Here is a 245,083-nt window from a genome sequence, read left to right as displayed (position 1 = left end):
TTAGGTCACACCTGAATGGCCTAGTGGTTTCCCCTACTTTCTTTAATTTAAGCCTGAATTTTGCAATAAGGAGCCAATGATCTGAGCCACAGTCAGCTCCAGGACTTGTTTTTACTGACAGTATAGAGCTTCTCCATTTTTGGCTGAGAAGAAGAAAATCAATCTGATCTCAGTACTGACCATCTGGTGATGTCCGTGTGTAGAGTTGTCTCTTGTGTTGTTGGAAGAGAGTGTTTGCTATGACCAGTGTGTTCTCTTGACAAAACTCTGTTACTTTTGCCCTGCTTCATTTTGTACTCCAAGGCCAAACTTCCTGTTACTTCAGATATCTTTTGACTTCCTATTTTGCATTCCAATTCACAATGATGTAAAGGACATCTTTACATCTGGTTTTTGGTTTTTTTTTTCTTTTTATGTAAGTCCTAGAAAATCTTGTGGGTTTTTATAGAACAGTCAACTTCAGCTTCTTCAACATTAGTGGTTGGGGCATGTTTGCTAAGTCGCTTCAATTGTGTCCAACTCTTTTCAACCCTATGGACTGCAACCCACTGGACTCTTCTGTCCATGGGATTCTCCAGGCAAGAATACTGGAGTGGGTTGCTGTGCCTCCCGCCAGGGGATCTTTCTGACCCAGGGATCAAATCCACATCTCTTAAGTTTCCTGCATTGGCAGGCGGATTCATTACTACTAGTGGCTCCTTAGGACCTGTAGAATGTCTGAGTGGGAATCAGGAATCTCTATTTGTAAGAGTAACCCAGGGGATTCTTTTTTCCACTGAAATCTAGAATGAGACTCAGTGTGGAGATCTGGCCTTCCCTCGGTCCAGGGCCCTGTGGGGCTCCTGGACACAAGGACTTTGTGTCCTCCCTTTTTCTTTTCTTTAAATATTTATTTAGTTGGCTGCACTGGATTGAAGCTTGTGGGATCTAGTTCCCTGATTAGGGATCAAACCCGGGCGCCCGGCACTGGGACCATGGGGTCCCAGCCACTGGACCAGGAGGGAAGTCCCCTCCTCCATTTCTTTAATTATAGGAAACGGGCTTCATTCAGTCTCCACAGCCTTCCCTGAGTGCTAATGGGCAGACTCAAGCAGTTGTTCATTAGGGAATGGCAGGGATGCAAAACCAGGGAGAAGCCAAGAAAATTAAGAGTAGCCTTGGGGTAAGAGCCTGATGCCCCATGAAGGGATGCACCCAATATCTTGCAGTTATATTGCAGATATCTAGGTGGGAGAATTTGATGATTAACTATGGTATCCTGCCCACAAGCATGTAGACACCTGAACAGTTGGACCTGAAGTTTGATACCATGGACCCCTACTTACCTCACCACCAACGCATCAGAAGAATGTTCATGCTATTGATATATGGCTAACAGAATATCACAATGCAATGAAAGAAAAAGAGAAGAAGAATGTTAAGTTGATCATGCCCTCTCTGAACAATTGCTAGAAAACTCTTCACTATCTTCCCCAAATGGGGAACAGATGGTTTGGAGGGTATGAACCCACTCTGTCCCCCTTTGCCTGGCAAAGCAATAAAGCACTCCTTTTCTACTTTACCCAAAACTCTGTCTCTGAGACTTTATTCTACATTGGTGTACAAAGAAGCTGAGCTTTCGGCATCATCTCTAGCTTTGGGGCATTTTGTAACATCACCTCTTAGAAACTCAATTTTCTCACCTGTATGAATGATTCTTATTGTATTTTTTAAATGCTGAATATTTGTTTATTTATGGCTGTGAGAGCAGAGTTGGTCCTCAGCATGTGGAATCTTCCTGGACTAGGGATTGAACCCAAGTCCCCTGCACTGGCAGGCGGATTCTTATCCACTGCACCACCAGGGAAGTCCCCTCCTTTTCATTTTATTTTCTCTTGTCTTTTTGTTGTTGCTGTTGCTATTAGGTTGACTAAGTTCTTTAATTTTAAGATATTAATCCCCGTTGATATTTGCTTTTCAAACTTTTTCCTTCCTTTCCGTAGGCTGTCTTTTCATTTTAATTGTTTCTTCTGCCTTGCAGAAGCTTTTCAGTTTCATGGAGTCCAAGATGGAAATTCTGGATCATGTGACTGGGGAAATGTTCTCAGAAGGAGAATAGGGTTATCATGGTACGTCAGTGATAGAAAGCTGAGCAAGAATGTGGTCTCAACTGACCACATTTGATCTAGAGAAAGTTCTGGAGCCAAAATTGTATCACCAAGTTAATTTCACCACTGGCCAAATTCTTCCAGGAGGAGAGGTGCTGGGCAGTTCTCCAGAGGTGGGGGACATGGGGGATGGGTGTACTGTTGGCAAAAATCTGGGTGGGGCACCAACAATGTCCTGCAGTCCACTTTGGCACAGTTCAGATCTACTTGCTTCTCCTGTTAAGTTCTCTTCATCCCAGTACAACTTCCCAGGATTCTGCTTGATCACAATTTCTGGGTAAACTTAGGAAAGCAAGATTAGTTCTAGAGACACAACTGGTATCTCTCAGCTCTTTCCCCTACATCCACTCATTCTAGCCCACCCCTTCCCTTCTGCTCCTGGCCTCAGCTAGTGTTTCTGCTGCTCTCTACACTTCGTCTGGGGATGGAGCCTGGCCCTCACTCCTGAAAGGTCTGAGCCCTAGTTAGCATGCTTTATGAGCCCGTGACAATGGTACTTGCTCACTTACAAATAAAACTTAGCATGGGGGCTTCCCTGGTGGTCTAGTGGTTAAGAATCTACCTGGTAATGCAGGGGTGACCAGATCGATCCCTGGTCCGGGAAGATCCCACATGCCTCTGTACACCTAAAGCCTGTGCTCTGCAACAAGAGAAGCTACCAGAATAAGAAGCCCTCAAACCTCAACAGGAAAATATCCTCCACTCTCTGAAACTAGAGAAAGCCTCCACACAGCAATGAAGACCTAGCACAGCTAAAAATAAAAAATACAATTTTTAAACAAACAAACAAACACCTAAGCATGGGTAGCTGGAGATATTATAATGGATCCCCTGAATGCTAAGAACATCCTGCTGTCCCCAATTAGATATTGTTGGTACTACTTCCTGTTCTGACCATAGTCTCTTACCCTATGCCCATCCTTGTTGTTAGGGAAAAGACACTGACCGAAATCGCCTACCCTAGCCAGACACCATAGTAACCATTTGCGTGAGTTATTTTACAATAGGAAGCCCTAGAAAGGAAGATGGAACTAAGACACCAGCACCAACAGGAAGAGTTCAGGAAAGGTCAGAAGGAGATGCCATGCATTCTACCACCTCCCAGAATCCTTCTTACTGGCTCCCATCTTGGCTGAGCCATGCGTGCACCACCAGGAAGGATGCTGAATCAGAATGACTGGCCAAAGAAAATCTGGAAACTAATCCCATCACCATAAAACCCAAGACTGGGAGCCACGTGGCAGATCCGTTCTCCTGGGTTCTCTTGAACTTCTGCTCCCTGCCTGGGCATCCCTTCCCAATACAGTCTGTTGCTTTGTCAGCTCGTGTGTCTCCTTAGACAACTCATTCACGAATGTTAGACAAGAGCCCACTCTTGGATTCTGGAAGGAGTCCCCCTTCCTGCAACAGTATGGCATGTCCTTTTGTTGCCTGCTGGTCTATTGGCAGGAGGAGACCCAAGTGACCAGGCGGCAGATGTGTCTCTAAATTTAAGGGGATTCTGGCTGTGTCCTCCAGTAGAAAGGTCTCTCTCCAATCTAGGAATTAGACTCTGTAGACTCACAGGACCTAAAGTTGGGAGACTGTGAGCACAAATTACCCAAGGAGGTCACTGGGGATAATACAAAGTGGGGGTATTTTTTTTTTTTGTCTGAGCCTCATGACTTATGGGATCTCAGTTCCCTGACCAGGGAATGAACTTGGGCCACAGTAACGAAAGCCCTGCATCCCAACCACTAGACCACCAGGAAACGTCGATTTTCTTCTCATTTTGAAACGACACCCTAGTTTCCCATCTGTGCTCTTCCACTTCCTCTGGTCCTCCTCACCAAGCCCAGAGCTGCTCCAGAAGCAGAGGTGAAACTTAGCTGGATTCCAGGGGGTGCCAAGCACCAGATTGGGACTGGGTTAGACCCTGGACACAGAGCAGTGCTGACTCTGTGCCTCCCATTCTCACTGTCGTATCCAACCATGTGTCCTCTGAATGGGACATGAAAGGAACTATGGGATGACAGGGACCAGCCTAGACATCAGAGCCTGTCCTGAGTCCAAGGCCTCTACAATTTATTCTGTGTGATCTTGACAAGTCATTGAACCTCATCTGTAAAAGTGGGAATAAAAACCATGAGACCTACTTCCCAGGGTCATTACAAGTATTAAATGAGGTAATATCTATGTATCAAGTGACCAGTGACATAATCGAGGCTGAAAAATGGGATTCATGTCCTTCCTCTGCACCTCATCTATGAAATGTAGTCTCCTGAGTTTCCTGAAAAGAACCTAGGGGACAAGGACTGTGGAAAGTCTCCCAGATTGGAAAGCATCAGGCCTGGCGGCTACAGATGGTTATAATGGTAAAGAGCTCTAACTTAGGAGCCCAATTAAAATCCTAGCTGTGTGACTCAGAACTAATCACGTAACCTTGCTGTTCCTCAATTTTCCACATCTGTGAAATGGGGAAACAGTGCTAGCCACTCCATTGCGTTTTGGAAAGGAAATGTTATTATATGGAAAGACCTTAGAACAGGCCATCAGTCAGTGCCCAATGTGAGTGATGGGACTTCCCTGGCGGTCCAGTAATGAGGACTCCATGCTTTCACTGCTGAGAACCTGGGTTCAATCCCTGGTCAGAGAACTGAGATTCCACAAGCCATGTGGCACAGCTGGAAAAGAAAAAAAAGTATTAGAGATGATGATGATGAAGACGGTTGAGCCACAAGACTGTGCCTTCCAGGAAGGCAGAATGCTCCTGGGACTTGCTCACCCCCATCCAGTCTCTGTAACAGTGCTGCAAGGCTCACAGATTCAATGAATGGACTGGACTGGGCTGCTCCTTCTGATGGTCCCTGTCTCGGGCCCCCATGGCCTCACTGCACGATGGCCCATCACTCTATCAAGACAAGGCACTGACATAGGCACTCCTGGAGATCAGGTGCAAACCAGACTCCTTGGCCTGGTTTGGCAGAGCCCCCCAGTTGGAACCAGTATGTTCTTGCCTTCCTTCACCCATTGCTTGTGGAGGTGTCTCCTTTTTGCGTGGCATGCTGCTGGGGCTATGGAGAACACCCTGCCTCCTGTCACAGGGAGAGAGAGACCAAGAGATGGAGAACAACAGTGCCTGGTGATCAGTGAGTGGACGAGGGGAGACTGGGGGCTCTGGGAGCCCTCAAGGGGCAGAGGAGACAGAGAAAGCTTCCCTGAGTGTGAAACCCAAGTTGAAGGTTAAATTAGGAGAAGGACTGTCAAGTGAAGGAGGAGCAGGCTCACTCTATGCAGGGACAGTCACAAGAGAGGGTAGAGCTGAGCAGGCATGCAGAGTAGGACACATGGGTGATGCAGAAGGTAGGGAAAAGCAAGAAGGAAGGTTCAAGGCTGCACAGGGACTAGGGGACTGAAGGCCTTAAAAGCCAGACTACGGAGTTGGGGTTTTGTCCTGTGGGCAGCGGGGAGTCAAGGAAAGGTAAGGGGGTGGTGGGAGAGGGCAAGGTGCCCTTGCTCTTTCCTCTCCTGTCATATGTCACCAACAACCCATCTCTGTGCTCTATCTAGCAGCTTTGTTTGTCCCTGAAACCTGCCAAGGATATTCCCAAACTCAGGGCCTTTGCACTGGCTTTTCTCTTTGCCTGGAGATGTAGCATGAAGATTTGCTCGAGATTGGGCTCCACATTGGAGTCAGAGGCTCTGGCTTGAATTCGTTTATTTGTTCTGAATGGGCCTCATGATGGAACCTGCTGGATGACATAGGGTCATGACTGAGCATCCTGGTGGATAGACAGACAGATCTCTTGGGAACACTGTTGCCAAAATCTTGGCTCTCTGTGCACCAATATCAAAAAGAAATATGGAGACAGAGCTATGGAGGAGAAAGAAAGAGTAGCTTTATACCTGATCCAGGCACAGTAGGCTAGTGCTTCAAAAAATGTGCCCCACCCCCTCCCTGGTGACTGGGTTAGGGCAAGGGTACCTAGTCAGGCAGGAGTATGTGATAAGGATCAAGGCAGCAACAGTGTTGTATTTTTCCTTCTGCAGTGTCAACAGGATTGGGACAAGATTACGGTGTGTGCAGGGTCCTAGGAGGTCTGTCTCTCATCTTAATAAGCTTCAGCCTCACCTGCTGCTTCTCCTTTGATTAACAACTGTTCTGCCCTTTGGGCTTCCCTCATAGCTCAGTTGGTAAAGAATCCGCCTGCAATGCAGGAGACCCTGTTTCAATTCCTGGGTCGGGAGGATCCCCTAGAGAAAGGATAGGATATCCACTCCAGCATTCTTGGGCTTCCCTGGTGGCTCAGCTGGTAAAGAATCCTGCTGCAATGGGGAGACCTGGTTTGGATGCCTGGGTTGTGAAGATTCCCTGGAGAAGGGAAAGGCTACCCACTCCAGTATTCTGGCCTGGAGAATTCCATGGACTGTATAGTCCATGGGGTCGAAAAGAGTTGGACACAACTGCGCGACTTTCACTTATTTACTTACTCTGCCCTTTGGATCTCAGAGAAGGACATGGAGGCCGGAGGCCTGCCTACAAGGAATGGTGGACAAAAAGGCCTCCGCACCCTGGAGTCCCACAGGGCCCTGCTTAGCATTCACATTAGTGTGGCTGGTGGGGATTGGGCTCCAAGCCTGAGATAGTGGGACACTGAGGCTTTTGCCACTGGTTGGAGGCGTCACATTGGAGGCAAGGAGCTCAAACAAGTGAAATATAAAGGAAACCAGTCCTGAATATTCATGGGAAAGAATGATGCTGAAGCCGAAACTCCAATACTTTGGCCAACTGATGGGAAGTACTGACTCATTGGAAACGACCCTGATGCTGGGAAAGATTGAAGGCAGGAGGAGAAAGGGAGGATAGAGGACGAGATGGTTGGATGGCATCACCAACTCAATGGACATGAGTTTGAGCAAGCTCTGGGAGCTGCTGATGGACCGGGAAGCCTAGTGTTCTGTAGTCCATTGGGTCACAAAGAGTCGGACAGGACTGAGTGACTGAACTGAACTGGAGGTATTACGTACCATAGCAGCAACTCTTGAGGGGGTCAGGAGAGGGTCTCATAGCAGCGGTCAAGACACCTGGTGGGTGAAGTTAGTGAGATCCTAAGACGCCAAGATAATTTTTGTGGTCCTCAGATGAGGAAACAAACTGAGGCTCAGAGAGGTTTAAGGAACTTGCCTAAGCTAGTGATGGACAAAGGTAGGATTTTTACCCAAGGCTGAAAGAAAAGTGAGTGCTGGTCGCTCAGTCCTGTTTGACTCTCAACCCAATGGACTGTAGCCTCCCAGGTTCTTCTGTCCATGGCATTCTCCAGGCAAGAATACTGGAGTGGGTTGCCATGCCCTCCTCCAGGGGATCTTCCCCACCCAGGGACTGCTGACTCTTAAATTGCTAGGATTTCCCAGGCATTAGCTTCCGCTGAGACTGAAACAGAGATGGAGATAATGTGAGGTACAAGGCGGGGCAGGACGAGGCGGGAGAGCTTCTGACATCTGCCTAGACAAATGCCTTGGAAAAACGGAACTGGGCCTGGGGTAGGGGGGAAATGCTTCAGTTGAGAAGGGCCCCTGAAGGGTCCAGAGAGAAAGTGAAGTCCCCAAGAGAAGCAGGAGATGGTGGGGCTGGGTCAGGATGAGCCTGCCCTCTGGGGTGAGGCTCGGCCCAGGTACGCTGCCCACATGTGAATAGCTCGAGATCGCGTGTCTGGCTCCCTCCTCCCCTCCTGCCCTCCTCTTCTTCCTCCTCCTCCTCCTCCACTACCTGGCCTGGCCCACGCCTCAGTGCACCCACTCAATGGGCCTAGTCTAATCCTCTGACATCACCACCTGCCCAGCACAGGCCCTCCCTGGCAGCTTGACAGCCCCCACGCTCAGAGACCCAATTTAGGATCTCCCCCCTCAGAACTATCTCTTCCCTCAGCCTCTTCCCTCCTTCAGCTCACAGTTCAAATTGGGCACACCCTAGAGTCAGTCCCAAACTGGGGGCAGGAGCCTACGATCTGTCCTGGCCTTGCTGTGTGACTCCCGGTAAGTAACTGGCCCTCTCTGGGCCTCAGTCTCCTTGTCTAAATCTCCTCTACCCTCAGTTAATCACATCAACCTGTTTTGGCTTCCTCTCAGCACCTTGTAGCTTTAGAAAAAAATTTTTTTTTATGAGTTCACAGGTTTGTTGTTGGGGGACCACTGGACTGTGTGGCCCTTATTCACCCCAGTGCCAGCACGCAGGAGGGGATCCACCGACAGCTGCTGACTAAAGGTCTACGTGGGTGAATGAAGGAACAGATGTAGCACCTGCCTTATGGTGGGGCTCTGGATATGACTGTGTGTTCATAAGCGCGGACGCATGTGCACTCCTGTGTTTGGCGCTCCCTGGCAGTGTGTGTGGTATAACACAGTTGTGGGCATGTCCACTAGGGTGTCAGCTTCACAGGGGCAGGGATTTGTGTCTAAATTGTTCCCTGCTCTATCCCAGCTCTATCTGGAACCGGGACAATACATGGCTAGAGTCAATACATCCTTGACTTTAAAAACGTATGAAAGTGTATACACACATCTGGTGTGGGTCCACGTGCCAACCTGTGCATATACTACAGTATAGTGATAGTCACTCGGTCATGTCTGACTCTGAGCCCCCATGGACTTAACCCATCAAGCTCCTCTGTCCATGCAATTTCCAGGCAAGCATACTGGAGTATCTCTTCTCCAGGGGATCTTCTGCACCCAGGGATCGAACCCGGGTCTCCTACACTGCAGGCAGACTCTTTACCGTCTGAGCCACTGGGGAAGCCCAAGACATGTACATGGTGATGCCAAAACCTTAGCTTCTCTGTACACTGGTGCCCGATCAAACCTCAAATAAAAGATTGGGGTGAAGTAGAAAGGAAGAGCTTTACTGTTTTGCCAGGCTAAGGGGGATACAGCAGGCTCATGCTCTCAAAACTCTGTCGCCCCTGGGGAAGATATTGAGAAGTCTTCTAGTAAAAGATGATGTAATCCGCCCATGAATATTTTCCAGAGGCGTTGGTGGTGTCAGGTAGAAATTAACATATTCAACCTTCAGGTCCAACTGCCCTGGGGTCTACATTTTGAGGGCAGCATACCACAATTTCTTCCTCCCGGAGGGGGATTCAGTACCTGAAAAATCCTTCAAAGATATTGTTGTATGTATCTCATGATCTGGGAATCAGCACCTTGCCCCAAGGCTGCTCTTGATTTTATTTCTCCCTGGTACTACAATCCCTCCCTTCCGTAATTAACAGCTAATTAACAGCTGCCCATATCAATTCAGGGCAGATCTTAGAGGCTGAATGAAGGCTGCTACCTGCAATATCAGAGAAATGGATGGTGGGTGGGAGCTTCCCTGGTGCCTCAGTGGTAAAGAATCCACCTGCCAGTGTGGGAGACATGGGTTCACTTCTTCATCCGGGCAGATCCCACAGGCCTCAGAGCAACTGAGTCTGTGTGCACAACTGCTGAGCCCTCACTCTAGAGCCCGGGGTCTAGAGGAACAAGAGAAGCCACCGCAGTGAGAAGCCTGCGCCCTGCAACGAAGAGCAGCCCCCACTCGCTGCAACTGAAGAAAAAGCGCACACACCACAAAGATCCAGCACAGACAAAAATAAATAAATAAATTATACTAAAAATACATTTAGAAAAATGTATTAAAAAAAAAAAGAAATGAAGGACACAAAGGCCTTGAGACAAGGAGCCCACAGGGCCCTGCACGGTATCACATGCTCCCGTGTCTAAGGGTGTGGGTGATGTTGCTTACACACCACCCCATGTTCCTTTTCCGAACTCCTCCAGTCCAGGGCCCAAAGGCTGGGTCCCAGTGGGGCGGAGCAGGGGGCTGCCCACTTATGGGAAACTGGATCCCAGGACCTGCAGAACTGCAGGGAGCAGGGCAGCCCCTTTTTCCCCCCAGATAATCTCCTCCCTGCCTGGCTCCCTTTCTCCCAGGAACCGGAGTGTAAGGTCAGATTTGGGGGGCTGTAGGGGACCGCAATGCCCCCTTCCCTAGTTGTCCCCTGCCTCAGGGGCTTCTGCACCTCCCCCCACAACCCCCAAGGGATGACTTTCCCTCCCTCATGGGTGGCCCGAGGGCTCAGACCCAAGTATAAAGCCACCTGAGGGACAAGAGGACAGGTGTCGCAGACCCACGGAGAGACTGCAGAGGAAGGATCCGGGAGAGACCATGACTTCTCATCTGATGGGTGAGTGAGGGAGACAGGGCGCGAGGGTCCTGAGACCAGGAGGGAGGGGTACTGCCTGGGCCCTCTGGCCCATCTGACTCAGGGACCTGGCTGCTCTTGCATCTGCTGGGAACCTCCAAAGCCTTACACACAGAGGACTTCATTCATCATTCATTCATTCCAGACTTACTTCTGGAGTGCCTACTGGATCCTAGGTAGCAGTCTAAGTGGGCTTCCCAGGTGCTGCTAGTGATAAAGAACCTGCCTGCAATGCAGGAAACTGAAGAGACCTGGGTTTGATCTGCGAGTTGGAAAGATTCCCTGGTGGAGGGCATGGCAACCCACTCCAGTATTCTTGCCTGGAGAGTCTCATGAACAGAGGCTCCTGGTGGGCTACAGTCCACAGGGTAGCAGAGAGCTGGACACAACTGAGGTGACTAGGCACACACGCACAGTAGTCTAAGTACTGGGGCTATTGTTGCTGTTTAGTTGCGAAGTCGTGTCCAACTCTTTTGTGACCCCATGGACTGGAGACCTCCAGGGCCCTCTGTCCGTGGTATTTCCCAGACAAGAATACTGGAGTGGATTGCCATTTCCTTCTCCAGGTGAACTGCCCATTCAGGGATCAAACCCATGTTTCCCGCATTGGCAGGCGGATTCTTTACCCCTGAGCTGTCAGTGAAACCCAAGCATTGGGGACACAGCAGTAAAAAAGCAGACAAAATGAGATTTCTTTCTGCAGAGACACAGTAGACGTGATCATAAGTAAATTATCATGCCAATGTGACTTCCCAGTTAGCACTATTGGTAAAGAATCTGCATGCCAATTAGAAGACATGATACATGGGTTCGATTCCTGGGTTGGGAAGAACCGCTGGAGAAGGAAATGGCAACCCACTCCAATATTCTTGCCTGGAAAATTCCATGGACAGAGGAGCCTGGCGGGCTACACTCCATGGGGTCACAAACAGTTGGACACAACTGAGCACCCACACAGATGTGATAGAATTTGTATACAGTGATCCAAGTTTGTTGAATGAATGAATGAACAGGGCTTCACCTCAGGCCATCCCTTAAGTTCTGAACTTCTGGGACTTCAGGAATGTAGACAGGGAAGCTAAGGAAGCTGTCCTGGTCAGCCTCTCATCTCCATCACTGCTGGTGACTCAAAGTTTTCTTTTTCTTTTTTTTTTTTTTTGGCTACACCAGGTCTTAATTGGGGCAGGTGGGATCTAGTTTCCTGACCAAAGATTGAATCTGAGCGCCCTGCATTGGCAGTGCAGTTGTAGGCCTTGGACTGCTGGGGACGTACCCCAGAGGGGCTTTTGAGTTGAGCCCTGAAGACTCAGAAGAAGCACTGGGTGGGTTTGTAATGTGGTCCTGGCAGGGCCCAGCAAGGGCAAAGTCTGAGTAGGGGATGCTGCGGAAAAGAGAGGCCAGGCGTTGTAGTCCACAGTGAGGACTTTAATAGTCACTGTGTTAGGTGGGAGCCATGGGAAGGTTTGGACAAAGGAGGGATCTAGCTGGACTTGAAGAGCTTACAGGTGGCAGAGGGAGACAAGGGTAGAGGCAGAGACAGCAGCGGGGAGAGAAATAGCTTCTAGAAACACCTTTCATTTATTTATGGCTGTGCTGGCTCTTCGTTGCTGTGCTCAAGCTTTCTCTAGTTGCAGTGAGTGGGGGATACTCTCGAGCTGAGATGTGTGGACTTCTCGATGCAGTGGTTTCTCTTGGTGCAGGCTCCAGGCACACAGGCTTCAGTAGTTGTGACTCCCGGACTTTAGGGCACAGGCTCAGTAGTTGTGCCAGGGCTTAATTATTACCTCATGGTGTGTGAGATCTTCCCAGACCAGGGATCAAACACGTGTCTCCTGCGTTGGCAGGTGGTTTCTTTACTGCTTACCCAGCAGGGAAATCCACATGTTAGAAAACTTTGTATTGAAAATAGCACATAGGCCTAAGGAAACATGCACAAGTCCTAAGTATATAGCTCAATGAGCTTTCACAGAGTCTATGTATATTTGTCATAAGTGCTCAGATCCAGAAACACAGACCTAGGGAGTTCCCTGGTGGTCTGGTGGTTAGGATTCTGGGCTTTCACTGCCCAGGCTCAGTCCATGGTCAGGGAGCTGAGATCCTGCAAGCTTCATGGTATGACCAAACACAAACACCATAACCCACAGACCTCGTGGCCACCTTTTAAGGACAGAGCCAACAGGATTTAGTGTGGGTTGAACATAGGAAGGTGAGATTGAGGCATCCAAGAGGACCCCGTGACTTTGACCTGAGCACCTGGAAGCATGGACATGCAATTTTCTGAGATGGGGAAGACCAGGCAAGGAGGGGAACAGGGCAGCTAGAGCTGAGCAGTGGATATTGTGACTTGAGATGCTTATTAACATCCAAGGGAAAATGTCAAATGGGAAGTTGAATACACGTGTCTGGAGGTCAGGGGAATTTTTTCTTTGTTTTTAATATTTATTTATATAAAATTGCATTTAAAAAGAAAAAATAAAAATTTATCTTATTTGGCTGTGCTGGTTCTTAGTCGTTGCAGCATGCAAATTCTCAGTTGTGGCATGTGGGATTAGTACCCTGATCAGGGATTGAACCCGGGGCCGCCTGTGTTGGGAGCTGAGGTCATTAACCACTGGACCATCAGAGAAGTCCCAAGGGAATATTCTGGGCTGGAAATAATCTGCTTACAGGGTGGTCCTGCCTGAGTTGCACACACAAGGCCGTTGTAACCACAAGGGTTGTATCCATGTGAGGGGCTGCTATGATGAAGGAGTGAACCAGCAGGTGAGGTCAGGGACCTGGTGCTGACCTCTGATTTCTTCCTGCCAGCCCCCTTCTGCCTGCTGACCCTGCTGCTGCCACCTCTCAGTTTGGGAGCCCCCACGTCCACAGCTGAGTCTATCACCCAAGCCTATAACCTGGCGCTCGACATGCAGATGCAGACTTCAGCCCTGCTGCAGACTTACGTGAGTGACAGGGCATGAGCAGGGGGTGAGGGGAGGAGGCTGTCCCCCTCCTGGCCCAGCCCTGGGGAAGGGAGGCAGAACAAGGCTGGAAGAAGCCTCCTCCGTGGGTCCTGGGGTACAGAGGCTCTGCCAGCTAGAGACACGCCCACAGGAATGAGGTCACTGATGGCTGGGTGACCTTGGGCAGGTCATTCCTTCTCTCCCTGTCTTAGCTTCCTCATCTGCCAAATGGAATGGTGATCGTGCCTTGGCTGACCTCTCAAGACTGTTAGGTGCCTTGGCTGACCTCTCAAGACTGTTAGAAGATTCGAAGGAAGCATCTAGAGGGAAGTTTTTTCCAGGCTCATGAGTCTTTCCATAGTCACCTCCTGCCCTATGCTTTCCTGAGCCTATGCCATGCTGGGAGATTTAGCCTCATGACCTTACTGGCTCCTCAGAGCCTCTCCTAAGAGGTAGAATTATGACCTGTTTTTACAGATAAGAGAACTGAGGGGGCTTTTTTAGATTAAAATTTTTTTTTAATTTTTATAATTTTATTTATTTTTGGCTGTGCTGGATCTTTGTAATTTAGTTTGGGTTCTTCTCTAGTTTTGGAGAAGGAAATGGCAACTTTTTCCAGTACTCTTGCCTGGAAAATCACATGGACGGAGTAGCAATTATGCTATAGACCACGGGGTGGCAAAGAGTCGGACCGGACTGAGCGACTTCACTTCACTCACTTCACACTCTATCACTGGAGAAGGAAAGGGCAACCCACTGCAGTATTCTTGCCTGGAGAATCCCACGGACAGAGGAGCCTGGCGGGCCATGGTCCATGGGCTCGCAGAGAGTCGGACACGACTGGTGACTGAGCACTGAGCGCCTCTCTGGTTGTGGCGAGTGGCGGCTACTCTCGAGTTGCGGTGTGCAGGCTCCTCACTGTGGCAGCTTCCCTCGTTGCTGAGCACAGGCTCTAGGGCTCGCAAGGCTTCAGGAGTTGGTGCACGTGGGCTCAGTAGTTGCAACTCTCTGGTTCTAGAGCACAGGCTCAGAGGTTATGGTCCACGGGCTTAGCTGATCTAGAACATGTGGGATCTTCCTGGATCAGGAACCCGTGTCTCCTGCATTGGCAGGAGGATTCTTATCCACCGAGCCAGCAGGGAAGCCCTCTTTTTTATTTTCTGATGTGGACCATGTTTAAATGTCCTTATTGACTTTGTCACAATACCGCTTCTGTTTTATCCGTTGGGTTTCTTGGCTGCGAGGCATGTGAGATCTTAGCTCTTCAACCAGGGATTGAACCCACACCCCCTGCAATGGAGGGCAGAGTCTTAACCACTGGACCATGAGGGAAAGGCCAGGAAACTGAGCTTTAGAGGGGGAATAATTTACCTGAGGTCACAAAACTGTCTGTAAGTTCAAAGCAGCAGCCTGCTGGCTGGGTCTGACCCACAGATGCTTTGTTTAGGCCATGGATGCTTGTTCAAATTTTGCACATGAAAACCTGTCAGAAACAGGCACAGGGGTGCTGTTGGCCTCGTCACTGTGGCCCATCCCCACCCCGTCTGCTTCTTCTCCAGGTGATGTGATCTACTGGCCCCTGGAGGCCCTGGAATTTGTGACTCTTCCACTGAACTATATTCTAGGTCCATGTGAAGTTACCTAACCTAGTTTCACTTTTCTTTTTTAAAGTCTAGTCTCTCTCTTGTGGGCTGTGCTGGGTCCCTGTCACTGTGCTCAGGCTTTCTGTAATTGGAGCGAGCGTGGGCTCCTCTTCTGTGCGGCGCTTGGGCTTCTCATTGCAGTGGCTTCTCTTGTCACGAAGCCTGGGCTCTAAGACTGACGGCTCAGGAGTTGTCGTCTCCAGGCTTAGTTGCCCCACGGCATGTGGGATCATTTTGGAGCAGGGATCGAACCCATATCCCCTGCTTTGGCAAGCAGATTCTTAACCACTGAACCACCAAGGAAGTCCCGTCCTCTAATTTCTAGTCTCATATCTGCCACCATACTCTGGGTAACTTTGAGGATCCTGAGTTTCCCCATTTGTAAAATGGGGATGTAGGACTAGGTGATCTATCAATTACAGAACTGATCAGTGTGGACTAAAATCCTGTGGGTGTAGGTTTCTGGAGGTGAGAAATTTAATGGAGAAAGCATTCACTAAATAATATAATTCAATTCAATATTAATAACTGCATATTAATGATTGTTTAAAACTGAACAAATATTAATTACTGAAGAATGTGAGTAAAAAAGAAATACGGCTTTAACCACATTGTCACTAATATATTTAGCTTGCAAATACTGCAATAAGTAACATAATCATAGTGTTCATGATATTAATATAAATGTCATTATTGAATGATATTAACACCCTAATCGTAAGCCAAGTGCTAAGTGCTTTATGTCTATTACATCTTATCATCTTCCCCATTATAGTGCCATGTGGGAATTACTGAAGCTGTGATTCAAAGTTGCACAACTTGTATGTGGAGGAGGCTGAGTTGAAGCCTAACAGTTCTGGGGCTCTGTGCTAGCACATTTCATCAACTCTCTGAGAGGCAGGGAATGCTGACTCCCCTAGGAGGAGGCCAGTCTCATGGAAGGCAGATGTGAATTCAGGGGCACCCTGGGGCAGCGTTTGGGTCCCCTCACTCTCATCTGCCTCTGTCTCTCGTGCAGCTCAAGCACCAAGGCACTCCCTTTAGTGATCCCGACTTCTAAATCCCCGGACTCTCACTCAGAACCCTGCCTTCGACCGACATGCCCTTAGAGAACTGGCATGGCCTGGAAGATGGAGAACGTCTGAGCCTCACCCAGGAGGCCTTCTGGTCCTTCAGCCAGCACCTTCGGCTCGCGGCACGTGACCAGGATGACTTGAGCCCTAACAATTCCATGGTGGTGGATCAGCTCTGGGAAGCAAGACTCAAGGCCAAAGGCCTAGCGGGCAACTTGGCTGGCATCATGACTGCCCTGGGAGTGCCCACCCCCCCCAGCAAACAGCCACCTCAGTAGTATCCCCTTAGGGGACTCGGTCTTTGAGAGGAAGTGTCGAGGGTATGTAATAATCCGGGACTACAGCTTTTGGACAGACCGAGCTGTGACTTTCTTGGTTGAGCTCAAGGCCAAATACTCTGAATAGAGGAGGTGGGAATTCCTGTTAGAGGCTGCAACCCTTTCCCTTTCACAGCTGATTCTTCCCTTTTTTTTTTTTCTCTCTCACAAGGGATTCTTTTCTGCCTTGCTCTTGGCTAGAAAGGAGACACATGCTGTCTAGCAGACAGGCCTTGTGTACAACATATTTGGGAACATTTCCTGGGGACCAGGCCTCTAGTCCTTATGCCTGGGTCGTCCTGCCCAATTCCTATGGCCTCCCTTCCAGATCTGGGTGGGACTCCATGGACAGCATGTCATGATTTCCCCTTCCTGTGGTACTGGTTGCTCACTTCCTGGGTGGAAAGAAATACCTCTTTGAAGACGCTTCAGTTATAGTCCATGGGGTCACAAAGAGTCGGACGTGACTGAGTGACTAACACTTTTGACTTTCACTTCCCACTCTACAGGGGGGAGTACAGTTGGTCCCCTTCCTGTCATTTAGGGGACATCCAGGGACTGCCTTCTTGTCTCTATCTATCTCACTTCCTCTGTGAAGATATGGACATTCTGAGCAACGAGGCCTCCCTTTTCCCTGGAGTTCATTTACTCCTCGAGATTACCTCTCTGATTGTGACCACTGTTACGACTTCCCATCTTCAGGTGCTTCACTTCCTAGTCAATGGATGTCTGACTCTTGAAAAGCTAAGTCAAATCTGTTTCTTGCTCAGGAGACATCCACTTTGGGATGACAGATGGCATCCGTGTATTGGGGCTCTCCTGAACCTCCTCTTTATAGTGTGGCTTTTGCGGATGGCTGGGGGGACCAGGTCATACCCCAAGGATCTTATTCTCCTTAAATTGTCTCCCCATTTTCAACGACTATATATACTGGTAAATTCTAGGTTCTTTCTAAACATTTTATTTACAAAAAATTAATTTATTCTCAAAAATAAAACTCTTCAAAGGGGTGAGATTTTTCTTTTGTCTCCAAAAACCTGATTTGAGGAGAAGGGAAGGTGTAGGATTAGGGCAGAGGGAGGGGAAGGGGTGGAGGGCATCAAAGGGAGAGGGTGGAGGGCCACAAGGGCTGGGATGGGGACAGGGAGAGCAGCAGGTGGCGTGACCCTGCGGAAAGGGGGCTGAAATGTGTCAGGAGGAGCCCTTCCACCATAGGGCCAGCAGGCATGTTCCTGGCCAGGAAACGACAGAGAGAAGGACAGAGGCAAACAGAGTGACAGGGGTCCCTTCCTTGAGATGAGGTGGACATATACACAGGCTCCCAGGGGGCCCAGAGGAAACAAGAGACTGGAAGACAAAGAGACGCTCAGAGAGGCAGACCGGAGCGATGGGGAAGCAAGGACATGACAGATATGGGAAGTCGTAGAGGGAGACAAGAAGGACCCAGAGAGAAAAAGATGGAGAAGCATACAAAGAAAACAGAGAGACGGACACAGTCGGAGGACACAGAGACACTGACAGAGATGGGGAGATGGAGACGGCCAGGGAGGGGACTGCGAGCTGGGCCGCGTGCCTGGCGCTCAGGCTGGGCCCCCAGACGCCAGCTGGCCCAGGTCGGCCTCATGCAGCTCGAGGTAGAGGCCCCACACAGGGAACCCCAGCACCTTGGCCAGGAAAACGCCCGCGGAGGCAGTGGTGGCAGCGACGGCGGCGGCCGCGGGTTTGGGACGGGGCTAGCGGCTCTTGGCCCCCAGCGCGGCCAGCATGGCCTCTAACGCGGCGCCGAGAGCCGGGACCTGGCCCGCCGCGTCCTCCAAGCACACGGGTTCAGGTAGGACTGGAGGCGGCGCACCAGCACAGGAGGGGCTGTGGGGCAAAGAGACCAACCAGGAAGGGTGACGGCAGGGAAAAAGAGAGGTGGGGTCACAAGGGGAGCACAGGATGCAGCTGGTCCTATGGCTCCTGGGAAAGGACCACTCTCGGGAGCCCTGCGGAGCGCTACGGTTGAGGAACGTGGGCACAACCTTATGGTTCTTGGATACCTACTGTGGGCTGCTCCTGGCAGCAGGTACATTCTTATCCATGCTGTCTGACCTTTACAACTCAGCAAAGGAAACATTTCACGGAGGAGGTACCTTGAGGGTCACAGTGATTTGCCCAAGGTCACACAGTGGGTAAGACTAGCTTCAAATCCGAGACCACCCTCACAGGTGAAACAGAGGCCAAAGAAGGCAAAGACACATTCCTGGCTCTGGGGAGGGGGTCCAAGGGGGCCCGAGCTTTCTGTGGGCCTCTGCCTCTTAAAGTTGGGAAAAGCCTGAAGATGGGGAATGGGAGGGATTCTTCTGTGGACCCTAACATTGGCCCCAGCTTGAAGCTGAGGACAGAAATGGGTCTGGCGGATATGTGAACCAGCCAGTGAATGAATGAGAGAACCCATGGCAACTTTCCATGACCGTTGACAGTCACCCCCAGCCCCCCAGATAGGTGCTAGGTCAGCTGGGGAAGGGTGCCCCCCTGCAGTGGGGGCAGCACTCACGGCGGTGCACTCACGGCGGTGCACTGCCCCAGCAGGCACGACTGCTTCATGCGCCCGGGCCCCCCGAACTTCTTCATGTCTTGGGAGAAGTGGCAGTCCCCGCATTCAGTTTGCACACAGGCCCGGCAGCGGGTTCGGCGTCGGCGCGCTCCGGCCCCTGGCCCCCCGGCTGCTCGACGACATTGGGGGCGTCAGCAACGCCGAGGGCTGTGTGTGGAGGGTGGCAAGGTCAGGGGGGCCCACAGGGACGAAGGGACACCGAGAGGGACAAGGGCCTTTCCACGGACATCCCCACAGCGAAGCTCCTGGAAAAACCAGGGGCTCCTTGTTTGTGGAGTCAGCTGAGACAGGTCCTAACTCTTGCACTGTTCTCCAAATGTGCTCCATCCCAGGCTCTCTCCAAGCTGAAACATCCCAAATTTACCTCCCAGATCCCCACAGATTCCTGATCACCAAATCCAGACCTCTCATTTCCATCAGAAACAACTAACCCCCAACTCCTCTTCCCCTAAAGCCTAGATTTCCTCCTCAGATTCAATGGGAACCTGCTCACCCAATCTAACCCCTAAAGATCCACCGGGCTGCCCAACTTCCCAGCGCTCACAGACCTTCTTTGAGACGCTGCTTCAGAACGCCTCCGTGGCCCCAAATGTCAACTCTGTTCCCACAGAGCTCCCTCTGCTCCAATACAGACTTCTTATGGGTCTCTCAGGTCAACCTGGGCAATCTCCCAGATTCCCTGGGATTCTAGAATCCAGCCTGACATCTCCATAGAACTCAAGATGGGCTCATGTGCACCACCCCCGCCTCTCAGCTTCCCAAGCTGCTTTCCATCCCTAATTGTCTGGAATCCCTTGGGCTTCTCTTCCCAGGGAAACCAGATCCTCCAAGATCCCACACAGATTCAGCAGGCCTGGAGGGTCTCTTCATATCCAGAGTCTTACCCCAGCTTCCCCCTTTCCAGACCCATCCATGGGGGGAGAGGAGCCCTCCAGCGCTCCAGGGGAGGGGCCTTGGAGGGCTGCAACTGCAGGCGGGGATGGGGGTCTGCAAGGCGAAGCAGGGTGGAGGAAGGAAGGCCAGTTCCCCAGGGTTGAGAGGTAACAGGAAAGAGGGCTGGAGATGAGGAGCTTGGCGCAAAGAGAGGTTGAGGCTGGGGGCGGGCAAGGTAGAGAGAGGCTGGGCTGAGGATGAATGGACTGGGAGCTGCCCAGGTCTGGGGGTGAGGAGGAGCCGCATGAACCCACCTCACACGTGTCCCAGGAGCCATCTCTCCCTCTCGGCAGTTCCCGGAGGGTCGGCGGCCATCGGCGGCGGGGGAGCCGGGCAGCGCGGGTCGCGGAACGCTCAGAACGCCGGGGTCCACGGCCCCCCGAGGGCGGAGGCCTGGACGACGGCGAGTGCAGACAGGGGGCGCCGGGGGCGCGGCCGTTCCAGGGGAAGGTCCAGCTCTGGGGACCTCAGTCCCTCAGTCCCCCCCAGGCCAACAAGGGCTCTTGGGGCGCAGGGTGCACAGCTTCTGCCCGGGTCCCATTCAGTCAGGGGGTCCGAGTCCCAGCTCCCCTCCTCCCATCCCGCCCCGCCTCTCCCCAGCGCCCCCGGCCCTTTAACTGGCCCCTTCCCGATTTCCACAACCCAGGGGTCCAGGGCCAGGCCTGGGACCCCTACCGTTTCCGGGGTTCAAGCCTCGCTCACCGCCGGTTCCCGGGGAGGGGGGGTTCCTGCAACTTGGCCCCCTCCCCTGGGCCCGCCCCTGGTCTGCGGCCCCCCGCGCTACTGCTAAGGGGTGAGCAGAGGGGAGTGAAGGAAGCTGCTGGGCCCCGCCCCACCCCCAACCCAGCCTGCGCGCGCCCCCGCCCTCTCCCTTCCCCCAGCGCGGGACCCTCGGGAGATAGAGTTAAATAAAACCTGAATAAATCCCCTTCCTCAAGCTGGATGGTGGAAAGAAATGATGGAAGGGGATATGAAAGCGGTGAAGGGGCAATCGGCGTGCCTCAGCCCCCCGGGTTCGCCGGCTCAGCCCTGCTTCCGCTCGGGGCCCTGGCCGCCTCGCTCTTCCCTCCTGAGCTGCATCCTCCTTTCTCCTCTGTTCCCTTTCCCTCCCCTCCCCTCCGCTCCGATCCCCTCCCTCCTCCTTCCTTCCTCCTCCTCCTCTTTACTCCCTCCTCGAAGAGGAACCCTGACTCCTGCCCCCTCCTTACCCCTCCACCTCCACTTTTCAGGAATAAAATGCGCAGGGCACGACGGAAGTAGTAGTCCTGCGGGCGACAGTGCTACCATAGGCTTAAAGGGATGCTGGGGCGGGTGGTGGGGGGGGGGGGGGGGGCGGTCAGTGGGAACTACAAACTAAACGGCGTAGGACGTGCCAAACGGGGAGTGGTGGATGCCGGGAGTTACAGTCCGGTTGCCCCAGGGCTCCAGGTTGCAGAGCGTAGACGCGTGCGAACGATGACTACAAAGATGGCGGAAGAGGGGCGACACCTGACTAGAAGCCCAGCTTACGAGGTGCGATGGGAATAGTAGTTTCCTAGTCTTCTACAGTTCCTTAAGCATGACAGGGCCAAGAGGCTAAGGAGACTACCATAAAAATGGCAGGTAACCTAGCTTCTCACGGTGGCCTCGCCCGGCTGTAATATCGAAATTCCCCTTCAGTTGGCGCAAAGCTTGACGGGAGTTGCAGTCTTCCAGGCTCCCTTCTATTATCTTCGACCAGACAATGGAAGGGAAAGGGGCGGGGTATAACCGCAAAGATGGCCGCTGGAGGAATGTGGAGACGGTGACCTGGGACTTGTTGTTCTTTCGCTAAGGATACTCCCTGTGGAAAAAGGAGAAAGGACTACAATAAAGATGGCGGCCTAGCACATCCTCTACGCCAGTGCCTGCTGGAGGACGTAGTCCCCTCCTTAGCTGAACAGAGAAAGGACGTTGGCTGGTGAAATGTGCATCACCGCCGACAGTCCAAACTGAGAGCTGAAGGAAACGGAGAGCCTCTTTCCTTCTCTCCTCGCCACCCGCTTCTGACGACCTGCCGGGACATGTAGTCTCAAGGCTTCACTCGCTGGTGGAGGGGAAGAATTTCTGTCGCCAGTGGGGATCAATGCGGGTGGGGGAGAAGAGACGTCGGAGAGATCCAGGAATGTATAATATCCGTCTCCCCGTGTGGCGAGGACTTCAACTTTCAGGGGAAGGCTCTTAAAGGAAAGCAACAGTAATCAGTATGGTCGCGACAGGGGAGGCGTGGTTCTGCCGACAGTGCTGTCACGCTGTTGATTCTTGGAAAGCTTCGACTCCTCACACCTGATGCTTGTTCCCCCAAACCTCAGAGAATCGGTAGCTTCCAAGTTGGGAGAGCTCCAGGGATAAGGCTCTGGAGTCATGCAAAATCCCCACCCCTCCTTGGGAAGTCACCAAAACTCGATTTTTCTCATATGAAAAATGGGGATAATGATACCTACCTAGAAGCAGAGTGTTGTGACAATGTTCACGAAAATACCCACCTTCAGGGGCTGACACAGGGCACGTGTTGGTAGTTCTTTTCTCAAGGGCTCTTTTAGCCCAGCTGTTTTGGGATCGCAGGTGTCCGTCGTGCCAGAAGGAGTGAGCTCCTGGGAGAAGAAAACTGTGCCAGGCAGTCTACCGAATCTTGAGCCGCACCCCCTCCTCCCCCGCCCCTCATCTGGGTCCTTCGGTGTCCACTCCCGATTACTGCTCCTAGGGGGCGCCCATTCTCCGTTTGACTGAGGTCTGACAACCTGATCAGATTCCTCAACCTGAAGTTGTGGACGCTGCAAATTGCCCAACCAGTCTTGGAGGCACCCCCGCCCCCTCGCCGCGCCCCGCTCCCGTTCCCCGCTAGACACCTCAGCTGCCAGGCAAACCGGCCTGCTTCCTCCCACTGTACCTTCTGACCTGCCTTCTTAGTCTTCCTCCTCTGCCTGCAAAACGATTCACTTTTGAGCCCTGTGGTTCGAGGGCCCTGCGGAAGATTTGGTGAGTGTGGTTTTTCTGGCAGAGAATTGAACGCAAGCTGGCTGGTGTGATGGGAAGTCCTAAACTTGCAGGGACTGGCCTCAGGCAGAACTGAGAGGCTGCTTCTAGCTCACAGTGTATTTAGGAAATCCTTGCCTCCCGAAAGATTGTTTGCTCTTTGGCCTCACTGCTTTAGTTTGGGCTTGCATGATTGCCCAGGGATTTTTCTGGAGCCAGTCCCTCTGCCGATTAGCTTCTTCCCTTCCACCCTTCTCACCGCTGCACCCAGTTAACAGTTCATCTTTCAGGTTTGTGTCCCAAAGAAGCCTTCATGTGTGTAACTCCCAGATGAGATTCAGCTGACTCTTCCCCTGGATAGAAGCTGTATGAAGAGTCCGTGTCTTCCGTGCTTTCACCATCTCCTTTGATCCTCATAAGAATCCTGTTGAGGATCTCATTTTATAGATAAGGAAACTGGGAATGACTGACTGATAAAGCTAGGATTCAGAGCTTCTCTGGGGGTGTGTCTAGTGGTAAAGAATTCGCCAGCTAATGTGAGAGACACGGGTTTGAACCCTGGTCTGGGAAGATCCCCCATAATGCAGAGGAAGAAAGCCCGCACGCCACAACTACCGAGCCCAGGCACCTAGAGCCTGTGCCCCAGACCAAAAGAAGCTACCCCAAGGAGAAGCCTGCACACCCCGACAAAGAGTGGCCCGAGCCACTGGAGAAAGCCTGCATGCAGCAATAAAGACCCAGCACAGCCCAAAATAAAAAATACATAAATAAATGAATAAAGATTAGAAAGGCATATAAAAGTATAAAGAAAAATAATTAGTATCATAAAATAATTTTTCTAAGAAAGCTAGTTTTCGAAGGCCTCAGAGCCATCTTCAGAACTATAGCATCTGCCAGTTGATCAGGTCCAGCCTCTGTGTGTGAAGTTTGGCAGAGGAACCACACATTTCTTTCACTTGGAATCCAGCAACACTAAGTCTGCATTCTTTGTTTCCTTGAACAAGGAACAGCTGGTACAGAGCTGTTGCTGCCCCTTTGGGATGAGACAAGTGCTCGCTAGATCCACAAAGTCGCCATCCAGCTTGCTCCAGTCCCAGCAGAAGCACTACTGCACCACTTCATTAACTGGGAACCGAACATAAGCCTACTGAAGGTCAAGGCCATTTCTCACACTCTATAGACCACCTCAGGGCCAGATGATGTGCCTGCACTCCTAGCTGGCTGGATAGAGAGATGGCTGAGTGTGACTGCATACAGAGATAGAGGAGAACTTTTGCTTTTCACTATAACCTACTCTGCACTTTGACATTTTTACCTTGAACATTTATACTTAAAACAGGCTTCCCCAGTAGCTCAGCGATAAACAATCTGCCTGTAATGCAGGACACACAGGTTCAACCCCTGGTTGGGGAAGATCTGCTAGAGGAGGGCATGACAACCCACTCCAGTATTCCTGCCTAGACAACCCATGGACTGAGGAGCCTGGCAGCCTACATAGGGAGTTGGACAGGGCTGAAAGGACTGAGCAGGCCTACTTAAAATATGAGTTGCAAATACTATAATCCAGTCATGTTGACATTAAATTATAAAAACAACAGTCAGAGCTTCTCAGTCATAAGTGAACTCAGGGTTTACAGCACACACAAGTCCCTGTTCATTTGCACAAAAAATGTCTGTCTTCTGCCCACCTTATTTACACATTTTGTCTAAGAACCATCGGAAAGATGGCTTATGGCACTCGGGGTGGTGGTTTCCTATATGAGGGACTGGGGCTGCAGACCACATTGAGAAACAGGTGCACCATTCAGTCTCCTGTGGGGAGCTGCTGAAAAGGGATGCAGGGCTCCTGCTGGCTCTCAGAAGCATCCACAGCCTTGGATTGAGCTCACTGAATTCAGGAGCTGGAGCAGCCCATTCATCATGAAGTTCCTTTTCAGCAGTGAGTGCTCTTCTAGAAGATCCAGGTCTCTCCTGGATTTGTGTAGAAGGTCATAGCTTCTGTATCTGACAGAGAAGGTGAAGTTATGCTGTAGTAACAGAGAACACCCAGGTTTGGGTGGCTACAGCAGCTAAGGTCTGTTTCGGGCTCATGCTGTGTGTCTCGTGTTGGTCAGTGGGGAGAGGGCTGCTCACTCTAGTTCCCCTGGGATTAAGGCCAAGGGAAGAGGCGCCATCTGGATATGAGCTTCCATAATCATCATCCAATCACCGATGAATAGAGGGAGGAGGACTTGGAAACATGGCCTGGCTTCTATAACTTCTGCCCAGAATTGACACAGGACAGTTGTGCTCACATTGTATTCACTAATCCATGCTGCTGTTGTTGCTGCTAAGTCACTTCAGTCGTGTCCGACTCTATGTGATCCCATAGATGGCAGCCCACCAGGCTCCCCCATCCCTGGGATTCTCCAGGCAAGAACACTGGAGTGGGTTGCCATTTCCTTCTCCAATGTGTAAAAGTGAAAGTCGTCCCTAATTTCAAAGTGGGCAGAGACAGGAACTCTTTCCACTTTCTGACTGGAAGGAAAAGAACTAGAATGCCTGTGAGTGCCTGCTAAGTCCTTCAGTCATGTTCGAGTCTTTGCTATTCTATGGAGTGTAGCTCGCCAGGCTCCTTTGTCCATAGGATTATCCAGGCAAGAACACTGGAATGGGTTGCCTTGTCCTCCTCCAGGGCATCTTCCCAACCCAGGATCAAATCCCCATTTCTTATATCCCCTGCATTGGTAGTCGGATTCTTTACCACTAGCACTCCCTGGGAATGCCTGTAAACAGCCCTAATGACAAACACAGATTTCTGTGGCTCCTAGTGGAAGGTACAAATGTCATGTAGAGGATTATGTGGGCAAGCGCCCACTATAAGACATGCACTGAGGGAACTCTTTTGTTGGTCACATGGGACACTACACAGAAAGCAGAGAGGAGGGCCTTCCCTGGTGGTCCATTGGTTAAGAATCAGCCTTCCAGTGCAGGTGATGTGGTGGACTGGGGAACTGAGATCCCAGATGCCACTGGGCAACTAAGTTTCTGCTCCAACTACTCAGCCCATGTGCTTTAGCTAAAGAGAAGCCCGTGCATTGCAATGAAAGAGCCTGCGTGCCCCAACTAAAACTCAAAGTAGCCAAATAAATAAAGCTAGAGAGAAGCCTCTGCATTGCAATGAAAGAGCCTGTGTGCCACAGCTAAGACTCAAAGGGCCAAATAAATAAATAGTTTTTTAAAAAAGCAGAGGAGTAAAAAAAAAAAGCAGAGTTTAATTTACACTGAAATAAGGTGGGCAAGTGAACAAAAATGCGTCTAAGAAGTTGACCATCACCCCTGCCATTAGTAATCACTGTAAATAAGGCTCCACAGAAGTTGCCAGGGTCTGGTTAATGAAAGCTCCAGAAGTAAAACACCCAACCATGGGTGTGGCTTGAAATGGTCACAGAAGACTTCAGGAGAGCTCATTGTCCAGTGTCCCTAGAGGGTCTGATGTCAACAGTAGTTGAGTTTCTACTGTCAGTGGGTGTAGCCCAGATCTCTCCAAATTTATCACATAGATACAATCACATTTCTTTTTAGGGATGTACCCTTCTGATGGGCCTTCCCAGATGGCACTAGTGGTAAAGAACCCAGCTGCCAATGCAGGAGACATAGGGCGTTCAGGTTCAATCTCTGGGTGGGGAAAATTTCCTGGAGGAGGGCAGGGCAATCCACTCCAGTATTTTTGCCTGGAGAATCCCATGGACAGAGGAGCCTGGTGGCCTGCAGTCCAGAGGGTCACAAAGAGTCGGACTCTACTGAAACAACTTAGCATGGACTGAAGCAACTTAGCACACAGGCATGCACCCTTCTAATTGGGAGCTGGGATGGATGCTCTAAGTGTGTTCCTGCAGCAGGGGCTTTGAACATTGTCAAAGTTTCTCTCTTTCTTAAAGGCATTTGAAATCAGCAGTGTGGTGATTTTCTGTCTGACTGTGCTGGTCTTCTTGCTGCATGTGGTTTTCCCGATTGGACTACTCTTTCTTGTGGTGCTCTGCTTTCTCATTTCAGTGGCTTCACTCGTTGTGGAGCACAGGCTATAGGGCTCATGGGCTTCAGCTTTGGGGCCCACAGGCTCAGTTGCCCCTCAGCATGTGGGATCTTCCCGGGGCAGGGATTGAACCCATATCCTCTGCATCGGCAGACAGGTTCTTAACCACTTGACCACCAAGGAAGTTTCTTTTTGACGCTTTTGAATATTGAACCAGACACATGACTGGACTACCTTTGCAAGGAAACCCCACACAGTTATAAAGAAATGATATTAAAAATCCTCTGGAAAATCTGGTTGAGGACCAGCACTGCTGGCTCAGATGAATGGATATTAAGCACCTCTTGGGCGTCAGACCCGAAGCTGGGCAGCTGTGTTGTGCTGGGCTTAGTTGCTCAGTCTTGTCCAACTCCTTGAGACTCCATGGACTGTTGTCTGCCATGCTCCTCTGCCGGTGGGGATTCTCCAGTCAAGAATACTGGAGCGGGTTGCTGTTTCTTCCTCTGGGGCATCTTCCCAACCTATGGATGGACCCCAGGTCTCCCGAATTGCAGGCCGATTCTTGACTGAGCCACCAGGGAAGCCCCATGCTAGGCAGCTATGATGCAAACTTCCTGACCTAATCCACAGTGAGCTGGGAGCCTCACGTCTTTGTCCATTTAGAGATGAGCATGTGAGATTTAGACTTCCAAAAATCTAGGATCTCTGAGACCATGGCCTCCTGCACAACACTGTATTCTTCCAATTACCTGTATTCTTCCAAATCTTCCAAATATTCTTCATCCAGAGCTCCATGGAAAACTCTGAAACCTCATGTAAATCTTCCAGCAGCTGCTACTAGGCCTCCTGCCTTCATGCCCTTCCTGGAATGTGCTTAGTTTCACCCCACCCCAGGCCCAGAGTGCATGGGTGCTAAGTCACTTCAGTCATGCCAGACCCTGTGTGACCCTATGGAATACAGCTCACCAGGCTCCGCTGTCTATAGGATTCTCCAGGCAAGAATACTGGAGTGGGTTGCCATGCCCTCCTCCAGCGGATCTTCCCCAGCCAAGGATGGAATCCACATCTCTTAGATCTCCTGCATTGGCAGCCGGGTTCTTTAGCACTAGCGCCATCTAGGAAGCCAGGTCAGCCCCCTAAACTTAACTGGTCATACACAGATATTAGGAAGCCCTGAGGGCTTAGATCTCAGCTGCCTAAAGCTCTCTCTTCCATTAGAATGATCAGAATTCCACTTGATTTGGTTAAGCAAGGGTCAGTCCAACTCTTACATCTATACATGACTACTGGAAAAACCATAGCTTTGACTGTATGGACTTTAGTCAGCAAAGTGATGTCTTTGCTTTTTAATACGCTGTCTTGGTTTGTCATAGTTTTCCTTCCAAGGAACAAGCATCTTTTAACATCATGGCTGCAGTCACCATCCGCAGTGATTTTGGAGCCCAAGGAGATAAAATCTGTCACTGCTCCCACTTTTTCCCTTTCTACTTGCCATGGAGTGATGGGAACACATGCCGTGATCTTAGTGTTTTGAATGTTGAGTTTTCAGCCAGCTTTTTCTCTCTCCTCTTTCACCCTCATCAAGAGGCTCTTTAGTTCCTCTTTATTTTCTGCCAGTACAGTGGTATTATCTGCTTATCTGAGGTTTGTGATATTTCTCCTGGCAAAATTGATTCCAGCTTGTGAGTCCTCCAGCCTGCATTTTGCATGATGTACTCTGCATAAACTGAAATAAACAGAGGAACAGTATATAGCCTTGTTGTGCTCCTTTCCCAATTTTGAACCAGCAGGTTGTTCGTTATTGAGCCTCATACATGTTTCTCAGGAAACGGGTAAGTTGGTGTGGTATTCCCATCTCTAAGAATTTTCCATGGTTGGCTGTGATCCACACAGTCAAAGGCTTTCCAGTAATCAATGAAGCCGAAAGAGATTTTTTTTCTGGAATTCCCTTGCTTTGTCTACGATCCAGCTAATGTTGGCAATTTGACCTCTGGTTCCTCTGCCTTTTCTAAATCCAGCTTATACATCTGGAAGTTCTCAGTTCATAGATCACTGAAGCCTAGCTTGAAGGATTTTGAGCATAACTTTGCTAGCCCATGAAATGAGTGCAGTTGTGCTGTAATCTGAAAATTCTTTGGCACTGCCTGTCTTTGGGATGGGAATGAAAACTGACCCTTTCCAGTCCTGGGGCCACTGCTGAGTTGTCCACATTTGCTGACATATTGAGTGTAGCACTTTAACAGCATCATCTTTTAGGATTTTCAGTAGCTCCATCTAGAATTCTGTCTCCTCCGCTAGCTTTGTTCATAGGCGTGCTTGCTAAGGCCCACTTGACTTCATGCTCCGGGATGTCTGGCTCTAGGTTAGTGACCACACCATCGTGGTTACCTGGGTCATTAAACCTTTTTTGTAGTTCGACTGTGTATTCTTGCCACCGCTTCTTAATCTCTTCTGCTTCTCTTAGGTCCTTACATTTTCTGTCCTTGTTCGTGCCCATTTTTGCATGAAATGTTCCCCTGATCTCTCCAGTTTTCTTCAAGAGATCTCGATAGTCTTTCCCATTCTATTGTTTTTGGATTTCTCTACATTGTTCATTTGAGAAGGCCTTCTTATCTCTCCTTGCAGATCTCTGGAACTCTGCAATCAGTTGGGTATATCTTTCCTTCTCTTCTCCCTTGCTTTGCACCTCTTTTCTTTCCTCAGCTAATTGTAAAGCTTCCTCAGGCAACCACTTTGCCTTCTTGCATTCCTTTTTCTTTAAGATGGTTTTGGTCACTGCCCCTTGTACAATGTTAGAAACCTCTGTCCATAGTTCTTCAGGCAGTCTGTCTATCAGATCTAATTCCTTAAATCTATTCATCACCTCCACTGTATAATCACTGATAGCTCAGCTGGAAAAGAATCCACGTGCCTTGCGGGAGACCTGGATTCGTTCCCTGTGTTGAGACGATACCCTGGAGAAGGGAAAGGCTACCCATCCCAGTATTATTCCATGGACTGTATAGTCTATGGGGTCACAAACAGTCGAACACAACTGAGCGACTTTCACTTTCACTGTATAATCATAAGAGATTTGATTTAGGTCACATCTGAATGGCCTAGTGGTTTCCCCTACTTTCTTTAATTTAAGCCTGAATTTTGCAATAAGGAGCCAATGATCTGAGCCACAGTCAGCTCCAGGACTTGTTTTTACTGACAGTATAGAGCTTCTCCATTTTTGGCAGAGAAGAAGAAAATCGATCTGATTTCAGTATTGACCATCTGGTGATGTCCGTGTGTAGAGTTGTCTTTTGTGTTGTTGGAAGAGAGTGTTTGCTATGACCAGTGTGTTCTCTTGACAAAACTCTGTTACTTTTGCCCTGCTTCATTTTGTACTCCAAGGCCAAACTTCCTGTTACTTCAGATATCTTTTGACTTCCTATTTTGCATTCCAATTCCCCATGATGTAAAGGGCATCTTTACATCTGGTTGGTTTTTTTTTTTTTTTTTCTTTTTATGTAAGTCCTAGAAAATCTTGTGGGTTTTTATAGAACAGTCAACTTCAGCTTCTTCGACATTAGTGGTTGGGGCATGTTTGCTAAGTCGCTTCAATTGTGTCCAACTCTTTTCAACCCTATGGACTGCAACCCACTGGACTCTTCTATCCATGGGATTCTCCAGGCAAGAATACTGGAGTGGGTTGCTGTGCCTTCCTCCAGGGGATCTTCCCGACCCAGGGATCAAATCCTCATCTCAAAGTCTCCTGCATTGGCTGAGGGGTTCACTATCACTAGTGGCTCCTTAGGACCTATGGAATGTCTGAGTGGGAATCAGGAATCTCCATTTGTAAGAGTAACCCAGGGGATTCTTTTTTCCACTGAAATCTAGAATGAGAGTGTCGAGATCTGGCCTTCCCTCGGTCCAGGGCCCTGTGGGGCTCCTGCACATAAGAACTTTGTGTCCTCCCTTTAAAATTTTCTTAATATTTATTTATTTGGCTGCACTGGATTGAAGCATGTGGGATCTAGCTCCCTGACCAGGGTCAAACCTGGGCCCCTGTACTGGGACCATGGGGTCCGAGACACTGGACCACGAGGGAAGTCCCCTCCTCCATTTCTTTGATTATAGGAAACAGCCTTCATTCAGGCTCCACGGCCTTCCCTGAGTGCTAATGGGCAGACTCAAGCAGTTGTTCATTAGAGAAGGGCAGGGATGCAAAACCAGGGAGAAGCCAAGAAAATTAAGAGTAGCCTTGGGGTAAGAGCCTGATGCCTCATCAAGGGATGAACCCAATATCTTGGAGTTATTTTGCAGATATCTAGATGGGAGAATTTGATGATTAACTATGGTATCCTGCCCACAAGCATGTAGACACCTGAACAGTTGGACCTGAAATTTGAGACCATGGACCCCTACTTACCTCACCACCAACGCATCAGAAGAATGTTCATGCTATTGATATATGGCTAACAGAATATCACAATGCAATGAAAGAAAAAGAGAAGAAGAATGTTAAGTTGATCATGCCCTCTCTGAACAATTGCTAGCAAACTCTTCACTATCTTCCCCAAATGGTGGACAGATGGTTTGGAGGGTATGAACCCACTGTGTCCCCCTTTGCCTGGCAAAGCAATAAAGCACTCCTTTTCTACTTTACCCAAAACTCTGTCTCTGAGATTTTATTCTACATTGGTGTACAAAGAAGCTGAGCTTTCGGCATCATCTCTAGCTTTGGGGCATTTTGTAACATCACCTCTTAGAAACTCAATTTTCTCACCTTTATGAATGATTCTTATTGTATTTTTTAAATGCTGAATATTTGTTTATTTATGGCTGTGAGAGCAGAGTTGGTCCTCAGCATGTGGAATCTTCCTGGACTAGGGATTGAACCCAAGTCCTCTGCACTGGCAGGCGAATTCTTATCCACTGCACCACCAGGGAAGTCCCCTCCTTTTCATTTTATTTTCTCTTGTCTTTTTGTTGTTGCTGTTGCTATTAGGTTGACTAAGTTCTTTAATTTTAAGATATTAATCCCCGTTGATATTTGCTTTTCAAACTTTTTCCTTCCTTTCCATAGGCTGTCTTTTCATTTTCTTAATTGTTTCTTCTGCCATGCAGAAGAGTTTGAGTTTGATGTAGTCCAAGATGGAAATTCTGGATCAAGTGACTGGGGAAATGTTCTCAGGAGAATAGGGTTATCATGGTACGTCAGTGATAGAAAGCTGAGCAAGAATGTGGTCTCAACTGACCACATTTGATCTAGAGAAAGTTCTGGAGCCAAAATTGTATCACCAAGTTAATTTCACCACTGGCCAAATTCTTCCAGGAGAGCTTCTGGGCCGTTCTCCAGAGGTGGGGGACATGGGGGATGGGTGTAGTGTTGGCAAAAATCTGGGTGGGGCACCAACAATGTCCTACAGTCCACTTAGGCACAGTTCAGATCCACTTACTTCTCCTGTTAAGTTCTCTTCATCCCAGTACAACTTCCCCAGGATTCTGCTTGATCACAATTTCTGGGTAAACTTAGGAAAGGAAGATTAGTTCTAGAGACACAACTGGTATCTCTCAGCTCTTTCCCCTACATCCACTCATTCTAGCCCACCCCTTCCCTTCTGCTCCTGGCCTCAGCTAGTGTTTCTGCTGCTCTCTACACTTCGTCTGGGGATGGAGCCTGGTCCTCAGTCCTGAAGGGTCTGAGCCCTAGTTAGCATGCTTTACGAGCCCGTGCCAATGGCACTTGCTCACTTACAAATAAAACTTAGCATGAGGGCTTCCCTGGTGGTCTAGTGGTTAAGAATCTACCTGGCAATGCAGGGGAGACCAGTTCAATCCCTGGTCCGGGAAGATCCCACATGCCTCGGAGCACCTAAGTCCGAGAGCCACAACTAGTGAGTCCATGTGCAGCCACCACTGAAGCCTGTACACCTAGAGCCTGTGCTCTGCAACAAGAGAAGCCCGCGCGATGAGAAGCCCACAGACCCCAACAGGAAAATAGCCCCAGCTCTCTGAAACTAGAGAAAGCCCCCACACAGCAATGAAGACCTAGCACAGCCAAAAATAACACATAATAATAAATAAATACAATTGTTAAAAAAAAAAAAAAAACCATCAGCATGGGTAGCTGGAGATATTCTAATGGATCACCTGAATGCTAAGCATATTCCTGCTGTCCCCCAGTACATAGCGGTGGTTCTGCTTCCTGTTCTGACCATAGTCTCTTACCCTCTGCACATCCATGTTGTTAGGGGAAGCACACTGAGCAAAATCGCCTACCCTAGCCAGACACCATACTAACCATTTGCGTGAGTTCTTCTTCAATAGGAAGTCCTAGAAAGGAAGATGGAACTCAGAAGCCACCACCAGCCAGAAGAGTTCAGGAAAGATCAGAAGGAGATGCCATGCATTCTACCACCTCCCAGAATCCTTACTGGCTTCCATCTTGGCTGAGCCATACCTGCACTACCAGGAAGGATGCTGAACCAGAATGATTGGCCAAAGAAAATCTGGCAACTAATTCCATCACCATAAAACCCAAGACTGGGAGCCACATGACAGATCCGTTCTCCTGGGTTCTCTTTAACTTCTGCTCTCTGTCTGGATGCCCCTTCCCAATACAGTTTGTCGCTTTGTCAGCTCGTGCGTCTCCTTACACAACTCATTCACGAATGTTAGACAAGAGCCCACTCTTGGGTCCTGGAAGGAGTCCCCCTTCCTGCAACAGTATGGCATGTCCTTTTGTTGCCTGCTGGTCTATTGGCAGGAGGAGACCCAAGTGACCAGGCGGCAGATGTGTCTCTAAATTTAAGGGGATTCTGGCTGTGTACTCTGGTGGAAAGGTCCCTCCCCAGTCTACGTTTTAGACTCTGTAGACTCACAGGACCTAAAGTTGGGAGACTATGAGCACAAATTACCCAAGGAGGTCACTGGGGATAATGCAAAGTTGGGGTAATTTTTTTTTTTGTCTGAGCCTCATAACTTATGGGATCTCTGTTCCCTGACCACGGATTGAACCTGGGCCACAGTAATGAAAGCCCTGCATCCCAACCACTAGACCACCAGGGAACTTCGATTTTCTTCTCATTTTGAAACGACACCCTAGTTTCCCATCTGTGCTCTTCCACTTCCTCTGGTCCTCCTCATCAAGCCCAGAGCTGCTCCAGAAGCAGAGGTGAAACTTAGCTGGATTCCAGGGGGTGCCAAGGACCTGACTGGGACTGGGTTAGTCCCTGGACACAGAGCAGTGCTGACTGCGTGCCTCCCATTCTCACTGTCGTATCCAACCATGTGTCCTCCGAATGGGACATGAAAAGAACTATGGGATGACAGGGACCAGCCCAGACATTGAAGCCTGTCCTGAGTCCAAGCCCTCTACAATTTATTCTGTGTGATCTTGACAAGTCATTGAACCTCATCTGTAAAAGTGGGAATAAAAACCATGAGACCTACTTCCCAGGGTCATTACAAGTATTAAATGAGGTAATATCTATGTATCAAGTGGCCAGTGACATAATCGAGGCTAAAAAATGGGTTCATGTCCTTCCTCTGCACCTCATCTGTGAAATGTAGTCCCGTGCGTTTCCTGAAGAGAACCTAGGGGACAAGGACTGTGGAAAGTCTCACAGATCCGAAAGTGTCAGCCCCGGAGGTTAGAGATGTTGATAAAGGTAAAGAGCTCTAACTTAGGAGCCCAATTAAAATCCTAGCTGTGTGACCCAGAACTAATCACGTAACCGTGCTGTTCCTCAATTGTCTTCATCTGTGAAATGGGGAAACAGTGCTAGCCACTCCATTGCATTTTGGAAAGGAAATGTTATTATATGGAAAGAGCTTAGAACAGGCCATCAGTCAGTGCTCAATGTTAGTGATGGTACTTCCTGGCAGTCCAGTAATGAGGACTCCAACCTTTAACTGCCAAGGACCAAGGTTCAATCCTTGGCCAGAGAACTAAGATTCCACAAGCCATGTGGCACAGCTGGAAAAGAAGAAAAAAGTATTAGCGATAATGTGAAGACAGTTGAGCCTGAAGACTCTGCCTTCCAGGAAGGCAGGATGCTCCTAGGACTTGCTCACCCCCATCCAGTCTCTGTAACAGTACTGTAAGGCTCACAGATTCAATGAATGGACTGGACTGGGCTGCTCCTTCTGATGGTCCCTGCCTCGGGCCCCCATGGCCTCACTGCACGATGGCCCATCACCCTATCAAGACAAGGCACTGACATAGGCACTCCTGGAGATCAGGTGCAGGCCAGACTCCTTGGCCTGGTTTGGCAGAGCCCCCCAGTTGGAACCAGTATGTTCCTGCCTTCCTTCACCCATTGCTTGTGAAGGTGTCTCCTTTTTGCGTGGCGTGCTGCTGGAGAACACCCTGCCTCCTGTCACAGGGAGAGAGAGACCAAGAGATGGAGAACAACAGTGCATGATGATCAGTGAGTGGACGAGGGGAGACTGGGGGCTCTGGGAGCCCTCAAGGGGCAGAGGAGACAGAGAAAGCTTCCCTGAGGTGAAACCTAAGTTGAAGGTTAAATTATGAGAAGGATTGTCAAGTGAAGGAGGAGCAGGCTCACTCTCTATGCAGGGACAGTCACAAGAGAGGGTAGAGCTGAGCAGGCATGCAGAGTAGGACACATGGGTGATGCAGAAGGTAGGGAAAAGCAAGAAGGAAGGTTCAAGGCTGCACAGGGGCTAGGGGACTGAAGGCCTTAAAAGCCAGACTACGGAGTTGGGGTTTTGTCCTCTGGGCAGCGGGGAGTCAAGGAAAGATAAGGGGGTGGTGGGAGGGGGCAAGGTACCCTTGCTCTTTCCTCTCCTGTCATATGTCACCAACAACCCATCTCTGTGCTCTATCTAGCAGCTTTGATTTTCCCTGAAACCTGCCAAGGATATTCCCAAATTCAGGGCCTTTGCACTGGCTTTTCTCTTTGCCTGGAGATGTAGCATGAAGATTTGCTCGAGATTGGGCTCCACATTGGAGTCAGAGGCTCTGGCTTGAATTCCTGTTTATTTGTTCTGAATGGGCCTCATGATGGAACCTGCTGGATGACATAGGGTCATGACTGAGCATCCTGGGGATAGACAGAATAGATCTCTTGGGAACACTGTAGTCAAAATCTCGGCTCTCTGTACACCAATGCCAAACAGAAATAGGGAGACAGAGGTATGGAGGAGAAAGAAAGAGCAGCTTTATACCTGATCCAGGAACAGTAGGCTAGTGCCTCAAGAAATGTGCTCCACCCCCTCCCTGGTGAGTATGGCAAGGGTACCTAGTCAGGCAGAAGTATGTGATAAGGATCAAGGCAGCTACAGTGTTGTATTTTCTCTTCTGCAATTTCAATAGAATGGGGACAAGATTACGGTGTGTGCACGGTCCTAGAAGTTCTGTCTCTCATCTTAATAAGCTTCAGCCTCACCTGCTGCTTCTCCTTTGATTAACAACTGTTCTGCCCTTTGGGCTTCCCTCATAGCTCAGTTGGTAAAGAATCCACCTGCAATGCAGGAGACCCTGTTTCAATTCCTGGGTCAGGAGGATCCCCTAGAGAAAGGAGAGGATATCCATTCCAGTATTCTTGGGCTTCCCTGGTGGCTCAGCTGGTAAGAATCCTCCTGCAATGTGGAGACCTGGTTTGGATGCCTGGGTTGTGAAGATTCCCTGGAGAAGGGAAAGGCTACCCACTCCAGTATTCTGGCCTGGAGAATTCCATGGACTGTATAGTCCATGGGGTCGAAAAGAGTCGGACACAACCGAGCGACTTTAATTGCTTACTTACTCACTCTGCCCTTTGGATCTCAGAGAAGGTCATGGAGGCCGGAGGCCTGCCTATAAGGAATGGTGGAGAAAAAGGCCTCTGCGCCTGGAGTCCCATAGGGCCCTGCTTGGTATTAACATTAGTGCGGCTGCTGGGGATTGGGCTCCAAACCTGAGATAGTGGCACACTGAGGCTTTTGCCATTGGCTGGAGGCCTTATGTTGGAGGTAAGGAGCTCAAACCAGTCAAACCTAATGGAAATCAGTCCTGAATATTCATTGGAAGAACTGATGCTGAGGCTCAAACTCCAATACTCTGGCCAGTTAATGGGAGGAACTGACTCATTGGAAATGACCCTGATGCTGGGAAAGATTGAAGGCATGAGGAGAAGGGGACGATAGAGGATGAGATGTTTGGATGGCATCACCAACTCAATGGACAAGAGTTTGAGCAAGCTCTGGGAGCTGCTGATGGACAGGGAAGCCTGGTGTGCTGTAGTCCAAGGTGTCACAAAGAGTCGGACACGACTGAGTGACTGAACTGAACTGGAGGCATTAGGTACCATTGTAGCAGCTCTTGAGGGGCTCAGGTGGGGGTCTCATAGCAGAGGTCGAGGCACCGGCTGGATGAAGTCAGTGAGACCCTAAGACGCCAAGATAATTTTTCTGGTCTTCAGATGAGGAAACAAATTGAGGCTCAGAGAGGTTTAAGGAACTTGCCTAAGCCAGTGATGGACAAAGGTAGGTTTTTACCCAAGTCTGAAAGAAAAGTGAGTGCTATTTGCTCAGTCGTGTCTGACTCTTTGTGACCGCATGGAGTGTAAACCCCCAGTCTCCACTGTCCATGGAGTTGTCCAGGCAAGAATACTGGAATGGGTTGCCATGCCCTCCTCCAGGGGATCTTCCCCACCCAGGGACTGCTGACTCTTAAATTGCTAGGATTTCCCAGGCATTAGCTTCTGCTGAGACTGAAACAGAGATGGAGATATGTGAGGTACAAGGCGGGGCAGGATGAGGCGGGAGAACTTCTGACATCTGCCTAGACAAATGCCTTGGAAAAACGGAACTGGGCCTGGGATAGGGGGGAAATGCTTCAGTTGAGAAGGGTCCCTGAAGGGTCCAGAGAGAAAGTGAAGTCCCCAAGAGAAGCAGGAGATGGTGGGGCTGGGTCAGGATGAGCCTGCCCTCTAGGATGAGGCTCGGCCTATGTACGCTGCCCACATGTGAATAGCTCGAGATCGCGTGTCTGGCTCCCTCCTCCCCTCCTGCCCTCCTCTTCTTCTTCCTCCTCCTCCTCCACTACCTGGCCTGGCCCACGCCTCAGTGCACCCACTCAATGGGCCTAGTCTAATCCTCTGACATCACCTCCTGCCCAGCATAGGCCCTCCCTGGCAGCCTTGACAGCCCCCACGCTCAGAGACCCAATTTAGGATCTCCCCCCTCAGAACTATCTCTTCCCTCAGCCTCTTCCCTCCTTCAGCTCACAGTTCAAATTGGGCACACCCTAGAGTCAGTCCCAAACTGGGAGCAGGCGCCTACGATCTGTCCTGGCCTTGCTGTGTGACTCCCGGTAAGTAGCTGGCCCTCTCTGGGCCTCAGTCTCCTTGTCTAAATCTCCTCTACCCTCAGTTAATCACATCAACCTGTTTTGGCTTCCTCTCAGCACCTTGTAGCTTTAGGAAATTCTTTTTTTTTTTTAATGAGCTCACATGTTGGTTGTTGGGAGACCACTGGACTGTGTGGCCCTTATTATTCATCCAAGTGCCAACACGCAGGAGGGCCTCCATCGACAGCTGCTAACTAAAGGTCTACATGGGTGAATGAAGGAACAGATGTAGCTCCTGCCTATGGTGGGGCTCTGGAAATGACTGTGTGTTCATAAGCGCGGACGCACGTGCACTCCTGTATTTGGCACTCCCTGGCAGGTTGTGTGGTATAACACAATTGTGGGCATGTCCACTAGGGTGTCAGCTCCACAAGGGCAGGGATTTGTGTCTGACTTGTTTCCTGCTCTATCCCAGCTCTATCTGGAACAGGGACAAGCACATGGCTAGAATCAACACATCCTTGACTGTAAAAACATATGAAAGTGTATACACACATCTGGTGTGGGTCCACATGCCAACCTGTGCCTATACTACAGTATAATGTTAGCAACTCGGTCATGTCTGACTCTGAGCCCCCACGGACTGTAACCCATCAGGCTCCTCTGTCCATTGAATTTCCAGGCAAGAGTACCGGATTGGGTAGCCATTCTCTTCTCCAGGGGATCTTCCGCACCCAGGGATCGAACCTGAATCTCCTACATTGCAGGCAGTTTCTTTACCGTCTGAGCCACTGGGGAAGCCCAAGACATATACATGGTGATGCCGAAAGCTCAGCTTCTCTGTACACTGGTGCTGGATCAAACCTCAGAGACAAAGATTGGGGTGAATTAGAAAAGTAGATCTTTACTGCTTTGCCAGGCAAAGGGGGATACAGCAGGCTTTTGCTCTCAAAACCATGTCGCCCCTGGGGAAGATACTGAGAAGTTTTCTAGTAAAAGAGGATGTGATCAGCCCCTGAAAATTCTCCTGATGCGTTGGTGGTGTCAGGTAGAAATTAACATATTCAACCTTCAGGTCCAGCTGGCCTGGGGTCTACACGTTTGAGGGCAGCATAGGACAACTTCTTCCACCCAGAGGGGGTTTCAGTACCTGCAAAATCTTTCAAAGATATCGTTGTATGTATCTCATGATCTGGGAATCAGCATCTTGCCCCAAGGCTGCTCTTGATTAAAATCAATTTTTCCCTGCTTTTGCAATCCCTCCCTTCGGTAATTAACAGCTAATTAACATGTGCCTTTATCAATTCAGGGAAGATCATGGAGGTTGAATGAAGGCTTCTACCAGAAATATCAAAGAAATGGATGGTGGGTGGGAGCTTCCCTGGTGCCTCAGTGGTAAAGAATCGACCTGCCAATGTGGGAGACGTGTTCACTTCTTCATCCGGGCAGATCCCACAGGCCTCAGAGCAACTGAGTCTGTGTGCACAACTGCTGAGCCCTCACTCTAGAGCCCGGGGTCTAGAGGAACAAGAGAAGCCACCGCAGTGAGAAGCCTGCGCCCTGCAACGAAGAGTAGCCCCCACTCGCTGCAACTAGAGAAAAAGCGCACGCAGCCACAAAGATCCAGCACAGATAAAATAAATAAATAAAATTATATTTAAAATACATTTGAAAAACTATTAAAAAAAAAAACACAGAAATGAAGGACACAAAGGCCTTGAGACAAGGAGACCCACAGGGCCCTGCACGGTATCACATGCTCCCGTGTCTAAGGGTGTGGGTGATGTTGCTTACACACCACCCCCCTGTCCCTTTTCCGAACTCCTCCAGTCCAGGGCCCAAAGGCTGAGTCCCAGTGGGGCGGAGCAGGGGGCCGCCTCCTTCCAGGAAACTGGATCCCAGGACGTGCAGAGCAGCAGGGAGCAGGGCGGCCCCTTTGTCCCCCCAGATAATCCCCTCCCTGCCTGGCTCCCTTTCTCCCAGGAACCGGAGTTTAAGGTCAGATTTGGGGGGCCGTAGGGACTAGGGTGTCACCGCAATGCCCCCTTCCCTAGTTGTCCCTTGCCTCAGGGGCTTCTGCACCTCCCCCCACAACCCCCAAGGGATGACTTTCCCTCCCTCATGGGTGGCCCGAGGGCTCAGACCCAGGTATAAAGCCACCTGAGGGGCAAGAGGACAGGTGTCGCAGAACCACCAAGAGACTGCATAGAGGAAGGATCTGGGAGAGACCATGACTTCTCATCTGATGGGTGAGTGAGGGAGACAGGGCGCGAGGGTCCTGAGACCAGGAGGGAGGGGTACCGCCTGGGCCCTCTGGCCCATCTGACTCAGGGACCTGGCTGCTCTTGCATCTGCTGGGAACCTCCAAAGCCTTACACACAGAGGACTTCATTCATCATTCATTCATTCCAGACTTACTTCTGGAGTGCCTACTGGATCCTAGGTAGCAGTCTAAGTGGGCTTCCCATGTGGCACTAGTGATAAAGAACCTGCCTGCAATGCAGGAAACTGAAGAGACCTGGGTTTGATCTGCGAGTTGGAAAGATTCCCTGGTGGAGGGCATGGCAACCCACTCCAGTATTCTTGCCTGGAGAGTCTCATGAACAGAGGCTCCTGGTGGGCTACAGTCCACAGGGTAGCAGAGAGCTGGACACAACTGAGGTGACTAGGCACACACGCACAGTAGTCTAAGTACTGGGGCTATTGTTGCTGTTTAGTTGCGAAGTCGTGTCCAACTCTTTTGTGACCCCATGGACTGGAGACCTCCAGGGCCCTCTGTCCGTGGTATTTCCCAGACAAGAATACTGGAGTGGATTGCCATTTCCTTCTCCAGGTGAACTGCCCATTCAGGGATCAAACCCATGTTTCCCACATTGGCAGGTAGTTTCTTTACCACTGAGCTGTCATGGAAACCCAAGCGCTGGGGACACGGTAGTAAAGAAACAGACAAAAAATGAGATTTCAATCTGCAGAGAGACAGTACATGTAATCATAAGTAAATTATCATACCAGTGTGTCTTCTGAGTTAGCGCTAGTGGTAAAGAATCTGCCTGACAGTGTAGAAGACATGAGACATGGGTTCGAAGCCTGGGTCGAGAAGAACACCTGGAGAAGGAAATGGCAACCCACTCCAATATTCTTGCCTGGAAAATTCCATGGACAGAGTAGCCTGTCGGGCTACAGTCCATGGCATCGCCAAGAGTCGGACATGACTGATCACCCGCACAGATGTGATAGAATTTGAATACAGTGATCCAAGTTTGTTGAATGAAAGAATGAACAGGGCTTCATCTCAGACCTTCCCTTAATTTCTGAAATTCTGGAAGTTCAGGAATGTAGAAAGGGAAGCTAAGGAAACCATCCTGCTCGGCCTCTCATCTCCATCACTGCTGGTGACTTTAAGTTTTCCTGTTTTTTTTTTTTTTTAATTTGGCTACACCAGGTCTTAGTTGGGGCAGGTGGGACTCGTTCCTTAACCAGGGATTGAACGTGAGCACCCTGCATTGGTGGTGCAGAGTCTTAGGCCTTGGACCGCCAGGCACCTTCTTGCAGAAGGTCTTAGGAGTTGAGCCCTGAAGAGTCAGAAGGAGAAGCCCTGGGTGGGTTTGCAAGGTGGTCCTGGCAGGGCCCAGCAAGGGCAAAGTCTGAGTAGGGGATGCTGCAGAAAAGAGGGTCCAGGCCTTAAGCCCACAGTGAGGACTTTACTAGTCACTATGTTAGGTGGGAGCCATGGGAAGGTTTGGACAAAGGAGGGATCTAGCTGGACTTGAAGATCTTACAGGTGGCAGAAGGAGACAAGGGTGGAAGCAGAGACAAAAGCGGGGAGATAAATAGATTGTAGATACATCTTTTATTTATTTATGGCTGTGCTGGGTCTTCGTTGCTGTGCTCAAGCTTTCTCTAGTTGCAGTGAGTGGGGGATACTCTCGAGTTGAGATGCGCTGACTTCTCATTACAGTGGTTTCTCTTGTTGCAGGCTCTAGGCACACTGGTTTCAGTAGTTCTGGCTCTCGGCCTTTAGGGCACAGGCTCAGTAGTTGTGCAAGGGTTTAAGAGTTGCACCATGGTGTGTGGGATCTTCGCAGACCAGGGAACAAACATGTGTCTCCTGCGTTGGCAGGTGGTTTCTTTACTGCTGATCCAGCAGGGAAATCCTCATGTGAAAACTTTGTATTGAAAATAGTACATGGGTATAGGGAAACGTGCACAAGTCCTAAGTATACAGCTCAATGAGCTTTCACAGAGTCTAGGTATACTTGTCACAAGTGCTCGGATCCAGAAACACAGACCTACGGAGTTCCCTGGTGGTCTGATAGTTAGGATTCTGGGCATTCAGTGCCCAGGTTCAATCCCTGGTCAGGGAGCTGAGATCCTGCAAGCTTCACGGTGTGACCAAACACAAACACAAAAACCCACAGACCTTGTGGCCACCTTTGAAGGACAGAGCCAACAGGATTGTGTGGGTTGAACATAGCAAGAAGGAGACAATGAGGCATCCAAGAGGACCCCGTGACTTTGACATGAGCACCTGGAAGCATGGACATGCACTTTTCTGAGATGGGGAAGACCAGGGAAGGAGGGGCACAGGGCAGCTAGAGCTGAGCAGTGGATATTGTGACTTGAGATGCTTATTAACATCCAAGGGAAAACGTCAATTGGGAAGTTGAATACATCAGTCTGGAGGTCAGGGGCAATTTTTCTTTCTTTTTAATATTTATTTATATACAATTGCATTTAAAATAAAAAAATAAAAATGTATCTTTTTTGGCTGCTGGTTCTTAGTCGCTGCGGCATGCATATTCTCAATTGTGGCATGTGGGATTAGTTCCCTGACCAAGGATTGAACCCGGGGCCGCCTGTGTTGGGAGCTGAGGTCATTAACCACTGGACCATCAGAGAAGTCCCAGCGGAATATTCTGGGCTGGAAATAACCTGCTTACAGGGTGGTCCTGCCCTGAGTTGCACACACAAGGCCGTTGTAACCACAAGGGTTGTATCCATGTGAGGGGCTGCTATGATGAATGAGTGAACCAGCAGGTGAGGTCAGGGACTTGGTGCTGACCTCTGATTTCTTCCTGCCAGCCCCCTTCTGCCTGCTGACCCTGCTGCTGCCACCTCTCAGTTTGGGAGCCCCCACGTCCACAGCTGAGTCTATCACCCAAGCCTATAACCTGGCGCTCGACATGCAGATGCAGACTTCAGCCCTGCTGCAGACTTACGTGAGTGACAGGGCATGAGCAGGGGGTGAGGGGAGGAGGCTGTCCCCCTCCTGGCCCAGCCCTGGGGAAGGGAGGCAGAACAAGGCTGGAAGAAGCCTCCTCCGTGGGTCCTGGGGTACAGAGGCTCTGCCAGCTAGAGACACGCCCACAGGAATGAGGTCACTGATGGCTGGGTGACCTTGGGCAGGTCATTCCTTCTCTCCCTGTCTTAGCTTCCTCATCTGCCAAATGGAATGGTGATCGTGCCTTGGCTGACCTCTCAAGACTGTTAGAAGATTGGAAGGAAGCACCTAGAGGGAAGTTTTTTCCAGGCTCATGAGTCTTTCCATAGTCACCTCCTGCCCTATGCTTTCCTGACCCTATGCCATGCTGGGAGATTTAGCCTCATGACCTTACTGGCTCCTCAGAGAGCCCTAAGTGGTAGAATTACGACCTGTTTTACAGATAAGAGAACTGAGGGGGCTTTTTTAGATTAAAATTTTTTTTTAATTTTTATAATTTTATTTATTTTTGGCTGTGCTGGATCTTTGTAATTTAGTTTGGGTTCTTCTCTAGTTTTGGAGAAGGAAATGGCAACTTTTTCCAGTACTCTTGCCTGGAAAATCCCATGGATGGAGGAGCCTGTTAGGCTACAGTCCATGGGTGGCACAGTCAGACACGACTGAGAGACTTCACTTCACTCACTTTACTGACTTCACACTCTATCACTGGAGAAGGAAAGGGAAACCCACTGCAGTATTCTTGTCTGGAGAATCCCATGGACAGAGGAGCTTGGCGGGCCATGGTCCATGGGCTCGCAGAGAGTTGGACACGATGGTGACTGAGCACTGAGCGCCTCTCTGGTTGTGGCGAGTGGCGGCTACTCTCGAGTTGCGGTGTGCAGGCTCCTCACTGCGGCAGCTTCCCTTGTTGCTGAGCACAGGCTCTAGGGCTCGCAAGGCTTCAGGAGTTCTGGCGTGTGGGCTCAGTAGTTGCGACTCCCTGTCTCTAGAGCACAGGCTCAGGAGCTGTTGCACACAGGCTTAGCAGATCTAGGACATGTGGGATCTTCCTGGATCAGGAACCTGTGTCTCCTGCATTGGCAGGAGGATTCTTATCGACTGAGTCACCAGGGAAGCCCTCTTTTTGATTTTCTGATGTGGACCATGTACAAACGTCTTTATTGACTTTGTCACAATACCGCTTCTGTTTATCCATTGGGTTTCTTGGCTGCCAGGCATGTGAGATCTTAGCTCTTCAACCAGGGATTGAACCCGCACCCCCTGCAATGGAGAGCAGAGTCTTAACCTTTGGACCATGAGGGAAAGGCCAAGAAAATGAGCTTTAGAGGGGGAAGTAATTTACCTGAGGTCACAAAACTGTCTGTAAGTTCAAAGCAGCAGCCTGCTGGCTGGGTCTTACCCACAGATGCTTTGTTTAGGCCATGGATGCTTGTTCAAATTTTGCACATGAAAACCTGTCAGAAACAGGCACAGGGGTGCTGTTGGCCTCCAGTCACTGTGGCCCACTCCCACCCCATCTGCTTCTTCTCCAGGTGATGTGATCTACCTGGCCCCTGGAGGCCCTGGAATTTGTGACTCTTCCACTGAACTATATTCTAGGTCGACATGAAGTTACCTAACCTAGTCTCTTTGCTCTTTTTAAAGTCGAGTTTCTCTCTTGTGGGCTGTGCTGTCCCTGTCGCTGTGCTCAGGCTTTCTTTAATTGTAGCGAGGGGGGGCTCCTCTTCTTTGCGATGCTTGGGTTTCTCATTGCGGTGGCTTCTCTTGTCATGAAGCCTGGGCTCTAGGACTGAGGGCTGAGGAGTTGTGGTCCCTAGGCTTATGTGCCCCACGGCATGGGGGATCTTTCTGGAGCAGGGATCGAACTCATATCCCCTGCTTTGGCAGGCAGATTCTTAACCACTGAACCACCAAAGAGGTCCCTTCCTCTAATTTCTAGTCTCATATCTGCCACCATCTTCTGGATAGCTTTGAGGACCCTGAGTTTCCCCATTTGTAAACTGGGGACGTAGGACTAGGTGATCTATCAATTACAGAATTGATCAGTGTGGACTAAAATCCTGTGGGACTAGGTTTGAGGAGGTGAGAAATTAAATGGAGAAGGCATTCATTAAATAACAATATAATTCAATATTAACCATTGCATATTAATGATTAAAAGTGAACAAATATTAACCACTGAAGAATGTGAATAGAAAGGAAATATGGCTTCAACCACATTGTCACCAATATATTTAGCTTGCAAATACTGTAATAAGTAACACAATCATAGTGTTCATGATATTAATATAAATGTCATTAGTGAATGATATTAACAGCCTAATCGTATGCAGAATGCTAAGTGCTTTATGTCTATTAAATACATCTTATCATCTTCACCATTACAGTGCCATGTGGGAATTACTGAAGCTGTGATTCAAAGTTGCACAACTTGTATGTGGAGGAGGCTGAGTTGAAGCCTAACAGAACTGGGGCTCTGTGCTAGCACATTTCATCAACTCCCTGAGAGGCAGGGAATGCTGACTCCCTAGGAGGAGGCCAGTCTCATGGAAGGCAGATGTGAATTCAGGGGCACCCTAGGGCAGCGTTTGGGTCCCCTCACTCTCATCTGCCTCTGTCTCTCGTGCAGCTCGAGCACCAAGGCACTCCCTTTAGTGATCCCGACTTCTCATCCCCCGGACTCTCGCTCATAACCCTGCCTTCGACCGACATGCCCTTCGAGATCTGGCACGGCCTGGAAGATGGAGAACGTCTGAGCCTCACCCAGGAGGCCTTCTGGTCCTTCAGCCAGCACTTCCAGCTTGCGAAGGATGATCAGAGTGACCTGAACCCTGGCAATTCCATTGTGGTGGGTCAGCTTGAGGAAGCAAGACTCAAGGCAAAAGGCCTAGCGGGCAACTTGGCTGGCATCATGACTGCCCTGGACCTGCTCACCCCCCCAGAAAACACCCCCCTTGGTAGTGTCCCTTTAGGGGACTCGGTCTTCGAGAGGAAGTGTCGAGGGTATGTAATAATCCGGGACTACAGCTTTTGGACAGACCGAGCTGTGACTTTCTTGGGTGAGCTCAAGGCCAAATACTCTGAATAGAGGAGGTGGGAATTCCTGTTAGAGGCTCCAATCCTTTCCCTTTCACAGCGGATTCTTCCCTTTCTTTTTTTTTTTTTTCCGTCACAAGGGGTTCTTTTATGCCTTGCTTCTTGGCTATAAAGGAGACACATGTTGTCTAGGAGACAGGGCTTCTGTACAACATATTTGGGAACATGTCCTGGCGATCAGACCTCTAGTCCTTATGCCTGGGCCGTCCTGCCCAAGTTCTATGGCCTCCCTTCCAGATCTGGGTGGGACTCCATGGACAGCATGGCATGAATTCCCATTCCCGTGGTACTGGTTGATCACTTCCTGGGTGGAAAGAAATACCTCTTTGAAGACACTTCACGTACAGCCCATGGGGTCGCAAAAAGTCGGGAGTGACTGAGTGACTAACACTTTTCACTTTCACTTCCCACTCTACAGGGGGGAGTACAGTTGGTCCCCTTCCTGTCATTTAGGGGAGGTCCAGGGACTGCCTTCTTGTCTCTATCTACCTCATTTCTTGTATGAAGATATGGACTTTCTGAGCAACCAGGCGTCCCTTTCCCTGGAGTTCACTTCCTCCTTGAGACTACCTCTCTGACTGGCCACTGCTCCAACTTCCCATCTTCAGGTGCTTCACTTCCTAGTCAATGGATGTCTGACTCTTGAAAAGCTAAGGAGTCGAGTCACATCTGTTTCTTGCTCAGGACAAATCCATTTCCGGATGAGAGATGGCTGCCCTGGCCTGGGGCTCTCCTGAACCTCCTCTTTATAGTGTGGCTTTTGCAGATGGCTGGGGGGACCAGGTCATACGCCAAGGCTCTTATTTTCCTTAAATGTGTCTCCCCATTTTCAACGACTATATATAATGGTAAATCAATGGCTGTTTTAAACATTTTATTTACAAAAAATTAATTTATTCTCGTAAATAAAACTCTTCAAAGGTGTGAGGTTTTGTTTTGTTTTTTTTGTCTCCAAAAACCTGACTTGAGAAGGGAAGGTGTAGGATTAGGGCAGAGAGAGGGGAAGGGGTGGAGGGCATCAACGGGAGAGGGTGCAGGGCCACAAGGGCAAGGTCTAGGAAGGAAGGCCAGTTCCCCAGGGTTGAGACGTTAACAGGAAAGAGGCCTGGAGATGAGAAGTTTGGAGCAAAGAGAGGGTGAGGCTGGGGGCGGGCAAGGTAGAGAGAGGCCGGGCTGAGGATGAATGGATTGGGAGCTGCTCAGGTCTGGGGGTGAGGAGGAGCCGCATGAACCCACCTCACACGTGTCCCAGGAGCCATCTCTCCCTTCTCGGCAGCTCCCGGCTGGTCGGCAGCCATCGGCGGAAGGGGCCGGGAGGCGCGGAGCGCGGAACGCTCAGAACGCCGGGGTCCTCGGCCCCTCCCTCGAGGGGGATGCCGGGACGGTGGCGAGTGCAGATGAGGGGCGCCGGTGCGAGACCCTCCCAAGGGCTGTGGCGCGGCCCTTCAAGAGGGAGGTCCTGCTCTGGGGGCCTCAGTCCCTCAGTCCCCCCAGGCCAACAAGGGCTCCTCGGGCGCTGGGTGCACAGCTTTTGCCGGGGCCCCACTCAGTGCGGGAGTCCGAGTCCCAGCTCCCCTTCCCCCGCCCCGCCCCGCCTCTCCACAGCGCCCCCGGCCCTTTAACTGGCCCCTTCCCGATTTCCACTGCCCAGGGGTCTAGGGCCAGGCCTGGGACACCGCCCCGTTTCCAGGGTTCAAGCCCCGCCCACCGTCGTTTCCCGGGAAACGGGGATTCCTGCCACCAACCCGCTCTCCTGGGCCCGCCCCTGGTCTGCGGCCCCCAAATACTGCTACAGGGCGAGCAGAGGAGGGTGAAGGAGGCTGTTTGGCCCCGCCCCCCCCCCCCCCCCCAGCCTGCGCGCGTCCCCGCCCTCTCCCCTCCCCCTCCCCCTCCCCCAGCGCGCTACCCTCGGAGATAGAGAGTTAAATAAAATTTGAATAAATCCCCTTCCTCAAGCTGAATGGTGGAAAGAAATGATGGAAGGGGACTGGGAAGCGGTGAGGGGGCAATCGGCGTGCTTCAGTCCCTGTGGTCCCTCGGCTCAGCGCTGCTTCGACTCGGGGCCCTGGCCGCCTCTCTCAAGCCTCCTGAGCTCCATCCTCGTTTCTCCACTCTTCCCCTTCCCTCCGCTCCCCTCCCTCCTCCTTCCCTCCCCCCCTCCTCCCCTCCCCCCCTCCTCCTCCCCTCCTCCTTCCCTCCGCCCCTCCGCCTCCCCCCACTCCTTCCCCCCACTCATTCCCCCTTCCTTCTCCCCCCGCTCCTCTTTACTCCCTCCTTTTCGCAGAGGAACCCCGCCCCCTGCCCCCTCCTTACTCCTCCACCTCCACTTTTCAGGACTAACATGCGTAGGGCACGACGGAAGTAGTAGTCCTGCGGGCGCTGGTGCTCCCGTGGGACCAAAGGGACGCTGGAGTCAATGAGAACTACAAACAAGATGGCGGAGGACGTGCCAAACCGGGAGTGGTGAATGCCGGGAGTTAAAGTCCTGTGGCCCCAAGGCTCGGGTTTGCAGGGCGTAGAGGCGTGCGAACGATGACTACAAACAAGATGGCGGAAGATGGGCGGACACCTGACTAGTAGTCCATCTGGCGAGTTGCGACGGGAATAGTAGTTTCCTAGCCTTCTACAGTTCCTTAAGAATGACAGGGCCAAGAGGCTAAGGAGACTACCATAAAAATGGCAGGTAACCTAGCTTCTCATGGTGGCCTCACTCTACCACCTTGGCACCTCGCCCTGCTGTATTATCGAAATTCCCCTCCTCTTGGCGCAAAGTTTGACGGGAGTTGCAGTCTTCCCGGCTCCCTTCTATTATCTTCGACCAGACAATGGAAGGGGAGAGGGGCGGGGTATAACCGCAAAGATGGCTGCTGGAAGAATGTGTAGACGGTGACCTGGGACTTGTTCATTCGCTAAGGATACTCCCTGTGGAAAAAGGAGAAAGGACTACAATAAAGATGGCAGCCCAGCCTCTACACCAGTGCCTGCTGGAGGACGTAGTCCCTTCCTTAGCTGAACAGAGAAAGGACGTGGGCTGGCGAAATGTGCATCACCCCGACAGTCCAAACTGAGGGCGGACGGAAACGGGGAGTCTCTGTCCTTCTCTCCTCGCCACCCGCTTCTGACGACCTGCCAGGACGTGTAGTCTCAAGGCTTCACTCGCTAGTGGAGGGCAAGAATTTCTGTCGCCAGTGGGGATCAATGCGGGTGGGGGAGAAGAGACGTCGGAGAGATCCAGGAATGTATAATATCCGTCTCCCCGTGTGGCGAGGACTTCAACTTTCAGGGGAAGGCTCTTAAAGGAAAGCAACAGTAATCAGTATGGTCGCGACAGGGGAGGCGTGGTTCTTGCCGACAGTGCTGTCACGCTGTTGATTCTTGGAAAGCTTCGGGTCCTCACACCTGATGCTTGTTCCCCCAAACCTCAGAGAATCGGTAGCTTCCAAGTTGGGAGAGCTCTAGGGATAAGGCTCTGGAGTCAAATAAAATCCCCACCCTTCTTGGGAAGTCACCAAACCTCGATTTTGCTCATATGAAAAATGGGGATAACGATACCTACCTCAAAACAGATTGTCATGACAATGTTAACGAAAATGTCCACCTTCAGGGCCTGACACAAGGCACGTGTTGGTAGTTCCTATCTCAAGGGCTCTTCCAGCCCAGCTGTTTTGGGATCCCAGGTGTCCGTCGTGCCAGAAGGAGTGAGCTCCTGGGAGAAGAAAACTGTGCCAGGCAGTCTACCGAATCTTGAGCTGCACACCCTGCTTCCCGCCCCTCATCTGGTTCCTTCGGTGTCCACTCCCGATTACTGCTCCTAGGGGGCGCCCATTCTCCGTTTTACTGAGGTCCGACAACCTGATCAGATTCCTCAACCTGAAGTTGTGGACGCTGCAAATTGCCCAACCAGTCTTGGAGGCACCCCCGCCCTCTCGCCGCGCCCCGCTCCCGTTCCCCGCTAGACACCTCAGCTGCCAGGCAAACCGGCCTGCTTCCTCCCACTGTACCTTCTGACCTGCCTTCTTAGTCTTCCTCCTCTGCCTGCAAAACGATTCACTTTTGAGCCCTGTGGTTCGAGGGCCCTGCGGAAGATTTGGTGAGTGTGGTTTTTCTGGCAGAGAATTGAACGCAAGCTGGCTGGTGTGATGGGAAGTCCTAAACTTGCAGGGACTGGCCTCAGGCAGAACTGAGAGGCTGCTTCTAGCTCACAGTGTATTTAGGAAATCCTTGACTTCCGGGAGATTGTTTGCTCTTCGGCCTCACTGCTTTAGTTTGGGCTTGCATGATTGCCCAGGGATTTTTCTGGAGCCAGTCCCTCTACCGATTAGCTTCTTCCCTTCCACCCTTCTCACCGCTGCACCCAGTTAACAGTTCATCTTTCAGGTTTGTGTCCCAAAGAAGCCTTCATGTGTGTAACTCCCAAATGAGATTCATTTGACTCTTCCAACTGGATATAAGCTGTATGAAGAGTCCATCTCCTAGAAGCTTTCAGCATCTAATTTGATCCTCATAAGAATCCTCTTGATGATCTCATTTTATAGATAAGGAAACTGGGAATGACTGACTGATAAAGCTAGGATTCAGAGCTTCTCTGGGGGTGTGTCTAGTGGTAAAGAATTCGCCAGCTAATGTGAGAGACCCGGGTTTGACCTTGGTCTGGGAAGATCCCCCATAATGCAGATAAAGAAATCCCGCACGCCACAACTACCGAGCCCAGGCACCTGGAGCCTGTGCCACAGACCAAAAGAAGCTACCCCAAGGAGAAGCCTGCACACCCCGACAAAGAGTGGCCCGAGCCACTGGAGAAAGCCTGCATGCAGCAATAAAGACCCAGCACAGCCCAAAATAAAAAATACATAAATAAATGAATAAAGATTAGAAAGGCATATAAAAGTATAAAGAAAAATAATTAGTATCATAAAATAATTTTTCTAAGCAAGCTAGTTTTCCCAAGGCCGCAGAGCACATCCTCAGAACTATAGCATCTGCCAGTTGATCATGTCCAGCCTCTGTGTGTGAAGTTTGGCAGAGGAACCACACATTTCTTTCACTTGGAATCCAGAAACAGTGAGTCTGCATTCTTTGTTTCCTTCAACAAGGAACAGCTGGTTCACAAGAGTGGCTACCCTTTGGGATGAGACAAGTGCTCGCTAGATCCACACAGTCTCCATCCAGCTTGCTTCAGTCCCAGCAGAAGCACTACTGGCCCCACTTCATTAACTGAGACCCGAACACAAGCCTACTGAAGGTCAAGGCCATTTCTCACACTCTATAGACCACCTCAGGGCCAGATGGTGTGCCTGCACCCCTAGCTGGCTGGATAGAGAGATGGCTGAGTGTGACTGCATACAGAGATAGAGGAGAACTTTTGGTTTTCACTATAACCTACTCTGCACTTTGACATTTTTACCTTGAACATTCATACTTAAAACAGGCTTCCCCAGTAGCTCAGCGATAAACAATGGGCCTGTAATGCAGGACACACAGGTTCAACCCCTGGTTGGGGAAGATCTGCTGGAGGAGGGCATGACAACCCACTCCAGTATTCCTGCCTAGACAACCCATGGACTGAGGAGCCTGGCAGCCTACAGTCCATAGGGTCTAAGGGAATTGGACAGGGCTGAAAGGACTGAGCAGGCCTACTTAAAATATGAGTTGCAAATACTATAATCCAGCCACGTTGACATTAAAATATAAAAACATCAGTCAGACCTTCTCAGCCATAAGTGAACTCAGGGTTTACACCACCCATAAGTCCCTGTTCATTTGCACAAAAAATGTTTGTCTTCTGCCCACCTTATTTACACATTTTGTTTAAGAACCATCGGAAAGATGGCTTATGGCACTCGGGGTGGTGGTTTCCTATATGAGGGACTGGGGCTGCAGACCACATTGAGAAACAGGTGCACCATTCAGTCTCCTGTGGGGAGCTGCTGAAAAGGGATGCAGGGCTCCAGCCGGCTCTCAGAACCATCCACAGCCTTGGATTGAGCTCACTGAATTCAGGAGCTGGAGCAGCCCATTCATCATGAAGTTCCTTTTCAGCAGTGAGTGCTCTTCTAGAAGATCCAGGTCTCTCCTGGATTTGTGTAGAAGGTCACAGCTTCTGTATCCATCAGAGTAGGTGAAGTTATGCTGCAGTAACAAAGAACACCCAGGTTTGGGTGGCTACAGCAGCTAAGGTCTGTTTCAGGCTCATGCTGTGTGTCTCGTGTTGGTCAGTGGGGAGAGGGCTGCTCACTCTAGTTCCCCAGGGATTAAGCCCAAGGGAAGAGGCTCCATCTGGATATGAGCTTCCATAATCACCATCCAATCACCGATGAATTGAGGGAGGAGGACTTGGAAACATGGCCTGGCTTCTATAGGTACTGCCCAGAATTGACACAGGACAGTTGTGCTCACGTTGTATTCACTAATCGATAGCCTTCCCTAATTTCACAGTGGCCGGAGACAGGAACTCTTTCCACTTTCTGCCTGGAAGGAAAAGAACTAGAATGCCTGTGAGTGCGTGCTAAGTCCTTCAGTCATGTCCGAGTCTTTGCTACTCTATGGAGTGTAGCTCGCCAGGCTCCTCTGTCCATGTGATTCTCCAGGCAAGAACACTGGAATGGGTTGCCATGTCGTCCTCCAGGGGATCTTCCGACCTAGGGATCAAATCCACATTTCTTACATCCCCTGTGTTGGTAGTTGGATTCTTTACCACTTGCACTCCCTGGGAATGCCTGTAAACAGCCCTAATGACAAACACAGCTTTCTGTGGCTCCTCGTGGAAGGGACAGCCGTCATGTAGAGGATTATGTGGCCAAGCGCCCACTATAAGACATGCACTGAGGGCTCTCTTTTGTTGGTCACATCGGACACTACACAGAAAGCAGAGAGGTGGGCCTTCCCTGGTGGTCCATTGCTTAAGAATCAGCCTTCCAGTGCAGGTGAAGTGGTTCGATTGAGGAACTGAGATCCCATATGCCACAGGGCAACTAAGTTTGTGCTCCAACTACTCAACCTATGTGCCTTAGCTAGAGAGAAGCCCGTGCATTGCTATGAAGGAGCCTGCGTGCCACAACTAAGACTCAAAGTAGCCAAATAAATAGTTTTTTTTAAAAAAGCAGAGTTCAATTTACACTGAAGTATGGTGGGCAAGTGAACAGAAAATGCCTCTACGAAGTAGACAGTCACCCCTGCAATTAGTAATCACTGAAAACAAGGCTCCACAGAAGTTGCCAGGGTCTGGTTAATGAAAGTTCCAGAAGTAAAACACCCAACCATGGGTGTGGCTTCAAATGGTCATAGAACACTTCAGTAGAGCTCATTGTCCGGTGTTCCTGGAGGGTTTGATGTCAAGAGTAGCTGAGTTTCTACTGTCAGTGGGTGTTGCCTGTATAAACTTCTCCCCAGATCTCCCCAAATTTATCACATAGATACCATCACATTTCTTTTTAGAGTTGTACCCTTCTGATGGGCCTTCCCAGATGGCACTAGTGGTAAAGAACCCAGCTGCCAATGCAGGAGACATAGGGCGCTCAGATTCGATCTCTGGGTGGGGAAACCCTGCAGGCGGGCTGGGCAATCCACTCCAGTATTTTTGCCTGGAGAATCCCATGGACAGAGGAGCCTGGTGGCCTGCAGTCACCAAGAGTCACAAAGAGTCGGACTCTACTGAAACAACTTAGCATGGACTGAAGCAACTTAGCACACAGGCATGCACCCTTCTACTTGGGAGCTGGGATGGATGCTCTAAGTGTGTTCCTGCAGCAGGGGCTTTGAATATTGTAAACGTTTCTGTCTTAAAGGCATTTGAAATCATCAGTGTGGTGATTTCTTCCTGCCTGTGCTGGATCTTGTTGCTGCATGTGGTTTTCCCGAGATGTTACTCTTCCTTGTGGTGCTCTGCTTTCTCATTGCGGTGGCTTCTCTCGTTGTGGAGCACAGGCTGTAGGGCTCATGGGCTTCAGCAGTTGTGGCCCACAGGCTCAGTTGCCCTCAGCATGTGGGATCTTCCCAGGGCAGGGATTGAACCCATGTCCCCTGCAACGGCAGACAGGTTCTTAACCACTTGACCACCAAGGAAGTTCCCTTTTTGATCCTTTTGAATATTGAACCAGACAAATGACTGGACTACCTTTGCAAAGAAATCCCACACAGTTATAAAGAAATGATATTAAAAATCCTCTGGAAAATCTGGTTGAGGACCTGCACCGCTAGCTCAGATGAATGGATATTAACCACCTCTTGGGCATCAAACCCGATGCTGGGCAGCTGTGTTGTGCTGGGCTTAGTTGCTCAGTCTTGTCCAACTCCTTGAGATGCCATGGACTAGCGCCTGCCAGGCTTCTGTGCCGGTGGGGATTCTCCAGTCAAGAATATTGGAGTGGGTTGCTGTTTCCTCCTCCGGGGCATCTTCCTAACCTAGGGATCAAACCCAGGTCTCCAGAATTGCAGGCCGATTCTTGACTGTCTGAGCCACCAGGGAAGTCCCATGTTAGGCAGCTATGATGCGAACTTCCTGACCTAATCCACAGTGAGCTGGGAGCCTCAGGCCTTTGTCCATTTAGAGACGAGCATGTGAGATTTAGACTTCCAAAAATCTAGGATCTCTGAGACTGTGGCCTCCTGCACAACACTGTATTCTTCCAATTACCTGTATTCTTCCAAATTCTTCCAAATATTCTTCTTCCAGAGCTCCATGGAAAACTCTGAATCCTCATGTAAATCTTCCAGCAGCTGCTACTAGGCCTCCTGCCTTCATGCCCTTCCTGGAATGTGCTTAGTTTCACCCCACCCCAGGCCCAGAGTGCATGGGTGCTAAGTCACTTCAGTCATGTCAGACCCTGTGTGACCCTATGGAATACAGCTCACCAGGCTCCGCTGTCTATAGGACTCTCCAGGCAAGAATACTGGAGTGGGTTGCCATGCCCTCCTCCAGCGGATCTTCCCCAGCCAAGGATGGAATCCACATCTCTTAGATCTCCTGCATTGGCAGCCGGGTTCTTTAGCACTAGCGCCATCTGGGAAGCCAGGTCAGCCCCCTAAACTCTTAACTGGTCATACACAGATATTAGGAAGCCCTGAGGGCTTAGATCTCAGCTGCCTAAAGCTCTCTCTTCCATTAGAATGATCAGAATTCCACTTGATTTGGTTAAGCAAGGGTCAGTCCAACTCTTACATCTATACATGACTACTGGAAAAACCATAGCTTTGACTGTATGGACTTTAGTCAGCAAAGTGATGTCTTTGCTTTTTAATACGCTGTCTCGGTTTGTCATAGTTTTCCTTCCAAGGAACAAGCATCTTTTAACATCATGGCTGCAGTCACCATCCGCAGTGATTTTGGAGCCCAAGGAGATAAAATCTGTCACTGCTCCCACTTTTTCCCTTTCTACTTGCCATGGAGTGATGGGAACACATGCCGTGATCTTAGTGTTTTGAATGTTGAGTTTTCAGCCAGCTTTTTCTGTCTCCTCTTTCACCCTCATCAAGAGGCTCTTTAGTTCCTCTTCATTTTCTGCCAGTACAGTGGTATTATCTGCTTATCTGAGGTTTGTGATATTTCTCCTGGCAAAATTGATTCCAGCTTGTGAGTCCTCCAGCCTGCATTTTGCATGATGTACTCTGCATAAACTGAAATAAACAGAGGAACAGTATATAGCCTTGTTGTGCTCCTTTCCCAATTTTGAAACAGCAGGTTGTTCGTTATTGAGCCTCATACATGTTTCTCAGGAAACGGGTAAGTTGGTATGGTATTCCCATCTCTAAGAATTTTCCATGGTTGGCTGTGATCCACACAGTCAAAGGCTTTCCAGTAATCAATGAAGCCGAAAGAGATTTTTTTTCTGGAATTCCCTTGCTTTCTCTATGATCCAGCTAATGTTGGCAATTTGACCTCTGGTTCCTCTGCCTTTTCTAAATCCAGCTTATACATCTGGAAGTTCTCAGTTCATAGATCACTGAAGCCTAGCTTGAAGGATTTTGAGCATAACTTTGCTAGCCCATGAAATGAGTGCAGTTGTGCTGTAATCTGAAAATTCTTTGGCACTGCCTGTCTTTGGGATGGGAATGAAAACTGACCCTTTCCAGTCCTGGGGCCACTGCTGAGTTTTCCACATTTGCTGACATATTGAGTGCAGCACTTTAACAGCACCATCTTTTAGGATTTTCAGTAGCTCCATCTAAAATTCTGTCTCCTCCGCTAGCTTTGTTCATTGGCGTGCTTGCTAAGGCCCACTTGACTTCACGCTCCAGGATTTCTGGCTGTGACCACACCATCGTGGTTACCTGGGTCATTAAAGCTTTTTTATAGTTCGACTGTGTATTCTTGCCACCTCTTCTTAATCTCTTCTGCTTCTCTTAGGTCCTTACATTTTCTGTCCTTGTTCGTGCCCATTTTTGCATGAAATGTTCCCCTGATCTCTCCAGTTTTCTTGAAGAGATCTTGATAGTCTTTCCCATTCTATTGTTTTCGGATTTCTTTGCACTGTTCTTTGAGAAGGGCTTCTTATCTCTCCTTGCAGATCTCTGGAACTTTGCAATCAGTTGGGTATATCTTTCCTTCTCTTCTCCCTTGCTTTGCACCTCTTTTCTTTCCTCAGCTAATTGTAAAGCTTCCTCAGGCAACCACTTTGCCTTCTTGCATTCCTTTTTCTTTAAGATGGTTTTGGTCACTGCCCCTTGTACAATGTTAGAAACCTCTGTCCATAGTTCTTCAGGCGGTGTGTCTATCAGATCTAATTCCTTGAATCTATTCATCACCTCCACTGTATAATCACTGATAGCTCAGCTGGAAAAGAATCCACGTGCCTTGCGGGAGACCTGGATTCGTTCCCTGTGTTGAGAAGATACCCTGGAGAAGGGAAAGGCTACCCATTCCAGTATTATTCCATGGACTGTACAGTCTGTGGGGTCACAAACAGTCGAACACAACTGAGCGACTTTGACTTTCACTGTATAATCATAAGAGATTTGATTTAGGTCACACCTGAATGGCCTAGTGGTTTCCCCTACTTTCTTGAGGCCTGAATTTTGCAATAAGGAGCCAATGATCTGAGCCACAGTCAGCTCCAGGACTTATTTTTACTGACAGTATAGAACTTCTCCATTTTTGGCTGAGAAGAAGAAAATCGATCTGATTTCAGTATTGACCATCTGGTGATGTCCGTGTGTAGAGCTGTCTCTTGTGTTGTTGGAAGAGAGTGTTTGCTATGACCAGTGTGTTCTCTTGACAAAAGTCTGTTACCTTTTGCCCTGCTTCATTTTGTACTCCAAGGCCAAACTTCCTGTTACTCCAGATATCTTTTGACTTCCTATTTTGCATTCCAATTCCCCATGATATAAAGGACATCTTTAAATTTTTTTTTTTTTTCCATTTCTTGTTGGTCGTAGAAAATCTTGTGGGTCTTTATAGAACAGTCAGCTTCAGCTTCTTCAGCATTAGTGGTTGGGACATGTTTGGTAAGTCGTTTCAATTGTGTCCAACTCTTTTCAGCCCTACAGACTGCAACCCACTGGACTCTTCTGTCCATGGGATTCTCCAGGCAAGAATACTGGAGTGGGTTGCTGTGCCTTCCGCAGGGGATCTTTCCGACCCAGGGATCAAATCCACATCTCTTAAGTCTCCTGCATTGGCAGGCAGGTTCATTATCACTAGTGGCTCCCTAGGACCTATGGAATGTCTGAGTGGGAATCAGGAAACTCTATTTGTAAGAGTAACCCAGGGGATTCTTTTTTCCACTGAAATCTAGAATGAGACTCAGTGTCGAGATCTGGCCTTCCCTCAGTGCAGGGCCCTGTGCGGCTCCTGGACACAGGTCTTTTGTCCTCGCTTTTTAAATTTTTTTAATATTTATTTATTTGGCTGCACTGGGTGGAAGCATGTGGGATCTAGCTCCCTGACCAGGGATCAAATCCCGGGCCCCTGCACTGGGCCATGTGGTCCCAGACACTGGACCACGAGGGAAGTCCCCTCCTCCATTTCTTTGATTATAGGAAACAACCTTCAATCAGGCTCCATGGCTTTCCCTAGTTCTAATGGGCAGATTCAAGCAGTTTTTATTAGAGAAGGGCAGGGATGCAAAACCAGGGAGGAGCCAAGAAAATTAAGAGCACCCTTGGGGCAAGAGCCTGATGCCCCATCAAGGGACGCACACAGTATATTGGAGCTATTTTGCAGATACCGAAACCCCCTCTAGGTGGGAGAATTTGATGATTAACAATGGTATCCTGCCCACAAGCGTGTAGACACCTGATCAGTTGGACCTGAAGTTTGAGACCATGGACCCTTTCTTACCTCACCAACAACCCATCAGAAGAATGTTCACGCTATTGATGTATGGCTAACAGAATATCATAATGCAATGAAAGAAAAAGAGAAGAAGAATGTTAAGTTGATCATACCCTTTCTGAACAATTGCTAGAAAACTTTTCACTATCTTCCCCAAATGGGGGACAGATGGGTTGGAGGACATGACCCCACTGTCTCCCCCTTTGCCTGGCAAAGTAATAAAGCACTCCTTTTCTACTTTACCCAAAACTCTGTCTCTGAGACTTTATTCTACATTGGTGTACAAAGATGCTGAGCTTTCAGCATCATCTCTAGCTTTGCGGCATTGTGTAACATCACCTCTTAGAAACTCAATTTTCTCACCTGTATGAAATGATTCTTATTGTATTTTTTAAATGCTGAATATTTGTTTATTTATGGCTGTGAGAGCAGAGTTGGTCCTCAGCATGTGGAATCTTCCTGTACTAGGGATTGAACCCAAGTCCCCTGCACTGGCAGGCGGATTCTTATCCACTGCACCACCAGGGAAGTCCCCTCCTTTTCATTTTATTTTCTCTTGTCTTTTTGTTGTTGCTGTTGCTATTAGGTTGACTAAGTTCTTTAATTTTAAGATATTAATCCCCGTTGATATTTGCTTTTCAAACTTTTTCCTTCCTTTCCATAGGCTGTCTTTTCATTTTCTTAATTGTTTCTTCTGCCTTGCAGAAGCTTTTCAGTTTCATGGAGTCCAAGATGGAAATTCTGGATCATGTGACTGGGGAAATGTGCTCAGGAGAATAGAGTTATCAAGGTACATCAGTGATAGAAAAGCTGAGCAAGAATGTGGTCTCAACTGACCACATTTGATCTAGAGAAAGTTTTGGAGCCAAAATGTATCACCAAGTTAATTTCACCACAGGCCAAATTCTTCCAGGAGGAGAGGTGCTGGGCAGTTCTCCAGAGGTGGGGGACATGGGGGATGGGTGTACTGTTGGTAAAAGAATCTGGGTGGGGCACCAACAATGTCCTGCAGTCCACTTTGGCACAGTTCAGATCTACTTGCTTCTCCTGTTAAGTTCTCTTCATCCCAATACAACTTCCCCAGGATTCTGCTTGATCACAATTTCTGGGTAAACTTAGGAAAGGAAGATTTGTTCCAGAGACAGAACTGGTATCTCTCAGCTCTTTCCCCTACATCCACTCATTCTAGCCCACCCCTTCCCTTCTGCTCCTGGCCTCAGCTAGTGTTTCTGCTGCTCTCTACACTTCGTCTGGGGATGGAGCCTGGTCCTCAGTTCTGAAGGGTCTGAGTCCCTAGTTAGCATGCTTTATTAGCCCGTGCCAGTGGTACTTTCTCACTTACAAATAAAACTTAGCATGGGGGCTTCCCTGGTGGTCTAGTGGTTAAGAATCTACCTGGCAATGCAGGGGAGACCAGTTCAATCCCTGGTCCGGGAAGATCCCACATGCCTCGGAGCACCTAAGTCCGAGAGCCACAACTAGTGAGTCCATGTGCAGCCACCACTGAAGCCTGTACACCTAGAGCCTGTGCTCTGCAACAACAGAAGCCCGCGCGATGAGAAGCCCACAGACCCCAACAGGAAAATAGCCCCAGCTCTCTGAAACTAGAGAAAGCCCCCACACAGCAATGAAGACCTAGCACAGCCAAAAATAACACATAATAATAAATAAATACAATTGTTAAAAAAAAAAAACCATCAGCATGGATAGCTGGAGATATTCCAATGGATCACCTGAATGCTAAGCATTTTCCTGCTGTCCCCCAGTACATAGCGGTGGTTCTGCTTCCTGTTCTGACCATAGTCTCTTACCCTCTGCCCATCCATGTTGTTAGGGGAAGCACACTGAGCAAAATCGCCTACCCTAGCCAGACACCATACTAACCATTTGCGTGAGTTCTTCTTCAATAGGAAGTCCTAGAAAGGAAGATGGAACTCAGAAGCCACCACCAACTTGAAGAGTTCAGGAAAGGTCAGAAGGAGATGCCATGCATTCTACCACCTCCCAGAATCCTTCTTACTGGCTTCCATCTTGGCTGAGCCTTGCGTGCACCACCAGGAAGGATGCTGAATCAGAATGACTGGCCAAAGAAAATCTTGAAACTAATTCCATCACTATAAACCCCAAGACTTGGAGCCACGTGGCAGATCCATTCCTCTGGGTTCTCTTTAACTTCTGCTCTCTGCCTGGGGGCCCTTCCCAATACAGTCTGTCGCTTTGTCAGCTCGTGTGTCTCCTTGGACAACTCATTCTTGAATGTTAGACCACAGCCCACTCTTGGGTCCTGGAAGGAGTCCGCCTTCTTGCAACAGTAGGGCATGTCCTTTTGCTGCTTGCTGTGCTATTGGTAGGAGGAGATTCAAGTGACCAGGCGGCAGATGTGTCTCTAAATTTAAGGGATTCTGGCTGTGTCCTCTGGTGGAAAGGTCCCTCCCCAATCTAGGAGTTAGACTTTGTAGACTCACAGGACCTAAAGTTGGGAGACTGTGAGCACATATTTCCAAGAAGGTCACTGGGGATAATACAAAGTGGGGGTATAATTTTTTTTCTTTTTGTCTGAGCCTCATAACTTATGGGATCTCAGTTCCCCGACCAGGGATTGAACCTGGGCCACAGTAATGAAAGCCCTGCATCCCAACCACTAGACCACCAGGGAACTTCGATTTTCTTCTCATTTTGAAGTCGATACCCTAGTTTCCCATCTGTGCTCTTCCACTTCCTCTGGTCCTCCTCATCAAGCCCAGAGCTGCTCCGGAAGCAGAGGTGAAACTTAGCTGGATTCCAGGGGGTGCCAAGGACCTGACTGGGACTGGGTTAGACCCTGGACACAGAGCAGTGCTGATTCTGTGCCTCCCATTCTCACTGTCGTATCCAACCATGTGTCCTCCGAATGGGACATGAAAGGAACTATGGGATGACAGGGACCAGCCCAGACATCAGAGCCTGTCCTGAGTCCAAGGCCTCTACAATTTATTCTGTGTGATCTTGACAAGTCATTGAATCTCATCTGTAAAAGTGGGAATAATAACCATAAGATCTACTTCCCAGGGTCATTACAAGGATTAAATGAGATAATATCTATGTATCAAGTGACCAGTGACATAATCGAGGCTAAAAAATGGGTTCATGTCCTTCCTCTGCACCTCATCTGTGAAATGTAGTCTCCTGAGTTTCCTGAAGAGAACCCAGGGGACAAGGACTGTGGAAAGTCTCACAGATTGGAAAGCATCATGCCTGGAGGCTACAGATGGTTATAATGGTAAAGAGCTCTAATTTAGGAGCCCAATTCAAATCCTAGCTGTGTGACCCAGAACTAATCATGTAACCTTGGTGTGCCTCAATTGTCCTCATCTGTGAAATGGGGAAACAGTGCTAGCCACTCCACTGCGTTTTGTAAAGGAAATGTTATTATATGGAAAGATTTTATAACAGGCCATCAGTCAGTGTTCAGTGTTAGTGATGGGACTTCCCTGGCGGTCCAGTAATGAGGACTCCGACCTTTAACCGCCGAGGACCTGGGTTCAATCCCTGGTCAGAGAACTGAGATTCCACAAGCCATGTGGCACAGCTGGAAAAGAAAAAAAAGTATTAGGGATGATGATGATGAAGACGGTTGAGCCACAAGACTGTGCCTTCCAGGAAGGCAGGATGCTCCTGGGACTTGCTTACCTCCATCCAGTCTCTGTAACAGTGCTGCAAGGCTCACAGATTCAATGAATGGACTGGACTGGGCTGCTCTTTCTGATGGTCCCTGCCTCGGGCCCCCATGGCCTCACTGCACGATGGCCCATCACTCTATCAAGACAAGGCACTGACATAGGCACTCCTGGAGATCAGGTGCAGACCAGACTCCTTGGCCTGGTTTGGCAGAGCCCCCCAGTTGGAACCAGTATGTTCCTGCCTTCCTTCACCCATTGCTTCTGGAGGTGTCTCCTTTTTGCGTGGCGTGCTGCTGGGGCTATGGAGAACACCCTGCCTCCTGTCACAGGGAGAGAGAGACCAACAGGTGGAGAATGATTGTGCATGGTGAACAGTGAGTGGACGGAAGGAGGTTTGGGGCTCTGGGAGCCCTCAAGGGGCAGAGGAGACAGAGAAAGCTTCCCTGAGAGGTGAAACTCAAGTTGAAGGTTAAATTAGGAGAAGGACTGTCAAGTGAAGGAGGAGCAGGCTCACTCTCTATGCAGGGACAGTCACAAGAGAGGGTAGAGCTGAGCAGGCATGCAGAGTAGGACACATGGGTGATGCAGAAGGTAGGGAAAAGCAAGAAGGAAGGTTCAAGGCTGCACAGGGACTAGGGGACTGAAGGCCTTAAAAGCCAGACTATGGAATTGGGGTTTTGTCCTGTGGGCAGCGGGGAGTCAAGGAAAGGTAAGGGGGTGGTGGGAGGGGGCAAGGTGCCCTTGCTCTTTCCTCTCCTGTCATATGTCACCAACAACCCATCTCTGTCCTCTATCTAGCAGCTTTGTTTGTCCCTCTAACCTACTAAGGATATTCCCAAACTCAGGGCCTTTGAGTGGTTTTCTCTCTGCCTGGAGATGTAGGAGTGAAGATTTGCTCGAGATTGGGCTCCACATTGGAGTCAGAGGCTCTGGCTTGAATTCCTGTTTATTTGTTCTGAATGGGCCTCATGATGGAACCTGCTGGATGACATAGGGTCATGACTGAGCATCCTGGTGGATAGACAGAATAGATCTCTTGGGAACACTGTAGTCAAAATCTCGGCTCTCTGTGCACCAATGCCAACAGAAATATGGAGATAGAGCTATGGAGGAGAAAGAAAGAACAGCTTTATACCTGATCCAGGAACAGTAGGCTAGTGCCTCAAGAAATGTGCTCCACCCCCTCCCTGGTGAGTAGGGCAAGGGTACCTAGTCAGGCAGAAGTATGTGATAAGGATCAAGGCAGCTACAGTGTTGTATTTTCTCTTCTGCAATTTCAATAGAATGGGGACAAGATTACGGTGTGTGCAGGGTCCTAGGAGGTCTGTCTCTCATCTTAATAAGCTTCAGCCTCACCTGATGCTTCTCCTTTGATTAACAACTGTTCTGCCCTTTGGGCTTCCCTCATAGCTCAGTTGGTAAAGAATCCACCTGCAATGCAGGAGACCCTGTTTCAATTCCTGGGTCAGGAGGATCCCCTAGAGAAAGGAGAGGATATCCACTCCAGCATTCTTGGGCTTCCCTGGTGGCTCAGCTGGTAAAGAATCCTGCTGCAATGTGGAGACCTGGTTTGGATGCCTGGGTTGTGAAGATTCCCTGGAGAAGGGAAAGGCTACCCACTCCAGTATTCTGGCCTGGAGAATTCCATGGACTGTATAGTCCATGGGGTCGAAAAGAGTCGGACACAACCGAGCGACTTTAATTGCTTACTTACTCACTCTGCCCTTTGGATCTCAGAGAAGGTCACGGAGGCCGGAGGCCTGCCTATAAGGAATGGTGGAGAAAAAGGCCTCTGCGCCTGGAGTCCCATAGGGCCCTGCTTGGTATTAACATTAGTGCGGCTGCTGGGGATTGGGCTCCAAACCTGAGATAGTGGCACACTGAGGCTTTTGCCATTGGCTGGAGGCCTTATGTTGGAGGTAAGGAGCTCAAACCAGTCAAACCTAATGGAAATCAGTCCTGAATATTCATTGGAAGAACTGATGCTGAGGCTCAAACTCCAATACTTTAGCCAGTTGATGGGAGGAACTGACTCATTGGAAACAACCCTGATGCTGGGATAGACTGAAGGCAGGAGGAGAAGGGGACGGTAGAGGATGAGATGTTTGGATGGCATCACCAACTCAATGGACATGAGTTTGAGCAAGCTCTGGGAGCTGCTGATGGACAGGGAAGCCTGGGGTGCTGTAGTCCAAGGGGTCACAAAGAGTCGGACACGACTGAGTGACTGAACTGAACTGGAGGCATTATGTACCATTGTAGCAGCTCTTGAGGGGCTCAGGTGGGGGTCTCATAGAAGAGGTCAAGGCACCTGGTGGGTGAAGTCAGTAAGACCCTAAGACGCCAAGATAATTGTTCTGGTCTTCAGATGAGGAAGCAAACTGAGGCTCAGAGAGGTTTAAGGAACTTGCCTAAGCTAGTGATGGGAAAAGGTAGGTATTTTACCGAAGTCTGATAGAAAAGTGAGTGCCAGTCGCTCAGTCGTGTCTGACTCTTTGCAACCCCGTGGACTGTAGCATCCCAGGCTCCTCTGTCCATGGCGTTCTCCAGTCAAGAATATGGGAATTGGTTGCCATGCCCTCCTTCAGGGTATTTTCCCCACCCAGGGACTGCTGACTCTTAAATTGCTAGGATTTCCCAGGCATTAGCTTCTGCTGAGACTGAAACAGAGATGCAGACACGTGGGGTACGAGGCGCAGCAGGACGAGGCGGGAGAGCTTCTGAAATCTGCCTAGACAAATGCCTTGGAAAAACGGAACTGGGCCTGGGATGGGGGGGAAATGCTTCAGTTGTGAAGGGCCCCTGAAGGGTCCAGAGAGAAAGTGAAGTCCCCAAGAGAAGCAGGAGATGGTGGGGCTGGGTCAGGATGAGCCTGCCCTCTGGGATGAGGCTCGGCCCAGGTACGCTGCCCACATGTGAATAGCACGAGATCGCGTGTCTGGCTCCCTCCTCCCCTCCTGCCCTCCTCTTCTTCTTCTTCCTCCTCCTCCGCTACCTGGCCTGGCCCACGCCTCAGTGCACCCACTCAATGGGCCTAGTCTAATCCTCTGACATCACCGCCTGCCCAGCATAGGCCCTCCCTGGCAGCCTTGACAGCCCCCTCGCTCAGACACCCAATTTAGGATCTCCCACCTCAGAACTATCTCTTCTCTCAGCCTCTTCCCTCCTTCAGCTCACAGTTCAAATTGGGCACACCCTGGAGTCAGTCCCAAACTGGGGGGCCGAGCCTACGATCTGTCCTGGCCTTGCTGTGTGACTCCCGGTAAGTAGCTGGCCCTCTCTGGGCCTCAGTCTCCTTGTCTAAATCTCCTCTACCCTCAGTTAATCACATCAACCTGTTTTGGCTTCCTCTCCGCACCTTGTAGCTTTAGGAAATTTTTTTTTTATGAGCTCACATGTTGGTTGTTGGGGTACCACTGGACTGTGTGGCCCTTATTGTTCACCCCAGTGCCAGCACGCAGGAGGGGATCCACCGACAGCTGCTGACTAAAGGTCTACGTGGGTGAATGAAGGAACAGATGTAGCTCCTGCCTTATGGTGGGACTCTGGATATGACTGTGTGTTCATAAGCGCGGACGCATGTGCACTCCTGTGTTTGGCGCTCCCTGGCAGGGTATGTGGTATAACACAGTTGTGGGCATGTCCACTAGGGTGTCAGCTTCACAGGGGCAGGGATTTGTGTCTGACTTGTTTCCTGCTCTATCCCAGCTCTATCTGGAACCGGGACAATACATGGCTAGTGTCAATACATCCTTGACTTTAAAAACGTATGAAAGTGTATACACACATCTGGTGTGTGTCCACGTGCCAACCTGTGCATATACTACAGTATATCGGTAGTCACTCGGTCATGTCTGACTCTGAGCCCCCATGGACTGTAACCCATCAGGCTCCTCTGTCCATGGAATTTCCAGGCAAGAATACTGGAGTGGGTAGCCATTCTCTTCTCCAGGGGATCTTCCCCACCCAGGGATCGAACCTGAGCTCCTACATTACAGGCAGACTCTTTAACGTCTTAGCCACCGAGGAGCCCAAACATATACACAGTGATGACAAAAGCTCAGCTTCTCTGCACACTGGTGCTGGATCAAAACTCAGAGACAAAGATTGGGGTGAATTAGAAAAGTAGAGCTTTACTGCTTTGCCAGGCAAAGGGGGATACAGCAGTCTCTTGTTTTCTCTGGGAAAGATATTGAGAAGTTTTCTAGTAAAAGAAGATGTGATCCGCCCGTGAACATTTTCCTGAGGCGTTGGTGGTGTTAGGTAGAAATTAACATATTCAACCTTCAGGTCCAGCTGGCCTGGGGTCTACATGTTTGAGGGCAGCACACAACAACTTCTTCCACCCGGAGGGGGTTTCAGTACCTGCAAAATCTTTCAAAGATATTGTTGTATGTATCTCATGATCTTGGAATCAGCATCTTGCCCCAAGGCTGCTCTTGATTAAAATCAATTTTTCTCTAGTTTTGCTTTCCCTCCCATCTGTAATTAACAGCTAATTAACAGCTGCCCATATCAATTCAGGGAAGATCTTAGAGGCTGAATGAAGGCTTCTATCAGAAATATCATAGAAATGGATGGTGGGTGGGAGCTTCCGTGGTGACTCAGTGGTAAAGAATCGACCTGCCAATGTGAGAGACATGGGTTCACTTCTTCATCCGGGCAGATCCCACAGGCCTCAGAGCAACTGAGTCTGTGTGCACAACTGCTGAGCCCTCACTCTAGAGCCGGGGCCTAGAGGAACAAGAGAAGCCACCGCAGTGAGAAGCCTGTATCCTGCAAGGAAGAGCAGCCCCCACTCGCTGCAACTAAATAAAAGCACACATAGCCAAAAAGATCCAGCACAAAAATCAATACATAAAATTATATTAAAAATACATTTGAAAAACTATTAAAAAAAAAAAAAGAAGGACACAAAGGCCTTGAGACAAGGAGACCCACAGGGCCCTGCACGGTATCACATGCTCCCGTGTCTAAGGGTGTGGGTGATGTTGCTTACACACCACCCCCTGTCACATTTCCAAACTCCTCCAGTCCAGGGCCCAAAGGCTGAGTCCCAGTGGGGCGGAGCAGGGGGCCACCTCCTCATGGGAAACTGGATCCCAGGACGTGCAGAGCAGCAGGGAGCAGGGCGGCCCCTTTGTCCCCCCAGATAATCCCCTCCCTGCCTGGCTCCCTTTCTCCCAGGAACCGGAGTGTAAGGTCAGATTTGGGGGGCTGTAGGGGACTAGGGTGTCACCGCAATGCCCCCTTCCCTAGTTGTCCCTTGCCTCAGGGGCTTCTGCACCTCCCCCCACAACCCCCAAGGGATGACTTTCCCTCCCTCATGGGTGGCCCGAGGGCTCAGACCCAGGTATAAAGCCACCTGAGGGGCAAGAGGATAGGTGTCGCAGAACCACTGAGAGACTGCAGAGGAAGGATCCAGGAGAGACCATGACTTCTCATCTGATGGGTGAGTGAGGGAGACAGGGCGCGAGGGTCCTGAGACCAGGAGGGAGGGGTACTGCCTGGGCCCTCTGGCCCATCTGACTCAGGGGCCTGGCTGCTCTTGCATCTGCTGGGAACCTCCAAAGCCTTACACACAGAGGACTTCATTCATCATTCATTCATTCCAGACTTACTTCTGGAGTGCCTACTGGATCCTAGGTAGTAGTCTAAGTGGGCTTCCCAGGTGCTGCTAGTGATAAAGAACCTGCCTGCAATGCAGGAAACTGAAGAGACCTGGGTTTGATCTGTGAGTTGGAAAGATTCCCTGGTGGAGGGCATGGCAACCCACTCCAGTATTCTTGCCTGGAGAGTCTCATGAACAGAGGCTCCTGGTGGGCTACAATTCACAGGGTAGCAGAGAGTTGGACACAACTGAGGTGACTAGGCACACACGCACAGTAGTCTAAGTATTGGGGCTATTGTTGCTATTTAGTTGCGAAGTCGTATCCAACTCTTTTGTGACCCCATGGACTGGAGACCTCCAGGGCCCTCTGTCCGTGGTATTTCCCAGACAAGAATACTGGAGTGGATTGCCATTTCCTTCTCCAGGTGAACTTCCCCATTCAGGGATCAAACCCACGTCTCCCATATTGGCAGGCGGATTCTTTACCACTGAGCTGTCAGTGAAACCCAAGCGTTGGGGACAGGCAGTAAAGAAATAGACAAAAAATGAGATTTCTTTCTGCAGACAGACAGTACATGTGATCATAAGTAAATTATCATACCAGTGTGACTTCCCAGTTAGCGCTAGTGGTTAAGAATCTGCCTGCTAATGTAGAAGACATGAGACATGGGTTCGATCCCTGGGTCAGGAAGAACCACTGGAGAAGGAAATGGCAACCCACTCCAATATTCTTGCCTGGAAAATGCCATGGACAGAGGAGCCTGGCAGGCTACTGTCCACGGGGTCACAAACAGTTGGATACGACTGATCATCCACACAGATGTGATAGAATTTGTATACAGTGATCCAAGTTTGTTGAATGAATGAATGAATAGGGCTTCACCTCAGGCCTTCCCTTAAGTTCTGAACTTCTGGGACTTCAGGAATGTAGAAAGGGAAGCTAAGGAAACTATCCTGGTCAGCCTCTCATCTCCATCACTGCTGGTGACTTTAAGTTTTCTTGTTTTTTTTTTTGTTTGTTTGTTTGTTTATAATTTGGCTACAGCAGGTCTTAGTTGGGGCAGGTGGGATCTCATTCCATGACCAGGGATTGAGTCTGAGTGCCCTGCATTGGCAGTGCAGAGTCTTAGGCCTTGGACCCCAGGGATGTCCTGCAGAGGGCCTATTGAGTCGAGCCCTGAAGAATCAGAAGGAGAAGGCCTGGGTGCGTTTGCAAGATGGTCCTGGCAAGGCCCAGGAAGGGCAAAGTCTGAGTAGGGGATGCTGCGGAAAAGAGGGCTCAGGCCTTAAGCCCATAGTGAGGACTTTAATAGTCACTGTGTGAGGTGGGAGCCATGGGAAGGTTTGGACAAAGGAGGGAACTAGCTGGACTTGAAGAGCTTCCAGATGGCAGAGAGAGACAGGGGTGGAGGCAGAGACAGCAGCTGGGAGAGAAATAGCTTCTAGATACATCTTTTATTTATTTATGGCTGTGTTCGGTCTTCGCTACTGTGCTCAAGCTTTCTCTAGTTGCAGTGAGTGGGGGAGACTCTCGAGCTGAGATGCGTAGACTTGTCATTGCAATGGTTTCTCTTGTTGTAGGCTCTAGGCACACAGGTTTCAGTAGTTGTGCCTCCTGGCCTCTAGGGCCAGGATGTGTCAGGACTTAACGGTTGCTCCATGGTGTGTGGGATCTTTGCAGATCAGGGATCAAACATGTGTCTCCTGCGTTGGCAGGTGGATTCTTTACCACTGACCCAGCAGGGAAATCCACAGGTTTGAAAACTTTGTATTGAAAATAGCAGATAGGTATAGGGAAACATGCACAAATCCTAAGTATACAGTCAATAAGTTTTCACAGAGTCTAGGTATACTTGTCACAAGTGCTCGGATCCAGAAACACAGACCTACGGAGTTCCCTGGTGGTCTGGTGGTTAGGATTCTGGGCTTTCACTGCCCACGTTCAGTCCCTGGGCAAGGAGCTGAGATCGTGCAACTGTCACGGTGTGACCAAACACAAACACAAAAACCCACAGACCTCGTGGCCACACTTTATGGACAGAGCCAACAGGATTGTGTGGGTTGAACATAGGAAGGAGAGAATGAGGCATCCAAGAGGACCCCGTGACTTTGACATGAGCACCTGGAAGCATGGACATGCACTTTTCTGAGATGGGGAAGACCAGGGAAGGAGGGGCACAGGGCAGCTAGAGCTGAGCAGTGGATATTGTGACTTGAGATGCTTATTAACATCCAAGGGAAAATGTCAAGTGGAAAGTTGAATACATGGTTCTGGAGGTCAGTGGAATTTTTTCTTTCTTTTTAATATTTATTCATATAAAACTATTTAAATGAAAAAAATAAAAATTTATCTTATTTGGCTGCTGGTTCTTATTCGTTGTGGCATGCAAATTCTCAGTTGTGGCATGTGGGATTAGTACCCTGACCAGGGATTGAACCCGGGGCCTCCTGCGTTGGGAGGTGAGGTCATTAGATACTGGACCATCAGAGTGGTCCCAAGAGAATATTCTGGGCTGGAAATAATCTGCTTACAGGGTGGTCCTGCCCTGAGTTGCACACACAAGGCCGTTGTAACCACAAGGGTTGTATCCATGTGAGGGGCTGCTATGATGAATGAGTGAACCAGCAGGTGAGGTCAGGGACTTGGTGCTGACCTCTGATTTCTTCCTGCCAGCCCCCTTCTGCCTGCTGACCCTGCTGCTGCCACCTCTCAGTTTGGGAGCCCCCACGTCCACAGCTGAGTCTATCACCCAAGCCTATAACCTGGCGCTCGACATGCAGATGCAGACTTCAGCCCTGCTGCAGACTTACGTGAGTGACAGGGCATGAGCAGGGGGTGAGGGGAGGAGGCTGTCCCCCTCCTGGCCCAGTCCTGGGGAAGGGAGGCAGAACAAGGCTGGAAGAAGCCTCCTCCATGGGTCCTGGGGTACAGAGGCTCTGCCAGCTAGAGACACGCCCACAGGAATGAGGTCACTGATGGCTGGGTGACCTTGGGCAGGTCATTCCTTCTCCCCTGTCTTAGCTTCCTCATCTGCCAAATGGGATGGTGATCGTGCCTTGGCTGACCTCTCAAGACTGTTAGAAGATTGGAAGGAAGCACCTAGAGGGAAGTTTTTTCCAGGCTCATGAGTCTTTCCATAGTCACCTCCTGCCCTATGCTTTCCTGACCCTATGCCATGCTGGGAGATTTAGCCTCATGACCTTACTGGCTCCTCAGAGAGCCCTAAGAGGTAGAATTATGACCTGTTTTTACAGATAAGAGAACTGAGGGGGCTTTCTTAGACTTTAAAATTTTTTTAAATTTTTATAATTTTATTTATTTTTGGCTGTGCTGGATCTTTGTAATTTAGTTTGGGTTCTTCTCTAGTTTTGGAGAAGGAAATGGCAACTTTTTCCAGTACTCTTGCCTGGAAAATCCCATGGACGGAGGAGCCTGTTAGGCTACAGTCCATGGGTGGCACAGTCAGACACGACTGAGAGACTTCACTTCACTCACTTCACACTCTATCACTGGAGAAGGAAAGGGAAACCCACTGCAGTATTCTTGCCTGGAGAACCCCATGGACAGAGGAGCCTGGCGGGCCATGGTCCATGGGGTCACAGAGAGTCAGACACGACTGGTGACTGAGCACTGAGCGCCTCTCTGGTTGTGGCGAGTGGCGGCTACTCTCGAGTTGCGGTGTGCAGGCTCCTCACTGCGGCGGCTTCCCTCGTTGCTGAGCACAGGCTCTAGGGCTCGGAAGGCTTCAGGAGTTGGTGTGCGTGGGCTCAGTAGTTGCGACTCCCTGTCTCTAGAGTACAGGCTCAGGAGCTGTTACACACAGGCTTAGCTGATTTAGGACATGTGGGATCTTCCTGGATCAGGAACCTGTGTCTCCTGCATTGGCAGGAGGATTCTTATCCACCGAGCCACCAGGGAAGCCCTCTTTTTGATTTTTTCTGTGGACCATGTTTAAATGTCCTTATTGACTTTGTCACAATACCGCTTGTTTTATCCATTGGGTTTCTTGGCGGCGAGGCATGTGAGATCTTAGCTCTTCAATCAGGGATTGAACCCGACCCCGTGCATTGGAGGGCAGAGTCTTAACCTTTGGACTATGAGGGACAGGCCAAGGAACTGAGCTTTAGAGGGGGAAGTAATTTACCTAAGGTCACAAAACTGTCTGGAAGTTCAAAGCATCTACCTGGCCCCTGGAGGCCCTGGAATTTGTGACTCTTCCACTGAACTATATTCCAGGTCTACATGAAGTTACCTAACCTAGTTTCTTTTTTAAAGTCTAGTCTCTTTCTTGTGGGCTGTGCTGTCCCTGTCACTGTGCTCAGGCTTTCTGTAATTGTAGCAAGCGCAGGCTCCTCTTCTTTGCGGTGCTTGGGCTTCTCATTGCGGTGGCTTCTCTTGTCATGAAGCCTGGGCTCTAGGACTGAGGGCTCAGGAGTTGTGGTCTCCAGGCTCAGGAGCCCCACAGCATGGGGAATCTCTCTGGGGCAGGGATCGAACCCATGTCCCCTGGTTTGGCAGGCAGATTCTTAACCACTGAACCACCAAGGAAGTCCCGTCCTCTAATTTCTAGTCTCATATCTGCACCATCCTCTGGATAGCTTTGAGGACCCTGATTTTCCCCATTGTAAAATGGGGATGTAGGACTAGGTGATCTATCAATTACAGAACTGATCAGTGTGGACTAAAATCCTGTGGGTCTAGGTTTGAGGAGGTGAGAAATTTAATGGAGAAGGCATTCGTTAAATAATAATATAATTCAATTCAATATTAATAATTGCATATTAATGATTATTTAAAAGTGAAGAAATATTAACCACTGAAGAATGTGAATAGAAAGGAAATATGGCTTCAACCACATTGTCACCAATATATTTAGCTTGCAAATACTGTAATAAGTAACACAATCATAGTGTTCATGATATTAATATAAATGTCATTAGTGAATGATATTAACAGCCTAATCGTATGCAGAATGCTAAGTGCTTTATGTCTATTACATCTTATCATCTTCACCATTACAGTGCCATGTGGGAATTACTGAAGCTGTGATTCAAAGTTGCACAACTTGTATGTGGAGGAGGCTGAGTTGAAGCCTAACAGAACTGGGGCTCTGTGCTAGCACATTTCATCAACTCCCTGAGAGGCAGGGAATGCTGACTCCCTAGGAGGAGGCCAGTCTCATGGAAGGCAGATGTGAATTCAGGGGCACCCTAGGGCAGCGTTTGGGTCCCCTCACTCTCATCTGCCTCTGTCTCTCGTGCAGCTCGAGCACCAAGGCACTCCCTTTAGTGATCCCGACTTCTCATCCCCCGGACTCTCGCTCATAACCCTGCCTTCGACCGACATGCCCTTCGAGATCTGGCACGGCCTGGAAGATGGAGAACGTCTGAGCCTCACCCAGGAGGCCTTCTGGTCCTTCAGCCAGCACTTCCAGCTTGCGAAGGATGATCAGAGTGACCTGAACCCTGGCAATTCCATTGTGGTGGGTCAGCTTGAGGAAGCAAGACTCAAGGCCAAAGGCCTAGCGGGCAACTTGGCTGGCATCATGACTGCCCTGGACCTGCTCACCCCCCCAGAAAACACCCCCCATGGTAGTGTCCCTTTAGGGGACTCGGTCTTCGAGAGGAAGTGTCGAGGGTATGTAATAATCCGGGACTACAGCTTTTGGACAGACCGAGCTGTGACTTTCTTGGGTGAGCTCAAGGCCAAATACTCTGAATAGAGGAGGTGGGACTTCCTGTTAGAGGCTGCAACCCTTTCCCCTTCAGTGGATTCTTCCTTTTTTTTTTTTTTCTCACAAGGGATTCTTTTATGCCTTGCTCTTGGCTAGACAGGAGACACATGTTGTCTAGCAGACAGGGCTTGTGTACCACGTACTTGGGAACATTTCCTGGGGACCAGGCCTCTAGTTCTTATACCTGGGCCTTCCTGCCCAGGTCCTGTGGCCCCCCTTCCAGATCTGGGTGGGACTCCATGGACAGCATGTCATGAATTCCCATTCCCGTCGTACTGGTGCTCACTTCCTGGGTGGAAAGAAATACCTCTTTGAAGACGCTTCACTTACAGTCCATGGGGTCACAAAGAGTCGGGAGTGACTGAGCGACTAACACTTTTCACTTTCACTTCCCACTCTACAGGGGGGAGTACAGTTGGTCCCCTTCCTGTCATTTAGGGGAGGTCCAGGGATTGCCTTCTTGTCTCTATCTACCTCACTTCCTCTGTGAAGATATGGACATTCTGAGCAACGAGGCCCCCTTTTCCCTGGGGTTCATTTCCTCCTCGAGACTACCTCTCTGACTGTGACCACTGTTTCGACTTACCATCTTAAGGTGCTTCACTTCCTAGTCAATGGATGTCTGACTCTTGAAAAGCTAAGGACTCGAGTCACATCTGTTTCTTGCTCAGGACACATCCACTTTGGGATGATAGATGGCATCGCTGACCTGGGGCTCTCCTGAACCTCCTCTTTATAGTGTGGCTTTTGCGGATGGCTGGGGGGACCAGGTCATACCCCAAGGATCTTATTCTCCTTAAATGTGTCTCCCCATTTTCAACGACTATGTATACTGGTAAATTCAAGGTTCTTTTTAAACATTTATTTACAAAAGATTAATTTATTCTCATAAATAAAACTCTTCAAAGGTGTGAGATTTTTCTTCTTTTTTTTTGTCTCCAAAAACCTGACTTGAGGAGAAGGGAAGGTGTAGGATTAGGGCAGAGGGAGGGGAAGGGGTGGAGGGCATCAAAGGCAGAGGGTGGAGGGCCACAAGGGCTGGGTTGGGGACAAGGAGAGCAGCAGGTGGAGTGACCCTGGGGGAAGGTGGCTGAAATGTGTCAGGAGGAGCCCTTCCACCACAGGGCCAGCAGGCATGTTCCTGGCCAGGAAACTACAGAGAGAAGGACAGAGGCAAACAGAGTGACAGGTGTCCCTTCCTTGAGATGAGGTGGACATATACATAGGCTCCCAGGGGGCCCAGAGGAAACAAGAGACCGGAAGACAAAGAGACGCTCAGAGAGGAAGACCCGAGACATGGAGAAAACTCGGGGGAAGCAAAGACATGACAGATACGGGAAGTCGTAGAGGGAGACAAGAAGGACCCAGAGAGAAAAAGATGGAGAAGCGTACAAAGAAAACAGAGAGACGGACACAGTCGGAGGACACAGAGACTGTGACAGAGATGGGGAGAGATGGAGACGGCCAGGGAGGGGACCGCGAGCTGGACCGCGCGCCCGGCGCTCAGGCCGGGCCCCCGGGCGACAGCTGGCCCAGGTCGGCCTCAGTGCAGCTCGAGGTAGAGGCCGCACAGACGGAAGCCCAGCACCTTGGCCGGGAAGACGCCCGCGGCTCTCGGCCCCCCCGCGCGGCCAGCACGGCCTCCACCGCGGGGCCCAGAGCTCGGACCTGGCGCGCCGCGTCCTGCAAGCGCCTCAGCAGGCGCATTTTCAGCTTGGCCTGGAGGCGGCGCACAAGGTCCAGCGGCGGAGGGGCTGTGGGGCAGAGACCAACCGGGAAAGGGTGACTGCAGCGAAAAAGGGAGGTGGGGTCACATGGGGAGCACAGGATGCAGCTGGTCCAACCGCTCCTGGGAAAGGACCACTCTCGGGAGCCCTGCGGAGCGCTAAGGTTGAGGAACGTGGGCTCAACCCCATGGTTCTTGGATACCTACTGTGTGCTGCGCCTGGTAGCAGGTACATTCTTATCCATGCTGTTTGACCTTTACAACTCAGCAATGGAAACATTTCACGGAGGAGGTACCTTGAGGGTCACACAGTGGGTAAGACTAGCTTCAAATCCGAGACCACTCTCACAGGTGAAAAGGAGGCCAAAGAAGTCAAAGACCCATTCCTGGCTCTGGGGAGGGGGTCCAAGGAGGCCCGAGCTTTCTGTGGGTCTCTCTGCCTCTGAAAGTTGGGAAAAGCCGAAGTTTGGCTTCCTACCCAGGGAGACAAGGAACACGGAGGTTCCCCTCCTGCGGAAGGTCAGAGGAACCCCCCTGCCTCTAGGCAAGGCCACCCTCTTCCTGAAACAACTCACTTGGCTCCTACGGGAGCCCTGAGAACTAGCTTGCTGACCTCACTCCTACTCTAACATTTCTTCCATACTTCCGCACCTGACCCAGGGAGGACGAAAGGACACCGAGAGGGACAAAGGCCTTTCCATGGTATTCCCACAGCGAAGCTCCTGGGAAAACCAGGGGCTCCTTGTCTGTGGAGTCAGCTGAGACAGGTCCCAACTCTTGCCCTGTTCTCCAAATGTGCTCCATCCCAGGCTCTCCCCCCAAGCTGAAACACCCCAATTTACCTCCCAGATCCCCACAGATTCCTGATCACCAAATCCAGACCTCTCTCTTTTCTCTCAGAAGCTACTAACCCCCAACTCCTCTTCCCATAAAGCCTAGATTTCCTCCTCAGATTCAATGGGAACCTGCTCACACAATCTAACCCCTAAAGATCCACCGGGCTGCCCAACTTCCCAGCGCTCACAGACCTTCTTTGAGACGCTGCTTCAGAACGCCTCCATGGCCCCAAATGTCAACTCTGTTCCCCACAGAGCTCCCTCTGCTCCAACACAGCCTCCTTATGGGTCTCCAGGTAAACCTGGGCAATCTCCCAGATTCCCTGGGATTCTAGAATCCAGCCTGACATCTCCATAGAACTCAAGATGGGCTCATGTGCACCGCCCCCTGCCTCCCAGCTTCCCAAGCTGCTTTCCATCCCTAATTGTCTGGAATCCCTTGGGCTCCTCTTCCCAGGGAAACCAGATCCTCCAAGATCCCACACAGATTCAGCAGGCCTGGAGGGTCTCTTCATATCCAGAGTCTTACCCCAGCTTCCCCCTTTCCAGACCCATCCATGGGGGGAGAGGACCCCTCCAGCGCTCCAGGGGAGGGGCCTTGGAGGGCTGCAACTGCAGGCGGGGATGGGGGTCTGCAAGGCGAAGCAGGGTGGAGGAAGGAAGGCCAGTTCCCCAGGGTTGAGAGGTAACAGGAAAGAGGGCTGGAGATGAGGAGTTTGGCGCAGAGGGTGTGGCTGGGGGCGGGCAAGGTAGAGAGAGGCCGGGCTGAGGATGAATGGATTGGGAGCTGCCCAGGTCTGGGGTTGAGGAGGAGCCGCATGAACCCACCTCACACGTGTCCCAGGAGCCATCTCTCCCTTCTCGGCAGCTGACGGCGGGTCGGCGGCCATCGGCGGCGGGGGGCCGGGCGGCGCGGGGCGCGGAACGCTCAGAACGCCGGGGTCCACGGCCCCGCGAGGGCACTCGGCTCCTCCCACCGGCGGAGGCCGGGGAGCCAGGGGCGAGGCCCTCCCACGGGCTGCGGCGCGGCCGTTCCATGGGGAGTTCCTGCTCTGGGGCGGGGGCGGGGCTCAGTCCCTCAGTCCCCCCAGGCCAACAAGGGCTCCTCGGGCGCAGGGTGCACAGCTTCTGACCGGGTCCCACTCAGTCAGGGGGTCCGAGTCCCAGCTCCCCTCCCCCCACCCCGTCCCGCTTCTCCCCAGTACCCCCGGCCCTTTAACTGGCCCCTTCCCGATGCCCACTGCCCAGGGGTCCAGGGCCAGGCCTGGGACCCCCACCGTTTCCGGGGTTCAAGCCCCGCCAACCGCAGGTTCGTGGGGAGGTGGGGTGGGGTTCCTGTAACCTGCCCCCTTCCCCTGGGCCAGCCCCTGGCCTGCGGCCCCCGGCGCTACTGCTACGGGTGGAGCAGAGGCGGGTGAAGGAAGCTGCTGGGCCCCGCCCCCCGGCCTGCGCGCGCCCCCGCCCTCTGCTCCTCTACGCAGCGCGCGATCCTCGGGAGATAGAGATTTAATTAAAATTTGAATAAATCCCTTTCCTCAAGCTGGGAGGGTGGAAGGAAAGGATGTAAGGGGACAGGAAAGGGGTGAGGGGGCAATCGGCATGCCTCAGCCCCGCTGGTCTCCCGGCCCCGCGCAGCTCCGGTTCGGGGCCCTGGCCGCGTCTCTCATGCCTCGTGAGCCCCATCCTTCTTTCTCCTCTCTTGCTCCTCACCTCCTCTCTCCCCTCCTTCCCTCCACCTCTTCCTCCTCTTTACTCGCTCCTTCTCCAAGAGGAACCCAGCCCCCTGCCACCTCGTTCCCCCACCACCTGCCACTTTTCAGGACTAACATGTGCAGGGCACCACGGAAGTAGTAGTCCCGAGTATGGCGGTGCTACCGTGGGATCAAAGGGATGCTGGGGTCAGTGTGAACTACAAACAAGCTGGCGGAGGACGTGCCAAACCGGGAGTGGTGGATGCCGGGAGTTACAGTCCGGTTGCCGCAAGGCTCCGGGTTGCAGAGCGGAGACGATGACTACAAACAAGATGGCGGAAGATGGGCGGACACCTGACTAGTAGTCCATCGTACGAGGTGCGATGGGAATAGTAGTTTCCTAGCCTTCTAAAATTCCAAAGAATGGCAGGGCCGAGAGGATAAGCAGACTACCATAAAAATGGCAGGTAACCTAGCTTCTCACGGTGGCCTCACTCTACCACCTTGGCACCTCGCCCGGCTGTATTATCGAAATTCCCCTCCTCTTGGCACAAAGCTTGACGGGAGTTGCAGTCTTCCCGGCTCCCTTCTATTATCTTCGACCAGACAATGGAAGGGAAAGGGGCGGGGTCTACCCGCAAAGATGGCCGCTGGAGGAATGTGGAGACGGTGACCTGGGACTTGGTGTTCAATCGCTAAGGATACTCTCTGTGGAAAAAGGAGAAAGGACTACAATAAAGATGGCAGCCTAGCACAGCCTCTACGCCAGTGCCTGCTGGAGGACGTAGTCCCTTCCTTAGCTCAACAGAGAAAGGACGTGGGCTGGCGAATGTGCATCGCCGCCGACAGTCCAAACTGAGAGCTGACGGAAACGGAGAGTCTCTTTCCTTCTCTCCTCGCCACCCGCTTCTGACGACCTGCCGGGACATGTAGTCTCATGCCTTCACTCGCTAGTGGAAGGGAAGAATTTCTTTCGCCAGTGGGGGTCAATGCGGGTGAGGGAGAAAAGACGTCCGAGAGATCCAGGAATCTATAATATCCACCTCCCCATGTGGCGAGGACTTCCTCTTTCAGGAGAAGGCTCTTAAAGGAAAGCAACAGTAATCAGTATGGTCGCGACAGGGGAGGCGTGGTTCTTGCCGACAGTGCTGTCACGCTGTTGTCCCTTGGAAAGCTTCGACTCCTCACACCTGATGCTTGTTCCCCCAAACCTCAGAGAATCGGTAGCTTCCAAGTCGGGAGAGCTCCTGGGAAAAGGCTCTGGAGTCATACAAATCCTCACCCCTCCTTGGGAAGTCACCAAACCTCGATTTTTCTCATATGAAAAGTGGGGATAAGGATACCTATCTCGACGGAGAGTGTTATCACAATGTTCACGAAAATGCCCACCTTCAGGGCCTGACACACGGCACGTGTTGGTAGTTCCTTTGTTGGGGCTCTTCCAGCCCACTGTTTTGGGATCGCAGGTGTCCGTCATGCCGGAAGGAGTGAGCTCCTGGGAGAAGAGAAACTGCCAGGCAATCTACCTCATCTTGAGCCTCACCCCCTCCTCCCCCGCCCCTCATCTGGGTCCTTCGGTGTCCACTCCCGATTACTGCTCCTAGGGGGCGACCATTCTCCGTTTGACTGAGGTCCAACAACCTAATCAGATTCCTCAACCTGAAGTGGGCGCTGCAAATTGCCCAATCAGTCTTGGAGGCACCCCCGCCCCCTCGCCGCGCCCCCCTCCCCGTCCCCGCTAGACACCTCAGCTACCGAGGCAAACCGGCCTGCTTCCTCCCACTGTACCTTCTGACCTGCCTTCTTAGTCTTCCTCCTCTGCCTGCAAAACAATTCAATTTTGAGCCCTGTGGTTCGAGGGCCCTGCGGAAGATTTGGTGAGCGTGTTTTTTTCTGGCAGAAAATTGAACGCAGGCTGGCTGGTGTGATGGGAAGTCCTAATTTTGCAGGGACTGGCCTCAGGCGGAACTGAGAGGCTGCTTCTAGCTCACAGTGTATTTAGGAAATCCTTGCCTCCCGCCCGGGAGATTGTTTGCTCTTCGGCCTCACTGCTTTAGTTTGGGCTTGCATGATTGCCCAGGGATTTTTCTGGAGCTAGTCCCTCTACCGATTAGCTTCTTCCCTTCCACCCTTCTCACCGCTGCACCCAGTTAACTGTTCATCTTCAGGTTTGTGTACCAAAGAAGCCTTCATGTGTGTAACTCCCAGATGAGATTCAGCTGACTCTTCCCCTGGATATAAGCTGTATGAAGAGTCCGCCTCTTATGTGCTTTCAGCATCTCATTTGATCCTCATAAGAATCCTGTTGAGGATCTCATTTTATAGATAAGGAAACTGGGAATGACTGAGTGAGAAAGCTAGGATTGAGAGCTTCTCTGGGTGTGTGTCTAGTGGTAAAGAATTCTCCAGCTAATGCAAGAGACCCGGGGTTGATCCCTGGTCTGGGAAGATCCCCCATAATGCAGAGAAAGAAAGCCCGCACGCCACAACTACCGAGCCCAGGCACCTAGAGCCTGTGCTCCCGATCAAAAGAAGCTACGCTGACGATAAGCCTGCACATCTTGACAAAGAGTGGCCCGCGCCACAACTGCAGAAAGCCTGCATGCAGCAATAAAGACCCAGAACAGTGGAAAATAAATACATAAATAAATGAATAAAGATTAGAAAGGAATATAAAAGTATAAAGAAAAATGATTAGTATCATAAAATAATTTTTTTCTAAGAAAGCTAGTTTTTCCAAGGCCTCAGAGCCCATCTTCAGAACTATAGCATCTGCCAGTTGATCATGCCCATTCTTTGGGTGTTAAGTTTGGCAGAGGAACCACACATTTCTTTCACTTGGAATCCAGCAACACTGAGTCTGCCTTCTTTGTTTCCTTGAACAAGGAACAGCTGGTACAGAACTGTGGCTGCCCCGTTGGGATGATACAAGTGCTCACTAGATCCACACAGTCTCCATCCAGCTTGCTTCAGTCCCAGTAGAAGCACTCCTGGCCCCACTTCATTAACTGAGACCCGAACATAAGCCTACTGAAGGTCAAGGCTGTTTCTCACACTCTATAGACCACCTCAGGGCCAGATGGTGTGCCTGCACCCCTAGCTGGCTGGATAGAGAGATGGCTGAGTGTGACTGCATACAGAGATACAAGAGGACTTTTGCTTTTCCCTATAACCTGCTCTGCAGTTTGACAATTTTACCATGAGCAGATATTATTTGTAGGTACTTAAAATAGGCTTCCAAAAAAAAATAAAATAGGCTTCCCCATTGGCTCAGCAGTAAAGAATCTGCCTGTCATGCAGGAGAAACAGGTTCAACCACTGGTTGGGGAAGATCTGCTAGAGGAGGGCATGACAACCCACTCCAGTATTCCTGCCTAGGCAGTCCCAAGGACTGAGGAGCCTGGCAGGCTACAGTCTGTAGGGTCGCAGGGAGTTGGACATGACTGAAAGAACTGAGCAGGCCTACTCAAAATATGAATTGCAAATACTGCAATCCAGCCTCGTTGATATTAAAATATAAAAACAACAGTCAGACCTTCTCAGCCATAAGTGAACTCAGGGTTTAGAGCACCCACAAGTCCCTCTGCATTTGCACAAAAAATGTCTGTCTTCTGCCCACCTTATTTACACATTTTGTCTAAGAACCATCGGAAAGATGGTTTATGGCACTCAGGGTGGTGGTTTCCTATATGAGGGACTGGGGCTGCAGACCACATATGAGAAACAGGTGCACCATTCAGTCTCCTGTGGGGAGCTGCTGAAAAGGGATGCAGGGCTCCTGCCGGCTCTCAGAACCATCCACAGCCTTGGATTGAGCTCACTGAATTCAGGAGCTGGAGCAGCCCATTCATCATGAAGTTCCTTTTCAGCAGTGAGTGCTCTTCTAGAAGATCCGGATCTCTCCTGGATTTGTGTAGAGGGTCACAGATTCTGTATCCGTCAGAGTAGGTGAAGTTATGCTGCAGTAACAAAGAACACCCAGGTTTGGGTGGCTACAGCAGCTAAGGTCTGTTTCGGGCTCATGCTGTGTGTCTCGTGTTGGTCAGTGGGGAGAGGGCTGCTCACTCTAGTTCCCCAGGGATTAAGGCCAAGGGAAGAGGCTCCATCTGGATATGAGCTTCCATAATCACCATCCAATCACCGATGAATAGAGGAAGGAGGACTTGGTGAAACATGGCCTGGCTTCTATAGCTTCTGCCCAGAAGTGACACAGGATATTTGTGCTCACGTTGTATGGACTAATCCATAGCCTTCCCTAATTTCACAGTGGGCAGAGACAGGAACTCCTTCCACTTTCTGCCTGGAAGGAAAAGAACTAGAATGCCTGTGAGTGCCTGCTAAGTCCTTCAGTCATGTCCGAGTCTTTGCAACCCTATGGACTGTAGCCCGCCAGGCTCCTCTGTCCATAGGATTCTCCAGGCAAGTACATTGGAGTGGGTTGCCATGTCGTCCTCCAGGGGATCTTCCCGACCCAGGGATCAAATCCACATCTCTTATATCCCGTGCTTTGGTAGTCGGATTCTTTACCACTAGCACTCCCTGGGAATGCCTGTAAACAGCCCTAATGACAAACACAGCTTTCTGTGGCTCCTAGTGGAAGGGACAGCCGTCATGTAGAGGATTACCAGGGCAAGTGCCCATTATAAGACATTCCCAGCTCTTTTGTTGGTCACATGGGACACTACACAGAAAGCAGAGAGGAGGGCCTTCCCTGGTGGTCCATTGGTTAAAAATCAGCCTTCCAGTGCAGGTGAAGTGGTTGGATTGGGGGACTGCGATCCCATATGCAACAAGGCAACTAAATTCGTTAGTAACTACTCAGCCCATGTGCTTTAGTTAGAGAGAAGCCCGTGCATTGCAATGAAAGAGCCTGCGTGCCACAAATAAGACCCAAAGCAGCCAAATAAATAAGTAGCTTTTATAAAAAGTAGAGAGGAGTTTAATTTACACTGAAATATGGTGGGCAAGTGAACAGAGAATGCCGCTGTAAGAAGTTTACCTTCATGCCTGCAATTAGTAATCACTGAAGACAAGGCTTCACAGAAGGTGCCAGGGTCTGGTTAATGAAAGTTCTGGAAGTAAAACACCCACCAGTGGGTATGGCTTCAAATGGTCACAGAACACTTCAGTAGAGCTCATTGTCCAGTGTCCCTGGAGGGTCTGATGTCAATAGTAGTTGAATTTGTACTGTCAGTGAGTGTTGCCTGTATAAACTTCTCCCCAGATCTCTCCAAATTTATCACATAGATATGATCACATTTCTTTTTAGAGTTGTACCCTTCTGATGGGCCTTCCCAGATGGCACTAGTGGTACAGAACCCAGCTGCCGATGCAGGAGACGTAGGGCGCTCAGGATGGATCTCTGGGTGGGGAAAATTCCCTGCAGGTGGGCAGGGCAATCCACTCCAGTCTTTTTGCAATAAGAAAGCAATGATCTGAGCCACAGTCAGCTCCACGACTTGTTTTTACTGACAGTATAGAGCTTCTCCATTTTTGGCTGAGAAGAAGACAATCGATCTGATTTCAGTATTGACCATCTGGTGATGTCCATGTGTAGAGTTGTCTCTTGTGTTGTTGGAAGAGACTGTTTGCTATGACCAGTGTGTTTTCTTGACAAAACTCTGTTAGCTTTTGCCCTGCTTCATTTTGTACTCCTAGGTGAAAATTACCTGTTATTCCAGATATCTTTTGACCTCCTATTTTGCATTCTAAATCCCCATGATGAAAAGGACATCTCTACATCTATTTTTTTTTTCTTTTTCCTTTTCGTGGTACTCCTAGAAAATCTTGTGGGTCTTTATAGACCAGTCAGCTTAAGCTTCTTCGGCATTAGTGGTTGGGTCATGTTTGCTAAGTTGCTTCAATCATGTCCAACTCTTTTCGACCCTAGGGACTGCAACCCACTGAATCCTCCGTCCATGGGATTCTCCAGGCAAGAATACTAAAGTGGGTTGCTGTGCCCTCCTCCAAGGGATCTTCCCAACACAGGAATCAAATCCACATCTTTTAACTATCCTGCATTGGCAGGCAGGTTCATTATCTCTAGCGGCTCCTTAGGACCTATGTAATGTCTGAGTGGGAATCACCAATCTCTGTAACAGTAACCCAGGGGATTCTTTTTTCCACTGAAATCTAGAATGAGACTCAGTGTGGAGATCTGGCCTTCCCTTGGTGCAGGGCCCTGTGTGGCTCCTGGACACAAGGTCTTTGTGTCCTCCCTTTTTCTTTTCTTTATTTAGTTGGCTGCACTGGGTTGAAGCATGTGGGATCTATCTCCCTGACCAGGGATCAAACCCGGGCTCCCTGCACTGGGAACATAAGGTCCCAGCCACTGGACCACGAAGGAAGTCCCCTCCTCTATTTCTTTGATTATAGGAAACAGGCTTCATTCAGGCTCCATGGCCTTCCCTAAATTCTAATGGGCAGATTCAAGCAGTTGTTCATTAGGGAAGGGCAGGGATGCAAAACCAGGGAGCAGCCAAGAAAATTATGAGTAGCCTTGGGCCAAGAGCCTGATTCCCCATCAAGGGATACACCCAATATCTTTGAGCTATTTTACAGATACCGAAACCCCCTCTAGGTGGGAGAATTTGATGATTAACAATGGTATCCTGCCCACAAGCATGTAGACACCTGACCAGTTGGACCTGAAGTTTGAGACCCCTACTTACCTCACCACCAACCCATCAGAAGAATGTTCATGCCATTGATATATGGCTAATACAATACCATAAAGCAATAAAAGAAAAAAAAAGAAGATTGTCACGAGTTGATCATGCCCTCTCTGAACAATTCCTATATAACTTTTCACTATCTTCCCCAAATGGTGGACAGATGGTTTGGAGGGCATGAACCCCCTGTGTCCCCCTTTGCCTGGTAAAGCAATAAAGTGCTCCTTTCTACTTTACCCAAAACTCTGTCTCTCAGATTTTTTTCGGCACTGGTATACAAAGATGCTGAGCTTTCAGCATTATCTCTAGCTTTGGGGCATTGTGTAACATCACCTCTTAGAAACTCAATTTTCTCACCCGTATGAGATGATTCTTATTGTATTTTTTAAATGGTGAATATTTATTTATTTATGGCTGTGAGAGCAGAGTTGGTCCTCAGCATGTGGAATCCTTCTGGACTAGGGTTTGAACCCAAGTCCCCTGCACCACCACGGAAGTCCCCTTCTATTTATTTTATTTTTTCTTGTCATTTTGTTGTTTCTGTTGCTATTTGGTTGACTAAGTTCTTTACATTTTTAGGTATTAATCCCTGTTGATATGTGATTTTCAAATTTTTCCTTCCTTTTCATAGGCTGTCTTTTCATTTTGTTAATTGTTTCTTCTGCCCTGCAGAAGCTTTTGAGTCTGATGTAGTCCACGATGGAAATTCTGGATCAAGTGACTGGGGAAATGTTCTCAGAATGAGAATAGGGTTATCAAGGTACATCAGTGATAAAAAGCTGAGCAAGAATGTGGTCTCAACTGACCACATTTGATCTAGAGAAAGTTCTGGAGCCAAAATTGTATCACCAAGTTAATTTCACCACTGGCCCAATTCTTCCAGGAGGAGAGGTGCTGGGTAGTTCTCCAGAGATGAGGGACATGGGGGATGGGTGTACTGTTGGCAAAAGAATCTGGGTGGGGCATCAACAGTGTCCTCCAGTCCACTGTTCAGATCTACTTGCTTCTCCTGTTAAGTTCTCTTCATCCCAGTACAACTTCCCCAGAATTCTGCTTGATCACAATTTCTGGGTAAAATTAGGAATGGAAGATTAGTTCTAGAGACACAACTGATATCTCTCAGCTCTTTCCCCTACATCCACTCATTCTAGCCCACCCCTTCCCTTCTGCTCCTGGCTTCAGCTAGTGTTTCTGCTGCTCTCTACACTTTGTCTGGGGATGGAGCCTGGCCCTCACTCCTGAAGGGTATGAGTCCCCGGTTAGCATGCTTTATGAGCCTGTGACAATGGTACTTGCTCACTTACAAATAAACTAAGCATGGGGGCTTCCCTGGTGGTCTAGTGGTTAAGAATCTACCTGGCAATGCAGGGGAGACCAGTTCGATCCCTGGTCCGGGAAGATCCCACATGCCTCGGAGCACCTAAGTCTGAGAGCCACAACTAGTGAGTCCATGTGCAGCCACCACTGAAGCCTGTACACCTAGAGCCTGTGCTCTGCAACAAGAGAAGCCCCCGCGATGAGAAGCCCACAGACCTCAACAGGAAAATAGCCCCCACTCTCTGAAACTAGAGAAAGCCTCCACACAGCAATGAAGACCTAGCACTGCCAAAAATAACACATAATAATAAACAAATTCAGTTGTTAAAGATAAAAAAAAAACCATCAGCATGGGTAGCTGGAGATATTCTAATGGATCACCTGAATGCTAAGCATATTCCTGCTGTCCCCCAGTACATAGCGGTGGTCCTGCTTCCTGTTCTGACCATAGTCTGTTACCCTCTGCCCATCCATGTTGTTAGGGGAAGCACACTGACCAAAATTGCCTACCCTAGCCAGACACCTTAGTAACCATTTGCATGAGTTTTTCTTTAATAGGAAGTCCTAGAAAGGAAGATGGAACTAACAAGCCACCACCAACTTGAAGAGTTCAGGAAAGATCAGAAGGAGATGCCATGCATTCTACCACCTCCCAGAATCCTTCTTACTGGCTTCCATCTTGGCTGAGCCATGCGTGCACCACCAGGAAGGATGCTGAATCAGAGTGATTGGCTGAAGAAAATTTGTAAACTAATCCCATCAACATAAAACCTGAGACAGGAAGCCACATGGCAGATCCGTTTTCGTGGGTTCTCTTGAACTTCTGCTCCCTGCCTGGGTGCCCCTTCCCAATACAGTCTGTCGCTTTGTTAGCTCGTGTGTCTCCCTGGACAACTCTTTCCCGAATGTCAGACAAGAGCCCACTCTTGGGTCCTGGAAGGAGTCCCCCTTCCTGCAACAGTATGGCATGTCCTTTTGTTCCCTGCTGGTCTATTGGCAGCAGGAGACCCAAGTGACCAGGTGGCAGATGTACCTAAAAACTTAATGGATTCTGGCTGTCTGCTCCGGTAGAAAAGGTCCCTCCCCAGTCTAGGAGTTAGACTTTGTAGACTCACAGGACCTAAAGCTGGGAGACTGTGAGCACAAATTCCCCAAGGAGGTCACTGGGAATAATGCAAAGTGAGGGGATTTTTTTTCATTTTGGTCTGAGCCTCATGACTTGTGGGATCTCAGTTCCCCAACCAGGGATTGAACCTGGGCCACAGAAAGGAAAGCCCAGAATCCGAACCACTAGACACCAGGAAACTTCCATTTCCTTCTCATTTTGAAGTTGACGCTGTAGTCTCCCATCTGCTGTAATCCCTGGAATCACAAAGAGTCTGACATGACTGAGTGACTGACCTGAACTGGAGGCATTAGGTACCATTGCAACAACTCTTGAGGGGCTCAGGAGGGGGTCTCATAGCAGAGGTCGAGGCACCTGGTGGGTGAAGTCAGTGAGACCCTAAGACACCAAGATAACTATTCTGGTCTTCAGATAAGGAAACAAACTGAGGCTCAGAGAGGTTTAAGTAACTTGCCTAAGTTAGTGATGGACAAAGGTAGGATTTTTACCCAAGTCTGAAAGAAAAGTGAGTGCTGGTTGCTCAGTCGTGTCTGATTCTTTGTGACCCCATTGAGTGTAGCCCCCCAGGCTCCACTGTTCATGGAGTTCTCCAGGCAAGAATACTGAAATGGGTTGCCATTCCCTCCTACAGGGGATCTTCCCTACCCAGGGACAGCTGACTCTTAAATTGCTAGGATTTCCCAGGCATCAGCCTCCGGTGAGACTGCAATGGAGATGGAGATATATGGGCTATGAGGCGGGGCTCGCGAGGCGGGAGAGCTTCTGACATCTGCCTAGACAAATGCCTTGGAAGAACGGAACTGGGCCTGGGATAGGGGGGAAATGCTTCAGTTGTGAAGGGTCCCTGAAGGGTCCAGAGAGAAAGTGAAATCCCTGATAGGAGTTGGAGATGGTGGGGTTGGGACAGGGTGAGCCTGCCCTCTGGGGTGAGGCTCGGCCCAGGTACGCTGCCCACATGTGAATAGCTCGAGATCGCGTGTCTGGCTCCCTCCTCCCCTCCTGCCCTCCTCTTCTTCCTCCTCCTCCTCCTCCACTACCTGGCCTGGCCCACGCCTCAGTGCACCCACTCAATGGGCCTAGTCTAATCCTCTGACATCACCGCCTGCCCAGCATAGGCCCTCCCTGGCAGCTTGACAGCCCCCTCGCTCAGAGACCCAATTTAGGATCTCCCACCTCAGAACTATCTCTTCTCTCAGCCTCTTCCCTCCTTCAGCTCACAGTTCAAATTGAGGACACCCTAGAGTCAGTCCCAAACTGGGGGACAGGAGCCTACGATCTGTCCTGGCCTTGCTGTGTGACTTCCGGTAAGTAGCTGGCCCTCTCTGGGCCTCAGTCTCCTTGTCTAAATCCCCTCTACCCTCAGTTAATCACATCAGCCTGTTTTGGCTTCCTCTCAGCATCTTGTAGCTTTAGGAAATTTTTTTTTAAATGAGCTCACATGTTGGTTGTTGGGGGACTACTGGACTGTGTGGCCCTTATTATTCACCCCAGTGCCAGCACGCAGGAGGGCCTCCATCAACAGCTGCTGACTAAAGGTCTACGTTGGTGAATGAAGGAACAGATGTAGCTCCTGCCTTATGGTGGGACTCTGGATATGACTGTGTGTTCATAAGTGCGGACGTATGTGCACTCCTGTGTTTGGCGCTCCCTGGCAGGGTGTGTGGTATAACACAGTTGTGGGCATGTACACTAGGGTGTCAGCTCCACAAGGGCAGGGATTTGTGTCTGACTTGTTCCCTGCTCTATCCCAGCTCAATCAGGAACAGGGACAAGCACATGGCTGGAATCAATACATCCTTGACTTTAAAAACGTATGAAAGTGTATACACACATCTGGTGTGGGTCCACATGCCAACCTGTGCATATAGTACAGTATAGTGTTAGTCACTCAGTCATGTCTGACTCTGACACCCCATGGACTGTAACCCATCAGGCTCCTCTGTCCATGGAATTTCCAGGCAAGAACACTGGAGTGGGTAGCCATTCTCTTCTCCAGGGGATCTTCCGCACCCAGGTTTCGAACCTGAGTCTCCTACATTGCAGGCAGATTCGTTACCATCTGAGCCACCGGGGAAGCCCAAGCCATGTACATGGTGATACCAAAAGCTCAGCTTCTCTGTATACTGGTGCCAGATCAAACCTCACAGACAAAGATTGGGGTGAAGTAGAAAAGGAGAGCTTACTGCTTTGCCAGGCAAAGGGGGATACAGCAGGCTCATGCTCTCAAAACCATGTCCTCCCTGGGGAAGATACTGAGAAGTTTTCTAGTAAAAGAAGATGTGATCAGCCCGTGAACATTTTCCTGATGCGTTGGCGGTGTCAGGTACAAATCACCATATTCAACCTTCAGGTCCAACTGGTCTGGGGTCAGCATGTTTGAGGGTAGCATACCATAACTTTTCCCACCCGGAGGGGGTTTCACTACCTGCAAAATCCTTCAATGATATTGTTGTATGTATCTCGTGATCGGGAATCAGGACGTTGCCCCAAGGCTGCTCTTGATTTAATTTTCCCTGGTTTTACAATCATTCCCTTCCCTAATGAACACCTGCCCATTGGAATTCAGGGCAGATCATGGAGGATGAATGAAGGCTGCTTCCTGCAATATCAGAGAAATGGATGGTGGGTGGGAGCTTCCCTGGTGGCTCAGTGGTAAAGAATCCACCTGCCAATGTGGGAGACATGGGTTCACGTCTTCATCCGGGCAGATCCCACAGGCCTCAGAGCAACTAAGTCTGTGTGCCACAACTGCTGAGCCCTCACTCTAGACCCTGGGATCTAGAGGAACAAGAGAAGCCACCGCAGTGAGAAGCCCCCACTTGCTGCAACTAGAGAAAAAGTGCATGCATCCACAAAGATCCAGCACAGACAGAAATCAATAAATAAAATTATATTAAAAATACATTTGAAAAAACCCTTAAAAGAAAAAAAAGAAATGAAGGACACAAAGGCCTTGAGACAAGGAGCCCACAGGGCCCTGCACGGTATCACATGCTCCCGTGTCTAAGGGTGTGGGTGATGTTGCTTACACACCACCCCCTGTCACATTTCCAAACTCCTCCAGTCCAGGGCCCAAAGGCTGAGTCCCAGTGGGGCAGAGCAGGGGTCTGCCTCCTCATGGGAAACTGGATCCCAGGACGTGCAGAGCAGCAGGGAGCAGGGCGGCCCCTTTGTCCCCCCAGATAATCCCCTCCCTGCCTGGCTCCCTTTCTCCCAGGAACCGGAGAGTAAGATCAGATTTGGGGGGCTGAGGGGACTAGGGTGTCACCACAATGCCGCCTTCCCTAGTTGTCCCCTGCCTCAGGGGCTTCTGCACCTCCCCCCACAACCCCCAAGGGATGACTTTCCCTCCCTCATGGGTGGCCCGAGGGCTCAGACCCAAGTATAAAGCCACCTAACGGGAAAGAGGACAGGTGTCGCAGACCCACGGAGAGACTGCAGAGGAAGGATCCAGGAGAGACCATGACTTCTCATCTGATGGGTGAGTGAGGGAGACAGGGCGCGAGGGTCCTGAGACCAGGAGGGAGGGGTACCGCCTGGGCCCTCTGGCCCATCTGACCCAGGGACCTGGCTGCTCTTGCATCTGCTGGGAACCTCCAAAGCCTTACACACAGAGGACTTCATTCATCATTCATTCATTCCAGACTTACTTCTGGAGTGCCTACTGGATCCTAGGTAGCAGTCTAAGTGGGCTTCCCAGGTGCTGCTAGTGATAAAGAACCTGCCTGCAATGCAGGAAACTGAAGAGACCTGGGTTTGATCTGCGAGTTGGAAAGATTCCCTGGTGGAGGGCATGGCAACCCACTCCAGTATTCTTGCCTGGAGAGTCTCATGAACAGAGGCTCCTGGTGGGCTACAGTCCACAGGGTAGCAGAGAGCTGGACACAACTGAGGTGACTAGGCACACACGCACAGTAGTCTAAGTACTGGGGCTATTGTTGCTGTTTAGTTGCGAAGTCGTGTCCAACTCTTTTGTGACCCCATGGACTGGAGACCTCCAGGGCCCTCTGTCCGTGGTATTTCCCAGACAAGAATACTGGAGTGGATTGCCATTTCCTTCTCCAGGTGAACTGCCCCATTCAGGGATCAAACCCACGTCTCCCATATTGGCAGGCGGATTCTTTACCACTGAGCTTTCAGGGAAACCCAAGCATTGGGGACACGGCAGTACAGAAACAGACACAAAATGAGATTTCTTTCTGAAGACAGACAGTACATGTAATCATAAGTAAATTATCATACCAATGTGTCTTCCCAGTTAGCGCTAGTGGTGAAGAATCTGCCTGACAATGTAGAAGACATGAGACATGGGTTCGATCCCTGGGTCAGGAAGAACCGCTGGAAAAGGAAATGGCAACCCACTCCAATATTCTTGCCTGGAAAATTCCATGGACAGAGGAGCCTGGCAGGCTACAGTCCATGGGGTCGCAAAGTGTTGGACACGAGGGAGCACCCACACAGATGTGATAGAATTTGAACATGGTGATCCAAGTTTGTTGAAAACATGAATGAACAGAGCTTCACTTCAGGCCTTCCCTTAAGTTCTGAACTTCTGGGAGGTCAGGAATACAGACAGGGAAGCTAAAGAAGACATCCTGGTCAGCCTCTCATCTCCATCACTGCTGGTGACCTTAAGTTTTTTGTTTTTGTTTTTAATTTTGCTACACCAGGTCTTAGTTGGTGCAGGTGGTATCTCGTTCCCTGACCAGGGATTGAACCTGAGCGCCCTGCATTGGCAGTGCAGTCTTAGGCTTTGGACCACCAGGGACATCCCCCAGAGGGGCCTTTGAGTTGAGCCCTGAAGTTTCAGAAGGAGAAGCCTTCGGTGGGTTTGCAAGGTGGTCCTGGCAGGGCCCAGCAAGGGCAAAGTCTGAGTAGGGGATGCTGAGGAAAAGAGGGACCAGGCCTTAAGCCCACAGTGAGGACTTTACTAGTCACTATGTTAGGTGGGATCCATGGGAAGGTTTGGACAAAGGAGGAATCTAGCTTGACTTGAGGAGCTTCCAGGTGGCAGAGGGAGACAGAGGTGGAGGCAGAGACAGCAGCGGGGAGACAAATAGCTTCTAAATACATCTTTTATTTATTTATGGCTGTGCTGGGTCTTCGTTGCTGTGCCCAAGCTTTCTCTAGTTGCAGTGAGTTGGGGATACACTCGAGTTAAGATGCGTGGACTTCTCGATGCAGTGGTTTCTCTTGTTGCAGGCTCTAGGCACACAGGCTTCAGTAGTTGTGGCTCCCGGCCTCTAGGGCACAGGCACATAGTTGTGCGAGGGATTAAGGGTTGCTCCATGGTGTGTGGGATGTTCCCAAACCAAGGAACAAACATGTGTCTCCTGCGTTGGCAGGTGGATTCTTTACCACTGACCCAGCAGGGAAATCCACAGGTTTGAAAACTTTGTATTGAAAATAGCAGATAGGGACAGAGAAACATGCACAAATCCTAAGTATCTAGCTCAATGAGCTTTCACAGAGTCTATGTATACTTGTCACAAGTGCTCGGATCCAGAAACACAGACCTACGGAGTTCCCTGGTGGTCTGGTGGTTAGGATTCTGGGCTTTCACTGCCCAGGTTCAGTCCGTGGTTAGGGACCTGAGATCCTGAAAGTGTCACGGTGTGACCAAACACAAACACAAAAACCCACAGACCTCGTGGCCACCTCTTAAGGACAGAGCCAACAGGATTTAGTGTGGGTTGAACATAGCAAGAAGGAGACAATGAGGCATCCAAGAGGACCCCGTGAATTTGACCTGAGCACCTGGAAGCATGGACATGCACTTTTCTGAGATGGGGAAGACCAGGGAAGGAGGGGGACAGGGCAACTAGAGCTGAGCAGTGGATATTGTGACTTGAGATGCTTATTAACGTCCAAGGGAAAATGTCAAATGGGAAGTTGAATACATGTGTCTGGAGGTCAGGGGAATGTTTTCTTTCCTTTTAATATTTATTTATATAAAATTGCATTTAAAAAGAATAAAATAAATAAAAAATAAAGAAAAAAATTAAAATTTATCTTATTTGATTAGCTGGTTCTTAGTTGTTGCGGCATGCAAATTCTCAGTTGTGGCATGTGGGATTAGTTCCCTGACCAGGGATTGAACCCGGGGCCTCCTGCGTTGGGAGCTGAGGTCATTAGCCACTGGACCATCAGAGAAGTCCCAGGGGAATATTCTGGGCTAGAAATAACCTGCTTACAGGGTGAGCCTGCCCTGAGTTGCACACACAAGGCCGTTGTAACCACAAGGGTTGTATCCATGTGAGGGGCTGCTATGATGAATGAGTGAACCAGCAGGTGAGGTCAGGGACCTGGTGTTGACCTCTGATTTCTTCCTGCCAGCCCCCTTCTGCCTGCTGACCCTGCTGCTGCCACCTCTCAGTTTGGGAGCCCCCACGTCCACAGCTGAGTCTATCACCCAAGCCTATAACCTGGCGCTCGACATGCAGATGCAGACTTCAGCCCTGCTGCAGACTTACGTGAGTGACAGGGCATGAGCAGGGGGTGAGGGGAGGAGGCTGTCCCCCTCCTGGCCCAGCCCTGGGGAAGGGAGGCAGAACAAGGCTGGAAGAAGCCTCCTCCGTGGGTCCTGGGGTATAGAGGCTCTGCCAGCTAGAGACACGCCCACAGGAATGAGGTCACTGATGGCTGGGTGACCTTGGGCAGGTCATTCCTTCTCCCCTGTCTTAGCTTCCTCATCTGCCAAATGGAATGGTGATCGTGCCTTGGCTGACCTCTCAAGACTGTTAGAAGATTGGAAGGAAGCACCTAGAGGGAAGTTTTTTCCAGGCTCATGAGTCTTTCCATAGTCACCTCCTGCCCTATGCTTTCCTGAGCCTATGCCAGGCTGGGAGATTTAGCCTCATGATCCTACTGGCTCCTCAGATAGCTCTAACAGGTAGAATTATGACCTGTTTTTACCGATAAGAGTACTGAGGGGGCTTTCTTAGATTAAAATTTTTTTTTAATTTTTATAATTTTATTTATTTTTGGCTGTGCTGGATCTTTGTAATTTAGTTTGGGTTCTTCTCTAGTTTCGGGGAAGAAAATGGCAACCTAATCCAATACTCTTGCCTGGAAAATCCCATGGATGGAGGAGCAATTATGCTATAGACCATGGGGTGGCAAAGAGTCGGACCAGACTGAGCGACTTCACTTCACTCACTTCACACTCTATCACTGGAGAAGGAAATGACAATGCACTGCAGTATTCTTGCCTGGAGAATCCCATGGACAGAGGAGCCTGGCGGGCCATGGTCCATGGGGTCACAGAGAGTCAGACACGACTGGTGACTGAGCACTGAGCACCTCTCTGGTTGTGGCGAGTATCGGCTACTCTCGAGTTGCGGTGTGCAGGCTCCTCACTGCGGCGGCTTCCCTCGTTGCTGAGCACAGGCTCTAGGGCTCGCAAGGCTTCAGGAGTTCTGGCGCGTGGGCTCAGTAGTTGCAACTCTCTGGCTCTAGAGTACAGGCTCAGGAGCTGTGGCCCACGGGCTTAGCTGATTTAGGACATGTGGGATCTTCCTGGATCAGGAACCTGTGTCTCCTGCATTGGCAGGAGGATTCTTATCCACCGAGCCACCAGGGAAGCCCTCTTTTTGATTTTCTGATGTGGACCATGTTTAAATGTCCTTATTGACTTTGTCACAATACCGCTTCTGTTTTACCCGTTGGGTTTCTTGGCTGCGAGGCATGTGAGATCTTAGCTCTTCAACCAGGGATTGAACCCACACCCCCTGCAATGGAGGGCAGAGTCTTAACCACTGGACCATGAGGGAAAGGCCAGGAAACTGAGCTTTAGAGGGGCAATAATTTACCTGAGGTCACAAAACTGTCTGTAAGTTCAAAGCAGCAGCCTGCTGGCTGGGTCTGACCCACAGATGCTTTGTCTAGGCCATGAGATGCTTGTTCAAATTTTGTACATGAAAACCTGTCAGAAACAGGCACAGGGGTGCTGTTGGCCTCCAGTCACTGTGGCCCACTCCCACCCCATCTGCTTCTTCTCCAGGTGATGTGATCTACCTGGCCCCTGGAGGCCCTGGAATTTGTGACTCTTCCACTGAACTATATTCTAGGTCCACGCGAAGTTACCTAGCCTAGTTTCATTTTTCTTTTTTAAAGTCTAGTCTCTCTCTTGTGGGCTATGCTGGGTCCCTGTCGCTGTGCTCAGGGTTTCTGTAATTGTAGGGAGCGCAGGCTCCTCTTCCTTGCGGTGCTTGGGCTTCTCATTGCGGTGGCTTCTCTTGTCACGAAGCCTGGGCTCTAGGAGGGCTCAGGAGTTGTGGTCCCCAGGCTCAGGAGCCCCATAGCATGGTGAATCTCTCTGGGGCAGGGATTGAACCCATGTCCCCTGCTTTGGCAGGCAGATTCTTAACCACTGAACTACAAGGGAAGTCCCTTCCTCTAATTTCTAGTCACATATCTGCCACCATCCTCTGGGTAGCTTTGAGGACCCTGAGTTTCTCCATTTGTAAATGGGGATGTAGGACTAGGTGATCTATCAGTTACAGAATTGATCAGTGTGGACTAAAATCCTGTGAGTCTAGGTTTGTGGAGGTGAGAAATTTAATGGAGAAGGCATTAACTAAATAATACTATACTTCAATTCAGTATTAATAACTGCATATCAATGATTATTTAAAAGTGAACAAATATTAACCACTGAAGAATGTGAGTAAAAAGGAAATAATACGGCTTTAACCACATTGTCACTAATATATTTAGCTTGCAGATACTGTAATAAGTAACATAATCATAGTGTTCATGATATTTATATAAATGTCATTAGTGAATGATATTAACGCCCTAATTGTAAGCCAAGTGCTAAGTGCTTTATGTCTATTACATCTTATCATCTTCACCATTACAGTGCCATGTGGGAATTACTGAAGCTGTGATTCAAAGTTGCACAACTTGTATGTGGAGGAGGCTGAGTTGAAGCCTAACAGTTCTGGGGCTCTGTGCTAGCACATTTCATCAACTCCCTGAGAGGCAGGGAATGCTGACTCCCCCTAGAAGGAGGCCAGTCTCATGGAAGGCAGATGTGAATTCAGGGGCACCCTAGGGCAGCGTTTGGGTCCCCTCACTCTCATCTGCCTCTGTCTCTCGTGCAGCTCGAGCACCAAGGCCGTCCGTTTAGTGGTCCCGGCTTCTCAATCCCCGAACTCTCACTCAGAACCCTGCCTTCAACCGACATGCCCTTGGAGAAATGGAATGGCCTGGAAGAAAGAGTACGTCTGAGCCTCACCCAGCAGGCCTTTTGGTCCTTCAGCCAGCACCTCCTGCTTGCGGTGCGTGACCAGAATGACATAAGCCCTTTGAATGACAATTCCATCGTGGTGGATCAGCTTTGGGAAGCAAGACTCAAGGCCAAAGGCCTAGCAATCAAGTTGGTTAGCATCATGACTGCCCTGGGCCTGCACACACCCCCAGCAAACCCCCTCGGTACTGTCCCCTATGGGGACTCGGCCTTCCATAAGAAGTGTCGAGGGTATGTAATAATCCGGGACTACAGCTTTTGGACAGACCGAGCTGTGACTTTCTTGGGTGAGCTCAAGGCCAAATACTCTGAATAGAGGAGATGGGAATTCCTGTTAGAGGCTGCAACCCTTTCCCCTTCACAGCTGATTCTTCCCTTTTTTTTTTCCTCACAAGGGGTTCTTTTCTGCCTTGCCCTTGGCTAGAAAGGAGACACATGTTGTCTAGCAGACAGGGCTTGTGTACCACACATTTGGAACATTTTCTGGGAACAAGGCCTCTAGTCCTTATGCCTGGACCTTCCTGCCTAAGTCCTGTGGCCTCCCCTCCAGATCTGGGTGGGACTCCATGGACAGCATCTCATGAATTCCCATTCCAGCAGTACTGGTTGCTCACTTCCTGGGTGGAAAGAAATACCTCTTTGAAGACGCTTCACTTACAGCCCATGGGGTTGCAAAGAGTCGGACGTGACTGAGTGACTAACACTTTTCACTTTCACTTCCCACTCTACAGGGGAGTATAGTTGGTCCCCGTCCTGTCATTTAAGGGAGGTCCAGGGACTGCCTTCTTGTGTCTATCTACCTCATTTCCTGTATGAAAATATGGACTTTCTGAGCAACGAGGCCTCTCTTTTCCCTGGAGTTCATTTACTCCTCGAGACTACCTCTCTGACTGTGGCCACTGCTCCAACTTCCCATCTTAAGGTGTTTCATTTCCTAGTCAATGGATGTGTGAGTTTGAAAAGCTCAGGACTCGAGTCACATCTGTTTCTTGCTCAGGACACATCCACTTTGGGATGACAGATAGCATCCGTGGCCCAGGGCTCTCCTGAACCTCCTCTTTATAGTGTGACTTTTGCGGATGGCTGGGGGGACCAGGTCATACCCCAAGGATCTTATTCTCCTTAAATGTGTCTCCCCATTTTCAACGACTATATATTCTGGAAAATTCAAGGTTCTTTTTAAACATTTTATTTACAAAAAATTAATTTATTCTCGTAAATAAAACTCTTCAAAGGGGTGAGATTTTTCTTCTTTTTTTTTGTCTCCAAAAACCTGACTTGAGGAGAAGGGAAGGTGTAGGATTAGGGCAGAGGGAGGGGAAGGGGTGGAGGGCATCAAAGGGAGAGGGGGGAGGGCCACTAGGGCTGGGTTGGGGACAGGGAGAGCAGCAGGTGGAGTGACCCTGGAGGAAGGTGGCTGAAATTTGTCTGGAGGAGCCCTTCCACCACAGGGTCAACAGGCATGTTCCTGGCCAGGAAACGACAGAGAGAAGGACAGAGGCAAACAGAGTGACAGGTGTCCCTTCCTTGAGATGAGATGGACATATACACAGGCTCCCAGGGGGCCCAGAGGAAACAAGAGACCGGAAGACTAAGACCCTCAGAGAGGCAACCCAAGTGATGGAGAAAACTCCAGGGAAGCAAAGACATGACAGATAAGGGAAGTCGTAGAGGGAGACAAGAAGGACCCAGAGAGAAAAAGAGATGGAGAAGCGTAGAAAGAAAACAGAGAGACGGACACAGTCGGAGGACACAGAGACGCTGACAGAGGTGGCGAGAGATGGAGACGGCCAGGGAGGGGACCACGAGCTGGACCGCGCGCCCAGCGCTCAGGCCGGGCCCCCGGGCGCCAGCTGGCCCAGGTCGACCTCAGTGCGGCTCACCCACTCGAGGTAGAGGCCGCACACACGGAACCCCAGCACCTTGGCCGGGAAGACGCCCGCGGAGTCAGTGGCGGCGGCGGCCGCGTGTTCGGGCCCGGGCCCGCGGCTCTCGGCCCCCAGCGCGCCCAGCAGGGCCTCCACCGCGGCGCCCAGAGCTCGGACCTGGCGCGCCGCGTCCTCCAAGCGCCGCAGCAGGCGCAGTGCGCGCGGGTTCAGCTCGGCCTGGAGGCGGCGCACCGCGTCCAGTAGCGGCGGCAGCGCAGCCAGCGCCGCCGCGTCCAGCCGCAGGCGCTCGTGCACTGGCAGGTCCGCGTGGCCCGGAGCAGGGTCGCTCAGATCGGCCACCGGCAGCCGCGGTGGCGAGAAGCCGGGCAGCCCGAAGGGGTCTCCCTGGTGCTGCACCTGCGGAGACGAGGCAGTCAGGGCAGCTCCTCGGCTGGGAACTCAGCCCTCCACCCCTCTCCTGGGGCCTCAGTGTCCCCAGTCTCACAAGTGATGGCTGTGTTCGAGAGAATACAAAACAACAAAACCACAAAACCACTGTGGACTTTACACAAGAGCCTTTGTTTTCTCATCTCCTCCATAGAGATGATAAACGTATCCACTTCTTAAGGTAGTTATATGCGTGCTAAGAAGCTTAAGGCAGGTCCTGACTCATTAGAAGGGCACAAAAAAAGGTTACCTCTTTTATTAATGCTATCTTACAGACCCAGGTTCAAATCCTGTTCTCCACCTCTCACTAGCTGTGCAGTTAGGTGCAAAACCCTTTCCTTCTCTGAGCCTCAATAGTCTCTTCTATAAGATGAGGGACAGTTCTCTGTCCTTCCTTGCTACCAGGGACCTCTTGAGAATCACAGAAGATAGCACAGGGGCCGAGGCCATTCCACTCCCTTCCCCATCTTCCCCCACCTCTCCACCTGCTTAATACACAGCCAGGGGCTCCATGAGTAACTGTCATAAGAACGAACAAATGAAAAGATAAAGGTGATCTGTAATTTGTAAAGATACTATAACAATACCATTTATCCTTTGCTAATATGTTGCATCTGGTTCAGGCACTGTCTCTCCTGCTTTAAACACACTATTCCTAATCTTCCCAATAATGGATGTATTGACAATGGTGATGATTTCATAAATGAGGATACTCAGGCTGACCTGTCCCAGGTCACAGATCTAGGAAGGGGCAGAAGCTGGAAGTTGAACCAAGGCTGGTAGGACTACAAACCTAGTTTTATTATCCTACTATTGCTGTCATAATTAGTAAGTTATTATTTCTAATGTTATCATCACTGCCCAAGGTCACCATTTGGCAAGCTTGTAGTCTATCTGATTCGAAACTACAGGCTCCCTCCACTACACCAGAGTAATCTGGGGAACCACCTTGTTTCATTGGTCAGAGTTCTCCGGTCAACCAGAGGTGTTGGCAAACCCCCCTCCTCTGTAAAAGTGCCCTCTTGGGATGGCATTCCCCTGCCCTAGATTGAAATGGCCCATCTCCATAACACACATAGAAGAGTTCATAGTTCCTCTTATTCAACTGCCTCCTTTGACACCTGGGGAGATCCAGGCTCACAGAGGTGAGATGACAAGATCATACAGAGCCTAGAACCTAGGTTTTCTGACTCCGAGGCCAAACTTCCCTTCACTCTCTCAGGTTGCCTCTGTCTTAAAGCACCAAGGAGGGACCCTCTATGGAGGGGCATTTGAGGCACAGAGAAAGTCCTCCTCCAATTTCCTGGATGATGACCAATGGCCAGTTACTGACCCCTCTTGGGAGCCCCAGTTTCTGCAGTTGTGAAGAGAGGTTGAGAAAATGAGTGGTCAAGGACCCCTTAATCTATACTTCCCCATTCCCCAGGCTTCTGGTACCCGTACCCCCAACCCCACTCACATATTCCTGGAGAAGCTGCTCAGCATATTTGGTGAGGAGGCGGGCAAGGCTGTGTGTCTGTTGGATCTTGGCCTCCAAGTGGGTAAGGGGTGAGGCTGAGGAGTCAGCCTGGGGGTCCTCTGGTGGGAAAAGCAGGGGAGGAATGAGAGCACCCCAACCCCTTGCTTCTTGACCACTTCTTCCAGGCTCGCTCTTCCTGAACCCAGAGGCTCCACTCTGAATTCTCCAATTTTTAAGCCAGGCAGGCTCTGTCCCATTCCAACTGAGGGAGAATAGGGCACCAGACATTTGCCAAATGGTTGATCCACCTGAAATGCATTCCCTGTCCCCATACCAGTGTTGAAATCCTATTAAAGCCAAATTCAAACACGGCTTCGTCAGTGTAGCCTCCAGATACACTTTTAAATTAACTTCTTCTTTCTACTAAGGGCCATTAGTTCATACTTTCAAGGTGATTCTTTTAACGGCTCCTTTATCTAGGAGAATCTGCCTCAGCCTGGGAGCACTTTGAGGGCAGGGCTCACATGTCTCTGCAACTCAGTGATTGTTGGTGGAATTCAGCATCATCAAAGAACAGAACTTCAAACTGAAACGAGCCTTTAAGCCCATTTTACAGATTAGGAGACTGACGTCCCATTCCTTCCCAGACGGCCCTCCCAAGCCCGTGGGCGGGGCACTGGGCCCCATCAGTGAATCAGTAATCCGCCTTAACCATCACAAGTTAGAGGTTGGCGCTCCGGGAGGAAGACTACATTTCCCGAGATGCCTAGCGCGCATGCCCAGGGCATACTGGGGAATGTAGTCCTGGCCCGGCAACTTCCGCCCCGCCCCCCGCCAGAGTTTGCCCCGCGGGTCCCTATCCTTAACAGCCTCAACTTTCGCTTCTTGATGTCACTCACCGACCCCTGTGGCCCAAAGACTTCCTCCCCTAACTTTACCCCTCTCTCTGGCTCCCAGTTCTGATTCTTTTCCGATACTCAGGATCCCGGCGTCCTGCTCCAGCCACGACCCCAGTCCTCCCCCAGGATGTACTCGAACTGATGATCTATCTCCTGAGCCCAAGTCTCTGAAGGCACAGCCTCAAGCCTCCTCTAAATTCTGGCCCTTGGCCCTTCCCACAGCTCACCCACAACTCACCCGCTCGTTACCTGACACCGCAGCCCTGTTCTCCCCCGCTCAGGCCGCTCCCTTCCCCGACTTAGGGGTGGCGGTGACCCGGACCCCAGCTTCCAGCCCTTCTGACCCCTGCTCCCCGCGGGCGCTCGGCATCCGACCCTTCAGCCCCTTACCCAGACTGCCCTCCCTCCGGCTCATGCTGGCCCCTGGCTGATCCTGGTTGCCTCCACGCCCCCCTTACGAGGGGGGGAGAAGGGGGAAAAGGGTAGGGGCGTGGCCCGGGCGTAGCCAATCAGGGCTCAGACCCCAACAATCTACCCCCTTCCACACACACCCCACCCCACCCCCGCCGTCCCAGGCCGGATTCCTTGGCCCTTAGCTCACCTCTCTGCTCACTCGGCCTAGTCGCGAAGGGGACCTGAGGAGGGCAGCAGGTTGTCTGAAGGGTGGACTCGGGACCTCAGGCTTGGGGTGCCCGAGCCTTGGAGGCAGCCCTGAGGTCCGATGGGAGGAGAAGGCTCAGGCTCCGATCTGCGGCCCGGCCCGCTTTTCGGAGAAAGCTTGTCGGAGGGGGGAGGGGAGGGAGAGGGCAGGAGAGGGCGCAGCTGGCAGGCCAGGAATGTGCTGGCCCTTCCTCTTGTCTGGGGGAGGGGAGAGCCGGGTGCTTGAGAGGCCAAGACAGGGGCCCTCAGGCTTAGACCACACCTGCCAGGACATACACTCCTGGCCTGTTTCAGATGCCTTCTGCCCTTGCTTTCACAGTCACACCTACTAGGGGACCACTCGTCGCACCTGACCAGACCCAGTAAGAGAACTTCTGACACACCCGCATTTCCTGAAGGGTTCTCAAACAGAAACAAGCTGAAAAAGACAGGTAGAGGGAGTCATACCCAAAGGTCAGCCCACTAACCTGATGCAGAAAAATGCTGTAGGGTCTTTATACATTTACTTATCCCCACACGTGGTTCCCAAGAACCCACTCTGTCCTGGGCTCTGGCACCCAGAGATGATGATCCATTCTTGGTCTCTGGGCCCCTAAGGAGCTCACAATCTAATGGGGTGACAATAGACAACAGCATGCAGGGTTTGTGAATGAAGAAATTGGGAAGGAGACCTGTGAGTGTGGGAGTATATTGCCATGAGGAGAGTATTGCCAGAATAAAGGAAGAAAGGGATGAACTGGCAGAGGGCATAGCAGGTGAGGCCATCACACTTATTAACAGAGACTGTTATTGGGTATTTACTGTGTGCAAGGCATTGCTCTAAGAGTTATACACATATTAACTCATTCCCATGTTGTAGTTGAGAAAATAGAGATGTGACTTGTCCAAGGTCACTGGACAAGCAGAGGTAGAATTTTACCCCAGCAGTTTGGCTCCAGAAATGTTGACACGACCACCTTACTATACCTTAATCCCTCTGAACACAGTCACTGGAAAACACACAGGCACAGTAGCCACACCCTTGAAATACACACACACATAGCTACACAACTTTAGCATGTCTGCTGATAAACACAGCTTCAAACAAAATCAACTAAGACATACTCATTTTAAGTAAACTTTTCATTCAAGTAGGGAAAAGTGCACACCATCATAAGGGTACAGCTCAACGAATTTTCCAAGAGTAAACATGCCCTGGGAATCAGCACCAGATTAAGAAACAGAGCATGACCCGTTCCCACAACCCCCCTCTTAGCCCCTCCCAGTCCCATGGGTGACCGACCTCCTGATTTCTCACACCCTTAATTGATGTTGTTGGTTCTGAAATTTATGTAAATGAAATCATACAGTGCGTGCTTCTGTATCCTACTCCTCTCATGAGATTTGTCCCCGTTGTTGGGGGTAGCAGAACCTCAGTCTTCTTGCTGGGTCCTCCATGGTGTAAACAGGCTACAATTCACTTTCCACTCCCCTGTCGATGGTTTGCTTCCAGTCTGAGGCTATTACAGAGATATGAGCATTCCAGTACAGGTCCCTTGGTGCTCATACCCACGCATTTCTGTTGGCTGTTAACGACCTAGGAGTGGAACTGTTGGATCATAGTTTCTCTGAAAAACCGCCAGCTTTTCGAAGTAGTATCTCTACCACTCCCCCCAAAAATATGAGGGATCTAGTTGCTCTACTTCCTCACCTCCACTTGGTAGGTTTAGTCGTTTTCATTTTAGCCGTTCTGGTAGGTGAAGAATCAGTTATATGAAGCGTCAGGCACGTAATTGGCACTCGGTTAATAGACTGTTGAGTGAATGGATGAAAGGGTAATAGAACAGTGTAGAACCTGATAGTCTCATACACACACACACACACACACACACACACACAGAGTGTAGAACCTGATAGTCACACACACACATACACAGACACAGACACAGACACAGACACACACACACACACACACACACACACACACACACACACACACACACACAGCGTCCCGGGGACGTCCCCACGCTCAGCTGTCTCACACGGGACATTGACCCTCTCGCGCCCCCTGGCGCCCACGTGGTTTGAACGCACGGCCGCAGCCCCGCCGCGCGCGTCCAGTCGCCCAGCTGCCCCCAACCTGCCTCTCGGCGGCGGGCAGGGGGCGCTGCGCGTCCGGGTGCCCCGAGGGGGCGGGCCCGGTTGGGGCGGGGCCGGCCGACTTCCAGGCCTGGGCTCTGGCCGCCCGCGCCGCCCGGCTGCTCCGGGGACGGGCCGGGGCGGGGCGCGGCGGCAGGAAGCGGGGCGGGGACTCGCGGAGGCGTTGGGGGAGCGAGGGAGGGCGCGACCAACTCCCGGAGGGACGACGGGCCGAGAGAGCGGCGCCCCGGCCTGGCGCCGAGCCTGAGCCCGCCGGACGGGAGGCGGCCCAGCCGCGGGCTCGGCCTGGGCCCCAGCCCCGCCAGCATGGCCGGCCGGACCGTGCGGGCCGAGACCCGGAGCCGGGCCAAGGATGACATCAAGAAGGTGATGGCGACCATCGAGAAGGTCCGGAGATGGTGAGCGCTGCCCCGGGGCCAGGGACGGGACCCAGTGGGCCACTCTTCCCCCAGATAAATCTACCCCCGCTTCGCCAGCTGTGGCCCCCAGCTGTTAGGTGTGCCGCCCAGCTGCGCGCCGGAGCTGCGGGGCTCTATCTTCCTTCTGGCTACACCCTGGGGTCTACAAAGCGTGTTCTCCAGTCTTGCCCTCCCGAAGCTGGAGCCCCCGTTTATGCCCCGCCCCCTGAAGCTTTGACACTCCTCCCGCGAGTGTGCCCGAGGATCTTCATTGCTAAGGTCCCCAGCCGGCCTCAGAGTCCGAGCTCTCCATGTGTTACCCCAGGGGTCTGCAGAGCCGCGACCCCAAGTCACACTCTCTCTAGAAGCACCCTCCTCCCCCCATCTATCTGTGCCCTCGGGTCTGCAGGGTTTCTCCCTCTAACTGTGTCCTCTTAGCAAAAGTGCCCCTTCCATCAGGGGATACCCCCACACCTCGGGGTATCCCCAGATGTGTCCCGCTCCCGGGGTGGCCCTCCCCTCAGGCCTCTCTGACCCAATACCCCCACTGTCCCACAGGGAGAAGCGCTGGGTGACTGTGGGCGACACTTCCCTTCGTATCTTCAAGTGGGTGCCAGTGGTGGACCCCCAGGAGGAGGTGAGCACGTTCCCCCCCTCCCCCCACCACCCTGTCCCAGGCCCTTCTGTGGAACCTCAGGCAAGCCCCTCCCCACCCTGGCCTCCACCTCCAGTCTCCACTCAGAGCTCAAATGCAGGAGCACAGACAGATGTTAACAATTAATAGCAACTCCGCCTCTTCCCCTCCCCCCGACCAGACCTCGGTCCCCCGCCGCCCCCACCTCCCGGGTTCAAGACCTAACCCAGCGGTGCACAACCTGTCACCTCATGCAGGGCCTTCCGCTTCTCTCTGCCTCAGTTTCTTTATTTGCACAGTGGGGGCTTGGCAAGTGCTAACCGGAAAGCTGCCTCTGACCCTTAGCCCTCTAACCCCCAGGAGCGCCGGAGGGCAGGTGGAGGGGCAGAGAGATCCCGAGGCCGGGAGCGGAGGGGCAGGGGCGCCAGTCCCCGAGGGGGCGGCCCTCTCATCCTGCTGGATCTCAATGGTAGGTAGGGATGCTGGGATGTGGGGGGCTGTGGGCATTAAGGGAGGAGACTGGGGCCTCAGGCCTAACCCTTTCAGCTTTTTTCCCCCACAGATGAGAACAGTAACCAGAGTTTCCATTCGGAAGGCTCCCTGCAGAAGGGCACGGAGCCCAGCCCTGGGGGCACCCCCCAGCCCAGCCGCCCTGTGTCACCTGCTGGACCACCGGAAGGGGTCCCAGAGGATGCTCAGCCCCCACAGCTGGGCCAGGAGAGAGGTAGGACCAGGTGCCTCCCAGGAGCCCACTCTTCTGAGCCTTCTCGCCTCCAAAGTGGAAGCCACCAGCTTGCCCCTCTGCCAGCCCTTCCTCCTAAGTTGCCTCCCTGAGTTCTGTGGAAAGTCACCGCCCTTCCTCTAGGGACTGTCTCTCTCCTTCTCTGGCTTCTTAGCTTCTGTGGATCGTTTATCACTGTCTGAGATCTTCATGTAGATTTAGCTTTGTACTAGTTAAATAGCTTTCTTTCCCACCTCATGTCAGCTTCCTGACTGTTGGGCCCATGTTGACCTTGTTCACTGGTATTATCCTCAGAACACCATGGAACACATAGTAGGTGCCCAATAAGTATTTGCTGGGCCTTCCCCGGTGGCTCAGTCCATCAGGTCTCAAAGAGTCAGACATGACTGGGTGGCTGAACAACAACAGCCATGGTAGCTCAGCTGGTGAAGAATCCGCCTCCAATGCAGGAGACCCTGGTTTGATTCCTGGGTCGGGAAGAACCCCTGGAGAAGGAAATGACAACCCACTCCAGTATCCTTGCCAGGGTAATCTCCTGGACAGACTGCTGGGCTACAGTCCATGGAATCCCAAAGAGTTGGACACGACTGAACATGCATGCACGATAAAATAATTGTGATAATCATAAGAGTGATTAATAATAAGTTTTAATATAACTGCTAATATTTACTGAACTCTCACTGTATGCTAGGCACCTTTCTAAGCTCTTTCCATGTTTTATCTCATTTAATCCTCACTACAACTCAATGAGGGTTATGATCTCTATTTATAGATGAGAAACCAAAACTCAGAGAGGTTAAGTAAGTTACCTAAGCACACACAGCCAGTGAGCTAGGATCTTGGGCATGAGCCCTCCTCTGTGTCTTCTCCTAGAGTCAGTCCCCTGTCTGGTCAGATTCACTTCCCTCGTGCGTTTGCCTTCCCCTGCCTCCCCGGCTCTGTCATCTCTCCCACCCACGCCTAGCTCCAGCCTCCGGGATCTCCCCTCCTCTAGTTGTACCCCCACTGAGCACAAGTTTGACAAGGTTCTTTTCCTGCTGCAAAACCTTCAGTGACTCCCTATGACCTTTGACTCCTCAACCTGGCACTCTGGGCCCTTCATGAACTGTCCCCTGCTGACCTCATTGTTCCCATCCAAGAACACCCTGATTTGGGCCTATATTCCATGTCTAGATCATAGCACACACTTTTGTACCTTTACTAACATAAAGACAATAATTCGCATTTATCGAGCACTATGTGCCAGGCCCTGTGCTAATGGCTTTTCCTGTCTCATTTAATCCTTACAACAGTCTCGTGTGGTAATTACTATGCATGTGGTGTAGTCACTCAGTTGTGTCTCTTTGTGACCCTTTAGACTTTAAGCCCACCAGGCTCCTCTGTCCATGGAGATTCTCCAGGCAAGAATACTGGAATGGGTTGCCATGTCCTCGTCCAGGGGATCTTCCCCACCCAGAAATTGAACTGGCATCTCCTGTGCCTCCTGCTTTACAAGCAGATTCTTTACCCACTAAGCCATCAGGGAACCCAGTCATTACTACAATTATCTCCGTTATACAGACAGGAAAACAGGCTTAGAGAAATAAAGTTACTTGCCCAAGGTCAGAATTTGAACCCAGGCAGTCCAACCCCGGGCTTCCCAGGTGGCTCAGTGGTAAAGAACCCACCTGCCAATGCAGGAGACATAAAGAGACGCGGGTTTGATCCCTGAGTCAGGAAGATCCCCTGAATGGGGGCATGGCAGTCCACTCCAGTATTCTTGCCTGGAGAATCCCGTGGACAGAGGAACCTGGCGGGCTACAGTCCATTGAGTTGTACTAAGTCAGACACGAGTGAAGTGGCTTAGCACCCACACACACGCACGGAGTCCAGCACCCAGATCTGTGCTTGCCAAGCTTCTGTTGCCTCTACCTGAAATGTACTCCAGCTCCCCACTTGTCTACCTGATCAAATCTATTCACTTGTCAAGATCCCACCTACATGTCCTTCCTGTGTTTTCTTTCTGGGTTGCAGCTAGGGATCTGGCTCCCCACGGAGTGCTCCCAGAGCCCACAGGCTTATGTGACTCGTGGGTTTCCCTCCTGGTCTCTGCAGCGGCTCAGGGAATGTCTGTTAATTTCATGTTTCAGATCCTGGGGGCATACCTGCGGGCAGCACGGATGAACCCCCCATGTTGACCAAGGAGGAGCCTGTTCCAGAATTGTTGGAGGCTGAGGTGAGAGTGGCCACCTGGACTCCCAGGTCTTGGAAGGAATGGGGAGCTGTGGGGTTGCTAAAAGCTTGAGGGCTGCACTCTTGAGGTCAAGGTGGGAAATGTAGGCCTTGGATACAGCTAAAGGTTTCTAGGCTGGGTTCTTGGGACTGAAAAGAAAAGGGTGTTTTAGAAACAAAATCCTGCAGGCTGGATGGGGGCTGACTTAAGACCATTAAAAACCTGAAAAGATCGTGGTGCACCTTCAAGTTTTTTTTTGAATCCTAAGTATGTAATTTAGCTTTAAAAAGTCTCCCACAAACTTCTGACGTTTCCTACAAGGACTACCGTGTGATACGTTTTCCAGAATTATCAACCTCTTTCCCCCAGTGTTGTTGTTTCCGGCGCCTTACTTAGTCTGCTTCCCAGGTGGCGCTAGTGGTAAGGAACCCGCCTGCCAATGCAGGAGACATAAGAGACGTGGGTTCGATCCCTGAGTCGGGAAGATCCCCTGGAGGAGGGCATGGCAACCCACTCCAGTATTCTGGCCTGGAGAAACCCATGGACAGAGGAGCCTGGTGGGCTATAGTCCATAGGGTCGCACAGAGTCGGACACAACTGAAGCGACTTAGCATACACACACTTTGCGTCCTGGGGCCCTGGCCCTGGGCTGGACTCCCAAGTCCGGGAAGGGAGTGGAGTGGAGGCTTTGGAGAAGGCAGGGCTAGGAGCCTGCACTCCTGGGTTGGGGTGGAGCTCACGCCTGTCCACCCTTCCTCTCCAGGCCCCTGAAGCTTACCCCGTCTTTGAGCCCGTGCCATCTGTCCCCGAGGCAGCCCAGGGTGATCCCGAGGACTCGGAGGGCGCCCCCCCACTCAAGCGCATCTACCCAAATGCCCCTGACCCCTGAGAAGCCGGCCTGCCTGTCCTGTCGCCCCTGGGGCCCCTTTGGCTTTTTACAAATAAAGACCCTTTTGTAATTTTGTGTCATGTCGTTTCCCCGTCAGGGCTGGGGAGGGTCTTTGGAGACAGTTTTGTCTCATGCTCCAATTCTCAGAGGGGGTCACTGAGGCTCTAGGAAGATCTACCTATAGCTACACCCTGAGTCAGACATGGAAGGGGGTTCAAGGCAGGACCCTGCCTCCCCCACCCTCTCTCCACTCTCTCTTGTCCCCCTTACCTTTGACCCTGCCTTTGGCTGTCCCGCTCTTGGGAATCCCCAGGACCCCTTTTCTTCCTGCTCAGCCCTGCCCAGGCCCAGCGATTACCAAAGCTCTGGGCTGCTAGGCCTGTGATTCCCGTTCACACACAGGAACATAGAGGCCCAGCGAGATTTTGGGGCGTGCGATGACCCAACCTGTTCCCTGCCCCCAGGAAGCTACAGTCTGGTGCCTCCCTGCCTCTGGTCAGCCATTCCTCTAGTGGAATCTTGTCCTCATCGCAATTGCTACCTCTTCCAGGAAGCCTTCCCTGACTGCAGGCTTAGTGAGTTTCTCCCACCGTTTGGGCCCCCACACCACCACCCTATGTGTTTCTCTCCCTTTGTCCCAGTATTGATCAGGGTGTTGGGGGACGGTGGGTTTGTGCATCTGTCTCATCCACTAGGCTGTGGGCCGCTGAGAGCAGAACTTGGTCCCAGCCATGCCTAGCAGCACACTCAGCATAGAAGAGTCACAGTAACTATTTGGTGAATGAATGAGTGAGCTGAGGCTCTCCAGGAAGGCTTCTCTGAGGAGGTGGCCCGTGAGCTGCACTCAGCCACGAACCTCAGCATGGTAGATCTGGAGTCAGAAGTCCTGGCTCTGTTACTCACTAGCCCTATGACTCGATGCTGGGCTCCTTTCCTTCTCTGAGCCGTAGTTTGTTCATCTGAGCATTGGGGACAATAGCTAGGCCTCATCTGCTGCAGTGGTTTGTGGGAACCTTCAAATAACGTTAAGAAACCTTCACTCTATGCCTGGTAGAGAGTCAGAGTCAGGTGTGTTAACTCTATTTTTAACAAAGGAAGAGACTGAGGTTCAGAGAAGACCATATTGAAACTTTAAAGAACTTTTTAAAAAATTTAGGGGTATTTCTGATAGCAGCTGCAGTAGTAAATATATTTGAGACGGGCTGGCCAGGGGAGCCAGATGTGCAGTGATGTGGTATATTCATTTTTTGTCGTCGCCTAACAAATTATCACAATCTTAGTGGCTTAAAACAACACAGATTTATTACCTTAGCATTCTGGAGGACAGATTTCCAAGATTACTCTCAGTGGATTAAAATAAAAGTGTCAGCAGGGGCTCGTTCCTTCCAGGGCCTATAGGGGAGGATGTGTGTGCTTGCCTTTTCCAGCTTCTGCAGTCCACCTGCAAGTCTTGTGGCCCCTGCCTCCATCTTCAAATCCATCAGCAAGAGTAGCATCCTCCAAACTCCCTTTCTCTCTCTGCTTCCATTGTCATCTTTTCTTTTCTGACTCTCCTGCCTCCCTCTATTAAAGACTCTGGTGATTGCTTTGAACCTACGGGATAATCTAGGATAATCTTACCATCTCAAGATTCTTAATTTAATCACATCAGCAGAATCTTATTTGCCCTGTAAAGTAACGTCATCACAGGTTCCAGAGGTAGGGCATGGATATCTTTGGAGGGCCATGATTCAGCCCAGCACATGTGGTAATAATCTCAACTGTTTTGGGGGTGTGTGGGTCATCTCATGTATCACCCCAGGGGATAACGAGAGTGCTCTGTAAAGTGCTTTGTATGGATTAGTACAGTATTAAGGCCCAGAATTCAGACTCTGGGTTTGAATCTCAGCATTTCCATTCATTCTCTCTGTGACCTTGAGCAAGCGACTTAACTTCTCTGTGCCTCAGTTATTTTATCTGTACAATGGAGAGAATAGTAATATCAGCCTGGTGAGATGATTGTGAGGATTAAATGAAGGGATACATGGAGAGAGAGAGTTCTCGGCTTGGTCCATAGCAAGTGCTCAATAAATGGTTTTTGTTTTCCCTATTACCCCATTTTATAGGTGAGGATGTTCAGCAGTAGGGGTAGAGGGCAGAGACTCACTTGCCAGTGAGACTGGGAAAGAAGTTATTTCCAAGTAGCCTTGAAAAGCTGAAGTTTGAGTCTCCCCCATTCTTACCCCTCTCCTGGCCCAAGGCCTCAGGCTCTGGGCATCTGTCCCTCGGCCCAAGCCTGCCTGTACCCTTTCTGTAGTCTACTCTGTAATTTTAAAGGCCACCTCTTCCATAGCCACACCCCTGACCATCACCTTGCCATGCCCTCCCTGCCCCCTCCCCACGTCCACACTCTCTTTTTGGAAATTCTTCACCCTTGGCACTTGGGCCCTAGCCTCCAGTGCCCCACCATTCTTTTCCTCTATGTCATTCTCTCCTTTTCCTAACCCCTAAAATATCCCTTATGAACATTTTCTGACCTAGCTCTTTTCTTCATGAAAACTCTCCTTGCGAGGTTCCACCTACTCCTGGAATTAAGGTTCCCAAGTCTTTGTCTTCAAGTTGTGCCCCCACCTCCAGACTCAGGGCCACATGCCCTCAAGGCATCTCCCCTGGAACGCCCCACAGGTCCTCAGCCTCATCCTCCTCCCAACCTGTTCCCACCATTGCCCCCCTGCGATTCCCCAGAAATGGCCCACATTCCCAGGAGTTGGCTAAGGTGGGAGCATCCAGAAGTCAGAGTCAACATTTGATGAAGCACTCTGTCTCATGAAATCCCTGTTCTAAATAATCTTCCCACCTTCTGGCCCTTTCTTTGGGGTCCCAGTGTTTTGCTGGTGCTTCTCAATGAGTTTCTCTGCTTTGCTCTTGTCCATCACCCATCCATTGTCCACCCAGCTGCTAATTATAGCAACATGTATTTATTGTGCACTTACTGTTTGCCTGGCACTATTCAAGGCCCTGGGGATACAGCATAGACTTAATGGAAAATAAATCTTTGCCTTCATGGACCTTATCATCAGTAAATTAGATCTTATGTAAAAAATTATAAGTACTTTAGAAAAAATAGGGTAAGGGAGGTGGGGAAAGAGGAGACTGCAGTTGTGAAATTGGAAATTCAGGGGAGGCCTTATGGAGCAGATATCTGATGAAAAGTTTGAAGGAAGTAAGGGGGAGAGCTTTGCGCTTACCTGGGTGAAGAACATTCCAGAAAGAGGGAATAGCCAGTGCAAAGGCCCTGAGGGGGCACATGGCTGGAAATGAGATCAGTGCCTCTGGAGTGGAGGGATGGGAGGACAGAGGGGTGGGAAGTGAGGTCAGTAGGCCTCACTCACTTGCCTCAGAGGCAAGTCAGGCCCATAACGTGTCATTCAAACTTTGAGGATAAAAGGAGATGTATTGAGTTTGCCAAAAAGTTTGTTTGAGTTTTTCCATAATGTTACGGATTATGAATCTTACCCAAATGAATTTTTTGGCCAACCCAGTATTAACAGTTATACCCAGATAACAGATGAAACCTGGGATAACTACAGTGTAAGGTCATCCTTCTTGCAGGCCATTGTGAGGACCTGGCTTTCATTGTTGGTGAGATGAAAAACCACTGAAGGGGTGTGAGCAGAGCAGTAACATGATCAGATTTAGAGGATTTTTTTCTCCTCAATATTTTATTATATAGAGTTTTAAAGTTTACAGCACAATTGGAAGAATTGTACAGGTAACACTGATAACACCTACCACCTAGATGCTCTAACATTTTACTGTTTGCTGTACCACATATCCTTATCCACCCACCCATCCACCTTTCTTATTTTCTTTATACATTTCAAAATAAGCTGCACAAAATGGTATACTTCCCTCTCAACACTTCGGCATATATGTCAATTAGAGTCCAGTGTTGACTAGAGTCCAGGTTTTTCTTTTCCTTTGAGGCAAACTATCCATATAGCAAAATGCACAGGTGTTAACTGTGTTTCAACAGATATATAATCTGCATAATGCAAGCCCTTATCAATGACATCACTGTCTCCCCCTGGAAAGTTTCCTGTTGGCTCTTCCTTGTCCCAACTCCCTAGAGGCAGCACTGTTCTAATTTTGCTTTTGATTAGGTTAACCTGTTCTTGAACTTCACAGGCATGGAATTTGATAGTAGGCATTCCTTGGTGTCTGCTTTCTTTCATCCAGCATAATGTTTTTGAGAGTCAGCCACACTGTTGCTTGGATCAGTGATTTGTTCCTCCCTATTGCTGGGTTATAGGCTGTACACTGGTCTCTGACCAGGAGTGCTCTGCCAGGCAGAGAGCAGATGGTTCCAGGTCCCCTCGCTGATTCTAGCTCCCTGTGCAAGTATGTCAAGGCTGGTGCTCAGAGCCCTGGATAAGGGCATCCCAGAGAGATGGATAGCCTTTTCTCAGGGCCCTTTCTAGAATATCTGGGGGCATCAGTCCCCAGACAGAACTATATCAGAGGTAGAATCTAGGGTGACCAAGCATTCTGGTTTGCCCAGGACTTTCCCCTATGTTAACCCTTCAAGTGCCATTCCCAGGAAACCCTCAGTCCTTGGCAAGCTGGGATGGTTGGTCACCCTAGCAGGATCCCACCACTGCCCCTTGAGCCCCAGGCCCTTTCTCACTCCACACTACACGTCCTTCCTTCTAAGGACTGATGTTCCTTATACTCTGAACCATTCTGCTGCTCCCTAGCTCTAAAACGTCACATGGCTCCCCATGGCTTTGTCTGGCAACCCAAAGGATATCCTCAGCCTACAGCAGTGGTTCTCAAACTTTGTTGCACATTGGAACCACCTGGGAACTTTTGATGCCTAGCTTCTAGCCCCAGACATGTTCAGTGGTATAGGGCATGACTTGGGCATCGGCTCCACAGGTGATGCTAATATCCTGCAAAATTTGGGAACCAGTGGCCTATGGCTAGGACTTCCTTGACTTACATGGTATTGAACATGTTGCCAGCACTTAAAATCAAGTGATTTCATGTAAAAATCTGGACTCCTGGCCTCCGTTGACAAAGCAGATGCTCCGAGACTTAGAGTCTGCTAACAAGGATGGTCATCAGCCAGGAGAACAGAGGGCTGGCTGCCCATGGAGGCAAAGCCTGTGTCCTTTGGTCCCCGCAGTCCCCATCACCCCTCCACGCCTTGCTCTGCTTGTTCAGGTTCACTTGCATGGCCAGCAGGCCAGTCTGAACTCTCCAGCCTGGTCCTTGCTCACCTCAGCCTCTTCGTTTCTTCTTCCAGGGTGCTTACCTTATTCCTGACCTGCCACATGGGCCTCGTGGTGCTCTTTCCCACCTACCTTTGCCCATGCAGTTCTCCCACCAAACTCCTTATCGTGGCAGACCAGGCCCTGCTCAATTTGGCCCCAGCCCACCTCTCTCACTTGGGCTTCCCTGGTGGCTCAGCTGGTAAAGAATCCACCTGCAATGGGGAAGACCTGGGTTCGATCCCTGGGGTGGGAAGATTCCCCTGGAGAAGGAACGGCTACCCACTCCAGTATTCTGGCCTGGAGAACTCCATGGACTCTATAGTCCATGGGGGTCTCAAAGAGTTGGACACAAGTGAGCGACTTTCACTCACCCACTCACTCACCTCTCTCACCCCTCTGCCTGAGCTCTCTACCATCTGACCCACGACCACACAGAAGCTGACCAAGCTAGTTCCCGTCTTAGCCTTCGCTCTTCCCTCTGCCAGAGAAACCCATCTCTTCCTCCTCTTCTCTTTCTTCCTGGCTAATGCCTACCTATCTTTCAGGCCTTGGCTTAGCACTCACCTCCTTCAGGGAGGTTCTTTGATCCTCAGACTAGGTCAGGTTCTGGGTTAGTCGCCAGACTTCCTCTTTCACTTGACATCTCACTTCCTGTGCTAAAGTAAGGCCACGTTGTTCATTTCTGTTGCAGGGCCTTCTGTAGTGATTGGTAAGTAGTAGGCATTTGTTAGTGATCAGTGAATGAAAGACCATCTCCTTTCTCCATTGGCAAATCCTACTCCTTTTCCTATTACATTTCTACTATAGCATTCAACTCTCTGTTCTCTTGGAGACCCGTAACTTTACTGAGATCAAATGATCCATTGAGTTTTAGCTCAGGTCCTTCTCACAGTGGACTCAGAGGGTCCCAAACCCATCCTGTAGTTGTTTGCCCAGTTTCAGAATGCATATCTGGAATTGGCATACTCAGCAATGGATGAACTCTCCATGTCAGTTGAAGGCAGGGCTGTAACTGGTTGGTGACCCCCAGGTCCCTGCACTGGGCAAGTGCAAGGGCAGAGCACAATAACTTACTCTGTTCTCTTATATTTGTCTGTTGGCAATGACTTTTCTGCCTGTCCCCTCCTTTGTTGCTCCAGTCAGCTCTGGGATGCAGCTGTGGTGATGTCAAGGGTTCAGAACACAGAGTGGGAATGGAGGTACTCCAGATTCAGGTGATCTGTACTGTGTGATCTTGGGCAAGTCATTTCCCATCTAGACCTTAGTTGTCTCATCTGATACATGGAGCCATTATTATCTTTTTCCATATACAGTAAGTCCCCTACATGAGAACCTTCAAGTTGCGAACTTTCCACGATGCAAACGTGTTCGTATGTCCAGTCACGTGAGTTCACGTGTCTGGTGTACACTGTCAGTGCATCCCCTATGAGTGGTTGTGCTTTGGTGTCTTTTACTGTACGGTACTGTATAGAGTACAGTAGGACAGTATCTTTATTCCAAGCCCAGGATGCCCAGAAGCAAATGTAAAAGCAGCAGCAGTGTAGCTGCTAAGAAGCACCAAGTGATAACGGTGGAAACAAAAATGAAAATAATTGAGAGAGCGGAGCAAAGTGAAAAGATGGTAGATGTCACTCATTCTTAAAACATGAATCATTCAACCATCAGCAGGATTCTAAAGAACAAGGACAAGATCATGGAACATGTGAAGTGAAGTCTGCTGTGCCGATGATGTCAACAATAGTGTCAAAGAAGCATGGAAAATTGATGGAGGGGATGGAGAAACTTCTCAGAGTGTGGATGCAGGATCAGCATCAGTGTCAAATCCGGCTCACCTTAATGCTGATTCAAGAGAAAGCTAAAAAGCCTTTATGAAGGCTTGAAGAAGAAACAGGGCGAAGAATCAGAGGGTGCATCTTCAATGCCAGCCATGGTTCAAAGCTACAGTCAACCTTCACAATGGAAAAGTGGCGAGGCCACAAGTGCAGATGTGGTAGCTGCCTGGGAACTTCCTGAAACCCTTTGAGAAATTATTGTACTGTACTGTACTAATGAAGACCTGATGGAATTGAAGGCCCAGAGGAAGGACGAAGAGAGACAAGAGGAAGAAGTAACAGAAGAACTGAAGTGATTCACAATGATGGAAATGACAAGATGATTTTATTTGAGGAGGCAGTTTTAGTTTTCGAGGCATAGGACCTGAACGTAGAATGGTACGTGAATGTTGTTCAGGATGCTATCCAGCACTACTGGGTCATCTATAATGAGAGAAAAAGAGCTACTGCCCAGTCCATCACTGGATTTTTTTTTTTTTCAAGAGGATAGATAGAATTGAATCCAGCAAGGAACCAGAACCTGTGCCATCAACATCAGGCATGAATGAAATTGCAGCTTGCTCTCCGTCTCCTATTGCTGACGACCCTTCAGTTCTACCATCTCCCACCTCCTCTCCTTCCTCCAGTCAGTAACTCTTCCTGCCTGTTCACTGGATGCCAGCCCCTGGATGCCAGCTGCTGTACTGTACTTTTCAAGGTACTGTACTCTAAGATTAAAAATGTTTTGTTTGTTTTTTATGTATTATGTGTGTGAAAAGTATAAAAAAACCTGTTACAGTACAGTACAGTACTACTGTAGCTGATTGTGTTAGTTGGGTTCCTAGGCTAACTTTGTTGGACTTAGGAACAAATTGGAGTTATGAATGAGCTCTCCTAAGGAACTGGTTGGTATGTAGGGGACTTACTATATATATACCAGGAGCAGAGTGAACCAAGTGCAGATCATGTACCCTGAGAAGCTATATAGACACCAAATTTTTGTAAAGTGAATAATATTTCGAACCTTTAAGTTTTACAATCACTGATAGGATTGCAAGCACTATAGGAAATTTAGGAAATGCAGTGCCAAAGAAAAGAAAGTAAAAGTCCGTTGTATCGATAATAACCTCAGCTGAGGTTTTACTGTATCTATTTTAAGATATGGTGAGGGAACTGGAGCGGGGTGGTTGGAATCAATGAAGATAGCCCTAAATGGGGCACCAGGGGTCTGGTTCAGCTGCCGGGTGACTTCAGTCGCCTTGTCTGTAGAATTGGATGCACAGGCCGTGCTCCCCTCACTGCCTTTGGTGAAGCTTCCTGCAAACAAAGGAGGGCAGCACGCCTTCCAAACGCCGACAGCCAGGAAAGCGCGCCTCGGCGTCGCAAGGGTTAAGGGCACAGAGCGCAGAGCCCGGCATCCTAGAGAGGCCGCGGGCGGACTTCCGGCGCCGACGCTCTGGGCGCGGTTGCTCCCTGGGTTGCGAGGAACCAGCAAAGGTGTGTGTGTGTGGGGGTGTGTGTGTGTGTGTGTGTGTGGCAGATCAGGGTCACCGAGGCCAAGCCGTGCCGACGGGTCCCCTTCCTCCAAGTTCCTGACCAGCATCTTCTCCCGGGGACAGCATGTGAGGCACTCTGGGCCTTTAGTCTCCATGGCTGTAGTGCCGGCATGAGGATCCCGGGACTAGCCGATCACAGTCGGTTTTTTCTAATTACTTACCCCCCAGGGAAACTACTATATCCCCATTATCCTCAGTCCAGCATATTTCCCCTCCTTACTACAACTTCGGGAGCATGTTCTCATTTTACAAGCAAGAAAAGTGAGGTTCAGGGCGATTTTCTCCACAGTCATGATGCACGACGGTGGCGGAGTAGGGAGGATATAAACCAAGTTTTTGCGATTTGACTGGCAGATCTGTTTGGGGGAATATTAACTAATATTGAGTGCTTACAACTAGAATCTTTTCATAAAGGGGCAAAAGCTTACCACAGGGAGATGATGGGGGGTGGTACTCATAGATCTGGCTAAGTTGTGGTACTCAGATCCGGCTGAGTTAAGTAAAAGATCTGGTTGAGTTAAGTAATAGTGAGCTATAATAGTGGTCCTGGTTCAGATATCTTTGCATCCTTTACCTCAAGGAGAAAAGATAAATAAAATTTAGCAGCTTTCTCTCTTAAAAAAAAAAAGTATATATATATATACACACACACATATATATATATTTACTTATCTGGCTCTTCAGGGTCTTAATTGTGGCACTTGGGATCTTAGGTCTTCGTTGCCACATGCAGGACCTTTAGTTGTGGCATGTGGGATCTAGTTCCCTGACCAGGGATCAAACCCCAGCCCCCTGCATTGGGGGTGCGGAGTCTTAACCACTGGACCACCAGGGAAGTCCCACAGCATATACCATACAATCTGCCCACTTAAAATAGATTCTTTAAGTATGTTCAGAGTTGTGCAATTCTCACCACAGTCAGCCTTAGAACATTTTTCATCACCCTCAAACCATACGCAATAGCAATCATCCCATTCTCCTCGAGCCCTAGACTATCACTAATCTATTATATGTTCTGTCTATATAGATTTGCCTATTCTGGACATTTCATATACAGCCATATAAGGCCTTTTATGACTGGGGTAATCCCCTTTCTTAAAGTCCAGGCCTTGAGCTCAGAGCTTTGGCTTATAACCACAGCCAGTGAGAATTAGATACCATCATTTTGACACAGATACCATCATTTTGACATTGTTGTATTTATTTTTTACCACCTTAGGGTAAGTTCCTGTTTGTGGTAGTGCCCTTCTTGAATAAATGTGTTTTCATTTTGAAAGTTATTTTTAAATGACAAGATTAAGCAAATAGCAGAAATGGTATATGAATGTCTGAAGGTTGGGAAGATGGGATGTGAATGAAGTTTGGAAAACACTAGATTGTCTGATTTGAGGCTTTCCAGGATGTAGTTAGAAAACCACCCTATTATTCCATTTCACTCTCCTAACGATTTCTCAGAAGAAGTGCATCATTTTACTGATGAAGAAACAGGTATAGCAAAGTTAACTATGGTATCTTGTCCCAAGGTCACACAGCTCGTAACAGAACCTAGATTTAACCCAACGTCTAATTCCAACAACCACCTTTTAACCAAATTTGAAAGTAAAACTTGAGGTGAGAAATGGACTAGCAGACTTCAAAGAGGACCCTAGCCACTAGACCAAAACTTGTGGGGACCTGGCTGGTTAAGTTGTTTTGGGTACACCTTCAAAGTACGTGTGTGCTCAGTTGTGTCTGACTCTTTGGGGGCTGCATGGATGGTAGCCCGCCAGGCTCCTCTGTCCATGGAATTTTCCAGGCAAGAATACTGGAGTGGGTTGCCATTTCCTACTCCAGGGGATCTTCCCAACCCAGGGAGCGAACCCACGTCTCTTGCATCTCCTGCATTGGCAGGCAGATTCTTTACCACTGCACCAGCTGGGAAGCACCTTCAAACAAATAATCAATTATTTAAACAAAACAAAACACACACACACTGTAATTTGTGACTCTAAGCAGAAATTCCATCTGAGGCAATGTTGGGATTTTCTTTCTCTCTCAAGGGCACACAAGAATCCAAGAGGTGTTGCCTGGATAACTAGAGATGTGGCATGTGTGTTTTGGTGCCAGGGAGAGTCTAATTCCATGGTGGGAGAAATTCCAGTTAAGGAATTCAAGACCTTGTACTAGAGAGGTGTCCCCCTAATTCACAAGGCAGCTGCATCTGCAGTTTCTTCTAAGTAAAGTCCCTTCTGAGCAAATGCCACACCCCACTTTCCTCTCAAATCCCCGATGGGCCCAGGAGTTGGCATCTGAACCCAACTTTCCATAGCAGCGCAGGGGACACAGGTTCAATCCCTGGTTGTGGGAACTTAGATCCTGCAAACCATGTGGCACAGCCAATATAATAAAAAATAAAAACTTTTTTAAAAAGAGAAGCTGAACCAAAAAAGTTCAAAAGGAAAAACTAGGGAATGAAATATTCATAGAGGGCTTTGAGAAGCTCTGGCATATTCCTGGGTATCCCTAGAAGGTCACAAGCATGTGTAGAAAAGACCCGAGAAGACCCTAAACTCTCACCTCTAGCTGACCTTAATGCTCTGTGCAAGCAAGAAGTGGAAGTTAAAGCAGTGTTGCACACATACACACAGTCCCTCAGAAAAGACTAGGAAATTTGCTAGTTGAAGGCATTAGCTGTCCAATCATTAGCTGACCACTAAGCAAGTTAATTGAGCACAGACTTTAGTTGCCATGCACAAAGAATACAGTCTTTACAGAATTAATCTAGGAAAGTTCATAAATAGCAGCAAGAACAACAACAAAGCCTAAGGAGGGGTAGAATCTGTCTTTTGGAGTTGCCACATTATAATATTTAAGATGTCATCATTGGGAATTCTCTGACAATCCAGTGGTTAGGACTCCATGCTTTCACTGCTGAGGCCCTGGGTTCAATCTCTGGTTGAAGAGTTAAAATCCCACAAGCCAGGACTTCCCTGGTAGTCAGGTGGTTAAAACTTGGTACTCCCAAAGCAGAGGGCACAGGTTCAATCCCTGGTCAGGGAACTAAGATTCCACATGCCAAAAAAATAAAAATTATTAAAAAAAAAAAAAAATCCTGCAAGCCACATAATGCAGCCAAAAAAAGAGATGTCATTTTCAACAACAAAATAATTATGAGACACATACATACACACATACATATCAAATAGAAATAGAAGTTCTGGAGCTTAACAATACAAAAATACAACTGAAAAGAAAGATTCAGTTAACAGGGCTCTGTAGCAGATTTGACTTGGCAGAAGAATCAATACAATTGAAGACAGGTCAACTGAGGTTACACAGTCTGAGGAACAGAAAGAAAAAAGAATTAAAAAAAAAAAAAGAATAGTGTCCCCAGAGACCTGTGGGATATCATCAGGTGTACTAATATACACATAATGAGAGTCCTAGAAGGAGAGATGAGAACTGTGTAGAGATGGTAATTTTAATCCCCAAGGAAACCACTGAGAAAGTAACTCAAAAGAATAGACTAAAAGAAGCAAGGGAATTAAAATGGAATACTAGAAAATATTTAATACAAAAAGAAAGCAGTAGTGAACAGGAACAAAAAGTGAAAGGCATATAGATAACAAATAGTAAAATGACAAATGTAAATCCTATCTGTTAGCAATTACATTAAGTGTAAATAAACACTGAAGTCAAAAGATAGAGATTTGGCAGATATTTTAAATCTTAATTTAAAAAACCCAACATGATCCAACTATATGATATCATTATAATCAATGACATAAATAGGTTGAAGCTAAAAAGATAGATATACAAGAGTAACTGTAAGAGATGTGGAGTGGCGATGCTAACTACTAGACAAAACAGAATTCAAAACAAAACTTGTTACTAGAGACAAAAGATATTTTATGATAATAAAAAGGTTGACCTATCTAGAAGACTTAATAATTATAAGCATATAGGTGCCTAAAAACAGAACCCCCAAATACCTGAAACAAAAACTGACAAAACTGAGGGAAGAAATAGACAATTCAGTAATAATTGTTGAAGACTTCAATACTGTACTTTTGACAATGGATAAAATAACTAGACAGAAGATCAGAAAGGAAACATATCCAACAATAATGGAGTAGGTTTCCAATCTATTTCATTCCTAGGAACTATGATCAAGTACCATTGCCAAAGACCTCTGCTAGCCAAGAAATCAGATTGCCTGGTGGTCCCTGCTGCCCTTTACAATTGATGTGTCTACCTTGTCTGGATCCCCTCATGTGTGTATTAGTTGCTCAATCATGTCTGACTCTTTGCAACCCCATGGCTGTAACCCAACAGGCTCCTCTATCCATGGAATTCTCCAGGTAAGAATACTGGAGTGGGTAGCCATTCCCTTCTGCAAGGGATCTTTCTGACTCAGGGATGGAACCCAGATTTTCTGTATCGCTGGCAGATTCTTTATGGTCTGAGCCACCAGGAAAGCCCAGATCCCATCATACCCACTGATATTAGGGAGCCCCTCCTCAAATAGTGATATCCTCTGTAGTCATACCTGGCCTACAAAAGAGAATAATTACTTAAAGCATGGAGGTGCTCCCTTCAATGCTTTAGCAAAGAAATTATCTTCTGGGTCCTCTCACTACAGTTGACAGATTGCACATGATAAATCTAATCTATCACACTAAGCCTTTAGATTCTCTCTTCTGTGTGATGCCAGGAACACTGTAGCATCTTGACCTCACTAAGTGTAGGCTGCTATTAAATCCAAAATTCAGTTAGCTGACCAAGTAATTTCTTAGTGCCAACTTCTTAGCACATTAAATTTGGGATCTTTAGTAAATATACCCATAAATGAATGTGGCTAGTTAGAGTTATAATCTACCCTCATTGCTCTAACACCCTGAAAACCCATTCTCATGCACTTCTTAGGTTTCTGTCAGCGTATTAGCAATGTATTACAATTCTTCCAATGTATAAGATGTTCCTTCCTGGATCATAATGTGTACCTGTTCCCCTGGAATATGTTGAGATTTGACCCTAGTTAAAGGCTTAAAACTCAACGTTCAAAAAACAAAGATCATGGCATCTGGTCCCATCAATTCATGACAAATAGATGGGGAAACAATGAAAGACTTTATTTTGGAGGGCTCCAAAATCACTGCAGATGGTGACTGCAGCCATGCAATTAAAAGATGCTTGCTCCTTGGAAGAAAAGCTATGATCAACCTAGACAGCAGAAACATTACTTTGCCAACAAAGGTCCATCTAGTCAAAGCTGTGGTTTTTCCAGTAGTCATGTGTGGATGTGAAAGTTGAACTATAAAGAAAGCTGAGCGCTGAAGAATTAATGCTTTTGAACTGTAGCGTTGGAGAAAATTCTTAAGAGTCCCTTGGACTGTAAGGAGATCCAACCAGTCCATCCTAAAGGAAGTCAGTCCTGAATATTCATTGAAAGGACTGATGCTGAAGCTGAAACTCCAATACTTTGGCCACCAGATGCAAAGAACTGACTTCTTGGAAAAGACCCTGATGCTGGGAAAGATTGAAGGCAGAAGGGGATGACAGAGGATGAGATGGTTGAATGGCCTCACTGACTCGATGGACATGAGTTTGAGCAAGCTCTGGGAGTTGGTGATGGACGGGGAAGCCTGGCATGCTGCAGTCCATGGGGTTGCAACGAGTCGGACATGACTGAATGACTGAGCTGAACTCAAAGACTTATAGGTAGCAGGGGAGACAAATTTTGAGTGGAATGAGCACCCCTATTCAAGGCATTTGCCCCAGGTAAAGTTATCACAGGGTTTTCAAACAGAGAAAAGTTAGTTTCATCAGACACAGGAGAGCAAGCTACTTCCAATGGCAAAAGAGACTCAGAATGACTTGGGAGTTCAATATTGTCTCCTTTGATTCTAACCAGATGCGCCCTTCCAAATTTCTGCACCCTATTCTTTCCTGATTGATAGCCTAGATTTCCCATAACAAATTTGTTAAGACAGTGAATTCAGTTGTCATTTTCTCTCTCTAATCACTCAAGTGCACTGCAAAGAATCCCTCCTACCACACAGTCTAGAGTTATTACTACTGCCATAGGAGCCAGGAGAAGCAGCCAGTTGGACTCCCAAGGCATATGCTTTAGTTAGCACCCCATCACAATCAGCCACAGGTGATAGTTTGATTAACTGCGATGCAACTGCATAGTGTGGTTTATTAGCATCCCATTTCCCATTGACTGGAGCTCAGCACTCAAGGTTGTGACCATATCACTGCAAAATCCCATCTCTGTGGGTCTTCCTCCTAGAACCACTCCCAGAACCAATTATTGTATCAGTCAGGGTCCAACCAGGAGGCAGAAGCCACCATGGGAAAGTTTAACATAAAGAACTATTGATAGGAATAATAGGGAAATGGCTGCTGTGGCTAAGTCGCTTCAGTCGTGTCCGACTCTGTGCAACCCCATAGACGGCAGCCCACCAGGCTCCCCCGTCCCTGGGATTCTCCAGGCAAGAACACTGGAGTGGGTTGCCATTTCCTTCTCCAATGCATGAAAGTGAAAAGTGAAAGTGAAGTCGCTCAGTCGTGTCCAACTCCTAGAGACCCCGTGGACTGCAGCCTACCAGGCTCCTCCATCCATGGGATTTTCCAGGCAAGAGTACTGGAGTGGATTGCCATTGCCTTCTCCGAGGGAAATGGCTAATGAGGGCTAAAGAGAATTCTAAAGAATACAGAATTAGATATTAAGATCAGCTACTACCCCTAGGACTGATGTAGAGAGCCCAAGAAAGATCCCTTTCCCACCAGGCTGAGATCAGACTTCATTTGAAAGGATCTGGCAGACAAATTGCTGACGGCCTTTCTAACGTGACTTCCTGGAAATCGGCCCTCTGGGGTGTCAGGTGAAGCTGTAATCATGGAGCGTTGCTAGAACCAAGATCGCAGGAGGTGTTCTCTACAGGAGCCAGGTGCTGGAGAGCTTTATCAGTACAGGGGTCAGCACAGTAGAAAGTCATGCCACTGTGGAGTCATGTGGTAGAGAATATACACCCAGTGAGAGCCAGGTGCTGGAGAAAGCGGCACTGATAAAGGAATCAAGCCCTGTCAACTTTGGAGAAAGTGAGCTTGGTAAGAACACAGTGCTGGAGAAAATCAGCCTGCTCCCGTTGTCAAGTGTTGGAAAAAGCATGCTCTGCAGATCAGTGTGAGAGAAAGCTGTGTGAGGGTCAGGACTGGTGGTGTACAAAAGGAGTCCAAGCGCTGAGTCCAGTCACTGCAAAGGCAGCATGTGGTCTGGGGTCAGCGGTGTCCGCACGGAGGTAGAGAGAGAGGTGAGGCAATGTGGTTGCAAGTTGGGAGCTGTGAGCTCATCAAAGGACTCCTCACTCTCACCTCTAAGGCAGGGAACCACTGGATGTGCCCACATACATGTGCCCATGCAAAACTGCAACAGGAGCAAGAAAAGACCCTCAACAGTACCAGAACCAGGAAGAGCATCTCCTTCTTCTTTCAATGTCCCTCCAGCGCCCTCTGCTGACAAAGCTTAACATCGCGTTCACTGCAAGGAGAAACGTGTACATAAGTCCAGTTCAGTATCTCAGAGCAAATACTAAAGCGTGAATTTGGAGCTGAGAGGCAGTAACTTGAAAACTGTTAGTGGCAGAATCCCCACATAGTCTCTCTGAACCACAGACTGGGGACCAATATAGCAAGACAGGCTAAGTGAAAGTCCCACTTGCTACAAAGACAACAAACCAGTAAAAATACCACATCCCTGGGAGAAGTGCAGAAATTCATGCCAAAGAATTGAGAGAAGCTGGGGTAGTGAGACATATAACATACCCACTTATCCCGCCAGTCTGGCCTGTTCAGAAGTCAGATGGAGAATGACTGTGGACCAGCATGAACTGAATCGGGTGATGATTCCAATTGCAGTTGCTGTCCCAGATTTAGTGCCTTTCCCTTGGTATTTGGTAATTGACTAACGACTTGGCTTTTTCTCCATACCAATATGCAAGGTCCACCAGAGCAGTTTCCTTTTTAGCTGGCAACGCCACTGTATATCTTCAGGATGCTCCAGGGATCTGTCAATTCTGATCTGCTGTAATATAGTCTACAAAGATCTCAATCATCTTAACATCCCACAGACCACCACACCGGTCCACTATATTGAGAACATTATTGGATCTGATGAGCAGCAAGTAACAAGTACCTTAACTGTCCTAATAAGACATATGCAAACTAGAAGGTGGGAGATAAATGCCCTCTAAAGGCTCAGGGGGTACTTCCCTGGTGGTTCAGTGGTTGAGAATCCACCTGCTAATGCAGGGGACATGAGTTCAATCCCTGGTCTGGGAAAATTCGACATGGTGCAGGGCAACTAAGCCCCTGCACCACAACCACTGAAGCCCGTGCTCTGGGATCCATGCTCTGCAACAAGAGAAACCACTACAATGAGGAGCTCTCACACCACAACGAGAGAGTAGACCCCGCTCGTCACAACTAGAGAAAGCCCACGTGTAGTGATGGAGACCCAGTACAGCCAAAAAAAAAAGACTCAGGGGACTGTCACTCCAGTGAGGCTTCTGGAGATTCAGTGGCCTGGAGTATGTAAAGATTTCTCCTCCAAGGTGAAAGAAAGTTGCTCCTCATACAACCTACTCCCCCTCATAGAGGAACAGTGCTTGGTAGGCATGTATGGATTTTGGAGGCAATGTAGCTCGTCAGTAAAGCCCCCTGAGAGGTGCCAGTTTTGAGTAGAGAGCAGGGCAAGAGAAGGTTCTATAACACTTTCAAGGCGCCCTGTCTCTGTACCTATGTTCCAGCAAAGCCAGTGACTTTCCAGCAAGCACCAAGAGCAGAATCAAAAAAGCACAGACTCACAGGATTTTCGATAAGTGTAGGCTCTTTCCTGTAGACAACTGTTCTACTTTTCAGAAACAGTCTCTGAGGAGTTCTTTGGTGGTCCAGTGGTTGAGAATCAGCCTGGCTGTGAGGGGATACAGGTTCAATCCCTGGTCAGGGTAACTAAGATCCCACATGCAGCAGAGCTACTGAGCCCACACACTCTGGAGCCCATGTGCCATAACTCAAGAGTCCGTTGCACAGCACCTGATGCAGCCAAATACATATCTTAAAAAATCTGTAGCTTAAGGGACTTCCAGGTGGTCCAGTGGCTAAGACTCCAAGCTCCCAATGCAGGGGACCTGGGTTTGATCCCTGGTCAGGGAACTAGATCTAAGACCCAAAGCAAATAAATAAATATGTTTTTAAACTCTATAACTTAAAAAAGAAACAGTCTCTGGCTTACTCTTGGGACGTGGTAGGAACTGAACATGTAGCCAGCAGATACTGGGTGACCAAGCAATCTGAGATACTCATCATGAAAGGGTGTTGTCTGACCAGCCCAACCGTGAGGTTGGGTGTCCACAGCAGCAATCTATCATCACCTGAGATAAGAGATCAACCTTGGAAAGGTCCAGAAGTTACGAGCCATTTACAGGAGCAGGTGGTTTCTGTTGCAAGATCTTCTCTCCCTCCATCACTGGCTGTGCCTTTCTGGGGTGTCCCTTATACCCAGCTGACTGATGAAGAAAAGACGCACGCCTGTTTACAGGTGACTCTGGCTGTTATGAGCTGTCAGTGGGCAGCCACAGCTCCCCACACCAGCTGGGTGAACCTGAAGGACACTGGTGAAGAAAAATCCTCACAGTGGACAGAACTTTGAGCAGTGTCTTTGGCTCTTCACTATGTCTGGTGGGTGAAATGATCAGAAGTATGGACCTGTATTAATTGATGGATGCTTGCTAAGGTTTGGCTGGCTGGTCAGGAACTTGAAAGGAACAGAATTGGAAAATGGGTGACAAAAATCTGAGTCCTTATAGCCCTTCTATTTTTTGCACCGGGTCTTATTTGCAGCATGTGGGTGCTTTGTTGCAGCATGGAGAATCTCGTTCCTTGACCAGGGATTGAACCCCGGGCCCCCTTCATTGGGAGTATGAGTCTTAACCATTGGACCACCAGGGAAGTCCATTATAGCCCTTCTTTTAACAATCTTCCTCAATTAGTCTTACTTCAGTTGGAGCCATTTCATTCAGGGGTCCAGCTTTGTCGTCTCTCCTTTGCTTTCTTCAGTTCAGTTCAGTTCACTCGCTCAGTCATGTCCGACTCTTTGCGACCCCATGAACCCCAGCACGCCAGGCCTCCCTGCCCATCACCAACTCCTGGAGTTTACTCAAACTCATGTCCATCGAGTCGGTGATGCCATCCAGCCATCTCATCCTCTGTCGTCCCCTTCTCCTCCTGCCCCCAATCCCTCCCAGCATCAGGGTCTTTTCTAATGAGTCAACTCTTCGCATGAGGTGGCCAAAGTATTGGAGTTTCAGCTTCAGTATCAGTCCTTCCAATTAACACCCAGGACTGATCTCCTTTAGGATGGACTGGTTGGATCTCCTTGCAATCCAAGGGACTCTCAAGAGTCTTCTCCAACACCACAGTTCAAAAGCATCAATTCTTCGGTGCTCAGCTTTCTTCACAGTCCAACTCTCACATCCATACATGACCACTGGAAAAATCATAGCCTTGACTAGACGGACCTTTGTTGGCAAAGTAATGTCTCTGCTTTTTATTTCTTTTTTCTTTCTTTTTCTGCTTTTTAATATGCTATCTAGGTGGGTCGTAACTTTCCTTCCAAGGAGTAAGCGTCTTTTAATTTCATGGCTGCAGTCACCATCTGCAGTGATTTTGGAGCCCAAAAAAATAAAGTCTGACACTGTTACCACTGTTTACCCATCTATTTGCCATGAAGTGACGGGACCAGATGCCATGATCTTAGTTTTCTGAATGTTGAGCTTTAAGCCAACTTTTTCTCTCTCCTTTTTCACTTTCATCAAGAGGCTTTTTAGTTCCTCTTCACTTTCTGCCATAAGGATAGTGTCATCTGCATATCTGAGCTTATTGATATTTCTCCCGGCAATCTTGATTCCAGCTTGTGCTTCTTCCAGCCCAGCGTTTCTCATGATGTACTCTGCATATAAGTTAAATAAGTAGGGTGACAATATACAGCCTTGACATACTCCTTTCCCTATTTGGAATCAGTCTGTTGTTCCATGTCCAGTTCTAACTGTTGCTTCCTGACCTGCATACAGGTTTCTCAAGAGGCAGGTCAGGTGGTCTGGTATTCCCATCTCTTTCAGAATTTTCCACAGTCTGTTGTGATCCACACAGTCAAAGGCTTTGGCATAGTCAATAAAGCAGAAGCAGATGTTTTCCTGGAACTCTCTTACTTTTTCATGATCCAGCGGATGTTGACAATTTGATCTTTGGTTCCTCTGCCTTTTCTAAAACCAGCTTGAACATCTGGAAGTTCACGGTTCACGTATTGCTGAAGCAGTTGGAGAATTTTGAGCATTACTTTACTAGCGTGCGAGATAAGTGCAATTGTGTGGTGGTTTGAGCATTCTTTGGGATTGGAATGAAAACTGACCTTTTCCAGTCCTGTGGACACTGCTGAGTTTTCCAAATTTGCTGGCATATTGAGTGCAGCACTTTCACAGCATCACCTTTCAGGACTTAAAATAGCTCAACTGGAATTCCATCACCTCCACTAGCTTTGTTCGTAGTGATGCTTTCTAAGGCCCATTTGACTTCACATTCCAGGATGTCTGGCTCTAGGTGAGTGATCACACCATCGTGATTATCTGGGTCGTGAAGATCTTTTTTGTACAGTTCCTCTGTGTATTCTTGCCACTGCTTCTTAATATCTTCTGCTTCTGTTAGGTCCATACCATTTCTGTCCTTTATCGAGCCCATCTTTGCATGAAATGTTCCCTTGGTATCTCTAATTTTCTTGAAGAGATCTCTTGTCTTTCCCATTCTGTTGCTTTCCTCTATTTCTTTTCTTTTTTTTTTTTTTTTTTGCTTTCCTCTATTTCTTTGCATTGATTGCTGAGGAAGGCTTTTTTGTCTCTCCTTGCTATTCTTTGGAACTCTACATTCAAATGGGAATATCTTTCCTTTTCTCCTCTGCTTTTTGCTTCTCTTCTTTTCACAGCTATTTGAAAGGCCTCCTCAAACAACCATTTTGCTTTTTTGCATTTCTTTTCCATGGGGATGGTCTTGATCCCTGTCTCCTGTACAATGTCACGAACCTCCATCCATAGTTGGTTTCTTTTTTTTTTTTTTTTTCTGTTTGCAACCCCATGCAATCCATCCGTGGGATTTTCCAGGCAAGAGTACTGGAGTGGGTGCCATTGCTTTCTCCACTCTTAAACAGAGGCAAGTAGTATAAGAGAGCAATGTTCTCCTGAATAGGCCAGGGTATTAGTTTGGTTGGGCTGCCATAACAAAGTACCACAGACTGCGGACTGAAACCACAGAAATTTGTTTTCTCACAGCTTTATTTATTTATTGGTGATGCAGCAAGGCATGTGGGATCTTAGTTCCCCAACCAGGCATCAAACCCGTGTCCCCTGCAGTGGAAGCAGGAAGTCTTAACCACTGGACCACCAGGGAAGTCTCCAATTTTCTCACAGTTCTAGAGGCCAGAGGCCGGAGATCTAAGTGTTAGCAGGGTTGGTTTCTCCTAAGTCCCTCTTCTTGGCTTGTAGAGGGCCACCTTCTCCTTATGTCCTTGCGTAACCTTCCTTCTGTGTGTCTGTGTCATGAATTTGTTTTGTTTATTTATTATTTGGCCATACCATATGCATGTGCCGAAGAATTGATGCTTTTGAACTGTAGTGTTGGAGAAGACTCTTGAGAGTCCCTTGGATTGCAAGGAGATCCAACCAGTCCATCCTAAAGGAGATCAGTCCTGGGTGTTCATTGGAAGGACTGATACTGAAGCTGAAACTCCAATACTTTGGCCACCTCATGCAGAGTTGACTCATTGGAAAAGACCCTGATGCTGGGAGGGATTGGGGGCAGGAGGAGAAGGGGACGACAGAGGATGAGATGACTGGATGGCATCACCGACTCGATGTACATGAGTTTGAGTAAAATCCGGGAGTTGGTGATGGACAGGGAGGCCTGGCGTGCTGGGGTTCATGGGGCTGCAAAGAGTCGGACACGACTGAGCGACTGAACTGAACTGTGCATGTGGGATCTTAGTTCCCTGATCAGGGATCAAACTCATGGCCCCTGCAGTGGAAACAGGGAGTCTTAACCACTGGACCACCAGGGAAGTCACTTAATCCCCTCTTCTCAGAAGGATACCAGTCATATTGGATTAGGGTCCTCCTTAATGACCTTATTTTAACTTCATTACCTCTTAAAAGACCCTATCTCCCAACAGACTCACATTCTGAAGTAGCAGGTGTTAGGATTTCAGCACATGAATTTGAGGGGGTGCACAATTCAGCCCTTAGGAACCAGTACTGAACACATTTGAAGACCCTTATCCTGCTGCTAAGACATAAAGAAGAAGAAACCTCACTGACGGCTCCTCGCGTGCCGGCAGCCATCTTCTCCAGTCTGTCTACCTCTGCAGCTCCATTCCAGGTCCTCAGAGGTGAGCAGACTAGAGAGGCTCTTCCAGGGCTGTATGTCAGGGGGAAAAGAGGGATCCCCTGTGACGCCCCTCTTCCTGAGTTCTAGGCCATGTTACTAAACCCCAGAATTCATGATTTATCCATCCACCGTCACTGGGAGGATGGGACCATGACAGGCCTCCCCTTGTAAAACCTGGTCTATAGAGGAGTAAAGCAGAACTCCCAAGTGGAAAAACATAAAAAAACTGGAATATAGATACATTTCTCTTTCCTAAAGTGAAAGTGGCTCAGTCATGTCCAACTCTTTGCAAACCCCATGGACTCAGGCCAGAATACTGGTGTGGGTAGCCTTTCCCTTTTCCAGGGGATCTTCCCAATCCAGGGATCAAGCCCAGGTCTCCCACATTGCAGGCGGATTCTTTACCAGCTGAGCCACAAGGGAAGCTCTTTTCTAAGGAAGGCGGAAAAGAGGGAGTCCTTGAAAGGATTCCCACCTCTTTAGTCAGGCTCTTTTTTTTAAGTTTTTTTATTTGTTTGTTTTATGTGGAGCATTTTTAAAGTCTTCATTGAATTTATTACAATACTACTTCTGGTTTATGTTTTGGTTTCTTGGCCTCCAGGCTTGTGGGATCTTAGCTTCCCTACTAGGGACTGAACTGCACCCCCTGCGTTGGAAGGCAAAGTCTTAACCATTAGACCACTAGGGAGATCCCTCTGGCCAGGTTCTTTCATGAAACCAAGTGTATTCATTTTCCTTTGCTCCGTAACAAATGAGTCCAAACTTAGAGTTTAAAGTGAGACTCATTTATTATCTCACATTTTTGTTGATCAGAGACTATGGGCTTGGCTGGCTTCTCAGCTTAAGGTTTCATAAAGTGAAAGTGGCTCATTCGTGTCCGACTCTGCAACCCCATGGACTATACAGTCCATGGAATTCTCCAGGCTAGAATACTGGAGTGGATAGCCTTTACCCTTCTCCAGGGGATCTTTCAAACCCAGGGATCGAACCAGGGTCTCCTGCATTGCAGGCGGATTCTTTACCAACTGAACTATCAGGGAAGCCTAGGGTCTCATAAGGCCCAAGTCAAGTTGCTGACTGAGGTGGGCTCTTACCTAGAAGCTGTGGGGACAAATCCACTTCCATGTGAGTTCCATTTGTTGGCCAAATTCAGCTCCTTACAGTGTAGGATGTCTCCATGCTGGCTGTCGGGGTGGAGGGTGGGTGTCAGCTCTTCCAGAGGCCACCACAGGGAATTCCTTGGCGGTCCAGTGGTTAGGACTCCATGCTTCCATTGTATGGGGCCTAGGTTGGATCCTTGGGCAGGGAACTAAGATCCCACAGGGACAAAAAAAGGCCACTGCATTCCTCATCACACGGGTCCCTTCATCAGCAAGCCAGCAAGGGCTCCAGTCCCCCTCATGCTTCACATCTCTGACTTCCTCTTCCGCCACCTGCTGGAGAAAACTTTCTTAAACAGCTACCTGATGGGTTGATAATCTCTATATCTTAACCTCAGCTGACTTGGATCTTTCATTACACCTCCAAAAATCCCTTCACAGCAGTACCTAGATTAGCGTTTGATTGAAAAAGGAAGGAGCAGGAATTTTAGAGGGTTATCTTTAGAATTCTGCCTACCAGACAGGAATCCCCATCTTGACCTTGAAAGAAAGCCGTCCCCCTCTGCCAGAGGCTTCTTAGATCCTTGTTGTTGTTTAGTCTCTAAGTAGTGTCTGACTCTGTGTGACCCCGTGGACTATAGCCCACCAGGCTCCTCTGTCCAGGGGATTCTCCAGGCAAGAATACTGGAGTAGGTTACCATTTCCTTCTCCAGGGGATCTTCGTAACCTAGGGGTTCAACTCAAGTCGCCTGCTTGGCAGGCAGATTCTTTACCACTGAGCCACCTGGGAAGCCCTCTTAGATCCTAGCCTGGCACCAAAGATAAGAAAATGTGGGCCATGTGCTCCTCTGGAGAGACCAGTCAGCTCCTCAACTGGTCCATAAATTCTTAGCAACTTGGTGTGAATGAGAAAAAGGTGCCCTTTCCTTCTACAGATCTCTGTTCGCCACAGTGTGAGGGGCACGCCCCCAAGAGTTGTGCAGTACACAACATGTACTGCTATGAGCAGTGGCCCTAATCCCAGTGAGATCAGATACACTGTACTTCCCAACCACTTGCCCACACTAGCTGTTGTCTATAGAGATATTTTTTCCCAGAACACTTCTTTATGACATTCTTCACTGTTTTTTTTTCTAAATTTTTATTTATTTAATTTTTGGCTGCACTGGGTCTTTGTTGTTGTTTGAGGGCTTTCTCTAGTTGTGGTGCATGGGCTTCTCATTGCAGTAGTTTCTCTTGTTGCAGAACACAGGCTCTAGGGCACACAGCCTCATTGGTTGTAGCTCACGGGCTTAGTTGCTCTGCAGCAGGTGGGATCTTCCCGGACCAGAGATCAAACCCGTGTCCCATGCATCTGCAGGCAGATTCCCAACCACCAGAGAAGTTCCACTGGCTTATTTTTATCTGTTGATGACTTGGGGGAAATACAAAATAAAATGGTCATCAGTTGACCTGAATAGGGTGATGAATTAGTACTCAGAAAAAAAAGATTGTTTTATCTACTGGTTGGATCTAAACTATTTGGTCATATCTAAGTAAATAGCCAAGAACTTCTGAGGAACAAACCCTGAAGTCAGCAATATTAAGGTAAAAACAGAAGCCACTGTTACTCAGAGCCCATATCTATATAGATATAGATATAGATAGGATATATAAGCACAATATGCACGTGCACACACTCATATATATACATAACCTCATTTAACCTTCACAGGAACCCTATCAATTAGGCATTACATTATTATCCCCACAAGACAGACAAGAAAACTGAGGCCTGGTTACTTGCCCAAAGTTAAGGATGAAAAGAAGCTGAGTCAGAACTCAGATCTATGCCATCTGATTGATGCAAAGCCCATGCTCCTAACCACTTAGTGGAAATTAGCTGAGTGTCTATGCCCTGAATTGAGGCCTTTGCTCTCTGCCTCTTGCATCAAAGCCAGGGTTACTCTCTGGTGAGCCCAGTGGCCCAATCTGGGACAGGGAAGAGGCCAAGCAGAATGTCTTAGCTGTATTCATAGAAAGGGTTTCCCAGGTGGCCCAGTGGTAAAAAAAAATTCCTGCTGCCAATGCAGGAGATTGGGTTCAATTCCTGGGTCGGGAAGATTCCCTGGAGAAGGAAATGGCAACCCATTCCAGTATTCTTGCCTGGAGAATCCCATGGACAGAGGAGCATGGCAGGCTACCATCCACGGGGTGGCAAAGAGTCAGACACAACTGAAGCAACTTGGCATGCACGCAGATATGTATTCATAGGGATGACCTGCAGGGAAAAGGGTGGTAGTGAGTAGTTTGTGGCTACAAGAGAGAGATGGCCAGTGGGACTTGGAAGGAGGAAAGATGGTAGGCTTTGTCTTGTTCACCAGGGTATCTCCAATGCCTGGCACCTTATTGGCCCACAGTTAGTGTTGGCTGAATGACTGAATAGCCACCTATGACAGCATGCCTGTGATAGTTCCTCACCGTGTTCTGTCTCTCTGGCCTCTGCTCCTGCTACCAACCTCTTCCCTTTCCAATAAATTAGCATCTGAACTGGATCTGAAAGCGTCCTAGATTGCAGGCCCTGTGGCAAGTGTTTTATCTACATTTTCTCCTTTAAAGTGAAGTAAGAACCAGGAAGTTCCCTGGTGGCCTAGTAGTTAGGATTCCAGGCTTTCACTGGTGTGGCCCGGGTTTCAATCCCTGGTTGGGGAACAAGCTGCATGATGAGATTACTTCATATTTCAGGAGGCTTCTGGGCTGGCAAAAATATCCACTACTTTAATGCTCAATTTATTAGACTCCATTAAACAAAAAAAGGAAAAAACTGAAAGCCATTTTTTTATGGGGGATTTAGGCTTTGATTATAAATTTAACCAATTTAATTATCTTAACTAATTTAAACTGCGAATACAAATTCAGTATCAAAAGATTCTTTTGATTACTTCATATGCTTTAAGGATACACAAATACAATAACAACAGAATTTATTAAAACCCATCATCAGGACTTCCCTGGTGGCCCAGTGGTTAGGAATCTGCCAGCCAATGCAGGGGTCATGGGTTTGATCTCTGGTCCAGAAGGAACCCACATGCCACTTGCCTAAAAAATCCACCATCGGGACTTCCCTGGTGGTCTAGTGGCTAAGACTCTGTGCTCCCAATGCAGGGGGCCAGGGTTCAATCCCTGGTCAGGGAACTTGATCCCACATGCTGCAGCTAAGGCCGGGAACAGCCAAATAAATAAATAAAATAAATAAATATTTAAAAAAAAATCCACCATCAAGTAGGGTTATAAAAGGGCTAAGACTATGGATTTAACTTTTTCTTGTCCTTATTCTGACACCTTCTTGAGGTTCCAGTTTTATACCTTTCTAGAGTTTCAGTAATTCTATCAGTTATTATTTTTATACCTTCTTGGAGTTTGGGTAATCCTACTTGATCCAAAAGAAAAAGGCAACTGTCTCAGAATCAGCTAAGGCTGCAAGTTCCAGTCAGACATAGGACCAGGTTAGACTGTTCTAAATAGGCAAACCTGAGCTGACCATTCATTAGCCCCAGCGCCTGCTCACGGTAAAGATTTTCCTGTTACTTGTGGAGCTTCTTGGGCTTCCCTGGTGGCTCAGATGGTAAAGAATCCACCTGCAGTATAGGAGACCCAGGTTCCATCCCTGGACCAGAAGATCCCCTGGAAAAGGGAATGGCAGTCCATTCCAGCATTCTTGCCTGGAAAATCCCATAGACAGAGGAGCCTGGCAGGCTGCAGTCCATGGGGTCCTGAAGAGTCAGACATGACAGCGATTAAGCATGCAACCATGTACAGGGAGCTTTTAAGTCCCTCCTTTCCTCCATCCCTCTCTCCTCTCCCTTTCTATCTTCCTTCCTCTCTGTGTTGTATGCTTCAAAAAAAAAAACTTTTCATATGGAGTTTTTTTTTTCTTTTTGGAGATTTGTGTAGAATCTTACTTCCCTGATCAGGACTCTAACCCATGCCCTTGGCAGTGAAATTGCAGAGTGCTAACCATTGGACAAACAGGGAATTACCCTTTACAGGTTTATATTGATCTTTCCAGTTTAACAAAGGGGTGCCAGGCCCTGCCTTCCTGACGGCCTGTGGCTTCCAAGATGCTTCCCATACTATTATCCCCACCTGATCGCTGAACAAACTGAGGCTTTGTAAAAAAGTTATGTAACTTGCCTAAAATCACACTGCAAATAAGTGTAGAGCTGCCTGGTTCTATCTGATTTTAGAAACAGCTCCCACAGGACCGGCCTCACCTTCTGCCCGGTGTCAGAAATGGGTCTGTTACAGACTATCCACCAAGTTGCTCGATTTAGGGCTCCCAAGGCAGGGTCTTCCTAGTCTCAGGTGGGCTGCGGAGAAAACACAACAGATTCTTCTTTCCTCCCTGCAGGATTCGGGAGTGAGGGTGACCAGGAGAGCCCTTCACGAGAAAGGCCTGAAAACAGAGCCTCTCAGGCGGCTTCTTCCCAGAAGAGGCCTCCGGACAAACGCCCGGCCCAGTTCCGCGGGGCCGCCGCCGGAGCCCAGAGCTCCCGGGGGAGGAAGCAAGGCCCCGAGGGCACCCCGGACGATCCCCCAAGGGAAGGGGAGGTGAGCCGGCTCCCCAGGCAAGGCGAGGCCCTGAGGCTTCCCTTGGCTGCCCCAAGATCCAGCCACCCACCCGCTCCCCCCGAGGGCGCAGAGAGCTTCCCAGCTCCACGGCCACCGTGGGATCATCAGGGGCGCGCGGCCCCAGCCTGCCCCGAACCTAAGGTCACAGCACTCGTCTGGCTCACCACCGACACCCGCACAGAGCAGGATCGACAGCCCCCCAAGTGAGGGAAAGGCTCCAGGCACAATCTGACCCGGTCGAGCGCCTGAGGACACACCGCAGCCGGAGTGCAGGCGGGGCGCCGGGCCTCCACCCCCGGAAGGGCAGCCCGGGACGTGCCCCCTCTGCTCCTGGAGACCACATGCCCTCCCCACTCCCTCCCTCCGGCCTCTCCGGAGGCCAAGCTAGCGGGTGGGTTCATCCAGCGCCCGAAGACCTGCAGCAAAACCTCCCCACGGGGCCAGCCTCCCCGCAGGCCCGCGTGGATACGAGGAAACCGACCTGGGCGGGCGGGGAGCGCCCAAAGCTTCTGGCACAGCCCCAGCGGACCGGAAAATCCCCACCTGGAGAAGGCCGGGGCGAGGGAGCCTGGCTGCACTGCTGGCCCTGTCCTAGGAAATGTCGACATCTCCAGTTGATTGAGGGCTTACCCCGTGCCAGGCCATGTGATTTATGGGAATGATCTCATTCAATCCTCACCACATCCCTGGGCCATTGGTGTTCTCATTATCAGCATTTTACAGAAGAAGAAACTAAGTCTCAGAGAGGTTAAGGCACCAGCTCAAAGTCACACAGCCAGAATGTGGCCGAACCAGCATTCAGACCCAGGTCTGCCTACCTGACCCCACAGCCCGCCCAAGGGCACCGCTTCTCCTGCTGGCACATGAGTGAGGGGTGCTGGCCTGACAGGACATCTGCTTGTGAAGCATCCATTTTTCTCCTGGTGATTATATGAAATACTTTTTATACTAAAGTGAGCAGATACTCACTGGAATGCAAGTGAACATTTGCACCAGCAATTGAGATGCAACTTGTGACATCATAGGAATTTTATGCCAAGTCCAACGCTTCAAGCTCAGCCCCTGGCTACCTGAGGTGCCCTCTTCTCAGACCTCTGCCTTCGGAGGGATGGTGACCAGGGAAGCTCTGCCCTGGACCAGCTCCTGGATGGAACCCTCCTGGAGGCCAAGGAAGATGGCCTTTCCCCAGTTTTCCATCCCATTGAGTTGCTTAAGGATGTTCATCCAGTTTCTCTGGCCTAAAATTTCCAAATTCCTGACAGATATCAATCTAGGATTGGGGATTGGAAACCTGGAAATCTTAGGAACTCCTGAAATCATATTATTCTGTATATTTCCTAACTTTCTATATCTTTTTATAATAAATAAGAAATACACTTTTAGTAGCAGTTCCAAAGAATTATAGGCTATAGCAAATATTCAAAACCAGGAAAGTACTAGAGAACATTACTGGCTAGGGTTAGGATAACAAAATGTTTTAAACCTTCAACAAGATCAACTGCACTACACAGAATCGTGTTGAAATTGCCAATTTAAAGACTTGTGTCTATAACTTTTTCTCAGCACATCATTCATAGGATTTGTATAGGATATACAATACATTTAAACAGGTTAAATATTTACTTTAATTTGTGAGAATGTCTCACTGATAACACCAGATGGGGCCATGAATACTTTTTGTTTGTTTTTAGTGACTTGTGGGATCCTAGTTCCCTTGCCAGGGATCGAACCTAGACCCACGGCAGTAAATGCGTGGAGTCCTAACTATTGGGCCTCCAGGGAATTCCCACAAATGTGTTTTAATATGGCAACAGCTACCAAAAAAGTCATTAGACTGTGACCCATTCTCTCCTATGTACTCCCATTCTAAGTTCCCGAAATGTCTCCCTTACCCTTGGACTCCGTCAGAGTTTCCTTCTCATGCTTTCTACTTGACATCAGTGGAGTTCTTCGAACCAGGAACACCTCGATGTTTATTGTTAAGCATTTGTTCTCACGTGATTGGGAAGGACTTCTGCATCAAAATACTCTTCTAAGCTGAGCGGGACTAGCAAGGCAGATCTGCTGCGGAAATAGTTATCTCATATACAGTAAAGTCCACGCATGAAGCTTCACCCTTTCAGGAGCCTTAGGGCCAGAAAAGCCAGTTATGGATTCCAGCTCTGCCAGTTCCTGGCTGTGAGACCTTGGACAAGTCACTTTACCTCTCTGAGCTTCGATCTAATGGATAGAATGATACCTGGGAGATAATGCAGTTGCTTTGTGAGGCAGTCCCGAAGACGGAAGGTTAACAATGTGGCTTTGGATTCAGACAGGCTGAGGTTTGAATCCGTTATTTACTACCTCTTTGATCCGGGGCAAGGTCTAACCACTCTTAGCCCCACTTTTTCTCTTCTGTAAAATGGCAAAAAAAAAAAAAAAAAACAACACAAAAAACTGATGGAACCCATTTCATAGAATTTTGGCGAGTTTCAATGAGATCATCTATGAAAACGCTTCACACAAGCATGGTACGCTGTGAATGCTTGATACGTGTGGACCGGTGTAGTAATTATCTGCTGTATCTACCTCACAGGGCAGTTGTGAGGATGAAAGGGAGGTTACGGTGTGGAAGTGCTTTCTAAGCTGTGAAATGGTCATCCACTTGCCTTTCCTTCAGAGATGAGATGACCAGAAGTTACTGGCAAACCTCAGTGGTTTCTCCCAGGAAGGAGCCTGAGAATACCTACCTGTACCCACAGAAGGTAGCTGTGTTGAGGAGGCAATATCACCATGGTTACCTGAAAAAGAAGGTTTAGTTGCAATCAGGTAGGCAAACTCCAGTGTCATCGGATAGGGATTTGGAGGGAAAGCCAGTTTTCAGAAGGAGGCTTTGAAAAGAGGACATTATTAAACAGAGCCTACCCACCTTAGGTTTGTTTAATAGGGATCTAATCAAGAGATGGGGACATGTAATAGAAAGTGGTGAGGGGGCTATTTGACCATTGTCTGAAGCCCTGTTATTGGCTGAACTTAAGAAACAATCCTATTAGTCAGAACCAGCCACCCTGCTCCTGCTGTGTCTGTACTTTCATCCATTCCTAGATGGTAGACCAAACATGGATCAAAGGGCTCTCCAAAGATGACCTTGGGAAATTCTGAGAGCAGCCCCATAAAGTAAATACTAGCATGAGTCCTGTTCTGCAGCTGAGGGCCTGGAGTCTGGGAAAGTTAAGTCTGTTGCCCAAAGTCACACAGCCGTTGTGGAGTCAGGATTCAGAAAGTCCGAACCCCTAGCCTCCACCAGGCTTCCTCAGCTCACCAGGTGCCAATGCTGAGCTTGATCATGAAGAAGGAAACACAGATGTATGGGACTCAGTGCCTCAGGGGCCTCCTCTCGCCTTCTGTGACAACTCTCATGATATCATACCTATTTTTCTGGACAGTGTTTCTTTGCTTCCAGAAATGTTTTCCTCTGCTTAGCCCTTAAGTCCAGGTTCTCTGGGCCCCATCCTTGGACTCTTTTTCTTTTGTACAGAACTGTGAGAGGTCTTAAAGTCCACAGCTTCAACTGCCGAACATATCTTCTATTTTTTTTTAATTCTTTGACTGTGCCGTGTGGCTTGTGGGCTGACCAGGGATCGAACCCAGGCCCTCGGCAGTGAAAGCGCAGAGTCCTAACCACTGGACCACCAGGGAATTCCTCATCTCTCCTTCTAATCCAGACTGCCCCTCTGAGCACCAGCCCAATGTAGCCAACTGCCTCCTTGATATCCTCTCTGATTTTCCAGGCTCCCAACTGAATTCATCCTTTCCCCCTTACCATGTCGGTCCTCCTGAGTTCCCCTTCCTTCTTACCATGGCCTCCTAGTTTCAAACACTGTTGTGGGGGTGAAGAACCCCAGAAGCCTTCCCAGACAAAGCCTCTTGAGTCAGTTCTTGGGGCTACAGAGAGACTGTGAGGTGTGTTCTCTGAGAGCTGCCAATGGTTCGGGGGTGAACTTGCACGGTGGATTGCATCATTTAATCAACTGTCTGCTAGTGCCCGGCAGTTGGCAGGGTCTAGTAACGGAAGTGGAGGAAACATTCATGAATGAAACAGACAGGACCCCTAGCTTCAGGGAACTTTCAGGCCACTAGAGAAGATGGACCTCACGCAATCCTCCCCAAATACAGACTCTTACCAACGGTGACAATTCTCGTGAAGGAAATGTTCAGTGTGCTATGAAAGAACTTGGTAACTCTATACTGGGTTGGAGGGTGGGGCGCTCAAAGGCCATTCTGAGAAAGGGACAGTTACTATATTCCTGAGAATCGAGTTGAGGGAACAGAACTCCATTTAGAAGTTAACAGTAGGGTGCTGCACACAGGCCCAGAGGTGAGCAAGAATTTGGCGCGTTGGGAAAACCGAAAGGCAGCTCGCGTCCATGGAGCTGAGTGTGCTGGGACATGTGGCCGACACAAGGCTGGCCTGGCTGACTGGGGACGGCGGCAGGTGCCTTGTGGGCCATGCAAGGAGCCTGGGTTTCTTGGTTTAACTTTTTATTTGGAAATAATTTTGAAGTTACAGAAAAGTACAAAGAGCATCTGTATGTCCTTTACTCAAAACATCTGTTAAAATTCCTTGTTCTCTCTCTATATATTATAGTATATACATGGGACTTTTATTCGGAACTATTTGAGAATCAGTTGCATACATCTTGTTCCTTTGCCCTGGTTGTTGTTGTTGTTTAGTCACTAAGTCTCGTCCAACTCTTTTGTGACCCTATGGACTGTAGCCCATCAGGCTTCTCTGTCCATGGGATTTCCCAGGCAAGAATACTGGAGTGGGTTGCTATTTCCTTCTCCAGGGGATCTTCCCAGCCCAGGGATGGAACCCAAGTTTCCTGCTTTGCAGGCGGATTCTTTACCTCTGAGCCACCAGGGAAGCCCTCCTTTACCCTCAAATACTTAGTGTTTCCTGCCTCCATGCAGTAAAGTTATCCACTTCACTAAATTTCACATCGATGCAATATGGTATCTCATTTACCATCCACTTTGTCAATTATCTCAATAATGTCCTTGATGTAGTATTTTCCCACATAGTCCAGAATCCAGTTAGAAACGATGTATTGTATTAAATTGTCATTTCTCCTTAGTCTCCTTTGATCTGGAATAGTAGCCTTTGTCTTCTTTTTATCTTTAAAAATTCTTTTTTATTTTTAATTGAAGGATAATTGCTTTACAATATTGTGTTGGCTTCTGCCATACAGCAACATGAATCAGCCATAGGTATACCTATGTCCCCTCCCTCTTGAACCTGCCTCCCACCTCCAAGCATTGTCTTTTATGACATTGACGTGGTGGAAAAATGCAGTCTTCTGCTTTAATAGAATGTTTCTCGTTTGAGCGTTGTCTACTGTTTCTTCATGATCATACATGGGTTAAGAATTCCTGGCTGTAAGACTGCATAAATGTTGTTGTTTCCTTCTCAGTGTGACAACAAGAGGCATACAATGTCTGTCTGCTCCTCCTTAGTGATTTTAATTTTGTCCTATTTCTCCAATCTCTAGTTAAAAAAATTTCCCTTGTAACTGACAAGCCGTCAGGGAGATACATGACCACCATATTGTTGTTTTAGTTGCCAGTCGCGTCCAACTCTCGTGACCCCATAGACCAGGCTCCTCTGTCCATGGGATTTCCCAGGCAAGAATACTGGAATGGGTTGCCATTCTCCAGGGGATCTTCCTGGCCCAGGGATCAAACTCATGTCTCCTTCACTGGCAGGCAGATTCCTTACCACTGAGCCACTTGGGAAGCCTATATGACTACCAAGCTGATGTCCTATTCCCTAGATTATTAAATAGATGAAATTGACTATCTCTTTCTGATTCTTACCTGAATCAGATCAGTCTTTATCATGATGGTTACAAAATGGTAATGTCAACTCCAGGACTCCTTCCACTTGACATTCCTCTGCCTACTTATTTAATATTTATTATCAGTAAGGACTTTAAGATTTCTTTTATTTTCCAATAATTTTATAGTTATGAGCCTTACTTATCTTGGTGCTCAGATTGCCCCAGATTTGGCCAGTGGGAGCCCCTTAAAACTAGAAGCCTGGTTGTTATCCCCAATTCACTGGAGTAGCGTGCTTCTGTTTACACAGATGACCACCTTTGGGTATGTGACTGTGTGTTGTAGGGGCTCAGATGTAGGAAGACCCTGTGGGGAAGTTCTTGTGTGGAGAGAAGAACTCTCCTGTGGGGAGATATGGCTTAGACTGGGGCGGTGACATACCGGATGGATGGAAAGAATAGATGGATGTTTGAGAAACTTCGGCGGTAGAATCCACAGGACTTAGTGGGGTGGGGGTGGGGTAAATGTGTGAGCCATCAGAGAAAGGGGAGTCAGGAGTGGCGAAGCAGCTGAGTGGATGGTGGAGTTTACTGATGCGGGGAAGACAAGCTGCGTAAGGGGATCAGGTGGGAAGGGTCTTTTAGACAGTCGAGCTTGAGATGTGTTTGACATCTAAGTGAGGATGTCAGTAGACAATGGCTTATACTGTTCTGGAGCTGACATGAGCAGTCCAGACCAGAAGAAAATCTGGCACTGCTACAGATGGATGATTCCTGAATCCACGGTCCTGGATGAAATGCTGTGAGAGAGAAAGGTGGAGGAGAGAGAGGGACCAGACCGGGGAATCCTGAGGGAGTTTGCTGTTTGGGGGCCTGGAGGGGTGCACGGCTGGAGATGGCAGTGGACGGGTCTGTGGGGTCAGATCCCATGGAGGCTGGAATGTCAGGCCATATCCTGAAGGTTCCTGGGATGCATTGAAGGGTTCCAAGTACGGGACTGAGTGACAGGGAACCATCCGAGTTTTAGAAAGATTGTTCCAAGAGCCAAGTGGGGGTGAGTTGGAGGGTCGTGACTGTAGTCACGCTGTGGTTCTTTCTAAAGTAAATCAGCTTCTCTTTTGCCCCTGGAGCTCACTCAGATGGAGACCTGTGCCTGAAGGCCCTCTCCTTGTCCATCTGGGCACAAACAAGATGATCAAAACATCTGCCCAGCTGCTCCGAGCAATCCCCGGGTAACGTGACGGCAAACTCCCATCTCCTTGCCTCGTTTTTGGCTGGAGAGTTTTTCTTGCTGGGGGATGAGGGTGGGGTGAACCTTTTGAGCCAGGCGCTGCGTAAAATGTGCAGGGGATGGTCTCCGAGGTTTGTGGGAGTCTGCTTTGAGTTTAATGTGGTGTCTGTCATCTAGGCATGCTGCCCATTTAAACTGGTGTGCTGTCCCCTCCCCACCCCCACTCATGCAGGGGAAGGTGGGTTGCGCCAGGAAGAACATCTCATGCATCCTCCTCTTACCAGGGGTGGTGCTGTGTGGCGGACCTGCAGTTCTGCCTAGACGGTGCCGGCTGCCCATTTGGATGGAGACACAGACAACCAAAGGCGGGCATTTCAAGAGACCAGAGGGAGGGGCAGGTGCCCTGGAAGCCCAGAAAAGGCAAGATTGTTTCTGGTTGGAGAAGTCAGGAAAGGTTCACCTGGGGAAGATGGTGTTTGAATCGGGCCTTGAGGATAGAGGATTATGCAGTGAAAAAGAGGAAATAAGAAAAAAAAAAAAATCAAAGTCCCACATCCTCATGTTTTATTGACATTGTCAGTACAGTCATTATTGGTTGCCTAAATATCCCAGCAGGCAGATCCTCCTTTGCTAGTTCTCTGACCATGGGAATAGTTCATTCCAGGCCTCATGACATAGGCTTGGGGCCTGTAACGGGGCAGCGGGGGGAGCAGAAGCAGCTTGGGATCAAATACAACTCGGGAATCCGTGCTTGAGCCCCCCTGCTCACGCTTCCATTCAGCCAAGGACCCACCACATCCCAGGCCCTGAGGATACGACGATGAGGAGGACATGCTCCTGTTCCGAAGATCTCACATCTGCTAGAAAGGGGGTCTCAGGTGGAGAGGATTTATTGTAGGGCACGTGTAGATGCCACCAGAGAGGCACAACGCGTAGGAGCTGCGGTGCTGACGCAGGGAAGGGGCTGAAGCGCGCTGAGGCCTTGGGAGTGGATGAGCATGTCAGGCGGAGCGAGAAGGGGGATGTTCAAGGGCACAGGTCAGAGGGCCAAGTTCATGCGGAGCACCAAGGTGCTTCCCTGTCCGCAGGCCAGAAGGTACATCTCTCCTCCTCTTGGGCTTCCGGGCATTCTTTTTTTTCCCGTTTTCTACTTCAAATATTTCCCATTTGGGGAGTAGGGGAGTATTTTATACTCTTCAGAGATCTCAACTTGCATGCTTAATTCATTCGTTTTTTTCTCTTTTTTTGACACTAAAAGCATTGAATGCTGTTAATTTCGCCTCTGCAGGTAGCTTTGACTGTATCCTTTTATTATGATTATCATTATCCCAAAATAGTTTGCTTTTTATCCTTGATTTACTTCTTGTCCTAAGGGTAATTTGAGATGTTATTTATGGTTTTCAGTTTCTGAGTGGTGTGTTTTATATAACTGTTAGTGGTACTGCATTTTGATCTGAGACTGACTTCTAGAATTTCCACTTTTCAAAATTTACCAAAATATTCTCTGTAGTTTAATATTTATTGAAGTTTGTCACTGTCCATGAAACTTGAAATGAAGGTACACTATTTGTTTTCAAGGTCAAAATTTCATCTGTTCCTATCTTTTTATGTCCTTATTTATTTTTTGGTTATTTGTTCAGAACACGTGTTAGAATATTTCCAATAAAACCGTTTTTCATGTTTCTGCTTGTGTTACTAAATATTTTATTGAATGGATCTTTGTTGTTGTTTAATACAGAAGAAATTAAGCCCCTTCACTATGAAATACAGCTTTTATTTTTTATTTATTTTTTTATTGAAGTATAGTTGATTTACTATGTTGTATAACTATACCCTTCAAAAATTATTTATTTATCTTTGGCTGTTCTGAGTCTTCGTTGCTGCACTCAGGCTTTCTCTAGTTGCAGTGAGCAGGGGCTACTCTCTAGTTACGGTGTGTTCGCTTCTCATATTGGCAGCTTCTCTTGTTGTGGAACAGAGGCTCTAGGGCTCACGGGCTTCAGTAGTTGCAACGTATGGGCTTAGTTGCTCCTCTGCATGGGGGATCAGGGATGGAACCCGTGTCCTCTGCCTTGGCAGGCAGATTCTTAACCACCTGACCACCAGGGTAGTCTGAAACTGTGGCTTTCAGAGAGTGATGTTAAGCACTCACATTCTGGAGTCCAGACAACCTGGATTCACACCCCAACCAACATCTCTCAGCTTAGATTCCAAACCCGCAAAATGGAGCTAATAATGGTATCTTCAAGTTCAGGTTTTTTTAAGCAAAAGCTGCCTATTCTCTTTGGTTGGCTCTTCAGTAAACCTTTAAAGAAAAAAAAAAAAAAAAGGTATTTCCCTGTCCCTTGTATAGTTGTTGGCTTATATGAGTTGATGAATAGAAAGCATTTCGAATGCTGCTTAGAAGGCAAGTGCTCAATAAAGCCAGAATTCAGTGTTATAATCATTGTTATGTTTCCTGGCTAACCATTCCTGGCATTGGAGGCCTCTCTTGTGGAGAAACGTTCTCTAAGAACCTCTTTCTTTTTCTCTGTCCAGTAAACATTTGGTACAGAATGCTTCTTCATGCAGAACTTTAGAAGGCATTGTGGGGAATTCCTTGGTGGTCCAGTGGTTAGGGCTCCTATCCCCTGATGGCCAAATTCCAACCTGAGGGAAGGAAATAGTTGTTCCACAAGATGAGCTCTTTACTAGAGAGTAGATACCCATCTCTCCTTCTGTCTTATGAGCCTCAGTCTTTCCTTGCTGGACTGACTGGTAGCCACCACTCCTTCCCCTGCCCTTCACCATAATCAAGATTTAGTAGAGTAGATTGCCTCAGTGGTTTAGAGCAAAAAGATTTCCCAAGTGATCCTAATATGACCTCATCGTTGATTAGAGAATCACTGGGGTGAGAGGAAGCTTTTTTTTTCCCCATAGGACATTCTTTATATATTTTTTAATTGAAGTATAGTTGACTTACAATGTTTTAGGTGCACAGCAAGGTGATTTAGTTATACAAACACACATATATTATTTTTTTAAGTATTTTCCATCATAGGTTATGAGAGGAAGATTTTTTGACCCTTGACTGAGTTAAGGAACTCTGTTATGTGCTTTGGGCACACCTGTTTCTCTGACTGAAAAACCCCATCTATAAATACTGATTTTTCCAAGACCCCAAGTCTGTTCCACCCCAGGCTTTTTCTATGTAAACTGATGGCAAGTCCTCCTTCAGTCATTCAATCCAAAATCCTTAGAGTGATTAATTCCTGTCTCTATCTCATATTCCATTTCTAGTCTTTTGGGAAATCATTTGGGCTCTACCTTCAAAATACATCCAGAATCTGACCACTAGTCACCTCTTGTGCCACCACTACCCTGGTCCAGACCAAACTGTCATCATCTCCTTCACACGAACATGCATTATTGCAGTTACCTTCTAGCAGATCTCCTTGCTTCCATCCTTGCCTCTTCAATTGGTTATCAATACTGAAGCCAAAATTGTTTTGTTAAGTTTTTTTGGCCTCTCGGCTTAAGGGATCTTAGGAATCTTATTTTCCCAACCAGGTATTGAATACTTGCCCTCAGCAGTGAAAGCTCAGGACCCTAACCACTGGACCACCAGGGAATTCCCCAGAAGGGTTAGTTTTAAATATAAGCCATGTGATGCTACTCTTCTAGAAACCCTGCGGTGGCTCCCTGTTTCAAAACAAGCACACAAGACCCTGTAAGATCTGCACTCCCTCGCCCCTCAATCCACCCCCCCCCCGCCCCCGCCCCACTCTCCTGCCACTCACACACTCCAGCAACACTCTTCTCCTGGCTGTTTTTCAGTAACACCAATCAGATGTTCCCTCTTGCCTTGGATGCTCTCCCAGCTAGCCCACTGGCTAACCTTCTTCCTTCAGTTCATTGTTCAGATCTCACTTTGGCACCGGTGTCCAAACTGGCCACCTATTTAACGATGTAATCTGCTCCCTCTTTTTTAAAAATATAATGTTATTTATTTAATTTTGGCTGTGCTGGGTCTTTTGCTGCCAGGGCTTTTCTCTAGTTGCAGTGTGTGCTCTTCTCACTGCGGTGACTTATCTAGTTGCAGAGTACGGGCTCTAGGGCGCAGGGGCTTCAGTAGTTGCTGAGTTACTGAGCCACCCGGGAAGCCCCAACCTGCTCCCTCTTAACTTGCTCTACTTTTCCCCCCACATTGCCTTGTCGTTACCTTTGTTAGAATACAAGCTCCAAGGCAGGAAACTGATTTGTTCATTTAGACCAGTGTCTGGCACCCGGCAGGTGCTCAATAAATGTTAAATTTAAACATTAAATCCCTATATTCTTCGCAATACTACCAAGAAGTATAACTATACAGGGTGGCTGTTGGACTCCCACTGCCTTCTCCTACACCTAGGAGATATACCTCGAACTGGAAACACCGAATTTTCAGTTCTCCAAAGCTCATTCTCTGCTAGCTCAAAAGTGTGTGTCCCTAGCTCACCTTTTCCAAATTGGGCGAGATCCCAGAGCCTCACCCCAGGGTCACGCCAGAGATTGTACTTGACTCTTCCAATCAGCCAATCAAAATCGCCGTCCTTTTTCTTCTTTTGCCCCTTAAAGGACTTCGCTTCCCGATTGGTTGTTCCAAGAGGGGCGGGACGAAGCGGATTTGGCAGGTGGGCGCCAAGCTAAGGTGGTTGCCTAGGTCACCACACAGCATTCCAGCAGCTGAGAGGAAAATGGGCGGGGTGGGGAGCGGACCTCCCGCCCCTACCTACGGTGGGGCCTGGGATTGGTTCGCAGCTGTTTGGCCACGCCCCCAACCCAACTAAGCCGCACCCCAAGCTGGGGTTACGCGGGGACCTAGAAGACGCCTGCCTGGGAAGGGGACCTCAAAGGCCAGGACACCTAATCCTCCCCCGGAGTAATCGCCCGGGCCTGACGCAGGGAGAGGTGCCTCTGCTGGCAGAACCTCTACGATCACATTCATTCATGCTACAGTGCAAGCCCGGAGGTCTGGATCCAGACCCAGTAAATTGCGAGAAAACAGGCCGGGGCTGCACCTCTTCTAAACCGCTGTTAAAAGAGGGAGTGGACTCTAGGTGATCAACGAGCCTGCCTCGATTGACAGGCCCTGTTCTTCATGGAAGTCCCTGGACTTCGACTTCCTCTAATGTAAATGAATAGGCATCGGGAAGCTACAGAACTGGGCCCCGCTCTGGCATTCACTAGTTATATCCTATTTCTAGGCCTGTTTCCGTATACTGAAGTGAAGGGATTAGACTAGATGTTCTCTAAGGTCCCTTCTAGTGTTCCTTACTAGTGTGAAACAGCCCAAGTAGCACGTGTAAAATTCTTCATAAATGTTTGACCTAGTATATAAATTTTAAGCAAGTTACATTGCTATCTTCTCGTCCTCCTTACATTCTATACCTAGAAATTCCAGGAATAGAGGAAAAGTCTATGATGGCACCTAAAAAGAAAATAGGGACTGTCAACAGATACCGAAAAGGCTGACTGCCTGCCACTCAGGAGATGATGCTGGAGAAAAGGGTGAAATAATCTTTTAAGCCCCTCATTTTACAGAAGAGAGAACTTGAGAGTAGCCGAGTCAGGCTGCTAATAGGAGGAACCAGGTTTCCTGACTTGACTCCATGATTGGTTTCTTTACATGTTACGGTATTGGCAAAGGGAAGGCACAGATGTGCAAAAACAGGTAAAGAAATTGTTCACAGAAATAAAAGCAGACATATTAATTTATAGCATTCCTCACTTTCATTTACTTAGGTTTTCTCTCTTCCCGACATTTGAGGTGACTTAAAAACAAAGGAGAAATAGAGCAATAAAAAGATAAAACAGGGCTTCTCTGGTGGCTCAATGGTAAAAAGTCCGGTTGCCAATGCAGGAGACACAGGTTCGATCCCTGATCCTGAAAGATCCCACATGCTGAGGAGCAACTAAGCCCATGTGTCACAACTACTGAGCCTGTGCTGTGGGGCCCAGTAACCCAACTATTGAGCCCACGTGCTGCAACTACTGAAGCCTGTGGACCCTAGAGCATTTGCTCTTCAACAAAAGAAGTCACTGTAATGAGAAGCCCTTGCACCAAACAACGAAAAGTAGCCCCCGCTCACTGCAACTAAAGAAAAGCCAGTGCAGCAACGAAGATTCAGCACAAAAATAAATAAATAAAATTTTTAAAACTTAAAAAAAAAAAATTATTTCTCTTTTCTGCTTTTCCTTTCTGTCACCTTTGTCTTCCCAAAAGAGCTTCTCAACTTCTAATGTTCCAAACCCACTTTTGTAAGACTCTTCAGTGGTCACCCACCCACCTTCCAATAAAAAAAAAAGGCAGAAAAAAAAAAAAAAAAGCCAACTAAAACCAAAACCAAAGTGGACCATTTACACAAAATGTCCAGACCAGGCAAATCTACAGAGACAGAAAGTACGTGAGTGCCTAGAGTGGAAGGGGTCAGGGTGTGAGGGGTGGGAGTGGAAGGGCAGGGTGGGAGATTTAGCGGGGGCTCAAGAAGTGACTCCTGATAGATATGAAGTTGATTTGAGGAGTGATGAAAATGTTCTAAACTTAAGGTGATGGTTGCTCAACTAAAAATCACAGAATGGTCCACTTTCAGTAAGTGAAGTATACAGTATGTGAATTCTATCTCAATTCAGCTGTCATAACAGAAGAGACATACCAAGAAAAAAACCAAAACAAACCAACATGTGCCTTTGCTTCTTCTCTAGGTTCTGTGTGTTTAATCCTCTCGCTCTGAGGGGATCTGGGCCACTGTCCCGGGCCATCTGCCCCTGGAGATGTTTCCTGAATCTCCAACTGTGTCACCTCCAGGATTGCCCACCTCCTGCCTCCACCTCCCCTTCACGCTCTGCGTGGTCCCTATCATGGAAGGAAACAGGCTGGTTCCCCTGACCACTTGCTCACCCACTGCCTCTACCACCTCATTTCATGGCCACTCTGGATGGAGCTGGCCAGACAAGGGAAGGACAGATGAGGCAGAATAGAGGTGAATCTTGCAGGAGGCTGGAGAAGCGAGAAATGATCTACAGCAAAATCAGTAAGAACAAGGGAAGGCTGAGAAGGAAAAGAATCAACTTTGGGACTTCCCTGGTGGTCCACTGGCTAAGACTCCACACTTCCAATGCAGGGGCCCTGGGTTCAATCCCTAGTCAGGGAATTAGATCCCACATGCCACAACTAAGACCCAGCACAGTCAAATAAAATTTTTTTTTTAAAAAAATGAATAAACTTCACCCCTCCTGAAAGTTGTTTTTTCTCCCCTACTGGAATGCTTGAAGAATTAACAAATAGCACGAGTTGATTTCCTCAGTCTAGATTGTCTTCTTTCTGGAGTTTTTGGAGGGAGCAGAAGACAGGCAGTTTTACACATCTGCTTCCTGTCAGTTTTTTACATAAAAACTCATCTTCTCAGAGAAATACCCCTGGCTTCTCTCTACAAAACAGCAACATGTTCCCTGATGAGGACACTTCCCAGTTTCCCTTCCCCACTTTGTTATTTTGTTTCTATGTCTTCCTTAGACTTTAACTTCTGTGAGGGCAGGTTTTATTTTAATTAAAAAATTTTCTTTGGTTGCATTGTGCAGCATGCGGGATCCTAGTTCCCAGACCAGGAAAGGAACCCATGCCCCCTGCAGTGAAGGGTGGAGTCCTAACCACTAGGGAAGTGGTCCCTAACCACTAGGGACTCCTAGGGATGTCCCTGGTGTTCTTCTTCATCTGTTTAAGTCCCTGGGTTCCTCAACTAAAAACTCAGTTAAAATACACATAAAATAAAATTTACCATTTTAACTATACTGAAGTGTAAAGTTCTGTGGTATTAAATAAAGCCTCAGATGTTTGGAAGGAGCACAGTGCTAAGCTCAGAAGCCCTGGAATCAGCCCAGAAAGACTTAGTTCCTGGCTCAGCCTGTTACCCTGTGGCTTCAGGCGAGTTAAACAGGCATTAGAGCCTCTGCCATCTCTCTGTAAAAAGCAGATACGGTATTGATGCCATTACCCTAGTGGGGCTGCAAGGCCATGGGTGTGAAGCACGAGGCAGGGCTTGACTCATGGGGAGCTACGGTACATGTGAACCATTGTTGTTAATTCTAGAGCTTGGAATTCAGAATCAGAATCAGGTTGGGTTTCACTCACAAGGTCACATGGATACAGCTCAGTTAGAGATGTAACTTTAGCTGAATTTTGAGCAAAGCCTCCTGGTCCAGGGGTTTGTGACGCGCTCCTGGCTGTCAGGACTGAGTAAGCCTCTGTTCTCTCTTCTCTGGGGCTGCCTCTCCATTCTTCTGCAGCACTAGGACGTGGGGAGCAGGGGGTGCTGCTTCCAGCCTTGGGCCTGGGCTGAAATTTGATACTTATTTTTTGCCTGGGGCATCTCCTTATGGCACTTATTTCCTTACCCATAACCAGGTGTCTGCTGTGTGCAGGAACAGTAATGGTTGCTAGGGCAGTGAAGATAGATCTCATTTGGACCCCATCCTCAAAGATCTTACAGTTCAACCAGGGGAATAAGACAGGTATGACTGGGCCATCTACTAGCTGGTAATTACTTATTGGGGCTTCCCTGATGGGTCAGCAGGTAAAGAATCCACCTGCAATGCAGGAGACACTGGAGACTCAGGTTTGACCCCTGAGTCGGGAAGATCCCCTGGAGGAAGAAATGGCAACCCCCTCCAGTATTCTTGCCTGGAATATCCCATGAACAGAGGAACCTGGTGGGCTACAGTCCATGGGGTTGCAAAGAGTCAGACACAGCTAAGCATAAGCACAGTTATTTACTGGCCGCCTACCGTGTGTGAGATGCTAAGACACTGATTCAAGAGCAGCCATAGAAATCTAGAGGAGGGAAGAAACGGTGGGGGCCTAGTCATACTCATCTAACCCAGTGCCCAACCCCGAGAAATACTGATGAGATGGATGGAGGTGGTTGGATGTTTGGTTGTTGGGGAAGGTTTCATGGAAAAGGACTAGCTGTGGACACTGCTAAACAGAATCTACTCACTGGAGAAGATACTGCAAAGATATGGTTCATCTGAGAGGCTGTGAGGCAATCAAGCTGGATATGAGTGTTTCTGTAGGGCAAGAGGAAAATTCAAATGGAAATGGAGTCCAAGAAAGAAAAGGAAAAGTGTGAAGGAGGCTGGGCGCATACTTCCTGTTGTCCTTATTATTTTTTGGCTGCATCATGTGGCATGTAGGACCATAGTTCCCCCACCATGGACTGAACCCATGCCCCCTGTATTGGAGCAGGCAGTCTTAACCACCAGACCACCAGGGAAGTCCCTCTCTGTGTTCTTTGCACACAGGTCCCTCTGGGTTTACTTTCTATTTGAGTCCTTTTGATAAGAGACATGGGCTTCCCTAGTAGCTCAGCTGGTAAAGAATCTGGCTGCAATGCTGCAGGCCTGGGTTTGATCCCTGGGTTGGGAAGATCCCCTGGAGAAGGGAACAGCTACCTACTCCAGTATTCTTGCCTGGAGAATTCCAGGGACAGAGGAGCCTGGCAGGCTACAGTCCATGGGGGTTGCAAAGAATCAGCGGCTCTAGGTGCTATACAGTGAAAGTGACAAACAGATTCGTGGGATCAGATCTGATAGAGTGCCTGATGAACTATGGACAGAGGTCCGGTGACATTGTACATGAGGCAGTGATCAAGACCATCCCCAAGAAAAAGAAATGCAAAAAGCCAAAATGGTTGTCTGAGGAGGCCTTACAAAGAGCTGAGAAAAGAAGAGAAGCTAAAGGCAAAGGAGAAAAGGAAAGATGTATCCATTTGAATGCAAGCTCCAAAGAATAGCAAGGAGAGATAAGAAAGTCTCAACGATCAATGCAAAGAAATAGAGGAAAACAATAGAATGGGAAAGACGAGAGATCTCTTCAAGAAAATTAGATACCAAGGGAACATTTCATGCAAAGATTGGCACAATAAAGGACAGAAATGGTAGGGACCTACCAGAAGCAGAAGATACTAAGAAGAGGTGGCAAGAATACACAGAAGAACTATACAAAAAAGATCTTCATGACCCAGATAACCACAATGGTGATCACTCACCTAGAGCCAGACATCCTGGAATGTAAAGTCAACTGAGTCATAGGAAGCATCATTACCAACAAAGCTAGTGGAGGTGATGGAATTCCAATTGAGCTATTTCAACTCCTAAAAGATAATGCTGTGAAAGTGCTGCACTCAATATGCCAGCAAATTTGGAAAACTCAGCAGTGGCCACAGGACTGGAAAAGGTCAGTTTTCATTCCAATCCCAAAGAAAAGCAATGCCAAAAAATGTTCAAATTACCGCACAATTGCACTTTTGTCACATGCTAGCAAAATAATGCTCAAAATTCTCCAAGCCAGGCTTTAAGAGTATGTGAACTGTGAACTTCCAGACATTCAAGCTGGATTTAGAAAAGGCAGAGGAACCAGAGATCAAATTGCCAACATCCCTTGGATCATCAAAAAAGCAAGACAGTTCCAGAAAAATGTCTATTTCTCCTTTATTGACTATGCCAAAGCCTTTGACTATATCACAGCAAACTGGAAAATTCTTAAAAGGGATGGGAATACCAGACTACCTTACCTGCCTCCTGAAAAATCTGTATGTAGGTCAAGAAGCATCAGTTAGAACTGGACATGGAATAACAGACTGGTTCCAAATCGGGAAAGGAGTACATCAAGGCTGTATACTGTCACCCTGCTTATTTAACTTCTATGCAGAGTACATCACGTGAGATGCTGAACTGGATGAAGCACAAGCTGGAATCAAGGTTGCTGGGAGAAATATCAATAACCTCAGATATGCAGATGACACCATCCTTATGGCAGAAAGAGAAGAACTACTAAAGACGCTTGCTCCTTGGTAGAGAAATTATGACCAACCTAGACAGCATATTAAAAAGCAGAGACGTTACTTTGCTAACAAAGGTCCATCTAGTCAAAGCTATGGTTTTTCCAGTAGTCATGTATGGGTGTGAAAGTTTGACTATAAAGAAAGCTGAGCGCTGAAAAATTGATGCTTTTGAACTGTGGTATTGGAGAAAGCTCTTGAGAGTCCCTTGGACTGCAAGGAGATCCAGCCAGTCCATCCTAAAGGAAATCAGCCTGAACATTCGTTGGAAGGACTGATGCTGAAGCTGAAACTCCAATACTTTGGCCATCTGACAAGAAGAACTGACTCCTTGGAAAATATCCTGATGCTGGGAAAGATTAAAGGTGGGAGGAGAAGGAGACAACAGAGGATGAGATGGTTGGATGCCCTCACGGACTCGATAGACACGAGTCTGAGTGAGCTCGGGGAGTTGGTGATGGACAGGGAGGTCTGGCATGCTGCAGTCCATGGGGTTGCAGAGTCAGACAGAACTGAGTGACTGAACTGAACTGATAGAGCCCCAGGAGCCAAAAACCTGCGTCTCCATTCCAGGAAAAACATCAATGCAAGCACAACAGCTGATCCTCTGGCTCAGAGGCGGAGAGGACTCGGAGTGGATGGGACTAGGGTAAACAGGGAACAGAGCCCTACCTAAAAGGGAGCCGGCACTGCTCGGTTCAAACCAGATGCTAGAGGCAAGAACCTGGGCCGGCTGTTTCCAGCTCTACTGATGGATCATAAGCTGGAAATCTGTGTGTGTGTGTGCTTAATGAAGTCTTCTGAGGTTAAAGTAAACATCAATTCGAATTTTGAAAAGAAATTCTGCTACTTAGGGTTCTACTTAGGGAACCAAGAGAAACCAGGTTAGACAGATGGGCTGAAGCCAAATTTCAACTGGCCTTGAATGCCATGCTTACAGAAATCTGATTTGAGTCCATAGACAGCTTTAGTTTAATAGATTTAAAAAAAAAAGACTAAAAGTTGGTAAGAAGATGATGGAAGCAGAGTGGGGTGGCAGGAAAAAAAATAACTGGGCTTCCAACTTGACTTAGAATGACCCAGCCATCTCGCAAATAGAAAGGGCAACGGGGCCGGTTTCAGACCTGCTTGGTTCAGAGAAGGTAGCCGGATGCTAACCCATCGCCCCAGCTGACCGGGTACTGAGCTCGCGGGCCTGAGAAGCACGACGCGCGTTCCTGCCTCCGCTCCTGACCCCGAGGGTCTGGGACAAGCCCATTTATAAACTGACTTTATAAAACAGTCGCCTACAACATGGGGCCGATACCACCGGCTTCTCGGGGCAGTTGTGGAGTTAAGGAGGAGAGGGACCGGCCAGCACTAGGGAGCGGGGAGGAACGAGCGAGCGCTTTCTTACCCGGGGCTCTGGAAGGTTCGAGGTCTCGGGGAGGGGCCGGCGGGGGACCGGGAGGCTGGCACTTCCAGGAAACACGGCCCCCCACCCCGTGCCTCCCCGTGACAGCCTGCGACGGGGGAGATCAGAAGCCTCCCGGGGCGGCCAAGTTCACCAGCGTCTCCCGCACGCCGGGGAGACATCTGTTCTGGAGGGGCAGGCCTTCGCCACCCCAACTCAGAGTCCCCCCCTTTCTAGATCCCGGGGGTCAGGGATGCCTTTCGGGGAGCCGGACCCCTCTGCCCGCCCAGGGCTCATCCGCCCCACCGTGGGGCTCCGGGCGAGGCGGGGCAGAGCGCCGCAACCGGTAGCCAGCGAGCCGGATTCCCGATTCCCAAACCCCCGCACCGCCGGAAGCAAAGTTTCCTCCCGCCCCCAACGCGGCCTCTCTAGGAGCCCGGGGTGCAGGCGTCTCAGTGGGAATAACCCCTTCGACCCCGGCAGAAAGCTGCAACTGGAGGAATTTAGTTCCCTTGCTCCCTGAGAAGGGCCGAGTTGTCTGGTGTTCACTCTGGGGGACGTTTTGATGATTCTGGTGCCCAGATCAGGGGGAGAAGCAAAGCCCAACTGCCTGGGTTTCTAAACCAGCTCGACTGTTATTCCTCTGCTCTGAGCCTTGGGTTTTTTGCAAACATAACCGAGCCAGCTCAAAGGCTTTCTGTATGGATTCAATGAATTAATATATGCAAGCCCTTAAGTGCGCTTGACACATAATAAGTGTAGTAAATGCTAGTGTTTGTTTGTTCGTTTGTTTGTACTGCTACCTTTTGTTGTGGCGGTGGTGGTTTTGGTAGCATGGCTTGTGGAATCTTAGTTCTCCGACCCAGTATTGAACTGACGCAGAATTCTAACCTCCGAACCGCCAGCCAATTCTTTACTGCTTCATTTTTTTAAATGGCTGTTGGTAGAAGGTCAGTTCTGCGACAGGAACATCAGGAACACCACAGAGAGGATAGTAAGGGGCTGCTGTTGACTGTGGACCTTCTTGCTAGGTTCCTTGTAGACCTGATCTCAGTGGCTGTGGGGCACTTTTGTGAAGGGAGTATTCTTCCCATTTTATGGGCAACCGAGTGTATGTAGGTCAGAGTCTGATTTGAACTCAAAGCCCTCAAAGCCCCAGGTCACATGCCTCTTCTCCTCACACTGCATCTCTGAGTTTGAAAACTTTTTCTGGAAATTCCAAGCTAAACCATGGAAGCCATCAAAACTAAACCCATGTGTGTGATGTCACAGACACGAATGTCTAGAGAGTCCAGGGCTGAGGAGGCTGTGCCAAAGCACCTAATTTCTCCCCAGGATGGACACCATCCTCACCTGAAAGAAAGGCTCTTGTGACCTTAAAAAGAAGCAAGTTAAAAAAAGCAGCAGCAGCAAGCTGCAGACATCCAAAGAGAGAAAGGCATTGAGTATACATTTTAAGGATAAATTAAAACCACATTTTTACTTTCAAAAACTATTACCATCCAGCCCAACCTTTCACACACCCTGTGGAAACCTCAGGGGCCAGTCTGATTGGCCATTTCTTCCTGCTCAGGGTCCCTCTGGGCAGTTTTCACTGGGCTCTAGCGCTTAGTCCGACTAAAGGTCCTTGGAGAGTGTGGAAGCCTGGAGGAAGTGGGCAGCTGTCCTTTCATTCCCTAGGGATGTAGCAACTAGACGGACGTGCAGGAGAGCAGCCCAGGAGAGGGTGGGTCGGGAAGCTGTGAGTGAAAGGGGTGAGGGGCGATGGGAGATGAAGATCCAGAGTTGGCAGGCGCCATCTTTCTTCCCCTCCCCTACCATGTCCTCTGCCTGGCTGAAGGTTTGAGAGGGCTGGACATCAGCGTCCATCTTGTCGTTTCTGTGAGAAAGTGCTGGGCTTTCCCAGGATCACTCTACCAGTCAGTGATTTAGTCAGGACTGTTCAGTCAGAACAGGATATGAATTCTCACTTCATGTACCCCAGGCAGGAAGAGGAGTGTGAGGCCACACTGGTTCAAAGACCACACACACTTTCTCCAGTGAGGAAACCAAACAGGGTGCTTGCTAAGTCGCTTCATTCATGTCCGACTCTTTGTGACCCTGTGGACTGTAGCCCACCTGGCTCCTCTGTCCATGGAATTCTCCAGGCAAGAATACTGGAGTGGGTTGCTGTTTCCTTCTCCAGGGGATCTTCCCCACCCAGGGATTGAACCCAGTTCTCCTGCATTGTGGGCGGATTCTTTACCACTGAGCTACCAGGGAAGCCCCATTATATGTTTAGGCCATAATTTATTTAATCAGCTCCCCTATTGGTGGACATGTAGGTTTTGGTTTTTTTGTTTGTTTTTAATTTATTTGGCTTCATTGGGTCTCAGTTGCAGCACGTGGGATCTTTTGTTGTGGCGCTCAGGCTCTCTAGTCATGGCTCACTGGCTTCGTTGCTCTGCAGCATGTGGGATCTTAGTTCTTAGTCCTTATAAATAATCAAACTATTTATACTTGAAGATTTCTTAGGTTAAAAATAGTGTTTCACAGTTGTTTTTACTTGCATTATGAAATTTGTTTATAACCAACAGTGGCAAGAAAAAATGGAAACGTGACATTGGAGGTGTGAGATTTTAAGAAAGCATTGTGCTGCTCTGAACTAAGTCATATCTTCTGATCCCACCTGGACAAGGAAAATGAGAAAAGTTGCCAGTGAGCTCTAAGCCACCTGATTCCTTGGAGAAGGAGGTACAAAAGAGAGACAAATGAAGTCACAGTTTTCAAAAAAGATGTTAGTAATACAAACCAAAGGTCAGCAGTCTTGATGTTTAACTCAGCTGGAATTCTCAATCAGACCATCCAGTGGATGTCTTGTGAGTACAAAGGCATGGTGTAGGGAAGAGCAAAGACATTGAATCCCATCAGGCTGCAATAATCACGGCTCTTACCTAACCAGGTAACCTTGGGCAGCTATCTCATATATTGCTGAACTTCTACCTCTTCAGCATAAAATAGGGGCAACCATAGCCACCTGCCAGAATAATGGCAAAAACTAAAATACCTCATGGAACTACTTGGCACAAATGTGCCAACTCTTGGGGGTTCCTTGGAGGTCCAGTGGTTAGGACTTGGAGCTTGCACTGCCATCGTGGGTTCAGTCCCTGGTCAGGGAGAGAGGATCCTGCAAGCCATGCAGTGTGGCCAAAAAAAAAAAAAAAAAAGCATATTATGTTAATATGGAAGGAAAGAGGTCAAATCTGAGCCCTAGACATCTGAGAAAAGAGGAAGAAGGCTGGACAGATAAGCTGGAGATTGAGTAGCTGGGAGCCAGAACAACTTGATTGCCCCTGTAAAAGGCAGTCTTTTTCCAAATCTAGTGATCAGATCTCATGTGAAAAATCAGACAAACAAACCTCCAAGGGACTTCCCTGATGGTGCAGTGGTTAAGAATTTGCCTTGCAATACAGGGGACGAAGGTTTGATCCCTGGTTGGGGAACTAGGTTCCACATGCCACAGGACAACTGAATCTGTGCGCCTGCAACAGCTCCTGCAACAAAAATCCAGTTTGCGGCAGCTAAGACCTGATGCAGCCAAATAAATAAATAACTACTGGTTTTGTTTCAAGCCATCTGCTTATCAGCTAGGTACTGCTTTTCTTTTTTTTTTCTTTTGGCCAAGCTGCATGGCATGCAGGATCCCAATTCCCTCTCCAGGGATTGAACCCCAGCCCCCCCTGCAGTGGAAGCACAGAGTCTTAACCATTGGACTGCCAGGGAAGCCCTGTATGCTAGGTATTTCTAGGGCCACCATTCCATTCTTTGTGTATGGCCCCTGGAACTGACACGGAAGAGATATTACTGTGTATTTATCTACCAACCCCAAAGAGCCAAAAGGCACATGTTGTAGCTGATCCCCTTATTGAGATTGTTTATGACTCGGATGTGTAATCTGTAACAGTGTCTTTAAAACTGGTTGAATTTACAGTAGCCATGCTGCATATCCTGTCCCACTGAGGCTTTGCTTGCCATCTGTCTCTGTGTTGGACTGGATCCAGAATTAGGGGATGGGTTGAGGATATGACCCTTGGCATCATAAAATGTCATTTTAATGAGAACTCACAGGAGAACTTTCTCCCAAACCTTATATGAATTTTTAAAAATTAATTTATTTTTGGATGCACTGGGTCTTCATTGCTGAACGCAGACTTTCTCTCTAGTTGCGGCAAGCAGGGGCTACTCTTCATTGTGTTGCAAGGGCTTCTCATTGCCATGGCCTCTCTTGTGGAGCACAAGCTTTAGGTACCCTGGCTTTAGTGGTTGCAGCATGCAGGGTCAGTAGTTGCAACTCGCAGGCTCTATAGCACAGGCTCCATAGTTGTGGCCCATGGACTTAGTTGCCCCATGGCATGTGGAATCTTCCTGGAGGAGAGATCAAACCTTTGTCCCCTGCCCTGACAGGTGGATTCCCATCCACTGTGCCACCAGGGAAGTCCTACTATGAATTTTGTAACCAGTATTTTCTGGGGCCTCTAGAAATCTCAGCAAATCTATAACCCACTTAAAAAGAAAATTTTTATTGGAGTATAGTTGATGTACTAAAACCCACTTTGAGCAATTGCACAAACAAAGCTTTATACATATGTATTGTACACCAAGCCTGGGTTCATGTTATCATTTTCCACTTATTTTCCTTTTGCCATTTTATTTTTTATCTTGGTCATGATACTGTGCTACCACAGCTACAGTTGGTAATGATGGCCAGCATTTTAATGGCTCGGAGGCTTACTAGATGCCAGGCACCTGTTGTAATGCTTCAAGTTCTTTTTTGAAACCAAGCAAGGTACAAATAAAGAAACAAACACAACTGCCAGATTCCCTTATCTCCCTTATGGTTTGTTGTGATCCACACAAAGGCTTTAGCATAGTCAATGAAGCAGAAGTAGATGTTTTTTCTGGAATTCCCTTGCTTTCTCTATGATTCAGCAAATGTTGGCAATTTGATCTCTGGTTTTTCTGTCTCTTAGAAACCTAACTTGTACATCTGGAAGTTTTCAGTTCATGTATTGCCAAAGTTAGCTTGAAGGATTTTGTGTATAACTTTGCCAGCATGTGAAATAAGTGCAACTGTATGATAGTCTGAACATTCTTTGGCATTGCCCTTCTTTGGAATTGGAATGAAAACTGACCTTTTCCCAACCTGTGGCCACTGCAGAGTCTTCCAAATTTGCTGACATATTGAGTGCAGCACTTAAATGGTATCATCTTTTAGGATTTTAAAGAGCTCAGCTGGAATTCTGTCAGCTCCTTGGACTGCAAGGAGATCAAATCAGTCAATCCTAAAGGAAATCAGTCCTGAATATTCATTGGAAGGACTGTTGCTGAAGCTGAAGCTCTAACACCTTGGTGACCTTATGTGAAGAGCTGATTCATTAGGAAAAACCCTGATGCTTGGAAAGACTGAAGGCAAAAGGAGAAGGGATGGAAGAGGATAAGATGGATAGATAGCATCATTGACTCAATGGACATGAATCTGAGCAAAGTCTGGGAGACAGTGGAGGACAGAGCGGCCTGGGATGCTGCTGTCCATGGGGTCAAAAAGAGTTGGACTCGACTTAGTGACTGAACAATAACAACAACTCTTATGGTACCAACTTAAAAAAGATGTCATTTTAGTATCTGAGGCCATAAATCTTAGAGAAAGGCTACATATCTGACTTCACAGTTCTCCACATGAAGCAGTATTTGGAAATAAACAAACCTACAGAGCAAAACAAGGATCTCTCAGCAGTCTGAAGGCATCAGTTAGGGACTTCCACTTAACTGGTGGTCCAGTGGTTAGGACTCCATATTTCCACTGCAGAGTTCCTGCGTTCAATCTCTGGTCAGGGAAATAAGATCTTTCATGGCCAAAAAAAAAAAAAAAAGGGCATCAGTCAAGTGATAATAACTTTACAAAGCTCAACCCCTAAGCTTCCTATAGGAAAGTGGCGATCACTAGGAGCCCACAAAGAACCATAGAACCAGACAACACTCACATCACTTACCCAGTGAATACAAGAATAGGAACTGACAGTGACACAGTGCTCATTCATTCTGAGCCCTGGTCTAAGAGGTGTCATGCATGGTCTTAGCAATATCTTTCTAGATATGACTCCTCAGACAAGAAAAACAAAAGCAAAAATAAAGCAATAGGACTACATCAAACTAAAGAGTTTCTGCACAACAAAGGAGACCATCAATACAATGAAAAGACAACCTACATGGTTCAGTGATTAAGAATCTGCCTTCCAATGTGGGGGTTGTGGGTTTGATCCCTAGTGGGTGGCGCTAGTGGTAAAGAACCCACCTGCCAATGCACAAGACTTAAGAGATGCGGGTTCGATCCCTGGGTCAGGAAGATCCTCTGGAGAAGGAGATGGCAACCCACTCCAGTATTCTTGCCTGGAGAATCCCATGGACAGAGGAGTTTGGAGAGCTACGGTCCATAGCATCACAAAGAGTCGGACATGACTAATGTGACTTCACACGCACATGGGGAACTAAGATCCCACATGTTGCAGAGAAACTAAGTCTGCATGCAGCACTCCAGAGCCCGTGTGCCACAACTAGAGAGCCCGCACCAGTCAATTAAAAAAACGGGCAGAGGAGCTGAACAGATATTTTTCCAAAGAAGGCGTCCAGATGGTCAACAGGCACATGAAAAGATGTTCAACATCACTGATTATTAACGGAAAGCAAATCAATGCAACAGTGAGATATCACCTCATGCCTGTTTGTGGCTGTTATCAAAAAGGCAGGAAATAATATATTTGGGATTTTGCACTAGAAAAGTAGTATAGCCATACTAAAGAAAATATGTGAAAATTAAATCATACACCTGCAAATCACACAGTAGTGTAAGTCAACTGTACTTCAGTTAACAAATTAACTCACTCATTTTTTACCTGCCCCTAGTTCATTTTTGCCTATTATTGTATTTCCTCCTTCTGTTTTTCTAAGCTTGAAAAACACAGTTGTCAGTTTTTGTTTCTTCATTGTCTTCACAGTCGTATCCGTTTAAAAATGATTTTATTTATTTTTCGTTGCTCTGGGTCTTGATGGCTGTGCGTGGGCTTTCCCCACTTGCAGCAAGCGGGGGCTATTCTTCCTTGGGGTGCACAGGCTTTTCCCTGTGGTGGCTTCCCTTGCTGTGGAGCCGGGCTCTAAGCACACGGGCCTCAGTGATTGCAGCATACAGGCTCAGGAGTTGTGGCGCGCAGGCTTAGCTGCTTTGTGCATGTGGAATCTTCCCAGACCAGGAATTGAACCTGTGTCCCCTGCATTGGCAGGCGGATTCCTAGCCACTGTACCACCAGGGAAGTCCTTCTCAGCCATACTTTAATAGCTGTATGTACAATTCCTTCCATATCTACCACCTGTACTATATTGCGCTGAGTTATTTTTCCTGTGTTTGGATATTTACACTGCCTCAATTTTGTGCTCTTACACGTAAAACTTTAATGAACATCTCTGAGAATATATGTCACCCGATTTTTGTTGTTGTTGTTTGGCCACACGACTTTGGGGATTTTTGTTCCCCAACCAAGACTTGATGGGGAAACAGGTCCTTGCTCTTAAGGCTGCTCATGAGTGCTTCTCCTCAGTCTCCCATTGCCTCCCTTTCCTAAGTAACAACTGCTTGAATCTGCCCATTGGAACTGAGGGAAGGTCCTGGAGGCTGAATGAAGACTGATTGCTGTAATCAAAGAAGTGGAAGACACAGAAAGTCTTGGTGCCGAGGAGCCCCACAGCGCCCCGCACACCTCCGGCATGCATATCTCGGGGGTAGAAGGGCCCATCCTTTTCTGGTGGCATCGTCTGGCAGCCTTTCTGCCTGTGGCTAGAAAGGTGTCCTCACGGCAAGGTGCCTGGGGTGGTGAGGTGAGTGGCCTCGTCTGGCTTCACCTTCCCAGCCCTTGCCTCCTGCCTTGAGAGCATCCCTATCTACAAAGCAGGGGACTAGAGTGTCTAGTCATGGCCCCGCATCCTCCCAGATTACCCAGGACACAGTTTCCAGGTTCCTGGCTCTCCTGCCCACCAGGCTGAGGGCTGTGCACCCTGACAAGGAAGACTGAGGCAGACCTGGCTAGAGTTGGTCAGCTCTGAATTCTTGCATCACCTCAGGTAACCCTCCCGTCCCTTGGAAAACAAGGCTCATCCTCTTTCCAAAGAAGAGGAAGCTAACTCTAAGAGGCAACTCTTGTGAGTTGCCCAAGCCCACACTGGCAGTGAAGATGGAGCAGGGTTTGGACCAGGATCCACCTCCAGGGGATCACAGGGTGGCACCAGTGATAAAGAACCTGCCCGCCAATGCAGGAGACACAAGAGACGCGGGTTCAGCCCCTGACTCGGGAAGATCTCTGGAGCAGGAAATGGCAACCCACTCCAATATCTTTGTCTGGAAAATTCCATGGACAGAGGAGCCTGGCAGGGTGCAGTCCATGGGGTTGCAAAGAGTTGGACACAACTGAACACAGATACACATCTAACCACCGTCAGGACCTTACTGCTCTCAGCGTAAGCTGGGCCTCGGGGCAGAAGGCCGTGTATTAAGGGGCTGCACGGCAGGCTGGTGAGCTGTGGCCAAGAAGAACATGGCAGTGGGCTGTCCATGAAAGGCAAGGAGCCAATCCTCATCCTTCCAGAAATTTCCCTGGCAGGAGGGTCTCCTTCATGGCTACTGTGCCAGCTGACTATAGGCAACAGGACAGCACACTACCCCCTTCAGAGCGCCCTTTGCCTCCCCAGAAGTGGGTCAGGAAACTGTCTGGAGAATGGCTTGGCCCACCTAGGGTGCCCCACCCTTCCCAATTCCTCTCTCCAGCTTCTGGAGCTAGTGGAGGAGAGAATGGTGGGGTTGAGAGGTTTACCCTGAGGTCCCAGACACACACACACACACACACACAGAGCCAACCTGAGTCATGGTTAAGAGCCATGATGTTTCTGAAGTCAGCATGCCTGGGTTTGAATCCATCTCATTCCTAGAAAGTTGTGTCCCAGTGACTCACTCTATCCTCAAATAATAATAATGGTTTCATGAGTTGTTGCGAAGGTTTGTGGAATTACTACATGTAAACCCTTGGGACAGTGCCTGGCATCATCAATGGAACCACGTCAGCAGATATCATTCTCCTATTTATTATTCTGAATCTGGTGAACCTAGAACAAGGGATACAGAATTAATAGCTATGGTGACGTGGGTGCTGGAGCATCAACAATGAAAGATGATTAATACATTGAAACTACCTTTCCGTCTCACAGTTGGGGACACAATGGATTGACAAGGACTGTGACAAACGGAGAAGTCAGTGTCCTGCTAAAGAAGGACCCAACCACCCAGCCAGTTGTCACCATGTGAAAATTTGGGTGATGTTGCCACATCTTTGGATTTTCCAAAATTCAAATTTTTATATGGAATGTACCAGTTTGGGGGTAATCATTTAAAAATGTATTTATTTTTGGCTGCACCGGGGTCTTCGTTGCTGTGTGGGCTCATCTCTAGCTCCAGTGTGTGGGTTTCTCATTGCAGTGGCTTCCGTTGTGGTGGTGCACAGGCTCTCGGGTGCAGGCGCTTCAGTAGCCGCAGCACATGGGTTTAGTAGTTGCGGCCCCCGGGCTCTAGAGCACAGGCTCAATAGTTATAGCACACGGGCTTAGTTGCTCTACAGCGTGTGGGATCTTCCCAGATCAGGGATCAAATCAGTGTCTCTTGCTTTGTAAGGCAGATTCTTTACCACTGAGCCACCAGGGAAATCCTGAAATGTATCAATTTTTTAAAGGTGGCAATTTATTCAGTTAAAAAAAAGAGAGAGACAAAAATCTTGTAGGTCAAATTCACCTCTTTCTGTGAGCCTCTAGGGTACAACTTTCCTGTCCACCACTGCCCCAGGGCCCGGTCAGGCTTTTGTAGCCCTGGGAGGGCTGGAGAGAGCCTTGGAGGTCAGATCTGCCAACCAGCCTTTCTGATTCCCACATCAGCCTCCCTCTCACACATCCCTCAGAGAGAGGGGGCGAGAGTGGGGATGTCTGTGAACGAATGTGACTGTGCCCTGGAGGCTCTGCCCATCTCTGCCCCATTTGTCCAGCTTGGGGGTTGGTCCAGAAACATATGGAAGAGGCAGGAGGTTGACTTCATTCCATACACTGGGCACCTACTACCTGCCAGTTACTATTCTAGGTGGCAGTGATGACAAGAGGCCAGGCCCCTGCCTGGATGGAGCTGATCTTAACCCCTGTGCATGCAGGAGGGGCCGACAGTGTTGGGGTGAAACATGCTGCGAAGAGAGCAGGGGAAGGGGGCCCAGGAGGAGCACAGACCCTGAGGTGACAGCGAGGTGTTAAAGGTGTCGGAAGCCAAGGATAAGATGGAGATACGGCTGCTAGGGAAGGTGGAAGGTGACAGTGCTGATAAGGGACAGAGGCAGGGCCAGCGGGGCCTCTAGTCCTGCTGGCCACACTCTCTAAACGGCAGATGTAGGCCCAGAGAAGCTGCGTCCACTGTAGCAATTTCTTTAACAATTTTTGTTTCTCCCCTGACTCCAGCTCACTCACGTCTCTGAACAGTTAGAACTCATGTTCTCCTGTAATTCCTTTGTGTTTAACACACACACACACACACACACACACATACACTCAAACCTTCTGATTTCTTGAGGGTAGAAAGTCCAGTTTTTGTTCAACTCTGAGGTCTCCCCACCTTTCTGTTCCCCACAGTGCCCAGAGGTAATAGGCTTCCATATACAAACGTGTTAAATTGAAATAATGGCATGGCCTCACATCTCACACCTTAGTTTCCTGTCCTGTAAAATGGGGTTGATCATGGATTGGAGTGAGGAGGAAAAAAGATCAAGGCTATAAACATTGGGAACCCACATAAATTGGCCTTGGGAGGCCACCTGGGTTTTCCTCTTGCTCTGAGCCGGGTGCCCCAGGAGCTACTGGGAAAGGCTCTGGCCCTCCTCCCTCCTGCCACAACCTGGCCTCAGTTTCCTCCTCTAAGGAGAGGTACTTGGGGCTGAGGGGGCGGGCACACACTTGCCAGGGAGGCTGGGGCCAGGGACACAGGTTGCCACAAATCCCTCCTGGCTGTACTGGTCCCCTCAACCCAAATGCTTGCTGCTGCGACTTATTTCAACTAAGCCGTTTTTCTCGTCTGTAGATGTTCCAAGTGTGGCCGGGCAGCCCCTGCTCCCACCCCACAACCCAGGCATCCAAGCCCCCTTCGTGGGTCTGAGTCCCAACAAAGGCAGGCCCCAGGGGACCAGCAGCCACCAAATCAGAGCTCAGGCTTTCTGGGAGCGGCAGGCAGAGCCCCTGCAAGATGCAGGGTGGCCAGAAATCCGGAGCCCCTCACTGGCATCTCGGTTCCCCCGAGAACCAGCTCCCACTGGAGACGGAGAGAGGGGCGCCATCTCCGCCACCTCCCGGCTGCCCTGTCCTCTTTTTTTTCCCAGGCTGTGGGAGGCAAAGGGTTAAATCCCATAGAGCTGATGCTCTGACTCCAGGCTAGAGGGGCCCGGGAAGCTGGGGTCACTTCCTGCTCCGTCCCAGTCACCCTGAACTGGTCCCCGGGTCCTCAGCTTGGGATCACCCCTTGAGAAGGACCCTAGAGTCCTCGGCATCTAGCCCGCCCCCCGAGGCAGGGCATTCAAGGGGTTAAGTCCCCTGGGGCTGGATCCTGCCTTCCGGCTTTTCCCAGACCCCAGAGCCGTGAGTGGGGGACGCCTGGGTTCCCGGGGTGGGGGGGGGTGGGGTGGCCCGGAGGGCCCGGGACGGCCGCCGGGGAACAATGGGGCGCGGGAGGACGGGGGCCCGGGCCCGGGCGTGAGCCCCCTCCCCCGCCCCCCGGCCGCCCGGGGTAGGGGTGGGGGCCGGGCAGGGGCCGCGAGGGCCGAGGATTCTGGGAAGAGCGCGAGGGTCTGGCTGTGGGGGAGGGGAGGGCGTGAGCATTCTGGGAAGAGGGAATTCGGCCCGGCGGGCCGGGGGCTGGGGCGCCGCGGGGGAGCCGGGAATCCTGGGTGCCCCCGGGGGGCGGGGGAGGGGAGGATCCCGGGCTCGGGGTTGGAGAAAGGAAGGAGGGTCGCGGGGACCGGTTGGAGCCGAAATCCAGGGTCTGGGCCGGTGCGGGCGTGGGGGGACCGGGGCCAGGGTGACTGCATTCCCGCAGCTGCCTCCATGTCAGGGTCACCCTGGGCCGCTCTCCACACCTCTCTGGGAGGCAGCCTCCTCTTCTGCCCTTCCTCTCCCTTCGCAGTGGGGCTGGCCTGAGGTCGAGGCCAGTGCAGGCCCGAGCACCTCTCACCTCCCTCGGCCCCCACTTTCCTGCTCCATGTCGGCCTTGTCGTTAACCCTTTCCCTTCTACCCCGGACCGCTGAGTTTGAATTTCTCCAGAGACGATCAAGGTACATGAGTGGTCACCTGTCCTCAGCAAACACAGCAGGCCTCTTCAAAATAGGCAGGTAGCCCCCAGCTTGGCAGAGGTCCTGGCTGCCACCTCCCCACAGACACTTACGGATGGGGGTGGGGGATTCTCAGAGCCTAAGAAGCTGCAGAGATGAAGAAATTCATTTACTTCCTAAAATCTTAACTCCTGTCTCTCCTGGGTTCAGCTAGCTCCTGCTTCAGTTTGGTTACCACCCAGCAGCCTCCTCTGGGGTCCTTGCACATGGCCACCCAAAGCCCAGGCCCCAACAGGGTCTCTCTTAAGGGTCTAAATGTTGTGGGGAGTTCTCTCCTGTGGCCCTGTTCCCTCATCCTGGAATCTTATCACCGTTTTGGGAGTGACAGCTGCCTGTGTTTCACTCTGAGCTCCTGTTCTTCTGCTGCCATCCTCTCCAAAGCACTGGACCAGAGAGGTTCTCTAGGAGCAAGGGGCATCTCATTCATTCATCCAGAATTTACCGAACACCTAGTACGTGTTAGGGATGGGGTACAGCAGCAACAAAAGAGAAAATGGATTAGAATAAGGGATGCCAGGATGGAACCATAGTGGAAGGCTTCAGCAGGGAGTGTCTGTTTCTTGTTCAGAGCTCCAGGTTATCAGGATCCAACCCCTTCTTTCATAGCCAGGGAAACCTTCTGGTCCCAGGAATTTCTCCAGCCCGTTCCCATGGCCAGCAGGTTCTGACTGAGCTGTCTTTCCCCATCTGCCCACGTTTGTGAGTTTCACATGACTTTCAAGGTCATCTTCCTCTCTTAGAGGCCAGGACATGCCAGACACAGAATCTTGCATTCCTGGTCTTAGCTCTGCCACTTCCCAGCCTGTGACCTTGAAATCTCACTGGGCATTGGTTTCCTAATCAGGAAAATGGACAACGTGATTCCTGGGTCTCTTCACAGGACTTGGGGGTGAGATGATGAGGACCACATGGCAGGCACCGTGTATGCCGTCACATGCCAGTTGGTCTGCACGCATTCATCCTGTCTCTCTTTTCCTTTCCATTTCCCTCTCAAAGTAGTTTCTGCAGAAGCCCCTGGTGGCTTAAATTGCCCCCTCTCCCTACCTCTAGCCCGAGCTTCCTCTTTCTTTCTGTGCTTAGATAACGGGAAAGTGCTCCAGTCTTTTGGAATGCCCTGTCTGTCCCCTCAGGGAAATCAGGGTGGTTATTACTTTTTTTTTTTTTTTAACTCTTTAAGTGTTCCAGCTAGTCTTGGTTCTCTGTGTGGCTCATAAGCAAAGTTTATTGGTCCCAATTAGCAGCCCCATTAAGGAGGAAAATTAGAGTCTTAATGAGCTTCCTCTGATTAACAAAATAACAGGTTTCCCAGCCTCTGGGCATCCGAGGGGTGGGGTGAGAGCCTCCTTTCCTGTGGGCGTCAGATGCTTCTTCAGCCCCCAGTCTGGGTTCAAAGGGTTATGACTGACAAGCTTTTAATTACACTCTTAAATTCACCTACTTGCTTAGTGGTGATCTTCAGCTCTGGAGCAGAACGCAGGCGTTCAGGGGGAGGGGGTCGCAGTGAGAACTGAGGTGCAGAAAAATGGGGAGGTAGGAGACTGCAGTTCACATCAGGAAGAATAAGGGCTGGGGATGGGGCAGATGAGGGAGTGGGGCTGGGGGAGTCAAGGCAGGCTGGAGCTCAGCTCCCTGCGGTGTGTTCTCTCCCTGCCCCACCATCACCCCCAGGGTCCCTGGAGCACTGGACAGCCCTGAGTTCCGGGATGGAACCTGAGACAGCGCTCTGGGGCCCAGATCTGCAGGATCCTGGACAGAGCCCCGACGATGCTCACCCAGGTGAGGGACACAAGAAGGGACGGCGGTCCTGAGGAGAGAGTGGCCCCATTCAGGGAGGGGCGCAGGCTCTGGGAGAAACCCTGGGGGGGAGGGAAGTGAGGCCTGCCCCGGGTTCTGAAAGGAGATGGGGTCTGGAGACTCCCTTTCTCTCTGTAGGTGCAGAGAGTGGGAACGAAGAGGAGAGCGCTCAGCAGGAAAGTTCTGGGGAGGAGGTCATCTTGGGAGATCCAGATCAGAGCCCAGAATTCAAGGACCCATCAGAGATGCCCCTGGAGACACCCTCCCAGGATGCCTCTGGCGCCCAGGATGCCCCAGCCCCGCTGGGTCACCCCAGCCCCTCGGACCACCAAACCCCTCTGGACGCCCCCACCCCCGAGGTAGTCCCGACCCCGTCAGACTGGACCAAGGCCTGTGAGGCCAGTTGGCAGTGGGGGACTCTGACCACCTGGAACAGCCCCCCGGTGGTCCCGGCCAGCGAGCCCAGCCTGCGGGAGCTGGTGCAAGGCCGCCCGGCCGGCGCCGAGAAGCCCTACATTTGCAACGAGTGCGGCAAGAGCTTCAGCCAGTGGTCCAAGCTGCTGCGGCACCAGCGTATCCACACGGGCGAGCGGCCCAACACCTGCTCGGAGTGCGGGAAGAGCTTCACACAGAGCTCCCACCTGGTGCAACACCAGCGCACGCACACGGGCGAGAAGCCCTACAAGTGCCCCGACTGCGGCAAGTGCTTCAGCTGGAGCTCCAATCTGGTGCAGCACCAGCGCACGCACACGGGCGAGAAGCCCTACAAGTGTACGGAGTGTGAAAAGGCCTTCACCCAGAGCACCAACCTCATCAAGCACCAGCGCTCGCACACGGGCGAGAAGCCCTACAAGTGTGGCGAGTGCCGGCGGGCCTTCTACCGCAGCTCGGACCTCATCCAGCACCAGGCCACCCACACGGGCGAGAAGCCCTACAAGTGCCCCGAGTGCGGCAAGCGCTTCGGCCAGAACCACAACCTCCTCAAGCACCAGAAGATCCACGCCGGCGAGAAGCCCTACCGCTGCACGGAGTGCGGCAAGAGCTTCATCCAGAGCTCGGAGCTCACCCAGCACCAGCGCACGCACACGGGCGAGAAGCCCTACGAATGCCTGGAGTGCGGCAAGAGCTTCGGCCACAGCTCCACGCTCATCAAGCACCAGCGGACTCACCTGCGCGAGGACCCCTTCAAGTGCCCGGTGTGCGGCAAGACCTTCACGCTGAGTGCCACGCTGCTGCGGCACCAGCGCACGCACACGGGCGAGCGGCCCTACAAGTGCCCCGAGTGTGGCAAGAGCTTCAGCGTCAGCTCCAACCTCATCAACCACCAGCGCATCCACCGCGGCGAGCGGCCCTACATCTGTGCCGACTGCGGCAAGAGCTTCATCATGAGCTCCACCCTCATCCGCCACCAGCGCATCCACACGGGCGAGAAGCCCTATAAGTGCTCCGACTGCGGCAAGAGCTTCATCCGCAGCTCACACCTGATCCAGCACCGGCGCACGCACACGGGCGAGAAGCCCTACAAGTGCCCCGAGTGCGGCAAGAGCTTCAGCCAGAGCTCCAACCTCATCACCCACGTGCGCACGCACATGGATGAGAACCTCTTCGTGTGCTCCGACTGCGGGAAGGCCTTCTTGGAGGCGCACGAGCTGGAGCAGCACCGGGTGATCCACGAGAGGGGCAAGACCCCGGCCCGAAGAGCTCAGGGCGACGGCCTCCTGGGGCTCGGGGACCCTGCCCTGCTGACCCCACCCCCTGGAGCCAAACCCCACAAGTGTCTGGTCTGCGGGAAGGGGTTCAACGACGAGGGCATCTTCATGCAGCATCAGAGGATCCATATTGGCGAAAACCCCTACAAAAATTCGGACGGCCTCCCCGCCCACCCCGCCGCCAAGTCGCCTCAGTTCCGATCCCCCAGGCTCCCTTTTGGAGGGAATTCCTTTCCCGGTGCTGCGGAGGGCAGAGCTGACCCGCCCGGACAGCCCTTTAAAATGCCCGACGGGCAGGAGAGCTTCAGCCACAGGCTGGGGCTGCCCTCCTCCAAGTCCTACATCTGTTCGCACTGTGGCGAGAGCTTTCTGGATCGCTCGGTGCTCCTCCAGCATCAGGTCACCCACGGCAGTGAAAAGCCCTTTCTCTTTCCCGATTATCGGATTGGCCTTGGGGAAGGGGCGGGGCCCAGTCCCTTCCTCAGTGGAAAGCCCTTTAAATGCCCCGAATGCAAAAAAAGCTTTGCCCTCAGCTCAGAGCTGCTGCTGCACCAGAAAGTCCATGCCCGCGGGAAAGCCCAGAAGAGTCCAGAGCTGGGGAAGAGCTCCTCCGTCCTCCTGGAGCACCTCAGGAGCCCCCTGGGGGCCAGACCCTACAGCTGCTCAGATTGTGGGGCCTCCTTCCTGGATCGCCTGGCTCTCATCCGGCACCAGGAGACCCATACCCGAGAAAAGTCCCCCACACCCGAGGACCCCCTCCCAGAGCCAGCCACCCTGTCCACAAGCCAGGAAGGTGAGGGAGAGGCCCCCGCACCCACAGAGAGCAGCAGCCATGAGGAAGGGGGAAGCCCCAAAACCAGCTTGGAAGAAAAGCCCTATTTGTGCCCCGAGTGTGGAGATGGCTTCACAGAAGTCTCAGCCCTCCTCCTCCATAGGAGCTGCCACCCTGGGGTCACCCTGTGAACAGGGTCTGGAGACCAGAGGCCTCTCCCTCCTGAGAGGAACACTGGGTCTCCCCAAAAGTTATGTGGGAAAAGGAGGAAAACCCTATCAGATTGTAGAGAAGCAGAAGATAAAGAATTGTGGGTAAAAGTAGTGCTTTTACATCAGTGATGAATAATCCTTTAAAATTGTTGGTGGGAACCACTTATAAGGCAGTAGAGAAAAACTGTTGGGTTAGAAACCCTATAAATATGTAGGGAAAAAAAAAGCCCTTTAAGTCTGTAGCAGAAAAACCCTATAAACCATAGTGGATAAAAGCCCTATTAATTGTAGGAAGAGGTCCCAATATGTCTCTAGACAACCTTATAAAACTGTATCAAAAACCTAGTGAAACTATAGGGTCGGGGAAGCACAGGGAATCTGACAATGGTGTCGACTTGGGACGAGGGACCCTTAGAAGGACCTCCTATGAACTCACTCCACAGCGTCCTCTCCCCCAAGAGTATGGGAGGGAGCCCGTCTGCCAGAGCCAGGGACAATGACACCGAGGAAAATGCTGGGCTGGGGGAGGAGCATGGGAATGAGGAGGAACCCTCCGATTCCCCAGGGGAAAATTGACCCAGGAACTAGGAAGAGAAGGTCCAGTTCAAGGCACTGGGGGTTCCGTGGGGAACAAGGGCAGTCTTAGATGATTGTGTGTGAGAGAGGAAGAGGCCCATGGAACTCCTCATCAGAAAGAACCCCAAAAATGGGGAAGAAAAAAACACGTCCAGCCTGTTTAAAGGCCAAAGTTTGGGGTGCATAAAAGCTTTAAGTGTAAGGAGATTAGGAAACCACCACAAAAATTAAGAGGGAAGAGTAGGGTGATTTGTTAGAGTGCTTTGAGGAAAGCGAACCAAGGTGGAGAAGCCGTTGAGATGGAACCCAACAAACCCCAGGCTACCCAGTCCTCCCTGTTGCAGAAGCTTGTCAAACTGCAAGTACAAGCAGCTCCTAGCTCAGGCCACCAGAGTTCCCCGCACCCCCGAGCCAGGCAGGACTCCCCTCTCCCCAGCACAGCTGGGGAATATCTTTGCTGCAAGGCCTCCAGGGATGGAGGGTCCCTCCTGCCACATTCTCAGGTCTCACCGTCGGGAGGCTTCTCCTGCAATCTAACTGCCACCAGTCCTGAGGCTGTGGCAGCCCGTTTCCTTACATTCTGTCCTCAGAGAGGGAGAAGCCTTGCTAGTCGACCTCCAAAGAATAAAGCCCTTCAGAGACACAAGGTCTGTGTGTGGTCAAATCCTGGCCAGACTTCTCTTAAGTGAAGAGCACCACCTTTGATTCTCTGGCAACAAGGGACAGCAGAATGGACAGAATCAAGAGCCTGGATTAGCCAGCAACCTGACTTTTAACCTCATTCTCATCTGAGCTGTTAACAAGGCTGCAAGAGGACGAGTCAGCAAGAGGACACGTAGTGATGGGTGTCCAGATGCCCCACAGACTGGACCGTGGGTCCCTGAAGAGTACGCGGAGACCTCACCACCTTCCTCACCCGGGTACCTGGAGCACTCTGAGGTTGCAGCAGCCCAGCCCAATTGTGGTCTTGGAAAGAAGACAGAGTCCACCCACTTGGCTTCTCTCCTCCTTAGCCAGAAACCTTCAGAGGGAGACAGAATGATGAGAAACACACTCCCTGGCCAGGCCCATCTCCTGTCCTCACACACCATGTACGGTGACATACTTTCATTAACCCTGCCAAACCTGCCCCCATGGCGGGGAATGAGACTGTTGCCCTCTGAAATGGTTGAAGAGCAAAAACTCGTGAAACATCCATATCAAGAACCCCACCCCTTAACCCCAGAAACCCTTACAGGAGGACAGGACTCCCTGTCCAGAGCTGGGTCCAGAGGAAGTGCCCACTGACACCATGCTGGCCCCAGTAACACGCTGTGGTACAGGTAGAACTGAGATTCCAGGTGGGGAGTCATGTCCCTGGAGAGGGTGACCCGGCTTCTTACAAACCTGTGGAAGAGACCTCTGATTCCATTACCTAAAAGTTCAAAAGGTGAAAGTCCTTCACCCTTCGTCTGTCCTGTTTCCAAAGGGATGACCCTCAAATTCAAAGACTGAAATCTAGAACACTGTAGGAGGAAAAGCCTAGGCCTGCTGGGGAGAAGGAAAAGGCAGGTCTTGGGGGACTATGAGAAGACCCTGATCAATATCTGCATAAAGCCCCACCCACCCAAGTGCCAGGTCAGAAAGCACCACCAGGAGGGGAGAAGGACCCTGCCTGCCTCTACTGACAGCATGGACCAGGAGGTGTCCCTCTGAGACTGAGGAAGAGGAGACCATTCTCCAAGCAGGTTTTTTTTTTTTCCCTCTAAGATGGCAGCAGAAAGAAAATTCAGTTGTAGAGACAAACCCCTTGTAAAACTAGAAGCAGATCCTCTTGGAAATAGGCCTGAGGAATCAGTCTCCAGAAGGGCCCGGGAGAGCAGCTTTTGGGGCTCAGGGCCCATCCGGGGGGAAGATGGGTGGTCAGGGCTGACTGAGGACCTATTGAGGACTAGGGTGTAGCATACATAGTAGGATGCTCGCATGTCATAGGGTGAGGGCCAGGGGTCTTGGCTGTGGTACTGAATGGATGATGTGGACACAATTAGTTGGGGTCTGGGGTTTCATAGCAAGAAAGGGGGCAGAGTCAGAGACCTTTGGGGTGTGACCTGTTCTCTGTTGCCCACCGCCCCAAACTCCTTTAGCCAGCTGCTTTCCTCCCAGAGCGAGCTACATCTTGGGAAGAACTAAACAGGGAGCAGGCTGGGGGAGGCGGCAGCGTCGAGTCCTTCTGACCAGCTCAGGCCAAGGCCCAGGGGATTGTGGCACTTTCCCACCGGAAGTGAGTCGGGAAGGCAGAGTGAAGCCAAACCCTCCTGTCCAACTCCACGCAAGCCTGACTCTTTAGACAGGCCCTCCTGGAGGAGCGCAACACAGGGTCACAGCGTCATTGGTGAAAGTAGAAGGGAGAGTAGAAACTGATCTGAGCTTAGGGTGAAACTTGAAACTGCTATGGATATGGAGGTCAGAAGGGAGCCCGGGAGAACTTGCCGTGAATCCTGAATGGCGGGGAAGCTCGAAACCATCACAACCAAGAGGTGGGGTTCCATCACACCTGCCCCTCAGGTGAGCAGCCCCGACTCTTTTGCCCCCACTCATCTGACTTGTCCCCTTGGAGTGAAGAAAGGCCCCACTTTTGAGTATTGTGTGTCAATAGCAGTGTTGTGTCAGCGGTGGTCATGTTGATTAGTTGAAGAGAATAAAGGGAATAAGATTTCCCAGGTGTTTTCTATCTTCTCTTTGAAGCTCAGAGCAAGCTGAGAGAGTCCGTTCTCTGCCAGGGCAGGGTCCACATGTAACTAAAAAACTCAGCCCAGCCCTGTTCCCAGAGACCGGAAATCTCCATCCGGTGCTTGCTGGTGGGAGCCTGAGGGTTTACAGCTTTAAAACCTATCCTCTTGGGAGACAGAGGGGAGAAATGTGCTGAGAAGGTGGCAGAACCAAGCAGCACAACATGCTGACTTCTGGTGGCAGCCGGCTGACTCGCACTGGGCTGGCTCAGGGCCAGCTCTGCTGCCCCAGGGAGCCCTCTCTGGCCACGACACCCACACCCTCTGCAGACTGCCACGAGGCACAGCGCCCAAGATCTAGTTCCAGAAGCTGGCAGCCACCACCCCTGGTTCTCTTGGGTTCTGGACTGGGCCCAGCCCTTCCTCTGGACCAGAGCCTCCTAGACCCTGAGGAGAGGTGGGTGGAGACCTGGCTTGTCCTCTCACTCTCAGGATGTAGCCTGTGAGCCCCCAACATGTGGAGAGGCTGAGGCTAACAGAAGGCTGCCTAAGATCTACTGCAAGGTGGTGAGGGGAACCAGAATGACCAGGAGCAAGCTCTGTGTACAACCAAGCTTCTCCTCCCCCACCGATGGGCCTGCCCGGGCCTGGCCTGGGCTCCACACTGTCTGGGTCAGGTGGGGATGCGCCGCTGAATCCTCTGTGCCGGCTTGCCTCAGCACTATCTCCTGGGTCTAGACCTTGCCCTGGTCCGAGTGGCTGCTTGAAGCAGCTCTAACCCAGGGCCTGCCTCTGCCCCAGTCTGCTGGGGGTCTCCTGCCCCAGCCAGGAAGCTGTCTCCACATCTTCCCTTTGTCTCTGTAACCCCAACTCCCAAGGCAGGCTCAATTGTCTCTTCTTTCCCTTCTCCATCTGGAAAGCAAGGGGTGGGGAAGGGGGGAAGAGAAGAGGGAATTGCATTTCATGAAGAAGCAAGTAATGAAGACTATTCTATATTTCCTGGAGACACTGAGGTCCATCAGCACAGGAGTCCTCTGTAAAATGAGGGGACTCCAGAGGAAGAACAGACACTGGAGCCCATTGATTCCTTTTTTTAAAGTACTTATTGGGTGGCACTGGGTCTTAGTTGCAGCAGGTAAACTCTTCGTTGTGGCATGTGGGATCTAGTTCCCTGACCAGGGATTGAACCTGAGCCCCCTGCCTTGGGAGTGTGGAGTCTTAGCCATTGGACCACCAGCAAGTTCCCCATTGGTTCTTACTTAGCAGAAGGGGTTGGATCCAGGCATAGTACCTGCCACAGCAGAGGGGCAGGAAACTGGCTAGAGGCAGTGACCTGAAGGATGAGGGCTGCAGGAACAGGAAATAGGAAGTGTCCAGGTCAGGGGGTGGGGTGGGAGCTAGAGAATGCATGACAGGTGTCAGCTTAAGAGCATAGTGGGGTGGGAACTGAGAAAAGGCAAGAGAGCAGAGACTGGACTGTGGGGTACCTTGTTGGAGTAACTTGGGGATAAGGACACCATTGGGGGAAAGGGGAATTAAGGAGAGTGACATGATCTTACCCCTATCCTCCCACTCTGGCCATGAATGGTGGCAATTTGGTAAATGATATGAGGAACACCAGCAGAGTATAGCACCAGAGAGCCCCAGGAAAGTGTTATTTATTTAAATCAAGTTTCAAAGAGCCTTGCTCTTTTTTAGATGTAAACATTTAATGTGTGTGTGTCAACTCAGTCACCTCTAACTCTTTGCAACCCCATGGACTAGCTCACTAGGTTCCTCTGTCCATGGAATTCTCCAGGCAATACTGGAGTGGGTAGCCATTCCCTTCTCCACCAAGGGAATTTTTAAGAAGAGTGATTGAAATCAAATGCACCACTGGAACCTGTGGCCAATCTCACTGGAACCTGGCTAAAACAGGTACCTTTGCCACTAAGGCCAACATCTGCTCACCCACACAGGCCAGCCAAGAGCCCAGGGTATCAGAGACACTGAGTTTACTGGTGCTTGGAAGGGATCAAGCACACTGTGGGGGAAGGGCCTGCCCAGCTCCTCCAGCAGATCTTCCTGGTACTGGGCAGGCTCATCCGAAAACCAACATTTGTGAAGAACTTACTGTTCCTCCTGCAGCATGAGTGCAGCTCTTCCCACAAATTTTGGGATTTTTATCCCACTCCCTTGGGTGCAAGCTTGAGAAAGTGGTTTGGTGTCTTATTAAGCATGAAGACTCGGAGTTTTTAGACCCCCCCCCCTGGATATGGAGACTGCTTAGAAGATATATTTGGGGAAGTGACGTAGTCACTTGGATTTGGTAAGGAGCCCACGTGGAGGTGACTCCTGAGAAAGAGGATCGAGCTCACAGAGGATTGGCTGACCTCGACCTGCTCCAGGGCGCAGCGCTCCTTTCTGAGCCAGACGGCATCTCTATGATGCAATATGCTGCGTTTTTTCCCCACCCTGGCCACCACTGCCCGGGCCCGCGGACACTTCCTCGGCAGCCCGATGCCATCCCCCGCCGCGGCTCGTGCCTCGGCGAGCGCGCCCACCGCCGGCAGCCCTGCACCGGAAGTCAATGTAGCCCGCGTCTCCGTCTCGGGTCCGACCCGGACCAGCCGCTGGGGCCCTGCCGAAACCTCAGGCGCCAGGTGGAGCCCAAAGGCTGACAAGGCCGCGAGCCCCAGCGAAGGTGCGACTCCTGATGAGGCCGTGGGGTCGCGCAAGGGGGTAACTGCTGACACACCGGCGGCCGCTCCCGTGGCCATGGCTCCAGTTCCAGCTCCAGCGTCATCACCCAGCCTGGTCATCACCGTCCCGAGCGCGAGCCCCAGCACAGCCTCGGTGAAGGGTCCGGCTGCGGACCCGACAGCACACTGAACCCACAAGCGCCGCTAGACACGGTTCCCGAGAACGTGGCCAGAGGACGGTGCAAGTCCCAATGAAGGAAGTCACCCGCTGAGGTGTCCTGTGTGTCCATCGGAAGGGGAAGGGTGGGCGAAGCCGCTGGGGAGACATTGCCCAGACTGAGTGTACAGTCTCAGCTCTCCTCCGAGAACCTGCCACCAGGTGAAAACATGGGACTACATTTCCCAGGATGCAGCTTGGGGCTCCCGGCTTCCCTGCGGCCAATGATCGCGGGCGGGGTCGGGGTGGGGGCGGCGCCTGGCGTGGCAAGCCGGAGCTGCGGAGATCTAGAGAGTGACGGCTCTTCCCGGTGGGAACAGGAGAGAAAGCTGGCGGCTAAGTGCTGACCACGACGCTTTCTCCTTGCAGACATGCCCCTCCCACGGCCCAGTCTGGGACCACGGACGACAGTATAACACGCAGGTGCCAGGAGTGGGGTCTGATCTGTGCAGGCCCTCTAGGTTCACTCACCAGCCAGGGAGGCGCTGGGAATGTTTTAACAGCCAAAATCCGGGACCCACGTTTAGGGCAGGAAGCCTAGCTCCGGACTATAGGCTGAGTGTTGGACGTTTATTCAAAACAACAGCCTATACAAGACATCTTTAGAGTAGGGGCTGTGGGTCGGAGTGGACCCTTGCACCTGCCAGCAGCTCCACCTCCCTGGCCCCCTCGGACTGTCCTTATAGCCCATAAGAGTTTACTTGGGCAGACAGCACAGGAAGCATCATACAGGTACAGGCTCAGTCACAGGGCATTATATGAAGCTCTTCTACCTGGAATGATTGGAAGTTGGCACAGTGGGCTAGTCTGTCCCTTTCCCCATGGGAAGTTCTGCCTCCACTAAAGTTAAGGCCACCCGGATGAAAGCAGGGTCAGGGTGAGGGACCCAGCAGAGACCTGGGAAGCATGAGGTGGGTATTAAGTCGGGCCTGGGAAGGGAGGAGAGATTGGAAGCAGTCTGATTAGGATAGAAACTGATGATCTTGGTTCAGCACTCCCCAGATGAGTGCAACGTGACTGCAGCAAACTTGGAGCCTCCCAGAAAAGGACAGTGCTCCCACCAAGGGGATGCTCTTAGCATAAGACCAGACCAAAGAGCCCAAGCAACTCCACAGAAGGGAAGGTCTGCTCAGGTCTGGGGAGCAGAGAGTTAAGGAAAGTATCCCTGGGCCCCAGGGCCATCTCAAAGCAAGGAGCTGAGGACCTGACCCACCCCTGGTCCTAACTTGTGGGTGTGTTAAGTAGGTAGTGAGCCTCCACTTGTGTGGGAGGTCACAGCTTGGGGAATTTCCACTTTTTGGCTGGGATGGGCCTGTAGAAAAAGCTGGAGAAGGGTTAGGGCCAGCTGCCAGCAAGTTTCCTTGAGTCCTCTGGGCCCCTCAGGGCTCTCACAGCAGACCTTTCCTGAAGGGCAAGTGCCTCCTAGGCTGGAGTTCTGACCTTGGGGAAAAGGTGAAACAGCTTGGCCAATCCCACACCCACTAGCATGCACTAGGGCCCCTGAACCAACCACGTGGGGAGGGGCTGGGCCCACAGGGTCCAGAATGGAAGGTGGGGGACACTAGATGTGGGGTAGGGTGAGACTGGAGGCACAGCCCCCAGGGTCCATGGTGTTCCAAAGTCCCCTGAGTTACGTGTTCAGCTGATGTAGACGCGGTGGAAGTCGTGGGCACCAAAGGCAGCGTTGCACTTGGGGCACTTCCTCTGGCGGGCCTCATAGCGGCCCCGCACACACTCGAAGCAGAAAACGTGGAAGCACTTGGTAAGGACTGCATCTTTCTTGCGGGTGTTACAGCAGGGGCAGGTCAACCGCGCCTGGGCCGGGCAAAGGCGTCAACTCAAGAACAGTCCTGACAGTGCCCAGATCCCAAGGTGACAGCAAGAGATGGTTCACTCAGACCACCCCACAGAAGGCTGCACCTAACTCTCATGATAGCCCTGGGAGGTCGGGATAAGCACTTTCCACGTAAGGAAACAGGCCAGGGAGCCCAGGTTTCAAAACTAGATAGTAACACAGTCTAGACTCTAACTTAGGTGGTGATGGCCAGTGGTCACAAGTCCCTGCTAAAGGTCAATGACCCACAGGCTCCAGCCTGAGCTCCTCTGCACTGGGGTTTCATCCCTTGCCCCACTAGCCTTCTTTGGCAAAAGCCCAGTCCTGGCTTAAGCTGACTGTTTACCTTCTACCTGCTAAGTCACAGCTGGGCATGGCAGTGCCACTAGAAATCTGCTGCTCTCAACCCTCAACTGGGCCCATCCCTGGTGCTGCCCAGAGATCCTGCTGTGGGTCACTTGATTCACTTCTCTCTATGGAAGTTTTATAAATCTCTCTTTATCTTGAAATTTCCCACCTGCCGAAAGGTCTCACCTCCTACTCCAGATAAGAAATTCCCTCCACGTAGCATTCCCAATAATCTTCCTCTGTCCTGCCTGAAATCCCAGCCCAGTCCACCACCTCAGCCACTCCTCACAAGTATCACCCCTTCTCTAGCTCTCAGAATCCTACCCACCAGCATTTCACAGTCTCCACAGTCTGCAACTTCTCCCAAAGTCCTTCCCTTCTCCCCTTTCAGCTGTCTCCACCCCTACAAGGTCAAATTGCTCCCAAAAGGTTGTCTTTTTACTGACTCACCCTCGGTCCTTTCTTCACTCCAGGTGAGAGTCTAGGTGATCTGACCTTCACCTTTACCCAACAACCATTCCCAAGACTGTCAAACACAAAAGGTATCTTTCATCACTTGCTTCATGTGCCTTCTTGGCAGCTCTGAACTCACTCATCCCTGCCTCCTTGAAACTCTTCCCCAGTCGTCTCCCTCTACATGGCTCTCCTTCATTTTTTTTTTTTCTCCTTCCTTTTTTAAAAAAATTATTTATTTAATTGTGCTGGGTCTTAGTTGTGGCATGTGGGATCTAGTTCCCTGACCAGGGACTGAACCAGGACCCCGGAATTGGCAGTGTGGAGTCCTAGCCACTGGATTACCAGAGAAATTCCTCCTCCGTCCATTATTTAAGCTTTGAGGTTGCTCAGGGAAAATGACCCCTGTTTCGTCTCATGCCACTGGCCCTCCCTGGGTGACCAGTTCCACGTGGCTTCTGCCTTCGCCTCTGCTGACAATCCCCCAAAGCCTCTGTCTTTCACACCAGCCCTTCTCCTTTGTCCTCCCAGACAGAATCCCAAGGAGTCCCACGAGTAAGTTCCTCATCCTCAATATCCTTGAGACGTCACTCTCTAGTCTAAAACCCTTGGATGTGTCCACACTGACTACTGAACAAGCCAAGAATCTCAACCTGGCTCACTAACCTTCAGGATCTGACACTGCCCAACACCCCCTCCCCCGCCTCCCAGGTTGTGACTCACCAAAGGCCCCTGTTCTGCCCTCTTAGCTGCCCCTGCCCAGCCGTGTCCTCCAGCACGTCTCCCTTAACTAGCAGCCTCCACCTCTACCCCTCCCTTTGCTGGGACCCTTCCATCTCCATTCCTCACGGCCAACCGTGACTCACTCTTCAGTTTTCCTTTGGAGGCTATTCCTTCGGGAAGTCGGCGGACTGTGCCCTCCTCCCCCCTCCCCCCCAGGGCTATTAAGGGCCTCCCCTGACTGCTCCAACCCCTCTGGCCTCTGCCATCACACTGATCATCACTCAGAGGAAATAATTACTTGGCTGCCTCCTTCGGCAGACTGTCAGTTTCAAGAGATCCAAGACTAGGTATAGGTCCCAGTCCTCCCACACCCAGCACTCTATCTGGCGTGGAGTATGTGTACCACACTTGAGAGCTGTCTTGATTCTCCACAATGGATTCTGCCCAGGTTTTGCTATCCTACCTGATTTCTGGGTTCCCCGGACTACCCCCTGGAGCTCTCACCAACCCCCAATCTGAGATATCTCAGGTTTATGGAGCACAACCTAGTTCCACAGCCCTACCTTGTATTCCTTGATCTCCTCCTGGAGGATTTCATCAGCGTCTGCATAAACTTCCACCTTCCTCTGCTTCTCCAGCTTGCGCCGCAGCCGGGAGATGTCCTCCTAGGGCAGGAGAGGGGGGAGGTTGAGTGTAAGGGTCCTCAATCCAAACCTGCTGACTGCCCCCCGCCTCCACCCCCTGCCGGCCACACACCTGAGCCCTCTTGAGGTTGAAGCTCTCTTTCTCCCGCGCAGCCCGGCTCTCGGCCAGGCAAGGTTGGATCTCTCGCAGCCGTGTCTGCACATGCTCCAGCTGCACCTTCAGGTCTTCGGCCAGCTGGGCTGCTTCTACGGCCTGAGGTGGGTGGAATGGGGAGGAGGGGCACAGTTGGTCTGAGCCTGCGGAGTCAAGCGTGTGGAGCCATGGCCCACAGATGCTTATGTCAACTGTCCAGTGGTTCCTGCTCTTGGGGTAAGTCCAACATCTTCACTAGAACTGATTCTGTCTCCTGACCCCACCAGCCTCACCTCGGAGGTGAGGCTCCTCATTCCAAGCACTTCTGGCTCCTCACCTGCATAACCCTCTCTCCTGTCTCTAAGCCTCCACAGGGTTCTCTGCTCCCCTCAACTCCCCCAACACACAGACTTTCTCTCTGCAGCTCTCTGAAGCCTCAGCTCAAATGTCACCTCCTGAGAGAGGCTCTCCTGTTTTTCTTTCATACACTTCTATTTCCTTCATAAGACACACTGTGAGTTTCCTGGCGGCCACATGGTTAGGATTCCGGGCCTTCACTGCTGTGGTCTAACAAGCCATGCAGTGCGGCCAAACAAACATAAAAAGACATGCTGTGATCTGAAACAGTGTTCCTTAATCTGTGGGATTATTGGCTTGCTCTCTGCCCCTGGAAGCGCCCACTCCCAGCAGAGGTGTTCTGTTCTTGTGACCGCCCCAGCACGCAGTGTAGTTCCTGGTACACAGCAAGAGCATGACTAACACTGCTTAAACGAATGAACCAAGCAGAGAGAAGTCCAGGGGGAGAAAAAAGATGAAAGTCAATGTTAGGCCTTTACCATGACCTGGAGGAGTGATGTCATTCCTGACTCTGTTCCCCTCAGAAGAACAACTACCATGAGCTAGAGATATTTCTTAAGAGTTAATACAACTATGTGACAGAAACAGGTAAATAGTGCAGTGGTCAAGACATGGGTTGTGGAGTCAAGAAGACCCAGGCCCAAATTCCACTTCCACTCTTTCTTGAGCAAGTCAACTACCTCCCTAAACCTCAGCCTTCTCCCTTACAGAAAAGTAGGTAACAACAAAAACTGTTGTAGGATTATTTTAAGGCTGAAACATGACCCAATAGGCAAAGTCCTCAGCACAGGGTCTGGCACACATTAAGTGTCTGAGACGTGAACGGGGCTGTGTGGGGGAGCAGAGCCAGGCTCCGGCCCAGGTAATCTGCCTCACCTTCCTCTTGTTGAGCTCCAGGGCCTGGCTGCGTAGTGTCAGCTCCTTCTCCACACCCCCGAGGCTGCCCTGCAAGGCTCGCTCTTTTTCCTCCAGCTTCTGCACGGTCAGCAGCTGGGCATCCACCTGAGGACAGGAGTGGGGACTCAGTGCTGGGGAGCCCCTACCTCTCCAGTTCCACCCTAACAAGCCTGGGGCAGCCCTACCTGGGACTTGAGGCCAAGAACCTGCTCGCCCAGCTCGTCCTTCTCCTCCCGCAGCAGCTTATGAATCTGGTTGGCTTTGATCCGCTCTGACATCAGCTTGAAGTTGGCATCATCCTTTTCTCGCAGCTGCTGGAGCAGCCGCCCGTTTTGCTCCTGCATGTCCTCAAAGGCCTGGCCAGTCACATCCATCTCTGACAGCAGGGCCTCCTCCTCCTGCAGCAAGTGGGCAGGGGCAAGATGGAACGTGGGAGATGGACAAGATCAACTGTGGGGAAACCGCAGGAAAACACGGCTGTACAAAGACCCACAGATTGGACCCAAGCCATGCGTTAGTCCAGGAGGTTTAAGGAATGCCAACATTCAAAGCTGGAGGTGGGGTGGGGTGGGGGTCGCACCTGCTTGGTGGCACCCAACTTGCGCTGCAGGTGTTCAATCTGCTCCTCCGCCTGACGAATGCGCCGCAAGGCATCCTCGTCCGCGATCTTCTTGCTCTCCCTCCGATCCCTCTCCTCCAGCTCCCGGATGCGGCCCCGAAGTTCATCGACCTATAACCACCAGGAGGGAGCTCTCTCATCACTGCTTCCTGCTGACCCAGGGCTCGAGTCTGGTTACTGCCCCCCCGCCCTGGGGCAGCCTTTCTGCACATCCCGCGGACCCTACCTGCCCTCACCTCAGCCTTGGCCTTGCGTTCCGCTGCCATGAGCTGCACCTTATCCCGCTGTTCCTTGGGCGCAGACTTATACATGTCCAGCAGCAACTTCATCTCCTTCTGGCTTTCCTGGGCCTTCCTGGGGGAGGCACAGGAGGAAGGCTGGGTGAGTAGAGCTGGAGGCCACTGGGCAGGGGTGGGAGGGAGAAAAGAACAGGGCCTCACTTGAGCTCTACTCGGAGACCTTTGAGGAGTTCTGATTCCTTCCTCTTGGCCTCTTCCACTTTGGCCTTCTCCCGATCAGCCCTTGAGAGAGCTGAGGCTACAGATGGGGGTCCCAGAACAGGCCCTTCTCGCTCCCGAAGCTCCCGCTTGGGTCTGGCCTCAGGTTCTCGGCCCCGGGAGGAGGGTCCCTGGGTCCCGGGAGTCAGGGCCTGGGTCTCTTCCTCAGAGGGCACCAGGTCTTCCTTCTTCGCTGACGAGGTAGTAATGGCAGCGCCAGGCATGGAAGCCATCTCCTTTCTGGTGTCAGGGGCACCAACAGGGCCTGGCCCACCCTCTTCTTTCCCTGGGACTGAGGCACCGAGGCTGGAGTCCTCTGGGTGACCCAGGCTGGGGATGGAGTGAGTAGAGCCACTGGCCTGAGCCCGGAGCTGCAGAGCAGAGAAAGAACAGGGCTGAGGTGAGACATGCTCACTGGGGCCTAGCCACGGCCTTCCCCAGGCAGCCCGCTCCTCACCTTGGCAATCTCGGCCTGCACTTCGCGCAGTTTCCGCTTGTATCGCTGGGCGTCCCCCTTTAGCTGGTGGTTGTGGTTCTGTAGGCTGCTGATCAGGTGGCGCATCTCGCGGTTGATGGGCCCTGGAGGAGTACAGGAAACCAAGGTCAGACTGGTCCCTGGGTTAGGGGCCCAGCCCTTCAGTGAGGGGAGAGGCAGGGCCATCACTCCCACTACAAGGAGAGGACAACTGCAGCCTTATACAGAAAGTGAGCTCAGCAGATAACTGAAGAAAATTCACCCAAACGTAATCTGATGCTGTGTGTAATTTCTGCTAATGCAGATTTCTAAAACATTTCCAGATTTCCTTCAAAGGAACACGTAACTGTAAATTCACAAAAGTAAGTTAGTCCACTTTCTTTAGTTTTTTAAACAAATGTCATCTTCTTAGTTTCATCTCCCTGGCATTTCTCCTAATACCTCCTTATCTTCCCTCCTTGTCTTACTTTTCTTGGTATACTTGTCATTAACATAACCTAACATACATGTTCAATTTTTTCCTCCTTTGTTGTCTGTCCTCCCTTCCTGTCTGTCCTCCCTTCCTGTAACACAGCTCCACAACAGCAGGGATTCTTTGTATTTTGTTCACTGGTTTAATTCCAAAGCTTAGAACTGAGCCTGGCTCAAAAGAGGTGTTCAATAAACCTTTGTAAAATGAACTAGTAGATAAGTGCCCTAAAGGCCAGAGAATCACGGATGGGGCTGACAGCTCCTGTTCTGGCAGAGTCAGCACCATCAGCCACCTCAGGCGGCTGTAAGCCTCACTGCACCTTTGAGCCATGTGATGGGGTCCCCATTTTCCACAGGGAGATGAGGCTCTGTGAAAGGAAAGGACTTAACCTCTGGACAAGCATCTGGCCACACCAGGGCCCAGCAATCCCACAAAAGGCCCCACCTCGACCTTGTCCTCGCCACATACCCGCCTGCTCGTTGGCCGCCAGGTTCTGTTCAAACTCGATGCGCAGCATCTCGTACTCCTTGCGAACCTGGGCCAGCGTGTCCTCCAGCTGTATAACCTCGGTGCGTAGCTTCTTCTGCAGCCCCAGCTCATCACTCTGTGAGGTGAGGCATTAAGGACCCACAGAAGCCCTGGGCTCATGTTAAGCCCACCCTCAACCTCAGACCTCAGTAGCTTAGGAAGAATTTATTCCCAAGGGATCCCTGGCAGGCACCCTGGGCTCTGACACCCTTGACCCATGAACAACCTAACCCAGAGGGCCTGACCCTTACCCCTGTTCCATGGGCATACCTCCATGTGCTCAATGTGCCTCAGGTGGGAATTCTTGGTGGCCAGCAGCAGCCCACGGGCCTCGTCCAGCTGGGTCTTCACTTGCAGAGACTCATTGTAGAGCAGTGAGAACTGTGCCTGCAGCATCCGGTACTCCCCTGTCTCCCGGACCACCTCCTCGGGAAGGCTCCGCAATGCTACCTAGGGGCAGGGTATCTGAACTCACTCAGCAAGAGGAAGGAGAGCTCAGGGAGAGCCCACCCTGCAGGCTAAGGCCTTCCCAGCCCCAAACACAACTCACCTTGAGGCGCTCATTGGTCCGCACGGCCCCCTGAAGTTCGGCCTGCAGCTTCTCCAACTCTGCCATGCGGCTATTGGCCAATTCCTGATTTTCCTCCAACTCCGCATTCAGCATTTCAAACTGTGGAGTGGGGAAGTCAGTGGGAGGCAGGGCCAGGGCATGAGGCATGCGTCCCTCACAGCCCCACCATATGCTCTGCCCAAGCTCCCCTATGTGGAGCAGTAATGGATTCTGAAGGCCCAGGGACAAGCCAGACCCAGGCACTTTCCTAAGTGTTCCTAGTCAAGTAGGAGGCAATGTAATATTGCAAGGTCAGTGCTGGGAACCAAGGCTTGTATCTGACAGGGGGTTAGGGAAGCCTTCCTGGAAGACCTGAAAAACAAGCTGAGGAAAGGAGGACAGGGAACAATGACTCTACAGCACCAAAAAAAAAAAAAAAGTTCAGTGACCAAGAAGTGAGAGAGCAAAAGCAGGACAGGGAATGGGACAGTTGCAGCAAGGCCCACAACGTGAATGCCAAATGACTCCAACACAACCAACACCTCTTTCCTCAGTGGTACGTTTAATCCCTTGGACAGCAAGGATATTCAACCAGTCCATCCTAAAAGAAATCAGTCCTGAATATTCATTGGAAGGACTGATGCTGAAGCTCCAATACTTTGGCCACCTGATGTGAAGAACTGACTCATTTGAAAAGACACTGATGCTGGGAAAGAGTGAAGGTGAGAGGAGAAGGGGACGACAGAGGATGACATGGCTCAATGGCATCGCCAACTCAACAGACATGAGTTTGAGGAAACTCCAGGAGTTAGTGATGGACATGGGGGCCTGGCTGCTGCAGTCCATGGGGTTGCAAAGAGTCGGACACGACTGAGTAACTGAACTGAACTGACTGACTTTTAATCAATTGATATACAATTTACCTACTTCCTGTTAACTCCCCCAACTAGAACTTATGTTCCATGATAGGTTTCTGTTTTGTTCTCCAAAATAACTGCTTTCTACAGAGTACCTAACATTCAGTATTCAGCAACTATTTACTGAATACAGATATGAAACAATGAAACAAAGAACACTGTAAGTGAGAGGGAAAGACCTCCAAGACCACAGCTGATGTTTGTCCTTAATTCTAAGGGGGAAGTTCAACGGTACAGTAGAGAAAAGGCTGCGGGAGGGACCAGGAAGAATGCTGCTGCTCACCTTCTGCATGCTGAGTGTGATCTGGCCACCCTGGAAGCCTGAAGAGCTCCCAGACACATAGTAGCCAGAATTGAGCTGTGGAGAGAAGAGATGGACATATGGGCGTGGAGAAGAGAAGTTAGGGCCCCAAGTACTCTGTTCAGGCTCCATCTGACCCAGCGCCTGAATCTCACCTGCTCTAAGGCTTCTGCCAGGTGCTTATTAAGTTTTTGCTCCCGCTTCCGCAACTTCTCAATGTCCCACTGCAGGTCCTCTACTGTCGTCTCCATCTCCAGCACTTTGGTCTCTGCAGATGTCACTTTATCCTGGAGCTCAGAGTACTGGGGACAATGAAGGGGACAGAGGCTAAGATGACAAACTTGGCTCCCCGAGACCCTTGGGTGTCCAACTAATCCAAACCCTGTCCTGGTTCCAACCCCACCCCGAAATCCCAACTCCCACCTCCAATGAGATGCGGTGGTGCTTCTCCTGTAGTTGGGTGGCCAAGTCCTGTAGCCGACGATTCTCACGGCCCAGCTCCCGGGTACGTGCCTGAGCCACCTCACTGGGGGGCTCACTGTCCCCTGGGAAGGCAGGGCTCAGGTAAGAGCCAAGTCCAGGGCAGTGGGTCTAAGTACTAACTCATTTTGGAGTCTGCTATGTGCCCAGTGTGATCCACCAGCTGTCTTGCCACTTTCTCATGACACAGCCAGGAGTCTTTATCCTCAATGTACAAAGGAGGAACCAGCTCAGAGAGGAGAGCCATCTGCCCAGAACGCCCAGGAGGGACTGACAGAACTAAGGCTGGGCCCTTGCTGCTATGCCTTGGATGGATCAGTAACTGCCACTAAGATTTGTGAAAAGTGCTCCCAAGAGGTCTCCAGCCCCAAGGGAGGAGGACCCCTCTCCCAGTATCAACAACTCCTTCCACCCATCTCTCTAGACCTCAACTCCAAAAATCAAAGCCAGATCCTCCACTGACAGTTTAACCTGAGAATGTGGCTGATTTATCCCCCGGGGAACTGTGGCTGCCTCTGGGCTAGGGACACTGAGAAGGGGATACCATGAAGAGGTAAATGGAAGTTGGGGCACGTCTGGGGTGGCAGCATAAAGAACTAACCTCGGCTGTATACTCGCTGACAGAGTTCTTCCACCCGGCGCTGCAGGCGGTCAGAGGCCTCCACGACACGGGACACAGCTGCCTTGGAGAACTCCATGCGGCCCTGCAGCTGCAGCTCCACCTCCTCACTACTGCTTGCGCCAAGGGCCACCACAAAAGCCAAGGCTGGCTCACTGAGAGGGGGCCGCAGTTGCATTGGCAGGGGTTCTGGGAGGGACGGACAGACCCTCGTGAGGACAACAGCAACAGTCACCACCACTCTGTACCAAGTTTCAGACTGAGCCCTTCAGCACTCCATAGCTTACTGAATCAACATAACCAACACCTGCAGTACTGTGTTATCCCCATCTTAAAAGTGAAATAACAGAAGTTCAGGGAGGTGATGTCCCTAAGGCCAGAGAGCTACCAAATCACTTCCTCAGGGAAGCCTTCTCTGCCTTCCCCTATCTGAACTAAAGTGCACACATACTAACTCCCTTTCAGCAGCCCCCCCTTCTTTCTTGTGGTTTTAATCACTTCCTTCCCTAATGGTTGGGGCAGTTATCTCTTGTTATTTTTGTTTCCTCCAAATCTACAACAATGCCAAGTACACAGTCAACATTTAATACTTTTTTGAACTACAGATGTCAAGATGTGAATTGTACTGTTAACCATATCACTCAGATGTCAAAGCCTGTGTTCTTACCCACTGCCCTTGCAGCCTAGATATGAAATCAATTGTCTGTTAGCAGGCGGGGAATTTGGCAGCCTAATATCAAAGTCCCCTCCTCTCCAGAACCTTTCCCAGAACTTAATTAAGCTGCCCAGATCCGAGGGTTCTGGCCCTACCCCTCAGCTCCGAAGTCCCTGGCTCTGTGAGAGGGGTCTCATCACGTGTCGGCCCCTCCTGGGTCCCAGGTGCCTCTGTCCCTGAAGATAGCTCCCCCTGGCTCTCATGGTGTCGGAGAAGGGCTTCCACAGTTTCATCCAGCTGAAGGGAGAAAGCACCAAAAATGTTATGAATCCCTCAGGTGCTTCCCAGCCTGATACTCCTTTCCTAGTAGAGGGATCTGAGGATTGGAAGCTGGATCAATGCCAGATCTTCGAAAGAGGAGCAGCATCCACCTGGGCCCAGTAGCGATTGACAATGAGGAGGGTGGCGTCATCTGTGGCCTGCCGCTTCTCCAGCTTCTCAATTCGTTCTCGGAGTTCGTCTTCACATGCCTGTCTCTGTTCCAGCCGCTCTGCAAGTTTCTTGTTCTTGAACTGCAGAACCTTGAGGTCCATCTCCTCCTACCAAGGAAATAAAGGGGCCAAGAAGAGGGTCAAGCAGGGCCCCAGAACCCAATCACAGAGAAAGACAAGAAAAGCAAAGGCAACGGAAGGGAGTGGGGAGCTTCCCCAGATGAACTGCCATTAGGATTTAACGAAGCTCAGACACCCACAGAGAAAGCGTCTCGGTTGTGAGGCGGGTCATGTTCTTCTGCTTCTGCCTCTTCCTACTTAAGTCTTTGACAAACCACACGCCCTGTGGGAACCCGTTTTCCTATCTGTAAAGGGAAGGCTGACGTCATGTCCTCAGTTGCCTTCAACAGAGCGTTCTGTAAAGTGGATCTTGCTAAGCCTGGGGAATTGGGAGTTAAGTTCAGGACGATGCGGAGGGAAAACAGATGGGAGTTCTATCAAGTTTTGAGGACTGAGGCAGGAACCCACGAACCGTGGAAGAGATGCCTCCCAGGCGAATGGGCTCTATAAGCGTGGTGGTGGTCTTCTCCTCGCGGCTCAACTTCTTCTCTGGGGGCCCCGAACCCCCATCCCCAGCGGCGCGTTTGTTGCCGGGCCCAGACATGGCCGCGGCAGCGAAGAGAGGAGCAGGGTCTCCCGAGGGAAGTCAGGCAGGCGGAGGCTGCACTCCTGTCACCTGCAGAAGACAGAGTGCAAAGATGTGGAGGCGGCCGGAGCTCCGCAACCACGCAACTCCCCCTCACCTACCAGAGGGTCCCCGCCCCGCCGGCCTTGAGCCCCTCACCGGCAGCAGGATCAGCCCACGGGCGCCATCTTGGACTCCACCGGACGTCACTGGCCTCCCTAGCACAGAGCGCAGGCGCCAGGGGCAGTCCCGGATGTGGCGAAATCGTCTTCATTTCCTGTTTCTATTGGTCCCACTTTGTCCCGCCTCTCGGGTCTGTATGGGTTTCTTTCCGAATCCTCTTCTCTCCGTGATTGGCCAGTAAACAGTTCCCATGGTAACCGACAACACAAGACACCGCCTGCTCCAGATTAGCAACTTTGAAAGGGGGCCATGAGGGCGGGGCTTGCATCTTATTACGCACGCGCACTCTCTTCTCACTGATTGGAGGGAGCCGTACACTTTCTCCTTGGCGCCAGGAATTCCCTTAGCAACGGTCACCGTTGAGACGAGGGAGACGCCGCCAGCGGATTGGCTGCTCCGGGCATCTCTGCAACGCAGATTGGCTGGAGCGTAGATAGAGGGCCAGGCCTTGGCAGTGGCTGCCTGAGAACCGGCTGTCCCAGAACCGAGTCAAGACAGATCCTGTGGTGACCCCCAGCACAAAAGAGCGACAAGATGATCCGCCGGAAGTCCAGCCAATTCCAGGGACTAAAAATGCAGTCGGAGCTTGTACAGCACTACGAACTGCGGCGAGAACCCGAAAGAGACCTCAGCTCATTGGATGAATCGGCCACGCGTATGGGAACAGGTGTGCGGACCGAATCCAGGACCGTGGCTTCGGTGGATGTCGATAACGATCCTGCAGCCAACTTGTTCCCGGTGAGGATGGGACAGTGATCCGATCATGGATGTTTAAAATGGGCTCCCCATCTAGGGAGCTATGTTATGTTATGTTTACTAAACATAACCCGACTATATGTTTACTCAAGTTTAAGTTTCCCCAGGCTGCCTTGGTGAGGAGGCAGAGGTGTGTGACCCCGCTTGTTAATATGCTCGTGAATAGTACTTAGGGATGGCTGAAGCCCAGCCCGCTAGCATTGCTCCTAGGACAGCATCTTGAGCAGTCCTCAAGATGAGAAGGCAACTTAGCGCGTTCTTAGGCCGGTAGAGATTGGCAACGGGTCAAGAACTAGGGGCCAGAAACAACACAGCCCTGCCTTTCCCAATTCGCTTTCTCTCCGCAGCCGCCGCTGCCCCAGCCCCGGATCTGTATATGGTGAGTATGAAGAGTTTTGGGGGAAAGTTACCCTTCACACTTGTATTATTTCCTTAGGGCTTCCCAACAATCCTGTCAAACAGCGCTGGTATCCCCATTTTACAGATGAGGAAACTGAGGCCCAGAGATGCAATTACCTAAGATGACTATAAGCCAGGTCTCCTGCTGTACCAGTACAAAGATAGAGTGTGAGAAGAAGGTAGCCAAAGACTGAGAATGTAAATGTATCATTGCCTCTATGGAGCATTGTACAAATGGGGACACCGAGGCTCACAGAGGGAAACTTGCCCAGTTAAACAGCACGGGAGAGGCACAAACCAGAACTTAAGTTTCCTAACTCTAGGTTTTATAAATGAAGAGGATTCTAAGAGTTCATTTAAGCCATACCTTCCATTTACAGAGGGAGAAAGTGAGGCCCAGAGAGGGAAGTGACCTACTTAAAGTGACACAGCAACTTAGTGGAAGGGCCAAACCTCTAACTCGGGTCTCTTTGTTCCCAGTCCAATGTACTCACCACCATAGTCGTATCATCAAACTAATGCATGATAGACACCAACACATTTTTCCCTCTTTTCCTATGACAGGAAGTACCTGGACATCCATTCCATGCACAGGCTGGAGAAGACAGCCAGCACTGAGGAGATGAGGGAGTATGGTGGGGGGGGGGGGGGCGGGGAGGAAGAGCTAGCTTTGGGGGACAGCTGAGGGGGAGGTGGGCTGGGAAGGCATGAGGAATGCCTGGCTCCAAAGTCTGTTGTGCACTAGTGTGGAACAGGGAAGGGATACTCTAGTTGTCACTGATTCCTTCCTCTCTCCCTCCCAGGGTGCTGGCTGAGCTGTTGGGACTAGGTTCTCCTGAGAAGAGCCTGCGGGATGCCATCACTCTGGACCTCTTTTCCCATGCACTCATCTTCTGCCGCCAGCAGGGCTTCTCCCTGGAGCAGACCTCAACAGCTTGTGCCCTGCTCCAAGATCTTCACAAGGCCTGTATTGGTAAGAGGAGGGGGCTCCCTGAGGGCCTGAGTCCAGGGCAGAGGAGGAGGAGGCTGGCACAAGTGATCAGGGGAAGTAACAGCAGGATTACCACCTGGAATCTTTGTTCTGTCATCACTAACAGAAGTTATCACACACAAGTTACTTCACCTTTGAAATTCTCTATCTCCTGATCTATAATCAGGCTACCACACTAAGGTTATTAAACTGTTCCAGGAAATGTTATGTGTAATATGTGTAAATATATGCACAGTGCTCAATAAAACAGCTCTTTATTCCTGAAACCCATTTTCTACAGAATGTTTAATGAGAGCTAAATTATGTATTTCTTGCTTTACTGTCACTTCCACTGGAATATACACTTAAGGGCAGGACCTTGTCTGTCTTGTTTAGTGCCTAGAACAGTGCAGAGTGGGTACTCAATATTTGTTGCCTAGATCTGTCTACTTCTAAAGCTCATGATCAGTAAGTAGCTGTTGAGTGAGTAAAATGAATGATTATCAGGGAGGGGACTCAATGTCACATCTTGCTTTCCCTCCCAGAAACCCCCCTGGGCAACGTGGAGGAATGTTACCGCTACTTCACCAGTGTTCTTTTTTGCCATGGAGTCCGGGTCAGTTTCACTCTCCCCATTCCCCCACCCCGATAAGGTCCAGCCCAGCCTCCCACCCTCTCTCACACACATTACCCTTATCTTCCTCTGAAGGCCCCAGTGGGCTCTTACTGCTCCTGGACTTCCAGGCACTTGTAGAAAAGGTGATGGTTTCGAGAGGTGGTCAGTCCTCTAACTCCCAATCATCTCCACAGCGCCCCCCTTTCAGTATTGACCTCTTTAAGGAGGAACAGCTGCTGGCCCTGGCGGATTATGTGGTGAACACCTACTTCCGCCACTTCAAGCTGTACAAATATGTCTTCACACCCCAGGTACTGGGCTAGGGGCTACAAGAGGCCTCCCATCGTCTCCCCTCTTTCCCCAGTGCAGTTGATTTCCTCCCTCTTCCCAGGTGCGGCTGGATCTCTCTTTGACTTACACGGGGCTAAAGGCACCCAATCTCTGGTCAGAGGATGAGACAGGTAAGGGAGAATACCGGGGTGAGAGCTGGACTGCACTGGGACTGGGGCTGAAGCCTCCTCCTGCTTCTGGCTTACAGAGAAAGAAAAGGGAGGAGAGGTGGAACAGCAGGGAGTCATCAAACAGGAGGTGGAACCGGAAACAGTGATCCAGCCAGAGCCAGAGCCAAGTGAGGACCTGGAGGGGCTGGGGCTCCCTGTGACTTCAGGCAGGTGTGAAATGAAGGGTTTAGATCATATCAGGATTTCAGATTTTTCATTTTAGTCATGGTATCCTTTCTCCAAATGATTCCTTATGGAGAATGCATGTTCCAAGATGCAACAAAATAAAAGCACAGCTGCTGGGGGTGAGGCAGGAGCTCCAGAAAAGGATTATAAAACCAACGACAGTAACAGCCAGCACACATCTGGCAATACTATGTGCTAGGCAGGCCTTGTTTTAAGCATTATATATATATATATGTTGCCTGTGCCAAGTGGCCTGTGGAATCTTAATTCCCCAATCAGGAATTGAACCTGTGGCCCAAGCGGAAGCATGGAGTCCTAATCACTGGACCACCAAGGAATTCCTGCATTTTACACATATTAACCCATTTAATCCTCTCTCAATCCTAGTTGCTAGGTGTTACCACTGGATTTTACACAGGAGTAAACTGAGGCATAAAAGTGTTCAATCACCTGCCTGAGGTCACACAGCTGCTAAAGGAGCAATTGGGAAATGCAGCATACATAAACCCTCTGCCCATCTTTCTCTTCTAGAAGGGCTGGCTAACATTTCCTGAATTGAAGAAACACTGCCACCTGGGTCACTCCTGGGGTAGTCCCCCTTGAAGGTCCTGCATGCCTGGCTAGGGGGCGGTCCCACAGCCCCACGGCCTCTCCCCTCACCCGCCCCTTTTTCCCCACCCCTGCAGGCCAGGTCTCCATCCTCCGAGCCTACATCAAGACCCAGATGAATAAGGAGCTGCGGCAGCTCCAACAACTAGTGGAGGAGCGGCTCAAAGCTAGTGAGGAAAGGCTCAGCAGCAAGCTGACCACCCTCGAGCGGCCCCTCCAGCTACCTCCAGGCAAAGGCAAGAACAAGATCAAGTGACTCCCTGCGTTTTCCCCAATAAAGGCCTGGGCCAAAGTGGCCCCACCACGCCCTGCCCCACCCGCTCCTGAGCACCTTCTGAGCTTCCCTGCTGAAGCCAGACACCAGACACGGGACTGGCTCTCTCTGGTGTGTAGCAGGTTTTATTGCATACGTGGTGCAGGCAGCACAGATAAGGCCAGGCGTGGCACCCTGGGTGGCTCTCTGCCACCCCAGCTCTGATCTCAAAGCCCTGGCCAGCGGGGGTAGGTGTACCACACTGGTCTCTATGATAGTATGATTGGTGGTGGGCCTGGTCAATGGTGGCCTGTGGCCAGAGCCCAGAGGGGCTGGAATGATAAAGATCCTTCTCTTGAAGAGTTCTGCATCCTCCGGGATGATGTGCTAGCCCAGCACTAGCATGGCCTCATCCTCAGCGATAGTAGCCGAGTCCCCCTCCTCTTCAGGGCCCAAAATGGGAAAAGGCCCCGGGGGCCGATGCTGGAAGAGGGCTGCCCGGTTCTGCTGCTCACCCTTCTTCACCCAGTGTCCGTACAGCCGGAAGGCACAGTTGTCGATAAGGCGCCGCACTGGCCGCAGCGCGTAAGGGTCCCTCAACAGCGCACTCTTGGTCAGTGGCCGGACACGGTGGGCGCTTAAGGCCACCCGTCCAGCAGCCAGCACGGTCCACACTGCCACCTAGGAAGGGGGTGGTGTGAGCTCCACTGGCACAGTCACCATAAGAAAAATCCTGAGAAGAGGAGCAGGCCTAGACCCTGACACGCTCAGGCCTACCCGAAACCGCTGGCGGGGGGTGAGGTTCCAGGCTTGGCTGCCTTCACAGCGCTCAAAGAATGGGTGCTGGAGGGCTTGCTCCGCTGTCAGGCGCTCCACAGGATCCACCTGCAGCAGCCTGGAGATCTAGGGGAAACCCCAGAGCATGAGAAGCAGCTCTTGGGCCTCTCTCCTCGCCCACTCGCAGCCCCAGCTCACCAGGTCTTTCACAGTGTCCGAACGGTCGTCCCACTCAGGTGAACTAAACTGGTACTGGCCCTCCATGATCATACGTAACATCAGGATCTGGCGTCGGTGCCAGAATGGTGGGGAGCCCGCCAGGAGTGTGAATAAGATCACCCCGCAGGCCCAGCTGAGAAAGGGGAGTAGGGAGGGGGGGACCAGGTGATAAGCAAAGGTGTTGAAGAAAGAACTACACAAAGGAGGAAGGAAGGTGGGGGGTGATGGGAAACTCACAGATCGACCTCCTTGCCGTAGCCTGGGTGAGTTTCATCCATGGAGCACTTAAGGATCTCTGGTGCTAGATACCCTGGAGTCCCACACAACTCTGGGGAGAGAGGCCTGAAATGGATGGGGTGTCACCAGCCCCCTCAAGGACCCTTCACACCAGACCTCTGCTGGAGCCTCACCACCACCAGGGCCACAAGTGTTCCCATCCTGCACCTGCCAGCCTTCTGCCAAGTCCAGTGTTAGAGCCTCACTCTGGTGAACGAGTACCTACCAAGGCTCCTGGTGGCCTTCCTGGGAAAACCTGATGTTTTGGTTGACTTCAAAGCACTATCCAACTATATCATTTGCCTCCTCCACCAACCCTCACCTCACACAACTTATTACCATGTTTTATATACATACACACATAGAAAACAGAAATTAAATCTTTTCTGCATTCCTTTCTGCCCAAATCTAATCCTCCTCCTAGAATCTCTACTTCAGTTAGTGGAACCACCACTCAACCCAGGGGAGTGTGTAGGAATATAGGATTTCTTAAGGCACATTCTGGGTATGAAAACCCTTTGTTGAAAACCCTTCCCTGGCTTTCCATCATGGCCTCAGGGTCAAGTCTAGATTCTGAAAGCACAAAGTCTTCCATGACTTGATCAAAGCCTGTATTTTTACTTTTTTCTACCATTTCTGGCACCAGTTCTTCCACTCTAGCAGTTGCACACTGTGATCCATGGCACACTTCCAAGAGGTCTTAAGAGGCCTGAACTCAGAAACGGACTTTCTCGGCAAATTCCTTCCTAGACAAACTATTTACTGAACACCTACTGTGTGCCAAGCACCATACTAAACACAATGGCAAATTCAACGTGCCCTTAGCAAGCTCACCATCTACCAGGAAGCACATAAACAGCATAAGACGTGTATTATGGGGAGAGATCTAAGTGGGGGAGATCTAAGAGCAAAAAGCGGCGGTTCTACCCTGACCTGGAGCTTTCAAGTAAAAACTGAATTACCCAAGTCAAGGGTGACGGTGGAGTGGGCAGGGGCAAAAATGATTCAGAATGGAGAAGCGTGTGTGGGAGCCCGAGGGGAGAAAAATCTCTGCATGTGGAAGATGTGTAAGTCCACAGAGTAAGAGCATGAGCTCTGGAGTCATACTGCCCAAGTTCAAATCACACATGACCTTGGGCAAGTCACTTCACCTCATTAAGCCCATTTATAAAATAGAGACACAGATACTATTTCAGAGTTGTTAAGAGGATCTAGAGAAACAAGCCATATAAAGACTCCACGTGCTGCCTGACTCAGAGCAGGTGCCCACTGAAGGTGGTGGTGGTCCAGTTGCTCAGTCAAGTCCGACTGTGATCCCATGGACTAAAGCCCACCAGGCTTCCCCGTCCTTCACAATCTCCCAGAGCTTGCTCAAACTCATGACCGTTTACCAGTGAAGGTAAGCTGTGAAGAAGCCCAGGGCAGAGCCACCAAAGGAGAGGAAGTGGCCTATTAAAGGCTCTGGGGAGTCCCGCAGTTGAAGTTTGTCTAGTTTGCCACTTGCATTAGAAATGGTTGTCACAACAAATGTGTTAACGTGAGGGGAGCCCGAGTCCCCAGGCCTCAAGTGAGCAGTGCTGTCGGGCCACATCAGACTCCTCAAGGCACTTGAGCAGGACACCGTGGCCCTGCCTCTGCCAGACCCCAAAGGTGCAGCTGAGCCCTTCTGTCACTGCGTGCATGCTGTCACTTCAGTTGTGTCCCACTCTTTGCAACCCTATGGACTGCAGCCCACCAGGCTCCTCTGTCCATGGATTCTCCAGGCAAGAATACTGGAGTAGGTTGCCATCCCTTCCTCCAGGGGATCTTCCCGACCCAGGGATCGAACCCATGCCTCCTGCATTGGCAGGTGGGTTCTTCAGCACTAGAGTCACCTGGGAAGCCCTGCTGTCCCTCGCTCCCTCTCTTTTTCTTCCTATGACAAGCCCGGCCTCCCCAGGCCCAGGTCCGAGCCCCTTCCTCTGTGGGGCCCTACATCTGAATCGGTGTTCCTTCTCCTGGCTCTCTGGCATAGCTCCCTGCCTGCTGTGTGCCAAGATCTGTTCACTCCATCTTCCCCAGGGCAGGGAGCCCACTCCCATTTGCACACTAGACTTTGCACCCAGCGGGTAGCTGGCAAGTGCTGACTTTCCGTAGGACCCAGTTCTCAGACCCAGCCAACTAGTCCCAAGCCTGAGCCTCCATCCCTCCCAAGCCCCTCAGAGCACCAGGTCCCCTCACCTCGAAGCTTCTCGCCAGGTTCCAGGTGGCAGGAGAACCCAAAATCTGAAAGTCGGATCTGCATATCGTCATCTAGGAGAATATTCTCGGGCTTCAGGTCTCGGTGTACAATGTTGTTGTTGTGGAGAAAACTCACTGCTTCCAGCAGAGACCTCATGATGGACCTGGGGGAGGCGCAGTCTCCTCTGCTTCTCCCTGCCCCGCCCCACCCCCTGCTCATCCCAGGGGCTGCAGGCTCAGCCATTACCTGGTTTCTTTTTCTGAGAGGGCCACCTTCTCTGTGAGATAGTCAAACAGCTCTCCCTTCCGCATCCTAAGGGACAGGAGGGGTTGGGAGATGGGTGCACCTCACAGTGGAGGCTGAGAAAATAAGTCAGTGCTCACAACAAATACCATGGAAGAGGTAAGTCAAGGAAGATCCCTCTATAAACAAATGAAAGGGTCTTGAGACAAAGCCCTCCAAGAGTGAACCAGATGTCAGGGGCAGTTTGGTCCAATGTCCCGGCGGTCATAATCTCTGCACTGTGGGATGTCCCTGGTAGTTCAGCGGTTCAGACACTGCTTCCAGTGCAACAGCTGCAGGTCTGACCTCTGGTCAGGGAACCAAAATCCCACAAGCCGCATAGTGTGGCCACATTAAAAAAAAAAAAACCTGCATTGTTAGCCACAAGGGGGCTATTTTAGCAAGAATAAATTATCATTTACAGGAAGTCCCTGTTATCTGACAATATACTAAAAAAAAAAGCCTTTTGAAGTGAACCTGTTTAGAGCATGGGCCAAAATTTCACAGTTAATAGTAGCAAGAAAGTTGAATAGGACTTGACTTTGAATTTTGCTTACTTTATGTTCTTTTTAAAAACTGAGGTTATAATTGCAACTCTGTATCAATCCTTGAAATAAAGAATACATCAGGTTCTGCAACAGTGTTGCATGGTGAAGCAGGCACTTCCTACTTGCCCTCCACTTTTGCAGAGGTCATTTCTGTCTGAAGACTTTGTAAATTTCTCCCAAGTGCCTCTCTTAAACATCTGGTATCCAAACCATTCTCTTTTGAATTTCCTTTGTAACTGGTTTGCATTATAGCACCACATAATATCTGACATTCAGATTCAGACCAACCAGAAAAAGAATCAATGGGCAGAGAGATTCCAGTGGAGGGTGTTAAACACTGGAAGACAGGTGAGGGAAAAGTCTGTTTATAAGTGGTCAGCTCATGAATGAACACCTTCCTCTTAAAACAGAGTCTCATAAAGACCCTTTATATTTAGCTGGTCACTAAGACTCTTGAAGAACTTGCCTCAATCAGGCACCTAGAAAAAAGGGCCCACGCCCTGGGCTGGCAGGTCTGAGCCAGAGCAGAGGAAGGTGTGAGCAGGGTGGTCTTCAGCCCACTGCGCTGTAAGGCTGGGGAAGTGCAAGGAGGAGAGGAAGAGGCTTTTCGGTCAGGGAGGGGGGATACTCACAGGTCAAACACCAGGAACATGAAGCTAGAAGACTCGTAGGAATCGATGAGAGTGACTGGGGAAAGAGGCAGAGAGGCAGAGAGACAGAGATGGAAAGGAGCAGATGCACACCAGAGGGCCTTTTCCACCCTGAGGCAGCAGGGGGCTGTTCCTGGGAAGGAAGGAGAACTGGAGGAGGCAGGAGGGGCCCAAAGGCTGGCCACACTTTGATGAGGTGCAGCGGAGCCAGCAGGAAGGGAGCAGAGCGTGGAGGCAGTGCTGGGGCAGGTGGGTGGTGGGCTGGGCTAACAGGAGTGGGGAAAGCAGCCTCACTGATGTGGGGGTGGCCGGCGACCTGGCGAAGGATGTGCGTCTCCCGCCGCGTGGCCTCCCGCACCTCCTCCAGCTGCTCAGGACTCAACCGCTCGGCTGTCACCTCCATGATCTTCACCGCAAACTCCTGACCAGTAGCACGATGAACGCAGCGGCGGACCACAGAGCTCACTCCTCTGCCAGAGTCAGACAACGCACGAGTCAGGGCCTCCTGCCCTCTCGTTTCCACGCAGAGTGGAGCGTCGGCAGCCTCACATCCTCTGAGCCAGACTCCAGAGACCCAGCTAGACAAGGTGACTTCCTAAGGAGCTCACCTTGGCCTACGGGAGCTTCATAGCAGCCTCAGTCAGAGACCTGGGCACCCAGCAAGGAGCGACATAGAGCTCACAGGGCGGGGGGCAGGTGTCCCAGGTTCCAGGCTCTGCCACTCCCCCTGGAGGTGAACCCAGACACCGAGCCCCCAAACCTGCCCTATGCCCCTGAACCCAAGGAGAAGGCAGGAAGAAGTGACCCAAGACCCCCTTCAGATTTTACCCACTTCCATGGTTACCCCATCTAAATCCCAAAGTTCCCCTACAATACCTCAGGTGAAATAAACATTGGGCCATTGACTGGAAGACCAAAGTTGAGAAGCAGATCTTGGGTTTAGGCCCCAAATTTGCCACTGATTAACCTCTAAGTGACCCCCTGACATAAGGTCTCTGGGCTCCCACTTCATCGGCTCTGAAATGTAGCCAACAACATCCTGAAGGGATGCTGAAAGGCATTAATGAAGTACAGACAGGAAAGCCCATTTGGCTTTGTAAAGACAAAGCCCCTAGGAGACTTTCTTGGTGCTCCAGTGGTTAAGAATCCACCTGCAGCCCGGCAGGCTCCTGTCCATGGAATTCTTCAGGCAAGAATACTGGTGTGGGTAGCCACTTCCTTCTCCAGAGGGTCTTCCTGACTCAGGGATTGAACCTGGGTCTCCTGCATTACAGGCAGATTCCTTACCATCTGAGCCACCAGGGAAGCCCTGCCCACCCCTTAAATGTAAAGACTTTCCCAAGATCCCATCCTTGGCCCTCCTGTCCTCAGGCTACATACACTCTCAGTAACCTTATCCACTTCCATGACTTCAACATTCATGCCCAGATGCTACCCTCCCCCCCTTTTCTTTGGCTACATCAGACAGCTTGTGAGATCTCAGTTCCTCAACCAGGGATTGAAGCTGGGCCATGGCAGTGAAAGTCCAGAATCGTAACCACTAGACCACCAAGGAACCTCCCCCCACCCCTGCCCCTACATCTCCCTAAATCAGGCCAACATGTCTTACTGAATGAATTGCTTCCCGAGGTCCTAGAGACATCCTTCTGTCATCATGACCTTGTGAGTATAGTCTTAACCACTGAACCCCAGATGGGTAGCCCCTCTTTCAACTTGTCCCACTCTTAACACACTCTGGGCACATAATCTTCTATTGCTTTAATTGGCTCTTTGCTGCGCTGAGCCTTTGCACTACCCTTCCCTCTGCCTGGAATATATCCTGCCTCAGTGTATCATCTGTTCATTCTCATCCTTCAAGTCTCAGCTCCATTAATTACTCTTGTTCCATCACCTTATTTATTTTCTCCCTAGCACTTACACTTGTTTTCATGTTTATTGTCTCTCTCCACCACTCAAATATAAACTCCAGGAGAACAGAAATTTTATAACATGCAGGATGTGGGTCTCACATCTCCAGTGCACCCAGCACATTGTGCATGCTTTGGAAGCCCTGATGAATAAACATATTAGTCACTGCCTCTACAAGTGAAGCTTTCCTTCCATATGATGCCTGCTGAACTGTTCATCCTTCAAGACCCAAATATCACTCCTTCTGGGAAGCTGTGGTTTTCTGAGACCCAATAGCACTTTTTACACAGCCTGATGCTACTTGAATGTTCCTGTGTCTCTTTCAGTCACTTTACTTGGAGTAGCTCCAGTGCATATATAGTCCATGGGGTCGCAAAAAGTCGGACAGGACTAAGCGACTTTCAGTTTCACTTTCCAGGACATAAACATCTCTTCTAACCTCCCCATGTTTACCTTTGTGTCTGGCAAACAGCAGGTGCTTGAATTATGTTTGTTGAACACATACATGAATGAACTGGTGAAAAAATAGGGGCTGACTCAGAAAAAGAGTCTAGTCACCAAATGTTTCTCCACTCACCACTGAACCTTCCCATTTAGAACTCTCCAGGGAAATGTGATGGAGAAAGAAACGGCAACCCACTCCAGTATTCTTGCCTGGAGAATCCCATGGACAGAGGAGCCTGGCAGGCTATAGTCCATGGGGTCGCAAGAGTCGGACACGACTTAGTAACTAAAGCAAGCAAGCAAGGAAAATGCGTATCCTGGCTAGGACCTGACCTTTCTGGACCTCTGTTTCCCTAGCCGTGGCCTTACCTGCCAATGACGTCCTTAGGGTCGTACTTCTGGTAAAATTCTTTGGCCGCAGCCCAGTCGGGCAGCTCATCCTCTGGGCCCACGTCCAATGTCATTCTGAAAGAGGTGGGGGCCTGTGAGGAGGAAACGGAGGGCAGTGAGGGCAGGGAGGCCCACAGGCTCTGAGAGGACGCACATCGCGACTCGCGGAGGCGCAGCCCTTGTGGCTGGGGAGCCAGGATCCTGGGGGATGGGGACGGGGTGGGGGAAGGATCGGGACTGGGGAGACCCCAGGAAAGGGCCTTAGGGATTGGGATGGGGTGGCAAGGCAGGGAGGGGCGGGGGAGGGGAAGGGAAAAGGTACAGAGGAAGAAGGGAAGGGGCACCCGGACGGGCGGCTGTTGCTGCGCAGCCGCACTTGGGCGGGCTCTGGGAGGGGGCGCAGGGTCTCGCGCCGGCTCACCAGCGGGGGCGGAGAGAGAAGCCAGAGTTGATCAGAGGCTGCCCTGTCGCGGGGTTCGCCCCTAGCCTCTTACCTTACCCACAGGCTGTGCCGGCGAAGACCTCAGGCCCCGCCCCCATTCTGTTCTCCAATGGCCAGAGTCACCCAAAGACTGACGTTCAAAAATCCTTCTGATTGGAAACTGGTAGTCCAATAGGAAGCCGAGAATCCCGAGGCTGGCCCGGGAGTTCGAGCTCTGAGTTACCTAAGGCTCCGACGCTAGGGCGGGGCTTCAGATACGGCCAATCAGGGCACGGTATCTGCTGAGACCAGCAGAGGGCGGAGCTTGTTCAGCAACAGGGCTAGAGGCCTGAAAACAGACCCGGAAGTTAGGTTTACCGCTAAGTGTCACCTCCTGGTACCTGATACACTGGCCTCCTTGGCCTTCCGATTCCCACCTGGATTTGGGCATGGTCTCCTCAGTCGCTCAAAATCACTGTCTGAATTTGGGTGTTAAAAATATTAGCAGCCTGGTCCAAAGCCTCTGCTTTGAGGGGCTGACTCAACCCCTTAAAATGTTAGGCGCACGCAGCCTGATGCTGAACTTGGCTACTTGTATGAGCCACGGCCTTTCAGCCAGAAGAGGCTTTCTCATCCTGTGGATGCTCTGACTCGGATACCTCCAAATCCCTTGCTGTTCAGGGACTCAGGCGAGTCCGACTCTTTGCGATCCCATGGACTGCACCACACCAGGCTTCCCTGTCCTTCACCATCTCCCCGAGTTTGCTCAAACTCATCTCTTCAGTTGGTGATTCCAAAACCCTAGTGCTATCTGGAAGACCATTTTTTCCGGTTTTCCACCACCTCCGCCCCAAAGCCTTGAGGAATATCACCCTTTTAAAAAGTATTTTTATTTATTTGTCTGCGCTAGATCCTAGTTGTGGCACGTCGGATCCTTGGTCTTTGCAGCATGCAAGAGCTTTGTTCTGGGGCATGTGGGATCTAGTTACCTGATCAGGGATTGAATTTGAGCACACTGCATTGGGAGTATGAAGCCTTAGCCACTGGATCACCAAGGAAATCCCTCGCTCTCTGTTCTAAGCTTACCAGGTTATCACTCTGCCAGGAGCGACTTGCTCCATAAGTTTTCTTAGTGCAGCTCAACCCTGGCATTCACTTACTCATTCAACAAATATTTGTTGAGCATCTAAGCATTAGACTAACAGCAACAGAAAAAAATTAGGTCCCTACTCGTGTGGAGGTTATATTCCAGATAGAGGCAGAGAATTAATTCATTTAATTTTTCAACAGCTATCTTATTAAGAGAAATATAACTTTCGGATTGCAACCAAATGAAGAGAAAAACGAATCCAGGTAACTTTTTAATGGAGTACTTTGACCGAATACCATTTATCTAAAGACAGAATAACTCAAAGAAATCTTGTATCTTACTTGGTAGATTTGTTTGGTAGTATAATGGGACAATTATTTTGAAATTGAGCAAGTGAATAAACACATTGATGTAGTTGGCAGTCTAGGTTCTTACTGTGGGAATATTTGGAATGGGGAGAGAACCTTAGGACTGAAATTGTAGGTATGATTTTAAGAATGATTTAAGATAGATAACATTAGCTATTTTCTAGCTCTAATCTGTGAAAGGGCCAAGGACCAATAGAGCCTGTCCAGTACAGTGAGCACAGCTAGTGCCTAAATATTGATTTCAAAGCAACAGTCCTCAATAAAAGGAACCAGGGCTCCTTGGGAGAAATGGCCAATTCCCAGGCTAGAGCAGAGAAAGTACAAGATGAGTCTGGAATAATTTGTACCAGAAAGTAAGTGAAGAAAGATGGGAACTTAAACACAAGAACCAGGTTGAAATCAGGGACAAAAAGGATAATGACACTGAGAGAGCTATGAGGGAGCCTTCTCACGTGCTAGAAATGTTCTAGTCACCTGATTACACAGGTGTATTCATGTAAAAACATTCACCTAGTGCTCGCTTTGGCAGCACATATACTAAAATTGGAACAATACAGAGATTAGCATGGCCCCTGCACAAGGGTGACACACAAATTCGTGAAGCGTTATATTTTTAATAACAAAATTCTGTAAAGCAATTATCCTTCAGTAAAAAAAATTAAAAAGAAGAAAAAAACATTCACGATTGGCACAATAAGATCTGTGTACTGTAAGTAAATCATGCCATTATACCTCAACAAAACTATTTAAAAAGGTTAATGGTAGTAATGGGTATAATAAAGTGAATTTATTTTTATTTTTTTTAATTTGCCAGCACATCAGCAAGAACCTTTATTCTGATTTGAATAGCCTCTGTGCACTCATGCTTTCTTGCCAGATGCCTTTGGAGCAGGTGCTTTCTGGGATGGAGCTAAAAATATGGAACGCTTCACGAATTTGCGTGTCATCCTTGTGCAGGGGCCATGCTAATCTTCTCTGTATCGTTCCAATTTTAGTATATGTGCTGCCGAAGCGAGCACTAAAGTGAATTTAAAAACAAATCTGAGGCCATACTGACACTAAAAACTATAAATAAATAAATGAAGGAGAAAAAACCCTTTATAATAGAATGCCAACTAATAAATGTAGAAAGAATGACAAAGTTAAACATCAACATTTTATAAGCCTTGTAATAACTGACTTGGGCAAAACAGGCATTAAAGTTATTGGGGAAAATATGGTGAGGTATTTAAACAGATAACTTTTTAACTACAAAGAAAAAAATTATCTTTACCTTGCAGAAATCTGACACTACCTTAGAACCAAGTTGTCAGTGTTATATCTGCCATAAAAGGGCAAACTGACACATGTCTCTTGATGTGATGTATTCAGGGCATACAACTTATGTGTCAGCCAAAAATGCAGAAGTCTGAATTCAATCACAAGAACCCAAATTAAGAGACATTCTACACACTGGCCCCACCTCAAAAATGTCATGAAAAACAAAGAAAAAAAGGATGAGAACCTACTAAAAATTGAATGCTGAAGAGCTGACAAACAAAATGCAATCCTTGTTCCCGCACTGAACTCTAAAGTAGAAATTGCTATAAAGTATGTTACTGGGACATCTGGCAAGTTTGAATATAGACTATTAGAAGATAATATTCTGATGTTAAACTTCTCTAAATTAAACCTAATTGCACTATAGTTATGTGAGAAAATATGTTCTTAGGAGATACAGATCACAAGGTATTTCCCTCAAATAGTTCAGCAATAACAATTATGAGTATTTAGAAAGAGGCTTCCCAGGTGGCTCATGGGTAAAGAATCTGCCTGCAGTGCACGAGATGCATTCAATCTCTGGGTCAGGAAGATCCCTTGGAGGAGGAAATGGCAACCCACTCCAGTATTCTTGCAAGGGAAATCCACATGGACAGAAGAGCCTGTGTCCATGAGGTCATGAGGTTGGACACGACTTAGTGACTGAACAAGAAATTTAGAAAGATACAAAAGTGGTTGAGTTGTTAAAAAATATACATATAGGTTAAGGCTACACAAGAGTTCATTGTACTATTCTTTTATTGTTCTATAGACTTGAATTTTTTTCAAAATAAAGAGATTAAAAAGTAGCAAGATCTCATGTAATAAGTTTGGGGGGGATGGCATACTCCAGTAAACGGAAGCTGCTGATTAATCAAACACTAGATTTAAATTTTTTTGTGTGAAAAATCTCCTTAAAATGAGTTCTCCTGATGCCCAGGCAGTGCCTCACATGAATTAAATCAGAATCTCAGGACTGGCGGGGGGCAGTGGGGGGGGGGGGGCAGGTGGTAAAGCTCAGGAATAAGTTATTTATTTATTTATTTATTTTATTAGTTGGAGGCTAATTACTTCACAATAAGTTATTTTTTAAGGCTGTCCAGATTACATTTTGAAGTCAAGGTTCAAAACCACTGCTTCTACCGTATAGCTTCTACCCATTGTTACAGTCCTAATCTCTGGACAATGGAGTTCCTTCACTCTTCTTTCCTGAAACACTTTGGAACACTGAAAAACACAATCATGTGCCCCTCTTTCCCCCTTAATCTTCAATGTACAACATCAATAATTCCTTTAGGTACTCTGCTGGTCTCTATTGGTGAAATAAATTCCATTCCCAGGGTATATGTACTTCAAAAGACATATAAGACTGTCTATAGCAGCATGATTCATAATATCCTAAAATGGGAAATGTTCTGAAAGTTCACTAACAGAAAATGTGTTAATTGTAATATAGTCATATAATGGAACGTGTGTGTTAGTTGCTCAGTCATGTCCAACTCTATGCGATCCCATAGACTGTAGCCCACCAGGCTCCTCTCTGTCCATGGAATTCTCCAGAACACTGGAGTGGGTTGCCATTCCCTTTTCCAGGGGATCTTCCTGACAGAGGGATTGAACCTGGGTCTCCTGCATTGCAGAAGGACTCTTTACCACTGAGCTACCAGGGAGTCATATAATGGAATACTATAGAGTAATAAAAACTACAGTTATACCCAATATTGATGAATCTCAAAAGCAGTGTTAAGTAAAATAAGCAAGACATAAAAAGAATACATTTGATTTCATTTATATCATATTCAAATGCAGGCAAAAGCAAATGACATTGTTAGAAGTCAGAATACCCCTGGATAACAAATACAAAGTTACCTGTGGAAAGAAAGGAAGGCAGAGTGATGGGAGGGGTAGAAAGGAGGCTTTGGAGTGCTGACAAAGTTTAATTTCTTGACTGAATAGTGGTTTTTTCAGATGTTTTGTGTTAACTTATGAAGTTGTATATTTGTTTTTGATCTTTTCCTTTATGTACCTCACAATTTTAAAAATGTTTAAAATATTATCATGAGACCCAAGATAAAGGATATGGAAATTCATTATAATCATACAGGTCTCCACATACTGGGTGGTGGTTGCTGTTATCCAATCCTTTCACTCCTCTCTCAGCTCTGGAACTAAACTGTCTAGGTTGAATTCCAATTATGCCACTTACTAGCTGTGTGACCTTGGAAAATCCGTGCCTTTTTCCTCAACTGTAAAATAAGAACAACAGTACCTACCACTGAGTGATTTTGAGGTGTGAAGAAGAAACATAAAATGCTTAGAACACAGCCTGGAATATAGTCAGCACTTGATAAACAGCAGCTGCTGCTACGACTCTTGCTTTCTGGCCTCACCGTCTGTTGATAGGTAAGAGAGAAGTGTGGGGCTTTCCAAGAAGGGAGACTTCTAGAAGAAGGAAAAAGTCGGGGGAGGAGGGAGGATCCTTTCCTCCTCTTGAAACTCCTAGGTAAGGGGAGGTGCAGGCTTCCGCCATGATCACATGTTCAGTCTGGCTCTCACCAAGGGCTCAGGGAAAAGCAGGGGAATAACAATTAGACAGGAACATTTCACCACTAAAAAGATTTTTATTACAAAACAAATACTAATAAAATCAGGCCTGGTCTTCAACCTCCCCTCCTAGAGGCCCCTAGGATGGAGTAGATTGGGGGGAATAGGGGTTGGTGAGCACTGAAAGAATAGAGCAGGCTGACCTCCCCTCATCAGTCTCAGCTGCTGCCTTTTAGAAAAGGCTAAAGAGCTCTTCCAAAGCCCTTTGAGAGAGGCACCATCCTTCCAGCCAGGAAGTAACCATTGTTGGCACCAGACCCTCACAATACTGCATTGGAGGATCCAGGATGTCTCGGCTGACTCTCAGCAAAGGCCACCCAGGGTCACTCAGCCTGCGCGATGGCGTAGGAGACCAGCCATAGAAGCAGGGGGCCCAGAACGAGGACAGTGAGCCAGACGGCAAAGCTGGCCAGGATGAACCTCCGGGCCCGGGCCCCCCAGTGCACTGCCTCCTCCAACCGGCCTGCCTTATGCCGCTCTTCCGCCTGTGGGGGCAGGTTTTTGGTTAGGTTCTCCCCCCAAAATGCCCATTGCCCCACTCCAATCCTACATCCTCGTTATGGCTCAGAATCTCACACCCATACACTCCACCTCCCTTTCCAGTTTCTCTCCCTCATGTCTCAGCTGCAAAGTAAGGTACCCAACTTTGCTCTGCCTCCTTTTCAGGATGGCTGCTGTTAGCTCAGATCACATACGGGAAAGTACTTCTTAATCATTTTATTCCTCATCCTTTTCTACTCATCTCAGTTTCATTCAGAACTTGGAATTCTTGGCAAGAAACAGTGAGCAATCTTACGAGTATTTCACTCATGTCCAATCGAACACTCCATTCTCATTAGCCCAAAGGCTAATCTCATCTTTTTCATTAAGGATTCTTTTTATGATTTTGCCCTAATGAAACCCACAAATTATTTTGATGATAAGAAAATAATTTCTGATAAAAATACACATAGGATAGAGGAAATCCCAGTATGACGTTTAAGTTAGCCTTGTGTGGCCTTTCAAAAAGTACATGTGCAGTTTCTGTCAGATGTTTTGGAATGGTGAGGCTCATTCTAAAATTTCACAGCTTCTTCTGAATACCTACAGATTATTCCAATTACTGCTCAGCGGCCCTGAGTCTTGCCCCTTCCAATTCATCCTCTTTATAGGCCTTGAGAGTGGATCTTACTGCAACACAAATCTGATCATATCATTTTCCTTTGCAAAAATCCTTGAGAGGCTCCCTAGTACTTCCTAGATAAAACTAAAACTGCCAAACACAGCACTGGAGGCTCCTGGGAATCTGGATCCTCTGGCTTCGTCTCTTACTATTCCTTACTGGTTCAGTCATACTGAACTAACAGTCCAGGTTGCCTTTGTATAGGATGCCCTTTTATCCTTATTCACTCATCCTTTAACATTACTTTCTTTTCACACCTGTAGGATGCCTTTCTGTCACCTATTCTCTCTTATACACGTACACGCAGTCACATACATGTATCCTCCTAGTGCCCAGAATACCCTGCGCTTCCTCTATCATAATACAGATGAGCTGCATTGTTAATAATTACCCATTTTCACAGCCATCTCTTTTGCTAGACTGTGGGCCCTCTGATGGCAGGAACCATGTCTTATTCTTATTTCTGGCACCAGGCCCACAGCCAAGCTCTGGCAGGTACTTATTAACTCATCAGGTCTGAGTTAACTCATCAGTGTAGACAGATCAGGTATACAGAACCACTGCCTTTCTACATCCACACCCCTGCTCCCATAGGAATTGCATTCCTCACCTTGATGGCAAACACAAGGGCCACTATTCCCAGGCAAGAGCAGCCACATATAATGCTAGTAGCTGCTAAGCAGCGGAGGCGGAGCCAGCAGCAGCGAATGGGGGATGGAGAACAAGCAGCTTCCGTGTTGCACACCAGGCTCTCCGCTGCATTCTCCTCGTCCTCCATCACCTGTGGGCGATACAGTCAAGATACTTGTAAGCCCAACAACTGAACTCTCAGCCTGCCTTGCTCAGACTCTCCCCCTCTCCTTGATCATGCTCTGGCCTAGCCAAACTCTCAGGAATGCTGCCTTACTGGGGAATTCCCCTAGTGACTCACAGACCAAGACAGGAAATGTGTGTCTGGAATCTCTTCCTCAGCCTAAGGTTCCCAGCCTTCAAAGGCAAAGTGGTGGGAACACAGCATTATCTGTATTACTTACTGTTTTGACAAGTGGGGAAAAGCAAAATGACAGGTACATACTGAGAGGCAGTAGAGAAACACAGTATCTCAAAAGACTGCTAGTATCTCAGTCTACCCCAGTCAGTGATTTTAAGCTGTATTTCAAAGGGCCCTGAAGTTCCTTAGAGGCTGCCCTCAAATATTAAGGAGGGATCAGCGAATGGCACCCTAAAGCCTGTACTCCACCTCAAGGAAATCAGTCATTTCACATGAAAACACTATCCTGAGGCTGGGGAAAGGAGAGGGAAAGCATCACTTAAGCTCTTTTTATAGCTAAGGAAACTCAACACCAGAAAGACCTCACCTCCCCAAATCAGAGCCTCCCTTGCTATGCAGACTCCCTTCCACCTCCTCTCCCCATTTTAACCCAGGTTACACAACACAACCAGTTAAACACTGAGTCCAAATGACCTCATAACCCACACAGAAACCTGCATAATGATGCCCTACTTAATGATTTCTCATCTCCCTATTTCCCAAGCTCAGAGCTCTGGCATCAAACCACCTTTCTACCTTCACCCCCAATCATTCCCCACACCCTAGACAGAATGAAACCATTTGCAGTTCTCTGAACACAAGTAACAAAGGATAGGAAGGATGAATGAGAAAGAGGGAAGACAAGCAAGGAGCCAAGAATGCCATGTACCACAAAGCTGCAGAATGGATGTGAGGGAAGAACTCAGACTCGGTACACACAGTCATCAGAAGAACACAAGGAGAGGGTCCAGTGAATTAAGATCAGAGAAAATGAAACAATGAACCGGGATTCTTACCTGGCGATAGGCCTTGAGGAACTGTTTGAGTTTCGGCTCCTGCTTCAGGTTTGATTTGGCTTGGGTGGAGATGGAGCTGACTCAGGGCTCCAAGCCAAGCCCAGGGGTGGGGTTCAGTGGCCAGCCACCATCTGAAGATCCCCAGAAGCTGGAAGGGGGTGTGGCTGATTCAAACCAGTCTGGCTAGATGGAGGAAAAGCAAGGGAAGGCAAAGGATGGAGTAACTGGAGGTAGGATGCCTGCCTTCTGAAGAGGGAGTGAAAGCACCTGAGCAAGAGGGATTAAAGCAGGGAAAAGTCTGAGGCATCAGATAGCCCCAAGGGAAGTCCAGGAACCAAGGGAACAGAAGGAAGAGAAGTACGAATCTGAATGACTTAAAATTGAAACCTTAGGGAAAGGTACCCTACCAGATCAGATTTGCCTTTCTTCCCTCTTCTTGGGTGGCGACTTCTGCCTCAAAGACACACAATTCTGGGTTAGAGATCAAGTACTGGGGTCTTAGCAAGAGAGGAGAAAAACGATACCCAAGTTCCCACCCAGCCCTCCACCAGACCAGAAAATCAGAAGCCTCCTTACGCGGATGCTCATACAGAAACTAAGTTTATTATTTTTTTCTTCTTAAAAAAAAAAAGAAAAAGAAAAAAACTCATTGTAGAGAAGCCCCTCCCCCTTTCCCTAAGGGTGGGGGGGACCGTGAAAGATAGCTGGGGACATCAAGTACAAAGGGGTGGGGACAGAGACTATCTTGCCACCCTTAACACTGCCCAGCCATGTGGGGTGGAAGGGAAGGGGATGTGTGAAGAGCCCCGTTTCCATGACAACCAGATGCCTACCCCCTACTTTGGTGGAAAGAAGGGAGAAGGCCCCTATGTCTCCCTGGAGGATTTCCCCCTCAAAAGACTTCAAGTAGTGGTTAACAGAGTCAGGCCTGGTCATGGAGAAAGAGGGGCTGTGGCAGAAAGCCTAGGTGAAGAGGACAGGCCACTCACGTCTTGGCCTTGCGGCCTCTGTGACTAATAGTAGGGCCAGCCAAGTGGGGAGGGGCGCTGCTGCGCAAGATACGCTGGTCCCCTTGGGTGGTGGCCCCACCAAGCCGGCGGGGGCCAGGCCGGCGCCGTGAGGTCCCATCCCCTTCCTCCTCCTCACCTGAGGCTTCAGCCTCAGACTCCTCTACTGAACCCTCAGGCCCCAGGGGACTTGGGGGCTGTAGGCGGCTCCGCTTTGCCAGCCCAGGACCACTGCTGACTGGGGCCCCTGCCCGTTTGCGAGGCACCTTCTCAGTCTCTAGAGGAGGAACTAGAGACCCTGGACGCAGGCGAGTCGAGCGCAGTTTTGGAGCTAATGAGACCACGGGAGATGTCAATTCTAACCCGCCTGGCCCACTATCCGCTAAATCCAGGTCATCCTGAATTACAGCCACCACCATGGACCCTTCACTCTTTCGTCCCCGCATTCCCTCTGCTTCAAGGCGTAAGCGGGCCAGGCGGGTGAGGGGGCGGCTTCCATCCTCATCAGATGAACTACCCTCACTCTCCCCTTGGCCCTGGGGTTGCCGCTGCTTCCCCAATCCACAGCTCTCGAGGACAGAAGAGCTGTCGCGGTCCAAGACAGGGAGCTGGCTGGGCCGAGGTGATGGTGGATTCTTGGGAGGTCGGCCTCGCTTCCGCTTGGGTGGGGACGTTGAAATGGAGAGAGTGGTGACAGTGTTGGCGACAGTAGCAGTGGGACAGGAGAGGAGTGATGGGAGTGGTGGCAGGGGTGGTGGTAGCGGGAGTGGCTGTGTCCGACTCTCTAAGTTGCCATCCCCTGGAGAGGAAGTGGTCCCAGGAAGGGGCAGATCTCGGGCCTTAGGGGGCCGCCCACGCCTTCTTTTCTCCACAGGTGATAGGATGATAGGCTCGGGTCTGTGAACTGGCTGGGGTCCGAGAGGCTGGGGCCCAGGAATAAGCTGGGGTGAAAGGACAGGCTCCGCAACAATAAGGGTCTCAGCCCCAGGGACTGGGTCAGCCCCATTGGTTTTTCCCTTAGAGGTGGATGAAGGTGCCTCATCCACCCCTCGCCCAGCATCCACTGGAGACCTGTTCTTCTTGGGGGGCCTCCCCCTCCGACGTTTCACAGCAGGAGGGGTGATGGCAAGCAGTGCCCCTTCTCCATTTTCTGAGCTGCCCCCACCAGTTACCCCCAGCTCAATGCGACGGCGAGCTATGAAGGGCTGCTGGGTTGGAGTGGGCAGTGTGGATGGGGGAGCAACTTCACAGGGACAGCTGGTGGGAGGTGAGGATTCTGGCCCCAACATGCTGCGGGCTGACGGGCTTCCCGGGCTGGTACCAGTCTCAGAGACCCCAGGCACAAGGGTGCTGGCAGTACCCCGCTGCTGCCGCCGTCGCCTCACCAGTTCCTTTTCCTCTACCACAGTCACCAGCCGTCCTGGCAGCTTGCGAAGCACTTTGGGGCCTGGAGGCTGCCCTGGCCGACCAGCCCCTTGACCCCTAATTTCTATATCTGCACTGGTGCGACGCCGAGGGGGCCGGGCTGGCGAAGAACCCTCAGGTGTGGAGGTGGCAGAGGATGAGGTTGACGGGGCTGTGGCCTCAGCTGAAACAAGTTCCTGTGGTTTCTCTGGAGTAGAGGTTGGGGTCTGGGCCTCCACCAGCTCTTCCGAGTTCTTATCAGTCTCCAGTGGCTCTGGAAGTAGCTCATCAGATGCTGCTGAGGGTGGGAGTTCCAGCTTATTGTTCTCACTCAGACACGAGGGCATTTCCTCACCATCAGGCAGCACTGAGAGGATGGTCGCCTCGGCAGGCTCGGGCACCTCCTGCTCTTGACCGTTGGGGACGCTGCCAGCCGCCAGGGTTGGGCTAGGTGCAGAAGAGGTGAGAGAAAGGTTCTTCTCTGACACGGGCAGGATCTCAACAGCAACTGGCAACAGATCCTTAGGGGGCACAAGAGTAACTGGGGAAGTCTCGGAACTGGCCATATCAGCCAGCTCCAGGGACTCAGTAGATGCCATTGCTTGTGCACACAGCTCTGCCTCAGGCCCCAGGCCCAAGGGGAGGTTGGTGACTGGCGGCGAAATGGGCACAGAAGGTAGGCCAAGCAGAAGAGGAGAGGAAGGAGTTAAGAGAGAAGTTTGGGCTGGAGGTGGGGTTTGAGCTGGTGGAGGAGTACAGGCAGGAGGAGGGGTACAGGCAGAAGAACAAGAGGGAGGAATCTGTGCAGAAGGGAGAGGCGGAGAAGGCAAGATATGGACAGGAAGCATGGTTACTGGGTTTGGGGCTGATATGGGGATTGGGGCAGAGATTGGGACAGGGATTGGGGCAGGAATTGCAGCAGGAGCTGAAGCTGGAGGGGGTCGAGGCCTAGGTGCTGGCCGGGGAACTCGTTCCCTGGCAGGGCTGCAGCGAGGGGGTGTGGAGGTGCTGCGGGTATGATGGGTGGATGGGACAGGAGTGTGGTTTGCCCCTTGAGTTTCAGCCCGGGCTCCACGAAGACGCTCACTGACGCGAGTCCCTGGCCTTTCAGGGGCCTTGGCCTTTTTACTGCGCCGGTGGCTGCCTCCACCAGTCCCACAGGAAACCTCATCCCCAGCCCCTGGCCCCTCCTCCTCCTCTTGGGGTAGGCGGAACACCTCCTCCTTGGCTTGGTCCAGGTCCTTGCGGGCAGCTTCCACTTGCTCCTATCAAAAACAGAGCCCGAGGACTGGTCAGAGTGAGGCAAGTAGCACGTAGAGTAAGTGGAAAGCAGTCACTTTCCACTTCTATCCCCACCCTCAAGAAATACTCACTTCTGCCTGCTTGAGCTCCTCTCGGCTCACCTCCTCCAGGGAGGCTTCCAGGAATTTCATGGCATAGCGCTCAATGGGGGTCAGCTGTGGGAAAGAGCAGTGGTGATGAAAATAGCAACCTGGTGCCCAGGGCCCATCACTCATGATTATTTTCACCAAAGACAGACAGTCACAGAGTCCAGAGGAAGGGGCTATGGAGGGTGAGGCTGAGAACTAGTGGATCCAACACCAACCTGTTCTACAAGGGCAGCAATTTCCTGCTCAGCCCGGGACATTTCCTCATCTTCAGCCCCAGGCCGACCAGCCTCCTCTCCCTCACCAGCAGGAAACCCATCATTCTCATTGAATTCTGCAAGCTCAGCAACCTGCTCTGCCTTGGCCTGGGTGGCCGCACGAATATCCTCTTCATCCTCTGCTCGACACAATGCCTACAAGGGTGTGGGAAAGAAACACCATGAGAAAGTTCTTTCTTTACATCCTGTGATTTGATTCTGGCAAATGTTTGAGGCCAGATTTACACCAAAGCAGATTTACACCATAACTCAACTCTCTTCTGGGTCCCCCAAATTACCAAAGCAACACAGTGGTCCACGTAGGATACAACAGATTCAACCAGGAGTCCCATTAGGGACAAAATAACTGTTTTTGTGACCTCTATTTCTACTTACTTTCCATTCAAGTCAGCCTCATATCTTTTTAAAGCAGCAGATTTTTGAATACAAAATAATCGATAATTCTTTTTTACACTGAGATGCCTCAGGACAACAGACTAATATCTGATCATTCCCCTGAGATGAATATCCAGAGAGATCACACCAAAGTCACTCAGGGAAGCAGCCTAGAGCATAAGAGGAATGTACGTGGTAGGGAAAATTTTCTCCATGATAATCCACACCAGTAGTTTCTAAGCATCTGTCTACTTCCAAAAAACTACAAATGCCCAGACCTCACCCTTAAAAATCATGATTTAAGTAGAAAGACTGTGAAACAGGGCCCAGGAATCAATCTTTTTCAAAGCTTTCCGAATGATTCTAGTACGCATTACTGTTTGAAAAAAGAGTTTTACACCATATACAAAGCAATTCTTAATCCGCTATGCCATTTAACCCTCAGTTACTTCCTTCTAATTTAGCATTTCAGAAAAGTGGGAATTGAGGCTCAGAGGATTAAATGGATGTAGCTTAACAGACACTATCAAGAAGCACTGTTGGAATTCAAACCTAGAACTGTGGTTCTATCTATGAAATCAGGTGAACCAATAAGCAACCTACTCACAAGTATCAAAGGTGAACTGTAATCTGGGAAGCAGCAGAAACAGTTCTTTCTCCTTGGACAAACTCAAGAGACTGAAAGATGACACACACTATAACCATTAGCTCTACTCTAGGGACTGTTCACTCTTTTTTTGCAGGGCAGGATCTCAGTTCCCTGACCAGGTATGGAACTTCTGCAGTGGAAGCGCAGAGTCTTAATCACTGGACTGCCAGGGAAGTCCCTGCCCACTCTTTTTTTCACCTGCTCCAGGATATGGGTCTGCTTGCTGGCCACAGTCTCCTCCTCATCATCAGGGGCAGAAGGTACAGATGAGCCAGATGGCTCCTCCAGGGGCATATCAAACAGCTCTCGGATGGTCTGCTTTGGAAAGAACATACACAGAGTGTCAGAGCCAAAGGAATGTTGGTCTCAGGTCTATAGCTATGAAGCTGGTAGCTATCAGTGGTATCAGAAGCATCACTGATTGAAAAGGCAGGTATGTGGGGGTCAAAGTATCCTTTCTAATAAGCAGCAGTAATTCCCATACGCATAGCAGTTCTCTCCTACACAGACTGGAAGATCTTAGTACCTGTTTAAAATAGGCTGTGGTGAAGTTGCCTCCCTCAATAGCCATATCTCCCAACATTCTCTTCTGATTTGCCTTTTTTAGGATGTTTTCTTCCACTGTCCGTTCACTGATAAGCCTAGGCGGGTGATGAAGGACATGTATAAACAGTCAAATACATCAATAAAACCCTATTAGCAAAGGAAAAGTAAGGTAAGGGGAGACAAGGCAACACCTATATATGTGGACATCTCGGGTCTGGCCAATTCGGTGACAGCGATCCTGGGCCTGAGCATCCATGGTAGGATTCCAGTCGCTGTCATAAAAAACAACAGTGTCTGCCCCCGTCAGGTTCACGCCCACACCCCCACTCCGAGTTGAAAGGATGAAGCAGAATATGCGTTTGTCTGCATTGAATCGTTCCATCAAGGCCTAGAGGGAAAAGGGAAAAAAAAAAAAAAGAACAGTATTGGGAGACATATCTCCAAAAACAGACCAAGGCTTAGTGGGACCCCCTCATGAGACTCTTGAGCCCTAGAAAAGGAGACTGAGCTGAGGCAAGCCTCTAAGGGTTGCAGGTGCCTGGGTTACCTGTCTCTGTTCAACTCTAGTCGACCCATCCAAACGCAAGTAGAGATGGCCATGGTAGGTGAGAAATTGCTCCAATACATCCAGCATTCGGGTCATCTGGGTGAATATGAGCACCCGGTGGCCCTCTGCCTTGAGCTGTCGCAACAGCACTGCCAATGTTTGCAACTTTCCTGAAGAGATATGAAGGGGTACAGGGAACGAGCTATAAGCTGGAGTGAGGAGAACACTTAGCACTGGAAGCCTATGTACTTGAGAGATAAACATTTTATGCCAGGGTTTCTGTTAACTCAGAGGATCAAAAATTATGTATTTTCTTCCCTTAAGGGTTCTTCCTCCTAAGTCTGCTCTTGTCTTGGACCTGACTTCTTTCAGTCTAGGGGAAGGGTAATACAGACCCTCGGGGTAAAAAAAGAAATCCTTAATGGTGTATGAGCAAGAGACCTTCAAGTACTACACTGAAACACAAAAAAGCAATTCACAAGATAACAAATCCGTTGATGTCATGAGCTCTCAGGGATGGAAGGTCACTAAGATCAGACCACAGAGGCAGGATCTTATGAGGTTACCTAGTTCAACCTACCATCAAACAAAATAACTTCTGTAACATTTCTGATTCAATCAGTTCAAATACTTTCAACAATGACTTTCATTTTACCTATTCTGAATGGTTTCAAATGTTATAAAATTAACTTTTTTACTAAAATAGCTATTGAATACATATTATTAAAAATTATGCTGCCTTTCTTCTAAGACATTTACAAAATCTCCAAATTTTATGTTACTATAGATGTACCTGTGCAGAGCTGCAGCAGAAACTATTCACTATTATCATTCATGATTAACAGAACCCAACTAATCCTGTGAACACCTGGCAGAGATCCCTTGATTCCCAGGGAAGGCATGCCTCAAACCAACCCCAGAAGATGAATCATTATAAATAAGCCACAGTTCCTCTTTGACTTTCCTGTGTCAGTGATTACTCTAGGGATAGGCATATGGTTCTATCTGAGTCAATGAATTCTGAATCAAAGTCAACTGGGTGGGCTTTTTTCCCCCAAAAGAAAAAAAAATCAAAGTCTTGCTAGGAGTATTTTGTCTCAACCTCTTGCTTTCTGCTTGGAGTACTGGTGTGCTCCCTGGAACATCATCTTAATACCACGAGGAAATAACCATGAGAATAAAAAGATACAAGCTAAGGATGGTAGGCAAAGTCTTGGGTCCATGAAGACACCAGTGAACTGCTAAACCAGTTATATACCATCTTTCTCAGCATTTCTGACTTGGTAAACAATAAGTGATTTTGTGATTTAAGCCACCTTTGGTTGGTTTTATTACCTGCAGCCAAATTCCTTCTAAACAATAAGATTCTAGCCAAAAGAAAAGGATCCTCATCCAAATACTTTCCCAAAATAAAATCTACTATTTACATTTTTTTTTTTGGCCATGTGGCTTACAAAATCTTAGTTCCCTGACCGATTGAACATTTGCCCTTGGCAGTAAAAGCCAACAAAAAAAAGTAAAAAGAGTCTTAAGTACTGGACCATCAGGGAATTCCCCCAAATCTACTATTTACTGTGCAGTCGTGTACTACCTACCACACACCTTTCCCCTAAATCTAAAAACTCCATGCTGTGCTATCTCATTTGCCATTGTATCCTAAATGGTATACAATATAACAGATGGTCACAAAATAATCACTGAATAAATGAGTTAGCAAACACTTTCAACTTTCACCAAAGTCAAACTTACGAATGCCAAGAATCCATCATAAGGCCTACATTTCATCTCACCCATAAGCATAACCTAAAAGACTATCTAATGTTTAATGAAACGCACAGAAACTTCATGTATAGCATCCCTCTAACTGTCTTGAGACTGAGACAAGAAAAGAGACCAAGGGACCCTCACTGGCCAGTGAACTCACCACAATCATACTGGATGAGCCTCAAGTCAGGAAACTGGGTACGCATGTTACACACAATACGGTGCAGAGGACGAGCCCGAGGCCAGAGTTCATGAGCCAATTGCTCCTGGAAGGCTGCCTGACGTGGGGCCAGCCAAGGAGGTGGATGGCAGGCGTGCAAGGAAGGGGGAGGTGCCTCCACAGGAGGCATGACAAAGATGAACCTGTAAAAAGAAGCCAAGCTGTAAAAAATATGGAACTCTGAATGGCCCCAGAAGTCAGCACCTTTAACAGCCCTAACCACTATATCCACTTAGAGGCCCCAAGACCCACTTCCCATTAGCACTTAGCCCTGCCAACCTCTCAATGATTTCTGACAGCTGGTCTAGTCGTTGCTGGGGAAACAGTACAGCCTGGCGGGCAGCCTCGGTATAAGTCCAAAAGGTGGGGTGGCTGGGGCCAGGAGAACGAGGGCCGATGGGGCTGGCAACAGGTTGGGGCAGGGTACAGAAATCCAAGACTTCAGTCCCATACACGGGTGCCAGGGCCCCATGAGCCTCACTAAGTTGGAAAATCCGTTCCAGGCGTTCAGACCGCTGCCGCTTCCGCTTTTCCTCCAGAGAGTCCTATAAACATAGAAAAAGTCATCAGCATCCTTACAGAAAACCTGGCAGTAACTCCCAGAATTAAAAAATAATTTATGGAAACCCAAAGATTCAAGAATACACTATTTTAGCTTTCCCAAGTTGTCAATATGGGAATCATTCTTTTTACCACATTGAATGAAATGACTTCTCTGTGAGAGAAAACTATCTTCCCTGTATGCTACCAAAGCAGATATCTGAATACTCAAAATTAAGATCCATATATTTGATAAACTTATAGAATGGATGATATGTGTGGATTTTCCCATAAAACACTTAACTCCAGAATACCCTAATTTATCTTCTCATGGTAGATCCAAAACAATGACTAAAATCCCTCCTCAAAGCACTGAGCAGGAGACAGGGACACTAACCAAATCCATGGCAGGTCTCTGTCAGAGGTTAGACTGGAATGGGGTGGGATGGGAACAGCTAACCAGACATCTAGGTACCATCACCCTGAGAGAGAAAAGGGAAGGGGAGATTTTTCCCGGTAGCAGAAAATCTGTATGATTCTGACCCAGTCCTTTCCCATCTTTTGTGCTTCCAGTTTCATAGGCTATCAAGTCACCTAACTCTCGTAGCACTTATCACTCTTGCAAGTTTTACATGGCTATGATTCTTTAACATCTTCTATCCACTAAACTGTAAGCCCTATATAACATGAAAAATATCTGATCTTGCTCACCGCATTCATCTAATATTCAGCTTGTTACCTAGCACAAAGTAGGCCCTCAATAAATATCTGTTACTGGAATGAACAAATAATGAAGACTAGAATCTACAAGATGGTCCTGCAAAAAAGTAGTTGTCCCAAATTTCCCTTCCTGACTGCTATCTTAAGCTTGACCTCTTGGCTTCCGGTGGTCTAAGTGAGGAAGGAAAGCATCTTAGAGGGAAAAATCATTAAGGCCAGCTCTCAATAGTAGTAGCAAAGGAAACAATATTTGCAAATCATCTATCTGAAAAAGGACTTGTATCCAGAATACATAAAGAAATCTTACATATCAGTAACAGAAAGAAATAAAATAACCCAATTAAAAAAGGGAAAGGATCTGAATAGACATTTCTTCAAAGAAGAATATACAAATGGCTAATAACCTCTAAAAAGATGCTCAACATCATTAACCATCAGGAAAATGCAAATCAAAACCACAAGGCGCCACTTCAAACCCACTAGGATGGATATAATCGAAAAGACAGACAAGTTTTGGCAAAGATGTAGAGAATCTGGAACCCCCACAAGTGCTAGGGAATGTAAAATGGTACAGCCACTTTGGAAAACAAGTTTGTCAATTCTTCAGTCAAACAGTTACCATACCCCAGCAATTCCACTTCTAAAGTTACATCCAATATAAATGAAAACACATGAAAAGATACAAAATCTTATACATGAATGTTCATAGCAGCATTATTCATAACAGCCAAAAAGAACAAACCAAATGTCCCCCAATCAACTGATGAACAGATATATAAAATATGGTATACCCATACAATGGAATAAAACTCAACAATTTTTTTAAAAAATGAAGTACTGTTGTATATACACATATAACTCAGTTATAGCATAACATGGACGAACCTCAAAAACATTAAAATAAGTGAAAAAAGCCAGTCACAAAAGACTATATATTATATGACTCAATAAGTAGGACATTAAATAGGCTAGTGGTTATTTAGAGCTAGGCGAAAAGGAAAGTATTAAGGATGATGGGTAAGTGTGGGGTTTTCTTTACAGAACATGCAAACGGTTCTAAAGTTGACCATGGTCACAGCTGCACAACTCTGTGAATATACTAAGTCAATAAATTGTATGGTTTAAATAGGTGAACTGTATGGTATGTGATTTATATCTCAAACTTCTTTAAAAAAGTGTCAAGAAGCTGCTACCTATTAATACTTGCAGAGCAATGAAAGTATAACACAGATTATGGGGTTGCACCCTTGGGCTAGGATCTAGGCTTTCCTTTTCCTCCGAAAAGCCAGACCAACCTGGCAGCATTAGAGAAAGACCAAAGGTGGAGTCAGTGGCACTGATGGAGGGTAGGGAACTGGGGCTGAGGCAGAGAATAAGCAGCAGCTCTATTATCAGCGGGAGAAAAGACAAGAGGACCTGGAAAGACTCATTAGATCTTTCTCCTTATTAGGTCCTGGGTTACTTACTCTGTGTTCCAACTTTAACTTAACCAAACACACACAGAACTATATACATGACAGAAAAAAAATGGCTACCAGAAAGCTCATGAAGGGACAGAAAAAAGTTCTTTTTATTGCCCACTTATCACCATGAAGGTAAAACACTACAGCAAGGCTCATGATCTTTAGAGAACTGTATTCCATGGTGTCCTTTATCCCTTACAAGTTCAAATATCGATGGTGATCAACTGAGAAAAATCTTCCTGTCTCTGAGACTGCCTCTTGGGCGGAAGAGAAAGCAGTAGAGTCAGCACATCTGTATTCTCACAAGTTGTGTAAATTTTAAAACATCATTTAATGAGCTAGTTTCATCTGTAAAATGGGGCAATTATATGCCAACACTAACTCAAGAGTAAACAAGAACCAAAGAGACCAAATGTAACAAGCCTTGAACACATCAGTGATTTATAGTTTTAAAAGCACATTATGTCCTCAACTATTCCTTTGTGAAAAGTAGGACACCTGAATTATCATTCCCATTTTACAGATAAGAGTAAAGGCCCAGGGGAGGGCTCTGTCCAGTGGCACTCGAGTATTAGGTCCAAAAAAAACAGGCTTTGTAATTTAGCAAGATAAAAGTGACATTATTTTGTTCCATCCACTCTATAGCAATACTCCAAAAGAATTCAGTTTCCTGTCCCCTCTCCTTTGAGGCAGTAAAACTTACCAGATAGAAAGGGGAACGAGGTGGTGGTGGGGGCTGGCGTCGAGGTCGGGGACCACTGAACGAGGTAGCAGTGGAGGGAGGGCTGGGGGGACCAGAGCGTAATGTCAGTGTCTCAGGCTCATCCTTGGAAACAGGTAGCCGGGATACCATGGTGACAGGTAAGGGAGCGGCGCCAGATGCCGAAACCACAAGGGAAGATGCCTGGGAAGCTGGGCTCTGTGTTGAGGCTGGGGCCAACGCCAGAGTCTGAGCTGCTGCTGGGCCCAAGGTGGGCACTGCAACTTGGGCAGGGCTCAAAGTCAGTGTCTGCACTGAAGCTGGGGCCAGGAGTGAAGCAGATGATGATACTGGAGCCAAAGTCAGCGTGTGAGCTGGGGCTGGGCCCATAGGAGAAACTGGAGCCAGAGTGGGTGCTGGAGCCAAAGACAGCGTCTGAGATGGACCCAATGGTGGTCCTGGTGCCATAGACAGTGTTTGGGCTGGAGCTGGTACTAGGGATGATGCTGGAGTCAATGACAATGTCTGAGCTGGAAAGGGATTTTGAGGGTTGCCAGTTCCCAAAGAGAGTGTCTGAGATGGAGATGAGCCGCCAAGAGTGGATGCTAAAGCTGGGGGTAAAGCCAGTGTCTGCGTAGAAGCCAGACTCGGAAGAGGTGATGGAACTGGGGCTGGTACCACAGTTTGAGCCGATGATGGAGCCAACGCAGCAGCTGGGGCTGGCCCCAACGAGGAGGCTGGGGCTAAAGGTGTTCCTGGAGTAGACGATGAAGCCAGAACTGGAACCGAAGTCTGCGATGAAGCCAGGACAGAAGTAGGACCTGGTGATGGAGCCAGGACTGGAAGAGGAGCCAGAGGAGGAGCTGGAGAAGGAGCCAGGATTGCTGTCTGTGGAGCCACCATGGGAGCCAGAGAGGTGGCCAGAGCCTGAGATGCAGTAGGTGCTGGAGCCAAAAGGGAAGCCTGAGCTGGAGCTGGATTTGGTGTTGCCGGAAAAGGACTGGCCAGAGCAGAAGCCGGCACCAGGACAGGTGAACATGCTGGGGCCACGGCTGAGTTCAACCCTGGAACATGTGAAGAGGCCGGAGCCAACAACAGAGGGTGACCAGGTGCCTGAGATGGGGACAGGGATGGAGTTGAAGCCAAACCTAGAGTCAAGGCTGACGCTGATGGAGAAGCCCCAACTGGTGCCAAAGAAGGAGGTCCAGGGGCTGCTGAGACAACAGGCGCCAGTGCTGGAGTCACATTAGTCAAAAGAGTTGGGCCCGAAGCCGAAACAGGCAAGGGGGCTGAGATGGGAATGGTGAGTGGAGCTGAGGCTGGGGAAGGAAGCGTTGTGGAGACAGAGATGGGGAGTGAAGATGACACCGGAACTGAGACTGTAGAAGACACAGGACTAGCAAGGGGAGAGGAGTTGGGAACTGGCACTGGAGAAGAGGCTGGTCCAGGGAGTGAGGATGGCACAGGGAGAGGAGAAGAGATGGTCAAGGGAGCAGCTCCGGGTGCTGAAGCTGTGGAGACAGAGGATAAGTTAGCCCCGACATTCTTTTCTTGCTCCTTCTGTTACCCTGTCCCACCCATTCCCCTACCCCCAAGGTTCACCTTTTCCCAGAAGACCTTCACTCCTACACCATGAGGTCAAAGATTCAAGGAATCGAACAATTTAACATTTCTTCTCCTTACAGGATTCCAAGCAATGTATCTTAGAATCAGACAAGGGCTCAGCAGCCCACTAAGGGGCCCACTGCAAATCAGTATACTGATAATGAAAGCGTCTATTGTGACTTAAATACCCTCTGGGCCACCCTATCTCCATTCCCAGCAAAAATTTCTGGCATCAGCCACCTTGACTCACCACTGACTTCAGGCGAAGGACTGTGGACCAGCTTGAGAAGCGGCCTCACGAGAGTGGATGTGGGTATGGGGGCCCGGGCAGTACCCAGACTAGGTGTGGATAGACGTCCAGGGGTTAATGTGGGGCGTGGAGTCAACACAGCTGGAAGCCCAGAGCTCGGAGGCCGGGGTGCTGGGGCCAACGGAGGAACAGGAGTCAGTCCATCCCGAGGGGCCTGTCTCACTACAATCTTCACCACGCCTGTATTATTCACCATAGTTGGTGGCACTGCAAGAGGAAGCTACATTGAGGGGAAGGTAGAAAAGAAACAAGAAACCCAAAGGATGGAAAAAGTCCAAGGGCAGGAGAGGGTAGCAGACAGATATCAGAGTTACTGGCAAGGGAAAACAACACTGGGGGAAGGCTAGACAGACAGTAGCCCAGGGCATGCCTGGAAGGACCAAGGCCAGCAAGGGCTAAGTAAGTAGGAAGGCCAGAAGCCTCACCCTGGTTAGCAGCAAGCGGAAGGCTGAGGCCAGTGGGGGCAGGGGTGGTGCTGGGGGTCGAAGAAGGCAGCACAGAGACAGGGGTGGGGCCAGGGGTCGGGGCCACGGCCTGGATGAGGGCCACATGGGCAGGCTGGCTGATGAGGTGGTGCTGCCCCCCTGCTGACACCAGGTGCACCACATTCCCTGGGTTAAGGGAAGAGAGAAAGAGAGAAAGAAGCAGCTATCAGCCGGAGGAGGGCAGGGGCAAGAGGAGAGAGAGAGAACAGAAAGGAAGTAACTTCTCCAGAATAACCTCATACCTATCTTGATCTAGAAACCCCTTCAACCATTCCCCTTGGCCACACCCACCAAAAGCTAGGGGTAAAAAACATAAAGGCTGACATCTGGAAAGAGCCACAAAAACAAAGGGACAAGGAAGAGGAAGAAAAAGGCAGGACAGGGGGTGGGTTTTACCTACTTTGCAGCGGGCGGGGCTGCCCCACAGCAAGCTGGCGCACCTGGGCACCAGTCAAAGTCAGCTTGTTGCCCTGGATTTGGAAGGTGAGAGGTTTGCTTCCCCCTGTACTAGCCACTGGACGTTGTGTTAGTGAGGCCAACTGCCCAATGCTGACCACTTCACCTGCTACAAATAAAGAAGAGGCTTAATGTACATGGGGCTCACTCTGCTCAACGTTATTTCACAGACCTCCATGAGGTGCAAGTCTCCAGGTTCTCCAACCTGTCCCCCACTCAATCTACCATGTTCTATGAAACTCAGCCTCCACCTACAGCCTCTGAGCTTTTGACATGCTACTCCTTCCAATCCTGCTTGTTTACTCTGCAATCTCCTTTACATCCTCTAACAGCCTTCCACCATCCTGAGCTCATCACTCACACACACACACCTGCCCACTATGCTGCCCTCTTACCCCACATAATTATCTACTATTAGGCTGACCACTATTCACTCATCCATGGGTCACCTCCCCAACTAGAGACTGTGAACTACTTCAGACTCTTACTTGATTATGAATTATCAGTGCCTGGTAAAATACCTAATATGTGTCAGCTCCCTAGAATCTGACACGCGCCTGGCCCCCAGCTTTTCTTCTCTTGCTCCATGGCACACAGACAGGCCTTCCTCCCAGCTCAAGTCCTTCCCCCTCACAGAGCCCTGGGGACTTACAGGGCAGGCGAGCTTGCATATCGGGAGACAGGATGAGGCGCTGCGGTGCAGTAGGAGCTGGCACTGCCGTGGTGGGAGCAGTGACCGTGGTGGTGGAGGTGGTGGTGACAGCAGCATTCGGGAAGGTGTAGCCAGGTGGCACTGTAAGTGGCTTCAACAGGTTGGAGGAGCCTGGTGGTGGGGCAGGGCTCAGGCGAACAGGGGCAGGTGGGGCCGGCTTCAAGGACAGGGTTGGCGTGGGAGGCCGTGAGGTCCCACTTAAGACCCCCAGAGGGGATGGTAACACTGGAAACACAAAGCAAACGCCTGTCAGGTAGAACCTGACCGATGACGCCTTCGCCTGCCCCTAAAAGCCTCCACACACAGTCCCTCGTAGCCCATCAGACACTACACCCCTGTCTCCAACCCAGCTCCTCAAACACTAAATTTCATTACTTCTCCCCCAATCCGAACAATCTGCCTGAAGTACCCCCCAGCACCCTGGCTCCCTTGCAACTCACCCTGGGGGAGAGGCCCACTGTTTGGCTGCAGTGGGGGCAAAAGAACAGGGCCAGGAGGCCGGGATGCTGGAATAAGTGGGGGCCCGGAAGGCGAGGCTGACACCATCAGTGGTGCTGGCAGCACTGGGGGGGTTAGGCCAGGGGAGGGCTGGGCTGAGAGTTCAGGGACTGGAGGGGGTCGGACTGGGACAGGGCCCAGTGGGGTCCGTGGACTGTTCACAACCACCACTGTCCGGCCTTCTTGCTTGGGTACTGGCTGCAGCATCCTATGAGGAAAAAACAAGGGGATGGGTAGGGAAGGAGGGAGAGTAAGGAATAGGAAAAGAAATAAATAAGGAAGATGAGGCAGAAAAACCAGCAGATTATAAAAGCAAAAGAAGGAAAAGGTAAGACCCAAAGGAGAAAGAGAGAAAGAAATCCAATAACCAAAAGGCCCCAAGCAGAGGGAGAGGGGAAAACAATCAGTGACAAACGCAAGGGTCTCTCCCAGGACCATCTTCTAGTTATTCTCTCCCCCATTTTTCATCCATCCATATAAACAGTCGAGCCTACCCTCCAACTTTCCACCCCAATTCCCCCAGCCAGCTGTAGCTACTTTTTTCTAGGAACCCATCCCTTATTGCTCAGCCTTGGTACCTGTTGACTTTCATCTTGACTGGCTTGGGCCGGGGTGGGGGGTCGGGAGCAGTAGCCACTTCTAGCAGAACCCGACGGGAAAGGCGGTACTGGGGTAGAAATGTGTCAGCCTCATATCTAGAGACACGACCCTCCAGGCCAATGAGGTCAAACCGACCCATGTCTATCCGCTGACATAAGAAGGAATACAAAAGCACAGTGTCAAAGGAGCAATGATTCCGCAACGATCTGGAAACTTGGCAACTATTTCTTGGCTATCATACCAAAAGCACAGACAGCAAAAGCAAAGACCTGATAAACTGGACTGCACCAAAGGACACTATTAACAAAGTGAAAAGGCAACCCATAGAATGGGACCAAAACTACAGTATTTGCAAATCGTGTCTGATAAGAAAGAGCCTAGCATCCAGAACACACAAAGTCCTACAACACAACACAACAACAACGTGCATAAATGTGAACATACACAGACATATACACAAAAACATGTACAATAGAATATTACCCAACTTAAAAAGGAACGAAATTCTAACACATTTGAAGGCATTCTACTAAGTGAAATATGCCAGCAACAAAAGGACAAATACTTTATGATTCCACGAAACATATGAAATACTAGAATAGTAAATTTATAGAGACAGAAAGTAGAATGGTGACTGCCAGGTGCTGGGACTAGAGGAATGAGGAGTTATAATTTAATGAATATGGAGTTTCAGTTTAGGAAGATGAAAAAATTTCTGAAGATGGATGATAGTGATGGCTGTACAACTATGTGAATGTATTAATGAAACTGTACCATATGCTTAGAAAAGGTTAAAGTGGTAAAACTTTTTAATGTGTGTTCTACTGTAATAAAAACAAAAATTTGGGGGGGAAGTGGCCAAAAAGAGGGAAGGAGCAGGAAAACAAAGTAATATTTAAGTATTAATTATTATGCAAAACACTCATAAAAAATACTAACAATTCTCTCACACATACTGCAGAATAGGCCTTACAACCCCAATTTTGAAGGGCAAGCAAACTCAGGGTTAAAAGTTAATAGTTACCTTGCCCAAAGCAACACAGTTATTAGAAAACAATGAAGCTGGAACAGTGCTGAGGTGACAGGGGAAGTAAGATGCTAAAGGTCAGCCTAAAGAAAAGAGGTGCAGGGTTGGGTAGGGCCAATAATCTTGGGGACAACTGCTCACCTGGAGAGGGTGGACATCAGTGGCCCTTAGCACCAGAGAGGCGGTGCTGAAACAGATGCCTGGAGTGATGAAGGGAGAGGTAACAGGTCGAGGATCAAATAGGTTTGGATGATTACAGACTTTTCGCAGCTGCATCAGAATGTTGATGACACTCATGAAGTGGCCTGTGGCTAGCGTCTCCTTAGTTCTGGGAGAAAGGAGAAATAAACAGGCACCTTAACAGTCATCCCTGCTCCAGTCTGGGGCCCCAGGCTCACCCACAGTCCTCCCTTACGTGGTCTGGGCCATGAAGTCATCATAGAGACAGCGCTGGCGCTTGGAGAGCCGGCAGCGGATAACATGCTCATACTTTTTAGGCATCTGCTTCTCAACATCCACCTTAACTCGGCGCAGCAAAAAAGGCCGCAAAACCTAAAAGCAAATAAGCAAGAGGCTGACAGGAGAAGAGCAGGCACTGTGTCCCAGCTGAACCCTCTCCCTGGGTCTTGGCCTGATGACCAGCAGAGTGCTGGCTGAGCCCGTTAGTGAACATCCATGTAGCCATGCAGCAAGCAGGAACCAACCACGCAAAGATGAGTCAGATATAAGCCCTCCTCTCAAAGAACTTACTACAGTGAAAGAAACAGACACAAAGATGATCATCCCAACATAAGTGACCCAGGAAGCACTGAGGACAGAGCAACTAACTACGAAGAAGTGATGAGTCAAACTACGTTCAGAAGGAGTGACTGTAAATTCACAAGATTATCAAAGTAAATCCAGCTGAGAACAAATCTGTGGCACTGACAGAAGCATAGAAAACAAAAGGCAGATCTGAGATCTCAGGAGGTAAAATCTGACTAGGATATAGTCATCAAGTTGACATGGAAGAAGTTCAGAGATGAAAAGAAGTGAAGAGTGATAGTCTCACTAAACCTAGTGTGGTAACCATTTCATGATGTTTATGTATCAAATCATTACGTTGTACAGCTTAAACTTATACAGTGCTGTATGTCAATTATAACTCAATAAAACAGGAATAATTTTTGAAATATTACAAGATTTTAAAGAGGAGGAGGTATAGTTAAGGAAAAACTTAATGGTTTCTTGTTTGATTTACCAAAATAATGATATGACAGACCAAAATGGAATAGAAATAACAGACTATAAAGTTTAAGTTATTTGGCTTATAATAGAGTGAGTTCAAGAGGAACTTTCAGGCAGTGTGGCAAGAGTTACCCAGGGGAGGGGCAGGGTGGTGAGCCCTGGGGGCCAAGGAGAGAGGGAAATCCCTTTTGCATTCCAAAAATATCAGACTAATGGCACCAAGCTGAGATGGAAACATTTATTGTTTTCTGTACAAAAATGCCCATGAGATGGGGATCAAAAGGGTTGGGGGCAGATAACAAAAATACAAATTTTAAAAAAGAGGAACTTTCAGTTAAAAATGTCATTAGAAATTTACATATAGGCTGAGTGGTCTAGACAGTCAAGGAATTATGAGTGTGCGAAGGAGATAAGTAAATTGAGAGACAAAAAAAAGTGAAGATCAAAATGCTGAGAAGAGTTATTTAAAAGCTGGACATTGGACAAAGGGAGAAAAGCCAAAAAAGACCAAAAAGGAAAAAGGGAACACAACAAAAATATGAAGTTGTGATAAGTCATGTAAAGAGAAATCCAAGCCAGAAACTGTTCAGCATTATTCTACTCAAGGAATAAAGAGAAAAATGCGACCATTAAAAAAAAACAAGCAGAATGATGACTAAGATGAAGTCACTCAATCTGGCCATGGGTTAGTCACTGGAACACTGCAGCCTGCCAACTGAGTAAACTCAGCCCAGCACTGACTTCCCTCTCCCTAAGGGTTTTCCGGCTGTTAACCTTAGTTATTCCCCATGCCCTCGACAAACTAGTATAGACCCTACCTTGTGAAGGCGTTTGACTAGACCTTCATTGTACTCTTGGCTGCCCTCAATCATGCCAGTTAGGGGGTTAGAGAACCATTCTTTGAACTCGCGATGAGACTGGAAGACATGGGGCATCAAAAAGTGCATCAAGGACCACAGTTCCATGAGGCTGTTTTGCAAGGGTGTTCCTGTCAGGAGCAGGCGTCTCTGGCTGCAAAGAGGAAAATGGAATGGGGAGGAGGATGGTCAGCAAAACATCCTCCAAGTGTCCCACCTTCCAAGCATCCCACCCTTCAGGACAGGTCTACTCTCCCACAAATCCCAGACATCTCCATCTTCACCTGTTGAAATTGAGCAATGACTGCCAGCGCTGTGACTTGAAGTTCTTGATGTTCTGAGCCTCATCCAATATAAGATAACGCCAGTTCTTGCGGCGGAAGGCCTGGTGGTCCTGCAGCACCAGCTTGTAAGATGTGATACACACATGGAAGGCATTGGGCTTGGTCCAGCCCTGCAGTATCAAGAGAAAGTAGCAGAAAGTAGGGTGAAAAGAACGAACAAAAAGAAGACATCCTAAGGTCTTCAAGGGACAGCAGTCAGGTTGGGAGAAAAGCCCCAGGAACAGAATAGGGTAACAGAAAAGGAAGGAAAAGAAACTAATTTGAGGAAAGGAGGTATCAACAGTGGAGGGGAGTGATCACATTGGGGAGCAAACCTGCCGCTTGAGCTTCCTCTCTTTCTGGGCTCCATAGTAAGTAAGGATTTTAAAGCTGGGGCACCAACGTTTCAGCTCCATCTCCCAGTTCAACATCACGCTGGTGGGGACAATGATCAAATGGGGACCCCAGTTACCTGTTTAGCAAAAGAATTAAGAGACGTACAGCACAGTGACTGCAGTTAATAATACTGTACTGCCAAGAGACTAGATCTTAAAAGTGCTCATCACAAAAACTAAAATGTTTTATAACTATGTATGATGATGGATATTAACTAGTCTTACTATGATTGTCATTTTACACCGTACACACACATTGAATCATCATGTTGTACACCTAAAACTAATATGTTAATTACACCTTATTAAAAATAAAGATTTGATGAAATCTGGGGCAAAGGGAATTTTTAAAATGATGAAAGATGGTTAAGAAATACAAACTTTGGAGTTCTGGTTCTCACATATAAACTGTGAACATTCTGTCCCAATGTCCCTTCCTAAGAATCATAGCACCATAATATAAATAAACCTACTTACAAAAATAGAAACAGACTCAGACACAAAAAACAAAATTACGGTTTTGTTAAAAGGGAAAGAGGAGGAGGGATAAATTAAGAGTATGGGATTAACAGATATGCACTACCACAAGTAAAACAGATTAAAAGGATTTACTATATAGCACAGGGAATTACATTTGTCTTACAATAACCTAAAAGGAAAAGCATCTGAAAAAGTATTATGTATATGTGTATAACCAAATCCCTTTACTGTACACCTGAAACTAACACAAAATTGTAAATCAACTAAATCAAAATTGAGGGAGAAAATAAAGAATCCCAGTGCCCACACTGACCTCTCTATACAATTACTGATTACATTCAATGAAGCTACTTAGCAGCAAGAGGGTTTCACGGTGCTGCAGCTGAAGTTATTAAACAAGCTTCTGAGGAAATTGGCCATGGAGACCCAAGAAGAAGGGCCCTGCCTAATTACCTTTCTCACAGGCCAAGTGGGCAAGCAGGGAAATGGTCTGGATGGTCTTCCCTAATCCCATCTCATCAGCAAGAATGCCATTAAGCTTCTTCTCATACATAGTAACCAGCCAGTCCAGTCCAATGTGTTGGTACTCTCGGAGCTGTCCTCGCAGGAGCAAGGGGATGGGTGTCTTCACCTGGTAGGGAGGAAGAGAGGTATCACAACGGAACTGAGGCATCTACCACTGAGAAACAGGAAAGTGAAGATTCGAGAAAACAGAAGCTTGGGCCTGGATATACCTGGGTAGTGGCCAAGGTGTAACCCTTGGGCTGGAGACTTTCAGCTGCTGCAGCAATATCAGTAATTTCTTTCTTAGGGCCTAGAGTGGTGGTGGGCCCTGGGGTGGGAGGTCCACTGCCCCCATCTGCCTCACTCTGCTCTTCATCCCGGGCAAGCAAGTACTCGACCCCAAAGTCATCATCTTCCTCCTCTTCCTCATCTGCTTGGCTCTGTGACTGGGACTCCTCAGATTCCTCAGACTCGGATTCCTCCGATTCCGAACTCTCACTTGTTTCTTCCTCTTCCGAATGTTCCTCATCCTCATCCTCACTCTGTTCCTCAGCAGAGTCTAAAGCACAAGATCAAGGCTTAGTGTTCATCATACCTGCTCCTCCAGTACCTGCCCTTCCCAGCTTGTCCTTCATGACCACACATTCACCTGATTGACTGCTACTATCCTCCTGAAGAGCTTCTTCAGCTTCTGTGGCCCCCTCTGGTTCACAGTCAGAGCTGTTAGCCTCAACTTCATCCTCATCTTCCTCTTCACTACTCCCAGAACCTGGGGCAGAGGCATCAGACGCATAGGCTCCTGCATACTGCTGCAGTAACTCCTCCATAGACAGCTCACCTAGAAGAGAAGTGAATAGTAAGCCTTTAGGTGCTTCATGGGGAAGAACAGGAGGTCTGAGTGGCGACAGTTCATTTTACCTCAGGCTCTGCAGACACTGCTAGGCCCAGGTCAGAGGGGAGGCAAAAGAGTTTACTTTCAGCACCAGCTACTTTCAGCTAAGCCCCTTGACATGGGCCAGAATCGTGGATGACACAGCCTTCATTGGGAAGGATGGTATCAATCTGATAAACCTCCCCTTTAAGATTCAGGTCAAACAAGGCCACTATCATATTCCCGTAGTTCTTCCCTCCACTTGCTCTCACATCACTATGTTCAAAGTTCCATCATAACCAGTCATAATTTTCTATTTATAACTATTCACTTATAAATCTGTCTGTCATTAGATCTGGAGTTCCTCCAGGAGGGATAAAAAGTGTCTTATTCATCTCTTTATCTCTGGCATTCTGCACAGAAAAGACCAAGTGAATACTCAGTAAAACATCTGGTATCACCTTCTCGAGCTAACTCGCTCAGCTCCATGGCATGATCCACCTCCCCTTCCAACTGCTCTTCAGCTGCTATGGTATCCTCTTCATCCTCCGCTATGAGAGAATGAAACAAGATCAAGTGGGACAGAAGCTCAGGTCATACAGTCCAAGTAGAAGAGGTGAAAAAGCCTGAAGCATCAGGTTCAGATGATTCAACGGGTAAGAAGCAGGAGGACTGAGAACAGGTCTGACCTTCATCCTCATTGGCAGTAAACTCTTCATCATCCTCATCTGGATGCCAAGGCTGTTTGTTGCGCTGTGTGACAGAGGGTGGAGGCTTTACCTGTATGGCAGAGAATAAGGAAGGAGAAAGCCTATGGTTAGAGCAGCAAAAGAATGACCCAACACTGAGTAAGATGTCAGAATACTCTGTCCCATCAATTGACAGTTGCCACTGACACAGTCCCAGGGCAAAGATATAATTAAGGGCTTTCAATTTTAGCACCAGCTACCAAATCCTGGCCCCACGGTCTGGGGGAGGACCTGTGAAAGTGCTAGAAAAGAAATACAGCCCCAAACAACAACCCCATGCACTCAGACACATGGAAAAACAGAGCTTAGGTCCAGAAGAGACTTCAAGGTTACCATTCCAGCTCCAAACCAGCAAGTGAGTTATTAGCGACATTTCATAGAAGTGACAAGGGCCAAGGTACGTATTTCTTCAAGGTCACACAGCAATCCAAAGAGTGCAGTATATTCTTCCACACATCAGAAATATGCCCATCTTAGGCTGTAACTTGCCCAAACCCAGATTCTTTCCTATCCATCCTCAAATGAGAGCCCAATTGCTCAGACCAGGGAGAACTCCTGAAAACCACAACGAACCTTACAGAACAGAAGAACTCAAGTCCTTTTGAGGCTCTCCCTCTGCTCCTACTCTGAATCCACCTTCTATCCCCTTCTGCCATACCTTCAACACCTGAGAGGGTTCTTCTTCACCACCTTCTTCAGGACCATCTCGGGTGTCACTATCATGAGATGAGGGAGTTCTTGAGGGGCTGGAAGGCCCTCCTAGCAGCTGAGGGGGGAGGGAACGGAGCAGCTCTTCCAGTGGCAGTTCTCCCTCACGACGAAGTAGCTCAATCTCACGCCTCTGGGTCTCTGCATCATTGCCTTCCTGTTGTTCTTCAACCTCAATCGTCTCCTCATCATCCTCTTCCTCCTCCTCTTGGGGTTGGAAGTCCCCATCTATAGCAGGAGAACAAGGTCACAAAGTCCACGGGGCCCTGCAAGCCACAGGGTGGGTTTTCAGCTCTGGAAAGGGTACATGAGGAAGAGTAACAGAGCTAAAGAGGACACACACCTTCATCATCCATCCGGGAACCTGGGGGTGGAGGACTAGAGGCAGCTGAGGAAGAGCCAAGGCAAGGGGAAGAACCAGCCTTGCTGGAGGCTAGCGGCTGGTTGAGGCTCTGGGACAGAAGGTCTGAGTACTTTTCAGTTTGCCCCACGATGAAGTCCAGGTGCAGGTCCAGGGCTTTTTTCCTCTTTTCCTCAAGCCGGGACTGTTGCTTGAATTGCACCACCTGCCACAAACAGGAAATGGAGGGGTCACCAAAATAATCTTTTACTCTGTACTATTACTCAACATTTAGAGAAGCCTCCTATATGCTAGGCCCTGGCTTTTCAGGAGGGAAGAGCTAAATGACCTTAAGGATGCTTCTGAGAAAAGCAGAAAGGAAGTACAGGAGAGGGAAGAGCCAGCTTAGTCTCAGGCAATGGGGAAAGACTCACAAATGTATCTGGAGCTGAATCATAAACATTAAGTAGGTGTTCCCTAAGTGTAAATGAGGAGAAAGGCATTCCTAGCAGCAGAAAAAGCATGTGTAAATGGCCATAGATATACAAATCAATGTTTGAAGTGGAAAGGAAAGGAACTGGCAAGATACAAGAATGAAAATATAGACAGAAGCCAGATAATACTTAAGAAACAATTACAACTTAATGTTGATATATGGGAGCAATTCAATTAACAAGAACTTAGATGTTATTTAAGCAGCTAAATGGCACAGACAGGTTTTAGAAAAAGCATGCTGAATGCCCTGCAAAGGACAGATGAACTAGAGAAGTCAAAAAGTCCTATTAACAATCGCCAAAGGCAGGGCCCGTATTTTTCCACTGTTTAATTCTTTCTCATAGCAGTCAATGCTTGAAAGGTCCAACACACAACAGAAATGTCATTAGAGGTGCAGGAAATCATAATTATTTACTCTCCCAAGGAGAATTTCTGATCATTCCTGTTACCATGCCACCCACCCATTAAACCCAAAGCACTTCCCTTTCCCAATCTCTGCTGCATACCTTCTCCACATTGCTCCAAAACTGCCTAACATCCTTGGCCATGGCAGAGGCGATTCGGCGCAGTTTGGCCTGCTCCTCCCTCCGGGCCCGTTCCTCTTTCTGCCGCTGCTCCTCGTGGTGCCGGATCACCATTCGCACCACCTGTGAGAATGAAGTGAAAACACTCGAAGGCCAGACCCCTGGCCTCTCCCCAAGTCAAGAGCAAAGAGAAAAATCAAAGCCAAGAATTCAGTGAAGTCAGAGCTTGCCTCTTGAGACCAGAGGCATTTGTAAGCACCCTACACTATTATGTTTGGTTCCATTCCAACCAACCTAACCATCAAGGAAAAGCAAACCTGAAACAAACATGGAAGGTAGTAGGCCCAGATGAAGACATACCTTACGGGCCACACCCCGTTTCCAACGGCGCTCCTGAGCAAAGTCAGCAGAGAGCCACTGCATTTCCTCACATAGATAGTCCCAGTGGCCCTTGGGGCGGGGAGGTTCGGGCACTTTAGGCAGCCTCTTCAGTGACCAGAAACCCTCCTTCCGCAGCTCAGCAATTCGAGTCTCAATCTCAGCCTCCTAACAAGGGAGAGTTAGATCAATCAAGTTACTGGACATATACTTTATCTCATGACCATGGCTGAATCCTTGGGCTATGACTACACATAGGCTCTGACTGGACTAAGTGTTATATGCTTGTCTTGAGTCAACATTATCAATACCAGCTCCAAGAGTTGATGTTATATGCTCTTCAGGTGACTAAAAAAAAATTTCAGAAAGATGAAGTGATTTACTTGAGACTACACAGGTAGGAAGTGATAAGGACTGAGAATTAAAAATAGGTCCAGTGACTCCAAACACCAGATTTCATGCTCTTTCCGTTATTTCACACTTCACACTTTATGGAAAGGCGTGGGGAAACAAAACCCAAGGGGAGCTTCCCAGAGAACTGGGGAGAGCAAGCTTCCTTACTAACTCTAGCTACAAGGGATTTCCATGGCTGGCAAATTCTTACACAAGAGTAACCATACTTATAAATATGTTGAAACTCCAATTGACATAATTCCGTTTTTTAAAAATATTATTTTTATAGAGATTACTGAAAAATTATACACAAAAAGATTAACAGTGATTAGTATAACAAAGTTATAACACTTTCCACACTGATTATATCTCCTAAGAAAAATGAAAGCACTTGAAATTTTTATTTAATAGAAGTGACTTAGAACAACTCAGGACAACAGCCCTCATTATTTTTGTCCTCTCCTGACAAAAGTTAAAGCAAAGGCACTAACAGCCATAGATAAGACATGGAATTAAGTGGCCTGATGGTCACCAAGGAAACACCAAGAAAGACATGGATGTTAGACCAACAACTCTCAAAGCTAAGCATGCATCAAAATTATCTGTACTGCTTTTAAGAGTACTGGACCCCATGCCTAGAGTTTTAAATGGGTAGGAAGAAAAGAGGTATGAAGAATTTGCATTTCTAGTAAGTTCCCAGGTAATAACGCTGATATTGCTGGCCCAGAGATGACATTTACCTCTGCTAAGTATAACAGAGACTATAGATGACAAATATAAAGTAAAAACTAGTAAATTTTAGAAACTAGTTAAATTTTTTTTAGCTTACAAAGCACTTTCATGTCTACTTTCTCCTTTAACTCCTTTTTTTAAAAATTAATTTATTTATTTACTTGGCTACACTGGGTCTTAGTTGCCACATGCAGGATTTTTAGTTGTGGTATGTGGGACCTAGTTCCCTGAGCAGGGATCAAACTTGGACCCCTCCACATTAGGAGCGTGGAGTCTTTTTTTTTTTTTAATTTGGCTATGCAGCATATGGGAAATAAGTTCTCTGACCAGGGATCACCCCCTGCACTGGAAGCTTGGAATCTTAGCCACTGGACCACCAGGGAAGTGCCAATTTAAACTTTTAAGTAATGGGGAGGGAGGTGGGAGGGGGGTTCAGGATGGGGAACACATGTAAATCCATGGCTGATTGATGTCAATGTATGGCAGAAACCATTACGATACTGTAAAGTAATTAGCCTCCAACTAATAAAAATAAATGGAAAAAAAAAAAAAAATATATATATATATATAGTTGAGCAGAATGTAAAAAAATAAATAAACTTAAGTAGCCCACTGGCTATTACACCATCCTTATTTTACAGAAAATAAAATGAGGCTCAGAGTTCAAGCAACTTGCTCAAAATCATGTAAGTCAAAGCAGAGCCTATATTCTAAATCAAAGACAAGGAGAGAAGTGTTAAGTACTCATGGGACACAGGAGTTCAGGGAAGAAGACTACCAAGAAGCTTCACGGGTTTTTCCAATACGTACATGCTTGGCCTGCTCTGCAATTTCAGCATGGCTCTTCTCCCACTTTGGGCCCCTGTTAGCCAGGTCAGCAGGCTGGGGTAAGCTGAGCCCCTCCAAGGGCACTGTGGCACCATCTGGGGGCCCTGGAGGTCCATCCAAAGAGGAATCTTGAGCTATATGCTGGGGGGAGATGCCACCTGCCCCACTAGAGGCTGGGGAACTGGATGAGGCAGGGGACACGGGATTGCTGCCTGTCATGCCGTCCGACACCATCTAGAAAAGACAAAAATGAGAGAGAAAATGAATGCTTAGTAGCACTCTAAGGAGTTTTAAATACATTACTTCATTCTATCTTCCCATGAAAAAACTCTGGAGTAGGGTATCAACCTCATTTTTATAAACACAGCATTTGGAATAGTTTTAATAAGGTATTCAAGATGGCAAAACCAACTTTCCAGTAAACACTTCAAGAGGAATTATAGCCTGACATTTACATAATTCCCCAATTCAAAAACACTAAGATAGGGACGTCCCTGGTGGTCCAGTGGCTAAGACTCCACACTCCCAGTGCAGGGGGCCTGGGTTTGGTCCCTGGTCAGGGAACTAGATCCTATGTGTTGCCATGAAGATCGAAGATCCCACATGCCACAACTAAGACCCGGCCCGGCCAAATAAATTAATAAATTAAAAAAAAACAAAAAACACTAAGATAGCATATGACTTCAAATCTTGATTTTTTCAGAACCTCCACGAGTTCACTCAAATAAACAACTCCCTATTTTTCCCTCCTTTTCACAGCAAGTATGGCAGAGTCATCCATGCAAATAAATCTGAGCTACCACCAAATTTAAAAGGTGACAAAAAAGCCCCAAATCATCCAAACCTCTATATGTTCATCACTAGCCTTTTTAAGGTTTCCTTTACTGGAGAGGTGGGAGGGGAAAGGGAAGGTTGGTCACTGTTCTCAAACATCTACCTATTACAAGGTACTGCACAAACAATAATAAGTGGAAAACAAAGTCCGACTTAATTGCGGATAATGAGGGAACTCATGAAATTCTCTCTGGCACACAAGCTTCACAGTATGCCACTCAAATTCCTACCTCAACTGAATTATGAAAGACATTACATCACACAATTTCCCAGGCAAATTATAAATATCAAACCCATAACCATCAAAAGTCTACTGTATAGAAATCTAGGTCTGTCCAGTTTTAAAAGTCATGATTAAATAAATAAATAAAAGTCATGATTTTTTTCCCCAATCTCCAACACTACCTCAATATAAGAAAAGATGAATACATCCCATCTATAAAGCTTACCTCCTTTCAGTTCCAAAAGAAATTGAGTTATTCTCAAAGCACACAGTCTTGAAAGCATTTTGTCACAAAACTCATTTCCAACATGGCCTAATTCCAACTTTTGCAGGTAATAAGGGGTTTCCATGCTCTTAGAGATCAACATAACACTAATGTCATGTAGAATATGTGTATCCAACAGGCTTGACAGCCCACCTGAGTATCGAAAACTCTCCAAACTCAGCTACCAAGCTAGCTAGGATCATGGAAACATGGCTAAAACCTGCCACATTCCTTCTGCCTCAAAGCCAGCAGCCCAAAGCAGCAGCAGAGAAGGAACCTTCCCCACTTTCGAACCTGTGTTTGCAAGATTGGGAGCTGAGGGTGAGCAGGGGAGGGGCAGCTCTGCATGGTCCCACTCCCAGGCTCCTCTTTGGATGCCTGAAGAACGACTGGGTCGTTGTCACCACTGCTGCTGGCCGAGGGGCTGGCGTCCGGCTGCAGGGCATGCTGGGAGCTGGCCTCATTCTGGGCCACCGGCCACCGGGACCCGCCTTCCAGGGCCCGGGGCCCACTAGGGCGTCCCAGCCTCCGCTCAGGTCCACCGGCTTCTGGAGCACCTAAAGTAGGGTAAAAACAGTAGAAAGTGGATTTAGAAAGATTACAAGAATCTTTTTAAAACCCAGGAATAACACTAACAAATAAAGTTAACTGAACAGTAATTACAGCTTAAGTTTCTTGAGCATCTATTATGTGTCAAATTCTTTACTTAGTACTTACCAAAGTAAGTTACTTGGTAAGTAACTTGATGTGTTCTATCATTCTCACATCTTCCTTATAAACCAGATATTTTTCAAGCCACGATAAATGTTTATTCAGTTCCTTCTACATGCTGAAAAAAAGAGCTACGCAGAAAAGATGGCTGACCTAAATGGAGCTTACATTCTAGTATTTCTTTCATTTTATAAGTTAGGAAATCCGAATGCAAATACATCAAATGACTTGCACAAGATCACACAGTAAAGAAGTAGGAGGAGAAGAACAGACTAAGACAGTCTGATGTCAAAACCAAAGAATGTGCTACTCTCCCTGGTGGAGGCAGGCTGAACAGATCTTTCTTTTTTTTGCTATTCAAAATTATTTAATTACAAGGCTGGATAACTAGAAAAGAATTTTCCTTTCAAAATAGTTTCATAGGTAGAAAGTAATACACTGGTTAACAGGTTATGATTCTACAGCAGTATCATGGTCAAACAGAAATGCCTTGACTTGAACAGATCTTTCTCTATCCATAGACCCAGTACTGTGTTGCACCACAATTATTATCTTAAACATCTCTCCATTAGCATCAGTATTTGAAGCGGTATTTGAGCCCTCACCTGTGTGAGCTGAGACCACACCCCCTGTGAAAGTCTGCACTTCCACGGTGCCGCCGTACTGAGGGGAATCACGCCTGAAACAAACAGGGAGGAAAACAGCAGTGAGGAACTAATTCACATCTACCAACACCCATCAAAGCCTTCTTTACACCAACTTTTGAAGTTTTTTTAATAAACCCAAATCAGTTAAAAGGCTGAAGAGAATTACAATAGTATAAAAAGATCACATTTCCAAAAAATGAAAACAAACCATGTGCTGTGAAAACAGATTTCCTAGGGATATGAGATTCTGGCTAGGGAGGAGAAGCAGGCAAGTGAAGCCTCCACAAGAAGTTTAAAAAGCTGAAGGGTAAAAGGCTCCAACCGCTGAAATTAACAAAGCCAAAAAAGCTGTCACATCCAGAAGCTCAAAAGGTGCTGGCTGCCTGGCAGCCTGCTCTCCTTTCCAGTGAGGGCTGAACACAGGAGAATCCACCCTTCCTCAGGGGAGCCCTTCGACTCCTACACCTGCCCCATAAGACACTTCCTCAAACACCAGAACTAGAGCTACCTTAGACTAGCAATCAGAGGTGAGGAAGGCCTAAAAGCAAAGAACCATACCCCGGAAATAGGCAGGGTAAACCCACAAAAGGCCCGGAAGTGTTTCCCCAGTGTTTAAGGAAATTCCTTAACCACGGCGCAACCTTTGATTCACTCCCTCTTCCACAAGTCACTGAAATCGCGCTAACAACCAGAATCAAGAAGTATGAACTCTCGATCACCGGCTTCATTACCGTCTCCCAACGCGTCCCAACAGCCTGACCCAGCGTGACCCCTGACCTCTGCCCCAACTTGCCACTAGCCCTAAGGTGGCCCCGCCCCTTCTAGACTCCCACCCCACCCAACGTGAGCGACTGGGGGAGGGGCCCGCGCGTGCGCGCCTGGAGGCGGAGAGAGCCGGCTGCGCGCACTGCCCGGGGGCTCCCGCCAGAACCCAAACCCACGCACACAAGGGTCGCAAGGCTAGGGAGTCTTTCATCCCTGCCGGTCAGGGAGCACCCCCCCACCACCACAAGACCGCGAAAGGCTGAGATAAGGGAGGGCTAGTGCCGCCAGGTCCTAGCTCCTGACTGGATACGGTGGGCGCGCGCCCCGACTACTCGCCCCACGCCCCCCTTCCTCTTCCCGCGCGCCCCTGAGAGGGGGCTGGGGTTGGTGGGCGGGCAGAAGCGCACCTGGGTCCGTCCTCTCAGGGCTCGCTCGCTCGCTCAGGCACGCGTGCGCAGACCGGCGGGAGAGGAGAGGAGACGCGCCCGGGTCCAGCGCCGGCCAGCCTGGCCCCCCTGAGCCTGTCTCTATGGGCGCGCGCCGACAGCCTCGCGCACCGGCCCCGGGGCCCCGGCCGAAGGTGCGCGCGCAGCATCCCGGGAAGGTGGGAGGGGAGGCGGTGGCGGAAAGATGCGCGCGCAGTCACCCGTCAGGGGAGGGGGAACTGTGAGGCGTCCGCCATCTTGTCTCCCTCTCCTTACCTGCGTCCTCGGGGGCGTGCGCACCACCCCCCCTCCCGCCGAGGAGGGGGGAGGGCCCCCTCTTGGCCGCCGCCTTCGCGGCCTTTAAATTCCCTTGGGGCCCGCGGCTACTACCACCGCCTTGCTTCCACTGCTTCCTCTCGCGGCACAGTGATGCGGGCGGGCGGTGGGGAAAGTGGAAGACTCTACTCGCAGTGAACCGCCGCCGCCGCTTCCGAGGCCTCACCAAAATGGCCGCCGCCGTCTCGGCCGCCACCACCAACACCACCGCCACCACCACAGCTCACTATCGCTACCGCCGGCGCGGCCCGTCCTCTCGCGAGAAACAGTAACTGGAGGTTGGGGGAGCGAGGAAGCTCGCGTGCTAGCGTAGGGCGCTGCCCGAAGCGCAAGGCCGGCTGGGAGATGTAGTCCGCGCGGAGACAGCGCTTGCCCGCCACGGAGCGTTTTTATCCACTACGGAACCTGCCGCTGGAGCTGCATTGCGGCTGCCAACTCGGAGGAGTCCGCCCCATTTTAATAGATCACCCGGAGTGCTGAAGCAGTTTCTCAGGTACTTTTAGCTAGTTAGCAGTGGAGCATGGGCCTCTGGATTCATATGGCAGTCTACTTCTGTAGACCTGCTTCATTTTACACAAGGGTGGTTGTTTAGTCTCTTAAATTGTGACCGACTCGATACAACCCCAAGGACTGCAGGACGCCCGGTTTCCTCGCCCGTCGCTATTTCCCAGAGTTTGCTCAAACTCATGTTCATTGAGTCGGTGATGCTATCCAACCATCTCACCCTCTCTGTCTTCCCCCTTATCCCCCTTCCCTCAATCTTTCCCAGCATCAGGGTCTTTTCTAATGAGTTGGCTCTTGGCATCAGGTGGCCAAAGTATTGGAGCTTCAGCATCAGTCCTTCTAATCAGTATTCAGCATTGATTTCCTTTAGGATTGACTGGTTTGATAGCCTTGCAGTCCAAGGGACTCTCGTGAGTCTTCTCCGGCACCACAATACAAAAGCATCAATTCTTCAGCTGAGCCTTCTTTATGATAGCATTCCCAATAACTCCTAAGCATTTATACCAATTGTTTGCCAACTTTCTAGGTTAAGTACCCCCTTTGAGAATCTGATATCCTCACCCTGGAATATAATAACAGGACCTTATCTGAGGTCACTTTTGTGCCCTGATTCTCTTTTATTCGCAACAGTGCTCCATTTAACAAATGATTTGAGGCTGATAGAGATTAACCAGTGACAGAGC

The 245,083-nt window shown here is 49.4% G+C and overlaps 12 protein-coding genes, 2 long non-coding RNA genes and 3 other non-coding genes across 31 annotated transcripts; 8 read left to right on the top strand and 9 right to left on the bottom strand.

Moving 5' to 3' along the window:
• Positions 1 to 17,279: 17,279 nt before the first annotated feature.
• On the bottom strand, positions 17,280 to 21,171 carry LOC133063641 (uncharacterized). The gene is made up of 3 exons (XR_009694455.1): positions 20,128 to 21,171; positions 18,881 to 19,087; positions 17,280 to 18,207 (listed from the first exon to the last, which is right to left on the bottom strand). It is a non-coding gene; the product is annotated as an uncharacterized LOC133063641 (long non-coding RNA).
• Positions 21,172 to 40,378: 19,207 nt separating this feature from the next.
• Positions 40,379 to 46,457, top strand: LOC133063229 (cardiotrophin-2-like). The gene is made up of 3 exons (XM_061152350.1): positions 40,379 to 40,397; positions 43,231 to 43,367; positions 45,999 to 46,457. Exons 1-3 carry the CDS (start codon positions 40,379 to 40,381, stop codon positions 46,455 to 46,457), a joined length of 615 nt encoding a protein of 204 aa, XP_061008333.1.
• Positions 46,458 to 48,792: 2,335 nt separating this feature from the next.
• Positions 48,793 to 79,724, bottom strand: LOC133063640 (uncharacterized). 2 transcript variants are annotated; one of them, XR_009694454.1, is made up of 6 exons: positions 79,381 to 79,724; positions 77,129 to 78,699; positions 62,403 to 62,528; positions 60,618 to 62,301; positions 50,022 to 53,103; positions 48,793 to 49,387 (listed from the first exon to the last, which is right to left on the bottom strand). It is a non-coding gene; the product is annotated as an uncharacterized LOC133063640 (long non-coding RNA). The 2 variants fall into 2 exon arrangements; XR_009694453.1 differs by having other exon boundaries at positions 77,129 to 79,724.
• LOC133063931 (cardiotrophin-2-like) lies at positions 67,826 to 74,138 on the top strand. The gene is made up of 3 exons (XM_061153867.1): positions 67,826 to 67,844; positions 70,678 to 70,814; positions 73,268 to 74,138. The coding sequence occupies exons 1-3, from the start codon at positions 67,826 to 67,828 to the stop codon at positions 73,724 to 73,726; spliced, it is 615 nt and encodes a 204-aa protein (XP_061009850.1). The 3' UTR covers positions 73,727 to 74,138.
• A 10,843-nt stretch (positions 79,725 to 90,567) lies between the features above and the next one.
• Positions 90,568 to 96,674, top strand: LOC133063227 (cardiotrophin-2-like). The gene is made up of 3 exons (XM_061152349.1): positions 90,568 to 90,586; positions 93,442 to 93,578; positions 96,213 to 96,674. Exons 1-3 carry the CDS (start codon positions 90,568 to 90,570, stop codon positions 96,672 to 96,674), a joined length of 618 nt encoding a protein of 205 aa, XP_061008332.1.
• Positions 96,675 to 97,552: 878 nt separating this feature from the next.
• Positions 97,553 to 101,472, bottom strand: CTF1 (cardiotrophin 1). 3 transcript variants are annotated; one of them, XM_061154013.1, is made up of 3 exons: positions 101,422 to 101,472; positions 100,133 to 100,251; positions 97,553 to 98,643 (listed from the first exon to the last, which is right to left on the bottom strand). In XM_061154013.1, exons 1-3 carry the CDS (start codon positions 101,444 to 101,446, stop codon positions 98,188 to 98,190), a joined length of 600 nt encoding a protein of 199 aa, XP_061009996.1. In that variant the 5' UTR covers positions 101,447 to 101,472; the 3' UTR covers positions 97,553 to 98,187. The 3 variants fall into 3 exon arrangements, with proteins under 3 accessions (XP_061009996.1, XP_061009994.1, XP_061009995.1); XM_061154011.1 differs by having other exon boundaries at positions 100,133 to 100,479; positions 101,422 to 101,452; XM_061154012.1 differs by lacking the exon at positions 101,422 to 101,472 and adding an exon at positions 101,281 to 101,415 and having other exon boundaries at positions 100,133 to 100,479.
• A 2,521-nt stretch (positions 101,473 to 103,993) lies between these two features.
• On the top strand, positions 103,994 to 145,241 carry BCL7C (BAF chromatin remodeling complex subunit BCL7C). 2 transcript variants are annotated; one of them, XM_061153256.1, is made up of 6 exons: positions 103,994 to 104,228; positions 104,787 to 104,865; positions 105,223 to 105,331; positions 105,425 to 105,586; positions 107,734 to 107,819; positions 136,291 to 145,241. In XM_061153256.1, exons 1-6 carry the CDS (start codon positions 104,137 to 104,139, stop codon positions 136,492 to 136,494), a joined length of 732 nt encoding a protein of 243 aa, XP_061009239.1. In that variant the 5' UTR covers positions 103,994 to 104,136; the 3' UTR covers positions 136,495 to 145,241. The 2 variants fall into 2 exon arrangements, with proteins under 2 accessions (XP_061009239.1, XP_061009238.1); XM_061153255.1 differs by lacking the exon at positions 136,291 to 145,241 and adding an exon at positions 108,580 to 108,775 and having other exon boundaries at positions 104,006 to 104,228.
• A 22,136-nt stretch (positions 145,242 to 167,377) lies between these two features.
• On the top strand, positions 167,378 to 176,045 carry ZNF629 (zinc finger protein 629). 4 transcript variants are annotated; one of them, XM_061153248.1, is made up of 4 exons: positions 167,378 to 167,537; positions 168,082 to 168,739; positions 169,956 to 170,063; positions 170,220 to 176,045. In XM_061153248.1, exons 3-4 carry the CDS (start codon positions 169,991 to 169,993, stop codon positions 172,751 to 172,753), a joined length of 2,607 nt encoding a protein of 868 aa, XP_061009231.1. In that variant the 5' UTR covers positions 167,378 to 167,537; positions 168,082 to 168,739; positions 169,956 to 169,990; the 3' UTR covers positions 172,754 to 176,045. The 4 variants fall into 4 exon arrangements, with proteins under 4 accessions (XP_061009231.1, XP_061009232.1, XP_061009236.1 ...); XM_061153253.1 differs by lacking the exon at positions 167,378 to 167,537 and having other exon boundaries at positions 167,762 to 168,230; positions 168,637 to 168,739; XM_061153249.1 differs by lacking the exon at positions 168,082 to 168,739.
• A 2,446-nt stretch (positions 176,046 to 178,491) lies between these two features.
• LOC133063226 (uncharacterized) lies at positions 178,492 to 178,929 on the top strand. Its single transcript, XM_061152348.1, has one exon. The coding sequence runs from the start codon at positions 178,492 to 178,494 to the stop codon at positions 178,927 to 178,929; it is 438 nt and encodes a 145-aa protein (XP_061008331.1).
• A 583-nt stretch (positions 178,930 to 179,512) lies between these two features.
• On the bottom strand, positions 179,513 to 191,928 carry RNF40 (ring finger protein 40). Its single transcript, XM_061153243.1, has 20 exons — positions 191,794 to 191,928; positions 191,482 to 191,685; positions 190,890 to 191,057; positions 190,614 to 190,755; positions 189,786 to 189,992; positions 189,128 to 189,249; positions 188,860 to 189,006; positions 188,687 to 188,761; positions 187,487 to 187,606; positions 187,207 to 187,386; positions 186,877 to 187,012; positions 185,919 to 186,040; positions 185,405 to 185,832; positions 185,201 to 185,318; positions 184,926 to 185,075; positions 184,531 to 184,743; positions 184,325 to 184,450; positions 183,071 to 183,211; positions 182,878 to 182,979; positions 179,513 to 180,771 (listed from the first exon to the last, which is right to left on the bottom strand). Exons 2-20 carry the CDS (start codon positions 191,611 to 191,613, stop codon positions 180,595 to 180,597), a joined length of 3,006 nt encoding a protein of 1,001 aa, XP_061009226.1. The 5' UTR covers positions 191,614 to 191,685; positions 191,794 to 191,928; the 3' UTR covers positions 179,513 to 180,594.
• Positions 191,929 to 192,045: 117 nt separating this feature from the next.
• On the top strand, positions 192,046 to 196,110 carry CFAP119 (cilia and flagella associated protein 119). Its single transcript, XM_061153246.1, has 9 exons — positions 192,046 to 192,555; positions 192,921 to 192,952; positions 193,537 to 193,602; positions 193,776 to 193,945; positions 194,488 to 194,558; positions 194,753 to 194,869; positions 194,950 to 195,019; positions 195,097 to 195,186; positions 195,931 to 196,110. The coding sequence occupies exons 1-9, from the start codon at positions 192,352 to 192,354 to the stop codon at positions 196,107 to 196,109; spliced, it is 999 nt and encodes a 332-aa protein (XP_061009229.1). The 5' UTR covers positions 192,046 to 192,351; the 3' UTR covers position 196,110.
• Positions 196,111 to 196,230: 120 nt separating this feature from the next.
• On the bottom strand, positions 196,231 to 204,407 carry PHKG2 (phosphorylase kinase catalytic subunit gamma 2). Of its 2 annotated transcripts, none has more exons than XM_061153245.1 (10): positions 204,316 to 204,407; positions 203,801 to 203,913; positions 201,374 to 201,549; positions 201,062 to 201,116; positions 199,846 to 199,911; positions 199,599 to 199,762; positions 197,340 to 197,430; positions 197,082 to 197,235; positions 196,884 to 197,009; positions 196,231 to 196,787 (listed from the first exon to the last, which is right to left on the bottom strand). In XM_061153245.1, the coding sequence occupies exons 2-10, from the start codon at positions 203,893 to 203,895 to the stop codon at positions 196,494 to 196,496; spliced, it is 1,221 nt and encodes a 406-aa protein (XP_061009228.1). In that variant the 5' UTR covers positions 203,896 to 203,913; positions 204,316 to 204,407; the 3' UTR covers positions 196,231 to 196,493. The 2 variants fall into 2 exon arrangements, with proteins under 2 accessions (XP_061009228.1, XP_061009227.1); XM_061153244.1 differs by having other exon boundaries at positions 204,243 to 204,353.
• A 1,806-nt stretch (positions 204,408 to 206,213) lies between these two features.
• On the top strand, positions 206,214 to 206,317 carry LOC133064111 (U6 spliceosomal RNA). Its single transcript, XR_009694585.1, has one exon. It is a non-coding gene; the product is annotated as a U6 spliceosomal RNA (small nuclear RNA).
• A 295-nt stretch (positions 206,318 to 206,612) lies between these two features.
• Positions 206,613 to 206,719, bottom strand: LOC133064091 (U6 spliceosomal RNA). Its single transcript, XR_009694567.1, has one exon. It is a non-coding gene; the product is annotated as a U6 spliceosomal RNA (small nuclear RNA).
• A 2,881-nt stretch (positions 206,720 to 209,600) lies between these two features.
• TMEM265 (transmembrane protein 265) lies at positions 209,601 to 213,026 on the bottom strand. Its single transcript, XM_061153247.1, has 3 exons — positions 212,593 to 213,026; positions 211,376 to 211,546; positions 209,601 to 210,088 (listed from the first exon to the last, which is right to left on the bottom strand). The coding sequence occupies exons 2-3, from the start codon at positions 211,541 to 211,543 to the stop codon at positions 209,927 to 209,929; spliced, it is 330 nt and encodes a 109-aa protein (XP_061009230.1). The 5' UTR covers positions 211,544 to 211,546; positions 212,593 to 213,026; the 3' UTR covers positions 209,601 to 209,926.
• Positions 213,027 to 213,176: 150 nt separating this feature from the next.
• On the bottom strand, positions 213,177 to 244,128 carry SRCAP (Snf2 related CREBBP activator protein). 7 transcript variants are annotated; one of them, XM_061153241.1, is made up of 35 exons: positions 244,063 to 244,099; positions 242,329 to 242,402; positions 241,730 to 241,854; positions 241,307 to 241,569; positions 239,673 to 239,924; positions 237,720 to 237,905; positions 237,342 to 237,482; positions 236,344 to 236,566; positions 235,951 to 236,228; positions 235,233 to 235,323; positions 235,005 to 235,094; positions 234,322 to 234,510; positions 233,903 to 234,231; positions 233,622 to 233,799; positions 232,629 to 232,765; positions 232,255 to 232,424; positions 231,932 to 232,124; positions 230,302 to 230,438; positions 230,028 to 230,214; positions 228,838 to 229,007; positions 228,202 to 228,467; positions 227,702 to 227,986; positions 226,994 to 227,158; positions 226,534 to 226,719; positions 226,049 to 226,315; positions 224,197 to 225,704; positions 221,050 to 221,315; positions 220,711 to 220,913; positions 218,787 to 218,956; positions 218,431 to 218,627; positions 218,220 to 218,334; positions 217,892 to 218,011; positions 216,610 to 216,804; positions 216,377 to 216,460; positions 213,177 to 216,268 (listed from the first exon to the last, which is right to left on the bottom strand). In XM_061153241.1, the coding sequence occupies exons 4-35, from the start codon at positions 241,358 to 241,360 to the stop codon at positions 213,578 to 213,580; spliced, it is 9,723 nt and encodes a 3,240-aa protein (XP_061009224.1). In that variant the 5' UTR covers positions 241,361 to 241,569; positions 241,730 to 241,854; positions 242,329 to 242,402; positions 244,063 to 244,099; the 3' UTR covers positions 213,177 to 213,577. The 7 variants fall into 7 exon arrangements, with proteins under 7 accessions (XP_061009224.1, XP_061009220.1, XP_061009223.1 ...); XM_061153237.1 differs by lacking the exon at positions 244,063 to 244,099 and adding an exon at positions 243,837 to 243,976; XM_061153240.1 differs by lacking the exon at positions 244,063 to 244,099 and adding an exon at positions 243,543 to 243,711.
• On the bottom strand, positions 235,408 to 235,538 carry LOC133064078 (small nucleolar RNA SNORA30/SNORA37 family). Its single transcript, XR_009694557.1, has one exon. It is a non-coding gene; the product is annotated as a small nucleolar RNA SNORA30/SNORA37 family (small nucleolar RNA).
• Positions 244,129 to 245,083: the final 955 nt, after the last annotated feature.

Source organism: Dama dama, chromosome 10 (genome assembly GCF_033118175.1).
Source record: "Dama dama isolate Ldn47 chromosome 10, ASM3311817v1, whole genome shotgun sequence".
Classification (NCBI taxonomy): Eukaryota; Metazoa; Chordata; class Mammalia; order Artiodactyla; family Cervidae; genus Dama; species Dama dama.
Note: the sequence above shows the minus strand (reverse complement) of the source record. Positions and strands in the feature narration are given on the sequence as shown.

What these genes read in the sequence shown, in the direction of transcription:
- LOC133063229 (XM_061152350.1), top strand. An exon ending in CAGCCCTGCTGCAGACTTAC is followed by an intron (nt 43,368 to 45,998) that starts GTGAGTGACAGG and finishes TCTCTCGTGCAG; the next exon opens with CTCGAGCACCAAGGCACTCC.
- LOC133063931 (XM_061153867.1), top strand. An exon ending in CAGCCCTGCTGCAGACTTAC is followed by an intron (nt 70,815 to 73,267) that starts GTGAGTGACAGG and finishes TCTCTCGTGCAG; the next exon opens with CTCGAGCACCAAGGCACTCC.
- LOC133063227 (XM_061152349.1), top strand. An exon ending in CAGCCCTGCTGCAGACTTAC is followed by an intron (nt 93,579 to 96,212) that starts GTGAGTGACAGG and finishes TCTCTCGTGCAG; the next exon opens with CTCGAGCACCAAGGCCGTCC.
- CTF1 (XM_061154011.1), bottom strand. Translation starts at nt 101,446, where the DNA reads ATGAGCCGGAGGGAGGGCAGTCTGG. An exon ending in CCGGAGGGAGGGCAGTCTGG is followed by an intron (nt 100,480 to 101,421) that starts GTAAGGGGCTGA and finishes TGGCTTTAATAG; the next exon opens with GATTTCAACACTGGTATGGG. An exon ending in AGCAGCTTCTCCAGGAATAT is followed by an intron (nt 98,644 to 100,132) that starts GTGAGTGGGGTT and finishes TCGTCTCCGCAG; the next exon opens with GTGCAGCACCAGGGAGACCC.
- BCL7C (XM_061153256.1), top strand. Translation starts at nt 104,137, where the DNA reads ATGGCCGGCCGGACCGTGCGGGCCGAGACCCGGAGCCGGGCCAAGGAT. An exon ending in ATCGAGAAGGTCCGGAGATG is followed by an intron (nt 104,229 to 104,786) that starts GTGAGCGCTGCC and finishes ACTGTCCCACAG; the next exon opens with GGAGAAGCGCTGGGTGACTG. An exon ending in CAGAATTGTTGGAGGCTGAG is followed by an intron (nt 107,820 to 136,290) that starts GTGAGAGTGGCC and finishes TCCTCCCTGCAG; the next exon opens with GATTCGGGAGTGAGGGTGAC.
- ZNF629 (XM_061153249.1), top strand. Translation starts at nt 169,991, where the DNA reads ATGGAACCTGAGACAGCGCTCTGGGGCCCAGATCTGCAGGATCCTGGA. An exon ending in CCCCGACGATGCTCACCCAG is followed by an intron (nt 170,064 to 170,219) that starts GTGAGGGACACA and finishes TTCTCTCTGTAG; the next exon opens with GTGCAGAGAGTGGGAACGAA.
- LOC133063226 (XM_061152348.1), top strand. Translation starts at nt 178,492, where the DNA reads ATGCTGCGTTTTTTCCCCACCCTGGCCACCACTGCCCGGGCCCGCGGA.
- RNF40 (XM_061153243.1), bottom strand. Translation starts at nt 191,613, where the DNA reads ATGTCTGGGCCCGGCAACAAACGCGCCGCTGGGGATGGGGGTTCGGGG. An exon ending in TCACACTCAGCATGCAGAAG is followed by an intron (nt 187,607 to 188,686) that starts GTGAGCAGCAGC and finishes CCCACTCCACAG; the next exon opens with TTTGAAATGCTGAATGCGGA. An exon ending in GGACCAATGAGCGCCTCAAG is followed by an intron (nt 187,387 to 187,486) that starts GTGAGTTGTGTT and finishes CCCTGCCCCTAG; the next exon opens with GTAGCATTGCGGAGCCTTCC.
- CFAP119 (XM_061153246.1), top strand. Translation starts at nt 192,352, where the DNA reads ATGATCCGCCGGAAGTCCAGCCAATTCCAGGGACTAAAAATGCAGTCG. An exon ending in CTGCAGCCAACTTGTTCCCG is followed by an intron (nt 192,556 to 192,920) that starts GTGAGGATGGGA and finishes TTCTCTCCGCAG; the next exon opens with CCGCCGCTGCCCCAGCCCCG. An exon ending in AATATGTCTTCACACCCCAG is followed by an intron (nt 194,870 to 194,949) that starts GTACTGGGCTAG and finishes CCCTCTTCCCAG; the next exon opens with GTGCGGCTGGATCTCTCTTT.
- PHKG2 (XM_061153245.1), bottom strand. Translation starts at nt 203,895, where the DNA reads ATGACATTGGACGTGGGCCCAGAGGATGAGCTGCCCGACTGGGCTGCG. An exon ending in ATGTTCCTGGTGTTTGACCT is followed by an intron (nt 199,912 to 201,061) that starts GTGAGTATCCCC and finishes CCTGTCCCTTAG; the next exon opens with GATGCGGAAGGGAGAGCTGT. An exon ending in CCCCCCGCCAGCGGTTTCGG is followed by an intron (nt 196,788 to 196,883) that starts GTAGGCCTGAGC and finishes CCCCCTTCCTAG; the next exon opens with GTGGCAGTGTGGACCGTGCT.
- TMEM265 (XM_061153247.1), bottom strand. Translation starts at nt 211,543, where the DNA reads ATGGAGGACGAGGAGAATGCAGCGGAGAGCCTGGTGTGCAACACGGAA. An exon ending in CCCTTGTGTTTGCCATCAAG is followed by an intron (nt 210,089 to 211,375) that starts GTGAGGAATGCA and finishes CTGCCCCCACAG; the next exon opens with GCGGAAGAGCGGCATAAGGC.
- SRCAP (XM_061153239.1), bottom strand. Translation starts at nt 241,360, where the DNA reads ATGCAGAGCTGCCCCTCCCCTGCTCACCCTCAGCTCCCAATCTTGCAA. An exon ending in TACTGCCAATGAGGATGAAG is followed by an intron (nt 235,095 to 235,232) that starts GTCAGACCTGTT and finishes ATTCTCTCATAG; the next exon opens with CGGAGGATGAAGAGGATACC. An exon ending in ACACCTTGGCCACTACCCAG is followed by an intron (nt 233,800 to 233,902) that starts GTATATCCAGGC and finishes CCTCCCTACCAG; the next exon opens with GTGAAGACACCCATCCCCTT.